The sequence below is a fragment of the Electrona antarctica genome, assembly GCF_951216825.1.
Source record: "Electrona antarctica genome assembly, chromosome: 15".
Lineage (NCBI taxonomy): Eukaryota > Metazoa > Chordata > Actinopteri > Myctophiformes > Myctophidae > Electrona > Electrona antarctica.
The window spans coordinates 18,284,834-18,537,288 of NC_136796.1; the positions used below are offsets into that span (position 1 = coordinate 18,284,834).

At 43.3% G+C, this 252,455-nt stretch overlaps 2 protein-coding genes across 3 annotated transcripts; one reads left to right on the plus strand and one right to left on the minus strand.

Annotated features, from left to right (window-relative positions):
- Positions 1 to 9,981: 9,981 nt before the first annotated feature.
- LOC306937977 (zinc finger protein RFP-like) lies at positions 9,982 to 11,292 on the plus strand (the record flags this gene model as incomplete). Its single annotated transcript, XM_079522000.1, has 1 exon — positions 9,982 to 11,292. One exon carries the CDS (start codon positions 9,982 to 9,984, stop codon positions 11,290 to 11,292), a length of 1,311 nt encoding a protein of 436 aa, XP_079378126.1.
- Positions 11,293 to 64,457: 53,165 nt separating this feature from the next.
- On the minus strand, positions 64,458 to 241,811 carry LOC306938455 (receptor-type tyrosine-protein phosphatase U-like). Of its 2 annotated transcripts, XM_079522642.1 has the most exons (31): positions 241,513 to 241,811; positions 176,934 to 177,062; positions 147,971 to 148,242; positions 139,705 to 139,786; positions 136,369 to 136,484; positions 132,522 to 132,693; positions 130,701 to 130,994; positions 124,719 to 125,039; positions 122,158 to 122,267; positions 118,996 to 119,197; positions 115,414 to 115,516; positions 112,305 to 112,584; positions 107,627 to 107,663; positions 102,287 to 102,425; positions 98,974 to 99,003; positions 98,481 to 98,644; positions 97,869 to 98,059; positions 94,111 to 94,183; positions 93,249 to 93,331; positions 90,875 to 90,892; positions 88,362 to 88,398; positions 83,030 to 83,127; positions 81,270 to 81,386; positions 80,575 to 80,729; positions 78,908 to 79,043; positions 71,875 to 72,024; positions 70,830 to 71,144; positions 69,687 to 69,812; positions 69,439 to 69,596; positions 68,466 to 68,601; positions 64,458 to 67,702 (listed from the first exon to the last, which is right to left on the minus strand). In XM_079522642.1, the coding sequence occupies exons 1-31, from the start codon at positions 241,604 to 241,606 to the stop codon at positions 67,640 to 67,642; spliced, it is 4,401 nt and encodes a 1,466-aa protein (XP_079378768.1). In that variant the 5' UTR covers positions 241,607 to 241,811; the 3' UTR covers positions 64,458 to 67,639. The 2 variants fall into 2 exon arrangements, with proteins under 2 accessions (XP_079378768.1, XP_079378769.1); XM_079522643.1 differs by lacking the exon at positions 90,875 to 90,892.
- Between the last annotated feature and the right edge of the window lie 10,644 nt (positions 241,812 to 252,455).

Sequence of the window (252,455 nt, forward strand, 5' to 3'; positions counted from 1 at the left end):
TTTTAACCCGGCCTCATCAAATTATGCACACACCTGCATATGCTAATGTTCCCAAAAGGAGGAATGTTTCTTAAAAAAACAAACAAAAAAAACATGTACTATACAACCTAAAAGAACATACATAATAATGTGGTTCCTCGAGGGGGTTCCAAATGGCCCGTAACTCTGAGAGTGTACAAATTACACTCTCAGAGTCTTTGAAATTACATTTGAGAACCACTGTGCTATACTAAATGGAACAGAGCCTTAATTAGTTGGTAATACCTGTGAAGGATAGTGGTAGAGGGCCCATTTTCTTATAGGCTGATGTGCATAGAGCCTGTTGACATGCATTTGGTTATATAGATATACTGTAGATTGGGGTCACAAAGATTAAAATAAATAAATAAAATAAGAAAATGGGGTCCGTGGCATGGCAGACAGCAACCTATCACACAGGAGGAATCTTCAGGATGAGAGACGGATGGAATGAATACAGATTGATATGAGGAAGATATTTTAGGCACGACGAAGAGAGAGAGAGAGAGAGAGAGAGAGAGAGAGCGAGAGAGAGAGAGAGATTGAGAGAGGGGGGGGGGGGGGGGGGGGGAGAGGAGCGAGGAGAAGAGAAAAAGAGGAGAGATGATAGAATGAGCAGCACCAGATAATAAGAAATGAAATGAATGTTCAACACAGTATTCTGCTCTCGCACTCTGGTCTAGACTAGACCAGACTGCATGGCTGCCATTTCAATGAGTCAAAGTATTGAGATACTCCTGATGAAATGTTACTCAAACTCTAGTGAAAGTTGCTCTGTCAAATTTATACTTGAGTTATCAGTGCAAAAGTACTTGCTTTTAAGAATATAAAAAACTAAATTGTGACAATTGCAGATCTGCAAGCTCACAATGTGTCACATTGTGAGGTGTACTGTTCTACTAGTTTCACAATTTGAAATAGGGCTAAATGGTTAATTAATAATGTGCCCTTCATAGAAATGCAGTGGAGTCAAAAGTATCTGTATTAAAAAAAGTACTTTCACAAAGAAGTGTGAAATAGGCTAACTGGTAACTAAAGCTGTCAATATTTGCCTCTGAGATGTAGTGGATTAGAAGTATTATCGCATTGCACCGTAGATGGATAAATAATCCCGAACCAACCCGGGAGGGATGTTTGAAGCAAAAGTAAAGTATTCAAGTAAAGTAAAAGTACCTAAAACTAGTTAAGTTACTTAAACTACAGTACTTGCACTTTCTGACCACTGATAATGAGAAATGAAATAGTGTTCAACAGAATGTCATCGCCTCTCAGAGGCTGGCCTAGAGTAGACCGGGCTGCATGGCTGCCATTTCAATGAGATTGTTATTATAGAACACGCATTTCATTTCACGTACAAAGACATTCATTCCATCCCTTGGACTCAGCCCACTTAAAAGGAGACCAGGCAGAACATGCTTTGAATATGGACCGTATACCAACCAACCAGACGACTGCTGTGGTGGTAAGATGAGGACTGAATATGAATACACAATATCCTCTCTGTTGGGTAGAACCCAAAACTGTTAGGATTCAAATTCAATAGTAGCAAAAGTAGCAGATACAAGCTTGTCCGTCTGCTACTTTTGTTGCTTTTGTGTGATGCTGTAGTATGAAGTAGGCCATTCATGTATGTAAAAAATAAAAAATAAAACACAAAAAGTTAGAATATGGAGTTAAGAGGTTTCTGCCCGACAGCGACAATATATTAACTTATATAATAACTTATCAGAGTTATTTCACAAGGACCCAGCTGTAATTGAGCGGTGCCTCTGCTCCATTACGGAGCTATGTGTGTCCGTCCGTATGTCAGATGTCGGCGCTTGTTGTCAACACATTGATTTCCCTTTTAGCTTCTCTGTTGTTGAGGTGGTATGCTGCCGACACTGTCTTGCCTGTGCAGGCACCACTTGCGGAGGTAGGAAGCCAAGATGTCCATGTCCTCGTTAAGACCATCTTCCATTGCCTTCCAGGTCGGTCGTCGTAGCATAATGGCCAGGTCATCTGCGTATACCCATACTTCTTTGATGTTGTCTCCGGTAGGTCGTAGATTAAACAACATCAGGGAAAGGACAGAGCCCTGCACGGGGGACTCAATCTTTTCAGCCTGCTTTGCTGACCATCCATGATGAAGTTCACCATATGGTGATCTTGAATTGAAAAGCTTGAGGTGAAGTCTGCGGTGCCAGGCGGTGTCATACGCGCCTGTCAGGTTGAGTAGCACAACCCCAGCTTTCTCGTTGGCCTGGAAGCTGTCTTCAATGTCCTGCGTGAGCAGTGTTACCTGGTCCACAGTCGACCTGCTCGGACGGAAACCAGGGTCCAGACGGTCCACCACTGGCTCAAAGCGGCTATGGATCATACTCTCCAGGATCTTAAATGGGACGCAGAGCAGTGAGATGGGTCTGTAGGCCTTTGGTCATCTGCAGGTTTGTTAGGATTCAGCAGGGCTAGTTTAACCCTTTGTGAGCTTGTCATAACGTGTCACAAGTGCAGGACACAAGGCACAAATGAGTTGGGGAGAGGTTCATTATGTTTATAACTTTATATTAATCCTCCTGCCTTATTTTTTCCCGGGAGTGGGGTTTGGTGGGGAGGTATCATGTTTGCTGAACAATGAAATACTTAGCAGCCCCAGACAAAATGATGCTGTGATTGACAGAATTATATTGAAACAAAGGCAGCTTAATCACTTCTCTCCGCACCAGGGCACATAGCAGAGCATCATGGTGTTTGTTATCTGTCTCCTAATTAAACAGAAGTACATCCAGTAGCACATTGTAACAGCTCTGGACCGTGAGAGAGAGAGAGATGTCAGATGATGGTGTACTGTATGTGGCTTACTCCCGATATATAGGCTACTTGCAACGCTTGTGAGCTTAAGTTATGAATTCTGCATAGCAGGGCATAGCAGTCGAGGCCATTTGGTGGTGCTACAGATAACCCATTCATTTTACCCATAGAGAAAATATGTAAGCCTGTGATGTCCGATCAACTCTGAAAACATGTATTATTATTTCACACAGTCAAGTATGTCCACTCCAGCGATGAGTGTTCATGGTCACTCGCTCCAATGAGTGAAGTACCTTTCCTTCACGGACATTTTCATCCCGATGCTGTATAGTATCTCTCTTTGCAGGGCTGTGTGCTATGATGATACACTGTGTGCTATGAACACTGTATTTTGTGGGTATGCAAAATCACGGCAGAGGACGTTATCTCTGCGCAAGTGTACGCTTGTGCGTGCATGTGTGCAAGAACGTGATCTGGATTGGAATCCACCTTCATCCATCCATCCTCCTACAGCATGTCACCTTCTCGTTAACTCCTTTAGTTAATCGTCTTTATTTTTTATCTTCTGTGAGTTTCATGGCAGCATGTGGGGTATGCAGCGTGATAGAGTGACAGACAGTACTGTGGACTGATGTCTCTGTTCACTGAGGCAGCGATAAGGCTTTGATAAGGAATGATATAAACCCAGTGGTGGAAAACAATTTAAATTGATTTTCTGAATTACCGTTCCAGAGGTCTGAAGATGACCACGAGAAGTTTCCATTGTATTCGCATCCTTGAATTTGTATGAATTTGTTATTTTACCGATAAATAGCAATGAGAAAGAAGGCGTAGTAGGACGTTTAAAACGTCATCATGGCTGGAATATCAACGATCCATTGATACCTGGGAGCTACCATGTCAGAATCTCAGTGCTACCATGTCAGAACCAGCACACATTCTTTCTTCACTCCATTCATTTTCAGATTAACGCAGAATGAAGAAGAATTGTGGATTCATCATCTGTCTGCAAATAACAAATCCACCGCTGTCTGTTTCTTCTACGATGAATAGCGAGAAAAGCTCTACAAGCTGAATGTGAGACACTGTGTGATATGGCTTGTAGATCAGCTGCTTTTGAATGTGTGTGTGTGTGTGTGTGTGTGTGTGTGTGTGTGTGTGTGTGTGTGTGTGTGTGCGTCAGTGATGTGCACAGATAGACACTAGGGGGTGCTAGAGCACCACCTGCCCTTTTCCCTCTGGGTTAGGGGTTAGGTTTTTTTTTGTACAGTGTACACTGTACAGTATGTGGACCATGGTGACATTGATCAAATCTTGATAAAAAGCTTTTAATATATAATTTAGGCCCCAGAATCTATAAATCTCACACCATTAAGGCAACCGGCCGGTTCCATGCGCTGCACAAGGTGCCCTTTTTTCACTTGAGCACCTGCCCCTCTAAATGTCTGTGCACGCCACTGCCACTGGCGTGCGTGCGCGCGTGCGTGCGTGCGTGCGTGCGTGCTTGCGTGCGCTAATGAGAAGAACCTTCTTCGTTACATAAGAGACGCACAGTTGAAGTTTGCGGTCAAGCTTCCGTCGATGGCTTTAGGGAAGGAGAGATGCAGAAAGCGATGCAACTGACTCGCAGATGGGCTAGTTGCCGTATACCTTCATCATATTTTGCATATCTTCTCTGGTAGATTTAGTGACCACTTGGAAAGATAAGTTAGCGACCGAGGAAGAGTGGTGACAGCTAGCGGAGGACGATGATTGATCAAATGCGGACCTCCAATGATGGACAATTGACTACAGAACAGCCAAGCGATTTGTTCTGGGTCTGCAGATGTGGGAACATACAAATGTTCCAATCCAACTCTTGATGCTTTCCTGATCTTTTCCTGAAGGTTATCTGAAAATGCATGTTTTCCTTGCTAATTCTACTGCTTTGCTACTGAAAAGAAGTGTCCCGCAGCAGAGGAATTATATCTATTCACGAAATCTGAATAGAATTAACATTAACACCTTTGGAAATGCCCCCCTTTCACATTGACAATGTTCTGTTTCTGACAATGCACTGACAAATACTGAAGATATTGGGGTGCCATACCTTTGGTTGTGTTGTAGCCAACATCTTTGTTTTGTGCTCTGTGCGGGCAGTAACTGGGAGCCAATGGACGGAGCAGGGGAGAAGGGGGTGAGGAGACATGTGGAAATGTTGGCCTATGTTGAAGACCAAGCTGTGGCATATGGATCATTTGGAGGTCCTTAAGTACACACGCTGGGAGGCAATCAGTGCTGTCCAGCTCTGTCTGTCACACTAGCCTAAACATTCCAATATGACTGCAATATGACTGCAATATATGAGGGCTAGCAAGGCTAATGAGGTGAAACAACAGCAGTCAATTTGCATTGAGAAACGCGCAAGTGGAGAGAATAGAGAGGTATAGAATGGAGAGGGATACAGCGAAGAGGGATAGAAGAGAGAGACTACAGCAAAAACGTATAGTGAACGACTAAATGGGAGGAGGAGGGGGTTACAAGCAGGGTGAAAAATAGCGTTACCCACAATTGACCACAACATTGCCTCCATTGTAATAGAGAGGAGATAATGGCTATTATAACTAGATTGTTTGGATGCAGCAAAGTGGCTTCCACCCCTGGGGGTGTATTGTGTGCGTGCATGTGTGACCAGACAGCACACCCAGAGATGAAAAGAGCTGGACAGCACTGATATCAGGCTGAAATGAGGTTGAGCAGAAAGTGTGAATGAACCACAGGCACTCTATTCACCTGCTAAAATAGCCTACGTGTGTGTGTGTGTGGGGGGTCCTTGGTGACATTGTGGCGCGCGGACACGTTGATGAATGACGTGGAGGCATGAGGACATATTGGTACTGTACACAGTGAGAACAGGGACTTCATGTGCTAAATGAACAATCCAGACTCATATGTCAAACACACAAAGAAATGTATGTGTTAATGTATGTTTGAACACGTTTATTTGTTGTTAAATGTATCCTGCCGAGCATAGCCGATCTACATGCTCACAATGCAATGCGTTGTGAACTTGTAGATGGGTAGCAGAATGTGGAAAGACTATTCTCTCCCCTCCTAAAGTACTTGTACGGTTGTACAATTCTCTATTTAAGTAAGTAGTAACTAAGTAGGGTCGGAGTGGCCGGCTTATTGTCGGTATTGTCCGACAACGAGGGTGTTTATCCCCTTTTCAATGGGTCCAGTAATTACAACACCTACAGTACCATCAGCTCCAAGTACTGAACAAACACCTACTAACAGGTCCCGGTATTTAATTCTGTCTCTGTGAAGTACGAATATGTTTGTACCCCCCAGCTATGGGGCAATATCTTTAACATTGGTCCGGTTGCTATGCAACACCTCCGTCACCACCAGCTATGGGATCTTACCATCAGCTCCCAGTACTTACAACAACACCTACCATCAGCTCCCAGTACTTACAACAACACCTACCATCAGCTCCTAGTACTTACAACAACACCTACCATCAGCTCCCAGTACTTACAACACCTACCATCAGCTCCCAGTACTTACAACAACACCTACCATCAGCTCCCAGTACTTACAACAACACCTACCATCAGCTCCCAGTACTTACAACACCTACCATCAGCTCCCAGTACTTACAACAACACCTACCATCAGCTCCCAGTACTTACAACAACACCTACCATCAGCTCCCAGTACTTACAACAACACCTACCATCAGCTCCCAGTACTTACAACAACACCTACCATCAGCTCCCAGTACTTACCAGTGGTGGACACAAGTCATCCTGCTGTGACAACAAATTCACTTGGATGGGGACACTTTGTAGCCAAGACAGCCACGCTACAGTGAAGCTGTACCTTCAATCAAAACATTAAGTCCCATTGATGTTTAATGACTTCACAGCCTTCTGGATGATATTTCTATATACTTTTGAAATATGCATACTCATAAATGAAGGTATTATCACTAGCCGGAAGCCTTGCTTCCTTTCAATTTGCATTTCAATTTGCAGAGCAGGTGACGTAAACCAAATGCCTCTTTTAATAAAAGGGAGGGCATCAAACGCACTGAGGCTTTGAGAAGAAAAACTTAATGAAATAATTAACTATCCAATCTACTTTCAGTGGATAAACAGCACAAACATGTCCTTTGTCATTAAAGGCACAAGCAGAGCAGTGTATTAATCCTCTGTGCTCTATAGAGATCTATACAGATCAATAGAAAGGCCCAAAGGTCAATCTAATTAGTTCCTTTGCTTTAAGACTACTTCATTCCTTTGAGAGATGTAAAATGCTCACAGAATACAGTATGTGCTGGGTAGCCGATTCTGTCAATTGCAGTTTAATTAGAAGAAATGCCCCCCACATGCCGCTGTCAATATTTTCCGCAGTGAGAGAATCTGAGTTCATTGAACAGTCAGTGTGAAAACTGGATCTCACCTTGAATTAATTATATTTTGTCGCTGTCGGTGTGTGTCCAAAAACTGTTACTTTTTAGTTCGCCTGATGGAGGGGAAAGGAACTGGTTAGAATAACGTGTTCCTTCCACATGCTATGTCCTACCGCGGGGAAACTCCCCCCTGTCGGTTGATAAGAAGCGGCCTGCTCACTCCTCATGCATTGAAGGTAGCATGAGCTTAGTTCAGTGCTCTACCCAAGTTGGCAGAGGGAGAGTATCACCCAGGATCACAGCTTATAGGCAATTGGCACCGGGTGAAAAATGTGTTACAAAATTGTGGGATAAAATGAATAAAATAACAAAAGTCAATTGTAACGTTCAAACTCCAATACTGTCATGATAACACATCTGCCAGCCACGGGTATGTCAGTCATTCAGACAGTGTTGGATTCTCACAGGCACAATCACAGCTGACGTAACCAAAATCTCTAAAAGTTCTAAACCAAAGTTCTTTGCCGAGAATTGCCGATCTACAAGCCCGGCACAGCGGTATTTTCGGCCAATGTTCCCCTCAGAATAGGGCTTGTAGATTGGCTATTTTCAAAAGGTTTGGGTGGTGTTGACATTAAAATATTGGAGAACCAATGCTGGTACCTTTGTTGAGAACAAAAGAAGTGATTATAAACATGAAAAACTTCTCAGGATGGATAAATGTAGTTTGTTATTTTGTCACAATATAATTCAATATAAACCCACACACACACTTGATAACCGCTTAAACGAAAATGTAAAAAATTGCAGATCAGCAATTGTTGCTACTTTTGTGTGACATGCAGTATGATGAAGAAGGGTAACGTCTATGTAAAAAAGAAAAGAAAGACAAAATATATACAGATTATACACACAGCACAGCACAGCACAGCACAGTGCTAACCTTACTGTGACCCACAGCAAGGCTGTGGATCTGATTCAGTATCAACCCTGCAATAAAATGTTATACAGCACATCAGGCAGGTTAGGGTCAGAGTCTAAGCCAAGGTGTGTCAAACTTCAGACAACTGTATTAATCCCCACTAAAGGCAATTAGTTTCCATTGATTTGTCCATTGATTTGTTTTTGGCAGTCGGTTATTAATTGACAGCCCTGCAATTCAGATCTGTTGTCCTTGCAGATTAACTTGTATTCTGGCTTGTCTTTATTTATTTGCCACTTTTTAAAAGTCTTATAAAAAGTGTGCGCGCATGCGTGTGTGTGTGTGTGTGTGTGTGTGTGTGTGTGTGTGTGTGCGGCTATTTTAGCCACCTAAAGGCCTCATCTGAGATAAGAAATGAATGAGTACAAACATTTGCATTGGCTATTTTAGCCCGTAGCACTTGCCGTAGCACTTGCTCTAGCCCCGACAACCTTACAGGCGTATGCAAAGGCTCAACTTATGTAACTTATATCATGTAGACATAGCACTATATAGTATATATGCATAGTTTCATTATAAAGATACTCCACTGTTACCATGTTTGTTGTTCTTCCTTACGAATCGCTCTGGATTAAGAGTGTCTGCTAAATGCCTAGATTGTAAATTGTAAATCCTCCTGAAGAACATTACTTACGAGACGTTCAATGTACATACAACAAAATACAACACATACAGAACACAAACATATTGGGCCCGATTCATTAAGCAATTTACGCTCATAATTTAAGCGTACCGGGATTACCAACGATTCCTACGTTATGTCTGGGATTCATCATTATTTTTTGACCGTGACTTTGGGCACACACTACGACTGCGCCCATTCTCACGTCAACTCTGAGGGCGACTTACCAGAGATCAAATCTTGCGTATATGTATTTAGAATGTTTTAGTCTTAATGCTGAATCAATTAATACCCAAATTGGAAATGCATGTTGAGGGGCCTTTATAATTTATACAGTACACCTCCAAAAACGCCTTTACTTCTGCAGTGATGCAACCAATGCAAATAGTTAAACCATCTGTTGTACAAACTATTTCTCCCAGCAGCGGCTGCACCCCACGACTGACACAGTCCTGGGTAGACAACCCGGCCTGGCCGGGATCTTATTTATGACTGAAACCTCATGAGGAAATAGTATTTCCAATCATTCTGTGATGTTTCATCTACTCATTAGGTCAAAGTTCACAGTATATGATGACAGCCTCCAGTGCAAACAGCAAGGTGCTATAAAGCCATATCTCAAGGACTTTGATCGGGAACATGTCTGATGATGACGCACTAGCCCTAGCTGAATTGGCAGAGAGCCCACCTGGGAAGCAGGTTACTGAATTTCCCCTGTGGGATGAAATAGGTTTTTATTCTGCATTTGCCAACCTTCTGCACTGCATGAAAGAGTCTAGCGAGAGTTAACTTTTACAAGTCAACTGGTATCTCAATCATAACCACAAATAAAACACACCCACAGCAGTGTGACAGATTAGATCATATTACAGATTATGTGCATACACCTCACATCAACAGGATTGTATCAGACTTAAAGACAGACAGGTGAGTAGCCTACAGAAAAGATATGATTTTCAATACACAACACAAGAGAAATGCCTGAAATTCCATGGTTGTTCTATTTGTCTGAATATGTTTTTTCAGTTAGGTAGAGTCTACATGTGTCTGCATGATGTTTCTCAATAAATTATACGTACTGTAAATATTGTACTATATTTTATAATGGAAGTTTGTTGGTATACGTATACGTTCAATTTATATTTTCATTTATATTCTCAATGTGTAGAAATGGCGTCTGCCAGCAGTCTCCATTCTGAAGAGCACTTCCTGTGTTCTATCTGTCTGGATGTGTTCACTGATCCAATCACCACTCCATGTGGACACAACTACTGCAAAACATGTATCACACAGCTCTGGGACAGTACGGATGTTTCCAAGTGTCCACTATGTAACAAAACCTTCTACCAGAAGCCAGAACTCTATGTTAATAATGTTCTCGCAGAGTTGTGCTTTCAGTTCAGAAGGCACAGATTGAAAGAAGAATATGAAAGGAAGCCAGGGGCTGAACTTCAGCAGATGATCCAGAAGAGACAACTGAAAATTCAGGAGGTCAAACACTCATTAGAGCTCAGCAAGAAAGATGCAGACAGAGAGATAGCAGACAGTGTGCAGGTCTTCGCTGTTCTGATGAGCTGTATTGAGAGAAGCCAGGCTGAGCTCATTGGTGGGATTGAAGAGGAGCAGAAAACAACAGAGAAACAGGCTGAAGGCTTCATTAAAGAGCTGCAGCAGGAAATTGCTCAGTTAGAGAAGAGAAGCTCTGAGCTAGAGCAGCTCTCACACACTGTCCTCCACCCCCTCCAGAACTTCCCATCCACCAACAGCCCTCCACCCACCAAGGACTGGACAAAGGTCAATGTCCATCTGTCTTCTGTGGGGACCGTGAGGAAAGCTGTGGCTCAGCTGCAGAAGACACTAGAGAAGACACTCAGTCAAGAGATGGAGCAGCTGTGTGGTGCTGAGCTGAAAAGGATCCAGCAATGTGCAGTGGACGTAACCCTGGACCCGGATACAGCACACCGCAGACTCATCCTGTCTGAGGATGGAAAACAAGTGAGCCATGGAGCCGTATGTAAAGATCTCCCAGACAACGCAGAGAGATTCTCTACATGTGTCTGTGTCTTAGGGAAACAAAGCATCTCCTCAGGAAGGTTTTACTATGAGGTTCAGGTTAAAGAGAAGACAGACTGGGATTTAGGAGTTGCCAGAGAGTCCATCAATAGGAAGGAAACAATCACAGCGACTCCCAGTAATGGTTACTGGACTTTAGTGTTGAGAAATGGAAATGAGTACTGGGCTGCTGCTGGCCCTGCTGTCCACATCCCTGTAAGAGAGAAGGTCCAGAAAGTGGGAGTGTTTGTGGATTACAAGGAGGGTCTGGTCTCCTTTTATGATGTGGAGAACAGAGTTCATCTCTACTCTTTCACTGGCTGCACCTTCACTGATAACCTCTATCCGCACTTCAGTCCTTATCTTAATAAGGATGGTAAAAACTCTGCTCCCCTGATCATCTCTCTTGTCAAGCACACGTGTCTGTAAGTGTCGGGAGTCACATGCAGAAAATAACTGAACAAGAAAATAAGTGAACAAGCGCACATTGCTATGTGTAGTGAGCTTGTGAGCTGGTCTGTTGTACAAAGAATATAAGAAAATGAATTTGTATATTCAAGCAGGGCTGCAAGTATTGCTGCAGCGATAATTCCATAGTTTACTTTTTAGATTAATTGAATAATACACAATAACACAATAACTTTCACAGCATTTACACATGTCTTAAGTAGGCCTACAGCTAAAGACTAGTTTCCATTGAAGTACCATTTTTAGATTAAAATGTGCTGTCTGTGAGACTCTACATTGTCTACTTATTTACTTTGCTACAAGGAATTGATTGTGTATTTTATACTTTTATATACAGTAAGTGATATATTTTTTGTGAAAATATTAAAGCTCTATGTTTAGATAGTAATAGTATAGAGTGTTTGTTCAGGGTTGCCATGTGTCATCCATTCTGGAAAGTACCCATTTAATTATCCCAGCTTGTTTATCATGCATCTTATTGTATCGGTTCTGTCCCCAAATTGGATACGTGAAAATGCATTATTTTTGTTTACTAAAGAGCTAGAGAGGCCACTGTTACTGATACAAACACTAGCAATGATAATGATCACTCACAATATAAAGCTTTTTAACAATCAACAATAGGGATGTAACAATGTGAAAGAGCTAGACCACTTCTTTGGTAGACCTTTGGCTTGATTTTGCTATTTTTATTGGGAAGAAAACCCAGACTCGATTCACGGATCTGGATCCAGATCTTCAAAATAGTAAATATAACAGGAAGTTGACATGTAAAAATAAATACCTAGTACCGGGTTTGTGGGATGTTCTATATTATCGGAATCAGCTTTGTTTGCATTCGTTAAATGTAAGTCAATGAGGAGCATAATTTTGAATTTCTAGTCAATGGAGAAATTGACTGTTTCATTTCTCGCGCACCTTTGGAGTATATCATGGCAAGGTAACACAACCCAAACCACTACCAAAGTGGTCTAGAAGTTTAATGGTTGGTTATTTTTATGTAGCTGCATGTTATGAATTATAGAAGAACTGCATGTGATTCTTCAAAATAAATCAATTCATTTGCAAATGGCTGTGTGTGAACTCCTTGAATTTTCCTCACTTAAAAGTTATAAATAATCCCTTTTAGGCATAAATGGACGTGTACACCTATTTTATTTCCAAGTGACAATGACAAGCATATCATTCACCATTTAAATAAGTGCTTTTTTTCCCTCAAATTCTATCCCACAATTTTGCAACCCATGTTTTCTATATTGAGACATTTAGATCGTGTCAAAGGTCACCGTCTGTCCTATAGACACAGGATCTGACACAAATGTGTGTGTATCCCCTGAGCAAGCAGACAGGCTCTATTAGCACAAGAAAATCACACCTGTGTGAACTCCAGAGCCTCCCCGCGTCCAAAACGGTTGAGAAATGCCAGAGTTACCATGTGGGGGTCCCCAGTCAGTCACTCTACTGTACTGTACTGTCACTCTACTGTACTGTCACACCCAAAATGATCATATATACAGTTAATATATGTGTGTGTGTGTGTGTGTGTGTGTGTGTGTGTGTGTGTGTGTGTGTGTGTGTGTGTGTGTGCGTGTGTGTGTGTGTGTTAGGCTGCACAACAGTGACACTTGGTGATGAAAACCAACCAAACGCTATTTTCGTGCTCAGACACAGCCAGGGACCCAGGAACACAGCCAGAGACAGTGCAAAAAAAAGAAAACAAAAATAATTCAGAGGTATGGTGTTGCACATGCCCATTCGCAGAGAAATGTGTGGTGCGAGTGGTGACTTTCTTCATCTCATTTAAATATAAAAACTTTGAAATTATTATTTTTTTAAGAGGGACGAGAGCCTACTGTCAGCTGTCCAAATATTATTAAATTAAATTTCAGAATGGTAGACCTGAGGCCTGAGGCCTACCATACCATTGCGTGGCACATCTATGCACGGAATGTCTATGTTCACAGGCTTCATGTGCGGCCTAGAGGGCAACTGAGCATGTGCAACATCATACCTCTTACACCTAAGAGGTGTCCTTTGGGAAACCGGGCCAACACCGACAATTTATTGCAAAAAATAAATATTATCTACTTTAATGTCTGTAATAGTATGCAGCTCATAACATCTCCATACATGATGATTATTACATACATGCATACTAAAACAGATTAAAATTATCATACAAAAACAATGTAGGAAATTGCTATATTATATTTTTGCCTTGAGGCCAGATTGTGGCATAATACTGTTCTTTGATCATTTTGTATCTCTTTATGGAGCACTAAACGCTCTCCTTATGACAAACAACTTAAACACTTGACCTAAAACAAAAATCACAAATAACTTTGCACCCACACTCACACGAAGCCAAGGAAGGACCTAAACCCAGTTTCTTTCTAATAGACCTATAGTGGCACCTATAGTGGCACTATAACACAATAGCATTTAGTTACTCTTGAACCTAGGCCGAACAACAGAACAATCTGTTGTACAAACTCCATTTCTCCCTGCAGAAACTGGGGTGCAGTGTCCGGGCGGCTTCACCTCACGACTGACACAGCCCTGGGTAGGCAACCCGGCCTGGCGGAGCTGCAAACCCAGGAGGAAATAGGATTTCCAATCATTCTGTGACGACATCTACTTCAGGTCAAACTTCACAGTACATGACAGCCTCCAGTGCGAGTGTGCTATAAAGCAATATCTTAAGGACTTTGATCGAAAAGATGGTTGATGATAAAGCACTAAATGCAATAATCATTGTTTAAAGTGGTAGGCTATGCACGTATGACCACAGAGGAAAGAAGCAATTTATTTTAACAACTCAATTGTTGTTCTTCAGCGCTTCTCAGACAATATCCTATTCACCTCATAGAAAAGCAATTAATTGAATGTAGGCCTACAGTAAATATTCTGCATTTGTCAACTTGCTCACAGCATGAAAGAGTCCAGCGAGGGGTTAACCTTTACAAGTTGTGAAGCAAAGTTGACCACAATTTAAATCTGATATTTTAATTCTCTACATGAACCCTCGGATCGACAGGATTTCATCATTAACAGAGAAGACTTCTAGGACAGTGGCGGAGATCCCAGTCAGTTTCTCACCCTTAACCTCCCAAGAGGTATTAGACAAAACAACATGGAATCAACACGCGTTCGTTTGATGATTATTTCAGAAATGTACTCATACCAGGCAGAATAATACACAGGAGAAGTTAAGATTATGTCAATCCGTTTTATGCCCTACTTCTAGTTACAATTCTGAGCCTAATCATAATATATGAATCCTATACAATCATACTATAACGAACAGAGACAGATGTTACCAACATTGATTACCGCAGAGCTCATAATGAATTATCAGCCCTGGACTCATCATCCTATAGCGACAATGAGTGAAGTTCACCAACAACCTCCATAGTATTATAGTCTCTTAGTGCCGCCACTCGGCCAATCACAAGTTTTCCTCAGATGGTCTGATCCATCGTGTGGTCATCTTCTCCCGGTCATCCTCTGTCATGAGTGAGTGTTGTGTACGTGTTTTATTAAGTCAGCTTGTGTGTGTGTGTGTGTGTGTGAACCATCCGGTCCCATTGTTTGCTCAGTCCGGTCGAGTCGCGGTGACTCTGACCTGTGAGGGAACCTGCATGTGTTCCTGTTAGTGTATGTGTGGGCACGTGCTGAGAGGATGACGCTGGAGCGGACCTGTGTGTTTACCTATGACTGATTTACCATTCAAATTCCTTACCAACAGACAGGTACAGTAGGCGATTTTCAGTACACAACATGACCAAAAATGCCTGAATTTACACTGTTGTTCTATTTGTTGGAATTAAGTATTTCAGAATTCAGTCTATATGTGTGTCTCCATAACGACACACACACACACACACACACACACACACACACACACACACACACACACACACACACACACACACACACACACACACACACACACACACACACACACACACACACACACACACACACACACACACACACACACACACACACACGAGGTACTATACAGCACTGTTACTGTTTAACCCTTCAATTGGCCATAACTCGGTGCATTGCATTGATCGGTGCAATATGGGACTAGATTTGAAGGTCTGAAAGCCTGAAAATCTAGTACACTATATGCTGTATAGTATACAGTATATAGTGTACTATATTTTACATTATAAAATATAGTACAGTATACTGTACTATATTTTATAATTTAACGTTGTTGGTATAAGAACTACTGATGTTTTCATTCATATTCCCAGTGTGTAGAAATGGCGTCTGTCAGCAGTATCCTGTCTGAAGAGAACTTCCTGTGTTCTATCTGTATGGATGTGTTCACTGACCCAATCACCAGTCCATGTGGACACAACTACTGCAAAACCTGTATCACACATCACTGGGACAATCAAGCTAGTGCTTCAAAGTGTCCACTATGTAACAAAGCCTTCTGCAAGAGACCAGAACTCTCTGTTAATAAAGTTCTCGCAGAGTTGGCTGATCAGTTCAGGAGGCACAAGTCGAAAGAAGCATATGAAAGGAAGACAGAGGCTGAAGTTCAGCTGATGATCCAGGAGAGACAAGAGAAGATTCAGGAGGTCAAACACTCAGTAGAGCTTAGCAAGAAAGATGCAGACAGAGAGATAGCAGACAGTGTGCAGGGCTTCACTGCTCTGGTGAGCTGTATTGAGAGAAGCCAGGCTGAGCTCATTGGTGTGATTGAAGAGAAGCAGAAAACAACAGAGAAACAGGCTGAAGGCTTCATTAATGAGCTTCAAATGGAAATCACTCAGTTAGAGAAGAGAAGCTCTGAGCTGAAGCAACTCTCACACACCGAAGACCACCTCCATCTCCCCCAGAACATCCCATCCATCAACACTCCTCCACCAATCAAAGACTGGACAAAGGTCAATATCCACCAGTCTTCATATGTGGGGACTGTGAGGACAGCTGTGGCTCAGCTGGAGCTGACACTTGCTGGAGATCCCAGTCCGTTTCTCACCCTTAACGAGGTATAGACAAAACAACATGGAATCAACACGCGTTCGTTTGATGATTATTCCCAAAATGTACTCATACCAGGCAGAATAATACACAGGAGAAGTTAAGATTATGTCAATTCGTTTTATGTCCTATTTCTAGTTACAATGGTGCTTGAGCCAAATCATAATATATGAATCCTATACAATCATACTATAACGAACAGAGACAGATGTTACCAACATTGATTACCGCAGAGCTCATAATGAATTATCAGCTCTGGACCCATCATCCTATAGTGACAATGAGTGAAGTTCACCAACAACCTCCATAGTATTATAGTCTCTTAGTGCCGCCACTCGGCCAATCACAAGTTTTCCTCAGATGGTCTGATCCACCGTGTGGTCATCTTGTCCCGGTCATCTTCTCCCGGTCATCCTCTGTCATGAGTGAGTGTTGTGTACGTGTTTTATTAAGTCAGTTTGTGTGTGTGTGTGTGTGTGTGTGTGTGTGTGTGTGTGTGTGTGTGTGTGTGTGTGTGTGTGTGTGTGTGTGTGTGTATGTGTGTGAACCATCCGGTCCCATTGTTTGCTCAGTCCGGTCCAGTCGAGGTGACTTTGACCTGTGAGGGAACCTGTCTGTGTTCCTCTGTTTGTGTATGTGTGTGCATGTGCTGAGAGGATGACGCTGGAGCGGGCCTGTGTGTTTTACCTATTAAATATCATTTTGGTGCATATACTGGTTTTCCCAGAGATAATTATCTCTTCCAATCCCTCTTTCCATCTCTGTAAATCTCAGAGATGGACCAAAACATTGGGGAATGTCTCTGTACCGTATTTTTTCTTTTCAAACTGTAAAGGGACTTTACCGGCCGTCAAAGGCATTGTAAACACCCTCTTTGAGATACAACATACAACATGTTATGGTTTCTATTATTCAACTTTTTAGTTTAGCTTTAGACTAGCCAGATTTATTGATTACCCCGGGCTTTCCCCTGCAGTGAACTTTGAGCCCCATGAACATTACTACCCGCACCCAAATCCTTATCTCTTATATCCACACAGCTTTGGACTATGACCTTGGCGTGGTAATGCTGCATGTCTACTATTGATTTTCTTAATAACCACATCAATTAATACAGAAATAAACATTTAACATTTCAATGTAACCTCATTAAAAAGTAACTTCATGAAATAGCGTGTTGCATGATTAATGTAATATGGGTTGTATGGTTCCCAATTTGTCAACACCTAAAAAAACAGTCTTTTTGACTTTGACTTTGACTAGGCCAACAATCACTCATTATTTAGATGGTACTGTGGGAGAGAGACAGAATGACTTTTCTCTCTCGATGATGATGATGATGATGATGAAGATGATGTGTCCGGGGTTCCCATGAAACCCAGCACCGTTGTAGCGCTCCTGCGCCGTCGAAAGTGCCAATGGCAAAGTTCTTAGTAGCTCATCAGAGCAGACACTGCGATAGTTCTTCTTTGCTCGTTGTCAGAGCCGAATCTTCGCCCCGCGCCCCCCAGGATGGGTGACATAACAGGTGACCCACAGGTGACAATATAGCCTATACGTTCTCATTGACAGATACACTTGATCTCTGTCGCAAACGGGAGAAAACGTCGGAGATGCACCTAACACAGTTCTTATACCAAGCAGAGCTTGGAGAGGGGGACGGGGTACTTGATGATGTTATCTTTGTCGCGCTCCTGCGCCGATCGTAGCAGCTTCCGGGTGAGTCAAATTAGTACCATAAAGGCCCAATATAGAATCAAGTCTATTCAGGGGAGGATATATGCCTAGTCAAGCCAAACTCATGGTGATGAAAAACAAATAATAAAATGAAGTGGAAGGTGTCCCTCTACCAAAATAATAAAAATATGATGAGGTGGGATAATGACTCATAATGAAATGAAATGTAGATTGTCCAAAGATGGGATCATTCAGTTAAAATAATCTATATCCTGGGGAAGATGGAGATCCTTTTTCTTTTATCTATACAGTACATGGTTAATTAGCCTACAGTATATATAAACATTCCGGCCGTATGAGAGCTTGTAGATCTGCTATTTTTCTTTACACTTATTCTAAATATATATCCTTTAGAACGTCTTTGTTAGACCCTCTTTTAGTGTCTTCTCCACCTGAAACAAGATCATTATACACCTGAAACAAGATCATTAATTATATTTTGTCATAGATCTATAGACTTTGTGCCGGTTACCCGTAACCTTTTTCAACCTAATCAAAGGGCAGGCCTAGTGTTTTATCTGTCCTTTTGAGATTTGTTCCTCTTAGTTTTATGTGAGTGCTGTTAAGGAAATCTGTTTGGAGAGCACTGAACTTTGTAACATCACTACCTAACTATTTAAGATTTATAAGACCAATGTGAGACCATCAGCTGATCAGAATGAGGCAATACACTATTTTATCAATAGTCATTCCGTATCTGTGAGATAAAACAGAAAAGAACAACAAATACTGGTGAATGAAATGAAACAATAATTATTGTTTTAAAAAAATGAAAATAAAAATAATAATAAAAAATAATATTAATATTTGTACTTCTCCTGACCGTTCTTACAGTACGTATTTACACATTTATATGGAGGGAGGGTACTTAGAGAGACCGACGTTCTCTACGTACGCATTTACACATTTATATGGAGGGAGAGTACTTAGAGAGAAGCCATGGAGAGAGAGATAGAGAGAGAGATAGAGAGAGAGAGAGAGACCCAGCGTTCTACGTACGCATTTACACAGTTGTAAAATGGAGGGAGGAGACGCAGAGAGACAGAGTTCTCTAGCGCATGCATTTCACATTTATATGGAGGGAGGTTACGTAGAGACAGGTAGAGAGAGAAAGATATCTCAAAAAGAAAACAAAGTATTCTATTTTTTTTTATTGCACAATGCACTTAAATATTTAAAAAATATACCTCACTTCGAATCCCTCTTTTACAGATAATATAAACACATTATCTGTAAATTAGTTATTCCTATAGTTAATCAAATACCAATACCGCTGCTTTATTATAAGCAAACATACTCCTTTGAGCCTAAAAATACTACCTTATTAACCTTAAACCAATTTTTTTTTTACAAGCAGAAGTACAGATTTGAAAAATGTACTTGAGTACAAGTATCCGAGTATCAGTATCGACCTCTAAGTATTCAGAGCACAATACTCATACTGCAGAATGCCTCATTTTTTACAGGTGCAACTTGGGCACCAAATGTTATTAAAACAATATAACCATTCTACCCCATCTCACTATGTGCCGGAGCGCAGTTTGGCCTTTGCCCCACAGCACCAGACACAGAGAGAGACAGAGAGCGAGAGTGAGTGGGAGCTGAGGGGTAGAGAGGGAGGGAGGGACAGACCGACAGACAGACAGAACGATAGACAGACAGACCGACAGACAGACAGACAGTATTTCACAATATCACTGACGGTGCCCTGCGACACCGGGCAGTCTCACAAAACATACATTTTACTTGTAACCGCACGGATTACACTATATCTTACAACACTGCTCATATATTTTCTATGGCTGTATAAATATCCATCATTTGTGACCAGTGGCGCCCTGGTCACAAACGTACACATACATGCCACCACAAAAATGCAGAAACTGACGGGGCGCTGAGGCCAATGTCGTCAGGATTTTATGCTAATTTTTTACACTTACTTTTACACAGTTCTAAGACAAAATGTCCAGTTATTCGTTAACCAGCCTCCCCGGTTTCTGGTTTTACAGTTCTATGACAAAATGTCCAATTATTCGTTAACCAGCCTCCCCGGTTTCTGGTTTTACAGTTCTATGACAAAATGTCCAATTATTCGTTAACCAGCCTCCCCGGTTTCTGGTTTTACAGTTCTATGACAAAATGTCCAATTATTCGTTAACCAGCCTCCCCGGTTTCTGGTTTTACAGTTCTATGACAAAATGTCCAGTTATTCGTTAACCAGCCTCCCCGGTTTCTGGTTTTACAGTTCTATGTTTTTTGGCAAAACGGAGTTGATTTTTCCTTTGTGAGACTCAATTCAATTTGGAATAAATCAATTAGCAGTTTTTATTACAATAGAGAACTGCTTACCTCTATTGAGTCTCACAGGAAAAAGGACACCGTGTGTTGACCTGGCAGGTTGTCTCCGCAAGACGTTCAACCCTCTTAGATCCTTTTGTGTTCTGCCCGGTCCAAAGTGGAAATAATCACGTGTCAGGGTCACCATCTGCTGGAGATCTCAGTCCGTTTCTCACCCTTAACGAGGTATAGACAAAACAACATGGAATCAACACGCGTTCGTTTGATGATTATTCCCAAAATGTACTCATACCAGGCAGAATAATACACAGGAGAAGTTAAGATTATGTCAATTCGTTTTATGTCCTATTTCTAGTTACAATGGTGCTTGAGCCAAATCATAATATATGAATCCTATACAATCATACTATAACGAACAGAGACAGATGTTACCAACATTGATTACCGCAGAGCTCATAATGAATTATCAGCTCTGGACCCATCATCCTATAGTGACAATGAGTGAAGTTCACCAACAACCTCCATAGTATTATAGTCTCTTAGTGCCGCCACTCGGCCAATCACAAGTTTTCCTCAGATGGTCTGATCCACCGTGTGGTCATCTTGTCCCGGTCATCTTCTCCCGGTCATCCTCTGTCATGAGTGAGTGTTGTGTACGTGTTTTATTAAGTCAGTTTGTGTGTGTGTGTGTGTGTGTGTGTGTGTGTGTGTGTGTGTGTGTGTGTGTGTGTGTGTGTGTATGTGTGTGAACCATCCGGTCCCATTGTTTGCTCAGTCCGGTCCAGTCGAGGTGACTTTGACCTGTGAGGGAACCTGTCTGTGTTCCTCTGTTTGTGTATGTGTGTGCATGTGCTGAGAGGATGACGCTGGAGCGGGCCTGTGTGTTTTACCTATTAAATATCATTTTGGTGCATATACTGGTTTTCCCAGAGATAATTATCTCTTCCAGTCAAGAGATGAAGAAGCTGCGTGATGCTGAGCTGAGGAGAATCCAGCAATATGCAGTGGATCTAACTCTGGACCATGATACAGCAAATCCCTATCTCACCGTGTCTGAGGATGGAAAACAAGTGAGTTTTGGAGAGAAAAATAATCTCCCAGACAACATAGAGAGATTCTCTAGATGTCCCAATGTCTTAGGAAAACAAGGCTTCTCCTCAGAAAGGTTTTACTATGAGGTTCAGGTTAAAGAGAAGACTTCCTGGACTATTGGAGTGGTCAGAGGATCTGTCAACAGGAAAAGGGCAGTTAAACTACTCCCCAACCATGGTTACTGGTCTATAGGGTTGAGGAAGGGAAATCAGTACTGGGCTGGTGATAACTCAGCTGTCCTCCTCCCTGTAAGAGAGAAGGTCCAGACAGTGGGAGTGTTTGTTGATTACAAAGCAGGTCTTGTCTCCTTTTATGATGTGGAGACCAGAGGTCATCTGTACTCTTTCACTGGCTGCACCTTTCTTGAGAAACTCTATCCATACTTCAATCCTTATCTTAATAATGATGGCAAAAACTCTGCTCCCTTAATCATCCGTCCTGTCAATCACACAGATTAGACTAAGTATCTGTAAAGATTAAAGACCGATTTATACTTCGAAATACGACTGATTTTCAGGCTCATTACAGATCGATATGCAATGTATTGCGAGCTTGTAGATTGGATACTTCCAATGCACATTTCAGAGTATAAATTAAGCATAATCCTCTGCTTTACAAAAATTATGAATTTTAGTTTAAGAAAACAAATGGGTATATTGAAGTATAGTGCTGCAGCTATTGGTTATTTCCTTAGCAAAAACTTAATCAAATAATCGAGGAACACATCTTGTTTGATAATTTGTAAAATATTAAAGGAATAGAAAAACAAAATATTTTCTCTCACAGCATTGAATTGTTTTGTTAAAATCAATTATCTTTTATAATAGATTAAATTGATTCGTTTGAGTAACTGTTGCACCCCTATATTGAGGGATTCAGGTTTCTTTCCAGTTTCAAATCAAGCCATTTAACTGTTGTCATGTATGTGCTCTATATCTATTGAACACATAATTGTACGTGTCTGAAGTACACTAATATTGATTTGTAACAAGTAGAGTTTACATTGAATCAAGTTCAGTAGATTAAACGACGGACAGGTAATACTTTTAATTTGGTGCACGGACTTGATTGTTTTTTATTTTATGGTTTCATTCAGTTATGTTAAACTCATTTATTCTTTATTCATTAATGTACAGGAATCATGTATATCAGGAATAGCAATATTATAGTGAAGTGTCTTGTACTTTAAAGCAATTAGAACGGTGAGGAGATAAGATTCTGACAGTAATGGTTGGTTCTTTTATGTAGCTGCATGCTATCAATTATAGAAGTATTCTTCTAAATACATCAGCAGTCATAATGAATGTGTAAATACTCCTAGAATTTTACACACTTTGATGTGCAAAAATAAACTTGAATTGAAATGAATTGAACTTTCATGAATACCTTTTTCTTAAAATGTAGTATGCCATCAGCAGTGTAGAGGAAAGTAGGGTGCAAAAAAAGGTTTTGGATGTGAGAATATTTATTGGTGGTTTATTTTATATTACGCTTGAACATATTGCATATAAACCTGACATCAACCATCAAGGGCGACTGTGGCTCAAGAGGTAGAGCAGGTCGTCCAATGATCCATGGGTCGGCGGTTCGAATCCCGGCTCCTCCTGGCTACATGTCGAAGTGTCCTTGGGCAAGACACTGAACCCCAAATTGCTCCCGATGTGCTGGTTGGTACCTTGCATGGCTTCCGCCGCAATCGGTGTATGAATGTGTGTGTGAATGGGTGAATGTAATGCACAATCTATGTAAAGCGCCTTGGATAAAGGCGCTATATAAATGCACCATTTACCATTTACCATTTATCAACCTGACACATAAACCTACAGGCTTTGGTGTTTCCTAACTTTGTAACAAACATGTCTTACAGTAATTGAGTGCTTTTTGGCAATACAATGGGAAATTGGGATCAGGGAAGGTGGCTGAAAATATTACAATTTTATAACCATAACACATTCTAATATGATCCAGTGCTCTATGACAGCTGCCAGATTATGTCTTCAGTTGTTGTTAATATGTTGATACAGAGAAAATGTCACAAATCTTTACAATAAGAAAAGCTGATGTAACAGTGCTATATGTATGACGTCATGGATGCTGAGGCCACTAATCGGTGGACATTCTGTGGATGGAAAATGCCAGTAAATGACAACTTCGAAAGGTTTGATCATTTAATTATTATACCTTTAATAAACCCCCGCAAGGAAATTCAGTTTTCACGAGAGAGAGAGAAAGAGAGAGTGGGTGTGTTGCTAATTGTGCTATGTTTTGAAACCACAGTTTGCTTTGACTTTTCATATAGAAACAAGCGTGGCTATGTTGTCAGTAGACCACACACACACACACACACACACACACACACACACACACACACACACACACACACACACACACACACACACACACACACACACACACACACACACACACACACACACACACACACACACACACACACACACACACACACACACACACACACACACACACACACACACACACACACACACACACACACACACACACACACACACACACACACACACACACACACACACACACACACACACACACACACACACACACACACACACACACACACACACACACACACACACACACACACACACACACACACACACACACACACACACACACACACACACACACACACACACGTAATTCTTGGCACTGGCACTTTTAATTGGTGATTAGCTAGTTAATACATCTGCCAATTGGCTGCCTTTGTGTTGCTTGTAATTAACCAGTCAGAAAGAAAAGCTTTGTGCTTTCAAGCCATTAACATTATTATACTGTACAATCCGTGTGTGTGTGTATGTGTGTGTGTGTGTGTTTGTGTGTGTGTGTGCGTGCGTATACTATACTTGTGAGGGCCACATGTCCCCAAATTATGAATGAAACATTGTGAAGACCATTTTCCTGGTCCTCACACAAGAAATGATTATTGTTTAACCCATTTTGGGCGGGAACCCCTTTTGGTGTTTTAAGCATTATGTTGTACTACAAGCTCTTGTAGGTCTGCTATTTTTGAAAAATCGTGAAAATGTGGCGCAAATCTTTGAATATATTCTTTCAGAGCGAATGTTTTTAACTCAAAGCTTTGCTTCCGAGAGGTTCCTGGAATAACATATTTTCAGATGGGGGGTCCGCGGCCAATTACATATAATTTTTGGGATTTTTTTCTTGACATGAAATATTGAGCACCACTGACATAGAAACATAGGGTTTTTAGAAATCTTTCAGGATTTAGAAGAGATTGTTTAAATTTCGAAGTTAGGCCTAAATCACTTAAAAAAGATTCAGGTTGGCGTTAGGGTTGGAGTTATGCCCGCTTTATACTTAGTTGCGCGCCAGCGTTGCACTCCCGTAAATAGCCGGTCTACTTAAGCTCACAAAGTGTGCGGGGCTCGACATGTTATGGGCTTTCCTTGTGGACCGGCTATGACGTCTTTAGGGTTAGGGTATAGTATACATAGACATACAAATGTGCCTGCGTTTCGTGCTTGTCTGTTTTCGTGGATAATGTTTTGTATTGTTTTGTAACTGTGTGGATTGAATGCTTAATTGGCTTTTACAACGCACCGCCCGCTGAGCACACTGCAACCGTTTCCGATGTCACTCTCCAACTGACAGCAGCCATTTTACTGCTGAGTTTGGAGCCATTTTTCCTCCTACAGCCCATCTGTACCTCTGATCCTCTCCAAATCCTGTCGCAATCCCACCAATGAGCAACACATTCCCGCGCTACGCTCTGGCACGGCCAGGTGCCAGGTTTGGATTTTGCGAGGTGATCTGTAGGCTCATTTTACTCATTACGAGCCATGAGAAAGCTGATTTTCTCTTGCCAAATTACGGCCTCCCCCTCCTCACTCGCTGGTAAATGCATTAGAGAGATGGCGGCCAGAGTCATAGCCGGCTGTGAGTAGGAGGTGGGTGGACAGTAATTCACTCACTGGCCCTTCTGGACGGCGTTATTTCCATCTACCCTGGAGGCTCCTCACTCGCTGCACGATCTTGAATATCACAGAGAGAAAAAGAAAACTCCAAAGTGCAGTAAAAGTAGCAGTGGCATTAAGACAGCAAAATGTAATGCCTATGGGCAACTGGAGATGAGATTATTATTTTTTGAAGAAAAATACAAATTGTTAATAACAAGGACACACAGCCCGCCTACACCCATGCTTTTTCAACCAGTGGTCTGGGAAACACGGAGAGTTGGTAACCAAATGGACCCTTATTAGATCTTTAAGTCTTGAGAGTGTATAACATCAAACCAAATGGACCCTTATGGGGCCATTTGGTTTCATTTTACGCTCCCAAGAGTTATATATTGGTCTGACCAACGTATTGGACATTGATTGACTTTTTTGACTAATTTGATACAGCCAAGCCGATGTGTCCCGATTTTTAACAACTTTCAACCTTACAAGCAGATGAACATTAAAAAAGACGATCTTCAAGCTTGGAACGTGATGTGCGCATTATATATATATATATATATATATATATATATATAGATGTTTCATGTTTGTATCTATATATCACAAAGTGATTTCTTTATTTGTATAGTAGGCCTATAATTCAGTAATTGGTGGTCTGAGACTCGGAAATCAGGATCGGCAATGGACCCAAACATTTTGAGAAATTTGATTTACAAGATATGAAGATAATTGCCCCTATCTTGGAGCAGAGGCATGAGGTTGAGAAGCAGACGGGTGAATTAACAATCTTCTGAAGCACTGTAGATTTTCTTTTCTGACCTGCATGTGTGTGTGGTTTTTGGGGGGGACTCGTCATGCACTGAGTGGGAGGGGAGGAGAGGCGCAGTAGGAGTACTGTATCACCTTTGAGGTGAACGATGAGCACGATGTGCACCCAGCCACCTCCTTCTTGTTTGATGTGTTATTTTCATAACGTCGCTGTTGGGCAGATAACCTAATATGTCCAAAACCGTTTTCAGGAAATGGTAAGATTAAGAACCTGTGTTCCAATGGATCCGATGTAGTTATTCTTTAGTCTCAAGCTCTTGTTAATAGTTTGTATTGGTTCAATATAAAACCCACAGACACATTTATCCACTTTCACAAAAAAAAAAGCAAAAATAGTAGATCATTACATTACAAGCTCACAACGTGTCGTAAATCAAGCTTGCCGGTCGGCTATTTTTGCTACTTTTGTGTGACAATGGAATATGTCGAAGTAGGGCATCTATTATTACATTTTAGAGAATTACACACAATGCAAATAAGCACAATGCAAATTTAATCCCAGCTTTGTGCGCAGTTCTGGTGGCCAATAAGTCATAGACTTGGTGAACGGCACAAAGCCCTGCACACAAAGTGCCGTTCACTTTGTGGCCGTGATACGGAACTGACCTCACATCTGCGTTTTCAACCCAGCTGGTGGGTGTGCAACTACTGGCCAATCACTCTGGGCTTTCCTACAAGCAGCAGTCTCTCGCTCCGTGTTGAAAGAGCCCTTTTCTGTATCATATCAAACAATCAAAAGGGGAAGGTACCCAGCACAGACAAGACACGGTTAGTGGCCAAAGACACATCGCTGTCTGCCTTTGTTCAAAATGTACGCTTTGTGTGTGTGTGTGTGTGCGCGCGTGCGTGTGTGTGTGTGTGTGTGTGTGTGTGTGTGTGTCTCGGACACACGATATTCACTGCGACACAGAGGCACGTCTAACCATGGCATGGTTAGACGTGAGTGCACATGCGCCTAAGGTTCTAGTTCAGTAACCCCCCATGCAGAGACCATTGGGGGCCGCTTTTGTGAAAAGGGTACTGAGATGATGTTGGGGGCCACTTTTCGGTTAATCCGTCCCTGAGTACAACCAATCACCAGCCCTCATCCATTTTAAAATTAATGGGACCATAATTTACAAAAAAAAACATCATGTTTTGTGTTAGAAGACTTGAATCTATAGCAATTGAAAAAAACACATCTTTATGTAAAGGTTTACTAAGGTGATATAAGTGTAAAGCTGCATGAAGTCCTCATTGACTTCAATGGAATGACATTTATTTTTCCAGCCGGAGGATGGGAAGGGAATCAACGCCAACTGTTTGGGCCATTTAATGAGAACTGCAGCGTACTCATTACTTCCACGTTGGCTTCATTCTCAAGACTGAACCCTTGCCGCCCGAGTTCAACAGGGTTAAGATGACCAATCAGAGATCGTTGATTGAAAGTGCGAGAACGTGCAAGAGAACCAATCAAATTCGTCCTCTGCACAGGCTAGGAACTCTACAATCTAAACTCCTTCAGCACGGGGGATTCAATCAGGCCACTGATGCATTGTGGTGGAGATGAGAGGAGATCTCTTTTATGCCAAGGTTAGTGATAGGAGGGGATGGGGGCAGAGAGGTTGAGAGGGGAGAGAGAGGGGGAAGACGTGAAGAGAGAGAGAGAGAGAGAGAGAGAGAGAGAGAGAGAGAGATAGAGAGAGAGAGAGATCCATGCAAATCTAAGAGTGTACAAATTCAACCAAAACACATCAAAAGTTGGAATAATTTGACACTTGGCAATGATGCAGATTTACGCTCTTTATACTATAGTACTATAGTATGTTGCACGTTCAGAGTAAATGGCATAAAAGCCTAGTCCACAAACCACAGGGTAAACAGTCATTTGAACAGTTGTTCCGTCTGGTATTTAACAGTGTAAATGGTCAATCGAATGGTTGTGTTCAATTGACCGCAACCAACCACAAGCAATTGTTCAGTTCATGCCCTGATGAAGACTGTGAGAGGTCGAAACATGTTGGCTTTTATGGAATAAACTTTGTTTTAAATTTCACTTCCTCTCCTCCACATATTTTAGTGCTCTGATCCCGCTTTCTTTTTTCAATGGTTGTGTTGTCTGGTATTTAAATTGTCATTTATATGCATTTAGCAGGGTGAATTTGAACTGTTGTGGTGTATGTATTTAATAGGGTAAATGGTCGAATGAACAGAACCGGTCATTTGAATGGTTGTGATGTCTGTAGACTATTTAAGGGTAATTGGTCATTTGAATGGATGTGATGACTGGTATTTTACTTCAAAACTTTTCTGCAGTTACTATTTCGATATGGACAGAGGCAAGGAGCATCGTGAGGGCAAGTACAATTGTCAAAGGTTTCCATGGCAACAAGCACTGGGCTGCTATTATTTCCTCTGAACTGCACTTAGAGAATAGGGACACGAGTCTTCATGGATTATTGTTTATAATAACTATTCTGAAAGCACTTGTTAAAACAAGGTTACAAAGTGCGTAAGTAAAACTGGAACACATGTAGTTTAAAATATAATGTGCAGTTAAAAAATAAATCATTACGATAATAAATAAACAATAAAATAATTTCAAATTGTATAAAGGTTTTTACTTTTTACGTATTAATTTTAAGATATAGATTTGGGGTGAAAATGTATTTTAATATTACTAGATACAAAAGACAGTAGGCCTACACACCGTTGTACAATGAAATGTAATTTAGTTGATTATAAAACATTTTTAAAAAATCCATTATATTTTGTTCATGTTGCTTCATTGACTAAAACATTGTTCTGCAGTGACAATGTAACTTCTGAACTATTCATCAAAATATATTAGATGGATTGCATTTGAATAACTTGCCACTTAATTTCCTTGTTTTAAGTTTCCTAAATAATGTCACGTGACTCAACTATGCACACTCTAGGTTACTCTTGTTAGCTAAGTTAAAAGTGAAAAAAAGTGAAACCTGACTAATTAAAGCTCATGAAATGTAACCAAGTCATCAATGTGAGTCGCCTAAGCCAATGGGAGCAGCCTAAACGCCGCCAGCCAATCACGTAGTAGCGACCTAGTCGTGATTGGCTGCCTCCTAAGCTATGACACGGGCACGGCAGAAGTCTGCAATGCCCAGACCACTCTCAACCATAGACATATATAAACACCGAAGCGGAGCGGATCGCCTAATGTTATGAGAAAACTGGAGAGCAGGAAAGATGCACAACGGAGACAGCGTTTGTTTCACCTGACAAATATGACTACGTAATATTTGTTTATTTTACTTTCCTACTCATTTATATGATGTTTTAGTATTGTATATTTGTCTATCATTACATGTTTTCAATCAATTGAGTACAAAAGGACCCCAATGGAAACCTGGTGACGAGGCCGCCATGCTCTGGGCTGCTAGGGCTTCTGGGAAAATGAGTTTGAATGTTTTAACTCAAATATTCCTTCTGGGGGGTCCCTGGAACAACATATTTTCAGATGGGGGTCGTGGCCAAATACAGAATCATAGGATTTTAAGAAAACTGTCATGATTTAGAAGACATACGTGTAGAATTAACCTTAATATGGGAATGTTCGTTTCAGGCTCGCATAAGGGTGTCTATCCCCTTTAAAATGTGCTAGACCTCAGGGAGGTGGATTGCATTTGCACAAACACACTACAGTATAATATCAGGTGTGTGCTCAATAGGCCCTCCACACTTTAATATGAAACAGGAGATACATTCTTAGAGCTGTGAGTCATTGCAAGTAGACCAGGGTTTCTCAGGTCACAGTGTGAACAAATATATCGAGAATATCTATGAAAAATAAAGCCATCGTGACATCACTGAGCCAAGGAAAAAAACACACCAAAACAGCAAAAAACAGTTGTCTAAATCTTCTGCTAGACTCACAGAGCAAGGCCCTGACTTAATTAAAAAATAAGCCCTGTTTTATGAGAGACAAACAAGTCATCTCAAAATAGTCTAAAGGATAAACAAATATTAGGAGTAAGAAAAAGGATACATTTAATAACATATAAACAGAGTGGCAAACAACAAAAAACAAAACTAAAGCAAACAATTACATTCACACAGGAAGAAAATAATCTGCGGTGCAGGATCACTGGATGGATCCTGTAAAACTTGCAAAGCTGCAGAAGCAAAGTCGGAATACTTCATAACTCCTCTGTGAGAGCAAGAAGCTGATTTGCCTTAATGGGAGCAGTTACTTTATAGAGACCCAGAATACATCATTAATCATTGAAAGTACGGTTTATTTCTCTGTTCCTGGAAATAGGGCTGAAATAGCATCTCGGCTCTGTTAAGTGAAAGGAGACAGTCACGCTATCACTCCCTTTTCATTTGGCCCGAGGTGATCGCTGTTACTTCTCCAAGATTAACCATTTTCAAAATAATGACTTCTGACGTTTAAAACAAGGATGCCTTTAGGGTGTGGGAGACAACCCAAAAAAAAGGGGAGGCTTGTGTTAAAGTCTTGTCTCATTAGGGGATAGGGGGTTAGTCAAGTCCTTTTTTCACCATGGAGCTAACAAAAAGGCACAGAAAGGGAGGGAAGGTTGTCAGGTGGAAACCTTGTGTCTCAATATTTCAACTTTTTATATTCTTTCCTAATTGAATGTCCTACTTCACCATACTATGGTGACACACGGAAGTAGCAAAGTACAGTACAGTACAGTACAGTACAGTACAGTACAGTACAGTACAGTACAGTACAGTACAGTACAGTACAGTACAGTACAGTACAGTACAGTACAGTGTGGAAAGGACAGAGGAAGCCTGCCCTCAGAATAGAGGATCTATCACAGAAAACTGGTCCCTGGTCACAAATATTTCCTCTATGACAGTCCAGACTCTATAAAATCTTAGTGGAGTAATAACTTGTGCTTGCATGTATTGTGAGCCAGAGGGGTAGAAAAAATAAGTAAACTCTATTCCACTTTGCATTGCGTTCTTTTCTAACTTATTATTTTTTAATAACTCAAGTGGATTATCAGACTTAAAAGAGGGCCATAGATTTTCTTGAGTGCAGGACGTAAGGAAACATACGGACATACGACACTCGTAGACACCAATTAAATGAAGTCTAAGGTCCTTACAAACACATGGTCAAATAGTCCAAACAATAAAATGATCCTTATTTTACTTCTGTCACTTCCACTGATAGCTGACCGTGATTTTACTGTTTACTTTTCCAGGAGCCATTTCTTAACCGCATTTTCATTCAGAATTACCTGTAAGGGTTTACCTTCAATACAGGAACCCCTTTTGGGTTTTGTGTTACTTGTACAGTATATAATATAACAGCATAACAATTTTGTAATAAATATTTGAAGTTTTTTCAGAAAACTTAGGTCAGGATTTAGAAGGCATTTTTAGAATCGGCCTCAGACCTAAATAGTTTAATAGCTAATGGCACTTCATTCGATATCCATGAGGCCTTGTGAATTTGAAGGAGCATTTTACCATTTTTAACTGCCTCACTGGAGAGGCAGTGAAGTAATTGCTGTCCATGGTGTTGCACCACCCACAAGATCATTCAGACTTGTCATGCCCTATACAAACTAAATGAGTCTACCTATAAATGCAAAACATACGTTGCTGGCTCTATTTAATTTGATGTAAGTTCTGTGGTGAGCCTTTTACTATTGGGAGCTGAGTGCTTCTGTGACGATGTTCCCTCATAATAATTGGGAATAGGAATTAATTGGCACTCAGGCTTGGCCAGCGAATGCCTAAGTATGCACATAAACTCAACAGTAAACAAGTCATGCCAGCTGGAGATTTGTGGATGTCTGCATAATAGAACGTGATGGCACAGCAATTTTAACAGCATGATAACTGAGGTTATAGGCATACATCAACACAATTTGCTTCAAATTCAGCAAAAATGTGTTAAGAGACATAAGATGGAGGATAGAAGTTAGAACAGCTGAGAGTTGATGGGTATCAAAGACAACGTTGCAGTACATTAATTAGCCATACAAAATACAGGAGTGCAAATGAAGTGCTGTCTTTGTGAGACAGAATGATTGTTAGCATGCTAGCGCTGTGGTCTCTTAGTGATACAGAATGATTGTTAGCATGCTAGCGCTGTGGTCTCTTAGTGATACAGAATGATTGTTAGCATGCCAGCGCTGCACTCTCTTTGTATTCCTGTGTGGGTCCCATTTTACACATGGGCCTTGACACTGAGGCACGGTTCCGCGGGGGCTAATACAATCTAGGACAGACACTTCTATTAATCACTTCCTCCCTGTGAAGGAGGGTTCATTAGGAAGCGATTCCATTAATGGGGACTGGAATGGCCCACAGTTTAAGTTGAGCAGAGTCGGGGCAGAGGAGCTAAACGCGTCTGCCAAAAGTGTGGTGGGGTGATCACTGTCTGGGTGCAGTCTGATAAATTATGTTATCTAATGACACACAAATAAGGCCCACACAAAACAAGCCCAAAATAAATAATTGGGCCACATATAGGCCTATAGCCCTTTAAACCTGCACTATAATAGCTATCTACAAAGCTCGATCTTCTATTTTCTAAATAATCTTGGAAAGGATGTGACAGATTTTGACTATAATAAGAACACAAATCAATCTGGTACATGGGTCCTGGCACAAAATATTCTCAGTTCACATAGGCCTATACATACAATTTGGAGAGTCCTTGACATGAAAATGTTTGAGAACCACTGGTTTAAACAACATTAAACAGCAAGCCAAAATAAGCAACTGCCATTAATTTAGAAACAAATCCTGCAACCCATAACGACAAATAATTTACAAGCAGTTATAAAAAGCGCACGTGGCAACCCTGTCACTCACACAAATAGCCTAAGGCAGGGGGGCAGAGACACTGAAAAGTACATCTCAGTCTGCAGGTTTAGAGAGGCATGCCCCTCTCCTGAACTGGAAGAATTAAGCCTGTTACGCTGCCATATGGGGGGTGGAATATGCAACCCAAGAAACGTGACAAATTAATCTCATCGGTTAATGCCGGATGCTTGCGGTGACAAATGTCAACGGAATACCTGAGCAGGCCCAGTAATTATACTGAGATTAAGTTGTCTGTGCTGCTTCTAAGAGAGACTATAACACTTGACTCTCGGTGTCAGGCTGTACGCGACTCAACTCTGTGGGGAGATGAAGTAGACTCGACTGTCTGCAGACAAATGGACTCGCAGAGATTATAGCACTCGTACGCAGAGAAAATAATAATGTACAACCTCAAACTCAGCATGGGGTCTTCTGGTGGTATCACTTGGTTCAGGCGCGTCTTCAAATAACACCTACACCGCTCTGCAGTAATAATTATAAACTAAGCTCCTTAGGTGCGATGGCACATGAAACTAAATCCAGTTAGCGGTGCTCCAACTCACGTAACTGTTGGAGATGTCGGACTAATGGGTAGCCCCTGCTAGTGCGCTAACAATCATTCTGTCTCACAAAGATGTTTTAAGGCAGTATCTGTACATTAACACCTGTGCTTCTATCTAGTTTTGGATATACTGTACAGTACCAGGTGTTCCCATTCCCAAACTATTTCCCAGTTTAAAAACCAGTTGAGAAATAATTATATCGTCTCTGCACGATAAAACAAAAGAAAGTACTGTATTTATAGCAATGGCATCTAAAACCACACATTTAGGAAGAAGTTTAGTGACCCTTTCTTTTTGTATCTCAATGAAAAGTCATCACTTTGGAAAAGTCCATTAGCTTTAATCAGTCTAACTGCATTGAAGCCAGTCTGTGTGCAAAACAAAGCATATCATCACCCCGCATCCTTTACACAGTGTGCCAGACAAACAACTTGTGACAATGGAAGACATCACACGTACGACAGGAGCCATATGCCAGTGACAACAGGAACCCATTTCCATTCCCTTTCCCCTGGGCTGGAGACAAAGCCACGCTCAGTGACGTTTGGTTGCCTGCGTTTTGTAGCATAACATATGGCGCAGCAGCAGCTGAAGACCCAACATGCAGAATGTTGCCAGACTATGCAGTTCAACTTTATTTTCTAATGTTTTTTGTAGATCAGTGGTTCTCAAACATTGTCATGTCAAGGCCCCTAAAATATACAATATATGTGGTGATGGACCCCCATCTAAAAATATTTTGTGTCAGGGAGCCTCATGAGTTTGTGTTGTAAAATGTAAAAAGAAAAAGATTCAAGATTTTTTGAGAATAGCAGATTTACAAGCTCACAATGCGTCGCGATGCTTATAGATTGGCTATTTTCAAATAACCGATATACTGTATAGTTTTAAAGTGGTGAAACTGAACTGTTAGCCCCACCGACAAATTCCACACCACCACAGGGAGTGCAGTGCCCGGCCCTCAGTAGGTCGGACCCACGGTTGTCCAGAACCACCACAAAAAGGCCTCTCTCTGCCCACTTGCCCAGGCTCTGGACAGGGCCCCTGCCAGGCTCTGGACAGGGCCCAAATTTGCCAATTGATTGATCACACCTGATCACCCCTATATCTCCATAATATGGTTCTGACATCACAATGATGTTATGACATCTGCATAGACTCCATATTTGGGCATGCCTGACAAAGAACTCCATATAAATATGGGCATAAAAGGGACACAGACATAAGGTGGGGTATTTTCCAACTTGCATTGTTCCAAGTAGGCCAGTTCTAGTAGTTGGTGAAACTGAAGTAAGACCAAATAAATAAGCAACTACACAGAAACAAGCCCCCCTAAAACAAGCCAAAAGTCGTGTATAATAAGCAGACTTGGCGACACTGCCATTTCGCTGGGGACGGGCCTAACAGTCACACATGGCTACGTTGTAGGCCCCTAAACAGGCCTTAATTTTCTGGCAGCGACGCTGACAAGGACCGGGGGAAGCTCTGCACAGTCTCTCTGGGGACCAGTCACTGGTGTTGATGAGAAAAGCTGTTCAATCCGCCCGATCTCTGACATTTAACAGGCACCACGAGGCTTCATAAACTCCCATGAGACCAAAGAGACTGCAGAAAATAATGTCATTTAGAGACGCCGGGCACCTTAATGGCCCCCGACTGACGCTGCTCAGCGACTCGTGTGACATTATCAGCGAGCCGTGAGCCCCTCGCCAACTCAGACAGGAAATTAACAGACGCCTCGACTGCGGCGAGTGGAACCGTGGCTTCACTCCGAGCAACGCTCTCATCAGAGGAGTGTAAAGAGGTTATGCACCGCCTGGACCCCTCAAAGCCCACCACAAAAGCAGGGGTGGAAAGTATAACTAATCTCCTTTACTCAAGTATAGGCTACTGTACAATGTTCATGGTACGTTCACTTTACTTGAGTATTTCCATCAAAACATATAGAATTGAACTGTACTTTCCTGTAAAAATCTTGTAGATCAGCTATTTTAGAAAATGTTTCAAACTCTTTTAGAAAAACGTGCATAATCAGTACTATTAGTGAGTATTAAAATTGTGAATAGAGGACTTAAAGTTGTATGAGAGCATTCTTATATTGTGATAATTTTACTTAGGTATACCTTTACTTAAGTATTAAATCTGACAACTGCAGAAATCGAGAAAAACGAGGTTACACACTGCACTGGACCCTCAAAGCCCGCCGCAAAACTAAGACATGAAGAGCTTCTCTTCCTGTCACCTTGGACTGATTACCGTGACCTGTGTGTGTGTGTGTATGTGTGTGTGTGTGTGTGTGTGTGTGTGTGTGTGTGTTGTGGGGGGTAGTTCAGCGAGCCCATCATAGCCGCCCGACACAGCAAAGATAATCTCCGGCTCTGATTCATCGCTGACCTTTTAACCTTGACGCTCGTACGTGGCGGGCTGAGCTCTCTATACATGTCGACTCTGAGCTACATCCCTTGAAGGTCACCTCCATGCAGGGCCGGGGCCGAGGCTACAGCCAAACTGAATGAGCAGAAAGGTAGAAAGGTCCATTGTTGAATACATAATTTGCCGGTCAGTTGGCATTTTCTCTGTGATTGCCTCATTATGCCGTCCTCAGGAGGAGCATGAGGCCATAGGGTTTCACAGGTGAAAAAAGTACTCGCGACTTAACCCATTCCCCACCTTTGGCATAGACCAATTGGTCTTTTATTGGGCTTATGATCGATCAAGTCGTAATGCTACTTACATTAGCATTGGGTTTCTAGGTGATGGTGTAAACAGCAATGGCGCGTGCCATCTTGTTCCACGCATGCATCCTCACCCACTATTTTAGATTGCCTTTATCTCCAATTCCTTGTCCCAGATGGCATTTCAGGTCAAAACAAGCTTTATTCAACAGACCATAGCCAACGCTGTAATGGTCGCAGTCGCAGTAATCCTTTCTGATTGCCGAAGGAGAGACCAGATATGGATCCGACACCACACAGTGTGAGTAACAAAAGTAACATCATCCGGTCGCACGTTTTGGCTCTTCAAAATAACGGTTGAACGGGGGAAAATCCTGGTGGTATATACAGGTGAATTAATTAATTAATCCTAGCGGGTAATTTAAGTACAGTACTGCACTTATATTACCGCAATCTAATACTCTGTTACAAGTAAAAGTACGGAATTCAACATTTACTTGATTAAAAGTATGTACTTAAATGTACTTAAAGTATTAAAAGTAGGCCTACTCATAGTGCAGAATGTTTAAAGTTTTCAAATGTATGAAAACCTTTAGCAAATTGCAGATATACAAGCTCACAATGTGTTGCAAGATTGGCTATTTTCAAATTGCGAAATGAAGTGTGTTTTTTTTAATATATATCATTTTTATCCCACGATTTTTGCAACCCATTTTTTCACCCAGTGTCAATAATCAATTGTAATCCTGGGCGCTACACTTCCTCTGCCAACCTGGGGGGGGGGGCAGCGGACTGACCTCATGCTTCCTTCTATGCATGAGGAGTCCAAACCGCTTCTTAGAGTGTGTCAGATCCCGGAGAACCTGCCTCTTTCATCTCAGTGTAACACATACATGATTTGGAAGACATTTTGTAGAATCGGCATCAGGTCTTAATGGGTTAAACCACAGATGATGATGATGAGTAGGATTGCAATTATTAGACCCATTGTACACGTTCCGCTTTCGATTAGAGAAGGATTATTGTGTGTGTGTGTGTGTGTGGGTGCGTGAGTGTGTGCGTGCGCAGATGAAAATTGCACAGGAAATATTGTTATTTTATTTCAACATACAGCTATAGCGTTGTTAAATCAACCAGGGTGATAACTGTAGTGCTTCTGCCTCCAGAGGGCACTGTGGACTGTGTGGGGGTTTGGAGAAGTGTAGGATGGTTGTTACAGAATAAGAATGGCTTGTCTGTGACCAGCCCTGCACTGCACATTTAGTAAAACTTTCAGCCTGTTGCCATGTTGAATGATTTAACAATGAATAGCTGAATGCTGAAATATTTGCTGCTGTTAAATAGGCAGCATTTATTTAACTTAAGTGTGGTATAGCTACAATCTGCAAACTATTTATACAGTATACAATCAATCAATCAATCAATCAAAAACCTGAGTTTTCATCTGTTTTCACTGCAGCCGCAGCAGCATTTATTGTAAGTGTAGCCTACATGCATGCTACTGCATGCAAACTGTTATAAAGTATTCAATCAATCAATAAAGATAAATTGTCTGAACTGCAGCCACAGCCAGGTCAGACACATTTTCTAAAGCATGTAACCAGCATAAAGCACTGTGCAAACTTATAAACCTATACAGTCATCAGTCGGCCCTTCCTATAGGCAGAACAGGCAGTTGCCTAGGTGCCATGAGAGGAGGGGGGCAACAACCAAGAATGCATTCTTTTTTTTAACTCATATATACATCTTTTTATATAATGAATTGAAAAAGCTACTTCAAAAAGTTTTGACAAATCTAAGTTTGGGGCATCACAACACACCCTCTGACTGAACTGACATCTCCCATGTCAGTTCATGTGTCCGGTGCCCCCCACCCCGGGGGACACCAAAAATCCTGCCTAGGGCACCAAATTGCTAAGGGCCGGCACTGTAAAAAACGGATTGCCTGAACTGCAGCCCAGCCAGTGAGCCAGGACCCAGGACACAACATTTTCTAAACCAACATAAGTTCAACATTATACATCTGTCAATGTGGCCATGGTGGAAAAACAAAAATAAACTAGAAAAAGTGCCCTTCTGGGCACAGGTCTCCACCAGGAGGATAGGAGTGTGAGTGTGATGTTTGGCAAAATGTTTAGGAGCAATATAAACGTGTGTGTGTGTGTGTGTGTGTGTGTGTGTGTGTGTGTGTGACGTGGCTTGGCCTGTTGTAGCGCCACCATGAGGCTTATTTGAAAACTGTCAAGTGGCATTTCTTCCAAAGCCTAGTGGGAATATGCATGCACAGTTTCACCACAATCGGACGCTGCGTTGAGTAGTTGTGGCGATTTGTACAAAACAGGTACAAAGCGGGCTACTCCTGTAAAGTTTAGAAGCCAATCGTAGCCAATGAGGGTGGATTATGAGAAATCAAACAAACCCGTCTTGATCACATGACTATGGAGAGCATGTGTACCGATTTGCGTGGAATTTGGATAAAATCTGAAGGAGTAATATTAGAAAATGTGTTTTACATATGTCGGCCTGCTGGTGGCGCTATAAAGAGCAGATGTGAAAAATTCCAGGCAAAGGTTTGTCCTTGGCCTCTAGGGAGTTGGCATACAAAGTTATCCACAGATCCGTGCAGTTAGAGGTAAAACACTTTTCGGCCAGTTATAGCGCCACCATGAGGCTGAGTTGAAAATGTTCATGTGGAATTTCTTCCTCGGCCTAGTGGGAATGTGCGTGCACAATGTCACGGAAATCACACGATGTGTTCATGATTTGCAGCATTTTGTTTGAAACTGAGCACTCCTGCGAACTTTGGAAGCCAATCTTAGCCAATCAGGATGGAGTCTGAGAAATCTGAAAGACCAGTTTCGTTGAATGGCTCTAGAGAGACTGTGTACCAATTTGCGTGATGTTTGGACAAAATCTGTAGGTGTAGTGTCCAAAAACTTGTTTTGCACAAAGCGGCCTCCTGGTGGCGCTATAAGAGGCCGTTCTGGAAATTTTGGGGCAGAGGTTCATCGTTGGCATCCAGGGAGTGTGTGTGCCAAATTTGGCATCGACCGGGTTAACGGTGCCGGAGATTAGCTGTTCACAGACGGACGGACACACGGACGGACGGACGGAGTGCAAAACATACTCTCTCCCCATGCCTTCGGCCTGGTGGAGACAATAAGATGACTCTGAGATACTATGCTTGTATGCTATAGTCTCTGCCTCTGGTGGGTCACGCTGACTCGCACAGCTCAGCAGTGGAGAGAGAGAGAGAGAGAGAGAGCATCTCGCTCGTTCAAAAAGACAGCCATTCCTTCACCAAGTTCACCATGCTGTTGCTACAGCTACAATGATACAAACAATAGAATAGTGAAAAAGAATTAAGCCTATAGCATAGCCTAAAATAGCCTGTTTCAGACAGACATGACAAATAAAACCAGCAGAACAAAATGTGCCAGCTAAATTCCAACTGAACCAGTCAGTAGATTGCAGCCTACCAATTATTAGGACATTTCCGACATGGAAAGCAAAAGGCAGCACCAGCAAAGACTGAATATTCCAGCCACTGCCACTCCCATTCTTCTCTGTCCCCAAATCAACCGGCGGCGGGTGTGGTGGCAGGTTTAGGCTTACCGAGGTGGAGTGGAGGCTCTTCCACAGCTAGAGGAGAGGGCAGATCTTCCGTCTTTGAATCACTTTGTTTTCATTTGTTTTGCGCGCTTTTACTTTCCACAACAAAACACAACAGGAGTCAGGACGAGGTGTAACTAGGGTCAAAATTCAAATCACTAAACTGTCCGTGGTGGTGGTGCCATATGCTGAATACTGCCCACGACAACGAGTGAACGAGCAATTGAGATAATAGGCTGGCTGTGGCTATATAATATTACTGGGTAAAACTGCGTGTTTTGATACTGTTATATTGTTATCTCTATGACAATTATAATATTCCGAATATATTTGTTATTTTTGATATTTTCACAACTGTAAATAACGTAAAGAACATAAACTGAGGGTGCACATTTTGTAACTGAGGGTGCTATAGACTATTATTTGTTTACAAACATTGGGACTGGGCGCACGGGTGACTGTTTCATGTAATCAATTCCCAACAGATCTCCAAACCTGTTGTTTTGGGGAGCGCTGGTTTCAGTCCATTCAACCTCCTCTTGTGAGTTGGCTAGTGAGGTGCACCCTAGGAGACATTTATACTTCAAAGCCCAAAAGTATTGCGCACAGAGAACAGCTGATATACGAGCTCGCATGACTGTTGTGAGCGTAGAGGTCTGCGTGCGCGACACCATTGCGGGACGAAGCATTCATTATACTTGATGGACTGCAGGTGCGCGTGCAGCCGTGCACAAATAGGCTCTGCTGCCGTGTTGTTCATAAGCGCACCTCCCGTTCTTATGACAGCGACTGGAGGTGTGGTTTTGAGGACAACTGTTTTGAATTGCTATTATTGTTCAAACACAACAGAAACCAAGGATTATATATTTCAAGGGCGAGAGATCACAATAAAAATCCTAATCATTCTTCCTCCACACTGGGAGAAAAACAGCATCTGAAAGTTTGATGAGGCATTTTTTACACGTGAGTGCAGTTAGAACTTTTCCATTGCATCTTATGAGAGGTGGTGTTCTTCTGCTGCCTTTGTGCGCGCGCATGCTGTTTTTATCAGTGTGACGTCGTCTGATAAGGCGTCTATGCCCCCTCAGGCACCCCAAGGATAGTCTAAGAAGGATGAGACGCGAAGACCGTACGGGCGACGCCATGTTGCTTTGGAAGGAAAGAAACATGCGCAGTTGAGACCAGGAAGTTGGACATGCACAACTGCGCATGTTTCTTTCCTTCCAAAGCAACATGGCGTCGCCCGTACGGTCTTCGCGTCTCATCCTTCTTAGACTATCCTTGAGGCACCCCCGTGGCGCCGGGCATGCGCGCGTGTGTGTGTGTGCATGCGCCATTTGGTCCGAGAGGTTTATTTGTTCTTTAACCTTTACTTTTGCAGGTGTTCTAGAAAGGTCATGGTATGTGAACAGGCTTTCAGCGAGATCAGTAGTAATGTACATGCTGCCGGAATGGACTGCCATACCTGAATGTGTAGTATAGAGAGGTCACGGGTTCGGCCCACCCGACCCTGGCCAGAAGTGCCCCTGGAGCAAGACACTTCACCCCCAACTGCTGCTCCCCGGCTATTGTATTAATATAACTCACTGCTAGATTAATTGGGTGAAATGCAGAGGACAGTCATGCAAGTCATATATCGGTACATGCAAATTACACATACCCTCATATTATCCTATAGCGTCCATATTTTGAGAACGTCATTATAGACTTTTTTTCCCCTTTTTTTTTTAAACGTTGCCACATGCAGTCATCACTTCTCTGATCTAAATATATAGCAGGACATTTAACCTCTCATACTGATACAGTATGTAGCCTTCTGAAGTTTATTTTATGTTTTAATATGTTATTGTAACTTTTTTTTACTGCTGCTATCTTGGACAGCTAGGGCTTCCTTGAATCTCTACCTTATCTCTACCTAATCATAATACCTAATAAAAAATAAGACGGCTTAGTATAAACAGACATCCGTTGCATCACATGCTTTCTTTTTTTACTGGCAGACGAACTTGAGGAGATTAAAAACATCCGCAAATGATTGATTTATTGACTCCGGTGTTAATCCTCTTGCGTTTGGACTATGTGGCGAGTGGATCAAAGTCTCAGGTGGAAAAAAGACCTCAGAATGACCTGTGAACCACAAGCTTCTATTAGGCGGCATGCGGTCGATTTGAGCTTGACCTCACGTACTGTTTGTCTCATCCACACAAAATGAGCTCTGCTAATGATGGCGCTCAAGGCCGCTCAAGGTCACTCAGCACTGGAGAATACTTCCAGTTATAGTTGACATTTCAGTTAGGGCCGGAGAATAAAAAACATCCTTAGGGATGGAAATGATGAAATATCGTAATTATTTTATCTATACTGCACACAGTGAAGTGTAGCACGCTCATGTCATCAATGCGGTGGCATCATCACGCCTATGCTTTCCTCTCCACTGCTTCTGAACGGTAAATTATTAGTGTGAATTACATAATTACACAGATACAAGTTCTTGAGTGTGACTGCGCTGTGCTTTGTGCTGGATGTTTTGTGCTATTCCTGGCTGGGAGGCACTGAGGCTTGTTCATGAAGTTGCAGCGAGAGAGAGAGAACATCACATTTCAAAATGAGATGGCAGAGTGTGAAGATATAGAAATCAAAGTCTAAGGAGAGAGAGAGAGAGAGAGAGAGAAAGGCAGGCAGGCAGGCAGAGGCAGGCAGGCAGGCAGGCAGGCAGGCAGGCAGACAGGCAGACAGACAGACAGACAGACAGACAGACAGACAGACAGACAGCATTGAAATAATAAGATAGAGTCAGAATATAACATTTCTTTTTTAATAAAATATAGTATTGAATGAGCCAGCACAGAATAAGACCTCATAGAAAAGGGGGAAAGTAGAAGCTCTAAACCCTTACCTGGCATCACCAGGCTTTTCTGAACTGACTAGTTTGATCCGGTCTACGCCAGGTACGGATATTACTTGTCGAATTCATCCCCCAAATATCAAGTTCAGGAACAGTGCCTGTTTGAAGTGAGTCAGGAGCCAGAAGCCTATAGCTTCAACTGGAGACACTGAGGTCAAATCCTGAGGAATTGATTATTTTTTCTGGGGATTTGTGGGTTGTCCCCAGACGGGGAAAAGTGTACAGTTGCAACTCTGTTCCGTGTCACTAAGACATAGATGGTTTAATGAGTTAGATCTACTGGTTTCAACTTATTGTTTGACATTTGTGCGTAACCTATACCAAGATAAACATCAAGTCTATCAATTTCATTCGTTTAGTTTTTCTCAATTTCTGAATTTAAATGTCCTGCTATTTTTATATAACGTGTTTCTTTTACTTAACGTTTTACATTAACCACAATGAATTGCCTTGTTGTTGAAATGTCCTGTACAAATCAACTTAATTGTCTCCCCAGACCCCAGAATATATGGATGGTGGAAGTGACACAGATCCTCATGTTATACAGTGTAAGTGCTCTAAATGTAAAGTGGATCATGCTGCATGTCATGTTAACATGACACATGCATGTGTTCTGTTCAACATTAGTGTTTACATTTACACCATATGAGGAAAGAATGAGACACATTTACTGTCAAAACTTTACTTTAGGGATCAGTGCAATTTAGCCAGTGTTTAGTGTTAGTGTTTAGTTTCACCAAAGACAAAATGCCAGAGAGCAGCTAGATTCAGCTGAATAACGTGAATTTTGGTCAAATAGGCTACCTTCGTAAAAGGCCATCATGTGGCATTTTCCAGGTGAGCCAATTTAAACATGATTCCACAGTTGAAATGAAATAGTTTCTTTTCCCATGGATCCCTCCCCCCGCTGCACCTCAAGGGAGAAGCAGAGAGAGAGAGCATCAGGAGTGAAATACTTTTTTAAGGTCAGATTTAAGCTGCAGGATTTAAGGCTTTAAATGTGAGGTCATCACATCGCGCTGATGGTCCTCCTTTACCTCCTTCCAAGTAAAAGGTTAGCGTCAACACAATAATAATACGATAGCGGTTTGAATTGTAGTGGTGATTCTGGTGTTGATGTCTCTGCCACCTGAGTCAGCGTTTGTTATGGCCTCAGCTTATGTAATTTATAAGCTGCGGGAAGACGGTGTATATGAGCCCTGTCATGGTGGCACATACAGTATAATATTATATCATGGTGAAATCCTCAGTGTTAATTGAACTCTGAGAGTGTACAAATATGTATTTTATGATCACTAAAGAGCTTGAGAGACTGGGAGAGCCTATAGAGTTACAACTCGTCACATAAAATACGGAATCGTCCTTTATTTGATGCGTTTGATGAGAACCTATACAGGTTCAGAACAATACGGTGAAGTGTGTCACACACGTCAACACTGAATTTAAACACTGTTATTTATCTAGACGTTTGAATACAATTTACAATTTACAATTTAGGCATTTAGCAGACGCTCTTAATCCAGAGCGACTTACATTAGGCAGGAACAAAAGTATGGGAATACATCACATATATAAAATGCATTTATCAAGAAACATGCGTAAGCTAAGAACGTAACTAGAACATATCTATATAATGACACTATACATATTAACTATGCATATATACTATACTATGCTATACATATGTAGGCTACTATGATGTGCTATGACTATATACAATGCAATTATTGTGCTGTCTACATGACATGCTATAAGTCTGTTTCAAATGCTATCTAAGTCTAAAAAGTGCTATCTAAGGGGGTAGGATAAGTGCTATGGGCCATGATGGAGTCTGAAAAGGTGGGTCTTCAGACTACGGCGGAAGATTGGGAGTGATGCCGCAGTTCTGACTGCAACGGGGAGTGCATTCCACAGTTTTGGGGCCAGAAGGGAGAAGAGTTTGGGACGTGTGGAGCGTTGGCCCGGCGTTTTTAGTGAGGGTACTTCCAGCTTTCCTGCGTTGGCTGATCTGAGTGCGCGGGAGGGTTTGTAGGGTTCAATCATGCTTGCAAGATATGGGGGAGCCATACCTTTGGTTGCTTTGAATGCCAGCATCAGAGTTTTGTATTCTGTGCGGGCAGCGACTGGGAGCCAGTGCAGGGAGCGGAGCAGGGGGGAGACATGTGAGAATTTTGGCTGGTTGAAGACCAGACGAGCTGCGGCATTTTGGATCATTTGGAGAGGCTTAAGTGCACATGCCGGTAGGCCAGTAAGGAGCGAATTACAATAGTCAAGTTTTGACAAGACTGTTGTCTGGATTAGGAGCTGGGCTGATTCCTGGGTGAGGAACGGTCTAATTCGTCGTATGTTATAGAGTGTGAACCTACAGGATCGAGTGACAGCTGTGATGTGAGTTTTAAACGAGAGCTGACTGTCCAGGACAACACCAAGGTTCCTGGCTGTTGGGACAGACGTTACCAGGGCGTTGTCTACGGAAATAGTTAGCTCCCGCATAGGGCAGGACTTAGCTGGGAAGAAGAGAAGCTCAGTCTTGTCTGGGTTCAGCTTGAGGTGGTTGGAGGACATCCACTGTGAGATGTCAGCCAGGCATGCAGTGATGCGCTCTTCCACCTGAGTGGCAGAGGGGGGGAAGGATAGAAACAGTTGTGTGTCATCGGCATAGCAGTGATAGGATATATTGTGAGCAGAGATGATAGTGCCAAGGGATTTGGTGTATAGTGAGAAAAGGAGGGGACCAAGTACAGATCCCTGTGGGACCCCAGTTTGGAGGGTTCGGGGGGATGATAGCAGACCTTTCCAGGAAACTTGGTAGGTCCGGTCGGTGAGATAGGAAGAGAACCACTTGAGTGCTGTCCCGCCGATGCCTAGATCCGCTAGGGTGTCTAGGAGCAGCTGGTGGTTCACTGTGTCAAATGCCGCCGATAGGTCTAGGAGAATCAGGACAGCAGAGTGGGAAGCAGCCTGGGCAGCATGTAGTGCTTCTGTGACTGCCAGCAGGGCAGTCTCTGTGGAGTGTGCCTTCTTGAATCCTGATTGGTTGGGATCCAGCAGGTTGTTCTGTGAGAGATGGAGAGAGAGCTGGTTGGAGACAACACGTTCAATGCTTTTAGACAGAAATGAAAGGAGTGATACCGGTCTGTAGTTCTTGACATCTGAGGGGTCAAGGGTTGGTTTCTTGAGGAGTGGAGTTACTCTGGCTGACTTGAGGGCAGATGGGACGCAGCCTGAGGTTACTGAGGTGTTGATGATGGAGGTGATGAAGGGGAGCAGATCAGGTGCGATGATCTGGAAGATTGGAGACGGGACAGGGTCGAGAGGACAGGTGGTAGGTCTAGTGGATGTCACTAGTTGTAGGACCTCGTCTGGGGAAAGAGGAGAGAAGGAGGACATGCATGGTAAGTTGGGGTTAGTGTTGGTTGAGTCAGATGCCACTTTATGGGGGAGGGGGGGAAAGGAGCTGCTGATATCGTCAACCTTCTTCTCAAAGTAGTTGACAAAAACATCAGCAGTGAGGGATGAATGTTTATGAACCACAATGGAAACAAGCCTCTGGCTCTTCTATCATTATCTATTTGGATTTTTGTACACAGCAACCACGGTGGATCACTGGGTAAAGAGCCTGCCTGGGAATCAGTAGGCCACGGGTTCAAGTCCTGGCTCGGACAGTGTGTCCCTTGTGATTGTGATAAGTCAAACACCCAATGCATTCTCAACGGCAATAGCACAAACTTTGGCATGCTACTAGTCCTATACATACACCTAGAAACCCCATTCAAACCTATTTAGGTCCATCTTATGGTGGATATGTTTGCCTGAAATGGAATATTTGAAATGTTTCATAGTTTTAGAAATATAGTGCTTTCAAATTTGATACATTTATAATGGGGGTCAATGGCAGATTTTGGCACGTCAAAAAATCACTTTCACCTAGAAACTCCATTCACACTTTTTATAATTCAGATTACTGTGGAGACACATGCTGGAACTTTTTAATTTGAAATGTTTTGTAGTTTCTGAGTTATTTAACTTAAACACCCAATGCATTCTCAATGACAATAGCACAAATTTTGGCATGCTACTAGTCCTACATACTGACACCTAGAAACCCCATTCAAACCTATTTAGGTTCATCTTGTGGTGGACATGTTTGCCTGAAAAGGAATATTTGAAATGTTTCATAGTTTTAGAAATATAGTGATTTCAAATTTGGGAAATTTATAATGGGGCTCAATGGCAGATAATGGCAAGTCAAAAAAATCACTTTCGCCTAGAAACTCCATTCACACTTTTTATAATTCAGCTTACTGTGGAGACACATGCTGGAATGCTGGAACTTTTTTAATTTGAAATGTTTTGTAGTTTCTGAGTTATTTAACTTAAACACCCAATGCATTCTCAATGACAATAGCACAATTTTTGGCATGCTACTAGTCCTACATACTTACACCTAGAAACCCCATTCAAACCTATTTAGGTTCATCTTGCGGTGGACATGTTTGCCTGAATAGGAAGGGGGCGGGGAAGCTAAAATGAATATTAAATAACTAAATACTGAATCGAGAAACTTAAAAACTGTCTGGGGTGTTCACATAAGCCTGAGTAGGCGATAAAATTACCAAAAGTTTATTTTTTGAAGTGAAACATCCCTTTAACTCCATAGACACAATGGAAAATTACTGCACTCTACATTAACTCAACACAGTCAGATGCCTCGCTGGCAGAGGAGCTGTGCTGTTTCTGAGGTTTTGAGGTTAATAGACCACTGTGGAACACAGCTGCCATCACTCACTATACCTTACAACCTCACGTTCCCTTACGGCTTACGGTAATGGAGCATGAGGTGGGAACGGGGTGCTTGGATGCATGGTTGAAGCTCAGGAAGGCTGTGATGGAGCCCCAGAGAAAGCACACGGAGCACGATGCACTGACCAGCTAGACCAGCTCTCATCTGTCTGCCCCAATAGGGTTGTCACGATCATTTTACTTGACGATTAATTATGGTAATGTGTGTGATTTAATTGTGTTTTTCCCTTGAACATTGGAACATAAACTATTGGCTGTTATAGGCTTATTTGAAGAAGAAAAAAAAGATTGCACAGGGCAGATGACAAATAACTAAAGAAATTACTGACATTAACATATTTAATAGTTTTATACTTTGAAAATATTTTTTAAGTGTCCCCTACTTGGATCTTTTGTCCACTATAGTCCCTTGCAATTGTAGTTTAGAAAAATTGTCAATATATTTAGTCTTACTTTTAGTCATCATAGCTTAGTTTTCATGTAGTTTCCATTTAGTTTTCGTCAGTGAAAAAAGGTAGTCGATGAACCTTTTTGTCATAGTATTAGTCGACGAAATCAACACTGGTGGCGAGGAGCGAGAGCCATAATAGGAGGTGGCATGGAAGGAAATAATGATGCTTGATGGTGGAGCAGTCTCTGGAGATTGAACGGCACCTTTCAAAAGCATGGTCGGCCTGGGAGCTGTTGTTGGCAGTGGCAAAGTAGATGAAAGTAAAGATAGATTAATCAAAGATTACGTCATATGGGAGCCAAGTCTGGGATTTTTATTTTTTGTTTAGAGCACTTAATGACGTAAATCAGTTGCCAGCCATGTCTATATGGTTTGTTTGTTTAGGGCCCTAGATGAAAACGTAAGATGTTATGTGGCCGATATAAATACAGCAGGCTCCATAGACACAAGAGTGATGTTTGGGTTTAGGCTATACGTATGACTTTCACTCCTGTATACTGTACGTATCAAAGATAAATGTTGTAGGTCTTTTGACTCCACTATTTGCAGGAAGGGGAATAAGTACAGTGTTTCTATATTTTGATATTGTTACTGTACTTGTACCAGCTATAAGTACAAAATATGAGTACTTTCAGTCTTCCACCCCAGCAGACAGCTATAAGTGACGCAGAAAAGGGCAGAGAGACTTGTGATCCATTATGGAGTTATCCCTCAGCCTGAGTTTCAACATTTACATTAGAAATGGAAGAACTCTCTATATCTCTGTTTGTGCGCGCGCACACGCACAGGCCATTTATGTGTCCAAAATCCAAAGGGAAAATGCTTCATGTATAAGGCTGAAAAAGAAGATGTCTCAAACAGACAGCGGACACAGAAACCTTCCTTAACTTCTGCTTTGAGCTGAGTTGTCAGCCTCACCCGTCACTACATTTCCGCCCCAAGGAAGCCAGTGGGACGTTCATCATGAATAAAGGTGACCTCGTTCTCCTCCCCAGTGTGCCCCTTAAGGGTGGTGTGCTTGTCTCAACGTCTACATTATAGTTTTGAAATCACACAAACCAACCAAGAAAGAGGAAGTGGAGTATTAGAATGAAAGCCTGGAAGGCCAGCCTGGAAACCAGACAAATCTGCCACAGGAAAAAAAACGTCAATGGTATTAGTCTGGCCATGCCAGGCTAACGCCATGAGGTGTTCCACCTAACCGTTGTGTGCATTATTGCCACTGTCGGGTGGAAAGCTTGAATTTCCAGTAGGACACCCTGAGAAGAGAGTAAGACGCCCTGAGAGAATAATAATAACCAGTAGGACACCCTGAGAAGAGAGTAAGACGCCCTGAGAGAATAATAATAACCAGTAGGACACCCTGAGAAGAGAGTAAGACACCCTGAGAGAATAATAATAACCAGTAGGACACCCTGAGAAGAGAGTAAGACACCCTGAGAGAATAATAATAACCAGTAGGACACCCTGAGAAGAGAGTAAGACGCCCTGAGAGAATAATAATAACCAGTAGGACACCCTGAGAAGAGAGTAAGACACCCTGAGAGAATAATAATAACCAGTAGGACACCCTGAGAAGAGAGTAAGACACCCTGAGAGAATAATAATAACCAGTAGGACACCCTGAGAAGAGAGTAAGACGCCCTGAGAGAAGCGTGCATGCATCCCCCTGGATGACGGCAGACTGCTGGGCGAGCGCTGGTGCTTTGGCATGGGGGGTCAGATCAACATAATGGAATCAATTCTGTACTGGCCATATATGCAGCGCGTCTTCAGTGTACAGGGTTTGATGAGGTCAGACTCAGAACAGGTCAGCTCCATATATGGAGATCTAAGGGCCGATTCATACTCCTATTTTACCGCTGTTTCGGCGCTGTAGTGCCGAAATGATTTCGGCTCTTCGGAAATTTTCAGTAGCACTGAAGAACCGACTTTAGGACGGTACCCGCCCCCCCGAACCTCAAATGATGTCACATTGTAGGCTCTACAGAGCCGAACCGACTTTTATTCGGCTCTAAAATAGGAGTATGAATCGGCCCTAAGGGTGGCAGCGGAGGCAGTGTCTTGAGTGTACAGGGTTTGATGAGGTTTGGCCATAGATTACAATTTACAATTTACAATTTAGGCATTTAGCAGACGCTCTTAATCCAGAGCGATTTACATTAAGCAAGAACAAAAAGCATGGGATATACATCACATATGTCAAATGCATTTATGTGTAAGCTAAGAACGTAACTAGAACATATCTATATAATGACACTATACATATAAACTATAACTAGAACATATCTATATAATGACACTATACATATAAGCTATACTATGCTGTACATATATACTATGAAGTGCTATGAAGTGCATTCCACAGTTTTGGGGCCAGAAGGGAGAAGAGTTTGGGACGTGTGGAGCATTGTCCCGGCGTTTTTTGTGAGGGTACTTCCAGCTTCCCTGCGTTGGCTGATCTGAGCGCGCGGGAGGGTTTGTAGGGTTCAATCATGCTGGCAAGATATGGGGGAGCCATACCTTTGGTTGCTTTAAATGCCAGCATCAAAGGTATGGCTCCCCCATATGGAGCATGTCTTGAGTGTACAGGGTTTGATGAGGTCAGATCAACATATGGAATGTCAGAACAGGTCAGCTTCATATATGGAGATCTAAGGGTGGCAGCGGGGGCAGTGTCTTGAGTGTACAGGGTTTGATGAGGGCCCAGGTAGGGCCAGGCCTTCATTTTTGGGCCTGTTGAGAACTCTCGTTTTCGCCGGCTGCCAGGCGCGGCTGCACTAATAACTTTATGGCAGGCCCGTCTAGAGTTTAAATGGACAGGTATCAGTCAAAAGGGAGACATCGAAGAGGAAGGATGGATGGGGAAGGAGCAACATATGGAATGTCAGACAGGTCAGCTCCATATATGGAGTTCTAAGGGTTTGATGTGAGATGTAGTGTTGCTGGCCAATATTGATGACATCAGGGATCTCCATATATGGGCTTAATATTAATGACATCAGGGATCTCCATCCCTGATGATGTCACGTGCTCTCTCACCTGGGGTGACCAACCAACCAAACAACACACCGACGGGAAATGCATGATTCCATAGTTAACTGCGACCTTTGGTCGCAAAGAAATAACCACGTGTTCCAGCAGACCCAATGTAGTTATTATTTAGTCACAAGCTCTTCTTAATACTTTGCATTAAGTTCAATATTTATAAAAACCCACTGACGTACGTAGAGCACATAAAAATAAGCTTAAGTGCACAGGATGACCATTTAACAGGTCGAAGCGACCTGATGGGTAAATCTATGCCATGAAATATAGCAAATCTGGCATTCATAGCGTGCATTTTACTTCCTGTCAGTGCTGTCACACCATAGCCTCCGTTTTGATTTCCGACCAAACTTTTATGCTGCGACAAGTTGAGGAGATTGCAGTAAAGGCTTTCACACTGTCATAAGTTATTGCGAGCAAAGGGTTTAAGACAATAAACCATTACCATAGTCATCACATAGATCAGAGAGCAGTGACACCACACACGCGCGCACACACACCGACACACACACCGGCGCGCGCGCGCGCACACACACACACACACACACACACACACACACACACACACACACACACACACACACACACACACACACACACACACACACACACACACACACACACACACACACACACACACACACCAGCGGGTGGTGCCACTCCCATGGTGGCCATTCATCAAAGCAGAGCCAAACAGGGCTTTAGGTTTCCTTACATACACCAGCTGCATTTGGAATAAGTTCTCTGATTCGTTTTTACTTTAACAATGTAGAAATGATCTGTTACAAGTAAAAGTTCAACATAAGAGAATGATATGAAATGGAGTATTGGAGTATACGAATTATACCAAATATGAATGCAATGATATTTATTGATAAATACAGACATTAAAGACATGAATGAAGTAGTATTATTGAATACAATTATGTTTAATAGACGAGTACAGTTATGTTTGATATGATAGAACACTTTGGCGCGGGCCCCATCGCAGGAGGAGAATCGGATCAGATCGGTCCAGATCAGATCAGATCTTGCCTGATGGAAGACATGGAGGTTCTTCCGGAGCCCGCCCCCCGTAGAGTAGCACCTGGTGGTGCCTGCTGCTTTGGCGGTGTCGGGGAGGTGGTGGGTGACCTGAACAGAGAGCACAAGTAAGACGAGGAAGGAGGAGTTTTCCATTTCAAATCACGCTGGATAAATAAAGCGACTGTGTTTAGTGGCTCAATAGCTCTTCCCCATGACCGCACATCTAAAATATGAATGCTTCTAAAGACTCTTAGCGAGTGATTAATCCGATCAGCTCGACCACCTTCGACATTGCTGTTTTGAGGAGACCGTCTTCTTCTACAGCCAAATAGAACGGTGAACGGTGGCAGTTGCTGAACTATCAGCGCCCCCCACTGGCGGGGGTTGAGTTAATTGCATTTATGGTACAAAAAAAAGTGCGTTCTTCAAGGTAGCCAATAAGGTCTCATCTCCACTGACTTTAAGGTCAGCCAAAGCCACCATGCGTTGTGTGCTGGCTTTAAGGTTAGCATTTAGCTCATCTCCATTGACTTTAAGGTTAGCATTTAGCTCATCTCCATTGACTTTAAGGATAGCATTTAGCGCACCTCTGACTTTAAGGGTAGAATATTGTCTCCACTGACTATAAGGTTAGCATTTTAGTGCTCTAGCTGTCTCCATGCCGGTGGCTGACTGAGTTGCCGCGCATTGCTTTTTATAGAGCGGAAAATGAACCTTAATGGCCACTTTTCTCTTTGAATAGTACTAGCTTGGGGCCCTTTTTCCCCCTCATGCACTGTACAGCTGGCAATTTTCTTCCTCTGTGAGTGTGTGCGTGTGCGTGTGCGTGTGCGTGTGCGTGTGTGTGTGTGTGTGTGTGCGTGTGCGAACTGTGAAAGCCAATCGAACTCTTTCTGAGAACAGATAACAGACACCGCCTGAAAGTCCACCCTCTCTACGAGACCCCCACTCACCCATCCCGTCGAATGCCTCGTTTTCCTTCGGAGACGCTTTTCTCTCCATAAATGCCAATTAGTTTGAAATTTAAAACCAATTACCGCTGCTTTATGCTCAGTAAATCTGATTATAAAAAAAACAAACATACGTCCTCCATGCAATCAGCTTGTAGTCCCACCACAATAGACAAGCCACATTTACCCGAAAATAGCTTATCTATAAGCTCACAGCGTGCCGCAGTGCGGCGCGCAGAGAGCTTGTACATCTGGTATCTTCGGTAGCACGGCACCGGCGCTCACCGAATGATAAAATCAAGCGACATACTCCCATGATGCCATGCTATCCAGTCCAGTGACTGCACCACTACCCATGCTCCCTCTCGCTGTCTAATCTGACTAAAATACATTTGCGTACGGCAAAGAGCGGTGTTGTGCCAGCCATTTTTCAAGTCTCTAGCAAACCTCCGCACGCACTTTCACTGTCATGTCTTTATGACTCCTGGGTGTAATATTTCCTTCATTTGCATACTGATGTACCATGTTTATTATGAACCTGTGCATTCATCTTGCTAAGGACCATTGAACAAGCGGCGGATTTGTGCTAAATTAGAATGCAAATGGGATTGTAATATTGCTGCACATACCTGCAATGGGCCAATATACGACTCCTCCCCCATGAGTCCCCTAGAAGTAATGTGCGCCGGTACAGCATTTCAAGCATCAACGATGCCATCAATCAGTCTTTAAGCGTAACGTTGTATTTTGTGTTTGTTTTTTTGAGCTGTTAAAAGGTCACAAAAAGGTCACATTTAGAAAACGTCAGCTGTGAATTCGGATGGCGTAAAGCAGGGCTGCTCGAAATCCATATATTATATTGCCTTGATTCCAATTATAACAGATCTTGTGGATTGGCTATTTTATAAATGTTTGCATGCCACCATTGTACAAGTATAATACAGAGGTTGAATCAAGGGGGCAGGCAGACTTTCCAACGTTGAAGCTCTGGGTCCTAGTGGTAGGAGGAGGGACTACAGGCGGACCCGTGGATTCATGACCGGGAAACCCCGTGCAGCTGGGCTTTAACGTTGAGCGCTCGGTTGCCCTACGTCACTCAGGACCTCAAAGTTGAGGTCCTGGGAGGGACTTCCGGCAGTCTTCCGGGTGCTTCAAAACGCCACTGAGCAACTTCCACTGACATGAATAGCTGGGGGGGCGGAGCTTCGCGCCAGTTCAGTCTCTATTATATATATACTCTATGGGTTGAATGCATTTACCTCATGTTTACCTTGCATACTTCGCTGGATTAAGAGCGCTTGCTAAATTGCAGTGGGACAAAAATTCAGCCCTGGTATTGAATTTCCACTTCCCACGTGGAAATGAATAGTGGCTCAGACACCTTCAGTTATTTTCATCCTGTGTGCTTAGTACACAACATAGACCTAGGCCTATAGATTTCTCCATCAATTTATTCATTAACAGGGTTTTAATTAATCGTTAGACAGCCTCTGTCACACAGTCACAAATCGAATGGATTTCATAGTCCATTCTTGTGGCCCTCGCTGCCCTCCCCAAATCTGCTTAAGTTAAATTGAAAAAATCCTATTATGAACTACTGCAATTTACAAATCATAGTCTGCTATTAATTATTAGTATCTAACTGTGGCGACTGACACACTAAACTCAGGAGTCACGTTAACAAGGTGCCAAACCAGGTGCATTTTATTGACAGAAAATTTAATTACAGTTGGTCACTTTTTACCGTTTCAGGGGAAATGCAGTCAAAGGTAAGCAGGTCAATAAAGTGAATATAATAGGATTTCTCCACGGTAAGTATTTCTACTCAGCCTGTTACACGAGTAGAGTATTTTTACTCCTCCTCCGAAGGCAGGTATTTCACTCAGTTTCCATATACGTGCACTGTGGTAGGTTTCCCTCTGCTTGGGAGGATTGCATGCACTAGTTTGCCACTCTAGTGCGTGCCCTGTCGGTGCCTATACGATTAGTGAGACACAGATACACAAACGGTAAGTCATAATTCACAGTATCACATAGAATGGAATGGGAATTAAAGCGGTTATCTCGCTTACCGCCCAACTTTGCTCGCCCTCGTTCCTCCGCCATAGAGTCGTCTCATAATGAGACAGAGGCCCAATCCCAATTGCCTCCCTCAAGCCCTGAGCCCTGAACCCTCATTGACTTTGGTGATGTCAGCTTTAAGTGCTTGAGGGTGAGAAGCTGCAAGGGCTCCAAATTGTTGTGAAAGGAATGGGACAGAACTTTGAAGATGAGAAGATATGAGTCCGCCATTCGTGACACTTTGCATCACTTAAAAAAAACCTGTCCTTATTCACAGCCAGTGCTTTAAACATATAGGCTATATGTAACCAAAAAGGTGTAGGCTGAAGCTGAGGCTTTATTATGCCTACCCTATTTGAAGAGTAACTTTCTTAGTTACAAAACAAAACTTCAACAAAAATAAAATCAATATAGGCATCAGCTGATTTTAGCATGAGATAACCAAGAATACAGAAATATGCAAGTTGTCATGTCCATCTCTGCTTGGCCTATTAATATGACATCTATTTTAGTATTTAAGCTGATCTTTTTGTTATTAGTTTTGTAAATGCACACTCATGTGTGATAGGGGTTGTAATAGTATTCATTATAAATTGCATTTCCATATTCTTTTACTTTGCTCATTAGTAATTTCTCATCATGTTTCCCTTATTATTATTATTCAATATATAGTATTGTAGTATCGTTCCATTTCGTCTCCCTTTGAGAACAGTGAGAAGCACTATTGTTTGTTCTCTAACCGCATATTTAACTAATTTGCATATTTAACACTTATACTGCCACCTGCTGGACGCACAGCCAACCTCAGACTGCCGAGCGCTGCCGAGACCATTCAATGCTGCACACGCTGGACCCACATCCTGTTTTGGGCGTCCATGTTGATGCTAAATAAATAGCATGCATGCTAGCGAGCTAAAATGAAGCCATCCTTGCTCTAGAAAGCGCCAATGTTTCCATCTAGACCACCGGATAATCAGCAAAGACCTCCGAACATCGCGCGTTTCATGGAGAGCTCCGTAGATTTCGAGTTATTCAGCTTTTTATCTCTCTCTCTCTCTCTCTCTCTGTCTCACTCGCTCCCCAGGGGGAACCTTTACTTGTTGGGCGGCACTTCCCCAGCGAGATACCACACTAACAAACAGATTCTTGCCTTTTGTTCCTTAAAACGTCGGTTTTGTTTCCATTCTGTATACTGTATGTTGAATCGATGAATTCAACACTCTTACCTGTCCCTTTGTAAATAGAACTCTTCAATTGTCTCATATTAGATGAGTTTGGAGGAGTTGCACCCTCATTTCAGATTGTATGTGCAATGTGCATGCGTTTGTTAATTTCTGGAGGTAGCTTTATTGATTATCATCACCAGTTATTTTGAAATAATTTTTAAAGTTTTGAAATAAAGAAATGGTTAATTGTGTTGTTTTGTCTCTTCCCAGCAGGCAGCAGCTGTACACATAGCCTACAGACTTGGCAGGCGGAAGTATTTGAGCTTATACTTCGTCGTACGCCAAGAGACACTGGCATATTATACGGTAACGTGACATGCAACACCGCCATATGATGAAGCATATATTTGGCAGTATTTCTGGCCCCTCTCTCTCTCTCTCTCTCTCTCTGTCTGTCTGTCTGTCTGTCTCTCTCACTCCCTCTCTCTCTCTCTCTGCAGAGCTGTCCTGATTTGTTAATGATTGCAGATTTTCTAAAGGCTGGCTGAGAGCCCTGGAACAGTCACAGAGGTTTGTTTTCTCAGAGCATTTTGATGCATTGTTAGGATCTAAAATAATCTAATCTAAAACCTCCCACTGAGATTGGACAGAAAGTTTACAGAGTGCAGAACTCAGCACATCTGGATAAAAGCCTGATGCACAACTTGTATTCCATCTGCTGTAAATAGACCTACAATACAATGCTATGATATGTATTCATGTCAAGTTATCCCGAAATGGTAACTGTAGTGTGATAGCAATCATTTTCAGATTAAAATCATGTAATTGCTTAAATCTTGCAGCATTTACAGACCAAACATGTTTGATCCACACACACATACACACACACACACACACACACACACACACACACACACACACACACACACACACACACACACACACACACACACACACACACACACACACACACACACACACACACACACCTTTGTCAAAAATGCCACTCGGATTATCGAACATCATTACATTACATACATACTACGTAGCCTACTGATTAAATACTATCATGCTACAGGAGTAGTGGATTGTTTATCTTTAGTTCCTTATAGCAGAGCCATTCTATCATTGAAGGTCTGTCTACCATTGACAGCCTGAGGCTGTCAGCTCTTTAGATAAACAAACAACAGCAGTCAGAAGTGGGATAGTAGCTTTATAGCCTACATCAACCAAGACAGTTGTCACTAGTAACGGAGTGGTGCAATGATAAGCCCCCTGAGACTCAATATTAAGATCTGTTTACACCTGTCAGATGTGTCGACTTACTCACTGTGCCTGCTGGAAAAAAAATAAACATGACACATGCACACACGTGCGCAAACGCACACACACACGCGCACGCGCACACACACACACACACACACACACACACACACACACACACGATACAACTTTATTGTCAGCTTTCACTGAAATTTGTTTTGCGTCCATGATGTCACCGTTCAAGATACAGGCAAGACATACAGGACACAAATCACAGAAGCAGACAGGAACAAGAACAATAGAACATATCCTCTTGGTTTACCGATTTTGGTTTAAAAGCTTAAAAATGCTGTACACTACAGTGTGTTTTTTATGCGTTTCCTTAAGCAATTGATTAATGTACTCGTCCTCATATTTCAATGAGGGCTTCAGTCTCCTTATTTGCCCACATCTATCCACGGTTAAACGGGACATCTTTGCGCTGCGTAAAATGAATATCCCTTCTCCGTCTCCAACTGTGTTTATCTTCATTTCCTTTATTTGCTGCGGATTGCATTCCCACCTGCACCGAATCTAAATCAAATGCGATTGGAAGCGAAGCGAAACCCCTGTTTTTTGGCGGAGTAGAATGTGGTTCTTTGATGCACACTTTCCGACAATGTGCAGGAGAATTAGTTTTAATCGCAGTAAAGCTTTCTGGTGTGAAGGCGACCTTGTAGTCTCAACTCGATCAAGGTGTCAGATGGGCTAATACACAACAATGCGAGTCATGACATCGTCGTCGTATATCTGCACTTACAATTTAGTTTAACATTTACAAAGCTATAATCAGGGACTTATTTTAATGACTAAAACATTATTTTAACCAAACTGCATGGCAGAGTATGTTAATGCAATGCTCTGTTGCAAGATGTTGTCGCTTGTCGACTAAATCAGCCAGCAAGCGATGAAAAATGAATTCAGCAAAACGCTAAAGACGACCCTGACCACAGTGCACACATTCACTGTGGAACCATCTATATAAAATAAAAGCTTCCAATGTCAGACATTCATCTAAAATCGTCTTCAGGCAGCTGGAAGAATTCTTGATCCCCAAGGAGATGGCTCCCTTTAAACTTCTATCAGCCGAGCTCAGCTGGATAAAATGAAAGTGTTTCACCCACCGAACCCATTCTGGCTATTACCTTTATTTTGCAATTTTCTGCCTGCACTTCCATGGGCATAAAAGTGCTGGGGGGGTACTTTAAGTGTGACTGGGCTCATCAGCACCAAGCAATTACACAACGCCCCGTGGGGGTCCTGAGAAAACACATGTGCACACACACACACACACACACACACACACACACACACACACACACACACACACACACACACACACACACACACACACACACACACACACACACACACACACACACACACACACACACACAGACACACAGACACACAGAGAATGAACTCAGCATGAGGTGAAGGCAGGTGACTACAGCCCGCACATTTTAAACAAAACCGGACCAGAATACATGTAGATCAGAACCACACCAGCTCCCTGGATTCACTGTGAGACAGAGCTTTGTCAGTCCACTGACCTGTGAATGTCTTCCACTTATCAGCCACACAGCCAGCCAAACCAAATGAGCCATTTTGGTAAACGGTGTGTTGTTTTGTTCCTCCTTTGCAGTGCTGCAAAAACTACTCTGATGATTTACTTAAGTCAACGTAGAAATACTCTTTTACAAGCAAAAGTACGTTACTGGCATCCGACTACTTGCAGTACAAAAGTACTCTTTCTCTCTGATCTCTCTTCGGACAAGACCTGCCCCTAAAATGTCAATCATTATGGTGACGTTTTATTTTTTTTAAGTTAAAGTATATTTAACCATTGAACCCCCAGTATCCATATTCTGGTTGGAACAAATATTAGACATGTTTTGGGCTTGTGGATCTGCTAATTCTAGCAGATCCACAAGCCCAAAACATGTTGCAACATGCATTCTTCAAGACGTATAATTGGTATGTTTTGTGTGTGTGTTTTTTTTTTTTTTCACAGATGGATGCACAGTTTTTCAGGGATTTCGTGAAACATGTTTAAAATGTTGAACTGCCTCCAAAGTTTGGAGCCCAGACAGACAGGCTTCACAGTGCCACCCCTGTGGTCTTTGGCATTCCGCCCGGACGAGAAACACTGCCTGTGAAATGGGTGGTGAAAACCGGGGGGATTGTCTAAAAGACGGAAGTACTCAAGTTCTGAAAGGAAACACCATCAGAGGTCTGCGATTCTCTCAGGGTTACCTGCTTTCCTTCTTACACCTGACCCTCACCCCGGCCAGGCGGCCACACACACATACACACATACTATACTTCTCATACAGTATGACAAATAGCAGAATAGCAATGCAATTCAGCATGTTGTGAGCTTGTAGGTTGGTTGTTTTAGCCATTTTTACAACTTTTTGAAACATTTTGAGTAGAGACTGGAGAGCAGTGACGTAGAGTCTGTGGGGGCCGGGGGGCCAGGGCCCCCATGAGGAATTGGACCAGGGATCTCTGCCCCCATGAGGAATTGGACCTGAATATATATTCGCCTCGGTTCGTCCCGTTTGTGCCGCATCAGGTCGCGCCCGTTCGCGCAATTCTCGTCTTGCATTGACTGTGTATACAATCGCGCCGCTCTAACCATCCAAGTCTGGCACCTTAACACGTCTGTGCACGGGCCCCCATGAGGATTATGAAAACTATTCGTACCTGCTGGAGAGGCTGTCCCAGTGGAAGAAGGTATGGAAGAAAATATAGCCCGGGCCCTGGGCCAGAGTTTGGGAAACACTCTCTAAAGGTGGTTACACACTGGGCGTGTTTTTCGGAAAACAGCTTTGGACATACAAGGTTTGCATCCGGCGGCGACGATATTAGATTGGCACGTCACTGTTGATTTCCTCTGTAGCTCTTAGCACTTGGCAATGCACATGGACTGTGTAATCATAAATGATAATGGCACTCTCAGCTTTGCATAATGTGAAAGGTAATGTACAGAAACTCACTGTGAAGGGGTTGAGAGAGAGTGCCCAATTTGTTGCCAAGTTTGTTGAACAAAATGGTCACATATTATTGACAAAAAGTAAACAAAGTACATGAACCCTTCACAGTTCACCCAACATAAATTCTGGCACCCATTCCAATTTTGGCACAACCGGTCCGGACCTCATTAAAAGTCATGTTTTGCCCAACGTGGCCCCGGAATGAGCTTGACAGCCCGGCCTCACGGCCTGGCACACAGGGCTCAGCACAGCCTGAGTGATACTTGACAGAGTGACAATCCTGTCACCAACCCTGTCAACAGCTTGTCAATCTCAGGGGGAGGATGTCAATGCCCTCTGACCCTGTGTATAGCTGAAGCTACCGTTCTATTTCTATAGCACATGTGAGGAAACACAATTATGCCTATAGCTTTACTGTATGTCTTGTTTGCCTCTACACGTACAGTACATACTTTTTCATAGCGTAACATTTACTCACGTAGGCCTACTGTACTTGAGTACACTCGTTTTGAGGAATATTTACTTTACTGGAGTGTTTCCAACTTTAGTTTAGTTTAGTTACTTTGTAGATTTGGATTATTATTACAAAACACGCATTGACTACTTCAACCCTATGCATACTTAGGCTTTGACATTTTGAAAATAGCCAATCTACAAGCTTAGGGAGCTTGTTGCTATTTTTCAAAGCATTTTTTAGACACTTGGAAACTTGTGAAATGGGACATTCTGCAAAATTGGTCATTTTACTTTTCAGTACATTTTTCAGTATATTTTAATGCGAATAGGCCTACTTTACTTTTACTCAAATCAATTTTGAATATACCAGACTTTTTGCTTACCAGCACTTTTACGTAAGTACAACATGAGAGTACTTCTACCACCACGTATGACCCGTGAGCGATCAGGACCCACTGAGAAGTGATCAGCCTGCAGATCATGAAGACAAAAAAGGATTACACTGCACGACAGAATGGATTACACCACGAGACATTAGAGATTATACCCCTTATCTTCCATTCCAGCCTGTATACATGACAAGTGTCCAGTGCACTCTGGTGTTGAAATACTGACATGATGACTACTTAACCAAATATATGCTAATTCATGGCAGGGGACTACTGTGACATTTTTCAGGACCAAGGACTCCTCAGCTGAGCGAGAGATGAAACAGGGACCCTCACTGCATATTGTATAACACTGCTGTCGGGAGGAAACCACCTAACTCCATTATTGAGTTAATATTGACAATATATGAAGTCACACCAACTTTGATGAGGCAGTATAGCTTTGTTTTCAAAATATAAGGTTTTCTTTCCTGAAACATTTATATTTTTCATTTCCTGAAAAATGAACATTTTGGAGTTAGGTGGTTTCTTCCCGGACAGCAGACATACATTTATGTTGCAGATTAAACCTTTTCATAGAGCTCATATAGCTTCGTAGACTTGACAGCACTATCACCTTCACCAGTGCTGCATGTTGTGTGGATTCATTAAAACTGAACAAGTGGAATTGTAATGACACAAAGAAATGAACAGACAGCACTATCACCTTCACCAGTGCTGTATGTTGTGTGGATTCATTAAAACTGAACAAGTGGAATTGTAATGACACAAAGAAATGAACAGACAGCACTATCACCTTCACCAGTGCTGTATGTTGTGTGGATTCATTAAAACTGAACAAGTGGAATTGTAATGACACAAAGAAATGAACAGACAGCACTATCACCTTCACCAGTGCTGTATGTTGTGTGGATTCATTAAAACTGAACAAGTGGAATTGTAATGACACAAAGAAATGAACAGACGAAACTGGAACTGAAACACTTTAAAATGTAAATTGATAAAAGGGTACTCTCTCCTGATTGGCAGAAATGTTGTCACCTACCAAAGAGCTGGGGAGACGGGGAGACTCTTGTTACTGAACAAACACTTATAGCAATGATTACTATCATTACCATCACTCATCAAAGTTGGTGTGACTTTAACAAAAACAAAAAGCTTTTTAGTTTTAACCAAAAAATAAAACGTTCCTATCACGAAAACATTTGGTGCCCCCACCCCCCCCTGATATAGACCCATGTTCTAATTTAAATAGGTGGCCAAAGGTCAAGGGCACTGTGACCTGACCTTTTGTCAGGTCACATGTCAGGTCGATCCATTCCTTCAGTCTTCATTCACTACATAATATACTGTGGTCTTCATAATACTAATACTATTATGATAGAGTCTATGGCAACTGGTTGGCAGAGGTGCATACAAGTGAATATTTCTAGTTTGAAATATAATAAGAGATTCAGTTATTGCCTGCAGTAGCGTAAACTGAGAGACAATAAAGACAGATAATAGAGGGGGTGGATAACTTGCTTCATGCAATAGGCCGATGCTCCCAGTGGTGGTTTATGGATTCTAAATTTAAGACAGTCAAACACTACAAAGTCTTTATGGAAATGCCATAAAATTGATGCACGAACAATGTACAAGTAAACAACAGGTCATTGTTTATGTTAGTCATAATGCACTGCATAAATTAATGGATGTTCCGGAGCACCGGCACAACAGAGCTTCTTTTTTATAGCCGAGGAGAAAAAATAATAACAGTAGCTTGTATAAAATAAAAGTCTGCTAAGTGCAACATCAACATCAATCCCAGTTCCCACTTTTGATTTTAACACACAGTTCAGTTGGCTCTCTGTAACATTTGCACACAAAAAGCATTCCCTTGACAAATATAACTCCAGAGACCATGAAAGGCCAGAGACCATGAAATGAACAACCCTAAGTTACAGAACTAAGTTACAGAGTGACAATTTTAATTTCAATCTGTGTTAATTTCAGCTTCTTTCCACTTAAACTAAGAACAAGAGTGAGAGCAGCAGGCAGGACATGGCTCATTCACCAGCTGCACCAATTCCATTTCTCACCTCTATTTTCTATTCCAAGTGCATTTGTCTAATATGTATTTTCAGCAATGGGATAATATATATATTTTTTGGGGGGTAGATCTGGTTGAGCTGGTCGTTGTGAAAGTAGCTCTGAAGTCTAAAAGGTGTGGGCACCCCTGTAGGTCTTCAACATTAGCTGTGAGTACCTACGACCACTTAAAGATATCACAGATACCACAAACCTTTTTTGTACTACCAGATCATTTACAGTGCAGTTCATCCACTTATCCTCAAGTGAGTGCAGCTCTGTGTCATCCACAAACAAATTACTTTGGGGGCCCCCAGATGATTAGCTTAATGTGCAACATTGTTTTCTCCACAGTAAACAAACCAACATACAGTACAAGTGTATACACAAGGTGTCTGCACATTTCTTAAGTTACAATTTAATGACTTTTAAGACCTTTTTAATACCAAATTTGCCATAAGAAAGAGGCAAACATTGTGAAAATAGCCAATCTACAAGTTCACAATGTCTCACAGTGCGAGCATTGTGAGCTTGCAGTTCGGCTATTTATACAGTATTTATCTGTGGAACCGAGTCAAACGAAATACCTCCAATTCCAATTGCTTGTCAGGGTGGGAGGTCCCCAGTTCAAATAGGATTATTTGGGAGGGCTGTGCGTCATGGCCTGAAAAGTTTGGGAACCCTTGCTCTAGGGCAGCTATTCTATTCCCAACCTATTTACCATTAATGTTGCAGGGATATTGTTACTCTACTACGGATAGGAGCGGCCGGTCAACATACCATAACACCAGCCATTTAAAATGAAAACAAAATGAAGACACTTTGAATAAATAGAACATTTTGCAAACTGCTTTTTGGTGAAAGATAACTCCACACAGCAACACTTCGGTAAAAATATTTATTTTAATGTATTTATTTATGTATTTTTTTACATAGCTCTTTTCACATAGCAAACCCCACTGAAGCAGACTGGCTCACAGACTGTGACGCAACACGTTAAACGACCGGCATGCAGAGCGATGCGTAAAGTGGTCCCCGTTGTTCACACTCACACAGACAGAATGATTTGGCATACTGAAGAACGACGACATCTAGAAACGTATGTACATAAATAATAGATAAAAACATAAATAATGTCCCAAGTAGGGATGCACCAATATGGAAATTCTTGACCGAACAATTATTATTATTATTATTATTATTATTATTATTTTCTGAATAACATTTTCGCAGATACCAATATTAATTTTGTTCGTTGATATTCAGTCCCCGTTTTGTGCCCAGGAAACAAATCTGTTGGAAAGTGTTTCTGAATCTACAGCTTGGACACATCAAGATTGCCAGCGCAAAAGTGGCGCATCACAACAACAGCTATACATCGGCTATTGCCGTCGGTGAATGTGATATACAGCCGATATATTGGTGCATGCCTAGTCCCGAGACAACTCTGCTGTACAGGTACATACAGGATGTGACAAACTAGTCCCGAGACAACTCTGCTGTACAGGTACATACAGGATGTGACACACTAGTCCCGAGACAACTCTGCTGTACAGGTACATACAGGATGTGACACACTAGTCCCGAGACAACTCTGCTGTACAGGTACATACAGGATGTGACACACTAGTCCCGAGACAACTCTGCTGTACAGGTACATACAGGATGTGACACACTAGTCCAGAGACAACTCTGCTGTACAGGTACATACAGGATGTGACACACTAGTCCAGAGACAACTCTGCTGTACAGGTACATACAGGATGTGACACACTAGTCCCGAGACAACTCTGCTGTACAGGTACATACAGGATGTGACACACTAGTCCAGAGACAACTCTGCTGTACAGGTACATACAGGATGTGACACACTAGTCCCGAGACAACTCTGCTGTACAGGTACATACAGGATGTGACACACTTCAAATCAACAGGCTCTATGCAGTATGCACACAGAATACCGGTAACTCCAGAGTAGTATAAAAGAGAGTAATGACACTCCCGTTGACTCTCATTGTAACAATGGAATGCGGAAGTGCTCATTCTATCTCAATGGAATAGTTCCAGCCATAGGAGCAATGTTTGGAACTATCGCCCATAGGCACCCGCTTTGCGGCGAGATCAAAGCGTGTCACCACTCTCTTACTACATTACTCTGGGTAACTCTTCCTACTTCCAGGACCCTTCCCTACTTCCTTCACAGGTGTGACTGATAATAAGGCCATTCCAATTAGTGTACAGTGGTTCTCAAAGTTTTTAATTTCAAGGACCCCCATGACTCTGAAAGTGTACAAATGGACCCGTAAGGATCCATTTGGTTCCATTTGTACACTCTCAGAGTTACACACACCCGTACGGGGCCATTTGGAATCCACTCAAGGACACTTTGAGACCTTGAGTCTTTGGTGACTTCGGTGTAGCAGAGTGTTTCCAGAGAGCCAACGTGCAAAATAGCAGCACCCTGACTATGTTTGACCAAAATGGAACTGAGCCTTCATTAGTATCCTTGGTAACACCTGAAGGAAGGAAGTAGGGAAGGGGCCTGGAAGTAGGAAGAGTTATTCTGTGTGCATAGAGCCTGTTAGCTGCGGACGTCAACCCCAGTCGAGCGGTCGGAAGCCCACTCCCCCAGTCGGTGTCACCGAATATACTGTTCAAGGTTCAGTACGACATGGCGTGTTCACCGACCGTGTTCTCAACCTCGGTCACTTCAAGGACCCCTAGGTTGATATGCATTAGGCCATTGACCATTTGATCTTTTTTTTTTTTAATCTCTGGGACCCCAATTTGCACTGTGAACCACATGTTTGTATTTGTTTTTGTTACTCTGAGAGTGTACAAATATGTACAGACATGACATCTGACCTCTTTCCCTGATCTTTCCCTGTAAAGTCATTTTTTCCTCCCATTGTCATGCCTGATTTGCCTTTGTCTCCACTGAATTGCCACCATTGAATTGCCACCCAGGTGTGAAATTACACCATTTCACACCCAGCATAATGTCCCCCTTTCTCCATGACGAGTCTTGGACTCCCCACTGACTCCCCACTGAAGTGCCAATGGCAGACCCTTAGAAATTCTCAGACGTTGCATCTGTGCAAAACAGAGAACACAAGGTCAACCAGTGGCTGGCGTCGACTGTAGTCGCTTTTCTCTACGTTTGTTCGTAGTAAGGCAGGAACGCAGCGTCGCACGGCAGATTAGTATCCCACACGATCAAACATTTACCACCGTGGCAATGACCAATACAAAAAAAAAAGAAAAAAATAGAAGGTTTCGACTCCATTTCCTGCCAAAGTGTTCCTCTGGTTGTGGCAGGTGTGTAGTGGCACCAAAGCGTACAGGTTGCAGAGAAAAAGAAGGTGTTATCATCAGTAAAGAATAGTATCATCAGTAAAGAATAGTATCATCTAATCAGTAAAGAAGGGTATTTTCAGTAAAGAAAGGTGTCATCAGTAAAGAAGGGTGTCATCAGTTAAGAAGGGTGTCATCAGTAAAGAAGGGTGTCATCGGTAAAGAAAGGTGTCATCAGATCAGTGTAGCGTTTTACAGGGCTGTCCAGTATACATTCTTCTCTGTGTCATTAAAGGAGCACTTCACCCGTTTCCAATGTTCTTCATATGATTGGTCCTCACTTATGCTCATTATAAGACTGGAATGATTTCTGTCTATTCACTGCATTTCATTGGTGGGCTGTGGACAGTTCAGAAACCTGCCTAACAATGGCATCCTCGTTGGAGATTCCAAGCTAAGAGAAAGTACAGTCCTCTTTATGCTAAGTTATCAGTTAGCTGCAAATTATGTCCCAGGTAGGAAGGTTTCGGAACTGTCCACACAGTCCTCCTCTGAGACAACGAGTGAGAAGACAGAAATGAGAATTAGTGAGGATCAATTATATGACGATATGGTTGGAAATCTGTGAAGTGTTCCTTCAAAGAAGAGATCATGTTTGATCCAGGCATTGAAAAGACGACACCCAGAGTTGTGTACAAGGACTGAGGAGCCGAGGGTTCAAGGCCCACCGACCCAAGACACGAGACCAAGAAGCCAGACTGTGTTAGTAGACACTGTAGCAACCTCTAGTGATGTGGATCAATGCTATCTGACCTCCAGACAGTCCAGATACTCCTGGGCCAGTTCATAACAGAACCGATACTGCTCCTGAAACAAACACACAGACACACAACCCAAATGTGACTCAGCGTACAAATGCTACATTCATATTTTACTGCATCTTTTTTTTTTCTTTTTTTTACCAGATTAAAGTCTAATTGAGATTAGCCATCTCTTTTTCAAGAGACACCTGTCCACAAAAGTATACAATAGCAGTAAAACCTACAGCCAGGAAATACAAATGCACAAACAAGCAACAGTGTTGTTTCACGTGTGAAAAAAGAAAAGCGTGCGTGAAGCCAGCCAGTAATATTAATTTGTCTGCTAGACAAGGTATCTGAATAAATTAATACCGTTTCAATAGTTCCTCATAAATAAACATAAACTCAGCCTACAAAGTGCTAAAGAGGACCAGTCAACACAGCACATATTAGTCTCTCTGTTGACTCACACAATTCTTCAAATGCTTCCATCAAACAGTCTTTGCAGTCATGGAAATTTGTCCTAATGTAAATGTAATTAATTGAAACATATACAGTACGTATACTGTATAGTATAACTATGCCGCTTAACAAAAAATTTACTAAATTAACTAAAAAGCAGCCTCTATGTCACGCTCAGAGATTGTGGAATAGTAATCTGGCTACGCAAGACTAGGTTCAGATAGTTTGTGTGTGAAAACAGGATGTGAGTCACGTCCTGTTGACAAGTACAGCAACAACCCAGGAGGACACTGCGCCTGGTGACGTGGACATGACACACATACACCTGGCTGAGGCGACAGCTGAGAAATGCAGGACGTTCAACTCACCAAGGTTTCCACCATGTTTGGCTTTGAGTTGCGCAGCGTTTTGGCAGCGAAGAAAGAGTCGACCACTCTGTGATGGCGGATCATTTCCAGGATCATGGTGCAGGCACAGAAAGTACCACTTCTACCACCTCCGTTCCTGTTCCGCACACGTGCGCGCACGCACGCACGCACACACGCACACGCACACGCACACACACACGCACACACACACACACACACGCACACACACACACACACACACACACACACACACACAGAGAAAGGTCTGGCTGACATGATACACATTCTATCCATGAGTCAGACGGATTTTTCAGCTACAGTGAAATCTCACACATTGACCGAGCTTTCATCAAACATGCTGTTCGACCTCAAACATGAATATGCGAGTAATGTCCTACAATACAGGAGTGGGGACTTGACCTAACCATAACAGCAAGCACTGCACATGTTTGACCGCATGTCCGACCGTTGTTTCCGCATGTCGGACCTTTGGTGTGTGCATCCCCTAATCCATGATGTCCCACAAACAGCCTGACTCCTGGACATTAAAGCCTCTCCGTCTCCAGATGTGGGCCTGCAAACCGGTGGAACATGCATGTCTAGACTAGAGCCTAAGGAAGATACTTATGAAACGATTACAACCACAGCTTTACGCTAACGGCAGGACATCCGAATGTTGATTTAACTTTGATGGTGTAAAAGTCAAGCTACAGCATAAATAGTACCGTGTGTAAAGGTGTAGGCTCTCCAATCGTAGCTTGTTTTATTGTCTAGCAATGAAATGCACTGATAGAAAGCCTTTTTCAAAAGTTATTAATGGATTACAAATATAATATAATATATGGCATGTTAAAACATAGCACATGGCAAGGTAATACAAATGCTAGAGTCTGAAGCCTTAAGTTAGTTAAAGCCAGTGGCTATGGTTGGTGCTGTTATCAGGTGTCTTTCTGGTATCAGCGTATGGACTCACAGGCAGTGGACGATGGTGCGTCCCTCTCCACATTCCTCCTGCCAGTTGTGCACCTGGGCCAGCAGGCTGAGGAAGGCCTTCTTGGAGTCGGGAACGTCACGGTACGGTGACCAGCGCAGGAACTGGAAGTGACGCACCACCAGCTGACCTTCTTGAAGCTGGGGTGGGGGGGGCATATTATTGATTAAACTGTGGACTTACAGCTTCCGTAAAACACATTAAACGCATTTTCCATGCATGCACGTTACCCGTGTTATGTTCTGAATGCGGAACAGACGAATGATGACGTCATCGTCGGCCGTTCTGGACAGAAGCTCCACCGTCATCGGTCCAAACTGTTCAAGTCCTGGTTCAGGCCAGTACTGAATACATGGCTGTGAGAGAGAGAGAGAGAGAGAGAGAGAGAGAGAGAGAGAGAGAGAGAGAGAGATAGAGAGAGAACAGCTCATCAGTGCTGGAGACATGGCAGTGAAGAACAGAACGGAGGCATGAACCAACCAGAGAGAGGACAAGGACAAATCATGTTGTCACAGCTCGCCATGAGGCACAGTAACAAGACACCTGAGCAGTGACAATTCGCCCAGTGATTGACAATGAAGGGAAAATTTACGCCATATGTAGACGAGCAAATAGGCTAACCAATCACATAAATTCAGTTCAACGAAAGGAGAAATTAGGTCATATGTGCCTCAAATATGACGTAAATTTTGTCCACACACGTCTCATATTTGCCATTGATAAAGGAGAAATTAGGTCAAATGTCCGCCAAATATGACGTAAATTTGTGGCAACAAACATTAAATGCCATTGACAATGAAGGGAACATTTACGTCATTGCGAACGCAGTGAGCACTAACTATGAGACCTAGCAGAACATGTCTGTCTGTGTGTGTGTGTGTGTGTGTGTGTGTGTGTGTGTGTGTGTGTCTGTCTGTGTGTCACGCTGTAACACCACCCGCCCGCCACCAGAGGGCGCAGCTGTATCACACACAAAAAAACACACGCACACGCACACGCACACACACACACACACACACACACGAGTTGCGTTCGCTTCCCGCGTTCGCGCGTCTTACTTGTATGTAAACGAGCAAACCGGCTAACCAATCACACAAATTCAGTTGTTCATGAGATGATGTATGATGATGTATAATGATAAGAGCGCCCCTCACTTCACACGGGTGTGTTACTCAACAGCTTAAATCATTAGCATGAGCTCATTATAAATGATGAATGCGGTGGCTTAGCTGTGGCTTTGAGGTGATGATGTTAGTCAGAGGTTGTGCCAGTGGTGGAAAGTAACTAAATACCTTTACTCAAGTACTGTACTTCAGTAAAGTAAAGTACTTGAGTAAAGTCAGCAGTTACGCAGGTGGTGTGTTGTGTCTCACCCAGGCAGAGTTGGACTGGTTGAGTTGGTTCAACATGACCACCGAGGTGCAGCCGTAGTCGAACACCAGCCTCCAGAAGTCCGTGGTGGTCCCTGGCAGGGGGTGGGGCGTCACCACGAAGGCGGCAGCTAGGTGGAAGCTGTCGGCGAGCGCAGCATTGATGTAGTTGTTGCCTTCTCCCTCGGTGGAGATCAGAAAGGCCAGCGAGCGGTCGGGTGGCAGAACGTCCATGCTGCGGTTCTTCTCGCGGTTCCTGGGCATCAGAGAGACGCTGCACTCTTCCATGTCCAGGTGAGGAGTCACCGAGTTCAGTGTCTGACGCACGCAAACAGAGAGACCAAGGTTAGTATGCTGCGTTCACACTCGCACCAACAAAGCTACAGGCTACTATTTATTTTGGGTTTGGGAACCCCTGATTTTAGGTTTCAATGGGCTTTCCCATTTCTTTTGTTTCTTTTCCCTGTTTTGTTTTTTAAGAGTTTGTTATGTACAAACTTTAAGAATTAGTGTTGTTAAGTCCTTCTGGAAATGTGGTATTAAGTTTTATTATATTATGCATTGTCTTTCGTTAAATCTACGCTCTCCTTCAGTCCATTTAGGGTTGTGTTCTAAACCACAAACCTATAGCACGAATTCCATGTGTCATGAAATGCTGTACGATTAATAATGTTGTTTCTGGCATAGTTTTTGTGAGGTTAAGGTTAGGTTTAGGCATATAACCACGCCAAGCTGGTCGAAACATATAACCACGCCAAGCTGGTCTAAACATATAACCACGCCAAGCTGGTCGAAACATATAACCACGCCAAGCTGGTCGAAACATATAACCACGCCAAGCTGGTCGAAACATATAACCACGCCAAGCTGGTCGAAAGCTCTGCGTAAAAGGCAGTCCCGTCAGCCAGTTCCATGTTTTTAACCCCATATTAGTTTTCAATGATCGACACTTCAACAGCAACTGGCAGCTACAGCTACACAGTGTGTGTGTGTGTGTGTGTGTGTGTGTGTGTGTGTGTGTGTGTGTGTGTGTGTGTGTGTGTGTTACCTGGAACTCTTCTCTGAGCTGTGTGGTGTTGCTCTGTGAATCCACCTTCAGCATGTCTTTATAGGTCAGAGCAAAGTCATTAACAGGGATGGCCGTCTCTCCACACAGACACGCCTCCAGGATGGCATCGTGGATGAACACATACTGCTCCTAAAAGCACACAATCACGAACTTAATACATTCATTTTTGCTATTTGTTTTGCTGTCACAGAGGTCACTATGTTATACTTTAGCTATTGAAAAATAGCAGATCTACAAGCTCGTCCCGGCCCCGGGCCGACTCTGTCCCTGAACAACGGGCCCAGGGCCGGGCCGAGACTCATTATAACATTTGCGCAATGAATTTCACCTGGTCTAAACCGCGTGCGCCTAAATGCTGTCACCTCTCCTTCCTTCCTGCTTTGTAGGTCTGCTATTTTTGAAAAATCTTGAAAATGTGGCCCAAATCTTTGAATATATATTCTTTCAGAGCGAACGTTTTTAACTCAAATCTTTGCTTCTGGGAGGTCCCTGGAACTATATATTTTCAGATGGGGGTCCTATGTATGTATGTATGTATGTATGTATGTATGTATGTATGTATGTATGTATGTATGTATGTATGTATGTGCCCAGATGCGAACCGGTGACCTACTGTTTCCCAGAGAACCTCTCTACCCACTCAGCTATGGCCACCCCTAATAGGTGCGCTCCTCGGAGAGCAAACCTCCACTAGGAGTACTTACGCTATACTGTCTGGCACAGTAATGTCCAACTGTCTCTCCCTCTCCCAATATCAATTGTCTATGTATGGCTATGGCTACTGTCTATATATGGTTATATGTCATCGTATGGTTAGTCCATGTGGCTCCCGACTGGCCTCCAAGTACTCTTGCTGGAAAGATCAGGCTCCATAGCCCAGTGGGAGTACTCTTGTCGGAAAGATAAAACTCCATAGCCCAGTGGAAGGGGTGGTGCATCCATTTCAATCTATTCACATTTGAATATGTGACCTTTGCCATGTCCTCTCTCTTCTCCCCTTTCCGGAAAACTACAGATGAATTCCATCCACTTCTATACACCTGTAAACAAACCTGCACCAGCTCTTTAAAAATGTTGGTTGAACATGAATTCACAAAAAAAAAGAACAACAAAAATGTGGGTGGCCAAATATGTGGGTGTGACGTCTAACGTCACTGGTAGGAACAAAGGAGAGGGCTTTTTCTAATGCAGCAGTGGCACAGTGTTACAGGAGTCGTACATGGCAATCACCCTCCTTGGAACATTGCATGATGGCCTGGGGGAGGCGGAGCCATGGGTCGTACAGATCAGCCTGTGCGACCACAGCACTGAGTTTATAAAGGATATGGGAGCTGATGTATATGAATCGTGACCGTGAATCCAGAAGGCCTGTACCAAGACCTGCATACGTCTGATTATCTCTTCTGACGCAGATCCTCGACTTGGAAATCACTAAGTGCATTACCAGGTAAATGAGGCTATGGTCCTTTTCACACCTGAACCTGGTTCAATGCACGCCACCCCACTGTTCTCCCTGGTCTTTCTCTCACTGTATCTGTCTGAAATAAAGCATAAAAACATTTGTCAAGGACGTGTTTGCAATGCATCCTCCTTGACTCAAACTCGACTTGGGACAAAGTGATGGGAGAGTCCTGGAAACAAATTATATTATTGTAGATTTTTCGTTTGCGTAGAAATTTGGCACTTCAAATCCACCTCTTTAACCACTTTTCTCTCTCTTTCTCTAGGTCATCTTCGGGCGAAACCTCCAGTGACATATCCGGTAATCTCGATCCTCCACACATCTGGCCAGCCCGCCAGTACTTTCTGCCCCCCATATCTTCAATATGCCCTCGTAATCAATTCCTGCGTGTTGGCTCCCATGGCACAAGCTTGCTGGACGGGAGCTCCCGTTCTGTGTAGCACCCATCCAGGGCCTTCTGTAGGGAAGGCTTCAGAGTGCATCATTCACAGCCATATCGAACAGATTCTACAGTCGCAGAGAAGCTGAGGTTGATAGGGTGGGGAGGTTGGATTTCCACACACTGGCCACTTTCCTCAATTTCAGGTTTTGCTCTGTCAAGTTGACCCATGAACGCAGGTATTTAAAGTCAAGATTTCTTTCTTCTTTCTTTCTATTGTCATCAGGGGAGAATGGTCTGAGAGATATTATAGGTGATAACCTCAGTTTCTTAGCATGTAGCACAAGACCAACCTTGGCTCATTCTCCATTCTGGTCAAGGGCACTTGTGCCATTTAAACCCTATATACTCGTGTGATTCCTCACAAGACTGCACCAGCTTTAATTCTCTTCACCTTCCCGTACTGGGTCTGCTCCCTTTTCCCCCCAACACAGAACCTATTCACCTGCTATTGCGTTCTATCGTCACCAAATGTTCACCCCAGAATATGGACGCTAAGGTTCAAGTGGTTAAGCTATCTGTTCCCTCTTAGGTTGTTAGTCAGCCAAGCAGCATTGGCTTGGACGCGCAGGGTCATATTTAGCCATAGCTGCAACATTACTAAGAGAAGAACACGTGTCCCCTGGAGATTGTCTTGGGTTAGCAGTGTCTGACCTGCTTTACTTCTTCCTGCGGTTTTTGCGGGACTGCAGCTTCCTCCGGTCACCCTGTGGCCGTGCAGAGAAAGGAGTGGTTGATGATCCAAAGGGGGAAGGTTGACTACCAAAGCCTTGCAAAGAGGTTCCTGGGCTTCCAAAGTTAAAGGGACCTGTGCCAGCACTCTGTCCAAAGGTAAATGTCCCACTAGGAGCAGGTCCAAAGTTGAATCCGCTTGTCACCTGCGGTGGTGGGTTATTAGAAAGTGGCGATTGAAACTGTGTGCCTGGAATGGCACCACTGAAGTTAAATCCAGAGGCTGAGCCAGCAGGATTATGTTGCTCCATTGCAGTAGTAGCAGTAAAGGACAAGGGGCTTGTCTGGGCAGTCTGCGTTTGTGTGGCTAGCCCAAAGATCGGTGTAGTTGAAAGAGTTGAGGTGTTGTCAGATGCAAAGGGCGAAATGGACCTGTATGTGGGTATCTGAGTTTGAGTGGCCAACCCAAAGGCTGAGGTTGTTGTGGGAGGTGTGTTGCTGATGACAAAACCAAAGGGTGAACCAGACCCAGATGCAGGCCTGACCGGAAACCCAAAGGTGGAGGCTGTAGTCGTTGGGGCAGCAGAAAATATAAAGGGAGATGGTGTTGTCGTGGATGCTTCAGAAGATGACTTTCCAAAATGTGAGTTGGGCTGGAGGACGGGAGCAGTGGCTGCGATGGTTATGGGGGTTTGATTGCCATTATCCAACTGGCTGAAGATAAAGGGTTTCTGGGGGGTGGCAGGAGGAGAAGGCTGGAAGGTGCTGCTGGTGTTGGAAGAGGAACCAAATGTAAAGCTGCTACTGGGGGATGTTTGGGCGGCAGGAGCCATAGTGGGAGCTCTAAACTGAAAAGTATCATTGCCAATAGAGGGAGTTGAGGTGCTGCTTGTCATGGAGGGGGAGGCCCAGTTTCCAAACGGAGATCTGACTGTGGGCTGAGGTACAGTGGTGGACGTTCCACTCGTGCTGGTCACTAAACCAGAGAACCCACCATATACAGAGGTTGTGGAGGTGGTTGTCAGGGCTGAGGCCACTGCAGATGGTCCAATGCCACTACTGGCTGGAGCACTGCCAAACAAGTGCTTGAAGGTGGGAACAAAGGGCGGGTTGTTGGTTCCCACAAATGCCGGTGGGGTGGTAGTGGTGGCTCCAAAGTTAGTCTTGTCACCAGAGGCCTGTAGAGGGTTGGTGGTAGTTGTTGCAGAGTCAGTGTTTGTAACTATGGGAGCAGTGGGAGGCTTGGAGTGGCCAGACACTCCAAACAGGCTAGTTGCTGCTATGGTGGCGTTGCTGCTGCTGAGAGTCTTGACGGGCAGGCACAGCACCGGGCTGAACGTGGGGGCCGGCAGGGTGTGCTGAGAGGTTGAGACCGAGCTGGGCTGTGGGACATCCATGGTAGAAGCAGTGATGGTAACTATAGGAGTGGTGGAGGGTGATGATAGGCAGGAGGCTGACGAGGAGGTGGGTGTACTTAGATGGCTGCCCAATCCAAACATGCTAGTTGTTGCTATGGTGGGGTTGCTGCTGCTGGTAATCTTGGTGGTCAGACCCTGCACCTGGCTCAAAGCAGAGTTCAGGCTGCTAGATGGCTGGCTGGGGACAGACAGGGTGGGCTGAGAGGTGGAAGCCAGGCTCGGCTGTGAGGCTTCCATGGGATTAGAGGTAGGCTGTACTATGAAACTACTCAGCTCTGCATGGGTTGGAAATACTGGACCTACGGTGGTGTCGACCACTGCAGTTGAGCTAGTTGGAGTAATGTTTTGCATCTGCAGAGCCTGTTGTCCCTGCAAGAGGGGTGCGGCTGCAGGAGAGTTGGGGGCAGCCATAGTGTGAGCTGCAGCAGGGACAGCTGTGAAGGTTGAGGCCGTGCTCACACTGGTGGCCAGGCTGAGGTCTACGTTGATTACTGGCATGGCTGGGTTGGTGACGGGTATGGGTGCTTCTACGTTGATCAGTATGGAGGCTGTGGCCAGAGGGGTCGCCCGAAAGCTTGACATGGTGGTGCTGGATTCTGTGGATGAGTTAGACTGAGAGTAGGGGACTGTCACAGCCACGGGAGTTTTATGCTTCTTTGGTTCTGGAACGGCTTCTTCCAGGTCTTTCTCAATCTTGCTGAAGGCAGCTCTCTTCTGGTCCCAGTCTTCTTTGGTGATGCTGTATCCCAATTCTGGGGGTGGACGCAGAGGGATCTGCTCCCCACCATGGCTGGACAGCTGGATCTTGCGCTTCCGTTTGCCATCGCAGCTGGTCGGGCTTGACGAGACAGCAGCAAGAACCTGGGTGGCAGTGGGCACTTTGGAAATAGTGGGTTCAGTGTCTGCAGCCATTCTGCCAGACATCTCTAAGGAAGAAGAGGCTCTCTCAGGAGTTTGGGAGCAAATTGACACAGGGCTGGGGAGAGGGGAGGCGTGTGGCTCCTCTCTCTTCCAATGGAAGAAGCCTTTAGTGGAGCTGTAGGAGCTGTGTATCGGGTTGCGGACTGAGCCATGGCCGCCAATCAATGAGCTGACAGAGGAGATGCAAGGTCTCTTCGTGGGTGGTGGCTCCTCCTCCTCTGCTGTGTAGTTCAAGCTTCGCTTAAGGGCTCCTGTCTCGGTTATTGATTGACATTGTACGTTGTTAGACGGAAATGGCTCAAGGGCAGAATACTGTGCTATACCTCCACATTCGTAGCATCTTCTTTTGCTTTCCACTGTTAAGATTTCATCATTGTTGTCGTCAACAGCCTCCCTCTTGCGGCTTTCTTTGAGCCAGGCGTGCTGAACTGAGCCAGATGGACACCTGCTGATGATGGAGGATGTGCGAAGTCTCTTCACGGTGGGCTCCTCCGCCATGTAGTCCAAGCCTCGCTTAAGGGTACTCGACTTTGGGAGGAATTGGGATACTCTGTTGGGCAGTAAGAGCCCAAAGGCAGAATGTGTGATTCCGTCATTGTGTATTATTTTGCTTTTCTTCTCCACTGTAAAGGTTTCGCCATCGCCATCAACAGCCTCCCTCTTGCGACTTTCTTCTTTGAGCACCGTGAGGACTGACTCTTTGGAGCAGGGGTCTAAGGGGGCCATCAAGCCGTGGGAGGTGATGTGGTCTGGCCTACTGATCTTCACCGCAACTGGGCTATTACTGTCATTGCATATTATTTTGCTTTGCTTCTCCACTGTAAAGGTTTTGCCATCGTCATCAACTGCCTTCCTCTTGCAACATTTTTCTTTGAGCACCGTGAGGACTGACTCCTTGGAGCAGGGGTCTAAGGGGGCCATCAAGCCGTGGGAGGTGCTGTGGTCTGGCATACTGATCTTCTCCGCAACTGGGCTATCACTGTCATTCCATATTCTTTTGCTTTTCTGCTCCAACGTAAAGGTTTCGCCATGGTCATCGACTGCCTCCCTCTTGCGGCTCTTCTCTTCGAGCACAGTTTGAACTGTCTCCTTGGAGCAAGGGTCTGAGGGAGCCGACAAGATGTGGGAGGTGCTGCGGTCTGGCCTACTGATCTTCACTGTAACTGGGCTAGGGAGCACCGTAGAGCTGGGAGAACTGTACCACCACTGTGCAATTATGTTCCTTACAACCCCCGCTGAGGAAGTGCCCGTTGACCTCAGAGGATAATGGCGCTGAGGGGCGATGGGGAATTTGCTCGCAGTGCAGTCATTCCCCCCAGAAAATGACTGTTTTCTGTTGGGAGTTGCGACTACATGGTTCTGTTGGCTCACACTCTCTTGTGGTTGATCTCGATGGTGAACAGATCCAGGACGTCGACCGGTAGCAGGACCTTCAGGTTTACTGATGTAGCTCCCCATTAAGATATCTCGAGGACTGAACCGGATATGCAGCGGTGGGTGTCTCAACGACTTATGCTCCTGAATCCGAACAACGTGGGTCGCTGTGTTGCCACGCGTCTGGTTCTCCTTGGTGGTGGGGGTGTGGAAAACAGGACTCCGTCCGAAGCCCTGACAGTCAACCAGCTCCTGAGCACGGCCGCAACGGTCAGTCCACACCGTGGATCAGGGTTTAACCTGGCAACCGTTATGATGATAACTCTCCTGCGGATAAAGCTGTTGTACAGTTAGAACAGCTATAGAAATATAAGTCAAAGTTGGACGTACGAATGGATATATATGAAGTGCTTCCCTCAGGCAAACAGACTGACAGCATTTGTACGCTGTGACATAATTTGTACAATGTGACATCATTTGATGGCTCCGTGTGACATCATAGATGGCAAATGATTACATCACTTGAAGGAAAGGGAGGAGATAATTTCCCCTTTTCCTTTACATGAAACTTACTGAGCACATTCATGAAGCCTGGAGGATGAATCCTAACCTTTTGAATACTCAAAATTCCGCTTGCACACCACTGAGGCTAAAGGGCATATTGCAGGTTTTGAGTTAAGGTACTTCATTTGTGTAAATATGCAGTCTATGATAGTGGAAACTGACCTCTGTCTGGATCATGTTGATGCGTCGTGAACAGAGGGTTTTGACACAGTTGTAGATGTCCACCACGCCTTCACATTCAGCCATGTCCAGCATGACGTCCAGAACGATGTAGCAGCCTGTCCGCCCCGCCCCCATGCTGGAGAGAAGGCAAAACGTTGACACGGTTCAATCGAGTGCTGGTCACCTCTTAAGCCCAAACCAATGGGTCGAGACGCAATAAACGGTTTTAGCGCTTGTCCCAGTGTAGTGATATGTCCTGTTGCAAGTGCAAGAAGCAAGTGATTCAATTCAATGGTTGCTTAAATGGTAAATTTATATAGGGCCTTTATCCAATGCCCTTTTCATAGATTGTGCATTACATTCACCCATTCATTCATACACAGATGGCGGCGGAAACCATGCAAGGCACCAACCTGCACATCAGGAGCAATTATGGGTTCAGTGTCAAGGACACTTCGACATTAACTCTGGGGGAGCCCGGGTTTGAACTGACAACCTTGCGGTTACCATACAGACACTCTACCCCTGAGCCACCACCGACCCGGTTGCTTGCAACTACATGTGTACATGTGTCTACTTGCAACCGTTTGGTTGCAAGGAGTTGCATGGTGACCCATTGGCATCGTTTGGATAGACCCGGTGCAAGGCGGGTGGGATTTATCAATGATACAAATAATACAAATCACACCCGTGTGAACTGAGTGGTGCAGTGACGTCACACACTAACCATTGCAACCATGCTCCCCATGCGTGGGGCCATGTACAGGTACACACATACACAGGTACATACAGACAAAGCTGGTTGTTGGAGTGGTTTGCACCACTCAAAAAAATAAATTACACTTGTGGTGAAGTGAGGGCTGCCTTTGGGGGGGCACTATGTCATAGTAAAAAGTCCATAGACTTGGCAGCTGCATGACATCATGGGGAGGCATGCACAAAGGCGAACATAAAAAGTCCATAGACTTGGCAGCTGCATGACATCATGGGGAGGCATGCACAAAGGCGAACATAAAAAGTCCATAGACTTGGCTGCCACATGACGTCATGGGGGGCACACACAAAGCCAGGCGTTGGAGGGGCTAGCCCCCTCAAAAATAAACAGCGGTTCTGAAAGTGGGGTCTGGGGACTGGGGGCCAGGGCTCCTTCAGGGGGTTCTGACAACATGACTTTAACCCTGTCATACTTTGGCTATTCGAAAACAGCAGTTCTATAAAGTCACAGCTTGGGCCTTAGGTGCCCAGACGGCTCAACCGTCTGGGCACCTAGGCTGCTGAGCCAGCCTGACGGCGTGCTGCGGGTTCGCGTACCGATCCCGACGGCCTTTGCTGTGTGTCTTCCTCCCCATCTCTCTCCCCATTTCCTGTCAGATTACTTGCAACATATCAATGAAGGCAGAAAAAGTTTTAACCCCCCCCCCCCCAAAAAAAAACATCTTAAAGTCACAGCTTGTAAAATCTTGAAAATGTGTGGAATACACAATTCTTCCCTTATCAAGGTCCCTGGAACAAACAATTTTCAGAAGGGGGTGCAGTCAAATACATCAATTTGGGATGAACCACTCACTACACTCCAATAACATCACATTTGTGAGATTGGGACCAGTATGGTCAGCTGGACCGCCGGAGAGACAGGATTGCGTGCGTGCGTGCGCTCGCTCAGGTACCTGCAGTGCACCACCACAGGTCCGGCGTCGGGGGGCATGGAGCTCTTAACGCGGCGCAGGAAGGCCAGCAGTCCCGTGGCATGGTAGGGAACGCCGTGCTCCGGCCAGGACGTGAAATGGAACTGGCACACCTCATGTTTGGCAGGGTAACCTCTCTGTACAAACAATTAGAGAGTCTCACTGAGATGCTATCATCAGGACAGGCTCACACATTGAAATGATATACTGTACCTAACAATGAATGATTTGGATAACAATGAATTAATTATACATCTAAAGTGGAGATAAATTATACACCGCCAAGAAGAAGAGGGAGGAGGTGTCTAAAAAGCGACTGCGTATCGGAGACTGAGACAGATTTGACTATTCTTGTTACATAATAGAAATACCGACAACTGTTTCAGTTGCAGCTATTTGCATGCTGTGTTTTGGAGGTGCGGAGCTGTGCCCTTGTAGAGAGGGCACAGCTGGCGTAGTTGGCATTAGAACTGAGAGGTGGGTGGCATGGTCCAGGTTGAATAACAATACATGTGTGTGTGGGATGCATTATTTGAATCATGATTTTTATTTCAGTCACGTCTTCTCTTTTTGTGTGAAGTTTTGATGATCTTGGTCTTTTGTCATGTTTTGTGTTTCAAGGTCTATGTTGTTTTAAATGTCAGGTGTGAATACTTGTGTGTGTGTGTGTGACTCACCCTCTCCATAGCAAAGGTGCGGACGGTGTATTCTGCTAGAGTTTCAGTCTTCAGCAACGTTATCTTGATGTCTCCATACAGTTCACTGTCATCAGGCCAGTACTTACAGCACTTTATCTGGACAAACACAGTTTAAAATAATATGCGTGAGTAATTGTATTACTACTTTTGAAGACCAAACGTATTGTGCAATTTGAGAAACAGACATTTTGTGGACCATTTTCATAGTCGTGTGTGTGTGTTTTGATTTCCGAGGGGAGCAGAGGTCTGGGGAGAGACTTCAGCACCACGGACAGCGCCTAGCGATTGGCCAACTGGTTGAAAGGACGTAATAGTCTGGCAGCCGACAGGCTTCTTTTGTTTCAAGTGGGAAATTTGGTATATAGTATTTTTTATTGGTCTAAAATATTGTCTATATACATACATTCATGAATCCACTGGGGGGTTTCTTGTGACCCTACCATTAACATCCTATGGCAGGCAAAATTGTCAAAATGTAAAACTTTCTTCATACTTTAAGTAGCATGTGACATGTCAAACTAGGGGGTTTTCATGATTCTGAATCATTCCAAGCATTAGTTTGGCACAAAACACACTCCTTGGGCTAAATAATGGCCATAGACGTCATGACAAAAAGTGATGAGATCAGCACAAAATGTGATGAGGTGGCTATGGCTGTTTTTAACCCAAGGAGTGTATTTTGTGCAAAACTAATGCTTGGAATGGATTCAGAATCATGAAAACCCCCTAGTTTGACGTGTCACATGCTACTTAAAGCAAAAGGAAAGTTTGACATTTTTGCAGTTTTTTGACAGTTTAAGGGCCCCAGACGGAGATCACCGTCAAGTTCAAGTTCACGGTCAGTTGCCCGAGACGGAGATTGATAAATAGGACGGAGATTAATGATATCAAAACCGGTCGCATCGCTCCACAGCCTAGGAGCGCTTGTTGCCCAATCCTCGGTGTTGCACAACAGTGACACGTCATCGAAAATGTTCCCTGCCTGTTTAGCGGACGAAAACGAAAATCTTAAAACGTTCATAACTCGCGATCTAAATCATCCCGTCTAATTATGAAAAAAGATCCTGTGTTAGACGGCGCTCCGCGTTCCAGTCGCTAGTCGCGATAGATTTATTCTTACCTCCCGTTGTTGTCGATCGACTCTAGAGTGGTGTGGCTATTGTTAGCTGCTACAGACATTCACAACAACCCCCGGTAAAAGTGGTCCGGGCGCTATAAATGATGGGCACATTTTATTAATGGATTAAATAGGTCCGGGCCCTCGGTAGGGTGTTAATGGTAGGGTCACAAGAAACCCAGATAAAAAAGATTGCCCAATAATGACAGCCGGTCAGCAAGTGGATTCATGAATAATATATATAGACAATATTTTAGGCCAATAAAAAAGACTATATACCACATTTCTGGTGTATAGTGTATTGCTGTCACCTGCACTCTGATCAGCCTTGGGTTATAAACGCAGGTTTCTCCTCAGAAAGAGCTCACTCTCCTCTGTGGAGTACCGTAGATAAGGGGATGTGCATCAGGGCTGACCTTGTAGCACTGTCATCAAAGTAACTGGTGATTACTCATGGCTCTCCACTGGGGACCGGCAAGACCCTACCATCCACCATGAAGGAGAGCTACAACTGCTGCTCTGTTACATCTACTGTTTGTAACAAATGATAAAGGGCAGCTCCATAAATACATGTTGCCTCCATCTATCTTCACGGATGGGAGGTTTGGTCGGAGGTACGTACCCTGCCCACCTCCACCAGCTTGGTGATCATGACGATGCTGAAGCAGTTCTCCTGCCAAACCATCCTCCAGAAGTCATAGATCATCTCCTGCTTGGGACCTGTGGAGGAGGTGAAGGGGGAGGGGAGGTGCGCATCACACAAACGGGCAAGGGAGAAGGACAGAAAGAGGTGGAGATGCAGAAAGATATGGAGGCAAAGAACGAGATGAAGATGAAGAAAGGTATGGAGGCAAAGAACGAGATGAAGATGAAGAAAGGTATGGAGGCAAAGAAAGAGATGCAGATGAAGAAAGGTATGGAGGCAAAGAAAGAGATGCAGATGAAGCAAGAGATAGAGGCGTATAAATAAAATGAGGCACAGAAGGAGACCGAGGTGCAGACAGAGAGGATGCAGGGGGTGGAGAGATAAGCCATAAGTCAGGGCAAATAGCAGCAATAACCATCAACACAGACACGATGTAATCCATGCCAGAGAATAGAGTAACAGTGTGTCATTTGTGAACTATTGCCCATTCTGTGTTCTTCTCATAAGGGAGAAATGTCATTTCAATATACCCACAAATCCTGAGATGTTGCGTAAACAAAGCCCTGCGTTGGCTCACAGAGGCGCCGTTTGGTGACACAAATCACAGTCCTCAGGGCAGATGACACTTTCATTGATTTCATTACACTGTGCCTCTGATAATATCACAAGGCTCTATCTCATGCTGGCTGCAGAGCTGGTTATGCCGTGTCTTTTTTTTTATGATCCAATATGTCCCTTCATTTTTAACACTTCTTGACACCCACCCAGCTTGATAGGAACATTGTGTGACATCACCTGGAACTGATCACATGACCTTCACTGAAGAAGGTCACACCTTATCAGTCATGGTCGCCATCGGGATGGATACACAATATAGCTGCAAGCAGCGATAAGACGTGGCCAAGCAATACGAAAAATCACACCCGTGTGAACTGAGCGGTGTGGGCTGCTCAACAACACCGCTGGATGGTTGCAGTTAAGTGCTCAGTGTGAAATGGCCCTTTTAGGCTGCTCAACAGTGCCACTTTAGGTCACCCAGCGGTATTGCAGCTGTTCGTACCCTAAACAGACCCCAAACAGACCTGCTTATTGTGTCTTTTTCTTATTGCTACATTCCTTGGCCCCTCTTATCGCTGCTTGCAGCTATATTAGATTTTACAAATTTCTTCACATACATCATGACAGATGTGTTTTCTATGGGTCAAGGCACATGTGGAAACAAGTGCCATGGCTTTTGGCCAAACAAGGCATAAGTTATGCCTGTTCAAAGGTTTCATTTTCTATAGTGCCCCTCTTTGGCATGACCCTCTACCAAACTGTAAAGTTTCATAAACATGTGACTCTGCATGTACTGTATGTATTAGGGGCAGGAGCAGAATTTTCATAAAACTACAATTTTCATTGACTCATTAATCGTTCATTTTTTTCACTTCTAAAAGATCCTCACGATTTTTTTTGTCGATAGGTCCAAATATGTAGAAATCTGTTTTTAATATAATTCAAAATGGTGGGTGATGTAAAGGCCAGAGGTCAAAAGTCAACATGAAAGTTGTTCGGCATGAGGAGACGCATATGTGAATCAAAGTTTTATTGCTGACGGTCAAACAGTTCATGAGCTATGCCTGTTCAAAGTTTGCATTTTCAAATGAGTGCGATAGCGCCACCCTTTGGCCAATGGTCGTGGGCTTCGCATCCTCACCGTGCCCTCTCTGCCAAGTTTCACGAAAACCGGCTGCACGGTTAAGCCATAACTGCTATTTTTGGAAGACGAAGAAGAAGAAGAAGAAGAAGAAGAAGAAGAAGAAGAAGAAGAAGAGACAAATACAATAAGGGACCAAAGTCAAAGTAAATATCAGCACTTTTTTTCCACCAAAGGCTATTCGGTTTCACAAAACATTGTTCAGTTTGTTTGGATTGTATTCACATTATTCATGAAGAATACTAGTTTGATTGGCCTGCTGTATTGCTGGCACAGCCCTCTGCCTTGTTTCTGTTGAGGGAGCAACAGTACAGTAGCTGGTCAGATTTACTTTATATTTTCACCATTCAAAGCTCTTGATGGTTATGATTATGAACTCATGGCTTACAATAAAGTCCTCTATACAGACAAAATCTATGTTATAGCTACAGTAGCTCTATTCTGAAAATGCTTCTTCAAACTATTACATCACAAAAAACCAAGCTGGAGGAACAGTTAGGAGTAGTGGTACCACACCACATCTGACAGTGAATCCAACCCAAAACCAGACACATCTGATTCACCAAAACGCCCACAAGTATGGCAACATTTGGGCCAACGGAGGTATTTGAGCTTAACAGGCTAAATCACTGTAAAAAATCAAATTAGAGCAGCACTTGTATTTCTTTGCATTATAATTATTTTCTACCTTGTCTTAACATGACATGTGTTGCCCCGAACAAAGCTTACAAGGCTCTGTGAAGGCTGAGCTGCCTTTTTAAAACACAATCATTATATCACACGACAGCTGCAGCACCTGACTACAGTTTTGCCAGTACAGTGGTTTGAGAGTAGTACTGTAGCGCATGGTCATCTTTACAGATTTTACAGATATGTGTCCTTCATTGAAATCGGAACACATCGAATCAGATATTCTCATTTGAATCTTGTTAAACCAGAATGGTCCAAGCTGAGAAAATCCCATCTAAAGGATAATGGGTGTGAACAATGGGTAAATTATTCAACTCCTAACCACTCCTATGAACACTCCCTCGTTATCACCTTTCAGTACGCTGTCAACTTGATAGAAACTTGATGTAACACAATTCAAATATTGTCCACTGTTAACACATCATGTATTTTTTACAATATACTGCCATGCTTAGAAAACAGAATAGCCTAAAGATCAGTTTTGTCTAATGAGGTTCCTTGAAATTGTTCTGGTAACCACTGAATTTCAAGGAACCATTTGGGTCCATTTGGTTCCATGTATACACTCTGAGTTACAGGCCTTTAAGGGTTTCTTTGAGAACTACTATCTACTCAATTCTAGAACATAAATAAACAAAACAAAACACACAAAAACAGAGCTGTGTTTGTAATGTAATTTAAACCACCTAATAATTCCAAAAGTCTATCTGTTGGAATAAAAACGTCCTTCAACTTTCAAACTGTGTTAATATGCATCAAGCTCATTTGTAGCATTTCATTACTGGGTCAGCAAATACTGGAAATTGGAAATACTCAAGTAAAGTGCAAATACCACACAATTGTACTTAAGTAAAGTACTGGAGTAAATTTACTGAGTTACTTTCGAGATTCGACCACTGCGTATAACAGCATAGTCTTGGCTGTACTGTGGCAAACAGCGAGGTGAGCAGACAGCACGCTCCATGGATCAGTATAGGCTCTCATAACAACACCATGACTGCTCCTTTTCTCCATGGGGTTTGTTCGTCGCTCACTCTCCTGCTTGGTAAGTCAGTCTCTCCACATGCACCGCCGATATCACACATTACGTTAATTTCTCCAGCGTCAGCGGGGTCTGTCAATACATCGCCAGAGGGTCCAAGGAGAAACGGACACTGATTGATGCCACTCGCTGAGTCGATCCGCATGCATGGCACGCTGTGCTGTGCTTTCAGACGCCACAGCACGCCGGCTCTGGCGCACATCATGCAACTCCTCCCACACCTTCATCCTGGACAGAATACAGAACGGGCCCATGCAGAGCACCTGCTGCTCTCCTACACAGGAACATGTGGCTCCAGGCTCGACTCACTGGATCAGCTTCTATGGGCCTCTGCAGCAAGCAGCCCACAGAGAGGCAGACTATTCATATTCAAACACCCTCCGTTGATGTGTTACACTGAACAGTGTGTGTATGTGTGTGTGCGTGCGTTTGTGTGCAGTGCACGCACATGACAAAGTAATGCAGACAGATGGTGTGAGAGACAGAGGGAGAGGGGTGCCGGGGTTGGGGGGGGAGCAGTGTGAGAGAAAAGGAGACAAATTCATGACTGCACGATCTTTTTTGTGAATCAGCAAGGTTGCATCCAAAGACAAAAGACAGACAGAAATCAGAGGGGGATTACGCTCTGAAGAAAGACACTGACTGAATAAACAGAAGATTTCTTAGCTCTGTTTATTTGTGTTTGTGAAATGTGTGTTTGTGCCTGGGGGTTTGCAGGGCGACATCATACTTTGTATAACGTACAGAATGATAATGCACCACCACACGTCTCTCCTCTGCAGAAGAAAGACACAAAGTAACCACTTCACACGGAGATGGCGTAACAGCGTGGGACTGACTGACAGGTGTCATCAGTGTTTACGTCTAGGACAGGCTTCAGACGCGCCTCAGATCTGAACTTGTTTGATTTGGCAAGTGGATAGCAGAGTTCACACCAGGACCGTTTTATGAGGTATAGGACAAAGCCACGGTTGTCAGGAGTCAGTCAGGCGGAGTGTGGTGAAACATCGGTTCCCCTTTTGTTTGCACATTAATTATTCAGCTCGTTATAACAGCTCATTACAATCTGGACAGCTGGGGACGTACGTGGAAAAGCCAACACCCAATGTCCCTACGTTTCCGTCCACACAAATATGAAAACATGTGACCCCTTCATTGTTGTGTAATAGCCGGGGTCCTTAACCTTTTCAGGCCGCGGCCCCCCAAAATGATCAGATTTGCACTGGGGACTGACCACCTCACCCAGACAAGCACTTGGAATAAAGAGTATGCGTGTGACATCATCATCATACCCGGAAGTTATGCGGGAACACCTACTGAGTGGCAAAAAAAATCTACTTTCTGGCCTTGACATTCCATACATCCAAAAAAGTACGGTATCCGATTGCATTAAACAATGTTTAGAAGACGTTAAACTCAATTTGCCACTCACTTTATGCATGCGCATACCCTCTATTGTAGGAGTTGAGGCATTACATTTAGTTTGACTTTCTTATAAATATTATTTGACCAGTTTTTATAGTAGTTTGTTGAGTTCTGCAGTAATGGTAATTTAAAAAAATATATTTTTTAGGTATAAATAAAAAAGTCTTAAAAGTCCTTAAATTGTCATCTGGGGGTCCCGACCCACAGGTTGAGAACCCGTTATACCACCGGTTCGCCACGTGGGGTCAAGGGACCCTCAGGTGTCCTTGAAGACTTGAGGGTCTGTAACTCTGCGAGTGTGTAAATGTAACCTAATGGAGTGAGGATATTACAGTGTACTGTAGGTTAGGGGCCCGTGGCCAAATGCAAATCAAACTGCAGGGTCCTTGAAATTAAAAAGGTTGTAAATCTCTGTTATGATGTACAGTACGTATTCTGTGGGTGAGACTCACCCTGGGTGGCGATGAAGTGGTTGGATCGCTGGTAGCCCTGTATGAAGTTGACAGGAGGAGAGGAAAGAGGTTGGAGGAAGCAGAGAGTGTGTGTCAATAATTCGTAAAAATCACGATATGAACATGGAACTCTCATTTGGCCCCTCCATCCATTCTCTCTCTCTCTCTCTCTCCCTCTCTCTCTCTCTCTCTCTCCATTTTCAGCCTCAAGTCATGTCTCATTTGGTCTAAGAGCTTCAAGAGTCGGTAGCAGAAAAATGTCTGCTGCACTTTTTTAATAAAACCATATTTCACGGCCCACAAAAATGAATGTGTGCTCTGCCATCCATGATTGCTTTTTATTGAGCAGCCTTTTGTTGTGGTATCTCACTTAAAATCACAAAATGATGGTCTTTGTCCCTGCCGGTGTCTGTGAGCCAGATCATTATGAACAGAGTGAGAGTGCTGCATGCCAATGGTGGCTGGCTGCCATCTCCCAGCATGCATCTGTGGCTCCTGGTTAACCAGATGCAGACATGAGTGATCTTTGACTTATTATACCCGAGTGACTCTGACTGATTTAGCTGAATGTCTGCTTTCTCCTCTCTCCTCAGCTCTGCTACAGTGTGATTTGCCTTGTTTGTGGTGATTTAATCCTCCTCCAGAGCCAAAGCATTGTGTAGTGAAAATGTAAAGAGGTGCAGCCAGATTAATTCCCAAGCTATAGCTCAGGATCCAACTCCGGCATACACATAATACGCACGTGTACCACAGACACAGAATATATCACACACTGACTATTATGTAATTACTGTACATATTCAGCCAGGCAGCCAACCGAAATGTCATTCTGCAACTGTCATGGCTGTCGGAATAAAGTGGAGATGGACGGACATTGCTATTGAAAATTGCAGTGACCACGATTCCCATGAGCCTTTTGGTGCCGAACTCCCACAGACCAACACGTTTCATCTTTGTCAACTTGGCAACCACGGTGCCAAACAGGAGGCAAGTGAGGACACATGAAAAGAATTCACAACAAATGATGGAAAGGAAAAACATAACATGCACAAGCCTACTGTACGCACTTAAAGCAAACGTCCATAGACTTGGCTGCCACGTGATGTCACGAGTGAAAGCCACATTATAGAAATAAAGGTAACGGGTTGCACACACCAAAACTGCGTTTTTATTTTTGCATGATGGAATGACAGACGTTTCGGCTGTCCAGCCTCCACACTGATGAAGGCTGGACAGCCTCCACACTGATGAAGGCTGTCCAGCCTCCACACTGATGAAGGCTGGACAGCCTCCACACTGATGAAGGCTGGACACCCTCCACACTGATGAAGGCTGTCCTGCCTCCACACTGATGAAGGCTGGACACCCTCCACACTGATGAAGGCTGTCCTGCCTCCACACTGATGAAGGCTGGACAGCCTCCACACTGATGAAGGCTGTCCAGCCTCCACACTGATGAAGGCTGTCCAGCCTCCACACTGATGAAGGCTGTCCAGCCTCCACACTGATGAAGGCTGTCCAGCCTCCACACTGATGAAGGCTGGACAGCCTCCACACTGATGAAGGCTGGACACCCTCCACACTGATGAAGGCTGTCCTGCCTCCACACTGATGAAGGCTGGACACCCTCCACACTGATGAAGGCTGTCCTGCCTCCACACTGATGAAGGCTGTCCAGCCTCCACACTGATGAAGGCTGGACAGCCTCCACACTGATGAAGGCTGGACAGCCTCCACACTGATGAAGGCTGTCCTGCCTCCACACTGATGAAGGCTGGACAGCCTCCACACTGATGAAGGCTATCCAGCCTTCACACTGATGAAGGCTGTCCAGCCTCCACACTGATGAAGGCTGTCCAGCCTCCACACTGATGAAGGCTGGACAGCCTCCACACTGATGAAGGCTGGACAGCCAAAACATCTGTCATTCCATCGTGCAAGAATACAAACTAAAAACGCAGTCTTGGTGTGTGAGACCCATTACCTTTATATCTATAATGTTATTTGAACGGGGACGCACCATAAGTCAGCGCGGTGGTCACAAGAAAAGTTAACGAGTGAAAGCTACTTAAGCCAGACATATTTTTTTGATGTTTTTTTGTTTGTTTGATTTTTCTTTTTCTGAGAAATGAACATTTCGCTTTCTGCCCGACAGCAGAGATATGCATGATGTGACCTAGTGGATTCTTCTACGTATCGTATGCACAATGTGACCTAAATGGATTCTTCTGTGTGGAGTCTCTCAGCCAGGCCTGTGTCAGGATGCATCAACATCAACATCTAACTCCAGGTGAGGATCTGATTACACATGCATGAAGGGAGGTGGAGAGCAGCCACAGGCAGTTTGTCTCAATTAAACTAAGAGGAATAGCAATGGTCAGGAAGGACCATCAGCTCATAGCAGGAGGGAGGAAAGGACACCATGGAGAGCTGGCAGGGATACAGAGGGGGCAATAGATGGGCGTGGCGGGGCAGATGGAAAATTGGAAAGAGAAGAGAAGCCAAGTACTTACTTCCCTGTTTATCCGAATCTAAGAGACGCCAAAGGTTGGGGAGTGGGAGGGGAAAGAAAAGAAAGAGAAAGAGAGGGAAGGATAGTTATTGTGATCAGAACAGTGGGAGTCGTGCTTGTCGACGTGTCGCCCAGCGACCCTTCACGCCACTGTTCGGGGGAAGAAAAAAAATAACATTTTGAAATGCATCTGGGGGCCCATGGTTATGGCAATTATTCTTCTGCTCCTGTAGCAGATTCCCAGCCTGCAGACTAGACCTGTTGTCGAGGTACAATGGACGAGGAGAGATTGACAAAATAGAGAACTATCAAGAGTTACAGTATATGACACACAATCCCATCATTATAAAAAACATTCCCAAAAAGAGAATGCCTGGTGAGTCATAGTAGCTCTAGATATTGGCTCAGGTGAGGAATCAAGTCGAGACTTGCCGCGAGCGCGCGCGTGTGTGTGCGTGCGTGCGTGCGTGCGCTCCCTGCAGCATGCGATAGTGCGAGGGCATCACTTCACATGTGACGCAGTGGGAACTGAGAAGAGAAGCAACAAGAATCACGTTCAAAGGGAGTAATTATGTCACAGAGTTGGTGAAGACAAACATCAACTCTCTTTCTTTATGGTCGCTGGAGGCGTTTATTTTCACGCTCAATGACACCAGAGAGCTTTCATTCTAATAGAGTCTCTCACTCTAAAGAGAGTTGGCACTGAACTGCTGAACTGCTGCACAAGCAGTGAGGTTAAATGGCTCCTCTTCAAATCTCCGTCCACATAACGCTGCTGCGTCAGGCATCTACAACCAATCCAGTCCTCATTGTCCTCCTTCCATCTGCTTTTGTCAAAGACACAATGGAAACTAAAGGCCTTAATACAGTATTCAGAGAGTAGAAAAAGCTCTATCGAACAGCTTCACTTTCACATCTATTATAAGCACTTAACGAGACTGCATCCTGTGCTAAAATGGAGCCAGAGTTTATAAAGAGAGGCTTTTCAGTGCCAACTCTGAATGACCTTTACTTTATGAGCTAACAGCAGAATAAAAAAGGTGTTTGTTCTTCAGAACCTGTAGGTCCATGTGGTTCGAGGCTGCTGTGATGTGACAGGTGCTACGCTCTGCCGCTGGGATTGGAGAGGCTTGCTGAGATCTTCACCGCAGTTGAACCGCTGGTGTGATCAAAACCAACAACAGATGAGAGGATCAAGCCTGTTTTATTGGAGCCAAATGTGGTGCCATGTGGCGAATATGAGCGTTTTTGTTCTCCAAGCTTATTTGAACTTGTAGAATTTCGGAGGAGGAAGCTACAGTATGTACCAATGTGCTAGCACACTTAAAGTTGCTGTAAGTTTGGTTAAATAAGTTTGGTTAAAAACCAAAAATGATTAATCACACCCGTGTGAATTGAGTTAACGGAGTCTAGTAAAGACTGGGTCAATCACAGCTCTAATGGGGGTGTAGTAAAGACTGGGTCAATCACAGCTCTAATGGGGGTGTAGTAAAGACTGGGTCAATCACAGCTCTGATGGGGGTCTAGTAGAGACTGGGTCAATCACAGCTCTAATGGGGTCTAGTAGAGACTGGGTCAATCTCAGCTCTAATGGGGGTCTAGTAGAGACTGGGTCAATCACAGCTCTGATGGGGGGCTAGTAGAGACTGGGTCAATCACAGCTCTAATGGGGTCTAGTAGAGACTGGGTCAATCACAGCTCTGATGGGGTCTAGTAGAGACTGGGTCAATCACAGCTCTAATGGGGTCTAGTAGAGACTGGGTCAATCACAGCTCTGATGGGGTCTAGTAGAGACTGGGTCAATCACAGCTCTAATGGGGTCTAGTAGAGACTGGGTCAATCACAGCTCTGATGGGGTCTAGTAGAGACTGGGTCAATCACAGCTCTGATGGGGTCTAGTAGAGACTGGGTCAATCACAGCTCTGATGGGGGGCTAGTAGAGACTGGGTCTAATGGGGTCTAGTAGAGACTGGGTCAAATCACAGCTCTAATGGGGTCTAGTAGAGGACTAATCACTCGCTAAGAGTATTTAGAAGCATTCATATTTTAGATGCGTGGTCATGGGAAAGAGCTATTGAGCCACTAAACACAGTCGCTTTATTTATCCAGCACGATTTGAAATTGAATACTCTTAAAAAGGCCTAGAAGGCCTCATCCACCACCTTGCTCTTTTTCCAATGCATTGTGCCTGAAGGGGAAGCAATCGATCACGGAGCTGCCACTCGAGGGGAGCTTTGATTTGTGGTAAGCCAACTTTATAGTTTTATCATTAAATAGAGCGCAAATTAACACGTTAAATGCGTCGTTGGCGGGCGGGATATCATTAAAAAGCCGTTAAGGGAGTCCTTAACCAGGGATGAGTTAAAGTGACTTACATCGATGTAGTTGGCGTTGACGTAGTCAGAGTCAGAGTTGGGGTCTGCCAGCAAAGAGTGCAGTTTGACTTGATGACGATCATCTGAAATACATTAACAAATATTCAAAAACGTTAATTGAGTTAGCTAATTGACAACGTAATTGCATTTAAATGGTGCATTTATATAGCGCAATTATCCAAGGCGCTTTACAGAGATTGTGCATTAAAGTACATTCACCCATTCACACACCGATGCCGGAGGAAACCATACAAGGCACCAACCTGCGCATCGGGAGCAATTAGAGTCTTGCTCAAGGACACTTCGACACTAACTCTGGGAGAGCCCGGGTTCGAACTGGGAATCTTGCGGTTGCCATCCGGTCACTCTACCCCTGAGCCACTGCCGCCCACACTTTACATTTAGACAGACTTAAAGGACTGCTCCACTGTCAAATGTGTGTGTATGTTTGATTTGTGGCATAAACTGTGTTGATCAATAAACAAAACAATGGAATGGGGGTCCACAGCCAATGATGACATCATTTTGGGGGTCCCTGACATGAAACAGAGTTTTAGAAGACATTTGTAGAATCGGCCTCAGGTCTGAATGGTTTAAAGACAAACAATAATATACAAAACTATGCAAGTTCGTGTCATCTGTGTGATTACATGCAGTGGTGTTTTCATCTGTGTGATTACATGCAGTGGTGTTTTCATCTGTGTGATTACATGCAGTGGTGTTTTCATCTGTGTGATTACATGCAGTGGTGTTTTGGATTCCATGTGTCAGTGACAAATTACAATGAGTGTTGACACGACATGTTTTGATCATTAGTCCTACTGATACAGATAACTGTGTTGCTACAGTAATTGTGACTTACGGCTGAGTAAACTATCATGTCTTCCTTTAGCCTTGTCCTTCTTCTTTGTCACATCCCAGCCCTCGAAAAAACTCTGCAAAGAACAAGTCACAAAATAGTGTGAATTATACTAATTATAAGCACAATTGGGAAAAGATGTACCCTGACATTTCAACAGTACAGCAACACCAACAGTGTTTTATAGAACACGTTTATGCTCACATCGCGTCGCATAGATTTGCTATTTTGAAAGAGCTGTTCCTCATTTTAATGGGGACGTCTTGGAAGCCCCGATGCTCCGGATCAGATTCCAATCATTTGGAAATGTCGTGATCGACCCCGATTTCCGGTCACGTGATCAGATAGGGACAACCCTAATAATAGTAATAAAATCATATAATGGCACGCAACCTAATATGCATGCCAGGTTGAAAGTGGATAAAATCAGGACACATAGGGCCCGGGCCGCCGGTGTGGTGGTCCGGGCACCCTAGGCTGAAATGTCAGTCTACTGTCTATCAATAAAGGCATCAAAGCCCCAAAAATGTCTTAAAAAAAAATAATAATCAGGACACATTGGTTGCAAAATTGCAGATACCGTAACAAAAAAGTCAAATAATGGCTTATATACAGGTATTGGCCAAACAGATCGGTCTGGCTCAAAATAAAAAGTGCTTGGTTGAGAGTGAACGCAGAGCCAGTGGCTTCAGCCACTTCACGTTCCGTCTCACGATAATTCACCCTGATCGCCTAGCTCCATCTGTGGGCACAATCACACACTTGTACTGAGTCCCTCATCAAAGGTGGTCCAATCCCCTGGGGGAAGGGGGAATGACAAATTGGGACCAACCTGAGGCCTGTGGGACAAACCAGGGACAGCATTGTGATCAGGGGATTACTTCGGCCACTGGATCCAACACAGGTAATACCTGCTCTAATCCTACTTAAGAAGCTTGTCTCATCCACCTCTGTCCATCTCAACGCTCTCCTTGGGAACTCGCTGACATCCAGCACAATTCCACACAGAGCCCTACGTTCTTCACTGCATCAGTTACTGCCAGTGGTGGACAGTAACAAAGTACATTTACTTAACCGTACTTAAGTACATTTTGTGTGTATCTGTACTTGAGTATTTTGTTGTTGTTGATGCCCAGCATTGTGTGTGCATGTGTACCCCATAGCGATGAATTGATTGGCCGAGGGCTTAAAAAGTGAAGATAAAAAGTGAGGACAGAAAAGTGAGGACGCCAAAAGTGATTGGCTGGAATGTGATGATGTATGATGATGTATGATGATAAGAGCGCCCCTCACTTCACATGAGTGTGATTCTTTTGAAAGCTTACAACTTAAAAGTTAAATGAATGTAGGCTATTGGAGTAAAGCTAAATGTGTGTCTATTTAATCTGAATCCAGATGTTGCTCTCTAGCTTGCTATCACCCACCTCAACACCCACAATACCTTGCAAAAGAAAAAGGTGAGATCAATGGCAATGGCGCCGACCCGGTGGGAAATAACTTAAATAAGCGCTATGAAGTGTGACAGCGGTGTGCACACTGATCCTCTTCATCTTGTTTATTTCTCCAGGCAATGAGGATGAGGAGCCAGACTGAAAAAAGCGACCGTCATATTGATTTTTGGGAGGTAAATTTGTTGGGCCTCGGGGAATCATTTAATGAATCTAAAAATGTTTCTGGATTCCTGCAGGTGGATGTGCAGAAGAAGATGAAGGGTAAAAAAGGTTTATCGCCACCGGCAGAAGTGAGAAACTTTGTATCAAAGTTCAAAGAAAAAGAAAGGGGATTTCATTTGTAAAAGGCCTAATTACAGTGCCCGGAATACTGTCTAGCTGTATTAATTCTGCCATGGGGCTGAAATAAAACTACACTTTATTGCACAGCTGATGAATATTAAAAAATGTTCAGTGCAGCCTTCATAAAGTAATCAGAGGTTGTCTGCAGCATTATGTACAGTATGCAATTATGACATTTCCCTATAGTCTCGGTCGGACACAGCAGAAAATAACTAATACTGGTGGCAGTAGAATGGAATGCAGGAAGATCGGCCTCAAGCTCAATGGCAAGAAAACTAAAGCTAAGGCATTCAACAACACAGATGCAGAACCATTGCTAATGCCAGCGGTATGGCGCTCGAGGTAGTGAAGGACTTCAAATATCTCAGTGGCTGGACTGCCTCGGCGGAAGAGTTCCGGAGGACACTACAGTGTGGAGTCAGTACTGCTGTACGGGGCAGAGACATGGACGCCCACAGTACAGCAGGGAAAGGCCCACTACACCAGTGGCTCTCAGGTCACCCCTCAGGTCACCCCTGTAAATAACGTTTTCATCCACGGCACCCGTGAATTACTTTATAGAACCTTATGTCATATTAACAGTATGTCAATCTTTCCCCCTAAGATGTCACGATGAAAACCTGAGAGAATATCAGTTTTAGGCATGTAACGATTCACTCAACTCACGATACGATTCGTATCACGATATGAGGTTCGCGATACGATTTTTCACGATATTTTAAACAAAAAATATTTTCCAGAAGAATTACCATTTTTTTAAATTTTATATAATTTATCTTCCCTTTAAATCGATTTTTCTATTTCAATAAATCGATTCATATCGCCGGGATTAATATCGATATACGATATATCGTTACATGCCTAATCAGTTTCCAGTAGGACAGATTGAAAATATGTATTATTCTTGGCATTAATCCCATTCTGGGGGGAAACATTCACCAAATATAGACAATCTACAAGCTCCCACTGGATCCCGTTTGTGATCTCGTAGACGTTTGTGATGTGACTTGACTTTTCTTTTTTTTTTCTTCTTATCTCAGGCACCATGTAAATATGTGGATATTTGGTATTTTGTTGTTTCTTGTTTCCCCTCTTCTTCTTCCGTTTCTTACTTCTACCAGTTGCACAAAAACATGAGTTAGACTTTAATATATTAGCGCCCCTCACTTCACACGAGTGTGATATTTTTTTACTACTGTACGTACGGAGTTGTCCCAGGGCTTAAGGGTGGGTACACGGGGACCAACGGTGCGCCAGGATCCCCGGGCTCGTTCGGAAATCGCGCTAAGTGTGGAGGTGATGGTGAGCAAGATGACACTGTGGCAGCCAACCCAAGGCACAGCTAGGAGGAGAAGCAGGTGCACCACATATTGCTGGGTTTCCACTAGAAAGTCCCCACACACACCACACCGGCTACTCCGGCCGTCGTTTCTACATAAAAGGAACAGGGCCAAAGTGGTCTCAGTGGGGCCAATGAGGGCCGGAACAGGGCCATGTGTAATGCTGCTTGCTACTGATTGGCCGTGGTCATGATTGATTTGCTCTGCCGTAGGACTTCAGAACATGTATATAGTTTGCTGTGTTTTTTTGTAAAAAAAAAAAAAGAACTACATTTGTTGTGATTTGCTGGGCTGTGCGAGGCCATAATGTGTGATGTGGTTTGGTGCTGGGCTGCTATGTGTGACAGCGTGACAGCGGAGCCAGGAACACTGCAGAGCTCCAGACCCTGATGCTGTGTAGGATAGTGTGGAGGGCGGCGACCCGAGTTGATGACGGCTAGCCGCAGACTCTGCACAACTCGCATCGCATTAGAGCTCATAACCTCAGCCTAATGGCCTAAAAGTCTAATATCCCGCCGAGTCATGGGATATCCCTTTGGATTAGTGGTTAAGATGTTGGCTTTCCACATGGGAGACCCGGGTTCGATTTCCGGGTGTTACTGTACATACGCAACCCCTCAACTCTCACCTCATACTCCTGCTTGAAGCCGTATCCCTCGCCGGTCTTCATCTGGTTGATGTGTTGGAGGAGGTCAGCCACGCGTACCGCTGGGTGGAGCTGACCCGTGTGATAGGGAGAGCTCTTCCTCCGACAGAGGCGGTGAGGGGAGGAGCCTCCCAGGAGGCTGCTTGACTCGTTCACAGAGGAACGCTGTTCATCTGGGCAAACATTTCAAACTCAATGCACAACATATGATGCTGTGTATGTATAGGCACCACTTTATGTATACGTATTTTCTATGAATGTATTCTTTGTCTCCCCCGGATCTGACTACGCAGCCTAAAGGGGAGCTCAAGGCAGAGACATTAAAATAAGAAAAGGAAATATTTCTACATGTTGGCCAACTGGCATTGAGGTGTCTAAAGCCCACTCCACACCAACTTTCCCCAATGGGGACACTGGTTTGTTGCAAGGAGTTGTGACAAGTTGCATTGGTGCGGTCTGGCCTTTAGATACAAAGAGTGTCTGTGTCGCTAGGAGACATATGAACGCTAATTCGATTTTAATAAATGCACTGAAAATTATATCTGTTTGACAGATGGTTTTCAGAGAACAGTCGCAAAGTTGTGTCTCTCTTACTTCGAGTGTTGCAGCCTTGGGCGTCCATGAAAGAGTGCGTCATCTTCTCATCTTGCAGCTGCAGGGTACTCTGGTCCGTCATGCTGCAATCCAGAGAGCTCAGCTTACGACCTTTCTCCTGACGATACGACATGGCCGCCTTGTTGATGCTCACCTTCTTCCTACTGAACAGGAGACGGGGGGCAGGGCAGAGAGAGACAGAGAGAGAGAGAGAGAGAGAGAGAGAGAGAGAGAGAGAGAGAGAGAGAGAGAGAGAGAGAGAGAGAGAAACACAGGAGGAACGGGGAGTGAGTGAGGGAGGGTATGATTGAGGAGATGAGAAATTTGGTGCAATGGAGGAAGTGAGATTTGGTGACACCAAGAGAGGTGTAAACGGAGAGAGGGTAGAGATAAATAGAAAGAAAGACAGTAAAGATGAGATGGATGTGGTGCTAGAGAGGACTAGAGGGTTGAGAGTGAAGTCAGTATGAAACAGGATTGAGAAGTCACTTACGGGTAGTAAGGGTAAGTGTAGAAGTCCCTTCTGATTAGCATGAAGGAGGAGAGATAGAGATAGAGAGAGAGAGAGAGAGAGAGAGAGAGAGAGAGAGAGAGAGAGAGAGAGAGAGAGAGAGAGAGAGAGAGAGAAAATAGGTATGGTCAAGATGGCCAACAGTGAGACAAATGAAGATACTTTAGATAGTGTTGGAATGTTGCTGGGAATACCACCAAAGCCTCCGGAACCTTAAAACACTTGACAGCTACTGATAAACACTGGTGGTGTATATTTTCGATGAATTGAGTATGAAGGACCCAAATTGAAACAAGCCAGTAGGCTTTCTTGGGTTTAAATCCTGTTAGCAGAACTGTACTTTCCTGTGCTTTTTCCCCCCTGAAAACTGTTAAAGTATTCAATCAATCATATAGCATGCCAAGCTTACTATACATTGTACATAAATTATGTTTTCATTGTTTCTCTTTCTCTTGTCATTACTTGTATTACTACATACTGTGTGTTTTACTCCTTTAAGATTTAGAGTAGTTCACCCAAAAAATTACATATTTTCTATCAATTACACAGCCTTGAATTCATAGAGTTGGTTTTGTTTTTGTCGCATTCCTAAACCAATAATTTGATGACCGGGTCACTGGTCAATAGACCATGCATATTTAAACAGCGGCCACCTTTGGCTATTTGCATTGAAAAACGGGGTGGCAAGTTAATTAATGGCAAGATGTGAATATGTACCGGAGACTTCTCCGGTCATGTTCTTTGGGCAGTTTACTCCTTTAAAGAAATAAGTCTTAAGAAGACAAAAGGGTGGCTGCACACACTGATAGCCAAAGTGCAGATTATTGTGTGTGCAGCCACTCTTTTGTCTTTTTAAGATTTATCTCTTTAGATGTTTCTGCCGTGAGCTGGCACCACTACTAAGACTGGTGTGCGACAGCATCCTCCTGCACAGCGGTTTACTCCTTTAAATGTTACAGTGATTTCACTTAATTCAAAAACCACATCTTTTTTTGTTTTGTTATGATAATCCTCCCTACTATAGAGTGTGCTGACCATACAAGGAGTTCCTCCCTGTCCCCAGTTAACCCCTGGCTAGGTGGCCCAGCCTTCATCCAATCAGGATAGAGAGGGGCCTTCCGCTAATCATGATCGAGCGGGGGCGGTTCTTGGTGTATGTGCTGTTGGCCTGTCGCGTGTCACCCCACTGTAGTGCGTGCATGTGCACATCTTGTTACTGGGGCAGACAGGGGGGGTTTTCCAAATCACCCAAATCACTGAATGCTCCTTTAACAATAAAGTTCAATAAAACTCTGGCACTTCAAGTTTGGGCCCAAAACATGGACGAGCAAGACAGGCTTGACCAATGGCCTCGACTGACAGGCTTGTGAAGTTGTGCATGGAGGCAGTGGCGTGCACAGACATTTAGAGGGGCAGGTGCTCAAGTGGAAAAAGGGCACCTTGTGCAGCGCGTGGAACCGGCCGGTTGCCTTAATAGAGTGAGATTTATAGATGTTGGTGCCTAAATAATATATTAGAAGCTTTTCATCAAGAATTGATCAATGTCACCATGGTCCACATACTGTACAGTGTACACTGTACCAAAAATAAAAAACAGAGGACACTAATCAGCCCATGATGTCATCAGGAGAGAGAGATACTTCAGGGGGGTTCGGGGGGGAAAGATGTGCTGGGTGATTGGTTATATTTAAATGAGTGGCCAGGGATTCAGTGCCATCTACAGATAAAACATAACCATGGGAGAGCACAACATCGCTGGCTGATTATAAACGCAGGCCCATGGAGATTCTTTCTCTCCGGGCGGCATGTGATCACCTAGTCGGCTATACTTGTGGCTTGTGAATGGTATCAATCACTCCCCCCTTCCACAAAATCCTCTATGCTACTGCAGGAGAAAAGAATACCAAGGATGTTAGAGCTCTGTAGAAAAAAAAGACAAGCAAAAACATCCTTCCTAACCAATTACCAGCTCATCGAGTGGCACCTCACAGCTGCTGGCCTCATGTAATTGAGTGGCCAATGGAATAACACGCCCCTTGATGAAATATTTCACACTCAGATGAGTGTCAAGACATTGCCTAGTGAGAGGAGGTAGTATACATCGCAGGTGCAGTTGACGGCAGAGATAATTTGCCAGTGGAAAGCAGCCAATGATTCAAATGCTACCGGAGTGCATTTCACATTCACTTTTATTTGGGGGTAATGGGTGGGATGGGGTTGCTCAGCCAGCACAGGGACCTTGAAATTAGACCAGAGAATGTAGGATTAATGTTCTGCTATTTCACCATCTCCACTTGTAAATGCATTATCATTGTAAAATGTATTTCTTAGTAGAGCACAGCTGCCAAAGTGGAATAGAGATACTGTACTCCTCTGGATGGGTAACTCAGGACAGTGGGTCTGAAAGTGGGGTCCTTGGGGTCCCCAGCATTTTTCTTTTCTTTTCTTTTCTTTTCTTTTCTTTTCTTTTCTTTTCCTTTCCTTTTTCGTATAAAACAATCTGTTTAACCACTAAGGCTCGTGCACGTGTGTGACGTGTGTGACTGTGTGTGTGTGTACACACATACGGAGAGAGACAGAGAGTTATTTAATGAAAATCAAGATTTAACGTCCTGTCTCGCTATAGCGCACGTAGGCTATACGCTATCACAAACCTTTCGCCCTGTGTAGCCTGGCTATTCCTGTGTGTGTGGCGTGCACGCAGAGAGACAGAGAGAGAGAGAGAGAGAGAGAGAGAGGCGTCCTGTGTCTGTCTCACACCTGTTTCACGGCATCCTGCATGTGCGTGAGATGTCAAAATGAAATGGAATAAAGTGTGTGATGCCTACTCGGCTATAAATCGTTTAGTGTGAAAGCCACACAGATATACAGTAATGACAGTCGATAAAAAAAAAGACTCCTGTAGTGTGAAATACATAACGATCTGATGACTCGCCGACAACTTTAAAACTCCTACAGTCTGTAGGGGCCATAACCCTATTTTGTAATTTGGCTATTCAAAATAGCAATACGGAGATTTGTAAGCTGATCACAAAGCGAATTTATGAAAATGTTGGACGTTTTGAACAACCCAAATCTTCTCTTATGGGTGTTCCTGGTAAAAAAATAAATATTTTCAGATGAGGGTCTCTGACCAAATACATATACATTTGGGGTCCTTCACATCAAAGTGCCACTGACTTAAGAGCACCAACAACTCACATTGTAGAAGATGGATGATGGATCATGGCTCTGACGTGAAACATGGAGCATAAATCACTTCAGATTGACCACCAACACTTTCACAAGTACGTACCCCTTCTTGACAACGATGACAATGGCCCCCAGAAGCAGGATGAGGACCACCAGACCTCCAGCACAGGCTCCCAGGATCAAGCCCATGTCCTCTGCATGCTGGGATACCTCCAGAGCCCGCTTGGAGTCCTTGCATGCAGCTGCACAGAGAAACAAAGACTGTTTTTAACACAACAAAGAAACCATGTAAATCTTCTATAGTACATTGAATTTGTTTGGTCCAAAATATTGTGTTTGTTGTCATGATTTGTCACGACTCGAATTGGCTTCGTATGACGCTTAAAAGGTCTTCAAATAAATACTTTTTGAAATGTCTATGGGAAAAATGCATATATCATATCATGTCCTCCAACAGCCGGCTCTGGCTCAGACGAGCGACCCGCCCCGAGGCTACAAATGTCCCCGTCGCTCTCTCACTCCGACTCTGGCCTCTCATCAAGGCGGTTGGGCTATTGCTGGCGGTAAGACAGACTCTCGCACATTTCCTCCTTATTCCCGAAGACTAAGCAGCGCATATAATTAACCCCTGTCTCTCTCTCACTCACACAGGCAGATGCACGGGGCATCACATAAAAAAGGACACGCTTAAAGGAAGCGCGACGAGGGAAGCACCATGAAGGAGCGCAACATAGACGCCGACAGGCGCGTCTATCAGGAAGGAGGAAAAGGACTCACTGTTAGCCCCCGCCGGGGCGACAGCGGACGGAGTCCCGTATAGTTTGGACCCCCCCATTATCCTTCGATTGGGGAAGAGAACTTTGAGTTATAGTTAACCCCCCGCCAGGATTGGACAGACTATTATTTGAGCGCATTTTGTATTATTATTTCCCTGCATTACCTCCCGTTGCGGACCCCTGTATTGAACAAATAAAGATCCAGGGCGGTTGAGCCCACCGAATAACTGTCTCCTGTGTCTTGGTCTGGGTCAGATGCTACAATACATACAGACATACACACGCGTCATTCAATGCATCAATGCAAAAACAAAACACAATTAAATCGCTAATCGCAATTATTTGTGTGACAATTAATCATCAACTTCAATTTGTAATCGTGACAGCTATATTTACAGTAGGTGGAGGAGGTGGCTAAGGAAGCTGGATGCCTCCATAGAGATCCCCTCCCACCCCCTACCTACTACGATGTCGTGGGGCATCTGAGCAGAAGAGGAAGCAACAGATCTTTTGTGCCAGTAGCCAGTTTACAACGAGACACACAATGATCGCTCTGCCAGGTCAACCATGACATAACTTGGAACAATATACTGTATGCCAAGGACTCTGAACTCTAACTTTTAGGGTATGGTTATTGTACTGATGTGGACACTGTCAGATCTCTTTTAGGGTATGGTTATTGTACTGATGTGGACACTGTCAGGTCTCTTTTAGGGTATGGTTATTGTACTGATGTGGACACTGTCAGGTCTCTTTACCATTGCACGATTGTAATGGACACTTTATTTGATTGCCATTGCTCTGATTGTAATGGACACTTTAGAACACTTTCATTAACCAGACTAAACAATCAGCAGCACTCTCTTTTGTCAATTAAATGATTTGCACCATCGTCAACATTATACACATTGACTGCCTATCTGATGTGTTTTTATTCTACTGTTGATGCTGCATTCATATCGACAGTGAATCAACATGTCTCAGCACAAAACCGCACACACACACGCACGCACGCACGCACGCACGCACGCACGCACGCACGCACGCACGCACGCACGCACGCACGCACGCACGCACACACTCACTCACAGTCTGGTTGTTTTGTTTCTTTTCATTATAACACGTTTTTTTTCTCAACTGCAACATCTTTTGTTTCTGCCTGCAATCCAAGTCACTTGAGTCTTGAATTGATTTCTAATTTTGTTGTTTCTTTTGTCCGCCTGTCTTGACAAAATAAGTTTGTATGAGCCGCTTGGGTTTTCCTGCCTCTGTATTGTGCAAATTAGTTTCTGGTTGTAATTGGTTGTTTTTTTTCTTTTGTCTTTTGTCTTTTCTCACAAAGTTTTATCATGTCTAAACTAATTTAAAGTAACCTGACACATTTAAATAGATGCCGAGATCATTTTTTATCAAGCTATTCTCACAGGTTAATGTTTCTACTGGGAGGATGTCTTTTAATGCTCGTCTGAAAGCCAAATGCATTTTTATCCCCCAATCTTAGTCCTTATGCCAATTTATTATTTTGAGTGCAACACCCCAGTGATGTTGACATACTGTTCCAGTGACAAATGTCCACGAACAACACATACAACAAAAATGAACTCCTACCCATAATCTAATTTATGAAGCATGAGATCAGTGATGGATAAAAACAGCTGCTAGGAGAAGCTGGCAGATGACACTGGAGTATTCCAGTAATCCTAGCGAGCTTCTTTTACCACTGCAAGAGCACAGAGGGAAGGTTTATCTGTGTAAATGAGCCTATTATCCTCCTCTACCTACAATATAACATTATATCCACCTGAGAGAGAGAGAGAGAGAGAGAGAGAGAGAGAGAGAGAGAGAGAGAGAGTGTAAAGGAGACCAAGAGACAGACAGAGAACAAGGTAGGGATAGTATGGTGCAGGATTTGTGACAATAGACCATTGATTCCGAGTGTGTTTGGCCCGGAGGAGCAGAATGGATGCTTTCTCCAATTCAGGAAGGCTATTTTCCACAGCAGACTCTGAGCCATATGTCAGCACATGGCACCATCTTTAATATTCTTTATGCATCGCTTGTCCCCAAATTTCCATCACACCCAGCCAGGTGTTTGAGATCCCTCTCGCAATGAATCATCATTTGGGCTTCCCTGGTGTTTCACCAAAGACAGAGCAGTGTCACTTGGTTGCACTACTGATGAGCAAAACACTGAAGCTATAGATGAAACACTGCACATTAAAGGTATAATAGCCTGAAAGAACCCCACGCTTTTCCTGTGCATAGGGGGCAGATCAAACTGGTGCTGGAAACGGACGCCTCCCCCCGCTACCCTCCCCCCGCTTCCCTCCTCCTCCCCTCCCCGGTAGCACACAGTGGAGAACACTGATGTCACAAAATTTGCACTGTTACTCCATCCATCCATCCATCCATCCATCCATTGCCACTTTTCCTGGCTTGTTCGCCCAGGCTTTTCTTTCATTGAAAACAAAACGCCTGCGGTTCCCAAGGCTATTCTTCCCCAGATCAAATGTAATGCAACAGCAACAAGATTACTAAGGAACCATGTGGATCCTGGTTTTGCTTGCTGGGCAGTGGACTGGTTATAATGTCTTGCATCAATGCAGCTCCACACACCTGCTGCTATCTCACAACATGTGCGAGATGAGTCACGTGCTCTGCTCTTACCCCTATATTCAGAGCAAAGCCATTATATTAAAACTATGACACCGTGTTCACACCAACAATAATACCTGAACAGGAAATGGAACAACATCAATTGTACGTCCTCAGGATCACAATCATATACACTAGGACCAAAGGATGTTTCATATAAATATGCCTGCAACTGCACCTCCACTGCTTTTGTGTCACAGCGACAGACAATAGTGAGGCGGGAACCTTTGATGTCAGTGTGCTTCAGATAAGAAAGGGAGAGTTCGGGGAGAGGAATCCAATTTAACATGGCCCTTCCTCATGAGATTCTGACACAATCTGATAGGGAGGGGAAGAGAGGGGCGTTCATCTGCTTACTCTCTCTATGCCTACTGTTTGAATTATAGACTTCTATCTCTCTCTTCCGCTCTGTCTCAAGGTGTCTCTCTCTCTCTCTTCCCGTCTCAAGGAGCAGATTATGGTGCTGCATTCTCCATTTCAAAGCTGCCGTAACCCAACGGGGGTATTCCAAAATGTTAGAACAGGCCAAAATCTCAACGTCAGTAATAGAGCACCGAAGTCTGATGTCAATATTGGTAGAGGGTGCAAATCCACGGGTTCATGTACTTTTTATTTGCATTGTAATCCCCATAGGAGGATTTTAGAATCAGCCTCATATAATAACTGTGTTTGAATAAACAAATCATCCAGGCCACTGCACTCATATGGATATGAAGAATCAACTGACAGAGAAAACGCTAATGTTACTGCTGCTTAATTAGTTAAATGTTTGCTAGAAGCAGACTGTATCATATATGTATGACTGACTGATTGTCGCAAGCGATACAGAGACACCTCCCTGACAATAACACCAAGACAGCTTGTTTATTTTTGGACCACAATGCTTATAGTAGACGATATTAAGATCACCCCATGTTATTCTTCATAGAGAAATTACTTCCGTGAACCAGGGGAATCGAGGGGATAAGCGAGTGACGTCAGGACTTCGGCGCTCTGAAGAGTGAGAACAGAAAGTCAACGACAGAGTGAGAAGACAGCTTCATGTTTAGCGTTCAGCTGCCTTCTTGTGTCTGCTGTGCAGAGCAGCTCAGCAGACACACAGACTCAGGGCTCCATTTTTGTCGCCGCCGTTTCCCGCGACGCGGCCCGCAATGCAGCCGCTGTCCGAAAATTACGAGTATAGGAGCTTGCTCTATCCCTTAATGGCATTTTGGTCCAGCGTCATCGGTATCTATTTAGCCGACACCGGTATTTGCGCCTAGAGGTGTGGTCATGGGCGTGTTGGCACGCTTTCCCCTAAATTGCTATTCTGGTCACATACATTTGGGAAGGTGATAGTGGAGTTTAAAAGCAGCCGTAAGCTGTGCCAAATGAGTTTGGTAGAGCGGTGCGCGCCTCAATGGAGATGTCCAGGCACAGACTAGTCATCTCTACTTACAGTTGGAGGCCATCGATATTGTCCTTTTCTTTTTGCTGAGGTTTGCGTGATCTGCGCAAAAGGACAGTTAACCCATTTTGGGCGGGAACCCCTTTTGGTGTTTTAAACATTATGTTATAATTTAGCTATTGAAAAATAGCAGATCTACAAGCTCATAGCGCGCCACCGAGTGGCGCGCTACGAGCTTGTAGGTCTGCTATTTTTGAAAAATCGTGAAAATATTTATTTCAGAAAACTGGAGGATTTAGAAGGATTTTTTTAAAATTTTGAGGTCAGGCCTAAATGGGTCAAATGATAAGGGACAATATCGGTGGCACCCAACTGTACTTACAGTATTCTCCTATTGCCTCTCTTTTCCTATAATCAGCAGAATTGAGTGCCTGCCACTTCCTTGTGTCCATTGTGTTTATATAATTGTATAGTCAAAGAAGTTATTTGTTATTAGAACAGAACAGAACAGAACAGAACAGAACAGAACAGAACAGAACAGAACAGAACAGAACAGAACAGAACAGAACAGAACAGAACAGAACAGAACAGAACAGAACAGAACAGAACAGAATCAACGCTATACCTTTGCGAGCAATCCGGATGCAGTTGATCCTCGTCTCCTGTGGGGAGAAAAAAAGAGGAAACAAGTTTGAGTTAAAGTCATACCCTTGTTAGGATCCCCAATTAGCTGTGAGTTAAAGGAGTGGTTCTCAAACACCCTTGTTAGGATCCCCAATTAGCTGTGCCCTAAAGTAGTGGTTCTCAAACACCCTTGTTAGGATCCCCAATTAGCTGTGCCCTAAAGGAGTGGTTCTCAAACACCCTTGTTAGGATCCCCAATTAGCTGTGCCCTAAAGTAGTGGTTCTCAAACACCCTTGTTAGGATCCCCAATTAGCTGTGCCCTAAAGGAGTGGTTCTCAAACACCCTTGTTAGGATCCCCAATTAGCTGTGCCCTAAAGTAGTGGTTCTCAAACATTTTTGCCTCAGGTCACCCCTGCAAATAACGTTTTCATCCACAGCAGCCCTGAATCACACCGTTACTATAATAGAACCTTATGTCATATAACAGTATATGTAAATCTTTCCCCCTAAGATACAATGTCGTGTCTATTAGGACAGATTTAAAGGGCCTACTACATGAAATTCAACTTACATATATTTTTGTGTGTTTTTTGCGCTCCCCATTATGTGTTTTCTATCCCCCCCCAAATACGCAATTTTGAACAATCAGGCTTTCTCATAATATAGGGGCTTTTAAGGAAATTGTTCTCAGGAACAGCTCAACTGATTTGGTTGTACGCGTGATGTTATCTGTATCACCCTACTTTGTATAATTCCTCTCCCTCTTCAGTCTTCATTTCCAAATTTGCATTTCCACTTTGTTTACAATGTCCGCCATTGTTGATTTTCCAAGCTGGCATGGAAAGGAAACAAGCCTGGGTTTATCTAGCATCAGTGTTATAATGACTCAAAGATAAAAAACTATTTGCATATCAACGAACCCACCACCCCAGGACATTGCGGTACTGCAGCTAAAACTGCTCCAGGAGCCAGAAAGAAAGAACAAGGACTGGTTATATCAGGCTCAAACCAATTGAAATAAGTTCGAGGGACATAAACAATATGATATTAAATATTAAAATCATCATCGTACAGTTGGGTGCCACCGATATTGTCCCTTATCATTTGACCCATTTAGGCCCGACCTCAAAATTTAAAAAAATCCTTCTAAATCCTCCAGTTTTCTGAAATAAATATTTTCACGATTTTTCAAAAATAGCAGACCTACAAGCGAGTGGCGCGCTATGAGCTTGTAGATCTGCTATTTTTCAATAGCTAAATTATAACATAATGTTTAAAACACCAAAAGGGGTTCCCGCCCAAAATGGGTTAACTGTCCTTTTGCGCAGATCACGCAAACCTCAGCAAAAAGAAAAGGACAATATCGATGGCCTCCAACTGTACATCATCTCATTCCGGCTAATCAGAATTTGCGTCCTCACCTTCGTCTTCAACGTCTGTGTTTACACAAACACTCAAAATTGTCTATTCATTGTCAATGGCATTTATTGTTTGTGTTAGGCCGGACAAAGTTTGTGTTTACACACACACACACCAAAAGCTGGACATAGGAGGGGCTATATCGCACCTCAAAAAATTACACTTGTGTGAAGTGAGGGGCACTCTTAATATCATCATACATCACATTCCGTGCTCAGTCAATCACATCATCACATTCCGTGGTACACACAGACACACAAAGCTGGGCATAGGAGGGGCTAGCGACAGACGTTTATGGATACTGGCACTGGCAAAAATAGGGCTCTTGGTGTGCTGTAGAAGTAAAGTGCAAGTGACTTTGATCGATTCCAAATATATGTGACCAGGTCTAGCAAAATGGTCCTCATCTCGCCTATAATGAAAAGGCAGAAAATCTAAAATATACTTGATTTTCTTTTTTTGTGATTTTCGTTTTTTTTTTCATATCAACACAGATTATTGATTTGGGCAAATTAAATGTATACATTTATAAGTCAAAGTAGGCTAGCCAGCTCTAGGTGTTGAAATGTTGTGAACATTCAAAGGGGATTTTCTCAGCTTTGGGTAAAACGGCACAATCATTTTAAAATGGTCATATCTCCTTCAAATATTTTCCAATTTCATTGAATGATACATCATATGAAAGCTTACATTCTGTACTTTAATAATCTGTAAAAAACTGAAAACTTACTCTGGTCGAGATGAGGGCCTATTTGCCAGACCCGGTCACATATATTCTGAGGCATCAGGCACCCCTTGACTTGCGTCAAGGCACCCACTTTGAGAAACCCTGGCCTAAAGCACCTGGGGTCCACACCCCCCCCCAACCCCCACCCCACTGCTCCGCATTGCTCCAGGTCCACAAATCCAGGTCTTCTAATTGGCTCCCCATCTGCCCAACCAGCACTCCTCATCCATGACTCCACGGGGCACGTTATCAAATTAAGGTTTTAAAGATGCTAAATCACACTTTATGTGCAATTATGCTAATCTGCGCTCCGAGAGTGGAGTCAGAACCTTCTCACCTAAAGCGGCACCAAACTGCCTTTTTTAATTGAAAATGTCTTCCAAATAGACTTTCATCTCCTCCTGTCTCTGGAAGTGACAGATACGTTCTACTTACCTCCCCATCAAGAGGTTATTAAAGCAGCTGCTGCTTATTTGCAGTGGTGTAAAGCACACTTATACTCAAGTACTGTACTCATTACCTTTACTTTACTTATGAGTATAATATTTTTTGTTACTGAGTATTTCTACAGTGTGGTACATTTACTTAAGTAAGAAATGTTTCATCATATCATGATGAAGTTGCTGATTAATTGTCACACAAAAAATTTTCATTGAACATTGGAACGTTACAAGTTGTATTTCTGTTTGCCTTTAAGGCTTCGTAATCACAAATTGCACAGGGCAGATATGACAAATACCTTAAATATACAAAGAATTCACTGACAAATTTACTAATATGTAATACTTGTTTCTTTCCAAAAAAAATACAAAATAGCTGCAATAGTTGATATACAAGCTTACAACATGTCACAAAGTGGTGTGTTATAAACCTGTAGATCTGCTATTTTTGAGGGGTGCTAGCCCCTCCTATATACAGCTTTTGTCCCCACACGTCTCAATATTTTTGCCATTGACAATGAAAGGAGAAATTAGGTCAAATGTCAGCCAAATATGACGTAAATTTGTGGCAACAGGCAACAGACATTCTGATTGGCCAGTATGAGATGATGCATGATGTACGATGATAAGAGGGCCCCTTCACACGGGTGTGATTTTTCAACAAGGAAATGATTGAAGATTATGCAAAAATAATTGTGATTATCTCAAATAATTGTGATTATCTCAAATAATTGCGATTAGGCGATCATGTAATAATTGTGTCCTTTGTCAAAGTGTCCTCCTGGCCTAAACACTGTCCAGCGGCTTGCATGAGACGTGGGCTGTTTAAGATTTCAATCCATCCATCCATCCATTCCAATAATGAATGAATTAATTTGTTCATTCATTCATCATGTCTACAGTAACCTACCTACGATATTTATCCAGCACAGTCCTCGCTATAATGTGTGCGTTACGTTTGCGACATGACACCCACAATGACATTCAGAGGCTGTTTTGACAGAAAAAGTACTTTGACAAAGTACTGGTTCCATCAGCGCCTTTCATTTGAGTCTCATTTGGGATGAGAGCTCTTGATGTGAGGCTTACTGGTGGTACTCTGGATCAATAGGGAGAGATTTCAATCACATTTCACAGCACATAGACACAGGGAGGCCTTGACCTTCAGCTCTCATTCATGAGAGTTCTGCCCAAGGCCAACTCCATTAAACACACAAGAGGGAGATGGCTCTTCATTCCCCTGAGAGGTACACCATATTGTTCTGCAGATGATACACCAGTCAAAGTGCTTTTAACTTCAATGTACCTGTGCTTGCTGGTCAGGACTGTCCTTATTCATGCAAGTGTAGCAAAGTGGCTCAGAGCCCCTGCCTGAAGCCTAATATCTCCCCTGGTCAAGGGGGAATTCCCCTTTAGGCTAGTGTATAAGATGTTTGGCGTAATTGTCCCTTCCTGTGCGGGAGACCCGGGTTCAAATCCTGGGCATTATATTGGCTCCGCTAGTGAAGCAGAGTTACTCTGAGCCTCTGCCTGAACATCAATACAAGGGGGATTCCCCTTTAGGCTAGTCGATAAGATGTTGGCTTTAGTATACCTTCCTGCACGGGAGACAGGGTTAGAATCCTGTGCGTTACACTTGATCCTCTGGCAGATTCTTTAGACTTTTTAAAAGACTTAAAGGTTGCATCACTTTTTTTTTTAAAGCATTTTTTCTAGCTGAAAATGAATATACCCGCCCCATAAAGTTCTACAAGCTGATGGTATCAATTTGATAATTCTACTTGCACAATATTTAATTTAGTCTCTACTCCTTCTGGGCATTTTTGGTCACAGTACATGTGCACACACATGACATTTGTCCGTCAAGAAATTCCTTGCAGATGATTATCTGCAAGGTATCAGGGTATGGAAGCGCTCGTTATCAGTAAAGCCTGCTGCACTATGTGCAAATTAAAAACAGGTGGTACGCATGGGCCGTTGAGTGATATTCAAGGTTGCTGAAGCATAACGTGATGTGTCTACACTCTTGAAACAGCAGCAGTCAGGTAGTGCTTCTTACTCAATACTTCTTACTTAATGCTTCTTACTCACCCCTCTGAAGTTGCTGGTAGCCTGAAAGTACACCAGATAGTTGTTGGTGGGATCTAAGGGAGCGTTCCAGTAGCCGTTGTAGGTGTGGTTGTCCCCCACGGTGAAGGGTGTGGCCTCCGGCAGACTGCTGGGCGCCAGCTCGGCTGTGTAGTAATGGGGGACTCCTTTAGCCTGGGCCTCGTTGTGGGAGTTGGGAGTAGGAAAACAATCGACGGTGCCCAGCTCTCTCTTCTTCACCTGCCTGGACCCATCCTCTTCCACCACCACCACCTGGTACGCACTGAAGGAAAGTAGTCACACGTTATTACACAAGTCGGGTCCTCTGGGACCACAACTACTCCTGGTTTTCCAGCCTACCACGTATATTCAGCTGGTGTACTGTACTTGTACATTCTTGCCAAATATATTTGAGAAAGACAAGATGATCATGAAACATATAGTATTGGTCATGATTGTCAAGTCTGTATACTTACTATACTATTGTATAAGTGGGTGTCACCCTGTGTAAGCGTTGCCTACACTTTAACAGTCGCCTATCAATCAGACAACTTCAGTAGATTCAGAACGCTGCCGCTCGGGTCCTTACTAATACCAAGAAAGTGGAGCATATCACTCCAGTCGTTATAAGCCTTATATGGCTCCCTGTGTGTCAAATAATTGATGTCATTATACTACTGTTATACTACATTTGGAATACATTTCTGATCTTGTGCGATATTATGAACCATCCAGGTGTCTCAGGTCATCTGGGAATGGTCTGCTTTTGGTGGCAGCATTTAATTTGTATGCACCACATAATCAGGAACAAACTCCCAGAAAACTTCAGGTCTGCTCCCACTCATTTCTATTAAAACACGATTAAAGACCTTTATCTTTTCCGCTACCTTTGATTGAGTTACTTTTCTTTCTTTCTTTTTACTTCATTTGTTTTATGCATCCTAATGTCATTTTATAATTGTATTTCCTTTGCTTGATGTTCTGTGAAAAGCACATTGAATTGCCTTGTTGTTGAAATGTGCTATGCAAATAAAATGGTCTCATGGCTTGCCTAAGAATCTGACAAATACAACCTGCACATACCTAGAAAAAAGTAATTTATAAAAAAATGAATTACAGATTCTTGGATTTCCATGTCAAGATAAACAGAAAACATGTTTTGGATATCATACAGTGGGTAAACCACAATGTTGTGGGGAAGAAGAGTGACGAATCCATGGAGCGGTGCCCTGTAGGCCAGGTGTAGGCAATCAATACTGAGGTGTCAAGCTGTGCTTAATGGTACACCTCAGCTATGGCTGTGCCCAGAGCACCCCTCCGTGGATTTGTCTATACATTGTCATCAGTCTCTGGTCTGGTTCTTGTGTATAGAGCATTATTTGTTTGTCTCGTTTCCTCTAGCATCTTTGCAGACACCTTTTCTTTTTCCATTTTATTTACCAAGCCTCACCACGAAGTAGGTCATAATAATTTGTCTTGTTCTCACCAAGGACTTGTTAGATGCTGAATGTAATTAACTGTCTGGAACAGTGTTCCCAGAGGATACAAAATACGTGTGTTTCTTTGGATACTCACACATACTTGGCAGCTGCAATAATAATCATGTGACCACAGGAAGGGAGGTTAAGTACTTTCCAATATACAGCCACTTCTTTTCTCCTATTGTACATCATCACTAATGAATGTACAGCAATTACAACAAACATTCCATTTAGTCTTGAAACTTCAAGGCCTTAGAAACTCACATTTACCGGAGGCAATTTATATGATAAGCATTTAATTATAGGAAGAAAAGTGTAGTACCCACACGTACACATGTCACAATCCTATTCTCACATCATCACTAATGGAAAGAAACGGCAAAAAACATTTAAATGTTTTAAGTCTTAGTAAATATAGTCCTTTTGCACACCTTGCAAGGACAGGTGGATGTGTCTAGCTTTACACACTACACAATCCTATTATTATCAATCCCATCATCATTAATTTAAGAAAGTGTAAAAACGTTTTAAAGGTAGGGTAAGTGATTTTCTTTGGTTAAAATAAGTAGTAGTAGTAGTAGATAGTACTCATTGCTATAGAGTGTTTGTTGAATAACAGGAGCTTCCATGTCTCCATCTTTTTATTAAACAGCAAATGTATTTTCAGGTCGGGATACCAATTTTATCCAATCAGGGTAGTGGGTACAGATTGCATTCAGAATACAACGTAAACAAGTGGAATTGTAAGTGATGACACAAAGAAATGAGCAGACAAAATTGGAACTGGAATACTATAACATTTTAAGATGATATATGGCTATACTTCTAGTGCCGCTAATTGTTTGATCCAGTGTTCCGCCGCTGCATAATACGCAATTCCCGCTATTTGTTTAATGCGTTTAATTCTCTGTTTTAAAATAATTAAAAAGAAACAGCGCATTTATCCGGGACCTGATGACGAGGCCGTCGCGTTATGATGACGAAACCGGAAATCAAGTCATCATCTGGGCTGCTAGGGCTTCTGGGAAATTGAGCCCAATGCAAGTGGACGGGGTGTTTGTTTGGACTACAACTTGCTCTGCACTGTGGTTTCGTTTCGCATTGTCATGGCCGCTGGTGCGTCTGATCATAACAAGACGACGGACCATTTTTTACCGGATTTTCGTGGTTGAAAGCTGCAAATACTTCAGCGTATGCTCCAAAGGTAATAAAACAATGTCGGCAGCGTTGGATATTTGATTAAAATGCGGGGAACACAGGGTATGGCGTCAAAGTGTTAAAGAGCTCTGGAGAGACAGGGAGACCCCTGTTACAGAACAAACACTCTATAGCGATTAATATCAGAATATAGTGATTTAAGCTTTTAACAAAAAACGTTGTTTTAGCCAAAAAATATCACTTAAAGTAAAGTAAGTAGCCTTGCCGAGCCATGAGGCTAATTCTTAGTAAATAAAGTCCTTTTGCACACCTATTTGCAAGGACCTGTGTGTGTGTAGGAGAGAACAGTCAAGTTACAGGACACTACACTACACTACACTACAGGACATGCAGTAGTGTAGCTATAAATGATGCAGTGTGGTTGGTGGGTGTTTGAACGCACGCTTGTACAATACATCAGTAACAAGGTGTACCTGACAGGAGCTCCTCTGCCCACCGCAGGGCGAAGAACAACTGTGATGGTGCTCTCTGACTCGCTCAGCGGAGACGGGATATCTCCATAGTCAAACACAGGAGCTGCAGAGAGAGAGAGAGAGAGAGAGAGAGAGAGAGAGAGAGGAGAGAGAGCGAGAGCGAGAGCGAGAGCGAGAGCGAGAGCGAGAGCGAGAGCGAGAGCGAGAGCGAGAGAGACAGACTTAGAATTAGGATGATACCCACTAATTATCAAAATAAAAGAGAGCATTGACATTGTATAACCGCACCTATAGGAAAGTGAACCAGACACGCTCCACAAAAGGTCCCTCACATACAGTGAAATATATCCCCCTTAGCCCAGTTAGCTCTGGGACTCCGTGCCCAGACACAAGCACATGCACCAGAAGCTATCTCACACACTGGAAATTAACTCTGAGCTACAGTTCCTAACCACCTGCCCACTGTACCAGGAGATGCGAAATCAGTACTAGTTGGCACAGTCTACAGACCTCCTGACCAGCAAGGCCTCTATGATATTCTTGAGGGATGCTTAGCTGAGGAGGAGGGGGCAGAGAAAATCCTGATGGGCGATCTGATTTAGTAGGTTTTGTGATCTGCATAGTGTCAGCCAGCTAATTACCCAACCCACTAGAGCGTGTGTTTCTACTCAAACTGTCATTGATCTCATTCATGACCTCGGACAAATCCAGAATCTCCAAGAAAGGTGTTATTGTATGCGGGCTTAGCGATAATTTTATTATCCTACTCTAGTGAGGTCTTTAACCAATAATTGGGGAGTCTGGATTGGTCCGATGAGCTTCAAAGCACACTTGTCGAAGAAGCTTGGCTTGGCTTCAAAACCAAATTTACATCAGTACTGAACAACATGGCTCCTTTGAGAACCATCAAAACCCGCTCGGAGCCATGGATGAATTCGGACATACTGACTGCAATGAAAGCCAAAGACAAAAAATGCTCTGAATTTCTAAAATGCAAGTCAAAGCTTGCCAAGTGCTTCGACAGTGATCTCCAAGCACAGCTGGACAACCTAAAAACCCAACGAAACAAGCTAAGAAATATTGTTACTGCCATGACCAAATCAGCTAAAAGAAACTTTATCAATGATAAAGCTGAGGAAAACAAAAACAATCATCGGGAGCTCTGGAAGCTACTCAACAACCAACTAGGCTGCGGTCAGAAACTGAAAACCAGGTTTTCAAACATAAACATCAAATCGAACGACTCTCATCACTGACAAGCTTGATGTGGCCAACTACTTGAACATCTTCTTTACAAACATAGCAACAACGCTGGTTAACAAACTGCCCTCCAACTCTGGGCTCTATGGTGTATGGTTATTTATTTTTTTGGCTATATAGAACTGTCTATTTGTAAATGTTATGATTTGAACAAGGTGGACCCTCTTGTAAACAAGTGTAATGCTTTATTGGGTCTTTGTATTGAGTTGTGCTTGAAATGTACTGTAATTCTGGGAACTAAATATAAATATTTCAATCAATCAATCAAACCAAGACATCAGAGACAAGTACAATAATGATTTGTGAGCTGCAGTGACAGGAGAAGGATGTCTAATGGAATACAACCACCTTAAGGACTACAGAGCGGTGGTGTAGTCGGTACTGCAACCTCACAGCTACAGTAGAAGGTCCTGGGCTCGATCAGAGTTTTGTGAAGTGCAAACGCTACAGGGACCATACAGTATGACAGTATGGCCGCTATGTGGACATTAAATGCAGACGCTGATGTCAATAATCAATGGTAAGGTCGAATATTAATAACTGTGAAGGTGTGTGTGTGTGTGTGTGTGTGTGTGTGTGTGTGTGTGTGTGTGTGTGTGTGTGTGTGTGTGTGTGTGTGTGTCGGACGGACGCATATTCATTTTCTATGGTCGGACTCGATTTGGGTCAGACACAAAGCTGTCGGTAACGGGATGGATTCATTCTGGAAGAATCAGCCCGATCTCAGATCTACTGCCTACCTGGTCGATTATTTATTTTATTTTTTGTAAAAGCCTTAAGGACTAAAATCATTGTGTGTATTGTGTGTATCATTGTGTTTACACCAAATGACCTCGGTACAGTATATAAATACTGTTACATTTAAATAAATTCCTGCTACTTCGCAAAGGTTTTATTCCAAGTGAATGCAAAACATCAAAATACTACTGTCATCAAGCTAACATCTATAAGGATGTACGTATAACTATTTCTGACAGAAAATACACAATTTGTATAGTCTTCCCTCAAAGTAGCTATATGTAACACAGCTGTTTACACTTTTATTTTATTATGTATTGTTTTATTTCTATGTATATTCAATTATTCATATATTTGTACATAATGTATTGTTTTGATTGTGTTGTCCCACTTTTGCTTTGACAATGCAAACAAATGGTTTCTCATGCCAATAAAGCTTTGAATTGGAGAGAGAGAGAGAGAGAGAGAGAGAGAGAGAGAGAGAGAGAGAGAGAGAGAGAGAGGATGAGGAAAGGAAAGGAAAGGAACAAGAAACTATATGAAGAGTAGAGACACACAAAACTATATAGTTCAGGGGCTGTCAAAACAATGTGGGATACAGAAAAGAAAAAAATATATATAGTAGGTATTTATGCAAAACACTGAGATATGAAACCATCTAAGCATCTTTGCTTACACACTATCCTTATTCATTACTGTATGTCCCTACATCCACAACCACCCACACAACGCCACTGATTGATGACAGCCAGGTGCGCCTGGTGACCAAACACATAAAACAAGCAGGCCCTTATAATTAGAGTTCATTTTACAGCACAACAAGCTCAGCAGAGCTCTGGAGAACAATAAGGCAGAGAGTTCCCACATCTGTTTCCTATAGAGACAGAATTAACTTTAATGATGTGAGGGCTGGGCAATATGACTTCAAATCAATATCACGATTATTTCAAACTTTTGCATCTATTACGAAAAACTCATTGACTGCCATTGGCATTGATATTCGTCATTTCATTCCAACGCACAGCCATTGACGTGTCGTGTCTAATAAGGATTTTATAAAAAATACATTTCTTTTATAAATCCCCAGACAGCTGTTTTTGTGAAAACAAGCTATATTCAAATACCAATAACTAAAGAACAGAACATTGCAGTGCTAGCACACACACACACACACACACACACACACACACACACACACACACACACACACACACACACACACACACACACACACACACACACAGCATACAGTACAGTACAGTACGGGCATAACAGTTGAGGCGTGCATATAAACCCCACATGAAATATGAACATAATAACAATGCTACACTAATAGAGCTAATAGTGATACATTACACATTCATGCTTCCATTTCCTGTTTTACGTTTTCGAAGCCAGCAGTATACTAACATATGTTTGACAAAAAAAAAAAGTAGTTAAATAATCTCCTTGCTCTATAACAGCTTGCGTCAGTAAGACCAGCTCTATCTAACAGATCTGCTACTCAACAGCATGTGCCAGCTCATAGGACATAAAGACCAGCTCTATGGCCAGCAGGTCCGCTAGTCAAGCAAACCAGCTCACCAGAAATGTTGGTGGTGATCTCTGTGAGGGCCGTCTGGCCGAAGCCCTTGGCGGTGCGGGCGCGGACAGACACCAGGTAGGTGGTTCCTGGGTGCAGGCCTGAGAACATGTGGTAGGTCTCGTTCCTCAGCTTGGAGACGGTGCGTCTGGGCCCCGGCACGTTGATGCTCGGGTCAGACGACTCGATGCTCTGGTAGGAGATCTGACAACAGGAAACAAATAAAAACACAGCAGGGGATTAACACCGTTATGTGTCGTTTCTTTGTTGCCATGGAAGTTTGATGTGGAGGATGTAATACCTGTTTACTGTTGATATATGAGAGCAGGCTTTTGTTAATTCATCTTTAGCTTCTCCAGTAAATCTTATGCTGATGTAAGCTAACAGCGTATTGACAGCCTGCACTTTAATGAATATTTGGACACACTTCACACATGGATTTCATGAGATTTTAGTTCTGTTTCCCTGGTCTTTGCAGGGAAAACTTTGAGCTAAAACAGTTTATAAGTCAACAGATATGAAAACAGCCTAAAAACACTCATAGCGATGTTGTTGGCATGCATGGAGCAGCACTCCCCCAACGCATCACTGTGGGAGAACATCTGGCTAATGTGACGATGAGAACAACATGGTGATGTTTCCTTAACCCTAGAGGATGAGAACAACATGGCATCGATGTTATTTTGGGCCAAGCCTGCGACAGTGAACCAGCAGGTAAGGTGTTGGTGGATTTGTGCTGTTCAGGTGTTATTGTGCCTACTTACACCCTCGCCACCCACAGACATGATGTCTCAGCCTGGGTGGCACTAGCGACTTTAAGCAACGACGGATACGGCAGTCGGCTACGGCGACCGGAAATGGATCAGTGCTCGATACATAAACCTGCTCTCCGTCGCAGCCCTTTCTACTACGGGAGAACCTACACTTACACGTAGTGTCTACAACGCCATGTCATAACCATGTTTATTGAAATTATAGCTGTCATACATTTACACCGATTGCTCCATCACCTCTCTTATGCTGTGTAATGTGTTGGCATGCTCTGAATGAAGAAATAACACTAATATACCATATGTCATATTAATTAGAATTATTAATAATTAGAATTATTTAGAATAACACAGATTGCTCCAACACCTTCCTCTTTCCACTGCTGATCATGTCCAGCGCATGTAAGAATTAAGCAATATCGGCAAGTTAGCTGACGCGCGACGGGATGTTTTTAAAAAAAGTGTTTATGTTTGACACATGCTGCATAGACGCGTCACCATGGGAACCAATGTCGCCGACGGCTGTTTGCTTAACGATTTTGACAGCTACGGCGACGGCGTCATAGACGCCGTACTTCCGCATAGCGTCGCCGTCCTGAAACAGTCGTTGCTTAAAGTCCCTACTGTTGGTACCCAGCAAACTCTGACTCCCCTCTTCACCCCCCTTCACCCAGCACGCGCCGACGCATTACTTGCGCAAGCAGAGCGCGCAAGTAAGGTGGTTTATCCGACGCTTCGATGCGTATGCCATGGTACATATATTGATTTTGAGAGTGACATAATGAAGATAATGTATCAATGCCGGGGTATAACTGGCTCTCGATGGTGACGTAATAAAGATATGTTTCAGTGTCGGGTGGGTTAAAGGTAATGCCTCTATGTATACATGTATGTAATCTGAAACCTATCTTTATCTTCATTACGACACATTACGTCACACTCAAAATCACTTACAATTCCACTTGTTTAATATGTATCCTAACTGAGTTCTCTATCTTGATTGGATAAAATTTATATTTTATCCAATTTCTGTGTAATAAAAAGCTAGAGAGACATGGAGACTCCTGTTACTGAACAAACACTCTATAGCATTATAGAGCTTTTTAGCACTTATTTGAATCAAAGACAATTAGCCAAAGCTCTCCTCACAATAACAGAAAACCGAAAAGACACTAGCATAGAGCCGCCCTGAGGGACTCCACTCAACAAGACTGGTTATAAGGCTATTGGACAGTTGGACAGTCTGTCTATTTTGTACAAGACGCAGGTGGCAAAACGCTGTGTGTGTGTGCGTGCGTGCGTGTGCGTGCGTGCGTGCGTGCGTGCGTGCGTGCGTGAGTGCGTGCGTGCGTCCTTCACAGCAACACACCGGACAGTGTCCCCTCACCCACACCCATGCGTTGACCACAAACAATGCTTAATTTGAGAACTTTACACTACAATGTGTTCTAATATATTTCCTCTTATACAGCCCACGCTGTGCGTGATATGAGGCCATCAATAATTAATTAGAAACATATAAAGTTGCCCCCTTGTGGAGGCATCTCTTAGGCAAATAAGTAATTATAATGCCTGTCCCCCATGTAATTACAGCCTGGAGTCTGGTTTTCTATCTCATTACCATAAGAATGAATAAATCTTATGGGCTGTGAGGAAGGACCCCTTCTTACTACTGGTTGGGGACTCATGTGTATCGCTTAGCCTCATTGCTATCAACTGTTGGACAAACAAACTAACAAAAACAAGACAAGAGTCTAATAATGGGGTTGCTTCACTGTGCAATTGAAAAGGCTTTCCGACAGTCAGCTAAAGGAATTAGCATTTGTGTGGCCTTGAATACTCTTACATATAACAGTATATTCTTGAAATATGAAAACATTTCTTAAACTTAAGAGTGTTCTGAGCTATGATTGTACAATGTTTGTAGGGACAGACATACAGAGTTAGAGACGGGTATGCCTCTCCACTAAAAGCAACATGGATAAATTCTCTTTCTATAGCACTGCCACCCAAGTGTGGGATGCCCTGACTTCCTCCCTAAAAAAAAATCTAATCACTGGCGTCCTTTAAAACAGGCTTGAAAAGACAACCGTATACTCGTATACTTCGAGCACTGTCCATGGTGAGCCGTCGCGCATCCCGGCGATCGTATATCATTTGTGAGTTTGTATGCTTATGCTACCACCTAGTGGCAGTAATAAAGTTAATCAAAGAGAGAAACATGATTAAAAAGCATAGAGAGAGAGAGAGATAGAGAGAGAGAGAGAGAGAAAGAAAGGGAGAGAACTATCTTTGAAAGAGAAGATATAATACATTCATTTTAGTCATTACACTGACTGTGAACAAAATACATTAAATGTTTTTAGCCCGACTAAATCTGTTCAGATGGCTTACCTCGTATTGTGAGATGAGGCCATTAGGCTCTACAGGCTCCTCCCACTTGAGAAAGATCATATCGTCCAATGGGGTGAAGGTCAGGGATTCTGGAGCGATGCCACCAGGAACTACAGAGAGAAAGAAACAATGGTTTGTGTTCTCACTAACAAACAGCAACGTGGACTTGAATGTTAATGAACTATAGAAAGGCACAAAACAGCGTTCTCACTAACAAAGAGCACTGTGGAATCAACATTAATGGACTCTTGTGCCTGTAGGCCAGATAATAAAAACACATTGGACAGAGCAGAAAGGCAGTGAACCAAGAGAGGAATGGGGGGGAAATGAAAGGGGAAACAGCAAGATGTTTTAGGATGGGAAGTGATGAAGGGGCATGCAGACTGGTCCCGCTGCATGAACTGGGATCGTGTGTGCCAGCGCTGCAGGCTTCCCTCCACTGTCTGATAACAGAGCACCAAGTCTTAGAGGATGACACGCCATTTTTCTTCTTTAGCGCCATACTGACGGGAAAAAAAGCATTGAACTGAGCAAAACAGCCACAAACAGGACCTTTGTCTTATACCCTGAGAAATAATGAGCCTGTATTTCTGCCTCCATGAACAGCATGAAAGGAAATTCCCATCAAAAAGAGAAATGTTCCTAAAAGACAGAAAGGAAAATTGTGATCATTTACAATGAATAGTATTTCTCTATCTGTCTGTATTGCTTTCTCCCTCTGTGTGCACGCACACACACGGAAACACATCTGTCTGTGTGTCCATGTGTGAAACTGTGTAATTGCATGCCAGTTCCTTGCAACAACAAAAAACACCAGAAAAATGTTTGTGTCGTGTCTCTGAGTCAGGCAGAGGACACTTGAGACAAATCCTGTCGTCTCCGTGGATCATTGGCAGTCAAATCTGCTCCCTGTGCAGCACAAAACATTACAGCCACGTTTGACTGTGGAGCGCAACAAGAAATAGACACAGGGGTATAACTTTCACCAGCTGGGTTTCAATTACCGTTATCTCCAAGTCTGACAGTGGTTCCTGTACTGACAGAGAGACTGGAGAACTGTCAGATCCTTTCGGAGGAAAACGTTTCACCAGAAAAATCAAGAAAAGGTGCAGGGGGGCTCAGGGTAGTCAGGGCGAATAATGGCTCGACACATTTCATTTGCGAGTTAACTGAACCAGTCAGAGCAAATACAACTAATTTGATAACCTGTTGCATTTATCACTGCAGGCAGTGGAGTAAACCCCTTCAGTGTTTTGCACATAACCGTCTCCTCTCGACTGTAAGACAGCACAGCAATGTGCAGCAGGTGCAGCTACAGTACAGTAATTAAAACACTTTGACTGCCAAGCACGTTTTCCACCAACCTTAAAAAAAGAATCATAGAATATTCTGCGTCGCTCCATTCCGCACACGGGTGTCCTCAAATGACGCACACGGATGTGCTAGAATCGGAAAATAATCATGATCCATACCTGACAATCCATCTGAAAGCTATAGGCTATGAATGCATTAGTGGTGTTTTTCCAACGGCTCCTATACAAGCTTGGGAAAGCAGGGTTTTTTTTCCGGTCATGTGATCGACGTGTAATGTGGTGTCCCGGGAACCCCCAAAACCAATGGTGACCCTTAGGTTAGCGAACAGCGCCATTGGGAAAAAATACGTCATTCTCAGTCAATGAGTTTTAATAGCGCTCGTATGTCGTATTCTGCTGTTTGGGAGAGCTGTGTGTTATGATGACGGCCACTGTCCAATGTCACCAAATTCATCACAATCATCATAATGTTCCACTACGTCCCTTACTGTCACCAAGTGCCATTCCATTAGTGAGCAACGTGTTGTATATTCTACACAAGAATACACATCTGACCTTCTTGTTCCAGTGCATTTGCATAAGAATGCGTGCAATCTGCTGATGTGCACAAGAAAATATTAAAAATACAAAGATGAGCAAAATCATTTTATCATCTTGCTGGTGGCCATGGCCTTCCTGATTAATTTTTCACTTGGCTCCGTTTAAACGGCTGATCTTCTATTTAGTTATGCTGAGCCAGCTTATTTTATGAGTCAATATTTGTGTGTGTGTGTGTGTGTGTGTGTGTGTGTGTGTGTGTGTGTGTGTGTGTGTGTGTGTGTGTGTGTGTGTGTGTGTGTGTGTGTGTGTGTGTGTGTGTGTGTGTGTGTGTGTGTGTGTGTGTGTGTTTAAAAAGAAAACACCAGAAGGCATTATTTTGTGTACACATTGCACAATCATTATGTGAGAATGCAGTCAATTCACAGCATACTAATAGCAACAGATATCAACTTGTTCAACACAGAGAAATAATAATAAATGCATCCGGGTCGTCTGGGTGGCACCACCGTGGAGACAGAGGTTCGATCCATCCACAGTGCATTCGCCATACCCAGAGGCTTCAGTGAACAAAATGACTACATTGGGGAGAAAAATAACATCCAAATAAATAAATGCATTCCCACTTTTCCTCACTAGGTCAAGGTTGTAGTAAAAGTAAGTGGCCAAATAACTTCATACAGCTACTTTTGATGCAGGTTGAACACTCACTATCTTCCTCCGTCTGGAAGGTGACCTCTCGGCTCTCCTTCTTGCCCTCGGGGTTGGCCAGCGCCAGGCGGACGTGGACGGAGCGGAAGGGCGGCAGGTCTCTCAGCGTGAAGCGAGACGTGTTGCCCTCCACCGATAGGCACTCTCTGACCGTGGCGTTGTTCCCCCCGCCGCCTCCTGTTGGCGTGGAGTAGCGGTAGCACAGGGACAGCGAGTAGGTGTGGCAGCGGGTCAGGTTGTAGCCCAGGGGCTCCCACTGCAAGGCCAGCTGCCGGGGCTCGATCTCTGTGGCCGACAGGCCCCGCAAGGCCCGCATGGGCTCTGGTGGAGACACAGAGACAAGGTTGAATTAAAATGCGCGGCCGCTGGTGGAGAGAGACACGGGATCCGGCTTTGTCTATAAAAGTGGTTCTCAAACTTTTTCATGTCAATGACCCCCAGATTAACGCACAAACGTGTGTGAGGAGGAATTAATTGGCGTAAAGATGAAAACAATTCATTCAATCACACGGACGGAGACAAGAAAGAGTGATGCTTTTCCACTACATGGTACCGGCTCCAATCAACTCGCCTTTTTTGAGGGGTGCTAGCCCCTCCTATATTCATTTATTAGTGTAGATTTTCATCTTACACAAACATTCAATTCCCATTGAAAATGAACAGAGAATTTACGTCATATGTGGACGAGCAAATCGTCCTACACAAAGATTAACATGTTACGTCATGATGATGAACGATGATAAGAGTTCATAGCCAAGTCTATGAACTTTCCGTCCGCTAACATGCTAACATTCTTTAAGGAGTGACATCATTTGGCAGCCACATTGTACTGTACAGGTGAAATGGAGGCTGTTTCCTTACAGCAGAGAAACATGCTGAGAAACAAAGCACTACTGTACATTTAGATTTAGACATTTCTGTCCTACAGGGACTCAGCCAGGTCAATACAGAAACACACAAACACAGCAGCATACAGATACATAGAAGCTTCATGAATATATTCATACATCCCAGCAAACAACATTGTCAGCTAGGCAATTTGTTCAACGCCACAATGGCAGATGGGACAAATCTGCTGAACTGAACTCTCTCTCCTCCATTTTAAACAACCCTATATTCGTGTCAATAGCGAAAATTGCCCGTTATAGCTATCTGCTATTTTCTCAGAATGTTGGCTTATTTGGGCTGAATGTTCACCAACCGTGACATGCCCACATTGCCCAGTATCAGGACGGTAGAGTTTATGTGGTTAAGACCTTGCATCTCCATCCAGATGACAGTATAATGTATGTAAAGCAGTGGTTCTCAACCTTTACAGTTTGACTTGGTTCCACAGATACATTGTGAAAATAGACAAGCTTTTAGATCAGCTATTTAACAGTATTTACAGGGTGAGTGTCACGGTCCGCTCCTTGGACCGTGTACTTTGACTGTCTTTGTTTAGGTTTTGGACTTATGTCTGTGTCATTTCAGTATATTCTGTATTGGTCATGTGTATTCTGTTTGGTTTTCTGTTACTCTGTTGCCTTGGTTTTGTTTATTTTGTAGTATTGTTCCTGTAGTAGTGTTTCCTGTCTGCCTAGTTACTGTTACCTACCTTGTCTCACCTTAGTCACCTACCTTGTGATGTGTCACAGTGTCAGTGTTTCCACCTGTGTCCTGTTAGTCCCCCAGCTTATCCTAGTGTTGATTTTATTTTGGTTTCACCTGTGCCCTGTTATCCTGCATCTATTTAAGCCCTGTGTTTGCATTGTGTTCTTGTTGGTTGAATTTGTTTGTAAGAGTCCAGTTATTTTTGACCTGCCATCTTTGCCCTGTATATACAGTAGAAGAACCTTTGTTTAGTTAATAAACACTTCTAAATTTACTTCTGCCTCTTGTCACAATCTGCTAGCTTCCAGCAGTCTGCTTCCCAGCCTGCCAGTGCCCAGCCTGAGCCCCAGTCTATCGGACTAGGGTTTGTGGGCCTCCAACCTGCGTTTTTTGAGCTTGCTGTCTCAGCATCTACCTGCCCAGGCCGGTTTCCGTCCCGTGGGAGGACTCTTACTTGGCCAGTTCCATGGGGAACTGTGGCCCCTCCAGGAAGAAGCGTGTTCGCCGTTGCTCCAAACGCCGTCAGCACTCTCCGCGGCCCAGCACCACAGAACCTGTGCAGGCCAGTGCCAAAGGCGGTGAGCCCCTACTGCTGCCCAGCACCACAGAACCTGTGCAGGCCAGTGCCAAAGGCGGTGAGCCCCTACTGCTGCCCAGCACCACAGAACCTGTGCAGGCCAGTGCCAAAGGCGGTGAGCCCCTACTGCTGCCCAGCACCACAGAACCTGTGCAGGCCAGTGCCAAAGGCGGTGAGCCCCTACTGCTGCCCAGCACCACAGAACCTGTGCAGGCCAGTGCCAAAGGCGGTGAGCCCCTACTGCTGCCCAGCCACGTGGAGGCTCCACTCCTGTCCAGTGGCGGTTACCGCAAGTCTCCGCTGCTGTCCAGTGGCGGTGAGTCTCCACTGCAGCTCAACAACCAGCGTGGACCACCGCCCGGCGACTAGCGTGTACCACCGCCCAGCGACGGTGAACCTCCTCAGCTGCCCAGGAACGGTGAGTCTCCGCTGCTGCTACCCAGCAATGCCGAGGTGCTGCTATTGCCGAGCAACACCCTGTTGAGCCTGCGTCGGCTGTCCCTGCCGACACTCTGTCCAAGCCTGCGTCGGCTGTCCCTGCCGACACCCTGTCCGAAAATGCATCCGCTACCCAGCCGATTTGCTCAGATTCTGCATTCATTGTCAATGGCATTTAATGTTTGTGTTCAGACAGAATCTACACTATAGCCGTTTATAGGACTCGAAAATGTGGTGACTCCCCTGGGGGTCCCGACCCATATATTGAGAATGCTGTCTGTCAAATAATTGATTTAAAAAATATACTGTAGGTTTATAAAGCCTTTGATGGTTTAGGACCAAAATACATTCCTGATCTTCTACTAAGTTATGAACCATCCACATCTCAGGTCTGCTTTCTGAACCCAGTCTCAAAGCTATAAACATGAAAAAGCAGCATTCATATCTTTGGTGCATAAACGAGTGTTAAAAAGCCTTGTGTAAAGCACTTTGTTGAAATGTTATAGAGCACACGCCTTTTCATATTCATAAGACTGACACCATTGGAATGGAGATCTCCATACGTAAAGAAAATACTTTTTTGGCAAAGTCTGAGTTGGTAAATATACCATCCATTTTAAAATGTATGAATTCCAGCCATCTGGAACTTAGCCAAAGATTTCTTGGGGAGGAAAATAAAGTGTGACAGGCTGTGCCACCAGACACCCTAAAATGTTTTATATTTGAACTGAATTTTTTGGTTTGCCTCCAAGAGTAGAATGAGGTCATCATAGTTATTTTCTGTTTTCCAGGAAATAACAAACTGCATTGAAAATATCATATTTGTTTGTGCCCATCAACACATTAAAAGCACTGCAACATAGATTTTATTTTTAAAGAGGACATTAAGAATGCCAAGAAATCCACTTGTTGCAGTATTCTGTTTTTACGACTCCAGCTATATCTATGATTAAAATCAGGAGCAGCCATTTAGATTAACAATGAAGAAAGCAGCACTAAAAACTAACTAAAAAGTGATTAAAATGGTGCAGTATCTTATCAGATAAACCAGCTCAGACCACGGCTTTTCATACAAAGAAAAGGCTTTTCTATAGAAAAAGTTTTCCTTTGCAAACACATCAGCAGTGCCAGACAAGGCAGACATTTAAGTTGTGTGTCACAGTCCCTCTTGTCTTGTGCTGCCTGTCACCCAGGGGGACGAGTGTCACTTCCAGGTAAAGGGAGTTGACAGAGGGGGGGGGGGGGGGGGGGGTGGGGGGTAGTGTTTGGGCGCTTTCACACAGAATTAAAACACTGTGGCCACAGCACTGTCATATTAGTGCTGATAAAACAATAAATAAATGAAATAAAACCAAGCTCCCATTATCAGAGAATCGGACCAGAGTCATCTGCTGCTGTGAAGGGTTTTGATGTCTCAGTGGCTGACTCTGTACTCTCAAGATACCAGACAATCAGAGATCTCTGTGTTCCTCATGATTGGGAATGAGCGTCTGTGATAAAATGTGTTTTTGGGTTTACGGGTGTGGACAGACATATTTTTTAAACTACATTTGTGTGGACAGGATTTGTTTTTAGAACATAATATCTATTTAGAAATAATATAAATAATCTCTAATTGTTTAAACCCAGGTTTAACAATGAAAGATGGGATAGTCCTTTAGGCCCTCATTTATCAATTGAGTGTAAATTCTGCCCCAAATTCGAGTGTAGGATTCGTAGTACACCCACGTCGGGTCGGCATTTATGAAGTGATCGCAGACAGCTGATCCTTCCTTAATTTCGTTCGGACGTTTATAAATGTGACGGCTGAAATCTATCTGGCACGCCCTATGAAATCAAGCCTCGCCCTCGTTTTTGCGACATGAACAACTGCAGTACGACCTTGGAAACCATAGTTACATGACGAAAAAAGTCAATAAAAAAGTCACCCCCTCTCATACACAATTACACACACAGACGCACGCACGCACACGCAACTTGCAAGTCCAACTGGTTTGTTGTAGCCTATCTTAAATAAATAAAGAACGAACACCTGTATGAATTAAATAAAGCTGTAGCTGTAGTACCCTGTCTGTTTCTCCTCTCGCCTCGCTTGCCTTGCTGCCCACACACACACGCACACACGCACATACGGGCCGTGGCCCAGTCAGTTTAGAGCTGGCCCAACTTTGAGCCCCCCCCATGCTAATTTGCCCAGTCAATCATTTGATCCGCGCTACGCGCCTGCCGTGTGTTGTTAGTTGTAGCCTATATTAAATTATTAAAGTATTTATTCATTTAATATAGCCTACAACAATATATTAGTGAACGAAAATCTGAACCTGCATGTGAACAATGAATTAAATAACAAATAGGCGCACACACACGCTGCTGTTTTCCTCCTCTCCTGTCCTGTCTGTCTCTATCACTGTGGTCCGTTCATGACACCGCGACCATGCACGTTTATGAAAATCTATTTAGATTACCTCGCTAGTCGCAGTAGTCGGTGCAGTGGCTGGGCTGTCAACTGACAATTATATAAATGTGCAGCCTAAACCAGCCTCATGTGGCACACTGGCACTGGTGGGCTGGCAGCCTGGATGGGTGGTTTAGCCTATACCTAACTCCGATGCGGTCAGCGGTCCCCAATTTTGCGCTGGCACGCCGGCACGGCACATTTGGCATTCGAGCGACACGTCGGGTTTATCCTTAAAACGACGAGATGTAACTCGAGAAAGACATGGCTGTAGATTGCACTATAGCCTACCCGTTGGTTGGTAGACTTGACTATAGCTGCAGCACTGCAAATGCCTCTCGATCCAGTTAACTATTCCAGGAGGGGGGGGCACCGGCATGCGCTCATGCAAAACACTGTTTAAATGGCTTAAGCATCTAAACTTGCAACATTGTTTTAATTGCGCGATTTTAACTGCTTGTAAAGTTGGTAATCTCCTACCAATTTCATATGACACAGACACATCGTTGATGTAGGCCTATTCCTTTTTTCCTTTTCCTTTTCTTTTTTTACATGTAGCCCATATATAGGCCTACATACATACTACATACATATACTTTTATATTAACATTTTAGGAGTGAATACATATGTTTAGATGCCTGTGACAGCCTCTCAGCTGGTCAAACAATGCTGCTCCGCTGTTCTACGACAGAAAAACAGCCGAGGACAAAGCGTACGACAGCTCCCGACCAGACGTGAGTTTTGTCTTGGCTCAAGTTCAAATTCAAACGTTGGCGCAAATCGTAAATGCCGAAAGTTGCGGTAATTTCGGCGTACACCCATATTTTGGCGTACGCACGGTTGATAAATGAGGGCCATAGTGTGTGTGTGTGTGTGTAGTTGTAGTTGATCAAAGCAGACTGTGGTTGAACCACTCACCTGCACACTTGGTCCTGCTGATGAGGGGGGGTCCGGGTGCCCCCGTGCCTCCCTCTCCGGGCCGGGTCAGCAGAACACTGATACGGTACTCTGTGTCCGGCTCCAGGTGCCACACCTTGTAGGTGAGTGAACCCACTCCGTGGGTTTCTGTCCAGGGTGACTGGCTGGCTCTGTACTGGATCTCCCGTCGAATGACAGGCCCGTCCCCCACTATGGAGTTGGTGTTGAGCTGGATGATCAGGTAGGTGGGCCCCGCCCGCAGGAGCTGAGGGGGCGCGATGGGTGTGGGGGGCACTGCAAATGAAGAGACGGGTAAGGGGAACATGCAAGGGATTTCTAAAGCGAGATAAATACAACTGGAGGACGTGCAAGAATGGTCATATTCAGCTTCACTGTTATATCTATACTGTACCGTCAGTAGTGGAATTCTTCTAAATATTGGGCCAATTTATGTCTAACAATAAAAATGTTCTTAGAATGGGGCATAGATCTTTTCAAATGGGAGTTCCTTTAAATGAATAAAGGTTGAGAGAATCACAAGATTAATGAGACCAGAACTGCTGTGTCGCCGCTAAGGCACTGACTATACATTAGGCTTTGGCTTCTGTTTTGTTTACATTTTGAATTTGAAACAAAAGCATTGTGCAAATAAGAAAATGTGAGAAGAAAGGAAAAGAGTTAAGCAAACAAAAGATGTTAACATCCTTTTTCTTTCCCTCTAAATTTTTATCCCACAATGTTTGTAACCCATTTTGTCACCCTGTGTCAATTATCTAATGTAATCCTAGATGACCAGGGGGAGGGCTTCAACATCGTTTAAAAAATATATATAACATCATTTCTGCTCTGCTAGCTAGACCATCGAATCATAAAACTATTTTAATCGCAGGGACCGTGAGAGGCCCTTACAGGAAATCTTAATTTTCATTATAATGAAGCTGAATAATGGCTATTTTTTGCATGAACAATTGCATGACTAATTCTGTCCTTTCCCCATAAAAGAACGCTGATGGATATTATGACTCCCTATCAGACAAAGGGAATCTAATTAATGAAACACATAATGTGCAATTCTACACTTGCATGCATGCTGCCTGAACCAACCCATGTAAACTGCTGCCTGAACCAACCCATGTAAACTGCTGCCTGCACACATAGCTGGAGAACACCGTAGCTAATCTATGACTATAGGACACAGTAGCACAGTTGACAATGGGACACACTGAGGGGGAGGTACAGGGACACAGAAAAAAAGCTAAGTGTGTGGGTGGGTAGAACATGTTTAAAGGGTCAGTCAACACAGAATGCATATGCCATCAATCATGTCTTTTATTTACTGTATATGTGGGTGCATGGCGACATATTTTGAAGAGATAGAGATTACCCAACGTGTGTGTGTGTGTGTGCGTGCGTGCGTGCGTGCGTGCGTGCGTGCACGTGCGTGCGTGCGTGCGTGCGTGCGTGCGTGCGTGCGTGCGTGCGTGCGTGCGTGCGTGCGTGCGTGCGTGCGTGCGTGCGTGCGTGCGTGCGTGCGTGTCTCTGTATGTGACCGAGAACATTTGGATGCATTTCCCACAAGAGAAATGTTGGAGGCGGAGCGACCTGGGGCCATTTGATGAGATAAGTTGGCAGGTGTCGTCTGCAAGTTCATTTGCATGCAGTAGTTGCTGTACATTACATTCCTATACGGGTATCCGAAGGCAGTGGCGTAGGCGGGCGAGTGTACTCCATGTACTGTATCACAGCACTGTGTGTGCGTGCCAGGCTGCCAGCGTGCTCTAGTGAAAAGCACTCGAACAGCAACATCTCGCACAGCTTTACCTCTGACGATGAGCTCGCCGAAGTTGGAGACGGCGGCTCCGCGGGAGGACAGAGTGACGCAGCGGTACAGGTCCTGCTCGCCACGCTGCGCTTCCACCTGGAACGTTGCCATCAGCCTCTTGTGGCTCAGCCTAGAGAGCGAGGCCGTGTCTAGCAGCACACCGTTACGCCGCTGTCACACACACACGAAGACACAACATGCTACCCTGTTCACGTATAAAGCTTTAATTGGTAAACTACCTCTGTATTTAACAAAACTGCTAGCTCTCAATACATCAGCTTATGGTACTAGATCACAAGATATGCTTTTATTGAAGGTACCAAAAACTACTACTAAATTGGGAGATACTGCCTTCAGGGTGTATGCTCCACATTTATGGAATGGTTGTCAAAATAAATTGAAGTTGAATGTTTTTATTTCGTTTACTACTTTTAAGATACTCTTAACTGACCTCACACTAGAGGAAGGCATATGCACCTGTTTTCTGTAACATTTGGTTACAAGGTTTTGTTTCTGTGTGTATGTGCTTGTGGATTATATTTGTTGTACTGTGTGTCCATGTCATGTATGTAAAATGTAAATGTTCTTATTTGTATACAGGGCGCCATTGAAAAAGAGACCCTGGTCTCAATTGGATTCCCCTGAAATAAAGGTTACAAACAAACAAACAAACAAACAACACACACCGTTACGCTGCTGTCACACACACACAAAGACACAACACGGTTACACCATTGTAACAGTGTGTGCACATAGCAGACACTCTTATACAAAGTGACAATAAGCAAGGTACGTGTTCACATACATAGAATACAAAGATACTAGGATCCCATAAAGTTTAAACCAAGCATCAGTCGAAATATTACTAACATGCTATCTAAATGACATTACATTGATTGTGGTAACAAACATGAGAACGAGTGAGGGACGACTAAGATATGGTCTGTCTGCGTGATAGCCATATCTTGGGCAATCGCTAGCATCGACCGAGGCCGGAAGGTGGTGGGAAGCAGGCACAGGGATAATGAACACACACAAAGACACCCCGCTGTCACACAGTATAACACACAAAGACACAACACACAGAGGGAAGACAGCCGTGAGCAAAAGCCAGATGAGCCGTACATCAGGCAGGCGATTGTGTTTATCCGAGCGGTGTGAAAAGTCCATTCCGCTGATCGTAAGTGTGTGGTGGCATGTGAGGCGGAAAAAATGAACAAGGAGGAAAGTCGTTAGAAGGAAGGAGGGGTTGCTGAAGCGACATGTGTGGGAAGTAAGTGTGTGTGTGTGGGGGTGGGGGGGTGGTGGGTGTTTAGCCATGTTGCTGGAAGAGATAATAAAGATGTAATAAATGTCAGTTAACAACTGGATGTCATCTTGTTTAGGCTGGGCGACAGAGGCGAGTGTGACACGGCCCTCCCAGGTGATGTGTCTAACAGAAGGTGTTGAGCTGACAGCTCCTCATCTCTCCGTGCTAATGTGTCGGAGCGCCGGGCGAACCGGCAATCGGTTCAACTAGCAGGACGTCAAAATCCAGAAGGCCGGTATCGCTTCATGGCGAGCTGCTGAAGGTGTGGGCTCATCACTGCTCGCTCACACACAGCAGAAGCAAGATTTTGTGTAAGCTGTCGCTCCCTACCACTCCGGCGGGGGTGGCTCAGGGGTAGAGTGGCTGGATGGCAACCGCAAGGTTGCCAGTTCGAACCCGGGCTCCCCCAGAGTTAGTGTCGAAGTGTCCTTGAGCAAGACACTGAACCCCTAATTGCTCCTGATGTGCAGGTTGGTACCTTGCATGGTTTCCTCCGGCATCGGTGTATGAATGTGTGTGTGAATGGGTGAATGTAATGCACAATCTATGTAAAGCGCCTTGGATAAAGGCGCTATATAAATGCACCATTTACCATTTACCATTTACTCCTCAAACATAAGTGGGTTTGATATACGTTTGAATCTGTTTAGCAGGAAAAGCATATGGCACATTTTAGAAAATATGATATTGTGCATTAGGCTAAAGGTGGAGAGTATCGCTTGTTTAGCTTCCTTTCTATTTGATTGTGCAACAACCTTCTCTTTTGTGAGAGCCTCAATTGGGTTTATTGTTTACGTACACCAATGTAGTTTACATTCATACTAGCATTCAGGCCTGCATTGAGCCAGTTCTCCAGGGCATTCATCCACTGTGTATGTATGAAGACGGCTCACTGCTGCTGCATCTGAATTACATCCAGCATTAAAGGGTAAAGACGTTTTAAATGCTTTATCAGGATTGTGTTTGGCCCTCATCAGTTTGCATCGGACGGCTGTGCAGAGCAGAATGCCTCAGTTCTATGCTGAAAACAACCTTATGGCACCCTGTGGAAAGTGCCGTTGTGTTATGCAAAGACAGAAGGATTATTGAAAATGCTGTAGTGTGCATGATGGCTAGGTGGCAGTGTGGCGCTGCCGCGCAAAACTTCCTTCTATTTTCTTAAACTGTAAACAAAACAATAAAACACTCCACTTGAAGAGTGCTTCATGAGTAAAAGTGTACAGTACATTACACCAGCCGTCATGAGCACGTCACACGTTTTCCATTTTTGCCCCGTTTTGAATGTTTACACAGAGACGTTAGGCAGAGCGTTTTCAAAGAGTGGTTCCACTTTTTCATGTTTTCAACACCCAAAAACGCTGTTGCCGTGTAAATGGAAGGCATGTCTGGTAAAATGGTTTGGTGTTTTCTGCAGGAACCTAATTATATAGCAGCCTGTCTAAATACTCCTCTGTATAGCACTAAGTGCAATATAAGTCTCTAATTACCCATTTGTGTTAATTAATTCAGGATCAGATTGAGAGCAAATATGTTGACACGTAATGCTGCGTTTGGGGCCTAAACTTACTGGTGGAGAATATAATACTAAATGAGGAGGAAGCATTATGCAAATAGTTTGTTTTAAACTTCCCACAGAGGCAGTAGCTGAGCAAAACAAATCCAGGCTGGTCCAGAGAGAACTTCTATAGTGCCAGGTAGATCAAAGAGAGAGCGTCAATTAGCTGGCTCACACCACACTGCATCAACGATCAAACAGACGCCCGCACAACAAATGCAGAGACAGAAGGAAATAATGGGTTGTGAAAAATCTCTATGTTCAATTGTTTTTCCTCCTAATGAGAAAAGTAGGGAGTTGGGAGAAATTGCTGCGGTGACAGGTAACGAGGCTGTAAGTTATTAGTGTCTATCAAATAATAGGTTAAATCAAGTGCATCATACTGTAGCATGCCGAATGAGAACTTTGTGCTTGAGAGAGATCTTTAGTAGTACGGTAGGTAGCCCATGCACAGTTGACACACAACAAAAGCAAAAACATTCATTTCATGGTGAGCACATGAGCAAAGCCATGAGAAGACAAATAATTGTACTTTGCTTTTGAACGATAATTTAGGCGCAGAATAATAGCTCTCATTCCACTGAAGTGCTGTAACGTGGGTGTCACCATTGTCACATTCTAGTTGACAATTATTGTTATAGAAATAATTAGTCAATTAATTGTGTTTTTGACACTGGAACTTTGTGCCCCCCCCCCCCCCACATGCTTGTGGGAGGGTCCCCCAAGTGACAACGAAGTGACTACTTAATAACTTTTAAGACCTAATTAATACCTAAAAAAGAAAGAAAGGAAAAAAGGCCATTACTGCATTAAAAGTAATCAACAAACTCCACAATAATATTCTCTGTGGAACATAGTCAAACGAAGTGTAATCCTGTAAGTTAGGAGTCAGCAGATACGAGCTTAGTCACGCTGGGCCATTTAGGGCCTTAAAAACACAAGTAAACTCATCAGACTGAAGGTCTCTGTCTCTTAATCTCACCTCCAGTAAGAAAGGCTCTGATTCAGCAGTCTTGCCTGTAGCCACACACTGGAAGGTGGCGTTCTGTCCAGCGTTGACCTCCACATCGCCCAGCCGAGAGAAATGGGGCACCTTGTCTGTGGAAGAACAACAAACAACAACAACAACAACATGAACACTCTGCTGAATAGAACTTGTAGCAAGTTTGGAGCTCCCAATAACTTCATTGCCTCTATATGTTAAATGGTAAATGGTGCATTTATATAGCGCCTTTATCCAAGGCGCTTTACATAGATTGTGCATTATGTTCACCCATTCACACACACATTCATACACCGATGGCAGCGGAAACCGTGCAAGGCACCAACTAGCACATCGGGAGCAATTAAGGGTACAGTGTCTTGTATCTTAAATACAGCAGATTATGTATCTGCTGTATTTATGCTTTAAAGATTGTTTGGATTTGTATGTTTTCAGCAGCAAGCAACTTATAGCCAAACTAAATTGCAATACCCTCCATACAGTATGTGTCAAAGTGGATTCAATTCAGTGGCCCTGGGCATTTGTCAACATCCCAGACAGAGACAGACATCCTGTAGACAAACAGAACCACTTAGTTACATACAGCACATTCAATTATGTCTAACGGAGACACACTCAGCAGCATGCAGTACCAAATGTTTTACTCTCCAGGCATCACGCACTACTTTGGAGTTCAACGGCAACCCCAATTACTTTTACATCGCTATTAAAAAATACCACAAAATGAGTTTTTAGGCCAGGCGCTCCCATCTCCATAACAGCTCAAAGCTCAGTTGGATGTTATCCAACAGGATATATTAATGGATGATGCTGAGATGCAGAACAAGGTTCATTTTCCTAAGTACCTGCACTCTATTTCACACAAGAGTGAGACATTTATTTTTTATTAGACATGGAATATTTGTTAAAACAGATGGTACGTTACCTTTTACCCACCCAACATTGAAACATATCTTAATTACGTCACCATCAACAGCCAATTAGGGGTATGCATACCATACATACATATCACTTTTGGTCCAGCCGACCACAATACTTGCGCAATCTGCTTGCGCAAGTAATACGTGTTTTAACTTGCGCTCTTAAGTTGTGGCACAAAATGCTAAATATCACTGTTGCCAAAACGTGATTGTTATACCAAAGTAGGCACAAAAGGTTTTGTGAGCCATGTGACAATGACCATCAAACAGGGTTCTGATACTGGCTCAGGCCAGAGGTCATCGACCTCTATAAGGTGTGCCTGATGTTGAGGATCATTCAGTATTTTTTTGTCCAGTCTAAACTCCTTATTTTCTGATGTCATACTGATGTCATACTGTCTGATGTCTGATGTCATACTGATGACGCGAGCACCTAGACAGCTCTACTTTAGTTTAAAGCAGAGCACACAGAGTTGCGACGGGCATTAACAAGAGAAATGAAAAGAGCAGTTAGCATGTTTTTACCGTCTGCTCTGTCAAGTGCCTTGGAAGGAGCGAGAGATCCAAATCTAACTAGACCAAGGTCTTCCGTGAGTGTACACGCACCCTTCTCCCTCCAAAAACAGACAAAGATGAGCCACAACTGCCAACCGATGAGGAATCGACAGATCCACTCGGCAGCCTGTCAGAAAATGACCAACTCCGTACCCGGCCAGAAACAAGGGGACGCAGATCAACCAAGACCGTCCAGTCATCAGCAGCTTACCGAGACTTTAACTCCACCGGCAGAAGTGACATCAGTTACCTTGCACAGAGGAAAGAAGAGAATTCACATATGCAAACAGTGTGACAAGAGTTTCAGTCAGTCCGGTCACTTGAACAGACACCAGCTTATCCACACTGGAGAAAAGCTTTTTCACTGCAAACAGTGTGACAAGGGTTTCATCGAGCTAGACAGTTTAAAGAGACACCATCGTATCCACACTGGAGAAAAACCTTTTGGCTGCAAACTGTGCAACAGGGGTTTCAGTCAGTTCAGCGATTTGAACAGACACCTGCTCATCCACACCGGGGAAAAACCGTACCACTGCAAACACTGCGACAAGAGTTTCAGTTTCATGTACACCCTTAGGAGACACCAGCGTCTCCACACCGGAGAAAGACCCCACCGCTGTAAACACTGTGACAAGAGTTTCATTCAGTTGAGTGACCTGCAGACACATGAACGACTCCACACCGGAGAAAAACCATTCCACTGTAAACAATGTAAGAAGAATTTCAGTCGGCTGAGTGCTCTGAAGGGTCACCTGCGCATCCACACGGGAGAGAAACCCTTCCACTGCTCACAGTGTGACAAGAGTTTCACTGTGATATCTTCTCTGAAGTCACACCAGCGTGTCCACGTTGGGGGTAAAAACATCTCCACTGTAAACAGTGTGACAAGACGTAACCCACAATTGTTGCATTAGCAGCTCTTAACTCACTCAAGGCCAAGAACATCTTTGGACGTCTTTTTTTCAATGGCGCCCCCCGGCATGAACGTCTTTTGGCGTCTTTTTACATTTTTAATGATTATGTTTGATCGCGCGGTTCACCAACCGTCTGAATAGCTCTCGGTTGCTAGGCGATCGCGTAAACAGGAAATAACCGGAAGTCAAAAGTCAGCCAGCCGTCCACCTCCAGTAGAGCAGATTGTTTAGAATCCATTTATCTCAGATTGTTTTGCCAGATTGCGTTTTTGATACTCCATACAATTTGCCTTCAAACATGTGTGGGTGGGTCAGTCCTCTAGCCTGATGTTTAGGATCAGAGTATTTGAGCGAGCATTTAGGCAGCTCATCCAGGATATCTGATAATTAATCTGGTCTAGAGAGGTGGATTCAAATTTGCCAGCAAAAACAGCCTATTGGTTCACCAATCTGTGTGTCCGCCCTCCTCCTCCCCGATAGAACACAGCGGAGAACACTGATGTCACAAAATGTGGAGCGACGCCCCTCTGCACTGTTGTTGGTTGGCGAAATACAAGGTATTCCACAATTTTGGTTTGTTTAGAAACGTTTTAGGATAGTTATGATGTCATTCGTGCCAGCCAACTCTATGGACTATAATGTTTGTTTAGGGCAGTAAATTTCAACGGAATTTGCATGCAACATGCCCCCAAAAATCTGAGCGGCCCTCACTTCACACGAGTGCGATTTTATTTATTTAGTAAACAAAATGCCTGCGGTCCCCAACGCTAATGTGCTATCTATGTTTTGTGAAACGGGTCACACAGTTTAGTGAGTGTTCTTAGGTTTTAGGGGTGTACTTACAGTACTAACAGGGGTAGTTTAACAGGGTGTGTGGGGGGGTACTTACAACAGGGGTAGTTTAACAGGGTGTGGGGGGTACTTACAACAAGGGTAGTTTAACAGCACGATGTCATCCAAAGCCATGTAGCCCTGACGCTCCTCCGAAACAGTCGCCTCAAACACAACCTGCAAAGAAATATGAGAAAATACATAATTAATATGATTAAATAGTGAGTACTATAAGTCGGTAGAAGTCAGTAATGAGCAGGGATGGAGCTAACTTTGAGAAGAACTGGGACACTTAGCGTAATGCCATTACTGCAGTGTTTTGCATTTCTCGGGCTAACTTTGCCTAAATCTCCAGCAGAACCTAAAGCTTTTGTAAGACTCATGAAACTTACCTTTTCCCTAATTATTTTACCCAATTAATCATTAGGATGGAACTTGTTATAATCAAATGTACATATGCTGATGTAACTAGTACAGTCTACATTTCAAGTTTAATTTATTAAGAATTATAATAGAGCACTTCTGTGCTCTATTATAATAGTATGACGTTAACACATACTGTACTATCTGGGTCATGATTTTCATTCTCTTTTTTTTTGGGGGGGGGGGGGGGGGGGGGGGCTAGCCCCGCCTATGCCGGGGCTAGCCCCTCCTATGCCCAGCTTTGTGTGTGCGTGTGTACCCCATAGCTGTGATTTGATTGGCTGAGCACCCCATAGCTGTGATTTGATTGGCTGAGCAATGTACTGTACGTATTGAGGATAAAAAGTGAGGACAGAGAATTGAGGACACCACAAGTGATTAGCCCTAGGGGGTTCAAGAGCTAATATTGGACTTGAGGATAAAAAGTGGGGACAGAAAAGTCCTCATTCCGGCCAATTGTGATTGGCGAGAATGCGATGATGTATGATGATAAGAGTGCCCCTCACTTCACACAGGTGTGATTTTTTTTTTCAAATACGAATTGTGTTCCAAAAATAAACAGATGATCCCAACGGTTTGACTCATGGATATGAAGCATCAACTGACGCCGAGAATACGCTAATGTTACCTCCAGAATAACTAAACGATAAACTTCCCAGACAATATCAATGAGACAGTTACAGTATATTTTTTGTTTTGTTTTTTCGTTTTAGTTTATACAATGTTATTCTCCATAGAGAAACTTCCGCGACCCAGGGGATGAACGAGCGACGTCAGGACTTCGGTACTCTATACACTCAACGACACACAATAAAACATGTCAATCTATTGCTCTCTCTCTCCAAACGTTCACAGTAGCCGTATGAATCACAGCAGCCGCATGAATCACATGTCCCCTCATTCAAGCAGCAGAGCCAAACACATGCAGTGCACCAAAGTGGAGGTTCCCACTGAGTCAATCTACAAGCTGTCATTAAAGTCAGCAGAGGCCAAATCCTGCTGTTCGCCCAAACGATCAGGTTTCAGTGAATCCACACAACCAATGAAATACAATAAATGTGGCGCAGCTTGACAAACCCTTTCATCAAAGTATTATTTATTATTACAGACTTTATTGGGAGGATATCCCATTGAAATGCAGTTTTTCTGCATTGATTGATTGATTGATTGATTTACAAAATATGCCAAATGGATGACAAAAAAAACCAGGGGCTTGTTTGCATTGTGGTCCATTTAGCATTCAGCACTCAAACAACTGGACAAAACAACAACAACACAAGAAAAGCAAGCACAGCAACAATACAGACATCTAAATATACAGATTAATTATTAACAGCCCTGGGGGGCTTACAGTAAACGGCTGGGGGACAGCAATAATTCATCCAAGTCCAATTTGAATGGTCTTTCAGGGCTGTTAGTAGAGCAGTCCACTGTGTTGTGTCTGCATAGTGGAATGCCTTTTTTATTGAGGGAGAACGAGGTCAGAGGAACTCCCACTGGTAAGCATTCTCTACTCTGGAGAAGTAGTTTTACAAGTACTTGAGAACTGCTCCTTTGAGTATCTTGAAAACCAGACTCATTGAGAATGGGGAAACTACCACCATGAGCCATCCTAGCCTAATGAAGTGGACTGGGGTTAGGACATGGGGTGCAAGTTGAAAAACAAAACCTTGCAAGCTTATTTTTTGGGGAGGTTTGCAGTTTAGTCTTCAGCAGCTTGGCAATGCTTCATGTACCGTGACCTTTTACAGTCTATGACCGTGACGTGCAAGTATTTTCAAAATAATGCTGGACGAGGGCTCCGGCAAGAGTCCTCAGAGCACTCCTGTTCATAAACGAGGATATCCTCCCCAAAAGTCGTGTTCTTTGATTGACTTTTGTGATGCCACTTTATCATCGGAAAGTTTGTTGTGCAAAATAGAACCCAAATAGGTAACATTGTCACAAGTAAAGGAGGCCTACTGTGGTTGGAATAGGACCCAAATAGTATGGATTATATATTTTTTTTACCAAAAACAAATTGCTGTCTTTGTTTTGTTATGCTCCGGCTGGAATGTAAGATTATTCTCACTAGTAACAAATGGCCGTTTTCAAAAATATTGTGGTGGTTAATAAATTAACCACAGAGACCTTTTTTGACAATGTTTTGGGGGGCAGCGACGGAGAGGACCAGCGGAGGAGCCAGCGGAGGAGCCAGCAGATCCGAGGAGGTAAGTTTAGTTTCGTATTTTCTTCTTAGATATTTTAGGTTTAAACTTAGGTTTCTTCTGTTCTCAAAACGTAAATAAATCAATAGTCAAATTAATGCATTGTCTCGTATTTCTTACAGGGCCCGGAGGGCTGTCGACCGATAAGTATGGGGGGGCTACCGTGGTCTCTCCTCAGGTGGACAGGTAAGAAGTCATTCACATATCACTCATTAGTCACTGGTGGGGGTTTAGGGGGAAAAGCGCCATAGCCTCAGAGCCCAACGGTCATTTACCATGCAGTGGTACGGTGGTCCTGTGAGGTGAGAAACAACAATTACTAACTTCATCATATAACGTGGAATTGTGTTGTGTGGAATATGGTTTGGTCTTACCGAGCACCGCGCACCAGCCTGCCTCCCCGGGAGAGTCTATGAGGGAAATGAGGAGGACAGAGGCTTTTATACTGCCTGGGTGTTGATTTGATCCATGAAGAGGTAATTAGGAATGTAGCGTCCAGGACCAGCCAAGTCGGCAGCGCTTCACTCGACCTCCTTTTCCCTCTCTCTCTCCGGGTTGGTCTATATATAGCTAAAATCTAAAAGGACAGATGCTTTGCCGGTTTTAATGGGTTAAGAGTTGACATTTATGTGAATCACCCTGGTATTTATGTGAATACCTTGGTATTTCAGGATTGTGATGGTGGCATAAAAGAAAACCTTTGAGTACTCTGCCTGGGTCAAATCTTGCCACAAATGAAGAAGGAGCTTTGCTTCAGGACACTCACACAACCATCAGCTTGCTATGCAGTCAAGCCTAGTGAAAGTCATATTGTGCCATCATGTGCTCAGGCGAGCAACGTATTGCATTTGTAGACAATACCGCAGCGCCCGAGGGCCAATCAATACCATACAAGGCCACGGCAAGATGGATACAGACTGAGGCTGTCTCCCTTCCTAATTGATGTGTATTTTTCATTCTCATGTGGTGGCCATTAGAGACGACCGCTCGCTTAGCCCCTCAATAAATCACAAGTCACGGACCCCGCTGCCATCGATTCCCTCTTCTCAGCGCCTTGACCCACCCTCGTTAAGCCCATCTGCGTCGGCCCTCACTTGTGGGAAAGTGCCACCGAGTGTGACTGTGTGTCACAGAATGAATATCAGAGCACACATACTGTACAGGCCGGGAAAAATACTTGTTCACTGCATGTGAAAGAGTAAGTAGGATGACACAGAACACAGAGTGGGAGAATGATGCAGAAAAGTAGATGAGAGAAAGAGAGAGGTGTGTGTGTGTGTGTGTGTGGGGGGGGGGGGATACTGGAGAGTTATCTGGCATAGCAGAAGGAGAGAGATGTGGAGGTAGCGGAGATGGAGTGGGTGTCTAAGCTGCATGGATTATTCGTGAGACCCGATAGGATCTTTAATATTCGATAGCCAAGTTCCCTTCAATCCAATTCCCACACCAGAAGGCGAGGAGCAAAATCTATTGCTGTGAAGAAAGTGGGAGGTACATTCATCCAAAATGAGAATATCTGAGGTTCATGGTGATGTCATGCTTCATCCTTCAGGCTCTGCCCGCCTCCGTTTAATGCAACAGGATGACCAATGAAAGTGGTTGGGACTCCATAACACTCCCAGACACGACTGTGATGGACCAATCAAAGTTATCGAAACCGATGGAAGAGGTAGATGTCATGATCACAGTGGTAAGAAGGAAAAAAATCATATCAAACTCCAAATCAGTCATGTCAGGTCAACCACCTTGGCTTCTGGTATGAGGAGAGTTTCTGTACCGAGGGAATGGTGGCATAGAAGGATCGGAGGATGGGATATAAAGTTACAAGAAAAAGAAGGAAGAAAACAAAAGTTGATTTTTATAAGCATCCAGCTGCAACATCATGTTTCCATCATGACATTTAATTGCATATAATTGTTGGAGTGGTATGACATACTCCACAATGTGTCCTCTCATGTTTCTCCGATCGCCTAAAGAAAGATTACAGAAAACCAGCGTAGGCTTGCAGCAGCAGCAGAGACAATGCAATAAAAGGAGGATTTGTACAGTAATGAATATTTATGGGTTTTGGTTTTCATTACATCTGCATGCGCTGTAACGATAGCGTTTTCAATTGGTACATGGAGACAACTGATCTAAACCAACAGTTGAATTAATTTAACGACTTGCACCGCAAACATTTGAGGAGTGGAGCTGATCAAAGATTGCAACAGAGTTCTGTTAATTGATCCGTTGGGTTAGAACGAGACAACCTGTATTGATCCTCCTCAACCCATAGAGTATGTCTCCTAAACCAGTGATTCTCAATGAATGTTCCAGGGACCCCCAGGGGTTCTTGAGGGGGTTCCAGGGGCTGCTTTGTTTAATAAAGCTTGTTTAAAAAAGTAAAACTTTTCATCTTCTCTTTGCTGTGAGCCAAATAGTTGTGAGAGGTGAGTTGAACAGCGACCCAGAGAGAATACACACTCATTGACCTCCAGTCATCACACTCAAAACCTATATTAACCCTGCATGCAAGCTCCTCTTCATGACAGACTCTCAAACCTGCATTCAATCAGCAGGAAGCGTGTCTGGCAGGAGGCCATTCTTTCTGCTTCTCTGTGTGTAAATGTAAACCGTCCAGCAGCACCTCTGATCTCTGTCCAATATCAATGTTATCTCTCTGGCCGTCTGCTTGCCCTGCAGGAGGCACTGATAGTCTCTGATTACTAGATTTACTTGTTTGTGTTTCATCTACAACTGCATCCACCCTAGCCTGGCTAATAAGCCAGACCAAATCAGCCGTTGGCAAAAAAAAATTGCCTGCCGGCGGATTACGGTCTGGAGAGGCTCAATTGTACGCCCATTTCCTACACCAGAGAACTGGTGTGGCCAATCGGGACACGGTATGCAATATGGGCGGGCTTTGGTACAGTGACGTTCAATGCTTGAGACCTTTGACTGACAGTAGCTCTGACCAATTGCGTCAAAGAGAAAATGTTTGAACCCGCCCCCCGGGAAACAAGATCCATACACAGCATCCCCAGACTCAAATACCACACGACAGTGTGATTTGAGTCTGGCTTATTAGCCAGGCTACATCCACCCCACCCCCACCACCACCACCACCACCACCACCACCACCACCACCACCCAACGAGTGGTACTGTATGTGAAAGCCTACACACACAATCACCTGCTTCCTCTCTAATCTGAGAGATTGGTTATTCCAACAACAGCCTAACTAAAAGATGAATATGGGTCTTGAAACATCCATATGAAACCTCTAGAGGGGAGGAAGAGTAGAGGAACAGAGGCACAGGATCAGTGCTCCCTTCACAGAGGAGACTCACATGGTCCCTGTAGGGACAGGATTTATGAGCACAGCTCACACTGACAAAGATCCTCATGCAGACGCACCACTTTACCTGCCTCATTACCTGCCTCACACCTTCCCCATTTCACCAGATACACAATCTGTCCTGTGCCAGTGTGCACCGCAGGAAGACATTCAAGAATCTGCTTACACAACATATCCACGTTGGCCGTCTGTCATCAGAGGACGAGGCCTGTCACAATTATTACATAATCGCCTAAACCAGTGGTATTCAATTTTTAATTCTGGGAAAAACAAGAGGGCTAATGAAGGTTACAGGTATGGTGTGTGCGATATGAAGTGTGATATTACCATAATAATACATATTCATATTCAAGGGCTTTTGGAGACAAATGAGAGACTTCAGTTACTTTAGACTAGACTAGAGCACTGCAGGGCCACAATCATTCTACAGTTGTGGCCCCCGGCCTAATCTAGTTGAATACCCCTGGCCTAAACTATTATTTGAGATAATCGCAATTATTTTTGCACAATTGTCATAATACTTTCCATGTTGAAATTTCATAAATTCTAAAATATAAATGAAAAAGCAGAAATAGCAGATCTACAAGCTTACAACGTGTCATATGTTTACCTTATTTAAGTATTAAATATATATGAATACATTATGTCATTAATTTCTTTATATATTTAAGTTATTTGTCATAGCTTCCCCGTGCAACGTTTGATTATGAAACCTAAAAGGCAAATATTTGTATTCATATGTTCCACCGTTCAATGTCAACAACACAATAAAATTGTTACTCGCAATTATTTATGTGCCAATTAACTGTCACCTTAAATGTTGTTTACTTGACAGCCCTACAGAGGACAGGGATAAGGTGTTGATGGGACATACTTCCGTCGCAAAATCTGACTCTCCGATTGACAATTTAGGCATTTAGCGAAAGCGCTCATCCAGAGTGATTTACAAGTGCAAAATATGAATGAAGTTTTGGCTCAAGTCATTAAACAACAAGGAAAATAGTCACACAAGAGTGCATAGGTTGTTGGCACTGTCGTGTTCTCTCCTCCGCATCATACCCTATTGGGGCCTTTCTGTGTGGAGTTGGCATGTTCTCCCGTGTCCCTTAGGGTAGGTACCTTTACAATAAACATGCCGTAATCCTGGTCTGACTGGCCGCGTGTGTCCCTAAGTTTGGAGTATGTGTGTCGCTGTCCCTATGTAAGTATGAACAGCTGCAGTATCGCTGGACGCACGCACGCACGCACGCACGCACGCACGTTACACCTAGCTACATGTTTAAGCATATATTTCATATTTCCATGTCGATTTCAGCTCCGACATTTATTTCAGACATGCTCTAGTATGTGAAGAGTCTGCCTGTGCAATGAACTAATTTTTCTCCTCTGGTGAAAAGCTGGAGGTTGTTCTCAGTCAAATCTGGTCACATATTATAATGAATTATATGAAGAAACTGGTCGTTTAACATTAATGTCAAGAAAAATAAAAGCTTAACCAAGCTAAAGTGTATCTTAGTAAACTAGCATCAAGGGATAAAAGGAGAGTGAAGTGCAGTGGACTCCTCAGACTACAGCAGATAAGAAGTGGAGTGACTTCCGCCCCGAGCAGCCTGGATTTGTCTGAGAGATATTCTAATGATCGCGTTCCCCTCCTGAGAGAGCCCGCCTCTGCCTGCCGCCTCTCCTACAGCTGCAACGTGGCGGCTAAACTTCTGAAGTGAAGAAAATCATTACTTTAGTTTAAATCATGTTGGTTGTTTGTGAGGCTTCTTGCACGGAACAAGAGAGTGGAGGATAGTAGCAGAGGCGGCTGTCTGCATCGATCCATGAAGCCCTCTAATCTCATTAACTATTAACTGCTTCTTGATTTATTGAGATGAGGCCCAGAGTGCAGCGAGGTTATGGAAGCAAACGTTCAACACACTGAGCCCCCCCACCCACACAACCCTCACAAGAAAACCACATGAAATTGAGGTCAATTGACTGATCAGCAAACCCACACTCCCACAACGCCTTATATCAGTCGTTGCCTCCTCATTAATGCTTGTTTGAGGTGGGGTGATATTGTACACGAGTCAACCAGGGGCACTAGGAGATAGATTATTGGCCGTAATGAGCGGATTCAAGGCTCCATCCAGCCATCATGGTCCTACAAGCTACATTATAGACGTAATAAGTGTGGCGAACATAGAACACAGTGGATATCGATCAAGCTGCAGCATGCAGGGGAATTATAAATATCCACGGTAGTTATGCAACTATTGAGTGTTTATGACAAACAATGTTGTGCTGAGAGAGGAACTGTGACAAACATGCCATAGTGTGGGAGGTGATATTCTTCCACTAGGAAAAAAGAAGAATGTGTGGGAGGAACTGTGGCACGATGCTCACCTGATATTCGCTGGGCCAGAAGGTGCTGACGGCCAGCTCCACCTGATGCCACTGGCGTCCCTGGGAGCCAGAGATGTTCCACGCGGCGCTGCCCCTCGGACCACCGTTGACGCGCACGTAGACCTGCAGGTCCCCGGGACTGTGGCCGTCGCGGCTGTACAGGAAGTAGCTGAACTGAATGCAGTGGGTGTCGTTCTCGCTGAGCGGGCGCAGAAGCAACTGAGCGCGCTGCCCCGCGGCATGCTGGGACGAGTTGACCATCAGGAAGGAACCTGCAGACAGAGAAAAAAGTAAGGATGAGATGAGTCACTGTGCACCCAGAACGGTGAAGTGCATTATACCGAATATAAATATTCACACAAAATAAAACCAATAGGGTACTGTAGCAGAGGTGGACATTTTTGTGGTTCCACAGATATATAGATTTCCCAAAAGACCGGCCGTGACTTGCTCCTCCAAGGGAGCTAGCTCTCTTGGCGTTGCCCGTTACCTGCCGGTCTGCCAAGCTGGAGACTGGGGTTCGATTCCAGCTCGTTGCGTGAAACGTTACATTGATGTCAGAAGTGGGACACCAGATATCCGCAGCGGAACAAGGACCGACTGGACTAGGTTCCCCCCAGTTAGCTGGTTTAGCCCTCTGAATTAGTTTGGAGATCCATTGTCAACTGTTCTTATCAATGATGGACAAAACTCCAGTTACTCCACTTGAGCTAAATGTTTTTTTTCTTTTTTCCCCCTGAAAAATGTTTACATTTTCGAGTTAGCTGGTTTCTGCCCGACAGCAGAGATATACTGTACTATATTCTTTTGCGAATTTCAAATATGTTTTGACACAATCAAATATTTGATGGTCAAGATTCACCTGTATATGAATCTCTATGGGAAAATCAATGGGGTTTCTATCTGTGGAACCACAAAATGTCCGCCGCTGCTATGCCCTAGTATAGAAGAAGTAACTGTAGATACTGCAACGCCTCTGTAGATATGTCATACATGTCTTGTTAGCTTTCATCCACTACACAACACGTGCGTTTCTACAACAACCCTGATAGGAAAAAGGTTGACAGACTTCGTGATGACAGACACAGGAGAAGATACAGGAGAGCTCTGATTGAAGTTTGTTTGTAAGTGTGTCTCCATTTCACTGGTCTCTGTCTCGTCCTGCAACATCCTGTCAGGGTTCTAACGACTCTCCTTTGGTTTGTTTTCCTGCCCCATTCAAATAATAAAAGCTACAGAGCTGAGTAGTGACTTTCATCTGGACTGAGACTCAAAACAGTTCACTACTTTATCCTGTAGCATACAACAGCACACACTGACCTGGAACCCTAAAAAGAATCACAACACAGAGAGAGAGAGAGAGAGAGAGAGAGAGAGAGAGAGAGAGAGAGAGAGAGAGAGAGAGAGAGAGAGAGAGAGAGAGAGATGAAAGAGATGAAAGACTAGTGTTGCAGACATTTACCCTCAGGGAGTTGTAACCTGCTCCTAAAAGGCACAGCTACTAAACTAATGAAGAGAAGGAGAAGAATAGAGAAATAAAAGGAATTACAGTACAAACTCTGAATTCATTACCAAGGATTGGATCAGATGCTTGTAGCAAATCCCATTATTCCAGCCCCAATGTTACCTTTGCCAGCCATCTAATTATGATCATTACAGATCAACGTGCTTGATTCAGAAAAAAAGAGAGTGAGAGACAGAGAGAGAGAGAGAGAGAGAGATAATAGGACAAAGAGAGAAATATACCATAATGCACACATGCAGTACATGCATCAAGTGCATTGAACAGGGCTGGCCAGTGGCCACAGCAGAGTGGATGAAGAAGGCAGAGGGATGGTGGGCTAGCAGCGTACTGTAGCTGAATGGAAATGTAGTTGAATAAATGTGCAATCAGAGCCCTGCAACGTGCTTCCATTAATCACACTGACACAGTTATTAGGCTGTAATGGTGACCTGGGGAATATTTAAAATACAGTGTGATATTTCCACCACACACACACACACACACACACACACACACACACACACACACACACACACACACACACACACACACACACACACACACACACACACACACACACACACACACACACACACACACACACACACACACACACACACACACACACACACACACACACACACACACATGTAGGGCGCACATGCAGAGTCACACATTCTGAGACATAAAATCTAAGTGAGTTAATCTGTGTGCGTTCATCTAAGTGCGTATCTGAATCACTGTTCACTTACAAGCGAGTGCACACGCACTCCTGCACGTGCACGCACGCACACACCAATACGTTCACTGCCAGACTCGCTTCTAAATCCTCCCGACCTTCCCAGAAGTGAGAAGTGGCCTCCTTCTTGGCAAGGGAGGTGATTAACATACTAATGTACTATAAAAAAAAATTGGCCTCTGCGCTCCTAGTCCTGGCACAAGAAAATATGGCTCATAACTAAGTCTAGCACCCCATAATGTAGCTTTCACACCCCAGGAATAACCAATCAACCATTCTTCATTACCTGTTTCCCATGGCCAGGAAATACATAACAGAAACCGGTAAAACAAAAAAAAAGAAAAGAAACATACAGTTGTTTTTTATTGTGACCGAAGGTCGCAGTTAACTATGGAATCATGCATTTCTCGTCAGTGTGTGTGTTGGTTGGTTGGTTGGTTGGTTGGTTGGTTGGTCGGGGTGAGAGAGCATGTGACATCACGTGAAAAGATGGTGTAAATGAATCTTCATTAGAGGCAAAAAAACCTGCCATACGGCCTGTAAACAAGAATTGATTTCAGTGATCATTTAAATGTGGCATTTCTAGTCTCTTAGAGTCTCTGCCTGTAGGACCACAATATATATATATATATATATTTTTTTAATCCGTTAACAAGGCTAAATCACATTGAGAGTTCCATTTCTGTTTTGACAACCTAGAAACAGGCAGTGGCCAATGTTTCAATTACTTGAAAGATTCTATTTTTTATTTTATTTAATTTTTGTTAGGACAGGATAGAGTAGATAACTGTTAAATCATATACAGGCTATAATGTATATATACACACTTACATACACATGCTGTATCCAAGTGCATGCACGCACGTGCGCATACACACGCACGCACGCACGCACGCACGCACGCACGCACGCACGCAGACACAGCTCAGCCTCCCGTTTGGCAGTCCTATTGCAGAAGGTGCAGAAATGTAGAGATACTTCTGAATTCTTCATTGACATTTTGCTAATTGAGAAAACATTTATCTAACATAAAAGAAGAGACAACATGACCCAACCTGAATGTCACGACCCCTCCCTGAGTCCCTGTCCACTTTTAATCCAATCTTCTCTCCACCAAAAGGCACAGATAAGTGTCAAGTTGACAGAAGCGGCATCACATGATAAAAAGGCTACAGACACTCTCACTGCTCTATGTTCTTACAAAAAACTGATTTTCATCCTCTTTCTTTTCCAGTTTCTCACCTGCACCCAAGCGAAGCTGGACAGGCTCTGACTTAGAACCTGTCAGCCTCCCACACCACTCCTTTGATGTGTGGGCCCTTCAGGGCCACGGGGAACTAAATTGCTTTCCTTCACTTCGGGGGCCACTGGATACTGGCTGTCTGAGAGCAAAGAGCCTGACTGTCCTGGTGACAGGGGTCATTTGGGAAAAGCTTGAGTCACTACTACCCAACATGTCTTCTGCATTCCTCACTGTAGTTTTTCTACACCAGTAATTCTCAAACTTTGGAGTTTCAAGGCCCCCCGGTTTGATACTGTATGTGTTAGGCGGCGGCCACGGACCACCATTTGACCACCTTTATATGGAGTTTTAGTTCTGTGGCTCCAATATACAATCATCTGTGTTGATGTAACTCCCATTGTTACAGACACGTAAGGGTCCATTTGGAATGGACCACTGGTGGTCCCCGGGCCCAACACTGAGAACCCCTATTCTACTTGAGCGTATCAGTACGATAAGGCCTATAGCAATCTATAGCTGGATATAGCTTAGTCTGTAGCTAGTAGGCACAGTACTAGCCTTCATCAGCGTGACAAATAAAATGTGAAAGATACCTCGTATCCAGTGCTGTAGTCTAGTCTTTTTCAGACAGTATACCATAATTATTCCCTGCATGACATACACATGTATAGGCTATAGCCTACACTTACGTGTGGTCAATGGATGTAATGGTTAGCAGATGCTATAGTTTTTTTTTCCCTCCAAAACTTGGCATGGCATACTACGTATAGAACACACCACTGCTTCGTATCTACAGTAAATATTATATCGGCAATAGTAGTAGCGTCACTAGCATGTAGATGATATATGTTTCAATCCAATCCAGTACAGTGAGAGAGATGTGGCTCGATGATGAAGGTCGTTAAGCATATCATGCCACAAACCATTAACCAAACATGCCTCCATTCTCTTCCACATCAGCTTGTCAGAATAAGTCAACATGATTAATGCAATAATTAAGGCTGTGATAAAAATGATATACGACTAGCCACTGGTAACCTCACTTGATATCTCTGACACGCACGCACACACAAAAATGAACAAAATATAAAAAATAATAAAAATAAAATACCCACTGCAGAGAACATTCTCCATAAATCCATAGAGGCTGATAAGGCTCCATCTATTTCCCCTGTGACCCTGCCAAGGACGAGGGAACAGCATTAAGAGATTAGGGAACGGCTTCAACTCACTGAGTTCATATCAGAATGTGGGTTGGAACCTGAGTGACAGGTCTGCCTACTTTGAATCATACTTACACCCATAAAAAACATATAGGTGGGCTAAACAGGAGAAGGGGACAAGATAGAGATTATCTTTATCTTTCTCTGTTTCCTCTGCCCCCATTGCTAATGCACTTTATAACTCTGACACTGCCCTTGTAAATTGCCTGACACCCTGACATGGGCATCTTTCACAGCAACCTACCTGATGCATTTTAATTGAAACTTTTTTATAATTATTATTTACCACCATTATGTTATTTACAACCCTTTTGAGTGTAAGGCCAGCCTCGAGTTTAGAGCAAACTACAGTAATAGTCAATTTTTTTCCAACCAGGGGATTTGAAAAAGGTCAGCCAGGTTTTACAATTTGGACAGTTTGATGACATTGGGTTTTCATTTGTTGATTTTGGTTTTTGTTTTGATTCCAAATACTGCACACCCCAGGTGTTCACCTCTGATGATATGAAGGGAAGGGCAGCCGCAGTGGTTAGGGAACACACAGATTGGTCTCAATGTTTGTTTCTTGTTGTATCTCTGGCTGTAGCAGTGTGATCTGTGCGCCTTGACAGAGGGGATGGGTTTGTTTACTGGAGCCAAAAGGCGATGCAGATTTTGCCATTTACAAAGCCACAGAATGCTGTACGCCGTGCAAATGGGGAAATATGTGACGCGACGCCAGCTGGTCATGAATGAAACAATACAAGGCTCGGCCTGGGCCGTGGCTCAGCGGTCCAGGCACCTTGGCTGGTAACCCAGTCTGGCAGTGTGCCACGGGTTCGACTCCCGATCCCGACGGCCTTTACTGCATGTCATCCCCACATCTCTCTTCCCATTTCCTGTCAGCCTACTGTCTGTCCCTCCATAAAAAATATAAAATAAAGGCGAAAGGCAAAAGAAACAAAAACAATACAAGGCTCTGCTGCAGACTTCTAGCACTAATTAATTCCTTGAGGTGAAAGTCCAAAAAAGTTCCAGCATTTGTCTTCACAGTAAGCTGAATTATAAAATGTGTGAATGGAGTTTCTAGGTGAAAGTGATTTTTTTTACGTGCCATAGAGCTGCCATTGAGCCCCATTATAAATGTATCAAATTTGAAAGCACTATATTTCTAAAACTATGAAACATTTCAAAGATTCCTTTTAAGGCAAACATGTCCACCGTAAGATGAACCTAAATAGGTTTGAATGGGGTTTCTATAGCCGGTGTAAGTATGTAGGACTAGTAGCATGCCAAAGTTTGTGCTATTGCCATTGAGAATGCATTGGGCGTTTAAGTTAAATAACTCAGAAACTACAAATCATTTCAAAGTAAAAGGTTCCAGCATGTGTCTCCACGGTAAGCTGAATTATAAAAAGTGTGAATGGAGTTTCTAGGTGAAAGTGCTTTTTTGACGTGCCAATATCTGCCATTGAGCCCCATCGTGAATTTCTCAAATTTGAAAGCACTATATGTCTAAAACTATGAAACATTTCAAAGATTTCTTTTCAGGCAAACATGTCCACCGTAAGATGAACCTAAATAGGTTTGAATGGGGTTTCTAGGTGTAAGTATGTAAGACTAGTAGCATGCCAAAGTTTGTGCTATTGCCATTGAGAATGCATTGGGCGTTTAAGTTAAATACGGGGGGGACATATTTTGACAGCAGAAACTGCCTGTCATAATTTCTCGCCCCTCCCTATTCCAATGCCCCCCCAGGTACATTATATATTTAAACTATTTTCAGCAATGGTATTTGTTTTTTCAGTGGGTAGATCTTGTTGAGCTGGTCATTTTGAAAGTAGATCTCACGTCATAAATGTGTGGGCACCCCTGGTCTAGACATTGCCTAACAAGTCCTGCTCTGTGATTACACCCAACACGCACACGCGCACACACGCACGCACACACACATGTCGCACAAAAAAAAACATTGCGTCAAATGACAAAGATGGTGATTTGCACAGACAGAGCACAGAACATTCATTTGTTACGTGTGAATGAGGCCTCAGGATGCCAGGGAACCTTCTTTAAGTTCTTTGGTGGCAGAAATCAATAGTGCATTACCAGCCATCTAGTGATAGCGTGCAGGTGGGCTGACAAGCCAATACTCCACTCCCTCATACCTCCCATCGCCCCATCACTGCATCTTGATGTACCAGCCTCCTGCTGCCTCATCTGACACCCTGAGGGCTTTTTGGTGTGTGTGTGTGTGTGTGTGTGTGTGTGTGTGTGTGTGTGTGTGTGTGTGTGTGTGTGTGTGTGTGTGTGTGTGTGTATGTGTGTATGTGTGTGTGTGTGTGTGTGTGTGTGTGTGTGTCAGTCATTTCTTCTCACTTTCTCTAGCCACTTGGCAAGCAGAACACGTCATTCACCCTCCCTTTGCTCGTCTCTTGTCATTAAGGAATAAGGACCCTCTGGGGACGTGTAAGAAGTCTAACTAACAGGTGGCAGGGAACCCTCTCTGATGTCTCTCTGAGTCATTGGCTCCGCTAAAGAGACAATCAGCAGACAAAAGAACGACGTGCTGCGATCAAAGTCTAAAGTGGAATGTGTGTTGCATGTCCCTCTTAACTCCATGCCACCAAAACCTCCGGCACTGTTGCAGCCCCTACCAACATGATGCAGTTTTTCTTTTTAAAATGCCTTCACCTTCACTTCCCAAAAAACATAACTTGCCTATAACTGATCTGTCTATCAAACTTTTTTGATAGAGAAAAAAAATGCAGCCTCTCCCTCTCTCTCTCTCTCTCTCTCAAAGACAAACACAAACCTCCATTCCCTGAATCCATCTAATCTCCAGAAAAGCCCATTCCTGGGTTGTGTTTGTCCTTCTCTGATAGGGTTGTGGTGGATGGAGCAGTGCCTGTGTGTGTGTTGGGGGGGGGGGGGGGGGGGGGGGGGGGGGGGGGGATTTAGCATTCCACCTGCGCCATCTGGGTGGATACTGATGAGGAGGAGACGGTGCAGACACATATCGTGGATTCCCTCATGCCTCCTCCCTGGTATGAATCTGGACTTCGGCCCATAGCTGGAGAAATCAGAAAATGATCGTGACCAATCTGGAACTGGGTTTCAGCTGCTGTTCGTACAACAGTGAAAACAACAATGTTTGCCCTCGACGCAACACGTTTAAAGGTTTCCACAGAAACGATGAGAACAGCTCTAAGTGCACTTTTTTCAGATAGACTCCGACATATATCCAACATAACTTGCTCACATAGAAATTAGAAACTAAACAGACCGCATTGTTTTTTAGCGTGGTATCTTTCAAGCATGAGGAGCAGACTAGTGCACTGTGATGACTTCAGCTTTTTATTACGCTGATTTCCTAGATGTTGTTGCCTTGATGTCTGTCAAGGCAACTACTTACGCCCACTTTTCAAGGGTACCTATGGCGTGCGTGCGCACTCGTCCTTGTGCTGGGGGGGACGAAGGCGTTGCCGAGCAACCTGGACAGCACTAAAGGTTTGTGTGTATTATTAATTAAAAGCCACGATATTGCGGCCTTGGCACTTTGCATGTTAACAATTTAATTGTGTGATTAAAAAAAAAAGAGAATTAGTATGCCTTTATTGATAGTACAGTATGTAGCAAAGGCCATCGGGATCGGGACTCGCTGTTAGGCTACATTGGAGCCTAGGTGCCCGGAACTTTAGGCCAATGGTCCGGGCCGATATAATTGTGTTTTTGTCATGGCCATTAGAACCTTTGAATACTAAACAAAATACTGTTTGAAAACGCATCACAAAGTGTCGTGTTGCAAGCTTATATGTGAGTTATTTCCACTAGTTTTGGAAAATGTATAGTTAGTTAGTTGCTGCGAGAGTGAGGTCTAGCCAACACCAACTCAGGATTGCTGGATCGCTGCCCTCCACAATTTCCTATCCAACATCATGTTCTTGAGCTCTGCAGTGTTGTCAGCCAAGCTGTCGTGCCGGAGCACGTCTAAATAGGTGGTATGCTTCTTTCCCCTCCTGGCTTTGCCCTGGGTTAGCTCCCATAGGGTCAATTTACTTGCCTCAAGTTCTGGGTGCCTGACGCAGTGCCCTGCCAGCCTCATCCTTCTCTCTCTGACTTTGTCCGTGACCCGTGGTAGGTCCACATAAACATTTTTCAACATGGAAACGACTCTAACGAGTCGTTATGCAAAACAATTGCGATTATCTCAAATAATTGTGATTTGATTACATAATAATTGCGACAGGCCATACAAGTCCAGAGCTGAGCGTGCTCTACTGTCAAATGATTAAGAGAAGGGCAGACAGGTGGCAGTCTGGCTGCTGGCAGACTCTCAGTGAACAGTCTATAGAAACAGTCCTCACTCACAAGGTGAATTTTCTTTGCATTATTGAGGGCCTCCTATGCCCAGCTTTGTGTGTTTGTGTGAATCATAGCGATGATTTGAATGGCTGCTCACCCCATAGCGATGATTTGATTGGCTGGGCAAAGTACGTATTGAGGATAAAAAGTGAGGATAGAAAAGTGAAGACGGAAAAGTGAGGACTGCAGCAACAGTCATGACAAACGGACATGTTTTGGCTACTCCGTCCTGCTCATTTGGAGTGCATGGTCACAGTATGATGAAAGGCTGGATGGAGGTTAGAAGACCACAGAGGGACAATTCATCTTTACTGCTGCATGTGTATCTCAACTGGCCAGTACATCAGTCAGGTCATAGTTCTACTGGCCAGTACATCAGTCAGGTCATAGTTCTACTGGCCAGTACATCAGTCAGGTCATAGTTCTACTGGCCAGTACATCAGTCAGGTCATAGTTCTACTGGCCAGTACATCAGTCAGGTCATAGTTCTACTGGCCAGTACATCAGTCAGGTCATAGTTCTACTGGCCAGTACATCAGTCAGGTCATAGTTCAACTGGCCAGTACATCAGTCAGGTCATAGTTCTACTGAAATCATTTTAATAAGGTAGATTATTTGTCACAAAATATACATCTCACAAAACTAAAATAGTAATGAAGTCACTATTCATTGGAGTGGCACCAATAGCTAGTTTCAGGCAGTAGGGGGCACACTAAGGCTGGCCTAGACCGTTTTCTCCCACACACACACACACCAGTGGACCTGTGGGTCCCATGTGACTATAAAACACATGGCCGTTGGATTAAAAACAGGGTGGTTTACATTTTAAATGTGATACTGAAAGAGGAGTCAGCATCTGATCTGCCAACTGCCAAAAGAGCCACACACAAAGATGAGGCTGGGTCTTTTTAAAACCCATTGGCTGGAACTGACACAAAGCCAGCCAAGATTCAAAAAACACAAACAAAGGTAGTTGCTTGAAGCCCATTTGCTTTCATAGCCACACGTACTGTGGCTCATTCAAAATAAAACAATTGTCAGAAACAATTGAAAGACATTTGAAATCCCCAGGACATCAATTCATACCCTGCAGGCTGCCGTTTCAATGGCCAGCGAATAAAGCGCTGGAAACTGAGATCAATATCAATAAATCAGCATAATAAGCATCTCAACTGAAGACAGAGCCAAAAATGCACGCTGTTCTCTGACATTTACAAGCACAATTCTTAATCATCAGCTGTATTCGTTAACTATGGTAGAGCTGTCCAAATAACTGGAAATCAACAGCACGTCTTTAATTAGAAACAAAAGCAGAGAAGCAATCAAATATAATGAAAGTCCACAGGGAAACATGGAGCCACAGACACAAGAGTTGTATTTATTATTTCCCTACACAAGAGGTTCTCAAACAAAGGCCTTTGTTTGAGCCAGCTGGGTTATAAGCATTTGCATGGATTTGAAAATAAATTGTGTTGATTCACGTGCAAAATTGTCCCTGATAAATCAGCCAAATCAGGCTCAGTGGTTAAAACAACAAACGAGGGAGGAAGAACTTTTTGGCCATCTTTAAATGCTTGCATACAGTTGGGTGCCACCGATATTGTCCCTTATCATTTGACCCATTTAGGCCTGACCTCAAAATTAAAAAAAATCCTTCTAAATCCTCCAGTTTTCTGAAATAAATATTTTCACGATTTTTCAAAAATAGCAGACCTACAAGCTCGTAGCGCGCCACTCGGTGGCGCGCTATGAGCTTGTAGATCTGCTATTTTTCAATAGCTAAATTATAACATAATGTTTAAAACACCAAAAGGGGTTCCCGCCCAAAATGGGTTAACTGTCCTTGCTGTGGTTTGCGCAGATCACGCAAACCACAGCAAAAAGAAAAGGACAATATCGATGGCCTCCAACTGTATATGCACACCTCGCTCTACAGCAACATTGTCATGATGTGTCCCTAATCGCTCTGTCTTCGTCTCTAGTGTCTACACTGTGTTGAAGCTGTGATCTATATGCTGCTGTGGATACTGCCTGTCAATCACCTGGCTGCTCCTCCCTGTCAATCAACTGAGGCTGCCGCCGCCCTGTCCCAGCTGTAGTTCATTCACGATTAGGGCTGGAGTATAAAGAGGAGTGTCTGCAAGCTCCCAGGAGATCCCCAGCACCCCAGCAGATAACCAGCACCCCAGCAGATCCCCAGCACCCCAGCAGATAACCTCATGATGGGATTCTTTAGTTTTCCCTTTCTTCGTTTCAGTTATGATGGGGTGGTTGCTATGATTTTGGCGTATTTTCGTTTCTGGTTAGGTTAGTTTCATGTGAGGTTTTGGTAGTTTATGAGAGTCTGGTGAGTCGCCGGGCACATAGTGCTTGCCCCTCTTTTTACCAGGTAAAAACACACACACACACACACACACACACACACACACACACACACACACACACACACACACACACACACACACACACACACACACACACACACACACACACACACACACACACACACACACACACACACACACACACACACACACACACTTAGCATTCCCAGGCTAAGCACAGGAAGAGTGAATCTAGCTCAAAAGTTAATCCATGAGACAGACAGACAGACAGACAGCGAGTGGAGGAACCAAGAGAGAGGAAACAATACACCACCGTGTGCGTGCGTGCGTGCGTGCGTGCGTGCGTGCGTGCGCATCAGTTGTGCTGTAAAGACTGATACGTCCTAACTGGACTTTGCGTCCTCACCTCCAGTATAATCCCCCCTTCACATCTTTACACCAATCATAACCATGATGTTCTGGGCTCTCACTAGGGGGGTTAGTGTTATCCTGGGTCCCCCCCAGGGGTATGGGATATTACTGCAGGGCAAATGGGCCGTGGCGACATGGTGACGAGAATGTCAGCGAGTCACGCTGAGCCTCTGGCTCTGGACGATAGATCATGTAAAATAAAAGACGCGACAAGAGAGAGTAAAAAAATAGCGAGGGAGAGAGAGAAAAAGGACAAGAGAGAGAGGGAATAAGGTGCACAGGATCAACACTGGAGAGTGGAGAGATGATGGCACGTACGTCCGGTTGTGAACCAGGTTTCTGTGCTATTGTCTACACACGATAGTCACATAATTTCACCAATGTCACCGTAACACCGAGATTTAGGGTATTAGAATTCAGCTGAGTCATCGCAGTCTGTGAATTCAGTCATAGCAATCAGCAGTCACCAGTCACCAGCTAAAAATGGAACCCAGTGCCTCCCTGCTTGACACTCAGCATCAAGGGTTGGATTGGGGGTAAGTCCCTGCGACATACTAGCGTCATGTCCAGGGGGTGTACTTGTACATCAAGCTGCCTCACGCTACAGAAACAGGAGATAGGCTCCTGCCCCTATGGGCCTCATGGCTCGGCAAGGCTACTTAATCAGCAGTCACTGACAGCATTCAGAAATCACAAACTACACAGTAATCAGCAATCATTAACAAGCCACACCCATGGTAAAGCAGTCAGCCTGCAGTAGTAGTGATCTTTAAGCAAAGCTGTGATGCACACAGGGCCACACGGGGCCACACAGGGCCACTCAGGGCCACACGGGGCCACACGGTGGCTCCTTAACCGAGGGCCAGCGATGTGAAGGTGTATTCTACAGTGCAGGGTGATCAATCACAGAGCTGTTGGCCCAACGCTGGGCATCGGCACAGATGGTCTACCACACCGTACCACATGCACACACACACACACACACACACGCACGCATACGGTGAAAGCACAGAGGGTGACAGTGATTAATTAGCAAATGCTGAAAAATGTTTAGGAGTGTCCCACTCTCCTCATCTGCATAATAAACTGTCGCATGCTCTCATATCACGTTGTTATCCTGTTCTCCTTTACTGTCCTGTGTCTTGTCTCCTCCTTTCACGCACGCACGCACGCACGCACACACGCACACTGCGTATTTTACTAGCTGTGTGATGTGTTGTTCTTTATATAACTGTTGCCAAGTAAGTCTCCAACACGCAACATGCACACGTGTGCGCACGCACACACACACGCACGCACACGCACACACACACACACACACAGTGTCAAAACATTGAACTCTCTCGTTAACTCCGTCTGACTTACCTCACCTCTGCCAGCTCTAAAGAAGACAGCTGTCTGGTGAGAATGCCAGCGTTGTAGAAAATAAAAAACAATGGAAATTGACTCTTGCCACTCACTGTGTGATATCCAGTACCTTTGTTTTTCGTGAGAATGCCAGCATTGACATCACACTATAGGAAGTGACATCACACTAGGAAGTGGAGTCAGCGCTCTGTGCGTGCAGTGCCCTGAATGAAATGCAGTAGGCTATACATGTACTGATATGTGTCTGAATGGGAAAACCTTTATTTTAGCTTTTAGTCAAAATAAGAAATAAATTGCATAACAATTGTTTAAAAAAATATATAGGCCTACAGTAGTATTTGTATTTTGTATTATTATTTCTGTAATAATTATACTATTGTGATATGGCATAAGTGTAAAAATCTGTATCGGCATGTCTCAACATCAAATGATCGGAATCGGATCGGGAGCAAAAAAAACGTGATCGGGACATCACATAACAAGTGTGCCAGTGCGCATGCGCCGTCAAAAAGTTGGGTGCGCATTTGTGCACCAACAGCTGAGACAGGAATTTAGAGATTCCTCCTCCTGATAAAACATTCCGCTGCACACAGCCAGCTGAGACAGGCATGCATCCAAGTCAGAGAGAGGACGTCCGTTTCCATTGTAAACAAGCAAGCTGCCATGACAGTTGTTGAAACTGAAAGGGAAAGTTGTTTTGATTCCGTTCAGAGCGCTATACATGAAAACCATGCATCTGTCACTTAAACAATGTACACACTTTGGAATTACTTAAACATGGAACAGCTGCAGCATTAGCTTAACAAGCTTAACAATAATACACTGTCTGTTACTCTGTGTAGCTTTGCATCTTTGTATCTGCCCGTGTGAACGCAGCATAAGTAACGTTGTGCATCTCCAGGTGCTCCTTTGAGGACTAGCCCAAAATAATAATGTGCACCCCTGACTATAACCTTGTTACTGTGTAAACTGTTATTAGAACATGACCTACTCTATATACACTGCCGTTTTTTTCACATCATCAGCATTTATATGCTTGTTTTTCTTATTCTATTTCTGATGTCTGTGCCTTTCTGCATTGTGTTTAGTTATTTGTGCACAGTGTCCTGTTTTAGATTAGTTTGTATATATTGTATATGAAACAAGCACTCAAAGATCTCTTGAAGAGAAAAGTCACACAAATACAAAGTCATTCAATCTGCAGAATGCTACAGAGAGGAACCTTTTTGTAATATTCATTTATTTTATCATTCTCATTTTACTCTATCTATACTGCATGGCTTTAACATGCATGAGAGAACAAAAACAACACGGGGCAGAGACAGAGAGGGGGGGGGGGTGTCAAGTGTCTGTCAGGTCCAGGTGTGGAAAAGTAATTCATATTTTCCCATCTGTCTAGACGACATGCTATATAAATCATTTTCTTAAAGTGTGCAGAAAGGGGTGTGCATCATATCCTGCACATATGGGGGTGTCATGCCCTTCATCACCTTGTAGGTCATCAACTGTGAGTGTGTAAAAATGAACCTGTACGGCTGCAAGGGATTTTACCCAGTGAAACGTTATCAGCAAGGGCCATAGAGGCAAACCTCCACAAAATCTAAAACAGAGGCGGGCTCTCAGGGTGTTGAACTCCTCTTCACTGTGTGAAGAGCACAGGGCAACGGTCACACATGAATAAAGCCTCTAGCAATGCCCAGAACATTGAGCGAAGAGGGGGCAACCAATCGAAGTGTGTGTGTGTGTGTGTGTGTGTGTGTGTGTGTGTGTGTGTATGTGTATGTATGCGTGTGTGTGTGCGTGCGTGCGTGCGTGCACATGCATGTGTGTGTTTCTGTCTTTCCCTCCAGCAGCTGCTGTGGGAGTGTATCTGTTCCTGTCAGTTCATGTCAGCATTATAAGATGAGCTTCGGGGAGATTTCAGAGTCTTCCACTATCAGAGGAAAGAAACCCTGAAGGTTTGAGAGTTCAGCTCCAAGGAACACTCTTAGTGGTCAGCGGGGTCACTCGAAGACAAGCAGCAAATGCAGTACGGCAAAACGATTACAAAGTTGGCACAAGACAAGAAGTCTGTATAGGCGTAAGAGCCTAACAAAGTGAAAGTGTCCTACAGTGAACCCCTTAACTGTTCCTGATGAGCAGGTTGGTGCCATGCCGTCGGTGAGTGAACTGAATGGGTGAATGTAACGCACTTTGGATGAAAGCACTAAATGCCCAATTTATTTTATTTCGTTATTTCATTATTTATTAACTTGGGAATGGACACCAGACGGGCAAAGTACCATAATAATAATAATTGAAGATCACTTCATCGTGTTGAACAGAAAATATGAATTGAGTCAAACTGTGTCGTTACATAACTCGTCTGCCGGCACTTCAAACAGCAACAGTGCAAAGAAAATGAATTCATATGCTTAATCCGGCAGACATTCAATTCTGCAAACAGATGAGAATGGAAGAGAGAAATATGAGAGTCCAGAGCAAGGGAACAGCTGAGACAGTTGGTAAGAAGGGAAGAGAGATAGAGAAAGAAAGAAATTACAGTAAAATGAAAGACGGAGAGACAGAAGGAAAGGACGAGAGATAAAGAACGAACGAGAGAGAGAGAGGGAGAGAGAGAGAGTCAACCATCAGTGGACAGGGAGCAGAACAGGAAGCCAATTAACCGTGTTTGGAGCTCCATAGTGGAGGGTGAAGGGTGGGGAGCAGAGGCTGCCTGGCTGGCCACTGATAACCACAACATGTCATCCCTGTATGTCATGCATGTCACGCATGGCTCTGTGAGGGATACGAAATCCACCACACACACGCACGCAAGCGCACACACACACACACACGCACGCACGCACGCACGCACACACGCACACGCACACGCACACACACACACACACACACACACACACACACACACGACACCAGCAACCTGCAGCTCTGAGAGGTGCCTGCCGGCTGCACACCGAGACAGTCAGAACTGTCAGGGAGCCGCGAGAGCAGCGGTAACACTTGCTATGCATCCCATGTTTATAACGCATCATGAACACACTTATGAGATGTTATAATCTTCTCATAAACATGTATAATTATATTTATAATCAAATACTTTATAACCTTAATCATAACACATTATAAACTTTATTATAATGACTTATAATACTATTTAATAATTATACTACTTATAATACTTCTTAGCTTGCTATGTATTCCATGTTTATAATAAGTGTGTTTATAATGCGTTATAAACATGGGATGCATAGCAAGTGTTACCAATAAATCCCCCTGCAGATGGAGTCGTGTTTTCCAAGAAATATCTGATCCACAAACAAAAATAATAATACTAAATTAAGAACTATGAGGTTATTATAATATACCGGTACTAAAAAATTGATAAAAGCTAGGGAAAAGCTTTTCTCTACACATGTAAAAGGAAGCATGTATGGCCTGTATCTGTTGCCACAACCTTAATTAAAAATAAAGATATTTTCTTATATATTTCTTTTTTCAGGTGTCAATGTGTGACCCGACCGTCAACTTCCCACGACGCCACTCGGGGGTCTGGCCCACAGTCTAAATGTAGACCCCTGGTCTAAATTACCAACTTGCATTCACTTGACTTCATATACTTATTATGTTATGGTGAGTCTGACCAACATGTTTATAGCAAACCATCAAGTAGTATAATATAGAATTCAGAAAGGGACTTGTTCATGTGCTGCATGGAGATAAGGATATGCCACACAGAAGTAAAGATTTGGGGTGACTTATTCAACGTTGTGACTTTGTCTTCGAGCCTGAACCCGAGTTGAATGTCGACTAGCTCAAAAAGGTTAAATCCTTTCTTTCTCTTTTTTCCCCCATTATTTAAATGTCCATTGGTCTGGCTTATCCTCCCTGCTGAAGGCCTCTGGGCTTTCATTATTATATGAACCCATTATGTGCAAAATGGCTCATCCATCCTACCTGTGGAACTGATGATAAAGATAATATATCAATTACTCTGACAGGGTATGTGGATGTGGAAATGTCTCCTAAAAATAGACTGAGTGCACCTGAGGACAGATCGAGCACTGGATGAGAAACGCCAATGGAAGGAAAGAAGGCATTGCAGGAGAAAGTAAGTTCACGTTCTAAAGTTAAAAGTGAAACAAGAAGGGTTCATAACAAGAGTAACAGCGAAACAAGTGCTGTTCTTATTGGTGGTGCAAGAAAATATGGATACATTTGAGTGTCTCACTGCTATGTAGGGCATAGCAGTGGGTGTGGTTTTCTGGTTCCACTGAAAAATCTGCCAATAATTTTCCCATAGAGGGAAGCCATACAGGATCACGGTGAGTCATGACCATAAAAGCTTTGATTCTGTGAAAAAATTAAAAACTCTAAACAAAGGGTATTTATTAAATGTAGTGTCAAAGGACTGAATCAAAGGATTTATGGTCTTGATTCATCCTGGGTGGCTTGATTCTAGGCTTAAAATAATTGATGTAAATATTTGTTTAAATCTCTATAGGAAAAATGTATTGGAGATTTTTCAGTGGAACCAGAAAACCATGCCCACTGCTATGCAATAAAATAACCAAAAACAGCCTATCTACAAAGCTCACTTGTGGGCTTGTAGATGGGATATTTTTTGAATCATGGCCCCTGTATCATGATAATGTACATGGGGACGCAGATGGCAATGAGCTTCTAGCAAAATGTGGCATGTTTACATGAGATCATGCTCATTTGATTGAATGTTCATTAAGAGGTCAGATGGGTGGGCCAGATTCAGGATTTCCAAGTGGCCCCTGATCCAGAAAAGGTTGGGGACTACTGGTGTGTGTAAGTGCTATTAACAATATAGTGTTCAGAATGATTGTGTTAATTCAACCTTACAGAGATATTAAAAACACATAAGCACCATATCCCCACAGACCACATTAATCAGGATAAGGTCTATTAGCCAAAACACTGTTTGGATTAACTCTTCAAATGTGTGCTGTGCACTTATATGGAAAATGATACGATAAGAGACAACTGGAGAGAGAGAGAGAGAGAGAGAGAGAGAGAGAGAGAGAGAGAGAGAGAGAGAGAGAGAGAGAGAGAGAGAGAGAGAGAGAGAGAGAGAGAGAGAGAGTAAGAAGGCATTAAGATAATAATAGTCCATTAAGAGTCAGAATAGCATAGCCTGACTTAAACTGTACAAAGATATCTATTTACACATATGTAGATTAACACTCAACAATGTTACTTACCATTGATCACATGAAGAAACATGAGAAAGAGGGTTAAATGGATATGCTCGGAGCGAATGAGCATTTGCTGGCCATTGACTTTCAAATTTGTCTGGAAGATGAATTGATATTTTTTTGGTTGATTTGAATTCAGGCTTGTGCAATGTGTTTTTTTGCACTGTGTAAACACATTGCACAACTAGAAAAAGTGCTCCTCGGAGCATGTCTCCGCCAGCTCAGGCAGGTTATTGTGGCCTCCTGGTGGCGCTATAATATAGGCCAATGTGAAAAGGGTGCCATTCCTTATTTATTTAATTGGAAATTTCACTAGAGGAGAAGCCCCTTTAGTTGCAGCAACTTGTTTTCAAGGGGGTCCTTCTTACACCTTTGATGGCAATTGAACGTTCAAATTCATGATTTGAGGAATTTTGTTCCAAATATTTGTTTTGCAAAGATCCACCTGTTGATGGCACTATAATAGGCCAATATGAAAAGGGTGGGTTTTATTCCTCGACCTAGTGGGAATGAGCATGCAAAATATCACGTAAATTGCACACTGCGTTAATGATTTAACGCTTGGCCAGTACACACTTGGAAAAGAGATTATAGAGATTATAGAGATATTAAATAAATACAAATTGGGGCATTTTGTTGAAAATGGGCCAATCCTGCAAACTTTAGAAGCCAATGTTAGCCAATTACGATGGAATATGGAAAATCTGACAGAACCATGTTGATCTGTCTTGACTAGTGTGTACCTATTTGCATGATGCATGGATGAAATCAGGCCGTTCTGGAAAATTTGTCTCAGAGGTTCATAATTGGCATACAGGGAGAGTGTTTGTTGACCGGGCCAACAGTGCCAGAGATTAGCTGATAACAGACAGAAGGACTGACAGCCGGACAGGCGGACGGACGGATGGATGGGCGGGGGCGAAAATATTGTCTTTGCGATGCTATCGCCTGGCGGAGACAAGTAAGATGTGCAACATCCACCCGCGTACACACGCAAACAAGTCCATTTTATTTTAGATCAAAGTGGGAAACACTGACACCTTTATACTGTATGCATTTTTTGATCATCAGTGAAGCAAGTCAGTTTCTGAGATTAATCCATTTTATCCATTTCGCTGTGATTCTATTCTGTTTTGTTTGCTTGGCTGTAATAATGAAAGTCACGTCAATGTTTACATATTTTACATATATTTGTCTCTGAAGTCAACAGATGATAAAACCATGAGAACGTGTCTGCAATGCTAGCAGACATAGCTGGATGACTGTGTGTCAGTCCACAAGATGAAAAAATCATAATCCGTCTCGGCACAGCACAGATCAAATCATAGATTTCAATCCCGAAAGCCGAAAGACAAGGATATTAGATAGAAAGGAAGATCCTATCTACCAATAGTCGGGAGAAAGATCACACCTGTGTGAAGTGAGGGGCGATCTTATCATGGTACATCATCATACATCATCTCATTCCGGTCAATCAGAATTTCCGTCCTCACCATTGTCTTCAAAGTTTGTGTTGTTACACAGTGTTTGTGTTTACACGAACACTCAAAACTGTCCATTCATTGTCAATGGCATTTAATGTTTGTGTAGTACAAAGTGTGTGTTAGCACATACACTAAAAGCCTGACATATCACCCCTCAAAAAGACAGACAGACAGACAGACAGACAGACAGACAGACAGACAGACAGACAGACAGAACTAATGCCACAAACCACTAGGACCAGTTTGTAGTCACTGCGTTGCTAGCCTCGGAAACCCAGACGTTTTTATTTCCAGGGAGGAAAAATAAGTCGGGGGCAGAGTCCACTTCAATTCGGCATACAGTAGCGCAAACGTCGCTCACTCTCTGCTGATTTTTGATCGTCTGCACCTTTGTTAGATTGACGCACACATGTACACACGCACACGCACGCGCACACCACACACACACGCACACGCACACACACACACACACACACACACACACACACACACACACACACACACACACACACACACACACACACACACACACACACACACACACACCTCTCTGTCGCTCTAATGAATTAGTCTCATGTCCAGCAGCTGTGCCTAGTTTCTCCCGGCGGATCCTGGTGAGTTCCAGTCTACTGCTCTGCAACATGCTGTTTATACCAGTTATTAAAAGGTCCAGTAAACAAATATTGAAGGGCAAAGCAAAAACATTATGCAAATCCACTCTTAAGTGCCTTTCATAAACTAGAGAGAGATTCGGGAGGGCATTATAATTGACCCCCTAGTTTGCATAATGTCACATAGCCATAGGGCACAAAACAGGACAAACTGGAGTAGGAATTACAACATTGAGATAATTGGAGTGTGTCATTCATATGCGGGAGTAAACAACGGTAATTGATGTTGTTCTGACGGAATGATTCGGGTGGTTAAAAGGTGTTTTTTTCATGGGGTAGAATGCTGCTCTCTGTTCCCTGTGATGAACTGGACTCCACAGCTGTGCCATTAGAGAGAGGTTAATTACAATGGTTCATATTAGTTGTTACTGTAGGTAAGATCCCTACAGTAACAAAGAGAGGATGTGAGTGCATTACCTCTCATCCTATGTAATAGACCAGGGGTTCTCAACCCGTGGGTCGCGACCCCTCGGGGGGGGTCGCCAAATTATTTTAGGGGGTCCCCAAATTATTTAAAAAAAAAAAAAAAAAAAAAAAAGGGGGGGGGGGGGTTTAGATTTTTTTTCACGATTTTTCAAAAATAGCAGACCTACAAGCTCGTAGCGCGCCACTCGGTGGCGCGCTATGAGCTTGTAGATCTGCTATTTTTAAATAGCTAAATTATAACAATGCTTAAAACACCAAAAGGGGTTCCCGCCCAAAATGGTTTAAGGTTATTGTAGCAGTCAATTTATATTGGGGGTCGGGAGGGGGCGGGGCGGGGGTCCCGAGACGTTGCCAAAGCATTTTCGGGGGTCCCCGGCCAAAAACGTTGAGAACCCCTGTAATAGACAGTCATGGTGTTGAATGACGAAATGTGGCTGCTATATACAGAGAAACTCCTACAGTGCTCGGTAACCTCTCCAACTTGGAATACAATCAAACGTCACAAAGGCCCTTTCCCCTTGTGTTTTGATCCATAAATGTGGCTTTTTTACGAGATCAATCATCTTAAAATGTGTGAATACATTCTGATTAGAGTGGAGAGCTAGGGTTCTTCAAAGACAATGCAGAATCAGACTCGACCTGCCTAATCATATTTTCTTTGTTTACTCTCACAATGAGACAATCAAAACCTGTTGTTGTCAGAATGATTTCTGGAAATAGATTAATTTAATTCCTGGCTGACAGTAGGATTTGAGCTAATTCTCCAGATAAACCAGGCTAGCAGTTAACTTAAAAACCTCAGTAGGGGCACACAGCTCTAAACAGATCAGTGGTAAGAAAAAGAGAGATGATTGATGTTCATTTTATTAGTCCCCAAGAAGTCTTCTAGCTTGCCAAAATAAATTATACCAGCATTTGTTTTTTCCTGTAAATATGATTGTGCTGCTCCTAGCATTGATGATCTCTTGTATTGTATGGTATTGTATGTCTTTTTTATAGGTCTTGATTAATTGAATACACAGGACCACAATGTAAACAAGCTGTCAAGGCTTTTTTGTGTTATCCTTTTAGCATTATCACAACTGTACCTCTGGGTACCTTTTACAAACTGTTAATAAAGTAGAATGTGTGCTTGTCTTTAGCTCTGGAGGATAACAAGCCGTCTGGCTGGCTGCCTATCACTTCTAAATCTTCACTTGTGTTTGGACACCTTTGACCCCAACAAATCACCCATTGTTTTTTATCCCTTTTCACTTTATACCTTAGTGCATAGGGTGTTCTTGGTTTTTAATAAGGTTTCACTCATCTAGTGCACAACACATACACGCACGCAGCCCCGCACACACACACAGCCACGCACACACGCAGCCACGCACGCACGTGCGCGACTCTCCCCAGAGTCTGATAACATCAAGCGAGATTGTTCTTATGTCAAATTGTCCACTTGTCTCAAAGCTCAGAGGAGTTTCTAGCAAACCAATCAAACTGACAGGTACACATGTTCCTCCTTCCTCTGGGGAAATATTTCCTCAATATGATTTCAGAATATTTGAGGTCATGTCACTAATGCATGATATCCATGGCATTGACAAATGAAGAGCTTTAGCCCTCTTATGATGGTAATTGAACCCTGATCAAAAAATAAAATGAATATGTGTTTGTCCGATCAATTATTAACAGGCCCGTCTGCTTCACGAGGAGCAACGCTTTTCATCCGAGCACTGGGCAAGGAGAAATTCAGAGCGTGGCTGTTTCATTGCACCTCCACATCACACACCATTGTTCTTTCATTACAAATCCACATTAACTTCTGCAGAGGAAAATAAGTCCTGGGAGAGACATTTAGGAGATCCTTCTGATGAGGAGAAAGGAGCATGGCAGAAATTGAGCCATCAGTGTGGCAGTCCCCACCCTGTGGAACGTTCTCCCATTGGAGATTCACCATGCTCCAACACTGGACTCTTTTAAAGCTGCCTTGTCAAGAAGACACCTATTCTCTCAGGCTTACGGCAAATAGTTGGTTGTTCATCGTTTTTGATGTAAAGCGTCCTTGGGTTTATGAAAGGCGCTATATAAATTCAAGCTTGGTCTTCAACCAGCCAAAATTCGCACATGTCTCCCCCCTGCTCCGCTCCCTCCACTGGCTCCCGGTCGCTGCCCGCACAGAATACAAAACTCTGATGCTGGCATTCAAAGCAACCAAAGGTATGGCTCCCCCATATCTTGCAAGTATGATTGAACCCTACAAACCCTCCCGCGCACTCAGATCAGCCAACACAGGGAAGCTGGAAGTACCCTCACTAAAAACGCCGGAACAACGCTCCACACGTCCCAAACTCTTCTCCCTTCTGGCTCCAAAACTGTGGAATGCACTTCCCGTTGCAGTCAGAACTGCAGCATCACTCCCAATCTTCCGCCGTAGTCTGAAAACCCACCTTTTCAGACTCCATCATGGCCCATAGCACTTACCCTACCCCCTTAGATATCATCTTTGTAGACTTAGATAGCATTTGATACAGACTTATAGCATGTTATGTAGACAGCACTATAATTGCATTGTATGTAGTCATAGCACGTCATAGTACATATGTATAGCATAGTATAGTATATATGTATAGTTTATATGTATAGTTTCATTATATAGATATTCCACTGTTACGTTCTTAGCTTACGCACGTTTCATGATAAATGCTTTTTATATATGTGATGTATTCCCATGCTTTTTTTTGTTCTTGCTTAATGTAAGTCGCTCTGGATTAAGAGCGTCTGCTAAATGCCTAAATTGTAAATTGTAAGCTATTATTATTAGTATCCATAGATTGAAGCAGTCTACTAACTTACAGTAGTGCTGGTACATGAGCCTTTACAATGCAAAGCAATGTAATGTATAGAACCTCAGCTTATCTATGGTACAGACTCCATTCATATCTTATGTAAAAGCACACTGCACAAAGAGTAATTTAGTCTAAAAATATCAGGGGGAGTAATGTGAACACAATTAAAAAAGCTGTTATTGTGACATGGCACGTTTGGAGCTGGTCTGCAATTCTGAAGCCTATGCTGCTCTGATCTAATTCTAGGAGAGGGTTATGCAGTGCTCCTATAAAATGTCTGCCTGTGTTCTACTGGTGATCCAAATGCTAGATACTGTAGATACCTGAACTAGGCTTGGATGCAAAAAAGAAAATATGAAAATATTGAAACACCATAATGCTACTTTGAGATTTTTTATTCAACTGTCAGTCTGCCCTCATCATCATCATCATCATCGTCGTCGTCCAGCCATCTGATGTGTCCATATTGCCTTGGCAACAAGTGTTCTCATGTCCTCCAGCAAGGTACTGAATCTATGGAAGAAGGGTTCTTATTTCCTATCTATTAATTAAAAAGTATTAATGCAAAATTATTTAAACCCAGCAGGACTTTTCAAAGTAGGTTAATTGCATATTAGACACACAGCGTGGTAGCCTAGCCAGCATGCAGCTTTTCATCGTATATAAGTAAGTAAGTAAGTCAGAGAGGCTTATTGTCGGTATCAGTATATACCCCACTGAAATGTCAGGAAGGTATGAAAATATATACCGAACCGTAACCTGAACCTACCAGGGTCTGAATAGCAGCAAGACTGAAGTAGAAGGCTGAGATCATTCCTTTTCAGCTGCACCGGTTCATGTCGTTGGTACTCTGTGGGTTTGTGGGTGCAAATCAATACTATTGATCTGTTGGAGCCCAATAAACTAAGCTGTTGTCTCAATTGCAGTCTCTTTAGCAGCTCTGGGGGAATTTAAAGCCCTTGGAAAAAGTCTGGGTGAGATCTACGCATCTATACTCAATGGCATTTTACAGCACCAGTGAAGTGTTTGACCTTTTGTTATCACTATGCTACAAGGCTTATTGCTATGCTATAGAGACACAGTAAATATCTGGATGTATTTCCCGAAAATGAGGCATTAGAAGAAAATGAGAAATGTAGCTACAGTAATTAAATGTAGGGGAGAAAGGAGAAATTAATGGATCAGCTGAATTCATAATATGTATTATACTGTATGAATATCAACCTTTTGGGGGGTCACATTCATTTCGGTTAGGAAGAAAGGGCTGCATGGTACACTTACGCCAAAACAATTACAGGCTATTTGACAGTAATACTACTGTATATTTGTGCAATGTCTTGTTAAGGACAATTACACGTTTAATATACAATAAGCTTAATATCCCAACTATCCATAATCCTCCTGCAGCGTTGATTAATTCACAATTAACGTTGTAAATCAAAGATTAACATCAATTTGTTGCTAATTAATCCTTCCACCACCATAACTCAGTAAACTCTCAGGCATTCAATGAATAATTGACTACGATTTGTCTAATATTTCCGGATTTAAGTGGACCACACAACAGGTCGTCACACGACTGTACACTTCCTGCAGACAAACACAAACTCATGTTATTTTCAACTGGAAAATCTTCCTTCCTAAGATCTCACAATGGTTTGGTCAAAAACATACTGTAGTAGAAGAATGAGGTCTGGTGTCGCTATAACAGGCCGATGGGAAGAATTTGGGGCAGAGTTTTTTCCTTGGCAGTGTGCATGCAAAGTGTCATGGTGGGATGACACACAAGAGATCACACATGGTCTAGGCCACACCCTCGGACTGGCAGAGACCCGTTGTATAAGACCCGTCTTATACAACAGATATTGGAAATAGCCAGCTCACAACGTGTCATATTGTGAGCATTTTGAGCTTGTAGATCTACCATTTTGATGCCAATAGATTTGGCATACACACATTTCCACGTCGTATTGTTATATTGCGGTACACTTCCACCATGACCGAAAGAATAAGGTCGCGGATACAAGCGGCTGAAATTAGTTTTCTCAGACGTGTGGCTAGCATCTCCCTTAGAAATAGTGTGAGAAGTTCGGTCACGAGGGAGAGACTCGGAGTAGAGTCGCTGCTTCTTCGCTTGGAAAGGAGCCAGCTTAGGTGGTTCGGGCATTAGGTTAGAATGCCTCTCGGGCGTCTCCCTATAGGGAGGTCCTCAATGAACATCCCACTGGGGGGAGACCCCGGGGCAGACCAAGTATGAGTTAGAGGGTTTATATCTCCAATATATTAGGATCCACCAGGATGAAGTCACTAATGTTGCTCTGGAGAGGGAAGTCTAGAGCTCTCTGCTGGAGCTGTTGCCCCGCAACCCGACTACGGATAAGCGGTTGAAGATGGATGGATGGATGGATGGACTTCCACCACTGATAAAAACAAATCAGTGAATATCTGCACCATTAAGCCCCCCACAGGCACACTTTGGGCGCATTAAGCACGGTTAGGCAACCGAGCAGAAAATCCAGGAATGGGCATGGTTTAAACCCTTCTGTGCCAAACAGCACCTAACCATGTGCAAATGGAAATGCAAATAGATTGATTATTTACTAAGCTCAGAACCATTCTGCTGTGCCTTGAAAGAGCTCTGTGTGACAACTGACAAATAGGAAGCACTGAACCCAACACCTGAACCAAGAGAAATTCACTATAGTGACTGACTTTTCTCTCTCTCTCTCTCTCTCTCTCTCTCTCTCTCTCTCTCTCTCTCTCTCTCTCTCTCTCTCTCTCTCTCTCTCTCTCTCTCTCTCTCTCTCTCTCTCTCTCTCTCTCTCTCTCTCTCTCTCTCTCTCTCTCTCTCTCTCTCTCTCTCTCTCTCTCTCTCTCTCTCTCTCTCTCTCTCTCTCTCTCTCTCTCTCTCTCTCTCTCTCTCTCTCTCGAGGTTTTAAGCGTACATGTATAAGATACCAGCTAAGTTGCATCTGCACAGTGAGGAGGAGACCTACACATCATATAGTGTGCCCCATGGAATGTGTTTATTCAGCACCATGGAGAGAGGCAAACGAAACAAAGAACACTGATTACATATGGGTCTAACCTATTCATGTTTTTCTTACAGCCCATAGTGCATTGTGTGCATTGTGTGCATAAGTTCCTCTTTCTCTTGCTGTGTTGCCAGTTTTGCAAGAGAAACAAGTGGCCAGGTCTATGAAAACAAGCACAAATGAAAATAGCTGATCTACAAGCTCACAGCGACACATTGTGAGGTTGTACATCCGTTATTTAAAAACACATTGAGAATAAATCGAAATATTTTGAATATTTTTAAAACATTAAAAAAGGCATATAAAAAAAGGCACAAAATATGTTCAGATGGATGTCTGTGGATAATTACATAGCCTATTAATCTGGGGTTCCTTGATGTGAAGAAATGTGGAAGCAAGCCCAAATAAGCAACTACTATACACTTTAGAATCAAGCCCAAAAAAAACATCAACCAGCAACTACCAATCATTTATTTGCAAGTGACTTTACAGAAAAAACAAGTCAAAGGTTGCTTATAATAAGCAGACATGGCAACACGGCCTGAAGGAAGCAAATCACACACACAAGGAGCCCCAGTACCTTGGCGGGGAAAAACGTGGATAAGTTAAAAAGAACCCCCACCCCAAATTTCTCCAGACCTTTCTAGGAACCCTAACCTGACTCTGCCAGATGGTGGCAGTAGTGAGTTCCTCCTCCTGCCTCCATCTGGACTCTCTCGGGCAGAGACGATGTACCCCGAACCAGCGGATTTCGGACCGATCAGCGGCAGCTAGAGGCGGGATCAAGGCGAGACTGATGACGTATTGAAGCTGTGCCACAGCGCACATGAAAACACAACCTAACAAGACTACAACTAGGCCTGGGCCGTGGCTCAGCGGTCCAGGCACCTTGGCTGGTAATCCAGCCTGGCAGTGTGCCGCGGGTTCGACTCCCGATCCCGACGGCCTTTACTGCATGTCAACCCCCCATCTCTCTCCCCATTTCCTGTCAGCCTACTGTCTGTCCCTCCATAAAAATACAAAATAAAGGTGAAAACCACAAAAAAAAAACATTAAAAAAAAGACTACAACTCGAAATTATTATGGAGATATCAGATTTCCCCCCCGCTGGTTTGGGTTCATCGTTTCTGCTTAAGCTTGAGAGAGACCAGATTGAGGTAGGAGGAGGGAACTTGTGAACTCAATACTGCCGCAATATGGCGGAGTCAGGTTATAGGAACCCTGCATTGCGTAGAAATTGATGACAGAAGATAAAAAGTGTTGTTCTGTTCTGTTTTGAACTGCCGGGCCCCGAGGACAACCAGGAAGTGTAATCAGCTTTGACCTCTGACCTGTGTCCCTCCACCAATCCCAGGGAGTTTTGTTAACGTACCAATGTGCCTCCAGAGGTGGGGCTGTGTGCATAACAGCGGAACAAGCACTCGATAACAGACGATGAATTATGCAGAATTATGCTGAACATCTCTACAGAGAGTATGCTTCCTGTGGCATTCACATATCTAAATTGGGTTTTGTGCACAGTGTGTGTGTGTGTGTGTGTGTGTGTGTGTGTGTGTGTGTGTGTGTGTGTGTGTGTGTGTGTGTGTGCACGCGCACGTGTGCGTGCGTGCGTACAATGCAGAACATGTTTAGAGTCTTGTCTCATGAAATTTGAGTCAATCACAACAGCAAAGAAAGCCAACAGAAAATCTGTTGTCACTGTGGGGAGAGTCAATTGTTTAAAAATGCCCCATGCCCCCAGGTTCAATTATATTCTCCAGGCACTTCCAGTTAGAACTCCACATCAATATTTCAAATGATTCCATAAGCTTTGTAACAGATTTCTCTGAAAAAACATCATTACCTACTAAAACTAAAACTACAAAAGGCCAGTAGTGTACCAGAATGTAAATTGTGTACTGTCTGTACTGTATTGTCTGCCAGTAGACAATTTACCACAGTAGACAATGATCCGTATACATAGGAATCGTTATAGTTGCTCCTACGATGTCATGTTGCTCTGTGGGAACAGCATGCTGGCTAGTGCATACTGACGTGGACAAAGGCCTGAGGGGTGAGGGCCCAATCATTGCTGCTTGCTTGTGGATTTGAGTGTAAATGTTTTCATATCCTACCTGGTAGAAGGTCAAGAGTGGAGTGTGGCCAGTTGTAGGTTCTGATCAGCTGCCAGTCAAAGTCGTCTTCCTGTCCCTGGCGGTACTCACACGAGCTGGACTCAGAGTCCTCGTCAAACGTACAGCCAGCTGGACAGAGGGAAGAGAAATGCAAGGGTAAATGTCAAAAACGATAATGTGCTGTATAGTGCCTTTCTCCAAAGTGCTGCACAATGAGCATCACATTCACCCATTGGCACACCAACGGTGGAGGAAACCATGCAAGGCAAGTTCAGTGTCTTGCACAAAAGAGTTTGAGTTTGACATCCCTGCTGTACATGATCCTGAAAAAGCTATATAGTTTTATACTACCAGGAGAAAACTACTGTAAGACAGAGAACAGATGATAACCATCATTAACAGCAGCACAGGATGGAACAACTGACACCACCACAGGCCCTCAGAACCTTCATACATCACATCCTACACAATCCTGTAATGTGTAATGGTCACAGCCAGGCTGTTGGCTCCATCAGTTCCATCCATTCCAATTGGTTCAATTAGGCCTGTGGTGAGGCAATGGCAGTGACTGTATGGATGACAGGCCAGAGGAGGAGGACATTGAACCCAGCAGGACTCAGTCTATCAAGGTGACCCAGCTCCATCATCCTTGACCACTGGGCGTTCATTCCAGCCTCTGAGCTTCCGTCATCATAATGGGCACTCGATGGGCGGCCGTAGTGATGTGATGTCTGGTAATCAGAAGGTCACCAGTTTGCTTGTGTCCCAGAGCAAGACGCTTAACCCCTTGGCCTTAACCTTCCCATACTGTTATTCTCTATTTGGTCAGTACGCACGCACGCACGCACGCACGCACGCACGCACGCACACGCACACGCACAAGCACACGCACACGCACACACACACACACACACACACACCAATATGACCTTGGCAGGGTGTTCAGGCCTAACAGTCTAAATCTCTGAGCCCCGGGGCTGCTCATAGTCTCCTGCAGGAACCTGTTCTGTTCTCCATGTGATCACTTTAAGTACTTGGCAGTACCTCTGCTGGTGTTAAACACTCTCTCTGACTCCGTGCCAGACTCCACTATAAACACACAACATCAGATCAAAATATTCTGCTCTGACATTGACTTCCATGTTTTTTTTCTTTTTTAGGCCAGATTTAGCTTTTAGAATGTAAAGGTAAAGTTTTCACAATCAATCAATCAATAAACAAACAAACAAACAAACAAATAAAAACTGTGTATCAGGCCTGTGTTCACTTTGCAATAAACAATCGCGTTCCTTTCTGCATCAGCTAATTTTGGATTTTCCCTCCACCACTCCTGCTGACGAACAAAACTCACTTCCTCCATGCCTGAAGCAGGTTGTGTGTGTCAGAGTATTTAATTGGTTGTGGTGCTGTGTCCATTCAGCTGTGTGAGAATGAGACGGGGTGAGTGGTGGAGCAGGGCTCTGTGGCGAGAGAGAGAGAGAGAGAGAGAGAGAGAGAGAGAGAGAGAGAGAGAGAGAGAGAGAGAGAGAGAGAGAGAGAGAGAGAGCAGAAATGAAATGCCACCATCAGACACGTTCCACTGATTCCCCTCATTATCCTCATCCTCATCCTCCTTCCCAATCATGCTCCTCTGCTTTCAGGAGGCGCCATGTTCTCCTCTCATTCCCCAAATTAGCTTCCCTGGCAATGGGAGGGCAATGCCATGTAATTAGAAATGCCTCATGTATTGTGTGTGTGTGTGTGTGTGTGTGTGTGTGTGTGTGTGTGTGTGTGTGTGTGTGACGTGTGTGTGTGTGTGTGTGTGTGTGTGTGTGTGTGTGTGTGTGTGTGTGTGTGTGTGTGTGTGTGTGCGCGTGCGTGCGTGCTGAGTGGCCATTGTTTAGCGTTTACTTAAAAATGCATGAAATGATCATGAATATGTCAGTTCTGCACAAAGTGAAGTACTAATGACGTCGTTGGGAGTGAATTGTGTGGGCTTTTCACGACAGCAGAGAACATGACAACAAGTATAAATAAATACGTTTCAAGTGGTAGATAATTGCTCATCACAAGAGACAACAAGAGATGAGTACAGTTCCAAAGCATTGTTCTGCAACGCAGACACACAATCCACCCACAGATGGAACCACCTCTGGACCCAGGGACCCAAAATAACATCAGTGAGAGAAACTGTCACGGCTGACGAGTCTCGCGGGACCAGAGAGGGGATGAATAAATCTGTGTGAGCAAATCGATTGTTCTCCACTTTAACCCATTCAGGCCTGACGTCGAAATTTAAAAAAAAAGTTTTCTAAATCATGACAATTTTCGGAAAGATTTGAGGCACATTTTTTTTCTTTTTTTTTAGATATATTTTTTTGCGGCTTACGCCTTTTATTGTTTTTTTTGAAGGGACAGACAGTAGGCTGACAGGAAACGGGAGAGAGATGGGGGAAGACATGCAGTAAAGGCCGTGTCGGGCTCGGGAGTCGAACCCGCGGCACACTGCGACTGGATTACCAGTCGGGTGCCCAGACGGTTACGCCACCGCCTGGGCGGATTTGAGGCACATTTTAACGATTTTTCAAAAATAGCAGACCTACAAGTTCATAGCGCGCCACTCGGTGGCGCGCTATGAGCTTGTAGATCTGCTATTTTTCAATAGCTAAATTATAACAATGTTTAAAACACCAAAAGGGGTTCCCGCCCCCAAAATGGGTTAATGGTTAATGTGGTTAAACGCTAACGTGACATGGATGCGTTCCAGGTCTCAATGGATTAAAAAGCTACAGTAGACGAGGCAATTTGTGGAGCAGGAACTCCAGCTAGTATATGGAGACTTTCAGGCCTTGGATATTGTTGATTTTGGGCAGAGACCTCATATCACCATATTTCATGTTTCTCGTGTAGTTTATTGCGCTTCTTCGTGTATTAATGCTCTACTTTATCATAATACAGTGTCACCGTGTGACCAAATAACAACCACATTGACTCCAGGGAACAACAGATTATTTTGTTCCATTTTCTGAAGATAAGAGTTTTGGACATATAAGGTTTCCACCTGACAGTGAAGATATGTAGAGATGCTCTGCTTTGATGTCAGAGTCACGTCAGGCTCAGATGCTCCCCAAACATCTCTACTTCCACGTAGCTCTTTTATCTAGCCAGCAGAAATCCACTATTAAGCTTTCTTTCTTTCTTAGCCAATGTTGTTTTTTTCCTTTCTCGGTCTCTCAATCCAACCAGTCAAAACAGAGGCAGGTTTCTGTTTGAGGTTGCATGCTGTTAAAGCGGACAGCATTTGTCACCTGAATGACATCTGAATTCATACTTTTGTTACTCTCACGAATAAGGCATTTTCATCTTGAGAATATGTCATTTTAGTATAAATCACAGCTGGACGCCCTGGAGGGTGAGTAAAAGAGGCTGATAGTTTACACGTCTTTAATGCTGCATCAACCTAGGGGCCGACATGGTGATATATATCGTCGCGCCGATACAAGGTCTCCACGATATGCTTTTTCAGAGATATCATATATATTGTGATGTGATAGTGAATGCACATTCTATGATTTGCAGTTCTATACCTTAATGTATACCTCTGTTGTGACTCGTTCGCCAAAAAGTATTTTGGTCTAAATGGTATCTTTCTCCTTTTTCTTACATAACTGTACAGTTATGTACTGTAACTTGGAAAATAACCACTTATATACAGCAGCATGTATCCAGCAGCGTGAGATATATAGATTATATGCAATAGCGTTTAACCAAGTGGGTGGGGAATCTAGACTGTATAGAGCATCATTATTCTACAGGGAGGGAAGTATAGATTAGAAGCTGTGAGCTGTGGGAAGGGCTCTCTAACAGGAGGAGTAGAGGTATGAGGGCGGATTGAAGTAACGGTTGGATATGATGATGGGACGTCGTGCGAAAGATGTTCTTTTCAAACACAGAGAAGTAATCAAAGGGAGAGGGAGAGGGGCAGGTTTCTCATCATGTTTTCTTTCAGTTTCATCATGTGTACAGATGTTAGTGTAGTTAGTAGAACACTGATTAAAGCACAGAATGTGAACAGCACAGTAACCATAGATGCATACTCGGATATAATGAACCCAACCTGCTGTCAGCTCTGTCTCGATGCCTTCAATTCTCTCAGAGATTCTCGTTCGTTATGAGCGATATGGGAATATGAACGATTAATGCTGTAGACCTATTTCTGCTCTGTCCTCGTATTGTTTTCAGTGTAGATGCCTATTCTTTTTTTACTTCAGTGGTTCAAGGTAGAATCTGCCCTCATTCATCTGATTATTTTGCTTTGAAAAGAGAGCCATTCTTAATAATGAATATGAATTGTGAGGTGAGGATATAAAAATAGCATTGAGTGTAAAAATATAGTGTCACCTAAACTAACCCATCTTAGCTTATTATTGCAAAAATAATGACTAGTTAAAGTTTGGTGCAAACTTTAGCTTGGCTTGAGAGTCAAATTGGTATCATTCTTTTTTGTGCCTTAAGCCTTCAAGAAAGCTCAATGAAATGTAGAGGGCATACAGGTATTTCAAGGATTATAATCACAATGCATGCACCCAAATACCAAGGGATGTAGCTCGAAGCATGTAGTACAAATCTGTCTAGGACAGATACAAAGTGCTGGGACAGAAACCTAGTTCAGATGTATTATAATGCAAAGGCCATTAAATAGTTGTCTCTCATCTCATGACTGTTTAAACTTGACTAAGTGAAACCTGGGGGGAGATCTCTTGTTCTTTTGATGAACGATAGCTCTGTTCCCTCAGGCAAACCAGCAGAACGTACAAGCGGCACTGCTCACTGGCATCTGTTAAATCACAGCTTTTCAGACTTCACAGCAGGAAGGTTTGATGGGACGCAGAAACCAGAATGTTCTGATTGAGTCTTCTGTTTGGTTGCAGATAAAGCACGGTTGCGGTGTGATTTACATTGAGGCGAGTGCAGACCATGCATCAGATTCTTGACAAGTTTACTTGCAAGAAGGAGGATGCACTACTGTATAGGAGGCACCACATGCCTCATCAGTATGCAGAACTGCAGCAGCAGCCACATCACTTCTACCTCTATAAAGACCATTAATAACAACTATACCGCACTTCTTCAAACTATTTTCTTTCTTTTCAAAATCTTTGTATTCAGGTTTTTGTAACAGTAGCCCAGGGGCAAGTATTAAACAGACATATAAAACTCAATCCCCTATCCCCCCCTCCCATAGTCGGAAAAACAGTCTGGAGGAAATTAAATAAATAAATAAATCTATATACACATATACACAAAAATACATGCATGCATACATAATTACAAAAAATAAAAATAATACAAAAAAAGATAATAAAAAGCAGATTTTTCATAGCAGAGCAGATTTTGTTTCTGTTGTTCTGGCATAGGCACGGCATACTATGCAGTTTGTGTGTTGTGGTAGAATGTCATAAACGGGCCCCAGGTCTTGTAAAACTTTTTTCTTCAAACTATTTTAATTGAATTCCATAACATTTAAGATCACAGGAGGGGGACAGAACAGTGTGGCATTGGAAACCTAGTATGTCCAAAACAGAGTTATAAATACTAGAGACGGCACTGGAATTCCCCTCCCACCCACTTGCATTGAGTTGCTCACCCAGCGCGCGAGGCGTTTTCACCCCTTCTTCCGGGTTGGAAAAGTGGTGGGCTCCGCCCATTTTGGGCCTTACATGAACGCGCAGGTCCAAAAGCATGAACGAGTACTGTGTGTGCGTGCGAGTTATGAACGAGCACCGCCGCTGTTGTGTATTGGCTCGCGGCACGTTCATGTAAGGGCCAGTGCCGCTCGAGCTGCAGTACCTACGATCGGCCAGCATGTCCATTTTGCTTCAATGCTTCCTCTCTGCCCGGGGCTTAGTCCAAAACAGAACCTGTGTTCCAACGGATCCAATGTAGTAAAGATATTTAGGCACAAGCAAGCATTGGTTCAATATTTTTTTAAACGCTTATAATACAACTTCACCAATTATATGAAGGGTTGAAACCTTCATATATTGGTCCACTAATGCTCATGATAAATGGTATTTCGGCTATTCAAGCTGTGTTTCACAGGATGGCTGCATGTGCAGTTCAGAAACCCGCCTACCAGTGACATCATCAGAATGAGATTGTTTTCTTCCTTCAAACACGATTTCACATTTTTTATTAGATTTGTATTCTTGCGAGAATAATGGCTTCCTACTGTATATAGCATGCTAATTTTCCAGGAATAGAAAGCCTGCACAAGTGAGGAGCAGCGACAGTGTTTCGTACAGACATTCAGACACATGGTTTCCTTGTTCCTCGCTTCACTGGGAGATGAGGGCCATCTAATGTAAAAAAAAGTGATTAGCGTCAAAAACGTCAAGTATAGTCACCGAATATATAAATGGATGGAAAACATCTCCTGACCTTTATCACAAAGTAAATGTACAGTAACTATTACTACTCAACATCTGTCTTCATGGAATGGTAATTAACAAGGAAATATGTGACCAGATTTGACTGAGAGCCTGCGCGCAAATTCCAGCTTTTCACCATAGGAGAAAAACTGAATTTTTCCCCAAAATGAGTTAATAGCACAGGCAGACTCTTCACATACTAGAGCATGTCTGAAATAGGTGTCAGAGCTGAAATGACATGTAAACATGAAATAAATGCTTAAACATGTAGCTAGGTGTAATGCTAGAGACCACAGAAGTGAACCTTTCAAGCCTGTTTTCTCAACTCGCTGTTGGGTCAAACTGAACAACCAATATGTCAATTTGATGCTAGGATTCCTTGACATATGACATGAAAAAACAAACATTCAAAAAAATCCAATGGCAGTCCCTCAGTCAAATTTGGTCACATATGTCTCTCTGACATGATGCAGCCCCTTGCTTTCTTATTGATCCATCCATCCATCCATCCATCCATCCATCCATCCGTGTGCCTGAATAACTACCAGTCTGTCAATCTATCCGAAAGACATCCTGTAGATATTTACTTGAATTTAGTTTTTTTGTATGTCTGTCTGCTTTGTGTCTTGTCTCACCTAGACTCACAGAAGTGTGCAGATGTATTGTACTACAGTATCTATCTACGGTATAAATCAATCAATCAACCAACCAATCAATCAATTTATATGGCCTGGGCCGGCTTAGCGGTCCAGGCACCTTGGCTGGTAATCCAGCATGACAGTGTGTCGTGGGTTCAAGTCCCGATCCCGACGAACTTTACTATGTGTCTCCCCCCCCCCCATCTCTCTCCCCGTTTCTTGTCTACCTACTGCTACTCTATCAATAAAGGCAAAAAAGCCCCAAATATATCTTAAAAAAATAAAAATAAAAATAGCAGCACATTTCATACAGAAAGTGCAACACAACCTACATGTCAGAGAAATGAACAACTACAATAAAAAAAATCATATGGTGGCAAAGTCTAATTTCCTTTCTAACCGTATGTGGCACAATTCCAATTCTGAGTTGGAGCTTGTGGCAAGATTGTCGCTGTGGGGCATAGGATGATGTGTGAAATGGTTTGCATTACTGTCAGTATCATTCCCTACCCCAGCAGTTTAGTCCAGCACACAGACAAACTGGCCCGCATGGACCGAGTGAGAATTTGTGGCACTGTGTGTGAAAACACTTTGAAAACTTTGAGATGGGTGAAGCGAGGTTGTTGTAAATCTGTCCTGGAAAAAAAGAAGCAACACTGCAAGAAGATTCATCAATTATCAGCCTACAATTTGTTGGGGTGGAAAAGGGAAGCAGCCACTGTGTCCAGTGCAGATACTTCTCATTAGTGGAGCCTCTATCTGTTCATTTATCATTCCGTCTTTCACTTTCTGCCTCCACTAGAGACCTCAATTACGTTGCCCTCACCTCACACAATCCCGAAGGCTCTCTCTAAAAACCAACCAGAACTGCTTAACCAGTGAATGCTATTGTTAGAAATGTTGACAAGAGAGTGAGCTATGAATGGAAGCTGATTAATACAAATAGACTAACAATCTTCTACACCTGCTTTACTTCACAGTTCACACAGTAGAGAAAATCATAGATAAGAAAGGCTAGATGGCTCACCCGCTTTGCTGGCCAATGGAGAGACCGTTGGCATCCAGGGAGTGTGTTTGCAAAATTTGGCATCGACCGGGTTAATGGTGCCGTTAGCTGTTAACAGACGGACGGACGGACACACACACGGACTCACACACACACGGACGGAGTGCAAAACATACTCTCTCTCTATGCCTTCGGCCTGGTGGAGACAACAATGGACGAATTTGAGGAATTGTTGGCCATGGAGGTTAGGAGATAATGAGCACGGTAATGGACTATGAGCGCCGCCATCGAAACCACCGTTTTGGTAAAGAGGTGATCACCGAAAAGGTGGCCACCTGTCCACCTAAAACTGGACTCTGAATAGGCCTTAAGGGGGTGGATCATGTCCTCAAGGTACTATTGCATAGGAACATTTTATCATACAAGGCCAAAGTGCAGTAACTACGTTTTTGGACACACCGACTTATTTCTGTATCCCAAAGGTCAGGATTTGGGGGATAAACGATCACCTCAAGAACAATACTGTATTTACAAAGTAAATTAGCGTAATATCACGTATTTGCCGATATTTCATTTGGCGACCAGTTTAAACACTTTTAATATCATCTTTTTTTGTTTTACTTACTACTGCACTTTGGCTTTGTAGGGCAGTATAGCTGAGGTATTTTTCCCACCATGTGGAAGGCTGCTTTAAAGGTCCTTGAGGGAGTAGTATTCATATAAGGGCTGACCTAAATCCATTACATGAAAGCTTGGTCTAATTTTAGTGGTTACATATTCATAATAGCTATGTCAACAGATTCCAGGCATGAACAGTTAACAGCGTTATAATTTTGCTCAAGGTTAGTAGGTTAAACAATATTATATGCATGGCCTTTCTAATGATTTTGTGTAATTGTGTGGGAAATGATTCAAGCAATACTAAATTAATAAAACCGTCATAGTTGTTCTCATTTAAAGATTTGTTTTGTTTAATTTATGGTAAAAGGCTTCACATTGATTTACACAACATAGTGTGATTGCATGATGTCACATCAGCCAGTGCTCCAATGTCGATTTCCATGCAATAAAATGGTAAAAAAAATAAACATTGTGAGTTGCTCAAAGCAGAACTGAAGTCAATTATGTGTGAAATGAGTGCATGTCAACAGGACAGATGCTGATCAATGAGGTTCCAGCATTGCAGCGAGTGGTACACGGTGTGCTTTGCACTGGGTCCTAGGCTCCACTGTGGGTGGCCTCTGCACTGCCTGCTCTGACCCAGATCATTTAGTGTTTCTTATTTATTTATTTGCCGAATAAAACATGTGACCATGGAGTCCCCTGCATGGAATAACAAGTGTCCACCACAGATTCAGGGAGTGAATACCGCTCCACTCCACACATGAGTTCTGCAGCTCTCACAGCACAGCAGGCACCTGCTCACAGAGGGGTCTCCTCTGCCCAGCTGCAGGGGCCCGACCTGCATTACTGTGAAATGGAGCCGAGACTGTAAAGACCCTCACTGGGCAAACACAGCTATGAGACAGATACATAAAAAACCTCAGAGAAGATCAGTGAAACATTAACAACTAGAAAAAGGTCTCCACCAGGAGTGTGTGATGTTTGGCAAAATGTTTAGGAGTAATATAAATATGTTTTTGTGCGTGTGTGTGTGTGTGCGTGTGTGCGGGTGTGTGTGACGCGACTTGGCCTGTTGTAGCGCCACCATGACGCTGATTTGAAAACTGTCAAGTGGCATTTCTTCCTCAGCCTAGTGGGAATATGCATGCACAGTTTCACCGCAATCAGAAGCTATGTTGAGGAGTTCTGGTGATTTGTACAAAACGAGTACAAAGCGGGCTACTCCTGAAAACTTTCTTTAGAAGATCGTAGTCAATCAGGATGGATTATCAGAAATCAAACAAACCTGTCTTGATCACATGACTATGGAGAGGATGTGTACCGATTTGCATGAAATTTGGATCAAATCTGAAGGAGTAATATTATAATGTGTTTTACATATGTCGACCTCCTGGTGGCGCTATAAAGAGCAGATGTGAAAAATTCCAGGCAAAGGTTTTTCCTGGCCTCTAGGGAGTGTGCATACAAAGTTTTACACAGATCTGCATGTGCAGTTAGAGGTGAAAACACTAATCGGCCAATTATAGCACCACCATGAGGCGGAGTTGAAAATGTTCCAGTGGTAATTCTTCCTCGGCCTAGTGGGAATGTGCGTGCACAATTTCACAGAAATCACATGATGTGTTCAAGATTTGCGGCATTTTGTTCGAAACTGAGCACTCTTGCGAACTTTGGAAGCCAATATTAGCCAATCAGGATGGAAAAATAATGGTCTGAAAAATCTGAAAGACCTGTTTCGTTGAATGGTTCTAGAGAGACTGTGTACCAATTTGCGTAATGTTTGGACAAAGCGGCCTCCTGGTGGCGCTATAATAGGCCAATGTGAAAACCTTGGGGCAGAGGTTCAGCTGTGGCATTCAGGGAGTGTGTGTGCAGAGTATGGCTGCGATCAAGCCAACGGTCAAGCCACAGACGGACGGACGGACACACACACAAACACACGGACGGACGGAGTGCAAAACATACTCTCTCCCCATGACTTCGGCCTGGTGGAGACAATAATTATCAAAATGCTGATAGCAGTCCCAAGAGCATCTGACGTTGATGAAGAAGAAACCTAATGTAGACATTGATGAAGAAAGACAGCCATGTTGTGTCACACCAAAAGCCTGTTGTTCAATCGCGGGGAGCTACAAGCAGTCACAAATAAAGTGCGGCGGTTAAGCTCATATATGGAAGGTATTGTGCATTTTATGACTAAAGCATGAAACTTTCAGAATATCATCTACACACCCCAAGGTTTGATTTCAGACGTGGAACCACTTTCTGACTGACCTCTGGTGACCTTGAGGGGTCATTGACCTCAGAATTGCATTTTTGCACGTTTTATGTTTGTTAAATGGAAGTTTTGTTCTAATGAATGACAACTTAAAGCCCAATAGTCTACAGAGATGTTGAATCATGTCAACTTTTATGATATAAATGTTATGACATTGTAATAACATTAAAAACATCTATAGAGAGCGGTTAAGCTCATATATGGAAGGTATTGTGCATTTTATGACTAAAGCATGACACTTTCTACAGTGCTAGCAAAATAAAATAAAGATGCAGCTCTTCATAGAGCTACAAAAAGGACTGTATGAAGAGGTATAAGGAGATGGTCAAAGCGAAGAGTAAAAAATGACAAGAACCACAGAAGAGATAGTTGTCGTTATTTTAACATTATTGTATTGGTCTTAATCTTTTTTTAATGAAGTTATGGAAGAAAAAAAATACAGAAAGACTTGATTGATGAGTTTTTTTGGTTTTTATATCCAATGAATATCGTTACAGTATATTCAAAGGTGCTATAGGGCATAGCAGTGGTGGCTATTTTATGGTTCCATCCATCCAGACTCCATTCATTTTTCACATATAGAGATTTCCAAACAATATATATATCAATCCAGGATCCAGGGTCCTGGTAATTAATGACCATAAATAAAAACAAAACAAAGGCTATTGTATATTATATAATTAAATATTTAAAAATAAATCACAGAATCAAATGTTTTAACGTCATGATTCAGTACGGTCCTGGATGGCTTGATTCTATAGGCTTATTATTTTTTTTATATAAATATTCGTAGAAATCTCTATGGGGGAAAAACAATGGGGTCTGGAACGATGGAACCCGAAAATGGCTGCCACTGCTATTGTATGCCCTATTCATCTCATGATTTTGGTTTTGGGGGCAGCATGGCGAGCTTTCAGTGTTCATACGTTTTGGGGGAAGTAACTGTTGGATACTCTTAAGCCTTCTATACCAGGTGGCAGGAATTTAAGGAGATGTTGGGAGATAATATGGTACCATTTCTGTCATAACACTTGCTACCAGTGACATCGATGGAGAATCCAAGCTAAAGCAAAATCAAATTAAAACATTTAAATGTTCGAAATGAAAAACCTGCCTACCGACAATGTCACCGGTAGGCAAGTCTCTGAACTGTCCACAGCCCTACTCTGAGACACAGACTGAGTGGACAAAAAATGTACCATAATGAGCACTAGTGAGTTCACTTAGAACCACAACCTCACACTCAATGGTCTTTTTCCACTATCTTCATCATCTCTCTCCTCATTCCCTTCAGCCTCTACATCTTCTTTGTCTTCATCTTTGTGTATTAGACCTTATATTAACCATATTGGAAAATTCTGTTTTCTGCTTCAATTAGGTTATTGCTGCTCAAGGCCGTCAGACCTTTGAGGTCAGGGGTAGTTGGGGATTAAGGGTCTTGCTTATGTATACCTCGACACATTGCCAGGGCCTGGAATTGAACCTGGGACCTTCTGTTTCCCAGGTGGCTCATTCAGCTATGGCCATCCTTCTTGTGAATGGGTTGTAGAAGTTCCAACAGGAACTGTATTGAGAGACTAGGCATGGTACTTTCTCACAGGGTAGGAGAGTAAGGAGACAGTATCACAAGCACAAGCATCTGATAACACTCGATGCCTGCTTTTATCACAGACATGTTCATCAATGTTCCAATGCAGAGTGTGCATCATGCCTTGCTTTCAGATTCCAAGACGTCCGATCATCTACCTCATGAGCCACTGCTGCCCCGTCACTCCACTGGATTAGACATGTCATAAAATAGACCGAAAGACGAATTATTATATAGTTTATGCAAATTATGCAAATGAGGAACAATTTCATAATTTAGTTATGGCAAGAGATTAATTTATGTAACATAATATAGATGTAGACTATAAAACAACCTTGATATGTTGACTAAAAGCAATAACACTAGAGCTAATTCCTAATTTGTACCTATGTTTTACATAATTTATGCCAATTATGCTAATGAAGAAAGGGTGTATGACTTCACCATAATAACAGATGCATTTCTGGATATCACAAACATAGACTTTGACTCTTAAGTCACCTTTCAAAGTTAAATGGATGCAAAATGATAGCCATTTCCAGTTAATTTGCTCATTAAGCTTATTTATTTGCTCATTATGCTAATTACTCAAATTGTCCAACATATAACTTTTAGCAAACAATCATCATCTGCCAGCCTATAGATGACATTTTAATCATAAAAGTTTAAAGGAAAAAACATTTCTGGGTTTAACATGGGCAGTTTACAGCATGGTTTGACAGCCCGAAATGTGTACAGCCTCTGACAATTTCCAGATGTAAATTCAGAAGTGTTTCCACGTCTAAAAACAAACCTCATGGTATATAGAAACACTGTAGAAAGTGCCATGCTTTAGTCATAACATGCACAATACCTTCCATATATGAGTTTAACCGCCTCACTCTCTCTCTCCGCACTATCTCTCTCCTAGATGTTTTTAATGTTATAACAATGTCATAACATTTATATCATAAAAGTTGACATGATTCACCATTTATGTAGACTATTGGGGTTTAAGTTGTCATTCATTAGAACAAAACTTCCATTTAACAAACATAATAAATTATTATAGTGGAAAATAATGGAGCAAAACGTGCAAAAATGCAATTCTGAGGTCAATGACCCCTCAAGGTCACCAGAGGTCAGTCAGAAAGTGGTTCCACGTCTGAAATCAAACCTTGGGGTGTGTAGATGATATTCTGAAAGTTTCATGCTTTAGTCATAAAATGCACAATTGGTTTGGTTATCCGCCGCACTAAACTGCAGGAAAATCTGAAGCTTGGAAGCAGTTTGATTTACTTACCATTCTACAAACGAGGTAGTTGGTTTTTCACAGTGCAGAAAATGTAAGTGTTCTTGACTTATTCTTTAATGTGGGTTTGTTTTTTATCAGAGCGCGAGAGAGCCGCTAAGAGTGCAGCAGCACACTAGATATCGGACTTCGGGCCGGGTTCGAGCTGTAATTTAATTACAGCCCGTTCAGTTAAAACATTTTATTAACTGTGTTGAATGCTGGAATAATTTTAACAAACATTGGGACAGGTGGAGACATTTATCAGTATGTGAATTTCAAAGAGATCGAAGCACTCACACAAGAGACTCATGAAACGATGCCAAGTACCAGTGAAATGAAGGTCAAAGTTTGGTTGAGGAAGGTCAGCCATAGGCCTACATGACATTTACTGAAAGAACGGGTACAAAAACAAGACATAAACGAACCACTGTAAATTATATATCAATGTGTGTGTACAGTTACTACAGTATAAACAGAAAGAGTTGCAATCACACCTCCCTCCCCTCCTCCACAGTCGAGTCCAGGTTGACACAGAGTCCAGCGCTGGTGCACGCTGGCATTCAAAATGCACACACCAGCGATAGTGATTGAGCTAAACAAAACGAAAAACAAAAAAAGGATGAAAATAAAAAAACAATCACAGCACATTGTCGAGATTCAGAGCATACTCGCAATGGCATGCCTTTTGTTTGGTGCGGATGTTTCAGGTTGACGAGGGGGCAAGAAGTGCCCCACTGAATATAGGGGTTTATTTTTGTGAGATACAGATTACGGATCTAATGAACAACTTTGCATGCACATACTGTCGTCAAGAAAGAAGTTGTGCCATCTGGCGGTAATGCTTATGTTGCTGTGTTGAGCACCATTCAGGACCCACTGTTGAATGGCATAATAAAGCAATAGCCACGAGAGGTCTCAGGTTACCGGGTATTTTACATGGCTGGGGGCGTAGGCAGACCCGAGACGCAGCATAGCATACATGATACATCATCTCATTCTGGCCAATCTCTCCTAAGTACTGCGTAATGTCTGACATCTCTCTACCAGCAACATGTATACAACGGTAACCCCATGGCACAATCGATATGGGATGCTCAAACAATGACACATCTCCCATCATCTCATTCTGGCCAATTCAAATTTCCGTCCTCACCTTCGTCTTCAATGTTTGTGTGGCCATTCATTGTCAATGGCATTCAATGTTTGTATTTGCACAAACACTCACAGCTGGCCATTCATTGTCAATGGCATTCAATGTTTGTGGCCATTCAATGTTTGTGGCCATTGATAAATTAATGGCCACCTTTAATGTTTGTGTAAACACAAACATTAAAGGTGGCCATTCATTATCAATGGCATTCAATGTTTGTGTTAGGACAATGTTTGTGTTTACACAAACCCTCAAAGCTGGACATAGGAAAAATCTTCAAATATGAATCGTTCACACAAGAGACTGGTGAAACGACACCAAGTAACAACAGTGGAAAGTGGCCAGAGGTTAAAGGTGAAGAAGCCTTGACAGTTGGATAATGGCTCGAGGAAGGTCACCCAGTGGAATAACAGCCGTAGCTATGTATTCAGAGAGCGTGTCCAACCAAGGAGGCTTAGAGACACTGTCCAAACCTCCCTGCAGATACACAATGTCAGAACCTCAACCTCACCCACATACATCCACCTCCAGTTTCAGGGAGTTCGAGTTTCCAGAGACGCTGCAGGAAAGCACTTTGCACTCCAGTCATTACAGCTCAGCTCTTCAGCACAGCAGGCCAACAGCCGTGAAGGCATCGGCTATGCAAATATGTGACTGCTGAGCCAAGCAGGGATGAAGCAACACCATCTCTAAAATACATATTTCCATAACAGTAAAAGTATGCCACTATACCATTTAAAACTTTTTCTTCCAACAATACTTCCAATTAAGCAGCTTTTTTATGGCCAGAGGGTGTGCATTCAGAGGAGAAAGCTCAAACATACTGTATGTCTCACTTTATTAGAATGTAATCCTATTCTGGCACCAACCGTATAATACTGGAGACAGTGTGGAGGCCAGTGGATCTCAGCCTTTTCAGGTCACACAACCCCCCAAATAATCATATTTGACCTGGGGACCCCCCCCGCACCCTGACAAGCACTTGGAATAGGAGTTGAGGCATCACATTTAGTTTGACTCGGTTCCACAGATAAATAGTGTGTAAATACATAGCCAATCTACAAGCTCACAGCGCCTTGTAGATCTGCTATTTTTGCGTGGTGCAACCACTCCTATACAGAGCTTTGTGTGTCTCTGGGTCCCTGCCTCGGTCGCTGCCTGGCTGCCTGGGTCCGTCCGAGCACGAAAATAGTGTTTGGTTGGTTTTCACCACCAGTGACACCAAGTGTCACTGTTGCGCAGCCTAACACACACACATATTAACTGTAGTGTATATATGATGATTTCGGGTGTGACAGTACAGTACAGTACAGTACAGTACAGTACAGTACAGGGACCCCCACACGGTTTGCCGCCGAAACCGGCCCGGCCCCCTGGGCGCGTTCCTGGGGGTCTGGATGTTCCGGGGACCCCCGGGAACCCCCACACGGTAACCTTGTCATTTCTTGACCGTTTCGGATGTGGGGCTGCTCGCCGGAACCGGGCCGGCACCTTGGGCTCGTTCCTGTGGGCCTGGAAGTTCCGGGGACACCCACACTCAGTTCACACGGGTGTGATTTTGACAATTTGGACAAAGTTTTATCAGTTTTGATTATTTTTTATGCACTAATGTTATTAAAATGTATTATTAAAAGTCTTTACATTGTCATTTTACTGTCATCTGGGGACCCCCCAAAAATCAGGTGGGGACCCAACTGGGGGTACCGACCCAGTGACGCACAGGTTGAGAACCACTGCCCTAGGCCAGTGGTCCCTCCAGGAATCTCCAGAGGTTTGTGAGGGGCTTTAGTGCCAGGTTCCCAGCGTGTGTGTGTGTGTGTGTGTGTGTGTGTGTGTGTGTGTGTGTGTGTGTGTGTGTGTGTGTGTGTGTGTGTGTGTGTGAGTGTGTTTTACGTGAACGCACGTTGCACGTGTGTGCAATTGTCTGTAGAAGCTTATGTGTGCAACAGTGTGCATCTTCGGAACATTAAGCAAGAAATAAAAGTTTATGATGGGGTAATATGATGACACTTAAGCTGCTGTACTGATAATATTTTAATGCTGCTCTCTATCTGTCACGCCAGCGAGACTGCTGAGACGCTCTCTGTCCCACTAGATCGAATCCATATTTAAATGCTCACACACTCTGTAGAGCTGCCAAGAATTTATAAGAACTGGCAACAGAACGTGGGTCACACAGTAAACACATCAGCTTGTTCTTTGTTTAGCACCACTATTGGCTCCTGGCCACCACAATCCATTCAAAAAAAGGTTGAATATAATTTATAATGTATGTAATGGCATCAATCAATGAACTGACTTCAAATGAAAACTCACAACATCTGTTTGTTGTGTGTACATGCATTGTATATGTACGAGGCCGTGACGTACGTGCGTGTGCGTGCGTGCGTGGCTGCGTGCGTGCGTGCGTGCGTGCGTGCGTGCGTGCGTGCGTGCGTGCGTGCGTGCGTTCACAGACAGACTGTCCTTAGGGTGAGGTGTTGACCCTTTCTCCCCTCTGGGTGCAGAGAAGGCAGGGTGCATCTCTGCATCACATGTCTCTCGTCTTGTTCAGTGTCGGGCAACAAGTGGGAAAGTGTGACCTTGAAGATAATAACAGCACCTTCCAAGTAGTATCAAACTTCTGATGGAGGTCAGCCTCTCAGCAGATGACCTGGAGATTCACTGTGACAAGACGAGCCATGAAGCCACTAGCAGATGGCTGGAGCCAGGCAGCGGTGCACAGAGCGTGACAAGAAGGACCCGTGTCACTAGTCGGCCCCTCAAAGCCCAGCGGAGGAGCAGCACTCATGGGTGATAATGACCACAGGCCTCCTGTGTAGCAGCAGAACAAGCAGCCGGAAGGAGAAATTAACCATGGAGGAAATCACTGTTGCAGGGCGGAAAACTTGTATCTCCATACATGCATACAAATTTGCATATTTTTTTCATAAATGAATGCCCTGCCTATACTTTGTATTTGCAAAAGTAGTGAAAATAGCCAATCTACAAGCTCACAACAACGCATCATGATAATGTGACACATTGTGAACATGCAGATCGCCTATTTTCACTAGTTTAGAAAAAATGTGAAAGTGGTTAAAGGTGATATAGACAAGTTTCCAGTGTTTGTACACAGAATTCATAGCATGGTGGAACAACTTGCACGGGTTGAATGCATGCTTCAAGCTGGCAGGCAGCCACGGTCGCCGCGGTGGTGAGTGGTGACATGATACTATTACTCACTATAGCGACTTCAACAAATAAGCACATACAACCCACTCCACATGAACGATATTGATGTAACAAGGAGATTTTATGGGGGTCCGACTTTCTGACTTCTGTAGGATCCTCCGAGTTCTGAGGGGTGCTTGCTGCTGGTGTTTTCACACCACCCAGACCATGCGTTATACATAGCGATTCTCATCATTTCAATACATAATCATAAACATACTATTTCACATGAACAATGTTGGTGAAACTAAGATATACTGGGATATACTGTATATTATACATTGCAATCGCATCGCGTTTTCATTATAATACTGCTGGGTTGAACACACCGTCACAGCCTCGCGCTGCAATTGGCTAAAAGTTTAAATACCCCGAGGTGACGTCCCGACTCCCGAGCAGTAAACTCTAGTGGGTATAAACAGTCCCTTCAGCCAGAGGGAGCCAAAGGGAGAGTGTGCTGTTGCAGGAGAACACCTCAGCATCATAATATAGGGAAAGATAGAGGGGAAAAAGGCAAATTTTGGCTTAAAACTTGTCTATATCACCTTTAAGTAGGTTTTATAAATATTGAACCAATGAAAGATATTAAAAAGAGTATTGGACTAAATAATAACTACCATGGATCGGAACACGTTTTTTTCCACATTTCCTCAAAGGAACAGTTTTGGACATACAAGGTGTCCAACCAACAGCGATGAAATGAGCTGGGACGACAGGGGATTGGAGAGCTGTCAATCTGGCTTTGATCCTGGGTCTCACACCACTAACTCTCACACCTCTCTCTCTCTCCTGGGCCTTCTTAAGCATGAAACAGAAGAGACAAGAGGGATATTACACATCTTTACGTTTTGCTTCAAGAGCAGCAGATTTCTAAAGCCCCCACCCCCTTTCATCTCTCTCATCCTTCCATTTCCTTCTCATGAGGCTTGGGTGGTATAATTTGTTATACCTTCCTGTCATTTCACCGGGGCATACAGTAAATGGCGGTATTTAAAAGCTGAGCTGCTGGTGATAGAAGTCATTGTAGCATGCACGCCATTGTCTAGCCTGCGATGATGTGTGTCTAACATGCAATTAACCTACTTGGAGGATATGTCGTCGTCTTCACCCGTGTGTCTCTCGAAGGAGAACGTCTTCTACTCTGTTGGAGTCGGTGAGGCGGCCAATGACAGGCCCCCACAGAACATGGATCTTTGGTGTCCCCACGCGGCCTCTTGCTCCCCGGTCAGTCAGCTGGGTGAGGACTGCTTGGCGGAATTTGTTTCACAAGCTGGCTTTGCACCATTTCTTGCTAATCACAGGTGAGGCCACGTGAAGGTGCCCGGGAGCTTGAGCAGATGGCCGAACACATAATTACCACCCCTCCCATTAAAAATAAAACAGAAATACATTGCATGGATGCACCTGGGACGTATCCTCAGTGATGTATCCTAAGGTCATCGGGGTTTCGGGTCTCTTAACATCATACCCCTCACTCAGGTGACCCAGCCCGGGGGTGATCAAGTCCCGACTTACGTCCCAGTAGCTACCCAGGATCAGTCCCATTAGGGAAAGACAGGGCCACACAATCCGATGCTCCGGAACTACTCTGGGAGTGAGAGGAACTGGCACGTGGATGGACTAGACTCTGTGGGTTAACTCCTGTCTGGGCCAGGTCCATTCCTGCTCTCACCAAGTCCAGGGCCTGTGCGTTGCACCAGTCTCCCAGCACCAGGCACGTCATTCAGGAGTGGTGGATTCTCGAGCCGCAATGGTTCTGCATGGTGGTGCTGCAGGCTCCGCTTGCGGCTTGAATGGCCCTCCTAAAGGCCTCACCGTGGTTTGTTGGGCTTCCTCCTCACGGAAGACACCAACCCAAACTGCTCCCGGGTGCCGTCTACATTCCGGCTGTCACCCGTCTCTCCGGTGGTCACCAGCCTATTCCTGGTTGTCACATAGTCTATTCCTATGAGTCAATATAAATAGAACAACTAAAACAAAAATACATCGCATGGATGCACCTGGGACGTATCCTCAGTGATGTATCCTAAGGTCATCTGGGTTTCGGGTCTCTCAACATCATACCCCTCACTCAGGTGACCCAGCCGATGGCTGCACGACACTAAACTGGACTTCTGATGATAATATACGAGAGAAGGAGAAGAACCTTCTTAGACAAGTCTTGCTGGGTTTAAATACTTATAGTCCATAAAAACGTATGTATCATTTATACAGAAGAAATAACAAGAATCCTTCCATAGGATCCAGCATACCTTACTGACTGACAGTTGAATACAATCGTGTGGATAATAACCTGATTTTGTAGTTGGAAGAAGTCATCTCAAGATAAGGTTATATGTGGCAATATTTGCATGTATCCATGTCTGTACTTTTCACATTATTGTAAGTAATTCAAACCTTCTACTACAGTTGGAGGCCATCGATATTGTCCTTTTCTTTTTGCTGAGGTTTGTGTGATCTGCGCGAAAGGACAGTTAACCCATTTTGGGCGGGAACCCCTTTTGGTGTTTTTAACATTGTTATAATTTAGCTATTGAAAAATAGCAGATCTACAAGCTCATAGCACGCCACCGAGTGGCGTGCTACGAGCTTGTAGGTCTGCTATTTTTGAAAAATCGTGAAAATATTTATTTCAGAAAACTGGAGGATTTAGAAGGATTTTTTTAAATGTTGAGGTCAGGCCTAAATGGGTCAAATGATAAGGGACAATATCGGTGGCACCCAACTGTATATAATATCGTAATAGCGCATGACTGCAGAGTTGGTCCAGGCTTGCACATTCATTGTGTGTTTGTGCACATGCATGCAGTTTGTGTCTGTGCATGCAGTGCACATGTGTGTGTGCACACGTAGTTTGTGTATGTGCCTACAGTGCTGGTGTACACATGCAGGGTGTGCATGTGTGTGTGTGTGTGTGTGTGTGTGAACTGTGCGCACGCCTGCAAGCACACAAGAATGGGGTTTGTGTGAGAGTGTGCAGCCTGTCAGACGTACAGTGGAGTATAAACAAACATGCTTAGAGGAGTGTAGCTTTTCATCATCTTGGAGTGTAATGAAAAGCAACATTACCAGAATGTCTCTGCGGGTCTAATCAACACAAAGCCCCCCGGCACTGTTTCCACGCAAACCACTGACCACATTTCTGGCTCCAATAAAAAGCGAATGGTTATAGGGGAAGACTAAATAAAATAAAACAATGAAAAGCTAATGGTTAGGGGGAAAACTGAATAATGCAATAAAACAATGAAAAGCAAATGGTTATAGGAAAACAAAAAAGGTTTGTGATGCTGGATTGTGCAGAAAATGTGTGTGAAAAGCAGAATATTACTTTATCAATGTGGGCAAATATACCTCACATGCCTTTCATATTTCACTGTCTGATGTTTATTGATTTTGATACAAGAAAACTTTACATTTCAATTTCGCCACTAAAGGAGCAATAACATTAAAGCTCAGTTGAAGATAAAACATTACCCTCAGGGCTGCTCATTCCATATTCAGGATAAATATGACTTTTCTTTCCTCTATCTTAACAATCTCTGTCTCTCGGTTCTCGTGAAGCAATCATTTATATTCTCTTCTCCTCCAGGCATTGCGTAAATGACACATGAAATAGCAGAATCTAATGCAGCAGTCAGGCCTGCTACAAACAACACACCACAACATTTGTGACTGCAAAGTTTGTGCAAACATACACATTGATGACATAAAATAAGAGCTGTAGCCTGTTGCCATTTATGAACCGTAGCATCACATCTGCATAATGAGGGTCCAGGATACCCCCAGAGCAAGAGTGAAGTAAACTAGTAGCATTACTATACACACGGAGGATAGACAGGAACGCCCATAAACGTCACATCCACGTTGCGTGCCTTCCGCTCTTCTGGTGCACTTCCGCCCTCACGTCGATAAACGTCGCTCCAATGAACTGCAGCGTCCAATGAGGCATCTATTATTTTTATATCTATGAGGACATCTAGAATCGTTCACTGGCCCTCGGAAAGTTGAGACTTATTAACACACTTATTAACACACTCGTTCATTCTTCCAAAACCGCCAGTGTTCTTCAGTGAAACCCTTATTCTGAGGGTTCCACCGGCCTCAAATGTCTCTCCAAATGAAATGAACATCTCAGTATAGGGAGCATGACTGTGTTGACTGTAATGTAGCGCGGCAGGCCACATTATAGAGACCTTTTATCACTGTGTTGACTGTAATGTAGCGCTGCAGGCCACATTATAGAGACCTTTTATCACTGTGTTGACTGTAATGTAGCGCTGCAGGCCACATTATAGAGACCTTTTATCACTGTGTTGACTGTAATGTAGCGCTGCAGGCCACATTATAGAGACCTTTTATCACTGTGTTGACTGTAATGTAGCGCGGCAGGCCACATTATAGACCTTTTATCACTGTGTTGACTGTAATGTAGCGCTGCAGACCACATTATAGAGACCTTTTATCACTGTGTTGACTGTAATGTAGCGCGGCAGGCCACATTATAGAGACCTTTTATCACTGTGTTGACTGTAATGTAGCGCGGCAGGCCACATTATAGAGACCTTTTATCACTGTGTTGACTGTAATGTAGCGCTGCAGGCCACATTATAGACCTTTTATCACTGTGTTGACTGTAATGTAGCGCGGCAGGCCACATTATAGACCTTTTATCACTGTGTTGACTGTAATGTAGCGCGGCAGGCCACATTATAGAGACCTTTTATCACTGTGTTGACTGTAATGTAGCGCTGCAGAACACATTATAGACCTTTTATCACTGTGTTGACTCACTGTAATGTAGCGCTACAGGCCACATTATAGACCTTTTATCACTGTGTTGACTGTAATGTAGCGCTGCAGGCCACATTATAGAGACCTTTTATCACTGTGTTGACTGTAATGTAGCGCGGCAGGCCACATTATAGACCTTTTATCACTGTGTTGACTGTAATGTAGCGCTGCAGGCCACATTATAGAGACCGTTTATCACTGTGTTGACTGTAACGGCCGGGCTCCACCGGGCGCGTCAGCGTCGCGTCTCCGTCACCGTCAGGGAATGTTCCCTTTTTAATCAATGAAGGGTGGCTCCACTGCCCGCGTTGACGGAGACGCGACGCGTGCATTAAAATTGAACCGGTGCGTTTTTTGACGCGACGCGACGGAGACGCAACGCGTCCGGTGGAGCCCTGGCGTAATGTAGCGCTGCAGGCCACATTATAGAGACCTTTTATCACTGTGTTGACTGTAATGTAGCGCGGCAGGCCTTTGCCTTTCTGTTCCGTCTTTTTCAAGGCAAAGATAAAGTAATTCAGAACTAAGAAGAAGCTGTGAGTCGGCTCGGCTGTCAGCACTCAGCAGCACCACCAGTGACCGCAGCAACACTGACACGTTCAGCGGAGTGGCTACTGTCTGTGTGCCGTCTGTGAAGAGCCATGAGCCGGGAGGGGCAGCAACACCGCCGGGTAATCTCCACACTGACTCGAGACAAAGACCCATATCGGCCAAAATATCCCAAAACAATGCCCGGGGAACTTTAATTAAAAGCTAGATGCAGTGTCTATAATTGGGTCAAGGGTGTTGCTTTCGTGAGCAATGGTGTACGAGATTGGTAATAAATTGGTCAAAGTAACTCATTTTTAGACCATCTGAGGGAAATAAATAAATAAATTTGCGCGGCCTCGCGGGAGAGTTCCCCCCCCCCCCCACGCAATTCTAGCCTAGGTAAAATCCACCTGCCGCCTATTCCTTTTATCACTGTGTTGACTGTAATGTAGCGCGGCAGGCCACATTATAGAGACCTTTTATCACAGTTTAAACTCCACCTCCCTCAACCAAGAAAACAACAATTGGTTTGTCAACAACGATTCTGCATTACTCACAATTTGATTTGATTTTGGTAAATAAAGACAAATACAAAGTAAGCAAAATATAATAATATACCCAGGATATCCAGTACACAAACAAGCGTAATACAACACCTATTTCCAATGTGGTCCTGCAAACATAAATACAAATTATATTGCACCAATCAAGTTAAAACGTTTTCAAATCTTTTGAAAATAGCAGATCTAAACAATCACAATGTGACACAATGTGAGCTTGTAGATTGGCTATTTTCAAATGTCCAAAATGTATAGGGCTGAAGTGGTTAATGTGGGATCGGATGCACACGCAGGTTAGACACACCAACGGACCGACATGCGGAAACAGCGGTCGGACATGCGCTTGTTTTGTAATAATCAAAATCCAACTAAATAAGTAACTATAGTAACAAAGTACAGAAAAAGTAAAGTAAAAAAATATATATATATATATATATATATATATATATATATATCTCAAAATTGTACTCAAGTACAATACTTGAGTAAATGTACTTAGTTACTTCATGCCACTGAAAAACACAAATCAGTGACTAGCCTGTAGCTTTTTTCCATACCGGTGCAAGCTTTATTACTGTAGCAACAACATTCTATTCATAAGCAACACAATCAACGCTTCCTTTGTATAAGCCATAGAATGGAGCCAGATGTTTTCACAAAAGATAGAGAGAGAGAGAGAGAGAGAGAGAGAGAGAGAGAGAGAGAGAGAGAGAGAGAGAGAGAAAGAGAGAGGAGAGGAGAGAGAGAGAGAGAGAGAGAGAGATTGAGATAAATAATGACGAGAGAGAGAATCAGATGGAAGAAAAGATAGAGAGTAACAACAATATCAACCAAGGCCATCATGCACAGGAAGAAGAAATAGATTGGCTGGCGAGGAGACAAATTAACTGTATTGTTTGTCAGAACAGTCCCAACACTGGCATGCGTGTTACTTTTGTTCAATTTAGTTTTCTTTCCGTTATTTCCGCCATGCCGAAGGCATCCGCAGTACGGAGGTTGTTCACCCCGTAGATTCTGCCACGACACGTCCTCTAAAGCAGTGTAGTTCCCAAACTTTTCTGTCTAAGGCCTCACTCAGACCTTTACTGCATGTTGTGTGTTGTGTAGTGTCATGGCCGTGTAGTGTCATGGCCGCCCCAATGCATTTCCAATGGGAGTCACATGGTTTGACACAACATTTGTGTTGTATGAGGGGGAGGGGCGCAGTCGAAACACAGCCGAAAGCAATACAACAGCTTGTAGTCCAAAATGTGGACTACAAACCATGTGACTTCCATTGGAAATGCATTGGGGCGGCCATGACACTACACGGCCATGACACTACACAACACACAACATGCAGTAAAGGTCTGAGTGAGGCCCAAGACCGAAAAGAGAGATTAGAACGGGTCCCGTTTGCCCGGGTTCCAAACTAGTGAAAATAGCAGATCTACAAGCACACAGCACGTCGCTTCGTGCCACGTTGTGAGCTTGTACGTAGATCAGCTATTTTCACTACTTCTTAAGATTAATTTAGTTTTCTAATTTATTAGATTATTAGATACAAAGAGACCACATGAAGGAACTAATCATGACAACAACCAATACATAACATACACCCTCAATCCTGGAACAGCAGATGATGGAAACACCTGGTGCCCTGCCTGCGTCTCTCAGGTGACTCTCACCTGGAGAAGATATCCTTGAGACTTGAAAATGTAAACGTATGTTTTGTTTTGTTTTCTCATGTCAATAAAACCCATTTGAATTGTGTGTGTGTGTGTGTGTGTGTGTGTGTGTGTGTGTGTGTGTGTGTGTGTGTGTGTGTGTGTGTGTGTGTGTGTGTGTGTGTGTGTGTGTGTGTGTGTGTGTGTGTGTGTGTGTGTGTTTTCAAAATATCTGCATGTGAAAGATTTCGCCTCTATACTGACATTCCCAAATTAAGGACATTACGTTGAAAGTGTTTCAAAGTCGGGACAAATTTTCATAATTACCAACACCGATGTAATTAAAAAAAAAGTTAAATAATTGCCGATATATCGGCCAAACCAATAGCCAAACCCAGAACCAGCCCTGGGGTTTACACAGGAAGTGAAACTACAGGAAGGGAGCGCAGAGAGAGTAAGTGGAGATGAGCTTCACAAGTGATGAAATCCAAGGTGTTTGTCATGCAAGGATGTGTCACATCTTTGTGTACTGTGTACTTGTTGTAATTTAAACTGAGTGTCAGAAGGCTGTGAGGTTTAATAGCACAACGTTTTCTCTAGCCACTGCAGGGCTGGGAAGGAACAATAGGTCTTTTGATGTTGTTCACGGCTAAAACATTTATGGGAAACTGTTTGAAAGAGCGTCCTTCATCCACACACACTACATGAAAGAGCTAGAGGACAGAGATAGAGACAGAGAGAGAGTCCAGCTGTGAAGAGTAACAAGCACCAAACAGATAATAAAGGAACAGAAGTACACCGAGTTTAAATTTTCAAAGTGGCCCTTTGGTATTTTTTGAACATTAACACAATGTTTGATGTTGTAATTCCTGGACCTTGTTTAGACAAATAAAATGGAATGGATAAAGTCAGTGGTGTTAAGCTCTTTGAAGCAGGGGAACCTTGTTGACCAAACAAAAAGTTTTTCTGTCTAAACAATGTGCAATTTTATGTTTGTGTATTTTCAGATATTTATGTTCCTTGCAGACTGGGCGTGTTTTGTTTTTTTGTTTTTTTGTAAAAAAGAATATATCTTTGCTCACAACGTGTCTTGCATTATGTGCACTTCTGAATGGGCTATGTTTGGTAAATGTTTCCCCCAGAATACAGTATGTATGCAAAAAGTTCCTATCACACAAAGACTTGGCAGCCCCCTGGTGTAACTCTGAGGAGTATCGGACCCTCAATTGAAGATCCATTCTCTAAAAACTCTTACAGTAGCTGAAACTGAGAACAATCAGCTTATCATTGTTAAAACTGGGCAGACAACAACGAGAGTTATCTGCATTGAAGAACCAATCCATAGACTTTAGGGCAATACTTCATATTGGGGCAGTGACATGATTAATTTCCCCAGCAGAGGGCGTAGGATTGTGAGTGGCCGTACTCTAGTCTCCACCATTCCAGCCTCGTTCCCAGCCTATTCTCATCTCTGAGGAGAAGAGCCTGGTATCACAACCTAATGCAGATATAGTGTGTATAGGGTGGGACTTCCATCCTATCTACTTACCCTGGAAACTGTCCTTTTCAACCAATCAAATTCACAACACACATTTCATGCACGGAAAATATCAACAGATTAAAGACTCGTCACGTCACTTCCTTGGGCGGTACATCCGCCAAATTCCAGTACTTCTAGTTAGACACTCAACAAGCTAGGTCTTTCCCAGCGTGCCACCATTCTAGCAGCTATGAAAAGTGAAAACGGCATCCCCTGGCGATTTTAGGCAGAGATCTCACTGTGTGGTATTGTGAGATTGTGCAGTGTGCACAGAAAACCAGCCATATTTGTTAAAAAGCCCTGCTACATGACATGTCACTTGCATAAGTTGCATTTGTCTTAGGTTGTGATTAACAGCTGGGAATTGAAGAAGTCAAACGTGAAAAGAAAACCCGGCTGGTATTCAAAATTACAGTTTGATGTTGTGTCTCATTTTCCAGCATAGCCATCCGTGACTACATTAAAATCATGTTTTCCGATTTCACAAATGAGTTCTTCCTGGTGCCAGACTTAGCACTTGCTTCGTCTCAGCGGCACAGATTGCCAAGTCTGTGCATGTTGGCTCATGGCTGAGTGAAACCGATCTGCAATCCGTCACATCTGAGCTATTGGCCCTTACTTCCAAATCGGAAGCAGCTTTTTTCAAATCCCCTTGATTCATGAAATATTCACCTGTTACTGTAAGGTAGCGGGGCACTCAGAGGTTATTTAAGGGCAGAGAGGCACAGAGAGGTCCCCCGGGGGCCACATCGGCACACAACATCACACAGCCTCAATTAATCTCTGTCAGCACTTGGGACAATGTGACCTATACCATGCTGTCCCTTTTCAGGGTTGAGTTTAATGGGAGCAGGTAGCTTCGACTGGGCTGCCATCCTGCACTCAATTTATGGATATTCTATGGCAGCCCTGACCAGTACCCTGAAGGGGGAGAGAATTATTGATTTAACATTCAGAAACACATGCATTTATTCAGCCATACAATGAACAGGCTTTACAAGTCCATCATTCTCTGCCTCGCTGCCCTGCTTTCATGCACAGGGTTCTGCCAATGTGGATCACAGATCAAGGGGCTAGCTTCGTTCACTGGAAATGAAGCCACTTCCAGGTTCTCGTCGAAGCTGATGTTCGTATTATCAAAAACAAGCCAGGAAAAACACAACTACGATTGAGAAACGCTAATTCTACCATTTGGTGAAAACAGCTGACATACAAGCTCACAAGTCGCGTTGTGTGGCATGTTGTGAGCTTGTAGATTGGCTATTTTCAGTGAAGAGAGTAGAGAGAAATACTAGCATACCTAGTACAGAGCCCTGGGGGACCCCTGTCAACTAAGTATATAGTGTTTAGGTGGTTTTGGTTCTGGATGGAATACATGTGTTGTCTAACGGCTGCAGGACTCACAGGACGCCCACTGGAAACTTTGCTAAAGGAAGACGAGACACTTTGGGGCTAGCTCGCTGTAATGATGTGCCTAAACGTTCGGTACACTACACAAGTAAGACGCGCAAACGCGGGAAGCGAACGCAGCTCGTAAATTGCAATAACAACAATTAGAATAAATTACGTACTTTTTAAGGTTTTTTTTAAGTTACGTTTTTTTAAATTAAATGTTTTTTCAAGTTTATTTTTAGTGTGTGTATGTGTGCGTGCGTGCGTGTTTCTTTTTTAGGTTTTTTTTTTTTAAGTTTTTTGTTTAAGTTTTTTTTAAGTAAAGTTTTTTTTTAAGTTAAGTTTTTTGTGTTTGTGCGTTTTTCCTTTTTAAGTTAAGTTTTTTTTTAAGTTAAGTTTTTTTTTAAGTGAAGTTTTTTGTGTGTGTGCGTTTTTCCTTTAAGTTTTTTTTTTAAGTTAAGTTTTTTTTTAAGTTAAGTTATTTGTGTGTGCGTTTTTCCTTTTTAAGTTTTTTTTTTAAGTTAAGTTTTTTTTTAAGTTAAGTTTTTTTTTAAGTTAAGTTTTTTGTGTGTGTGCGTTTTTCCTTTTTAACTTTTTTTTTTAAGTTAAGTTTTTTTTTAAGTTAAGTTTTGTGTGTGTGTGTGTGTGTGTGCGTGCGTGCGTGCGTGCGTGTGTGTGCGTGCGTGTGTGCGTGCATGTGTGTGTGTGTTTTTGTGTGTGATACAGCTGCGCCCTCTGGTGGTGGGCGGGTGGTGTTACAGCGTGACACACAGACAGACACACAGACAGACACACACACACAGACATGATCTGCTGGGTCTCATAGTAAATGCTCACTGCGTTCGCAAAAACGACATCATTATTTTTCAAATAGAGATACAGTAGAATGTTGCAGAATGTAAAGACTGTAAAGAGCGAGATGGACGTGCTCACGCTCTGTTAATGACCTGCCCCGTGGCCAACGAGGAAGGTAGCATTAACAAAAAGAAGGGGAAAAAAACAAAGACATAAACCATCCTCGGTTAAAACAAAATGTCCCAGACGAGGATCATTATCTCTGGATCTTTTTCCCTGGCAGCTGTGCTCCTGGTTGTACCTACTAGGACAGCACAATATATCATCACATTGTACACGTGCAACAACTACATTACAAAGTACAGCCGAGGCGTCTTGAGAGACAACTGAATATAACCATACAGTAGCAAGAGTCACATTTTTTCACAACTAATATGGGAAAACAAACAATACATTCTATCTGACAATTACTGATTTAAATACTTCTTGATAACGGGACTTGCAGGCATGATCTATACCAGGGGTGCCCACACATTTATGACGTGAGATCTACTTTCAAAATGACCAGCTCAACAAGATCTACCCACTGAAAAAATAAGTGTACCATTGCTGAAAATAGTTTAAATATATAATGCACCTGGGGGGGCTTTGGAATAGGGAGAAATTATGACAGGCAGTTTCTGCTGTCAAAATATGTCCCCCCCGTATTTAACTTAAACGCCCAATGCATTCTCAATGGCAATAGCACAAACTTTGCCATGCTACTAGTCCTACATACTTACACCTAGAAACCCCATTCAAACCTATTTAGGTTCATCTTACGGTAGACATGTTTGCCTGAAATGGAATCTTTGAAATGTTTCATAGTTTTAGAAATATATACAGTAGTGCTTTCAAATTTGAGAAATTTATAATGGGGCTCAATGGCAGATATTGGCACGTCAAAAAAGCACTTTCACCTAGAAACTCCATTCACACATTTTATAATTCAGCTTACTGTGGAGACACATGCTGGAACTTTTTACTTTGAAATGATTTGTAGTTTCGGAGTTATTTAACTTAAACGCCCAATGCATTCTCAATGGCAATTACACAAACTTTGGTATGCTACTTGTCCTACATACTTACACCTAGAAACCCCATTCAAACCTATTTAGGTTCATCTTACGGTGAAAAGAAATCTTTGAAATGTTTCATAGTTTTAGAAATATATAGTGCAAGGACACTTCGACACCAACTCTGGGGGAGCCCGGGTTCGAACTGGCAACCTTGCAGTTACCATCCAGCCACTCTACCCCCTGAGCCACCGCCGCCCTGTTTTGGTTATACTATAGTTTATGACAGAATGGAGAGAGAAAGCTAAATTCATTGACAAAGTACATTTGGAATTTGTCACCCATCCTACACACCCTATACGGTGTATCTGTCCTGATTGTATTTATATTACTCTACTCATATCAGGAATAGCCTAGTTGAATATCTGACCTGTTTTCCTTGCTCTTCTTTCTATCTTATTCCTCTCTTTCCTGAAAACTGCAAATGATCATGGCATCTTGTACGGAAAACTATTTCACACACTTTTTATACCTAAACTATGATTTGACAGTAAAGTAAAACTGCCTTATTCCACCCTCAAAAAGTTAAACCATGCAGCTGAGCATAATCATTGCTATAGAGTGTCAGTGAAACATTCTATTAAAATGCCCTCACATACTGCGTGAGTGTCAAGACGTGTGTTATCAAATGTACCCATTGTTTACAAGAGCTGCAACCAAGCTGGAGGCATCACAGGCAGTGTTCATTCCGTCGATTAGAACTATGACGAAAACTATTCATAGGCTACCTTTTTTAACTGACGAAAACTAAATAAAAACTAAGCTACTATACGAGCACCGAAGTTTGACGTCAATATCGGTAGAGGGCGCTAAGTCCACGGGTTCATGTATTGCAGGGCGTTGCTGAAAATGAGCACCTGTGCTCAGCTACTTCCCTGGGTAAATAAAGGATAAAAAAAATAATAAGAACTGTGATTGAAAAATAATTGATTCTTCATATGGATATGAAGAAACAACAAACTGTGAGAAAACACAGTTACATTTTCTCTAGAAACAGACTGTATCAAATATGAGGGACTGATTGGCATAAACGATACAGAAACACCTCCTCGACAATAACGACGAGACACTGTGTTTATTTTTGGACCACAATGTTTATAGAGCGTCGCAGCCCCGCCCCCTTTCATGACGACGCCAGGCCCAGGAAATGATTCCCAATGCATTTTTCCCATAGACATTTCAAAAATGTATTTAAAGACGGTTATGCCGCGGACAAAGCCAATTCGAGTCGTGACAACTCATGACAACAAACACAATATTTTGGACCAAACAAATAATTACAAAGAAGAAAAACAACAAAAAAAGTGGTGTAACCTGACGTTTTTTCTATTATTTGTTCGGCCCAAAAAATGTTGTTTGTTGTCATGATTTGTCACGACAAGAGTTGGCTTTGTCCACGGCGTAAACGTCTTTAAATAAATACTTTCTGAAAAGTCTATGAGGAAAATGAACGGAGAATCATTTCCTGGGCCCTGGTAGGGGGCAGGACTGCGACGCTCTATATGAGATGATTTTAAGATGACCCCATGTTATTCTCCATAGAGAAAAACGTGCATGAACCAGGGGATGAGCGAGTGACGTCAGAACTTCGGCGCTCTATGAAGACTAAAACTTTTTTAAGAATAAATGTATCAATAAACTAGACTAAAATGTTAGGGGGAGTGGAAAAGAGATCCAGTAGAACTACAAGACAAGTCATTTTATCTTTGGTTGTGCTCGGATGTTGTGCTCTGAAAATAGCACATCTACAAGCTCACAGTGCGTGAGCTTGTGGATTGGCTATTTTCAGCATGCAACAGTGTAAAATCAGCCATTACGACACCAGCAAGGCCTGCCAAAATGCATTTTTGTCAACAAAATCAACTGTAGATTTAGTCGACTATAATCTTATGAGTCCGAAGTCTGACGTCAATATCGGTAGAGGGCGCAAGTCCATAGGTTCATGTACTTTATATTTGCATTGTAAATCCCCATAGGGGGATTTTATATTGCTTCATATAAGAACTGTGTTTGAAAAATAAACATGTCATCCCGGCCGTTTCACTCAAATGGATATGAAGAATCAACTGACTGAGAGAAAACGCTAATGTTACTGCTGCTGAATTAGTTTGATTTTCGCTAGAAACAGACTGTATCATTTACAGTATGAGTGACTGACTCACTGTCTACTTAACAATACAGAGACACCTCCTTGACAATATCGCAGATACAGCTTGTTTATTTTTGGACCACAATGCTTATATGAGACGATTTTAAGATGAGCCCATGTTTTTCTCCATAGAGAAATTACTTCCATGAACCAGGGGATGAGCGAGTGACGTCAGGACTTCGGCACTCTATGCCAATGTTCTCTCTCTCTCTCTCTCTCTCTCTCTCTCTCTCTCTCTCTCTCTCTCTCTCTCTCTCTCTCTCTCTCTCTCTCTCTCTCTCTCTCTCTCTCTCTCTCTCTCTCTCTCTCTCTCTCTCTCTCTCTCTCTCTCTCTCTCAACAAAATCTTGCAAATCTTTTCCAGTGGTCTGAGCAGGAGAGGATGGAAGTAAGATGAGCCAAGAGATAATGGAGTGTCCACGCCCACGGGCTAATTAACTTGACGCAAATTAACTGGACGCTAACTGCTCCATCTGGCCACTTGGGAATGATTTGAGTTCAACCACTTAAACTCAAATTCTTAATGAAACGGACCCTAGTTGCAATTGTACTTGGCCTGCACTTCTCTATTTCTACATCAAATCCCTTCGCCAGAAATAAGACGATCTAAAAGCTCACAACGAGTTTGTGGATCGTCTATTTCTGGGGGGATGTTAGGCTTCAAACTGGGTAAGCCCATCCACTCCAACTGACAACGCAGCCATGCACCCTGACATGAAAGACACCGTCTCTGTCTGGACCCATTAGGAAGGGGGAGGGGGGATAATTCATTGTCCAGCCAATCGGAACACAGGTGTCACTGTTGTGAGTCAATCGATGATAGCATCTGGTCGCCGGAGTTTTCCACTTTGTAACGGGTGGTTATTCTAATGGCCATTTCTGTGCGAGTGCATGTGCGTGTGCATGTGTACGTGTGCGTGTGTGCGTGTGTAGTAGGGGTGTAACGATACATTTGAACAGCGATACGATACGATACAATGATTTGAAATCGATACAGTAACTATTTAGCAAATACATTAAATATGTGTGAAACTTGTGGATAGTGCAGGTTTTTGAAGGGAAATATTTATTATTATAGATATAAATGAGTAAACACAGTGATTCTCTGGCAAATAGATGGACATTGTATTCGAAGTACGAACACATACTGTATGGACAAACCCACGCCTTGACATGAACACAGAGAATACACACATTTATCGATAGACCAATAAGCTATATGGAATGGAAAGGTAATTAAACCCATCTTTTTATTTTTTCTTCTTAAAATTGCTAAATACAATGCACAAATACTTAGCATTGATCAAATTGATTATTTACATTGCAAAATGATTCGATACGATTATCTCCATTTCGATACGATACAAAGTCAAATGATACGATACGATATTTGCTGTTTACATTTCTATATCTATATCTATACTATATCGTTACACCCCTAGCGTGTAGGGTAGGATGCAATTCAAAGTGCATTCATGTTATTACAATCAAACAACATACACAGATGTGTATGCGATACACAGATATGTATCCGGATATTCAGTATTTTGAGCAGAGCCTTATAATTCCCAGCATCCAAGCTACATCTAGACAACAAAAGAGAGTGCCACTGCTAAGACCTGTACGAGAAGGTCAGTCCTTGGTGCCGGTTGTCCTGAGGCTAATACAATGGAGAGCATGGTCGCTCTGCTCAGGCCTTGGAGTACTGCCTCTGGCTCACACCCAAAAACGTCAGCTTTTGTCTCGCTCTTGGACTATTTGGGTGTTGACTGTATTCCATGCTGTGCTGTCTAAATCGTTTTCTGTAAGAATATAGTACTGTAAACCTGGTATCTAGTTCTCGTTCCCTAGTACCAGTATGTTGCTACAGTACCTGCTGACACTTTCTGTGCTTCTTGCATATTTTGTATCTAGTACCGTTTGCTAGCGTTAGCTGCCTTTAGCAACTGAATGTCCACTGCAGGTTTAAGGTTTAGGTTCGAGACCCACGGATAGGTCCAGACCCACTGTGAAACAGTGAGGTAGAGGACACATGCAGCCAAGTGGATCTCCATGTGTCTGGAGACACTCACAGGGACATGAAGAGCATAGATCTTAGATCTTCAGCCCCTGGACAGGTTCTCTGATAAAACGGCAAGAGTGGATGTCTGAAGAGGCACTGCTGCATGCAACTCAGCCAGGAGACCATCACTTTATTTCAGACAGTAAATGTGATTATTTCACACATTAAACTAATAATGAAACGTAGCATGGTTTAATTATTTTGAAGTTGGACCCTAAATAATGAGAAAATGAGCTGCCATATAGCCTTGTTCTCAACAGTGCTCTGCATGAGGAAGAGTCCTGTAAAAATGTCTGTTTGATTTAGCGAGTCTGATCAGCCGTTGATCTTTTAATATAGCGTTTATAAAACATTTCCGACAGTTCTCATCTCTACCTGCGGAGATAAGAGCAGCTAGCAGGGCAGCAGCAGCTGCAGCAGCTATTGGGTTAAGCCATATAAGACGGTAGACCTGAATTTTTAAATCGTGAAAACGTATGCAAATCTTTGAATATATATTCTTAGCTTATGGGGGGGGGGGTCCCTGGAACAATAATTGTGGAGGTCCTTGACATGAAAAAGTATGAGAACTGCTGATATAGATGATATAGATAAAACTGTCAGGATTTAGAAGACATGTAATAGACTGTGGTCTGAAAATGATATACCTTGTTGACCAAGGTAACTTATTTTTCACGTCATGATTCTCCCCCTCTATTTCCCATTCCAAGTGCATTTGTCTTATACTGTACACAGAATGTAACACGAACTCTACTATTCCGAAGCCCCCTCAGGTACATATTTAAACTATTTTCAGCAATGGTATAATAATTGATTTGGTGGGTAGATCTTGCCGAGCTGGTCATTTTGAAAGTAGCTCTCAAGTCAAAAAGTGTGGGCACCCCTGGTATAGGGTGTGTAGGATGGGTGACAAATTCCAAATGTACTTTGTCAATGAATTTAGCTTTCTCTCTCCATTCTGTCATAAACTATAGCAAAACAAAAACCAAAACAGGGCGGCGGTGGGTCAGGGGGTAGAGTGGCTGGATGGTAACTGCAAGGTTGCCAGTTCGAACCCGGGCTCCCCCAGAGTTGGTGCCGAAGTGTCCTTGCACTATATATTTCTAAAACTATGAAACATTTCAAAGATTTCTTTTCAGCTGCAGCAGCTATTGTGGGTTAAGCCATATAAGACGGTAGACCTGGAATATACAAGCTCATAGTGTGGCACCAAGTGCCACACTATGAGCTTGTTTTTTTAAATCGTGAAAACGTATGCAAATCTTTGAATATATATTCTTAGCTTATGGGGGGGGGGGGGGTCCCTGGAACAATAATTGTGGAGGTCCTTGACATGAAAAAGTATGAGAACTGCTGATATAGATGATATAGATAAAACTGTCAGGATTTAGAAGACATGTAATAGACTGTGGTCTGAAAATGATATACCTTGTTGACCAAGGTAACTTATTTTTCACGTCATGATTATGAATTGAATATGAATGAAAAGTGTTTGACTGGATGTGTTTACATTTCTGACTAATAAAGTATTCAATCAATACACTTGCTTGCGTGCGTGCGTGCGTGTGTGCGTGAGAAAGCAGATACATATTATGTAATTTAGTTAGGCATATACAGTATACTGCTATAACAACAAATGTTACAATGCATACATTGTTAAGTGTTAATGTTATATCCAATATTCTACATACTGTAGCAGTTAATTTTATTCTGTGCTCTCCATTCACAAGACCATTTATCCTGTTGTTTGTTGACCAGGGTTCATGACATTTAACTTTGTAAGTCACTCTGTATCAGAGCGCTTGCTAAATGCTTAACTTGTGCGTGCGTGCGTGCGTGCGTGCGTGCGTGCGTGCGTGCGTGCGTGCGTGCGTGCGTGCATCGCATTAGAAGGTTTTCTTTGTAGCCACTGTGGGCCAGCTGCAGGCTTCAGCCAGTAAGGTAATGAAGGTTGACATGACAATAATGGTACCGGTCCAGGGCTGATGGAGGTACTGGCACTGAGCCATGTTTCTCTACATCAGACTGGAGGGTTGGAGACACTAAGGTCCCACACATTTAATCCTCAAACTGTGAAAATATTACTCAGTAGAGTCATGTAGCTGAGGGATGGTATTCAATCACGTCACCTATGCAAGTCACAAATACTGTAACAAATAGGTGAGTGCCACAGGTTGTAACTTCTGTTTGTACTTAGTGTAGGACGATTTTTGTTTCTCTTTTGATAGGTTAGAGTTATTTGATTTATTTAGATAGAGGTTTTGATTGTATTTTTTGAGTCCGTTCCCCTGTGTTTTGTTATTTGGCTTGATTATTATTTTGTTAGCCCGATAAAAAAAACCTAGACCGCCAACTCAGGCATAACATATATGAATTATAGAGTACATGTACATATGTGTTGACACTAAGGGTAAATAAAACTTTAGGGCAGGTGGAGTTTGCTTTCACGTTGCCGACCGGGCAAGTGCTTGTTTGAGAGGGGATGCAACCATTTATAAACAGGAGATATCTGTTTTAAACACCTGAACATGGCCAGATCGCTGTCTTCTGGTCTGTGGAATGTAAAATAAGAGCACTGTTTACCTACAATGTGCTATTTTCACTATTGCTGCACTTAAAAACATGAAATAAACAATGAAACCGTAGTCATATTGTAGATATGTATAGGTATTTAGCATAACAATTGAGGTATTACATTTTGTTTATCGCACAGCCCCAGAAAGTAAAAAATGAAATAAAAAAGGGTTAAATTGAACAGTCAAATTTTACCTATCATTTTATAATTTACTTTTTGGGCAAGTGGGCATGACCTTTGGGCAAGTAGAATATGACTTGTACTTGCCCTGTGAGACCTTAGTGTCGTCTGATACTGCACACATGGACATGTATGATCATGATTTTGGGGGATAAACAATTACCTCAAGACCATATTTAGATTATTTACAATTAGTGTAATATCACTTATTTGCCGATTGGCTGACCAGTTGAAACGCTTTTAAACCCAATATCAGCCATTTGTGCACTTTGGCTTGGTAGGGCAGTATATATACTGTACATCAGGGGTGCCCAAAAGGTAGATCGCGATCTACCAGATCACAAAGGCTGTGCAGGTAGATCACATGACATGCCCCTAAAGAGTATTTCTCTTAAATATATAGAAGAAAAAAACGATTAAAAAAAGAAAAACATTTCTCCCCCTCTATTTCCCATTCCAAGTGCATTTGTCTTATACTGTACAGAATGTATTTGAACGTATTTTCAGCAATGGTATAATAATTGATTTGGTGGGTAGATCTTGCCGAGCTGGTCATTTTGAAAGTAGCTCTCAAGTCAAAAAGTGTGGGCACCCCTGGTATAGGGTGTGTAGGATGGGTGACAAATTCCAAATGTACTTTGTCAATGAATTTAGCTTTCTCTCTCCATTCTGTCATAAACTATAGTAAAACCAAACCAAAACAGGGCGGCGGTGGCTCAGGGGATAGAGTGGCTGGATGGTAACTGCAAGGTTGCCAGTTCGAACCCGGGCTCCCCCAGAGTTGGTGTCGAAGTGTCCTTGCACTATATATTTCTAAAACTATGAAACATTTCAAAGATTTCTTTTCAGGCAAACATGTCCACCGTAAGATGAACCTAAATAGGTTTGAATGGGGTTTCTAGGTGTCAGTATGTAGGACAAGTAGCATGCCAAAGTTTGTGTAATTGCCATCGAGAATGCATTGGGCGTTTAAGTTAAATAACTCAGAAACTACAAATCATTTCAAAGTAAAAAGTTCCAGCATGTGTCTCCACAGTAAGCTGAATTATAAAATGTGTGAATGGAGTTTCTAGGTGAAAGTGCTTTTTTGACGTGCCAATATCTGCCATTGAGCCCCATTATACATTTCTCAAATTTGAAAGCACTATATATATTTCTAAAACTATGAAACATTTCAAAGATTCCATTTCAGGCAAACATGTCCACCGTAAGATGAACCTAAATAGGTTTGAATGGGGTTTATATAGGTCTAAGTATGTAGGACTAGTAGCATGCCAAAGTTTGTGCTATCGCCATTGAGAATGCATTGGGCGTTTAAGTTAAATACGGGGGGGGACATATTTTGACAGCAGAAACTGCCTGTCATAATTTCTCCCCCCCTCCCTATTCCAAAGCCCCCCCAGGTACATTATATATTTTAACTATTTTCAGCAATGGTACACTTATTTTTTCAGTGGGTAGATCTTGTTGAGCTGGTCATTTTGAAAGTAGATCTCACGTCATAAATGTGTGGGCACCCCTGCTGTACATACTGTAATGTGTGCAGGAGTGTCTCTGCTGAAACAAGCATGAAGGACAACTTCAACACTGCACGTCTCTCTGTCTCCCCCTCCCTCTTTCTATCTCTCTCTCAGAACTTGATGTTGTCAGAGTCTTGCTCAAAGGACAGGTGATATTACAGTGTGTTTGCATGTTGTTTGACAGTCTTGTTCTTGTCCCCCCTCGTCACACTGTCCTGACACTTTCCCTGACAGCTCTTCTGTCACTTCAGGGCCATGGCAAAGCAGTGCCAGTGGACACTGACTGATGGCCACTATAGAGGTGTAGGGTAGTGTCTAGGCTCTAGGGGGTTGGGATTACAGCACAGCTGATATGTGTGATTATGTGTGCGAGCCGCACACGCACACACACACACACACACACACACACACACACACACACACACACACACACACACACACACACACACACACACACACACACACACACACACACACTCACACACTCTTCAGGCAGTGTGTGAGTGGGTGTGTATACGTGTGATGCATGTATGGTTTTGAGGGAATAGGGTGGGCGGGTGAGACAATAATATATTATGCATGCTTTTGAAGAGATGGTGATGGTGTTGAAAAATGTCCATACATTTTCAAACATCTATTTATCTTATAACTATAAATGCACCAAGTCTCTGTACGTGTGTACATCTGTAATCCACGTAACTCGAGAACCTTTCGGCCCACCGACTTCAAATTCGACACACGCGTTCCACCCCACCACAGGGGTGCAGTTCCCGGTGTCGAGTCGGTCGGACCCACGGTTGTCCAGAACCACCCTAAAAAGTGTCCATATATGGAGCTGGCCTGTTCTGACATAATTCTGACGTCTGCATAGACTCCATATTTGGGCATGCCCGACAAACAACTCCATATATGGGCATAAAAGGCATTTCCAACTTGCATCGTTCCAAGTAGGCCAGTGCGCTCTAGTCTATCTATAGATTCTGTCTGTACGTATGTACGTCTGTAATGCACGCACCTGAAGAACTGTCCAGAACCGCCACAAAATGCCTCTGCCTGGCTCTGGACAGGGCCCCTGACCACGCTCCATATATGGAGCTGGCCTGTTCTGACATCACAACACTCCATATCTGGGCATGTCTGACACAGAACTCCAAGGGACACAGAGAGCCAGATACGCAGAACAAAGACAAGTGGTATGTCCTTTAATTTATGCCCATATATGGGCAAAAAAGGGACACAGACAGATGGGTGGAACGGGTACTCTGACACGGGTACAATGGGTATTGTATACCCAGGTGGGGCATGGCTCTCCAACATCCATCGTTACAGACTCGGTGCTCTACAGCCGGGCTCCGGTCTAGTTTTAAAGAAATAGCAGAAATAGCAGATCTACAAGTTTACAGCTTGTAGGTCAACTATTTGTACTAGTTTGTACATTCTTTGGAAAGAAAAAAATATACAAAGATTATTCAATGTGTCTGTGATTTATTTGTATACAGTTATTACAGTTATTTGTCATATTTGCCCTGTGCAGTTCCTATCCCTATATGGGTCAGATGTTGTTTATTTGTATTTATTTTACTTGACAATGAATTATCACACAAATAATTGTGAATAATGATTTAATTGTGTTTTTGGCCTTGAACATTGCCAGAGGCCGTCCTCAGATCAGCCCGAGGCCGTCCTCAGATCAGCCCTAGGCCGTCCTCAGATCAGCCCTAGGCCGTCCTCAGATCAGCCCCTGGCTGTCCTCAGATCAGCCCTAGGCCGTCCTCAGATCAGCCCTAGGCCGTCCTCAGACCAGCCCTAGGCCATCCTCAGATCAGCCCTAGGCCATCCTCAGACCAGCCCTCCATCTTCTGATGCTTGCCAGCATAAGATGATGGCTTTCTCAGTCAGACCCACCAGCAGCACAGTTCAATGGACACAAAATGTGGTTAAAATAATAATGACTTGATCCTAGTCTGTCTGTCTGTCTGTCTGTCTGTCTGTCCGTCCAAGTAAACAGCAGTGCTAATTTGCATAGTCAGTGTGAGGGACTCTTGGTCATCAGGACAAAAAGACCATGCAGGCTTCCAAAATAACAGTCAGTGGATGTGATCATGCTCTACATTTATAAACTAACACAGAGCTAGTCCTAATCTTTGACTCTTTGATGTGTTATTTATGCTACCAGCGGTTTATTTTTGTGTTGTTTTGGTTTGGTTTTGCAGGCATATGTGAAATAACACGACACACTTGCAGCTAATTTCATGTAGTCAAGTGAGTGAACAAGGAATTCTCAGATTCAACGATGCCTAATCAGGGGACTGTAAATTAAACAATGTCTCAGGGGATAAAGTATGAGCACTTTGATTTAACATGACATTTTTGAGTGGTGTAAACCACTCCTACAACTGGCTTTGTTAGTCTGTCTGTCTGTCTGTGCACAAAAAATGAGCACGGTTGACCCAGTTCACACGGGTGTGATTTCATTACGTCAGACCACAGCTGATCAGTCTATATAAGACCTTACACCACTCAGTTCACACGGGTGTGATTTTTAATTAGAAGCATGACGAATGTCATTTAACTCATTTTCACTGTGTCTAGCATGATGCTCAGGTGCGACAGCACACGTACACAAATACACCGAATAAACAAAACACACAGTAAACCACTACAGAAACTAGATAACTGAATCCATTACAAACGAGGACAGACTCAGGGTCATTTAAGAACTCAGGATAACTATAGAGGACATCAGCACTTGTCTTCGTTCATTTTGGAGGTAAACGAGAGAGTGGACATTCATCAGACATTCTTCAAGTGAACAGGTAGCTTCCACAAATACACCTACTGGTCCCCTTGTGGGAAAGTCATTCCTCAGAGAAAGTAGTTCTCTCAGGTCATTCACAAGAGCACCTGAGAGAGAAAGGTGCCCCCTTCAGGCAGAAACAGGAATTGGTGGGATGCATAATCAACCATACTTTCTATTATGTACATTGTTTCTGTATTTATTTGATTTAGTCATCATAGTTATTAGGTACGCAGAATAATCGATATAAAGTCATTTCGAAATTAAACTTGGCACTTAATTCAAATCTCATTGAATTAAGTGCTGTTGCTTGTTGCCCTCGTCTCCTCCCCATTATACAAAGGGTGAATAAGCACTAAAAATCTATATTTGTGATTTAAAAAATAATCAGGGTTATCCGGGATCCCTTTAGCCATAATTGCAATCAGTGGTGTCATTAACTGGTGGTCAGTGGTCATGCAATCAAATTATATACATTAATTGCATCTATGCACAGTATAGAACTTTTATAGCCTGCAGACCGCTCAAAGCTCATACCTCCCATTCACCCATTCACACACCCAGATGACTCACAGGAGCAGAACAACATTGGTTTATCTCAAGCCTACTTAAAGGAATGAAGCATTTTCCTCCACACACTCTTGTGAGAGATTATTATTAGTAGCCATTGGGAAATTACAGTAGGTAATGTAAATGTGTGAGCGCGCTGGTATACCATACTGTAGGCTGACATTCAGCTCACCCAGCTCTGCTTTTAATACAAAATGACTCATTCAACATTCAAATGACTGCTCAAATGACTGCTTGTGCAATTCTTCTGTTTGGGTTGAAAGACATAAAATATTCCACTCACCCACTCCAGACTAACTTTTTCACAGGTAGCACTGGTGCCACCTACCTTTTCAGTTGGTAGCGCCACCACAAATTAGGTAGCACCATCCTTTTATTTGTATAGCGTGGTATTAATACAGTACATGACCTTATCATGCCCCCACATCTGGCACCATTTATTTATGTAGCGGTTTCCACCATTAAAGGTTTGACTCATTAAAACCCCTACAAAGGTCACTGTGTAAAAAACAGCCTGGTTTAACTCAGTCAAAATATATAGCCAACACAAAGTCACTCAAAGTCAGTAAATGCAATACTCCACACACAGAAAGTCGGTTTAAGGTTTTGTGTTGAAAATTAAATGCAGTTCAGTTCAGTTCATTCACTTTTATGTCCACCGCACATTTAAACCCCACTTACAAAGTAACCTGGGTGCCGTGCACCACTGTTGTAAATAAACCAAAAGAAAAAGGATTTTGTTTCAACCAAAAGAAAACATGGAAGCGTCCGTGCGTGTGTGCGTGCGTGCGTGTGTGCGTGCGTGCGTGCACTATGGCGTGCGTGTGTGTTTGTGTGTGTTAGCTCCGCGGCTAACGCTGAATGCTGGCTCAAATGCTCCTCTTTGAAAGACCACTTAGACGCAGTGACACTGTCAGGCGAGACGTTTGTAGCGTCCCTCCCACTCATCCTTCCTGCAAGTATCACCGGAGCGACCTTGTGAAAGTTTAACTCGCACCTTAAGACATTAAGTAGCATATGTGACTTAATAGGTCGCACTCTGGAGCCCCACTCAGCGAACTGAAGGACATGATCTGCCAAGGCAGTCCTGTAATTTACATCTGTTACAACAATTATATGATGCTCGGCAATCAGCAATAGACGGCGAGAACACTTACGTCTAAAGTAAATGCTCAGTTCAGTTAAATATTCATAATTACCATTACTGTATTCAGAGAACTTGGTCTTAGCAATCAAGCCTATGCATGCACCATGTGCTATAGGCTTGAAATCTTACAAAGTATCCATTTAGATGTGTTGTGATAGGTATGGATTGACTTCAATGAGCTGAAGTAGTCCAACCATAATTTGAGCCGTCATCAGTCTGGTTTCTGTTTTGTTTGATGAAATCCTCAAATAGTTGGGACTGCTCAGTTGAAGTATAGTATAGTGAGCTGGACGCACTCTGAGCACTCATGGGTAGCTGGCTGCCTGGGATAGTACCACACTGATGTAACAAGATGCAATATACGTACCAAGTAGATATTAAGATATAATTATGCTCCAGAAATGTATGCTATGCTTCAGACGAACAGATGGAAAGGACGCGGTGCAAACCCTGGCCATTCCCTGCCCACTGAGATGCAGCACGGGACCCCGACCAACTGTAAATGCCAAATTTGTTCTGCCTTAACATGCAGTCACGCACACAGAGAAAAGACCTATGCTGGTCTGTCCGCTGCCCCCCCCCCCCCCCCCCAGGTTGGCAGAGGAAGTGTAGCACCCAGGATTACATTAGATAATTGACACCGGGTGAAAAAATGGGTTGCAAAATCGTGGAGAAAGAAATGTAAAAAAAAAAAGAAAAGACAACCACAATTCAGAACAAGACATTGAGCTCCAGTACATGAAAGTTAACACTTCTGATGCCTAGGACGTCCACAGACGACTTATCAAATAAAACCGTGAGGCGCCTAGGATGTCCAGGGACGTCTTGAGGTCTTTTTTACCGATATAAAACGGTCACACTGCTGCATTCCTGCAGCAGATCAAAGCGTGGGATAATTTCTGACTTTATGCTGCATCACGGTTACAATATTAACGCTTCTAAAGAGAGATCAGACTTATGCTAGCGATGTAGGAAAGAAAGATTTTGCTTCCAGTTTTTTGGGGGAAAGGTAAAGCGTTTTCAGAATAAAAGCTCCCTCATCTGGTTGACACACACTAGCACCTTGGGCTGGACAATTATTTAGAAAAGAAAATGAAAACCAATAACCGACTTAATCTTGCTCATGTAGGTTAATTGAATAATTTGGGAGCAGGGTTTTGGTGTTTCTTATTATGTCAACGAATCAGCACAAAAAAATGTTTAATGGACCAAAAAAATGTTTAATGGATGTTATTTTTTAATCAACTGAATCGATTAGTCTGATAATTAACCGTATTTTGTTGTAAATTGGTGGCATGCAAAAATAGTGAAGTTAGCCGAACAATGCGGTGGGAGTTTGTAGATCGGTTATTTTCACTATTTCCTATAATCGTTCATTAATCGTTAACAAGGAGAAAGTTTTAAATAAGTGTGATATTGAATTGAAGTTACAAACAGTACTAGTAGTGACTGAGGTGAGCTGCAACTTTCAACGCGCTGCTGCAAGCCGCAGTGTCCTGCGGTGAGGGTTCAAAACCACAGCACATCAATCAGGCTGCAACTCTCTCCTGCTCACTGCAAGGTCATCATATAGCTCTGGGAAACTCACAGTTCTCTTGAATTCCTCCATTCATCATGACGTAGCGACACAGCAGACGAGGAGGATGTCCCCTCCATGCACCGCCTGCCACCTCGTCCACTTTATATTTAAGATGAGATTTTCAGGACACTGATGTTCCAGAATAGAAGCTGAGCTCATCCCACAGTCACAAGAGGGGCCATTAACTGAACATATAGACACAGTGTGAACATAGATAGTTACAGCACGCACGCACGCACGCACGCACGCACGCACGCACGCACGCACGCACGCACGCACGCACGCACGCACGCACGCACCTGGTTTAGAAAAGTGAACTGGCTCCCTTGAGTATTTCTGAGTTGAGAAAGAAGATCAAGACGACGGGCCATGAAAATAAATAGGTTGCTCTCTCGCTCTCTCTCATTCACGGGTTCTCTTTTCTCTATCCACGTAAAAAAGCAGTCAGCATAACATATTTTCACACAGGGCATATTTCAGTCCCTATTAAAAGTATGTTTGGGCACCAAACTTGACTTCACATCAAGGTAGAACAACAATAACCAGAGGCAAATCAAACGAAATGTGTGCATTACCTTGGACAAAATGAGATGTTCTCAGTGGGATCTAATGGCCTGTGAAACACTACCTTGCAAATTGATGAGGAAGTGGCTGGATGTCTTTAAAGCTCTCTCTCTCTGTGTGCGTGCGTGCGTGCGTGCGTGCGTGCGTGCGTGCGTGCGTGCGTGTGTCTCACTCTCTCTCTATGACTCTGTCTTCCTCTGTGCTCTGACACAGACAGTCTCAAAGACGGAGCGTTGCCACGCCATGCAGCTGGGGACAGTGACAGACTGCCCCCTCCCGTTCGCTCAGGTCAGGTGATGCCAACCTCCTGGCGGCCCCCACAGGACGAGCCACCGAACAGGGCCTTTTCACTTGCCGCCCTCTGGAACTCACTCCCAACTCACATGAAAGCTACTCCCATCCTGTCCTTTGTTTCGTAAAGCGACTTACTTGGGGTATCTTGAAAAGCGATATATGGCATGTATCATTAGTCCCACAGACGGAGCTCTGCCACAGGGACCATGCAGCTGGGGACAGTGGCCCCCCTGTGTTCACACTGCAGGACAACTAGCTCTCTATGCTTCACACACACACACACACACACACACACACACACACACACACACACACACACACACACACACACACACACACACACACACACACACACACACACACACACACACACACACACACACACACACACACACACACACACACACACACACACACACACACACACACACACCTTTTTCCTTCCTCTCTTCCCACATCCTTCACAGCTTCATCCAGTCCCTCCAGGCTTTCCCCCTCCAATCCATGGCTTTTGAAGATTACGTCATATGGCAGCCAAGTCTATGGATTGTAATGTTTGTTTAGGACACTCATGACGATGTAAGACGTCATGTGGCCGATAAATAAATAAAAACAGTGGGCGCCCCTCACTTCACATGAGTGTGATATTTTCAATGTTGTCAGTTCAACTCACTTTTCTACACTTCCGTCGCTCCTTCTCTGTGATAATGAGGGGGTGTGGGATGGTGGGGGGTGGTCTTCCCTGCTCTCGTCTCTCAATGAAAGCAGACATGGTTTAAATCCTGCAGCAGCGCCCCGTCACTGGAGCAGATAGTCACTGTACCGGAATTAATCCGGGAGCCGGCAGGTCTCACCCTTCAATGGACCCACGCCCTGAAACCAGAACCAGAACCATAAAACCAACACTGATGAACCCAGAAGCCTTCCCTCAACAGGCCTTCACAAAGGATGATTTCAGCTGACTAATCAGCTAGAAACAGTCCCCCTGTCCAAGTTCCTGCTACAACAACCCCCCCCCCACCTTCACCCCACCGCATTATGCAGGATTTCACATGCCACTGATTTTGTTTTTCATAAGACGAGATACGAGGACAATGGCTTCAAATAGCGTGTTCTCCGCAGCATATTTGAAATGTCGACATCATTAAGGTCAACTGTCAAAATCATCCACAGCGAGAGCAGAAACGAGAGCAGGTGAAAGCTAGTTAGACCGTGGACAGTGTGTGAAATTGGGGGCAATTTGTTCGAGGGATAGTCAGTGGTAGTGTCTGGGACATGAAATGTTTCTGTTTGTGTTGAACACTAACAGGAATACATATTGTGTCTCTGTAGTAGTTCAAGTTAGGGATCCGATCATTTTCAAATGATCAGAATCGAATCGGAGCAAAAAAATCCGTAGTATCAATATTATATCCATATCATGATATTAGACAGGATAATTGTCTGTGATTTTGGACATTGTACTATTGTGAATCTGATATGCCATAAGTGTTCTATAAAATATAAATTAGGATGGGACTGAAAGTGTGATGTGATATTGGTGTTGTTTGAGGCGAGTTTCTAATGTGTGTGTTTGGTTTCTCCTATATTGCGTTTATGACAGTGTGTACAGGTGATGACATAAACAATATTGGAATTTGGGAGTTGTCAGAGACGGGGGATCCTGGATGGGGAAAGAAGTGTGACGTTATTATCGTTATCGTGTGAACTGAACTGAGCCGTGCAGAGTGTGTGTGTATGTGTCCAATGCCAGTGATCTGCAGGGGTCAATAGGTCATGCTACAAAGCGCTCTGTGCTCCAAACAAACAGACAAACATACCTACACACAAAGCCCTTAGTTTATTGTGACTTGCGCTTAGCACCGCTCAAAAAAACGTTCTCGTCATATTTGATATTCAGAATATGACATCGTGTCCCTCAGTAGAATGCCAGTGTACTGTGTTCAAGGTACCCTGTATCCCATCAGGATGCCAGTGTGTTCAAGGTACCCTGTATCCCATCAGGATGCCAGTGTACTGTGTTCAAGGTACCCTGTATCCCATCAGGATGCCAGTGTACTGTGTTCAAGGTACCCTGTATCCCATCAGGATGCCAGTGTGTTCAAGGTACCCTGTATCCCATCAGGATGCCAGTGTACTGTGTTCAAGGTACCCTGTATCCCATCAGGATGCCAGTGTGTACAAGGTACCCTGTATCCCATCAGGATGCCAGTGTGTTCACGGTACCCTGTATCCCATCAGGATGCCAGTGTGTTCACGGTACCCTGTATCCCATCAGGATGCCAGTGTGTTCAAGGTACCCTGTATCCCATCAGGATGCCAGTGTGTTCAAGGTACCCTGTATCCCATAAGGATGCCAGTGTGTTCAAGGTACCCTGTATCCCATCAGGATGCCAGTGTACTGTGTTCAAGGTACCCTGTATCCCATCAGGATGCCAGTGTGTTCAAGGTACCCTGTATCCCATCAGGATGCCAGTGTGCAGTGTGCAGAGGTGCTGCAGTAAGCAGTCCTAGAGGCAAAGAAAGATGTGTGTCTCCAACGCAATTAAGCTCAAACAAATTAACTAAATTAAGCAGTAGAGTGCTGATGTAAGATTTACTGCAAAAGAAATAACACCCACTAAGTTCACCCTCTCACGACAGGGCCAATGTGTTGGCGTAGACGTAGAGAGATCACCCCTCTGGCTGACTGTAAGAACATGACTCTGCCCCCTGCTGGGCTCTGTGAGCATTGACACGATAAAGCCTTCTCTCTCCTGTCATGATGACTGTGTGTGCCTCAGACTGTAATCCCTCTCCAGTGGTTTCTTAATTAAACATGAGGCTCAATATGCTGGCCTGCAGGCTCAACGAGGGAAAGGATATGAATACTGATGTCTGACTGGATTAAGAACTGTTCCTCCTGCTGAAGAAGAAGAAGAAGAAGAAGAAGAAGAAGAAGAAGAAGAAGAAGAAGAAGAAGAAGAAGAAGAATCATCAAAGCGCCAACTTACTTGAGAGCTACGTTCAAAATGACCAGCTCAACAAGATCTACCCACCAAAAAATATATATTATCCAATTGCTGAAAATAGTTAAACAATGTACCTGAGGGAGCTTGGAATAGCGTTATATACAAACACACTTGGAATGGGAAATATAGGAGGAAATCTTTTGAATTGGTAGGGTTTTCTTGTATATACAGTAACTTTGTAATGCTACCGACGATTGTGATACAATACTTGAAAACAAAGTACTGCATTGTGGGTTTGAGCTGACAGGCCTTTTTTATATTATGTCAATCAATCAAGTTACCTTAATACAAGTGGCAGATGATTTATTTTTACATTTAAATCATATATTTGTAAGGGCATCATGGGCACACACACACACACTGGAATATTTTATAATTGGCTTAATCTGAATTAACTGAATTAATGTGTGTGTCTGTGTTGTCTCTGTCCAAATTGCACAAAGTGTAAACGTACCTAATAGCACAATAAAGATGTATTCGTCTCTGTCTGCATGACTGGCAGTTTCAATGAACATGAATGGGGGTGTTATTATGAGAACAACAATGCAGGCATGCAGCATAACCTACATTCTCCTGCATGTGATTATAGATGTCTGGATCCCAGAAACAATAGACCAGTGGTTCTCAAAGTGGGGTACAGGGACCCCCAGGGGTCCTTGAGCAAGGGGTCCCCAGCTAAATTAGTTAATCTAGCAGCAAAATCAGTAAAAAAAATAAAATCACACACTTGTGAAGTGAGGGGTGCTCTTATCATCATACATCATCCTGTCATTGTCAATGGGAATTTAATCTTTGTGTAGGACAAAAATTGCCGATTTGCTCTTCTACATGACGTAAATTCTCCATTCATTCAGACGAAAAACGACACTATAGCTGAATATAGGCGGTGTTTGGGAATTCACTTTGTCTGTCTGACAATATCAGTCAACAGAAAAAAGGACGATGTTTTCGATAAATCTATCATGGTTAAAATAGAGTTTGAAGTTACAATGGGTTTGTATAGGATACATCTGGCCCAGAATATCACCTGATTTCAACCAACATAAATTCTGCCCACTAAGATGGACGTCCTTGGATGAATCAGAGAGAGTCCGATCGAGGCCAGATTAACTTAAGTCATATCATAACTAGTCGGATCTGATGCAGAATAAGCTATATCATTTCAACTGGTTAAGACGTCCAGGAAATTACGTAAAGATCATCCCCATATGGGCTGTGATCTGGCCTAGTCCTGAGACTCCTGAACGTCACCGGAGGCTTGCTGGGTATAGAGTGACAGCCAAGTCTATGGACTTTTGTTTACAGCAGTAAACATCATGGTCATGTCATGTGGTACAATATAAATACATCTTGTGATGAGGCGCCCCTCACACAAGTGTGAGTTTTGCTTTGTAAATGGTCTACGCTACAGTCTGTGTTGCTATTGTCTCTTGGAAAGCACTTTGGGTCAACTGCTGTTGTTTTAAGCGTGCTATATGAATAAACTTGACTTATTTGTAAAGTACATGACATGCAGTAAGCCATGGCTAGTGTTGAATAAACCTCTCTGGATCCCTCCTCTTCTCTGCTAACCTCTGCTCCTGTCTTCTTTGTCCTCTCTGAGCCAACGAGGCTTCTGGAGTGGCGTGTGTGCGTGTGTGTGTGTGTGTGTGTGTGTGTGTGTGTGTGTGCGTGTGTGTGTGTCGAAAAACTTGCCAAAACAGTCTCTGTGGAGCTGCCATTTCTTACTGCAGAGGAAGGATTTCTTTTCAGCTTCATAAATGCGCATAAATAGTGGAAAACTAGCGCTGAGCGCAAAATACTAAATAAACGAAAGAAGAGGATGAACAAAAAAAGCAACCAATGCATTCTTTTGATTGAGTTAGCAGGAAGCTTTCTGCTGAGAACATCACTTTTCTAGGTCAACGTTCCAGAGCCTGTGCTTAAAGATCTCACACAACAACATATGCCAACTGGCCAGGTTTTTACACAAGGGCAACAAAGTAGATCCGCCTGCTGTTGTTAATGCCTGCTGGGGTTATCCCTGCATCAACATCTCTGTCTCCCTTCCCCTCCCTCCCTCCCTCCCTCCTTCTCTCTCTCTCTCTCTCTCTCTCTATCTCTCTCCTTCCCTCTCTCCCTCTCTCTTCCCCCCCCCCCCCTCTCTGTCTCTCTCTCATCACACCCGTGTGAAGTGAGGGGCGCTCTTATCATCATCATACATCATCTCATTCCAGCCAATCACATCCTATGTCCAGCTTTTAATGTTTGTGTTTACTCAAAAATGGCCATTAATTATCAATGGCAGTTTGTGTTAGGACAAAGTTTGTGTTTACACGCACACTAAAAGCTGGACATAGGAGGGGCCAGCGCCCCTCAAAAATACGTGTGAACCCATATTGTATCACTATGGAGATATTTCGCATGAATACTAAGGTATGAATTTCAAATAATAACGTAATAATAATACATTTTAATTTACATAGCACCTTTCAAAAATGCAAGGACACTTTACGTTAACAAGAATAAACAAACTATTTGTCAAAAGCCTGAGTGGACAAGTCTTCAGTGCGGACATGAAAGAGTCCAATGAGTTCCAGAGGCAGAGGGACAGTTTATTGGTGTGAGGGGAGATTAGGGTTGCAGGGCCACAGGGTCACACAGTCACACAGAAGAAATCGATAGCCATGCCCATTAGCCACCCTCCCTATACTGTCTGTCTGTCTGTCTGTAGACCCCTACACATAGGGGTCTACTTTAATCAATGATTCAGGGGCTCCTGCAACCACAAACTTAATTTGTGTGAAGTGGACGGCGCATTTAACATGATCATTTTGACGATGAAATCATCAACTCAGCATACATCGCTTTTTAGGCTCAGTGGCCTAAAAAGTTTATACGGAATAAAAAGTTCTGTAAAAGTCCATAGACTTGGCTGCCACTGGGGGTGGGGGCACACAACATCACACACAATGGGGCTGTTAGAGGCATACGGTACATGCCCAAACATCCGAGTGCATTCTACCGTGGATTCTAAAACAGCTGTGGCCACTGGTGGCTCATTCATTACCCATGCAGGAGATGATGTGTCCCGGTTCCCTGCTCATGAATGTGAGCCATTGCATTTACCTGTCCAGGTTCGCAGGCCATGAGGGCTCCAACCTCTGTGCCACCTGCTGATGCAAACGGATGTCGAGAGGCCAACACAGCAGATGCTATAGTCATGAGACCAAAGGGCAAAGGCGTGCAAGGGGACAGGGTTGTGAGAAGCGAGGCGGTGTAAAGCAGAGTGGTGTAAAAACGATACATTTGAGAGAATGAGCACGTTATCCGTGTCTCGAGAGCCAACCACATTCAAAACATGAGGCTGGCCGCCATTTGTCTGTTCTTCAGTAAATCTCTTAGTCACACCAACATTGTTCTTTGTGTTGCAGTTTAGTATTTCCGTGTGAGCCATTAATAAAGAACACCATTTCCATTTGGCCACAATAGAGACAAGTCGTCTGTAAAGCACAGAGGTAGTGCTCAAACCATGCCCATCGACACGCCTGCAACTAGCCGACAGGTGAGCGCCTATAGACGAATCCAATATTGCCACTTGACACTGCGCTGTTATGATTGCTGCTCTGTGGATTTGTCGATACAAGTGGAGCAACAACCATTACATGGGAGACAGAGACAAAAAGAATTAAGAAATTAAGCTGGAATTTGTATAGCCCCCAGTGCCCCACCACACACACACACACACACACACACACACACACACACACACACACACACACACACACACACACACACACACACACACACACACACACACACACACACACACACACACACACACACACACACACACACACACACACACACGGGAGTGGATTTTCACTCCTGTCCTGTCCCACTCCTGCAGAAAAAATCCTGTCCTGTCCCAATCCTGGGCCAGAGTTTAAAAAAAAATCCTGTCCTGTCCCACTCCTGTAGAATGACTCCTGATCCCATCCCGCTCCCACTCGAAATTACTCCCGCTCCCATCCCGCTCCTGTTTTGTTTTTTTTAAGTTAGATCCATCTATCTATCTATAGGCCTATCTATCTATCACTTCTGGCTTCTCAAGACAGATAGCCTACCAATAAAATTAAAATAAATAAAGTGGGCAATGTTGGATTTAACTTTGACTACCAAATACAGTTCACTTCATTTAAGTCCTATACGGTTTTTCCCTGAACAGAACTTAAAGCTTAACAGTTAACAAGTGCTTTGTCAATTAAGATAAAAAAAACAGTGTTAATTTAACTATATGAATAATTATTCAGTGTACAAGTCTATGTGTATGGCAGTGGTTCCCCAGGGGTCCTTGAGATTAATTGAGATAAGTAATAGTTTGGAACCAAATGGACCCTTATGGGTCTGTAACAAATTATGTTATGGGAGTGTACAAATGGAACCAAATGTTGTTCCATTTGTACACTCAGAGTTAAATTAACATTGATTTTGCAATATAAATTGGGGGTCCCAGCGATAAATGGGGGTCCGTAGACTAATGCATGTCAAACTGGGGGTCCTTGAAATTAAAATGGTTGAGAATCACAGCTAGAACCCTAATACAAATCTTATGGGGGTCCCTGCCCCTGGCATCTTTTCAAATGGGGGTCCGCGGGCTAATACATGTCGATTTAGGGGTCCTTGACATGAAAATGTTTGGGAACCACTGGTGTATGCGACTTGGTTGGGAGAAAGAAGGGAGAGGATGTATTGTAGAACATTCGCTCAGAACAGAACAGCTGTTCAGAGAGCTGTAACAGCGTTAGCATGTAGCTAACATAGCATCACAATTGAAAGTTGCAACGTTGCCACTGCCAGGGGAAACAAATGCATCAGGATGATCTGGCTATAAATAATCGATTAAATCACGGCACCGGCGCGATGCAGAATCATACACGGCCGCATTACGATGTCTTCATATAAAACTTTATAAGACGTCCAGCCCGACTGGTTTGCAATTGGAGGAGGTGTTTGTGTTGTGGAAGCACTAGCACTGCTGGATTATGGGTAATGTAGTTGGCTCACAGAAAGATGACTACATCAATGTCATTCCCGCTCCTGCACGCTCCTGTTGACTTTCATTCCCGTCCCGTCACGATCATGGGATTAATACAAATATTAATCCCATCCCGCAGGAATCCCGTGACCCGCGGGAGTCCCGACAAAATGTCAGTCTCTAACACACACACACACACACACACTATATCTAGTGCACCATGGATACTCTCTGAGGCTCAAAGGTTTGATAACTTTAAACACCTGCTTATTAAAGTGTGGTATCTACAGCTGTAAAGGGACCTCCACGCGCAGGGTGTGACTCCATATTGCTGATGTGTTTTATAAAACTCAGTGTCTAACAGGAGTTATTGGTCTCACGACACACTGATGACCTTCTACCGTTCTGCGTTAACGACACTGGGGATTTTGATAACTTGCTGTGGGCTTGGTGAGAAAAATACCATGACAGAGAAAGAGGCAGAGGACAGAGGAAGGAGGGAGAAGGACTGCAAAGAAAGAAATAGCTTTAGGCGTGAAAATTGAAGTGAAAGGAATGTTATTCCTTGTTATTATTCCATATTATGTCGTCCTGAACCAAAGTGACACTCATCACGTCACTGACCCGGCCCTGCAGAATTCCGGCCCTGCGGTCTTTTCCCCCCCGGGTGAAGTTCTACGGACCGGCGGGGTAGTCGAGCTACGTTGCAGACGTCTCGACTCGGCGCTGTTGGCAGTCATCCGTCACAGGAGTGGAGACATGCCTGACCATGCGTTTCACGGCTGGGGAAATAGACGGGACAATTGGCTGAGCTCAGGAGAATAAACAGAACCACCGGTGGAGCAGGAAACAACGGAGGAATATTCATAAAGATTATTCATGGCTGCCTGTCAGCGGGGTGACAAATCTGGGAGGTAATGGTAGCAGCGGATGACAGAGTGAGCTCTGAGCTCCACTAAATGGACAGGCAGGCATCACAGCAGAACGGACCTGAGCCTGCATATGTCACCGCCGTTTCCATCTCATCCATAATAAACAAGCCAAGCATTTAGGCTTTATAATAAAAGAGGATTCACCAACATCAATCCCACCTGACGTTCCCCACAAGGGGCTAATCTGAACGGTGACAGGTGGCATGATTACAACAGCAAAAGCAAAAATATCAAATAGGTTATAGAATGAATAGTGTTTTATGCCCACCGCATTAAAACATGGATGAGGGCTATTACTGGGGGGGGGGGGGGGTCAAATGTCAATGAACACCACCATCTACTGTAAAAACAGCGGAGTTGGAACTATACGCAATCGTAAAATCCCATGCAGATCCGCTCCCTGTTTTTTTTCAGGGAAATGGATTTATCTCCGGTGAGGCGGTGTTTGTTTTTTTGTTTCTTTTCCCACTGTGTTTTCCAGCAGGGCATGCTGTTTTCAAGCAACTCGAGAACGCACGGTCCAAATTGATTTTTTCTTCCCGTGAACACAGCACCGTGTCCGTTACCGGTCCGATACAAAAATGCTAAGAGCAACATGTCTTGAAAAGATCAACGGAAAAGCGTGGCAATAATTTTGGCGATCAATACGTTATGGATTTCTGTGGTTTGACTGCACAGGCCACCTGCAGGTCCGGTTTCTCTCAAAGAGGCATAGTCACGAAGAGCGAGTCCTATATGGATGTGTGACAAGTGGTACGATGGAGCAGAGAGCCATGCAGGGGAGGAGTGTTTGATCTCTTGTTCTGTCTGGGGAGTGGGGACTTCCTAAAAAAAAAAGAAAAACTTGATGGAAAGTGAAGCGCTGTCTGTCTGATGACGCACATCTCACAGTTCAAAAGTTTGGACACTTTTCAGCTCCCCGTTCTTTTGTTGCTGCTGCAGCAAGCGTAGCCCAGCCAGCGCTCTGCGTTCATACGTTTAGCAGCGCTCTGCATATCTGTCACGGACGCCAACCTCAGAAGAGGGATAAGCCAGTGCTTTTAGAGCAGTTGAATTCAGAGGCAATTGATTTACCAATTGATTTAGGCCTTTTACAGGGAGGAGTTTTTCCTCCTCCACAAATCAACGGTTCTTTTAGATTTTTGCCCTCATCGCGGATCATTAAACAAATCCACAGGCCTGACACAATTACAGAATTAATGCCTGATCAGAATTATTTGAGATAAGTGCAATTATCAGATTCGTTTCCATTAATCTAATTTATATAAATTAATCTGTTAAAATAGAAAATAGCAGATCTACAAGCTCACAACGCATCGCGACACAGTGAACAAAAATGGCAGCCTTTTGTCGCTGTTTTAGAAAGTTATAACATTATTAAAAGCATGGTACAGTCATTGTCAGTGATTTACCGGTATTTGTACATTTAAGTTGTGTCTGCCTGCATGGTGCAATTTGTGTTCATAGAATTATATTGAAAATATGATACTAGGGATGGGCGATATGACATCCAATATAATGAATTGCTTTTGCGGCTGCATGGGGATAACTGATATAAACGGATGTTGATGATCTCCTGTATTTAAAAAATAATAATGTTGTCCATTCTGAAAAAGGCTTATAAACACTGAATTTAAAAAAAGCAATGTCTCTTTTTTCCAAAACTAGGAATGCACAGTTATTAAAATGTTGGCCCATATCCCAACATACCGTAAATAGCTTGAATGTAATAATTGTATTTAAAAATGTTCCAACTTGTTGACTGTTTTGGAAGCTTCCCCAGAAAACACTGATAGAATCTGCAACCTTCATCATCACAAAAGGCTTTTGTTATGTATTTTTCAACATAACTATGATAAAATCCAATATCTGCTAAAAACCGATATATTATTTTGATACTGATATGATGCCAATCCATATATTATACTGTCAGTTTAATAAATATATACTGTCAGAATGTTGCAAAAGGAGAAGGTAAAAACATCGGATTACTGGTTTGAAGCTCCCAAGATTTATTTATTGGCGCAACGTTTCGTCTTTTGCCTGATAATCCTTATCAGGCAAAATAAATTTGTTAAAGAAATAGCAGATCTATAAGATCTGTAGGTTTAACTTGTAGGTCTGCCATTTTCTTTTTTTATGTTTGAAAATGTCATGGAAACGATTGTGACGATTATGGAAACAATTGTGATTATCTATGTCATCATTATGACAGGCCTATCGGTGTTGCCTGCAAGGCCAGGCAACCGCGTTAAGTGAGCGTGTCTATAACACAGCAAATTAACTCAAGCGGTCTGAAAAAGCGTAGCGGGACCTTCTGACATGGAAGAGTGTTGCCTGCTGGCGCAATTCCATCTGCTCAATAATGATTTGTTACTGTTGAGTGAAGGAAGCAAGCAACACATTTGCACCACCTGGAGGTGTGACGTGACAGTTGATGGATCCCAAGAGGCCAGATAGGGCCCCGTAGGTCCAGAGCCGCAAGGTGATCTGGCAACGCTGTCAGCTCCATTAACAACATGCTGTGGTGACAGGTAAGACACGGTGCCACTGGGTGACACCATGGGCAAGTAGTGGTCCAGGCTAATCAGCATCAGCGGAACGTTGTGAAGACGGGCTCATTGTTATCAGTACCTGGTTTCTAATTAGGGATGTGAAAAAAGTTGAAAATCGACTCGGTTTTTGACTCATGCTGATCTCGACTCAATATATTTTTGAGTGGTGCAACCACTCCAAGGAACAGCAATGTCCGTGTTCATCACCTATGTTTGTGACTCGTGTTCACCTATGTGTGTGACTCATGTGTGACTCATGAGTACCAGTAGGGGCGCTGTTGTGCCAGAAACAGAGACAGAGAGATAGTGCTGCACTGTTGCCTGCTAATGAGAGAGAGGGAGAGAGAGGGGGGGGGGAGTTGCACCACTCAGTTCACACGGGTGTGATTTTTTGTAATGGTTTGTTCAAAAACGTTATAAACGGTACTGTAAAACTACTGTACTCTACTGTAAAAAATGATCAATTGTATTCCAAATGGTATAGGGAACTGTGCGATCGTGTATCTCTGTGCACACTGCATGTCTCTTGTCTGTGTTATTCATAACTCAGCATGGCGTTATTGTGGACCGCAGCCCATAATATAGCTAGAGAGCGGATCACAGCCCCGCTGTGATTGGCCAGTAGTGAGCTGCTTGCGCATAGTGTGCGCAAAGTTGACGGCCAAGATGATTCTAGAAATGCCATCAGCTCACAGAAGCCTTTCCACTCGATCATCTTGGCCGTCAACTCTGCCCGCACTATGCTCATGCGCAAGCAAGAAGGAACAACCGCTCATCTGGTCCGCTCTCTATCCTTTAGGCACTACTAGGCAGGTACGGTCAAGAAATACAACTAGAAGATAAACAAGCCAGCAGAAGTCCTTTTCACTATTTGCTTTTCCTCACCGAGACCAACAATGGACGTGTTTCAGCCTTCATCAGCGCTGATCAAGACGCTAACAGAAAATCTGATTAGATTAATTGAGAGCGCATCGTTGCTACAGGTTGTGAGTAAATAAAGCACAAAAACATTGTGGAAGTAAGCCCACCATACCGTAAGTCCAATGCAGCTTAAAGGGGAATTTCTCCCTAAACCTTTTTTTACAAAAGTAAGTTGATAATTATGTATATTGACCAAAATTAAAAAAAAATAAAAAACAATAAAGATATAGGGGAGCTGGGGCTGGAGCTGGGGCTGCTGCTGGGGGGGGGGGGGTCTAACGTCAGCTCACGTAGACCAGGAAGAGTGCAGTCACATCATCTAGAACAGATGTGAACAAAAAACAATTGCGTGATTGAATAGGAGTTCTAGCGTTAGACCCCTCCAGCCCCAGCTTCATCTCCAGCTGCAGCCCCAGCTCCCCTATATCTTTATTTTTTATTTTTTTTGGTCAATATACATAATTATCAACTTACTTTTGTAAAAAAAGGTTTAGGGAGAAATTCCCCTTTAAGACCTTTCTCTGAGTCTACACAAAGTGAAAGTGTGTCGCTCAGCTCCGCTGACAGCTCCGTATCAGCGCAGGCACACCTGAGCATCACGAGGATGCCAAAAGCCGCTCATGGCCGGCGTCTCTTCCGGGTTTTTAGACAGCTGGTGGATGGAAATGAAGCTCCACCCACGCGGCAGAATGCCGTGGGGGCAAGCTTTTCCAAGAATCTGGCCGACGCGGCAATGCATTGCCGCGTGGGTGGAGCTTAATTTCCATCCACCAGCTGTCTAAAAACCTGGAAGAGACGCCACGGCTTTTGGCTGCGCATGAAATCCCAGGTGTGCTTACATCCTATGTCTGCTGCCTGCCTGCTATGCAGACCCATTGCAGAGCAGCACTTTCATAATAATAATTGTAACTACCTGTCATCTGACTAAAGTATTGATAACCTGCTTATAAGAACACGGGTGCCACACAAAAATGAACTAAAGTGGGTTTACAGTTTACACAAGAAAATAAATAGTCTAGTATTAAAAATAATAATAAAACGGTACTATCGGTTCACATCCCTATTTATAATACAGCCTCTCGGCCCGTGTACATGGTATGGTATCTGCACCAACTTTGTGCATGCATAAAGTGAATGGCAAATCGAGTAGCAAAGTGAGTGGCAAAGTAGTTAGGCTCATGTCACTACGAGACATAGTCAGTATCCGGTATAATCGCGTGTTGCAGAGAACAGCCTTACACAACAATGAAAAGGCACTGAACTTAAGTTTGCGATTCATTCAGCACTTTGTGATTTGTGAGGCTCTGTAACACAAACTGCACGCCTGACATGCTATTAACCGCTAACGAATGTACAGGGAGACCAAGTCGTAATGAACTGAAACCAGCATTTTTTGTTCGCAAAACAAGGACCTCCCTTCTTTGGTCCGTCTCTCTCCACTATGTCACTGTTTGGATCTAGGGACATGGGCACAGTGCTGTTATGTCACTGAGGCTCCTGTAAAGTTGAAGGACTCAGCTTTGACAGAGACAATGTAGCCTGTCTCAGAGGCATTTCTCCATGTTCCTGAGCACACTGACAGTCTGGTTCTCTCTCAGGAAATAGACTTTAGTAGCAGAACATCGACTGTCATGGCCCCAAACTCGACCCACATCGATAAGAGAAAATAATTGTTCGATATTTAGAAACAAATGTAAGAAAACATTGACGCTTGCCAAGTGCATTGGCTACTTGCAGAGGAACTTATGAGGTCTTCAGAATCAGCACAAAAAAATATATAGATAATGTAATTCCCCCATTTTGTATTATTTTGGATGTCTTCTGTGAATGCTGCTTGCTTGGTCAACAACCATATTGGCCAAATGTAAAGCACAAACTCATTCTGGGGCCTAACAGTCAAGGCAATTAAAATTCCTTAACGCATAAAAGAAGCATAATAGAAGATATTTATGGACTCCTACCTCTGCCAGGCTGACTCAATCACTCAAACCGCTTGAATAATGTGTGTGTGTGTGTGTGTGTGTGTGTGTGTGTGTGGGTGTGTGTGTGTGTGTGTGTGTGTCAGTCCGTTTTCTCTTGACACATCAAGCAGGGTATCCCTACCGCACAGTGCGCACACAGAGAAGAGATTTAAGTCTCTGAGTATACAATTACAAATAGACCCAAATGGACACTTTACAGGTGGCCTATTTGATTTTACACACTGCACACACCTCCAATCTGGTTGTGTTTCACATTGCATGTGAGTGTTAATTCTTAGATTCATGCACGCACGCACGCACGCACGCACGCACGCACGCACGCACGCACGCACGCACGCACGCACGCACGCACGCACGCACGCACGCACGCACGCACGCACGCACGCACGCACGCACGCACGCACGCACGCACGCACGCACGCACGCACGCACGCACGCACGCACGCACGCACGCACGCACGCACGCACGCACGCACGCACGCACGCACGCACGCACGCACGCACGCACGCACGCACGCACGCACGCACGCACGCACGCACGCACGCACGCACGCACGCACACACACACACACACACACACACACACACACACACACACACACACACACACACACACACACACACACACACACACACACACACACACACACACACACACACACACACACACACACACACACACACACACACACACACACCTGCAAAGCAACTCACTCACTGAGGATTAAGAACTATATGGACTTGAGATATACCATGTTATGGTATATTAATACAGTCAAATACACAACGCCGAACACTCCAAATCAGTTACTGTACATTACCAACATGACTACATTACTGAAGCATGTGCGTGTGTGTGCGTCAGTTTTCTCTTGACACATCAAGCAGGGTATCCCTACCGCACAGTGCGCACACAGAGAAGTGAGTGAGCTCATAACGCATCACAACGCAACGTGTTGAGCTTGTAGATCGTCTATTTTCTGCAGAGATCTCTGTGTAGATCTTGTAGATTTGTTTGCAAAGCACAGGGTGGCGGTGGCTCAGGGGTAGAGTGCCTGGATGGTAACCGTAAGGTTGCCAGTTCGAACCCGGGCTCCCCCAGAGTTACTGTCGAAGTGTCCTTGAGCAAGACACTGAACCCCTAATTGCTCCTGATGTGCTAGTTGGTGCCTTGCATGGTTTCCGCTGCCATCGGTGTATGAATGTGTGTGTGAATGGGTGAATGTAATGCACAATCTATGTAAAGCGCCTTGGATAAAGGCGCTATATAAATGCACCATTTACCATTTTACCATTTACCACAGTCAAATGTAATACAGAATGCTCCAAAAATGTTAATAATATTCCTAACATGACTCCTACTCCTAGATTACAGAAGCATTTTCCTCGCTCCATACACATGCCTCCATCTACTGTCTTCGTCAGGTCCATTAAGTCGGAGATCTAACTTGATCTTAGAAAGCAGGGAGTGGATCTGGTCTGTTGACAACTGTTCTCAGGCTAATAATAATGGTGTTGGTAGCAGCAGTGTAATAGATACCCCATGAAGAGTATTTATATCATAGCGACAACATTCATGGAAGTCCCCAAACATTTTTTCACTTGACACTTGACTTGACAGACTAGAAGCCAAAAAGGGAAACTTTTCCAATCAATCATTGTCCTACAAAACATGCATTTCTCAGTTTCAGGCCTAAAAGCTGTTTCAGTAAAATGATATTCTAGGCTGCCACAGGCAAAGTAAGGATAATTTGTACTTACTTGTACTAGTTGGGTCTGTGAATTTCAGTGATTACTGTATGCAGTAGCCTGGAGCTGTAATATTATATGTTTTCTTCAGTCTGAGAAAAATGTCAATGCATTCACCAAAATGTTTTTCCATCTATGCCTCCGTCTCTTCCAACAGAGCACCCAGACCACTATTTGGATCCAAAACCAATGAAAATGTATTTTATGGTATGCTATTGTGCTATTCCTTTCTGTCAAAATACGAACATATGAACAAATATCATACTTGTCCATATCAATTAAACTAACCAACCTACCCATTTAATACCATACAATGACAATGGTGACATCTTCTTTGTGACAAAATCTCACAAAATAAAACTTAAAATATATACAGTATATACACCGGTATTATATTAGGTCTGCATGATAACTATAAATGTGCCACGTCTCTGTCTGCGTGCGTGTGTGTGTGCGTGTGTGTGTGTGTGTGTGTGTGTGTGTGTGTGTGTGTGTGCGAGTGTGTAATGCACGCAACTCGTGAACCGTTTGACCCACCGACTTCACATTCGACACACGCGATCTACACCCCCGCAGGGAGTGCAGTGCCCGCTATAGAGTCGGTCGGACCCACAGTTCTCCAGAACCACCACAAAAGGCTCTAGTCAGGCTCTTTCACCTGTGCAATTTCCAGCCTCTGCCTCAGCCAATTCAGGCTCAACCAATCAGGCTCTGCCAGTGGGCCGAATTGATTGCCAAGTACACTTTTCACAGTCAGTTTGCCCACTGACAGTTAAAACGGGTGCTATGACAACGTATATCATTAGGTTCCCGAGTTGCATCGTTCCCAAGTAGGCCGGTGGCCGACTGCGATGGGCACATACAGGTCTAGTAGACTAAAATCTATGGTTCTCAGCCACTGGAGAAAGTGTAAATAATAAATAAAGCTATAGCTATGTGGTTCTCAAAGTGGGGTCCGGAACCCCCAGGGGTCCTTGAGGTGGTTCCAAGTGAATCTTCCAAATCAGTTTGACCATTTTACAGTTAACCATAAAATGTGGGGATCCCTGGCACAAAATATGATTCAGATGGGGGTCCACGGCCAAAATACATATTCCTGTGGGGGTCCTTGACATGAAAGTGAATTTGTGTCAGAATTGTATTGGGCGGATGGCCCCTTGAGATGCAGCATCTCGTTTCCTATACACACAACTACAACATTACAAGTACACATACAGTACAAAAACACATACCTGTAGGTGCAACATAACATACAGTACAAAACAAATATACACAAGACATACACATACAGGTAGGCTACAGTTACTGTAGCTTTCTCCCCATCTCCCACCCACACCCCTGGCCCTCGGGCCTCGACACATTTACAGTATCAAAACAGTTTCAAAGTTAGGAATAAATGTATGTGCAAGCCGTTATAAAAGCAGGTTGTTTGGAGATGTTTGACGACCACATAATGAAAGATTCTCTCTACTCACGGCCATGAGCCAAGGCTCTACAGAGGACGGTTAAAACAGCACATCAGCAGCCTGGGACATTTACACCCTAGTAATCACAGAGGGATTCAAGATTGTGTCATGCTGGCTTTCTCAATCACCAAAGGTCAGGGACAGGAGGCATCTGCCTCCTGGTCAGCTCTACACTGCCTTCCCCAGGGGAAAGAGAACCAGCAGTCTGGACATTTTTATAGGGAATAACTGACAACATTATTTATAAGGACTTGTTTGTACTGCTGTATTGATAATAAAAAAATAAAAAAATAAAATGGTATTATTACCAACCAAAGTCTTAAAGTGAGGCCTTGAGGGGGGGTGTCAAAGTGGAGTTATGGGTCTAATGGGGGTCCTTGAAGTTGCAAAGTTTGAGAACCACTGACAGTAAATGAGCAGCGTGTGTGTGTGTGTGTGTGTGTGTGTGTGTGTGTGTGTGCGTGTGTGTGTGTGTGTGTGTGATTAAATGCAGCCCCTATGACGTCAACACACCAAAAACATCTCCTAAAACTGTCATTCTGGACTGTAAACAAAGTTTACATGTCAAGCACCTGCTCCAAACTCTATAAAGGCAGAGCACAAGTACAACATATTTTAGATGCTGCATGTGTAATGTGTGTGGTGGACTGTGGACGCACGCACACGCACACACACACACACACACACACACACACACACACACACACACATACATACACCCCCCCCCCCCCCCCCCCCCCCCCCCCCACACACACACACACACACACACACACACACATGTACACACACACAACAACAAATACTTCTTTTTTCATAATCGCTATCGGAAAAGGCGGGTACATAACTAGCACAATAAAAACATCACGGGGCATAAAATACACGCTGTCGCCGACAAGCGGTTTTAATTGAAGCCGAGGTGATTTCTTGTCGGCAAGCGACATAAATGAACTTTCACAGTACCTGTTGGTGCCTCCAGGCTGTCCGCTTGGATCCTCAGTGCGGTCACCATCAGTAGGAAGGCTGCTGAATACATGTTGAGATGTTTATGGAACATTCAATAAGTCCACCTGAGCCACCTCGTTGAACAAACGGGACAAAATCCAAGTTCTGCTGCACGAAACCAGTTCCTTAACATTGTTAAAATCCCTCCACACACGGTCCAGTTCGGTCCGGTAGGGCTCGGTCCAGGTCCACACACTCACAAGGTGGACATTTCGTCTCCAGTCTAATTCACTCCACTCTAGGACGAAGAATTCAAAAAAGAGCTTTACATTTTCCTCCTGCTGCGACAGAGACATCCACTACTTTCACATCGTCAAGCAGGAGCCGCTCCAAAGCGGGCCTACGACGCCCCCATGTGGCCGCTGGTAAAAAAAAAATTAATCAGACACTATTGCAAAGGAGAGCAGAAATAAGAATAATAATGGAGTTGATGAATTAAACAATTTAACGAGCTAATATCACCATATTATTGAGCGTAAATGAGAATGTGTCATTCCATTGTAGTGTGCTCTTCGGTACTCATCTTGCTAGTTGCTGTTAAGAATCAAGTCACTGTGGTCGCCACAATTCTTCTTCATCACCTGCATAGTGGACTGTCAGCTGCTGCCTGCTGGGGGACGGGGCTGCTGTTAGTCTTTTTACTAAAATAAAAATAAAAATAAAACCGCATCAGTGAGGGAGGTCTGATTCATTCATTCATTCATTCATTCATTCATTCATTCATTCATTCATTCATGCATGCATGCATGCATGCATTCATTCATTCATTCATCCATCCATCTATGGCAGGGGGCAGCTGCCATATGGCCTATAAGCTTTTAGGACTGTACTATACTGTAAGATATGGAAGGAGTTATTTTATTTTAGGCCATATGATTACATGGTTTTGGTGAGGTCTCTGGGGGCAGCTACAGTATTAGGGGTTAAGTGTTTTGCTCAGGGACACTTTGACACATAACCGGTGACCTTCTGGACCGCCTAACTGCCCCCAATAAGGTTATGGACAGGGCCAATGGGGCCAGTGCCCAGGGGTCCCTGGGGGCCATATGTACTTACATTAATTATGTTTACATTCCAATGTGTGTGTCCCGGCCTGCACTCAGTCTCACCCTACAGTAGGCTAGAGGCCCCAAATGCATAGCTGCGTGAATAACAGGATTAAGATCTGATTAAAAGAGCTGAGATTTTAAGATTTATTAAAAATTTCACATGCAAACAAATATCCTGTAAATAGTGTATGTTATGGACTGTAAATCCTGTAGCCTACATTGTGTTTTCATATTTCTTCTTTACACGTTTTCTTTTACAAGAGTGCCACCCCAAAAAAAGTAGCTGATCTAAAATAGCCGATGACAATCTGCAAGCTCACAATGTGTTGTGATGTGAGTTTGTAGATCGGCTATTATCGCTATTTTCGAAAGAAGTAAAAGTGAAACTGAAATTGTTTAAGTGTGTCTTTGGGTTTTAGATATATTGAACCAATGAAAAGTATTTAACATAGAGCTTGTTGTGACAAAATGATAACTACATTGGCTCCATTCAAACGCTGGTTCTTCCTTCCATTTCTTGAAAAGCAACCGTTTTGGACATAATGTGTAGCCTACAAGGTTTCTGCCTGTTTGCGAGCCCACCTGCAGACTGCCCGTTCTAGGTAGTGTGGTGTGTCAGGTTGGTGGTGCATGGGAGCCCTAAAAGATTATTGGTCTGCAGTCTCCTTGAGTCCTAATCAGTCTGTGATGTAGACTAGAATAGATAACTGAACAGAATTGACAGTGAAATGACTACAATCAATGATCGATTTGTTGTGCAATTTAGTAGTGCCAACTTTTCCATGATTTATTTGCATGGACATTTTAAACTGGCAGAGCACAGGCGGTTTGGATTTGGTGAGGAATGAACACTAACAGCCATGCCTTCACATACAGCACAACATGCTGTCAGTTGTTTGGAAAGTAATAAACACAATTCTCTGGCCTAGTATATAGGCATTTAGGGCTGCCTGGCAAATGAATATATGAATAGTTTATGTACAGCATATCATATAGTGGTATTATTTGTGGTGCTGTTTATTCCAATGAATGCGCTGCATGGTGAGCTATTGCCTTAAGTAAGTCCACTGCTAGTCTGCTACATTTGTTAGGCTGCTTTTGTAAAAATGTAGTTAATATGAACAGAAGGCCATTGAAGGCAGGCACTTCTTGCAATATAGTGTAGCAGCAGTGGCACAAAGTTATCCACTTTGCATGTGGCTCTCTACAAGGATACAAGACACATACCTTTAAACCTTATTGTGACAGGAGCTCGTGACACGCTTGATGAAAATACACAGATTGTCTGTTGGACCTGATTAGCTGTTAGGGTCCCGGTTTATGCATCATTCATGGCAGCAGGAGAGCTGGAAACCACTATACCTTCTGTTTAATAACACAGGATCTTGCATTTATCGCTGTTTTGCAGCATATGAATCATGACTCCTACTATTTTTCTATATTAGTTTCCTTTCTTTATTGACGTGGTGAGATGTATCTTTATCTAGTATAAAAAGTGATGTGGATGTTCTCTGAGATATTGATATTGTCCCATATTGATATTTTCTGTTGATTGTGTTCAGTTGCAAAATGGAGGCGGTGGAGGGACCCCATAGCGATGATTTGATTGGCTGAGATAAAGTCCATATTGAGGAAGAGGATAAAAGTGAGGACAGAAAATTGAAGCCGCCAAAAGTGATTTGGCCAGAAGGACAAATTTTGTGATTTTATGATTTGATTGGCTGAGCACGGAATGTGATGTATGATGATAAGACCTAGCCTGGCTAATAAGCCAGACTGAATCAGCCGTTGGCAAAAAAAAATTGCCTGCCGGCGGATTACGGTCTGGAGAGGCTCAATTGTACGACCATTTCCTACACCAGAGAACTGGTGTGGCCAATCGGGACACGGTATGCAATATGGGCGGGCTTTGGTACAGTGACGTTCAATGCTTGAGACCTTTGACTGACAGTAGCTCTGACCAATTGCGTCAAATAGAAAATGTTTGAACCCGCCCCCCGGGAAACAAGATCCATACACAGCATCTCCAGACTCAAATACCACACGACAGTGTGATTATCTAGCCTGGCTTATTAGCCAGGCTAGATAAGACCGCCCCTCAATTCACACGAGTGGACCAGCTCTGCACAAAAGCACAAAAAGATTCATTAAAATGAATGTATTGTTTAATAAAAAGAAGTCAACTTTATCCCAAAAACACTGACAGGGAGAGATGCTTGCAAAACTATGCAAATAAATATCAAGTAAACTAAATAGAAAAGCACTATAGGTTTCATATAAGCACTGGAGTCAATGACCAGCTGCTGCCTCCGATCTACTGATTGCTTCGAACTCCAACCAGGAACACTGAACCAGTGACACTGAAAGACACAATCATAGATGCATTGACATGCACACACACACACACCAGGCCTTGCAGAGGCCTTGTGTCAGGTCCCCTATATCTCTCCTTGGAATCTAGGGGGAAATGAGCTGGGTCCAAAACCACAACATAAGCAGAGTAGAAGGAAGGACAGTTGTGCTGTTTTGGCAGGTTTGCAATTAAGTAGCCCATTAGTTACTGTGAAACTTGGAATAAATACATCAGCGATCAAATTGATTGGATGGGTGATATTTGGAAACATATTGATTTACACAAAAGATTAATTATTTGCTGACTTTCCTGACTTGCCTGACGAATAATTAATAAACTGAATGTTCAATCACAGCAACACAATATATTAAGAGTTTATTGTACATTCCACTGTGTTAGCCAAGAGAGGAAGTGGATCAGGACGTTCACTAAAAAGTGGCTTCATTTATTGAACTCATGTTATTATTTTTAAGACAAAATATTACATATATTACTATATTTGCCGTTTTATTTTACACACATCAATTTCCCAATAAACCTGAGATGTAGAGGATAATTTAATCAGTGTGAAGAGGGAACAGCCAGGCTCTTCACATTAACTACATGTTTTCTAATTTCTGTGCACACATGTGTAAGCATTGACATTATAATACATCACAATGCAGACATTGTGACACATTGTGACACAGCAATACTTAATTTAAATATGACAAAGGCATCTGGAAGACAGAAGGCAGTGTGTGATAATTCAGTCATTTCAATGCCTTGAACCGACCGATGCCCTTGAACAGTCCAACATGAAATGAAAAGAATATAATTAACGATAGTCTGCCTGTGCTGATTGTAAAGGTCAATATGTCATCAACATGTCATCAGAGTGTTGCAGGATTAGGCCTATAGTATACTATGCACCATGCCATGGGCAACGCCAGCTGGCACCCCCCCCCCCCCCAAGAGCATTCTGTGAATGTGAGAGGATGTGAGAGAACAGCCGCAAGCAGAAAGCCAGAAGAAAGTATTTACAGTGACAGTGAAGCAAAGAAACAGTGCAAGTTCTCAGAGAGGGCTAGGCAAGGGGACAAGACAGCAGGACAGCCTGTGATGTGGTATCAGCATTTGAGAGGGGGCAGCAAGACTGCAGCAAGACTGCAGGGAGGAAGGTCAGGGGTTGGAGAAAGCAAAGGGCTGTGTCATGCATCTCAATGCAAACCAGGCACGTCGGCCTGTCACACCCAAAAAACCCCATCTCTCTTCCTGCTGACACCCATGCAACCCAGACGCTTCCCCGCTCATCAGCATATATTTTCATAAGACAGCGAGCTGTCACAGTCTGGGCAGGAGATCCAGAGCCACCTCCGTTTCTCCTCTACAAGGCAGGCTACAGTGGCTTCTTGCCCTCGCTGCAACACATAGGCACACACATTATTCATGAGCACTTACATGTGGTTTACATGCAAAATCACATAACGTATTTTATGCACTCTTTCTTTTCTTTAAACCTTTCCTTTATATTTTGGGGCTTTCATGCCTTTATTGATAGAACAGTAGACGGACAGGAAATGGGGAGAGAAATGGGGAGTGACACGCAGCAAAGGTTGTCGGGATTGATTGGGATCCTAACCCGTGGAACACTGTCAGGCTGGCATTGCAGCCTGGGGTGCCTGGACCACCACACCGGCGCCCCAGGTCTCTTTTTTGTCTCCACCAAGCCGAAGGCATGGGGAGAGAGTATATTTTGCACTCCATCCGTCCATCCGTGTGTCCGTCCTGTGTCTGTCCGTCCGTCCATTCACACACACACACACACTCACTGGATGCCAATGACTAACCTCTGCCCCAAATTCTTGAGAACGGCCTGTTATAGCGCCACCATGAGGCCGATTTTAACACATTTCATTACATTACTCGTACACATTCGCAAATCGGTATACATTATCTCTATAGTCATGTGGGCTTTCTAACCACAGTTCACACATTCGCCTTGAACACCTCCAAAAAGGCTCCAAATGTCAGACATTCATCTAAAATCATCTTCAGGCAGCTGGAAAAACTCTTGATCCCCAAGGAGATGGCTGACTTTTAGGCTTCTATAAGCCGAGCTCAGCTGGATAAAGGGATAAAGTGCTTCACCTGCCACCTCATCCTAGCAATTACCTTTATTTAGCAATTTTCTTGCTGCACTTCCATGGGCATAATTGTACTGTGATTTGGTACTTTAAGCAAGATTGGGCTCATCAGAACCAATTACACAATGCCCCATGGGGGTCCTGAGAAGGCGAAGGAAACAAATAAAACACTCTAACACTGAGAATGAGCTAAGCGGTAACAGGTGAAGGCAGGTGACTATAGCCGGTCCATATGAAACAGAACTGGACCAGAATACAGATCACAACTCAGCTCAGTTGGACGGGGGTTATGTTTTGTATACACTTCATTCCATGTGTATTTCTGTTTGTTTGTTTGTTTGTGTGTTCATTTGTGGGTGAAAATGGTCAAAGAACAAGGTCACTCACAATCAAGGGCAAGGTCAAAATTACAATCACTCAGATAAACATATATTGATCCCCATGAGGGAATTCAGATGTCATAGCAGCAACAGCACTATAAGCATGAAACACAGAATAGAAACAACAGGTAAAAGTAGATAAGCCATCTGCACTTGGTCTGACTGAGTCAACATAACGTATCTTCTATCAATAACGTATAATGTACAATCTTGTGTATGCATGAATATACATCTATTGCTATATACATACTATTAACAGCGAAAATGTGACTGATGATATACTGCATGTACAGTATCATTCAGCCTATATGTACAGTCTATCAAGAAATGTTACAGCAGTTATGCTTAATAACAGTCATGGGTATAGTGAACATGCCAGAGTCAAGCAAGGAGCCATTAATCCAAGAATAGAACAGAACATATGGGGGTCAGGCTTGGTTGTGGAGCCTGATGGCTACTGGCACAACACACTGTCTTGTGCTATAAATATTCATACCTCACTATCACAGCATCTCTGACCAGCAATACTATCAAATTGCAATTAATAGAACTCCATTTTATTCTTGACCAGCCTCTTTTCTTCTCCTCTTCTCTACTCTCTATCGTGCGTATTATCTTTCCAACCTCATGGCGACCCACACATTGCAGTTATCTTTTTAATTTAAAATCGGAAGGCACACCATTTAAAGATAATGCATTATCTCTGGTTCTTTAACAAGAGGGAATGAGACAAGCCTGGGTCCTTACCCAGCACTCACCAATTAGTTTCTCCACTTATGCATGGCACAAAAGCAGTCATCAATTTATGAATATTTTCAGCCGAATCTAACTTTTCACCTCTCTCTCTCTCTCTCTCTCTCTCTCTCTCGTCTCCTGGCCTGCATGGCTGTGCGGAGTGTGCGCCACAGAAGAATGAACTCACAATTTAGTGAATGTATAAGAATGACTATTGTGATCATTGGTATCACTCTGTCCACGGTTATCTCTCCACCTACAATAGACAATTTAGGCGTCCAGACTGTAGAGCGACTTAATAACAATAAGCAAGAACAACACAAGGTAATACATCAAATGCATAGACATAGTCATCTTAGATCATAAGTAAACTAAGAACATATCATCCGTCTAACAGTAGCATATCCATGTTGAAACTATAAACACTATAGAATGCCAGATCAATAATGACCTGGCATCTGTCTATAGCATTTAAATAGTATATTTTAGTCTTTGCATAAGCCTGCAAGGTCGTCGAGGGCTGGGCAAGTGCTACGGGCTAAGATGGAGTCTGAAGAGGTGAGGTTTTTTTAGATTATGGCGGAAGATTGGAAGTTGTGTGGGACGTGTGGAGCATTGTCCCAGATGTTTTAGTGAAGGTTTTGCCAGATTCCCTGGGGTATGGTAGGTAAACGCTAGTCTGCGGCCTAATACAATTTGGGTGAAGAATAGATGTTTGAGAACTACACTGAATCAGGAATCCATTGGTCGCTGTCCAGGGTCCTGAAAACAGGAATTTTCAGGAATTTTCTTTTTACAACAAAAGCTTTAACTCCACAAACTATCAACAACCTGGCTGTCTGGCTGATAAGCTGAAGACGTTCCCCTTTCACAGGTCAGTGGACTGACAAAGCCCTCTCTCCCACTGTGAATCCAGGGAGCTGGTGTGAGTCTGAGACGTGATCTGCATTCTACTCCACTGTGCTGTGGTCTGGTCCATGTTTAATATGCACCGGCTGTAGTCACCTGCCTTCACCTGACGGTGAGTTCATTCTCAGTGTGTGAGTATGTTTCTTTTTCTCCTCAGAACCCCCATAGGGCATCGTGTAAATTGGTGCTGATGAGCCCAGTCACGCACCACTTCACAGCACTATTATTCCCATCGAAGTGCATGAAGAAAATTGCAAAAATAATGGTAATAGCTGATAGAAGCCTAAAAAGTCGCCCATCTCCTTTAGGACCAAGAGTTTTTCCAGCTACTTCAAGATGAATTGAAACAATAATGCAAATGGAGTGTCCATTTGTCGCATTCATCTCTCAGTTCTGTGATTTGTGAACTGTATAGTTCAGATATGCATACTCCACCTCAGCCCCTAGAACTCACCTTTTCAGACTCCTCACCCCCTAGCACTCACCTATTGAGACACCATCTCACCCGAGCACTCACCTTCTCAGACTCCATCTCACCCCTTAATTAGCATTAACCACTTCAGACTCCCTTCTTCACCTTTGTTCAATAGATATAGATATTCGCTATAGGTGCATTGTTTACCTGGTATTGTTTCTCTGATTATAATTTACCTTGTTGTTTATTGACTGGATTTCATGCTTATTCCGATCTCACACTTGTAAGGCACTCAGCACTTGGATAAGACTCAAGAGCGTGTGCTAAATGCCTACATTTTGAATTGTAAATTGAGGGAAAGATGTGACTGTACATGTGTTGCAGCCTGCATTGGAGAGGTGAAACAGGGGTGGTTGGTTCTGCCCAGACTGTGACAGCTCGCTGTTTGCTGACGAGCAGGGAAGCGTCTGGGTTGCACGGGTGTCAGCAGGAAGGGAGATGGGTTTTTGAGGATGACAGGCTGATGCGCCTGTTTGCATTGAGGCGAATGACACACCCTTAGCTTTCTCCAACCCCTGGCCTCCATGCAGTCTTGTGTCTGTTCTCTCTCGTGGTGGGGTGCGCGCCCCGTGTGGATTTGTCCCCATTTTTATCCCTTCATTAAAGTTTCAAATTGTGAAATATTTCAAGACTTGTACATTTTTGGAGGGGGGAAATATTTAAAATTTGTATTAATAATTCACGTGGTTTATTAATCCCTGTGCTTCTAGTATTTGTGTTTTTAATTACTGGTCCATAACAAACAGGCTTGAACCCTGCAAACTGCAGTCCAGACAGACCTTATTGACCATACTTCCCTCCATTTCAACCAGCCTGTAGGCATTTTGGATCACTTCTGCCCTCCCACACAACTGTCTGAAAACAGGCACTGAGCTGAATTCTCTATGCTTGCATAATTGAGGGTACCGTTTCCACCAGTGCTATAACCTGCACTGAGGGGGAAATATTCTCTGTCCCTCCACACTGCTAGCCTGGCTAATAAGCCAGACCGAATCAGCCGTTGGCAAAAAAAAACCCACGACAGTGTGATTTGAGTCTGGCTTATTAGCCAGGCTACCACACTGCCTCCATTGTGCAACTGAACACCAGAACATATCAATATATCCTTGTGTGTGAAATGTAGGACAACATTCATGATTTTCTTTTACACAAGATTATAAAGAGAAGTCCCGACATTGCCAATAAAGAAAGGAAACTTATAGAAAAATAGCAGGAGACTGTGGAGACAATATATGCAGCAAAACAGTGATAAATGCAAGATGCTGTATTATAAAAAACAGAAGGAACAGCTGTTTACAGCTCCTTTGCGCCAATGAATGATGCATAAATTGGGATTGGGGCCCTACTGGATAATATACCGTACAACTGTGTCGTCCACCAACAGACAATCAGGCATTTTCATTCTGCGTTTCACAAGCTTCTGTCACAATATGGTTTAAATGTGCACCTGTGGCGTGTATGTTTGTGTAGAAAGCATCCTGCAGATTAGATAGCAGTTCCTATAGGCACCACTCTGGCTGTAACTGTGGCTAGTAGGCTACAATTCCAATAACTTGTGTGCCTTCAACAATAAGCTGTCTGTACTCTTTACTGTAAAAAGTAGCTTGACAAATATAGCAATGCTTCAGGTAAAAAGCTCAACACCACATTCATTGATATCAACTATATCCAAATCAATAGTACTATACGATTTGTAGTAGGCTACAGCTATTAATATTTTCATACATATTTTGTCAGGCAGCCCCAAATGCCCCTAGGCCAGAGAAACAACTAACTGGCAGAATGTTCTAGTGAATGTGATGGCATGGCTGTTTAGTGATTATATCACCTGTGCTCGGCCATTACAAAAATCACATTAGCGGGCTTGATTAGCTTGTTAAAATATTGAATTAGCTGCCATACTTTGGATGTTCTGTTCAATTCCATTCAGTGGCCACAGGGGGCGCCGTATGCCCATTGGCTTTCCATACTCCAGACTCCAGAGCCTTTAGTTTACCGGTATAATATATCATTAGCGGTGCAACTATGGGTGCAACAGACTGCATCTGCTTGAGGTGACGTCACAACTTCATAATATGACAGACTATCTTGTATCAAGGCTATATTATTGTCAATGGAAGCCAGCGACATGAAGCTAAGAAGCTATGACGCGTGAAGGTGAAGCTGCCGCAAATTATGCTGTGATGCGTTTTTGCATCGTTTCATCTGCCCGTCGAACGGACCATGACAGACTGGTGTGGTGCGTTGCGGTTGATGCGGGGTAATTAAAATCAAACTGGTATAATTATTCACCTGTGGGTTCCATAAATATTCAGCAGCATTCCTACTGATGGTGCATTGGTGACCGCACTAGAGGATCCAAGCTGACAGTCTGGATGCACCAACAGGTAGGCCTTTGATGTCACGTATGCAGCGGCTACAAAGGATTTATAAATTAATATTAGTAATACTGTTTTATGTAACAATGACATGCGTTGTGTTATGCCCCGTCTATGAAGGACATGGGCGCATGTTTCAGTTCAATGTGTGTATAGTTGTTAATGGGGTGCAAAGTTAGCAACTTTTTTTTGCCAACGGCTGATTCGGTCTGGTTTATTAACCAGGCTAGTGCAAAGTCACAAGTGCAAACTTTGTTTCATGCAACCTCACAACTTCGCCTCAGAATGGCTGTGATATTACATTTCATACACAGAGGCAATTTGTCATGGTTCATTTGGGGTAATTAATTGGTTAATTAATGACACCTATCATTGTGTTCTCCATGAGAGAATATGGTCTGCATGTGTAAAACTCAAATGTACAAATGGAACCAAATGTCTACCCTCTCAGAGTTACAGAGGCCTACCTGTATGGGTGCATCCACACAGTGAGTAG

Coding starts and splice junctions, on each gene's coding strand:
- LOC306938455 (XM_079522642.1), bottom strand. CDS start 241,606: ATGTTCCATAAACATCTCAACATGTATTCAGCAGCCTTCCTACTGATG. Junction 81,387..83,029: donor AGCTGGTGGAGGTGGGCAGG/GTACGTACCTCC, acceptor GTGTTTGTCCAG/ATAAAGTGCTGTAAGTACTG. Junction 68,602..69,438: donor CGCACCATCGTCCACTGCCT/GTGAGTCCATAC, acceptor TGTGCGGAACAG/GAACGGAGGTGGTAGAAGTG.